At 38.2% G+C, this 272,755-nt stretch overlaps 2 protein-coding genes, 1 long non-coding RNA gene, 1 other non-coding gene and 1 pseudogene across 5 annotated transcripts; 1 reads left to right on the top strand and 4 right to left on the bottom strand.

Annotated features, from left to right (window-relative positions):
- Positions 1 to 9,539: 9,539 nt before the first annotated feature.
- Positions 9,540 to 9,669, bottom strand: LOC132653856 (small nucleolar RNA SNORA17). Its single transcript, XR_009591696.1, has one exon. It is a non-coding gene; the product is annotated as a small nucleolar RNA SNORA17 (small nucleolar RNA).
- Positions 9,670 to 32,739: 23,070 nt separating this feature from the next.
- Micu3 (mitochondrial calcium uptake family member 3) lies at positions 32,740 to 122,674 on the bottom strand. 2 transcript variants are annotated; one of them, XM_060381625.1, is made up of 15 exons: positions 121,987 to 122,672; positions 92,348 to 92,501; positions 88,287 to 88,318; positions 82,495 to 82,573; positions 71,275 to 71,322; positions 68,117 to 68,199; positions 65,331 to 65,402; positions 62,829 to 62,867; positions 53,143 to 53,238; positions 46,604 to 46,704; positions 45,592 to 45,763; positions 43,054 to 43,162; positions 41,350 to 41,507; positions 39,806 to 39,874; positions 32,740 to 35,759 (listed from the first exon to the last, which is right to left on the bottom strand). In XM_060381625.1, the coding sequence occupies exons 1-14, from the start codon at positions 122,344 to 122,346 to the stop codon at positions 39,806 to 39,808; spliced, it is 1,572 nt and encodes a 523-aa protein (XP_060237608.1). In that variant the 5' UTR covers positions 122,347 to 122,672; the 3' UTR covers positions 32,740 to 35,759. The 2 variants fall into 2 exon arrangements, with proteins under 2 accessions (XP_060237608.1, XP_060237609.1); XM_060381626.1 differs by lacking the exon at positions 62,829 to 62,867 and having other exon boundaries at positions 121,987 to 122,674.
- Positions 122,675 to 125,222: 2,548 nt separating this feature from the next.
- LOC132653492 (uncharacterized) lies at positions 125,223 to 141,979 on the bottom strand. The gene is made up of 3 exons (XR_009591221.1): positions 141,844 to 141,979; positions 131,144 to 131,310; positions 125,223 to 125,437 (listed from the first exon to the last, which is right to left on the bottom strand). It is a non-coding gene; the product is annotated as an uncharacterized LOC132653492 (long non-coding RNA).
- A 59-nt stretch (positions 141,980 to 142,038) lies between these two features.
- Fgf20 (fibroblast growth factor 20) lies at positions 142,039 to 149,965 on the top strand. Its single transcript, XM_021661729.2, has 3 exons — positions 142,039 to 142,324; positions 147,702 to 147,805; positions 149,246 to 149,965. The coding sequence occupies exons 1-3, from the start codon at positions 142,039 to 142,041 to the stop codon at positions 149,492 to 149,494; spliced, it is 639 nt and encodes a 212-aa protein (XP_021517404.1). The 3' UTR covers positions 149,495 to 149,965.
- Positions 149,966 to 221,573: 71,608 nt separating this feature from the next.
- Positions 221,574 to 222,065, bottom strand: LOC110544004 (small ribosomal subunit protein eS19-like; annotated as a pseudogene).
- Positions 222,066 to 272,755: the final 50,690 nt, after the last annotated feature.

Raw genomic sequence — 272,755 nt, 5'->3', positions numbered from 1 at the left:
CCCCCATGACTCAAACTATATAAGCTGGGCCCACTATTTCATTATATAAGCTGTCCTCCGAAACAATCTCCCAGGTCATTCATACCTATCTTATTCTCTTATTCATCACCGCCTAAGACCCTGACCCTCAGCTCCTCTGCATCCTGAACTTCAGTGCCCACTGCTTGGGGGTGGGGATCCACAGTGGCTCTGTGTAGTTGCAGGCTAGATTAGTTATAGTGAGGGTTTGTTTGTTTTGTCTTTTTGTTTTTTGGCAGATGTGGAAGGATATGGGACTACTAAGTCATACCAGTGATCTGGGTAAAACCTTCACTCAGGCTCAAGACACTTTCTCCTGGAAAAAGAAAGAAAAGGAAGAAAAACAAAAGGAAGGAAAGAAAAGAAGAAATAACCAAAGTTATCTCTATTAACTTTGAAAACATGTTTTATTTCAGTGAATATTTCCAAATGTAGTCAAAGACCTAGACTGAATTTGAAGGCAAAGAGCCTAACACAACTTACATAATTGGAGAAAACCTAAGCAGAGGTTTCTGCTCCCTCCTCTCCCTGGCTTTTCAAAAGGACAGGTTAAGATAAAGAATAAATATTTAATGATGACGTTTTAACGAAAAAGCATATTGGCTTGGGATTGGTGGTGAAAACAAACTGGTTATCAGGGATACTCCCATCAGCTGGATTTGATGCTGTGTAAGTGACAAGTTTCAGCTTGGGGTTTCTTGAGCCTATAATTGTTTTCAACTCTTACATTCCGTATTCTAAGTATCTATGGAATATTTCACTGGCTAATAAAGCCTCTCGGTCTTCTTTTCTTCTTTTCTTGTTTTCCTATATTCCTTTCAATGTTTGATAACTGGTCATACTACATTGGCAGTGGACAACCAAAAACGTGTATGTGCTATATGAGCCCTCATGGGTTTGCATTCTTTTTTCAAACAGGTGGTATAAATGTTGAAGGTTCAGGACACAAGTGTTTAGAGATTTTGGATTTTGTGCATTGAGCAAAATACTAATGCATTCTCAGTTTCTTTGGTTTCCCCCTTGAATTCAATAAAATAATAAAGATTCGCTGAGAGTCGGTACCTCAAAAATAAGTTGTGGAGTGATGAAGGAAGACATCCAACTTTGACCATTAGCCTCCACAGCATTCACATGTGTATGCACATCTATACAATACACACCCAAAGGAAGGAAGGAGAAAGAAGGAGGATAGAAAGAGAAAATATGAATAGCTAAAGATTACAATGCAATGTTTTTAGTAAGACGATTACTTATTATATAGGACCTGGCTGAGCATGGCAGCTCATTCATTCATCACACCTGGTATCTGGTTGGAACTTTCTTAGATTTTATGACAAAAAGTATCCTCTTACCCATAGGGGTTAGGGTGGGGATGGTCAGAAGTTGAGAAAGAAAATATAAACTTCAAGATAACCATTGTTAGGCTAAAGAATGCTACAGAAGTTCCATCTTTTTTAAATCTAATTTTTTATTTGTTACAATTTATCCACTGTATCCCAGCTGTAGCCCCACCCTCATCCCCTCCCAATCCCACCTTTCTTCCTTCCCTCAACTCCACCCATACCCATTCCCCAGTTCACTGATAGCAGAGGTCCTCCTCCCCTTCCATTTGACCCTAGCCTATCAGGTCTCATCAGGACTGTCTTTCAGGGTCTTCCTCTGTGGCCTGGTCAGGCTGCTCCCCCCTCAGCAGGGGGGGATGTGGTCAAAGAGCCAGCCATTGAGTTCATGTCAGAGACAGCCCCTGATCCCCTTATTAGGGAGCTCATTTAGAGACTGAGCTGCCATGGACTACCTCTGGGCAAGGGGTCCAGTTTATCTCCATGAATGGTCCTTGTATGGAGTATCAGTCTCAGAATAGACCCCTGGGCCCAGATTTTTTTGGTTCTGTTGTTCTCCTTGTGGAGCTTCATACCCTTCCCAGTCTTTCTATCACTTCCTTCTTTCATAATATTCCTTGCACTCTGCCCAAAGTTTGGTTATGAGTCTCAGCATCTGCTTTAATACCCTGCTGGATAGAGTCTTTCAGAGGCCCTCTGGGGTAGGCTCCTGTCTTGTTCCTTATTTTCACTTTCTTCTGACATCTATCCCATTTGCCTTTCTGAATGAAGATTGAGCATCTTACCTATGGGTCCTCCTTCTTGCTTACCTCCTTTAGGTGTACAGATTTTAGTCTGTTTATATTAAATGTCTAATATCTACTTATAAGTGAGTATATGTGTCTTTCTGCTCACTCAGGATGATCTTTTCTAGATCCCACCATTTGCCTGCAAATTTCATGATTTCCTTGTTTTTTATTGCTGAGAGTAGCATTCCATTGTGTAAGTGTATCACAATTCCTGTATCCATTCCTCTATTGAGGGACATCTGGCTTGTTTCCAGATTTTGGCTATTACAAATAAAGCTGCTACAAACATGCTTGAACAAATGTCCTTGCTGTATACTTGAGCATCTTTTGGATATATGGCTAGGAATGGTATAGGTGGATCTTGAGGTAGCAGTATTCCTAACTGTCTGAGAAAGTACCAAATTGATTTCCAAAGTGGTTGTACAAGTTTATATTCCCACCAGCAGAGGAGGAGGGTTCCCCTTTCTCTACATCCTCTCCAGCATGTGTTGTCACTTGAGTTCTTGATCTTAGCCATTCTGATGGGTGTAAGGAGAAATCTCAGGGTGATTTTTATTTACATTTCCCTGATGGGTAAAGATGTTGAGCATTTCTTCAGTGTTTCTCTGACATTCAATATTCCTCTATTGAGAATTTTCCGTTAGCAGTTCGCTCTGTACTCCATTTTTAATTGGATTGCTTGATTTGTTGCTGATTAACTTCTTGAGTTCTTTATATATTCTGGATATTAGTCCTCTGTCAGATATAGGGTTGGTGAAGATCCTTTCCCAATCTGTAGGCATTCATTTTGTTCTGATGACAGTGTCCTTTGCTTTATGGAATCTTTTCAGTGTCATTAGGTCCCATTTATTGATTGTTGACCTTATAGCCTGTGCTGCTGGTGTTCTGTTCAGGAAGTTGTCTCCTGTGCCAATGAGCTCAAGGCTCTTCCCCACTTTTTCTAACACGTTTAGTGTGTCTGGTTTTATGTTGAGGTCTTTGATCCACTTGGACTTTAGTTTTGTGCAGGGTGATGAATATGGATCTGTTTGCATTTTTCTACATGTAGACATCCAGTTAGATCAGCACCATTTGTTGAAGATGTTATCTTTTTTCCATTGTATGGTTTTGGCATCTTTGTCAAAGATCAGGTGTCCATAAGTGTGTGGGTTTATTTCTGGGTCTTCTATTCAATTCCATTGATCCACATGCCTGTTTCTATGCCAGTCCCATGGTTTTATTACTGTTGCTCTATAGTACAGCTTGAGATCAGAAGATCTTTTATTGTAGAGGATTGTTTTAGCGATTCTGGGCAGGAGTTCCATCTTAAATAGACAGTGGTGGGTGAGATTATTTTTACCATAATGCTCCTCCATATAGAAAAAATTATGTCAATTATATAATGGAACATTCTTATTTTAGAAGAACATTAAATCTGTTCCTAGAGATATTGAAGAGAAGGTGAAGTATTGTCTTATCTGCCCTGTGACATCATATTTCAAGCTAGATATTTAGGTTAAACCAAAGTACCAGCATTAGAGATTGATTTTATTTTCCATCAAGGATTACTATGAGGAAATCTGAGTTTGACTAAGAAGTGAAGGGCACATGTAGGGAAGGGTACAGCAAAGAAAATATCTCAGTTTATGTTTTTTTATTTGAATAGAGGTAAGTTTATAGGGCAGTCACTTGAGTGTATATCATTAAAAATGTCGCATTTACACACTTATAAACTAAAATAAAACAATATCAAATACACATATTCAAGATTCAGAATTGTTTAGAATTGCTCTGAGCTAAACCAGACGTTTTGTGTCTAAAAGTAAAATTCTCCACAACTCATGTGAAACCTGGACATATTTCTATGAACATTTTGATGCCAACATATATTTCTTTGAACCTGCTGATGTCCATTTTGAGTATGAAGGTGTAAATTATATGCAACAGCTCTGAAGTCTTCTCATCTAAGTAGAGCATCCGCAGCTTTTTTTGAATAAATCCTCTCTTTTGACTAATTCCAGTTGCTCTTCCGGATGTACTCTGTACCCTGATTCATATTTCAGGAGGCTTATCTCCAATTCATCTCAATGAACTTCTTTCCAGTCTGGATTCTATTTGGCTCACTAATTAGGAAGAAGATTAGAGGGTCAGAAAATAGCCTTGGAGTACCTGTTCCATTTCTCTCCTTTAGCTTGACACAAAAGATCAGAGCTTATGCTGATGGCCACTGACTCCCATTGCATGGAGATTAATCACTGTATTGCTTTTCTTTTTTTTTAATTGGTAGATAATTTTTTATTATTAATTACACTTTATTCACTTTGTATCCCCCATAAGTCCATCCCTCCTCCCCTCCGGATTCTACCCTCCCTCCCCCTTCTTCACGAATGCCCTTCCCCAAGTCCACTGAAAGGGGATGTCCTCTTCTCCTTCCTTCTGATCTTAGTCTATCAGATCACATCAGGAGTGGCTGCATTGTCATCTTCTGTGGCCTGGTAAAGCTGCTCCCCCCCTTAGGGGGAGGTGACCAAAGAGCAGGCCAATCACTTTATGTCAAAGGCAATCCCTCTTCCCATTACTATGTAACCCACTTGGACAGTGAACTGTCATGTGCTACATCTGTGCAGGGGTTCTAGGTTATCTCCATGAGTAGTCCTTGGTTGGAATATGAGTCTCTGGGATGTTCCCTGTGTTCAAATTTTCTGGTTCTGTTGCTCTCCTTGTTCCCATCCTCTCAAGGTCTTAGTATTTCCCACTTCTTACATAAGATTCCATGCACTCTGTCCAACAGTTGGCCATAAGTCAAAGAAGCCAAAACCATTCAATGGAAAAAAGACAGCACCCTCAACAAATGGTGCTAGTCCAACTGGATGTCTACATGCAGAAAAATGAAAATAGATCCATATTTATCACCCTGCACAAAACTAAAGTCCAAGTGGATCAAAGACCTCGACATAAAACCAGATACTCTAAATCTGTTAAAAGAAAAACTGGGGAACAGCCTAGAACTCATTGGCACAGGAGACAACTTCCTGAACAGAACACTAACAGCACAGGCTCTAAGAGCAACAATCAATAAATGGGACCTCCTGAAACTGAAAAGCTTCTGTAAAGCAAAGGACACCATCATCAAAACAAAATGACTGCCTACAGATTGGGAAAGAATCTTCACCAACCCTTTATCTGACAGAGGACTAATATCCAGTATATACAAAGAACTAAAGAAGTTGAAAAGCAGCAAACCAAGTAATCCAATTAAAAAATGGGGAACAGAGCTAAACAAAGAATTCTCGATAGAGGAATACCGAATGGCAGAGAAACACTTAAAGAAATGCTCAACCTCATTAGCCATCAGGGAAATGTAAATTAAAATGACCCTGAGATTTCACCTCACACCCATCAGAATGGCCAAGATGAAAACCTCAAGTGACAACACATGCTGGAGAGGTTGTGGAGAAAGGGAAACCCTCCTCCACTGCTGGTGGGAACGTAAACTGGTACAACCACTTTGGAAATCTATCTGGCGCTTTCTCAGACAATTAGGAGTAGTGCTTCCTCAAGACCCAGCTATACCACTGCTAGGTATATACCCAAACTTAGCTCAAGTACACAAAAGGGATATTTGCTCAACCATGTTTATAGCAGCTTTATTTGTAATAGCCAGAACCTGAAAACAACCCAGATGTCCATCAACAGAGGAATGGATACAGAAATTGTGGTATTTTTACACAATGGAATACTACTCAGCAATCAAAAAGGAGGAAATCATGAAATTTGCAGGCAAATGGTAGGATCTAGAAAAGATCATTCTGAGTGAAATATCACAGAAGGAGAAAGACAAACAAGGTATATACTCGCTTATATAGACCTATACTATATGATAAACATAATAAAATCTATACACATAAAAAAGATAATCAAGAGAGAGGACATGGGGTAAGATGATCAATCCTCATTTAGAAAGACAGATGGGATGCGCATTGAACGTATGGCAGGAGTCTACTGAAGGCATCTAAAAGACTCTAACTAGCAGTGTCTTCAAAGCAGATACAAAGACATAACCACACCTTTGGCAGAGTATAGGGAATCATATGAAAGAAGAAGCGTTAGTATGATGGGGAAAGGATAGGAGCTCCACAAGGACCAAATATATCTGGGCACAGGGTCTTTTCTGAGACTGATATTCAACCAAGGAACATGTATGGATATAACCTAGAACCTCTGCTAGGATGTAGCCTGTGTTAGCTCAATAACCAATTGGTTTCCCATAGTAAGGGGAACAAGGACTATTTCTAACAGGAACTCAATGGCTGGCTCTTTGACCTCCCCACCCCTCAAGGGAGGAACAGTCCTGCTAGGCCACAGCGGAAGACTTTGCAGCCAGTCCTGAAGATACCTGATAAAACAGAGGTCCCCCCCTATGAGTGGACTTGGAAAGGGGCAGGGTGGAGATAAGGGAGGGAGGGTGGGAGTGGGAAGGAATGAGGGAGTGGGATACAGCTAGGATACAGAGTTAATAAAACGTAACTGATGAGAAAAAAATAAAATTATTTAAAAAAAAAAGGCTCCATGCACTCTGCCTAACAGTTGGCCATTAGTCTCAGTGTCTGCTTTGATAGTCTGCAGGGCTGCGTCTTTCAGAGGCCCTCTGTGGCAGGTTCCTAGGTTGTTTCCTGTTTTCTTCTTCTTCTGATGTCCAACCTCTTTGCCTTTCAACATGGGGATTGAGCGTTTTTTTTAGTCAGGGTCCTCTCTCTTGATTAGTTTCTTTAGATGTACAGTTTTTGGTAGGTTTATCCTATGTTATATGTCTATATGAGTGAGTATATACCATGTGTATCTTTCTGCTTCTGGAACAGCTCACTCAGGATGATCCTTTCCAGGTCCCACCATTTACCTGCAAATTTCATGTTTTCCTTATTTTTCATTGCTGAGTAATACTCCATTGTGTAGATGTACCACAATTTCTGCATCCATTCTTCAGTTGAGGGGCATCTGGGTTGTTTCCAGCTTCTGGCTATTACAAATAAAGCTGCTACAAACATGGTTGAGCAAATGTACTTATTGTGTACTTGAGCCTCTTTTGGATATATGCCTAGGAGTGGTGTGGCTGGATCTTGAGGAAGCGCTATTTCTAGTTGTCGGAGAAAGCACCAGATTGCTTTCCAGAGTGGTTGTACAAGTTTACATTAATTGGGAAAAATTTAATTATCCTCAAATGTCCTATATATTGATAATTTAATGAAACTGTGAAATTTTAAATATTTTTTTTCTCAAAAAAGTCAGTGTTTCTCCCCCCCCCCGGGACATGTGGAGACAGATGTAAATATTCATGTGGCCGGTCCAGATTTAGTTAATGCTAACCTCTAAATAGCTGTTCACATTTCATCTCTACAATACGGTAGATTATGAACTGCTACTATCTCTGAATTTCAGTACAGATTTCATGAGACAGACTCATAACCAAACCTACAGCAGAAGGGGAGTTAGTATGACAGGGAAAGGATAGGAGCCCCACAAGGACCAAATATATCTGGGCACAGGGTTTTTTTCTGAAACTGTTTCTCCAACCAAGCACCATGTATGGATATAATCTAGAACCTTTGTTCGGACGAAACAAAGCTCGTGGTAGCTCAATAACCAATTGATTTCCCACAGTAAGGGGAACAGGGACTATTTCTGACAAGAACTCAATGGCAGGCTCTTTGACCTCCCCACCCCTCAAGGGAGGAACAGTCCTGCTAGGCCACAGAGGAAGACTTTGCAGCCAGTCCTGAAGATACCTGATAAAACAGAGCCAGATGAAAGGGGAGGAGGTCCTCCCCAATCTGCAGACTTGGAAAGGGGAAGAGGGAAGCTGAGGGAGGGAGGGTGGGATTAGGAGGGAATAAGGGAGCGGGATACAGCTGGGATACAGAGTTAATAAAATGTAACTAATAATAATAAACAATAATAAAAAAACAAATAGGTAAAAAAAATGTCAAATACTTGAAGTGAAAACTCAAAAAAGCTCTGCATTGGGTTCTGTGTTGTTCAGCTTTACTTCAGTGCATTTAACTTGAAGATACAGCAAGTATTTTCTTTCTTAATTCCTTCAACAAATATTTCTACAGTAAGACTTGTTTCTTGTTTACTATAAGTGGGTTGTTTCTGAGAAAGACTATCAGCTTTGTGTTTGGTTTCCCAGTAGGTAAAAATCTACCCAAAACATTCTAATATAGTTTGTAAGGAAAAGAGTTGTCAGGAAATCAATTGCACTTCTTAGCTGTATAAGCTGTAGTTTTGGGCCAGTCCCTTCATCGATGGGGTAGATGTTGGGGTGGGGAAATTCAAAGCCCTGGATCTGGGCCTGAGAGGTATCTGACCAGCTGTCCCACTCTCACACCCTTGGGGCCGGCTCCCCTGCAACCCCCACAAGCAGGGCCAGTTCTACCTTTCTGCCCAGGTGAGGTGCAGGGCCAGCTTTCCTGAGTGCTGCAGCCAGTTAGGGACATGGCCAGTTGTCCCTCCTGCCACAGATGGTGAGGGACTAGGGGCAGGGGTGGGTGGGTAGGAGGGCATCTCTCCGTCATCCACACCATCACAGGGAGATGAGTGGTAGGGACGCCTCTCCCATGCTTGTATACTGGGCTGCCTTATCCACCACTGCACACTTGAGCCCTGCCCTCCTGCAGCTGGCTAGGGACAGGGTCAGCTTTCTACTCTCAATTCTTCCAGGGCCAGCGTGGAGGGGTGAGGCCAGTTCTGCACAGCCAGAAGACATCAACATGTCCTCTGGTGGCAAGCCCAAAGTAGGGACATCCACCTGGCCTTTGGTGATAACCAACCCCTGCTGCTACAGGGCTATAGGTCCAGATGTGTTTCCCACCCACACCCACCATCAGGCCAGGCCAGGACCCCATCATGTTACCAGGTGGCATCACTGGCTGCTCACATCAGGCTGTTCCTCACTACTCTTGAGTCTCCAGTTCTGCCTCTCTTCATCGTGTCCACATCTTTCTGTTGCTCTTTCTCTTTCATGTCTCCACCACTTACTTGCTCGCTCCTCTTAGCGACACCCAGGTCCTCTGAGGGTCTGGGGTCATCTCAGGAGTTCTGTGCCCCGCTTGTGCATTATGGCGCTGGGGAGGGGTCATCTTGGGCATGGTCTGATTCCCTAGGCCTGTGTGGCACCAGGCTGGTGGTCATCTCAGGCTAGTCCCCTGTCCAGGTCCCATGGTGATTGTCTTGGGCTCATTCTTTGCCTGATCCTCCCAAATGGCCCATTTCAAGGGTCATCTGTCTCTGGTTCTTCTAGTCTCCGGCTTGCTCCCTGTCTTCTGGCAGTGGACTGGTGATTGTCTCAGGCTAGCTGCATGTCCAGGCCCCCTGGCACCAGAGTGGTGATCATCTTAGATGCTTTTTTTCCCCAGGGAATGTTAGGCTACTAATTATTCAGATGTTCATAGGTCAGAACATTAGTGTAAACATAGTCATCTCCTCTCTGCCACCTCCTCATGCCCATGTGACACAGCAGCCATACCTGCAACACCTCTAGGGGCAGGTATATCTTTATTTTCTTTTTCTTTTCTTTTAATCACAGTTCACTTGTATCCCAGTTGTAGTCCCCTCCCTCTTTCCCTCCCAAACCCACCCTCCCTCCCTCATCTTCTCCTTGTCCCCTTCCAAGCCCACTGATAGGGGAGGTCCTCCTCCCCTTCCATCTGACTCTCGCTTATCAAGTATCTTCAGGACTGGCTGTATTATTCTGATATGTGTTTATATATTTTTTAAATTAAATTTTTATTTTTCATATTAATTACAGTTTATTCACTTTGTATCCCAGTTGTATTCCTCTCCCTCATTCCCTCCCAATCCCACCCTCCTTCCTTCATCTCCTCCCATGCTCCTTTCCAAGTCCACTGATAGGGGAGGTCCTCCTTCCCTTCCATCTGACCCTAGCTTATTAGGAATCTTCAGGACTGGCTGCAATGTCCTTATCTGTGGCCTAGCAGGACTGCTCCTCCCTGGGTTGGGGGAGCTCAATGAGCTAGTCATTGAGTTCATGTCAGAAATAATCCTTATCCTCCTTACTAGGGAACCCACTTGGGTACTGAGCTAATTTCATTGCATTAGCATTCTGCCTTCTTGTATATCTGTTGGTCGTGTGTGTGTCTGGTTCCTGTGTAGATCAGGAGAAGACATAAATTCTTGGGAATGGGAGTTACAGACAGCTGTGATACACCGTCTGGGTGTTGAACCATAATCCTTTGTGAGAGGAGCTAGTGATCTTAACTGCTAAGCCATCTCTCCAGCCCCCTGTATTAGTTTTCTTAATGCCATGACAAAACAGCTAAGAAAAGCAACTTAAGGGAGGAAGGAATTATTTTATTATTATATATAATATATATTATTATATTAGCTCTTGATTGTAGAGTCCAGTCTATCATGGTGGGGAAGGCATAGCCGATGGTTACAGCCTATCCACTGTCAGGAAGCAAAAAAAGATGGTGGTGGCTCTCAGTTCACCTTCTCCTTTTTATTCTGCCATGGACCCTCAGCCCATAAAATGGTGTTGCTCACATTTAGTTTCTGATTTTTTTCCCCCTCAAAGCAATCTAGCAGTTATGCCTCACATTACACCCCTCACAGTTATACCTACATGTTGGTCTCCTAGGTAATTCTTGATCCTGTCAACTTGACAATCAATATTAAATACCATCATCACCAAACTAATCCATGAGTCTGTACTGTTTGTTTTCTTTAGTTCTTCTCAATTACCAGTCCTAACTGTGTCATCTCTCTTCTGCCTTTTGCAATATATCAATATAACAATGCAACCTATTTACAAATCTAATCATTGATTTCTTTTGTTACATAAAAATATTTAAATTTCTACTGAATTTTTATTTAGAAAGTTTGTACAAGTCTCACAACAGGACTATATGTTGTGGAATAATACACAACAGATATAACAGAAAATTTGGAAAGAGAAAGGGAAATTTCTTGTTTCGATTTCTAATTTCAAGATCAGCAGGACCAGGGTTGTTTAACTTTGCTTCCACTTCGTTTCTTTTGATTATTTGGTTAGAGCAGAAATGATATCACATGTACATAAATTCTTTTGACAGTTTTCAGGAAATAGAGGCTGATGGAGCATGGTGGCATATACCTGTAATTCTAGCACACAGAAGGCCAAGGCAGAGAGACTCAGAATGGAAAGCCACCCCAATGGCTATGTAGTAAGACCCGATCTCAAAAACAAAGCAATGAATCAAAACCCCAAACAAAACAGCAACAAAAACATCCAAACATCAAGATGTTGGTGATGTGGTGTCTAGTGCTTGCGACTTTCTGTTTCTAGAAGCATCGTTTGGTCTTATTCTCCTGTGTTGAAAGGGGCAAATAAGCCTTCTTTAGATTCCTTCAAAAAGGTCTTGACCCCATTTGGGCTCCACCACTACAACATAAACAGCTCCGGACCTCCCAGAAGCTCTACTTTCCAAATCATCACTTTAGACATGAGGATTTCAGCACAGGCATCCGACACATTCGACACACGGATGTCAGTGTCTTACTTCTGTTTATCAGAATGAACTGGAATTAGTGTAACTCAGGACTGGGAAAAGCCATGTGATTTTTCTCTATCTCTCAGTCATGGATCCTACAGAGTCCAGAAGCCATGACATGATTGTATAGCTTGCTGAGTAAGCAGTTCTGCAATTATTCTTTCAGATGACACTGGTTTCATTTGGCAGTGAGTGCAATCTCATGAACTAAGCTAAACTACTCCTGAATGAGCCATTCTAGGACGTACCTGTTTTTAACAGCATTCTGGGGTAAGTTTTTAATGCTTTACTGTTTAATGCTTTGCTGTTGTTACTACAGCAGAGAACCTGGTGCTTGGTAGCATTAGTTTCAAATATGAGGCACTGAACAAGCATCCCAGCTCAAAGTAATTAGCAAATGATTGGTGCTTAGAAAAAACAGCCAGATGGGAAAACAAAAGCAAGAAAAGAAAAAAAAAGAGAGAAAAATAAACATTAGCAAAGAGAAACACAGAAATGGTGGTCCTATTTTAGTTTACCCTGGATAAATCTCAGTTTTTATATTATCCCCAGGTACTCCTGAGGAGCCTCTTTTTACTTTTAGAAGTGACTTCGATAATAAATTATATATCCCTAGAGAGGCTAATACTTGGGCAATTTTTCAACCTGGCCTCATGTGCATGCGCGCACGTGGTGTGTGTGTGTGTGTGTGTGTGTGTGTGTGTGTGTGTGTGTGCAGGCTCTGCACACATGGCAGCCAAGGTCATCATTGGAGTCTTCCTCAATTGCTCTTGAGTGTATTATTTTGAGATAAAGCCTCTCGCTGAACCCGGGGCTCACTGACTTGGCTAGACTCTCTGCATATCCAGCCTTAGGGATCATCCTCTCTGTCTTCTCAGAAGTAGGATGACAGACCAGCTTTTAAAATACAGGCTCTGGGGGTTGAGCTCAGCTCCTCACGCATGCACAGGGAACACTTTACCTACTTAGTCAACCCAGTTTTCTGCCTTAATACCTTTCTCAGGGCCAGAGCATGGGCTCAGTTGGCTCAACTTCCCACAAAAGCAAAACCTCTTAGGAGCACTTCACTTCAATTCACTTTGCCATGTTCTTGCACCACAGTAAGCAATCTGTCACAAACATTAAGAGCCTGCCTTGGGAATCAGGCAAACTTGGGGATGAGTATTGGTTTATACTCACTGGTAGATGACTTTTGGGGCAATTTAACTACCTTAAACTTCAAATCAAGGAATGTAATATCTAATCTATGGCTCAATAGGATTGTTGAGGACTGATAATAATAAGCATATAAAATATTTGCCATAAGAGCATATATGTATGCACTGAGACTTTATTTGTATAATACATATACAAATACAATTTATTATACAATTTATTTGTATAATACATAATACTATATATATATAATTATGTACATACACACACACACACACACAGATGTTAGCTACTCACAAAAGAAAAACTGCCTCCTTAACATGGGAACACCTGAGTTAGGCCATGTATTTTACTATGAAAATCTCAAGAATGGTAACTGCATTTATAATTTTAATATTAGAACCCAGATGACCTTTGTGAAATGTGCCAAAGAGTTTAAAGGTCAAACGAAAATGGTATTTTCCTCTTTCCTCCCTCCCTCACTCCCTCTTTTTCTTCCTTCCTTCTTATATTAGATTCATTTAGTCTTTCAAAACAAATTTTCTGTTATCTTCCAGGTATTTTGTAATGCACAGACTTCAATAATGATTTGCATGAAGAACAAAGCTTTATTTTCACTTCTGAAAGAAATGCTCTTAGATTTTAAACTTAAAAAGTATATGTGGAAGTATTTATTAATTTGGAGGCCTGAATCCAAATTTTAAATTATAAGTAATGTATATGTCTATTTTTCATAGATTAAAATTTATTTTTAATTAGCTTTGAGCAATGAATTAATGTTATGCTATGAAAGGAATTAATTTTAGCTTTCGACTTAATTTATTTTGTTAAACTAAGAGTGGGAAAATGCAAAATGTGTAAATGTATAACTTGAAATCACTCAAATTCTAGTAAGAAGAGCTGACAAGGACAGCTCACTTCTTGTTTCTTTCTTTCTGTTTTTCTTTGTAATAGGCATTTTTCATTTCTGTTTTTAGGAACAAGGAAAGCTAGTAGACAGAAATAGAAATCTTCCTGCACACATGAACTACATACTTTTACAAGCACAGCATAAAATATTCAATAAACCCAAGTGCCTAACAGCCAGTAAACTCTAATAAATAAAAATGGCAATGTCCATTAAAATTTATCATTTTCCCTTACAGAACAGTGTAACAGCAATATTTACCCAATGAAATTGTTATTATTTTTTTCTTTTCATTGATTTTATTCAATGTGAATAATGAGTGCTCCTTTATATCTGTAATAACTCATGATTCGTTTACCTTTTTGCAATCCTCAAGGTCAAGTTAGCACCGATTATAAATAAACTCGTTTTATAAGAACAGTTTTATTGCAGAAAAATAACTAACATTTATTAAGTGTTTACCATGCATTACAATTGATGTTTCATGACACAGACTTTCCTGTCCAATTCTCACATCATCTTTGGACGTGACTGTTACTGTCACCTTCACAAGTGACAATGCTGAAGCTGCAAAATGTGAACTACCCTGATGAACAGTTCTTTGTGTTACTGGAGTTTTGAGTCTCAGGCTATGGGCTACAAAGGTGATTCCTAATCTTTACTTTAGGCTTTTACTTTTCTGGAGGTGAAAATCAAACCCTAGGCCTTCTACTTGCTAGGTGAGCACTGACTTGAATCCTAGCCTCCTGAGGTGGTTAATGAGACATTAAAAGCCCAGACTTACTCATCATACTTTTTTAGATGGGTGGGTAAAATGTAGACCAGTTTGTGTGTTCTAATTATCCTCCTTTGAAACAGTTATATCTGCTGGATTTTAGCTCTGCCCTACTTTCTCAGTTCTCTCCCAGGATCATTTGACTTTATAATTATGCAAGCTTACGCCTGTCGAAATGACATAACCACTCATTCATCTAGTTAAAAGGTAAAAACCAAATCCATTTTTTTTTTCAAATATGCTGGGAACCTAATTGAAAAATTTCATGAATCATCTTAATGAGAAATTGGTACCCGGAAACTTCAATTTTCTTGAAGTGCTAATTAGGGACATCATCATCTTGGATGGAACTCCTCTCTGGTGGTACTTTGCCTAACAACACAGTGCTGGTTATGGGAAGCACTGCCATGACTGTCAGACATTTCATCTGCCTTCTTGAAGATGACGATGTGGTGAGGTGAGCAGAAGCAGTCTGCTTCTGCTTCCTGGCATTGGATACAGATGAGCTGTCCTTGCTGTTAGTCCCTGCATCTTTCTCTTCCGTTTCCTTTTTCCCCCTACCTGTCACTCATCACTTCCTCTGGTACCCTATCCCAGTTGATCTGGTACAGTCCTTTGCCTACAGCCCACAATTCTACTGTCAGCTGAAAGATATTCTTTTGGAACCTCATCTTTGCAAACTCTGTACCTCATGCAAAAAATGTCACAGCAAGTTGCTGTTGTTTATTTGCTGTGAATTTACATTCTGCAAAAGTAGAATTTTCTTCAAGATCTTGCAAAAAAAAAGTCAATACCCAACTTCAAGTAGCATAAAATATTAATCTCTTCTTTCTCTGTTTCTTAAAACTCAGACACATTCACATAATGACCCAAACTTTTTAATTTATTTTTTTTTTGTATTCAGAATTCCCTACAATGCATACAACATCATTTCCTCTACTTACTCTCAAATTCATGATTTAATTATTATTGTTACATGGTATTGTTGTGTGTTTGTGTGTGTGTAAGATATACACAAATAGTCTTAGTCCATTTAGTGTTGTGTGTACGTACATGTGTTAGTATGTACATGTACTGCGAATGGATAACCTATCCCAGGGCTAAATCCTGTGAAAGAATAATTCTCCCTCTCTCAGTAGCAGTTAATAACTGCCTATTGCAGTTATTCTCACCTCTGTCAAGTAGGTCCTGGAACATTAACTCAGGGACTAGGCTTGGTAGTAGGAGTAACCTGCTGAGCCATCTTTCTCCTTTCCCTGAGATATTTCTAGTGATAATCTGCTACATTCATAAAACAGTGCCTAACCCAATTATCATTAGAAAGGCTTCCCTCAACAGCTGATGTCAGCAGATACACTCACAGAGGTCAAGGAACCACTAGAATGTGGTTGTTTAGCTTGGGGTTTTTGTGGGACTCCTAACAGTGTGAGTAGGGTGCCTCTGAGTCTTTTGCCTGATCTTGGGACCCTTTTCCTCCTTCTGGGATGCCTAGTACAGCCTTAATATGAAGGTTTATGCCTAGCCTTTTTGTGTATTTTTTTTTTTTCAGGACAGGGTTTTTCTGTGTAGCCTTGGCTGACCTAGACTTACTCTGTAGACCAGGCTGGCCTCGTCAGAGATCTGCATGCCTCTACCTCCCTGAGTGCAGGGATTAAAGGCATTCGACATCACACCTGGCTTATGCCCAGTCTTATTGCATCTTTTTATGTGCAGAGTACAGTTGATATCACTGAGAGGGCTGCTTTTTTTCTGGAGGGAAATAGAGGAGCAAAGGCTACACAGAGAAACCCCATCTTGAAAAATAAAAAACCAAAACCCAACCAACCAACCAACCAACAAAAAAGGCATAGCTTTTGCTAGACCTTCAGATCCCAAACTTTCCTATGTTCTTTATTTTTCTGATTCCCAGGCTCTTCCTTTCAGGAACCTGCCACTGAAGAACGAGCTGCCAGTCCAGTTAAGGCATCAGCTGCTGTACTACTGTATCACGCTCCAGGAAATATCAGGGTAGCCATGTTCTTTTTCCACAGCCTGCTGACTCAACCCACAGAAAAGAGACAACCTGCAAGAAAATTGCAAGCTTCACCTAAAAGCTCCAAATACTTCGATCAGGGGTGTAGAGGATTCATCACCACTGGCTTTGGATGAAGACCAGCTAATACACCATGGCCTGGGCAACATGGTGACCTCTGACCAGCTCCACTTCGAGACTTTGTGTGGCATTTCTTCCCAACCTACATCTTTATCAGGGCCCTGTCAGGAGCATGTTGGGTGGCAGGAATAGCCTGGGAAACGTGGGGTTAGGTCAGGCAAGGCATAGCATGGCAAAAGAATCATTCTGTACAGATAGAGAGGAACTGGGAAGGAAGGTATCCTGTGAGCTGAGGCTGTAAGGTGATCCCTGAGCTTCTCTCTCCACTGACTTCACAAACAAAACACACAATCAAATTACGAGAAATTTTGGAGCTCAGGACTTGCTGTTCTTCCAAAGGACCATGTACAATTCCAGCTCTGTGGGATCTGAGGCCCCCTGTCTTCCATGGGCACCTGCAACCACACACATATACTCAAATGCAGATACATGTATGTAATTAAAAACAATAGAAACAAAAAACAATTGTTAAGAATTTCAGGAGGGTGGCCACAGACAATAAAATCAATGTGTGTGGGTCTTTTGATTGAGGCTTTGTACAACACACTGCAGGAGGACAAACTGCCCAGGAACAGTTTGAAGGAGTTGGTATGTAATCCACAGAGGTAAAGTGTAAATAAACAACCCTTTAAACAAAACAGTAAGAAGGCAACTTTGAAACTGCTGTTTCCTGTAGTTCATATACACTTAAATGCCTATTTTCTTTTTAAATCACCTCTCATAAATATTTTACAAAGTTCTTGGAAATACAGTTTTAGGGTTCAGCAGTTAAGAGCACTGGTTTGCTCTTGCAGAGAACCTGAGTTCAGTTCTTAGCACCTACCTGGCAGCTTACAACAATCTCTGACTTTAGTTCTAGAAGCCACCTTCTGGCTTCTGAGGGCACCTGGCACAAATGTGGTGCCAAGACATACGTGCAGGCAAGGCATCCACATAAATAAGCAAATCTTTAAAAGTAAGCCTTTCAAGAATACAATTTTACAAACTCAAATCAGATTCAAGTCTATTGATTACTAACAATAGCAGTAATAATAGTTGTATGTACCCTATTTTCACACATTATCTGAGGTATTTTATATCAACTACCTCATCTAATTCCTCATCTAATTTATCACAAACAATAAAAACTTTGGTTCCACTTTTCTCAGGATGAGCAGACATGGGGAACTAAAATTTCTAATGCCAAGAAGTAAAATAAAACAAAACAAAAGATTCTACATGATTACCATTTCTTAGAATGATGTAATGTGGTTACATTATTATCATAAGGTGTCCATAAAGAACCCACACTTCCTTTGGAGGTCAGTTTGGAAAAATGATATAACTATATCCCTGGGTACTGAAATACATTTGAGATTATTCAGGATTCATTCTTTTTTCCTCCAAATTCCAGAGAACAAAGGATATTTTCTTTAGCACAATAAAGTATTTTTCTTGAGAGATCTAATAATTCCAAGGTCCCTTAGAGAACCCCCATCCTCAAAGGCCCTAATCTGTTTGGCTAACCTGACCCCATGACAGGCTTCATTTTCAATTTTGCTTGACTAGGCCTGAGTTTTTATTTCTTAGAACATAGAAAAAAAAATCCTGGAAAAAGCTCAGCCAATCAGCTTAAAGGTTAACACATGAACTTGAGCCAAGTACAATGATTCAGCATCTCATAGCAAAAGTCCCTAGGAATTCTGGAAAGTTCCCAAGTAATTATCCAATCCTAAATACCCCTATACCTCCTGAGTCACTACCAACCAATCAAATTAAAGGATAACTCACTCTGGAAAACCCCCTTGTTGCCTTTAAGTTGAGCCTGCGTGCTCTGTTTCTAGGTCGCCATTTTGAAAAAGTCGGCAAAGTGCATGCTGGAATTCTGCAGAATAACCACTCCCTGCTTTTGCATACTATTCGAGTCTTAGACACTTACATTTGGGGGCTCGACTGGGATTGTTGGGAACCCCTACTCAAGTTGGTGGACTGGTTGAGGGGATTCTTTTTCTCCCTGACCAATCAGTAAGTTTTCGGGTGTGCCTTATGTCTTGTTTGGTGTCTTTGTATCTCTATGTCTGGAGAATCACTTGAGCATAGTCAAGAGGCCGAAAAATACTTGGCAGACCTGTGGGCAGTCCAATGGCCAGGGATGTCCGAGGGCACTCTAAGCTCCCAGAGAGAGCCTTTTAGACTCTTGTAAAGTTTGGGGAGAATCAGAAGATTCTCATCTGGTTTCTGAGCCAGCATCAGGTCTCTTTGTCTCAAGTGCACATTGGCTGAGACCAGCTGAAGCTGCATTTGATTTTTGCCTTGGAACCTGCATTTGTGTCTGCTTGTATTCACATACAATCTAACTTGCTGTCTTTTGTTGTGGTTTTTGAAATAAAATATCTAATCATGGTTCACACTACATCTACTCCCTTGAGTTTAGTGCTGGACCACTTCAAGGATTTCCACTGAACTGTGGAGGATTCAGGTTTGGTTGTTTGCCTGGATAAACTAACCATCCTTTGCAGAAGCAAATGGCCCATCTTCAAAGTAGAATGGCCAGAGGTGGGAATGTTTCATCTACCCATTATTTATAGGGTTAAGACTCATTTACAACAATTCAGGACACCTGGACCAGCTTCCATACACCACCACCCAGAAATATCTAGTAGAGCACCCTCCATCTTGGTAGCTCCCAAGCCCTCTATCCCTCCCTTACCTCCTCACCCCTTCAGGGAGGCACTTCTGTGTCCCCCACCTTTGCTCCATCCTTTGTCCCCAGAAGAAGATTTTCACCCAGTCTCTCCACCTGCTCCTGGGGAAGCCATAGCTGCTGGAGGAGGGTGGGCTCCCACTCTGGCCCCTTTAAATAGCCCACCTTATACCAGGCCTCAAGCAGCTCATCAAATGGTGTCAGAAGCTGACTCCACTGTTACTCTACCCTTGCGAGCCATGGGTCCCCCTATGGTAACAAGAGACAATATTCACTTGCCTTTTGCTGGTAATGATTTAAATAATTGGAAATTATAGAACCCCATGTTCTCTGGCTTAGCCCAAGAAAGGTGGACTTAGGAATGGGATGGGTAACCCATTCAATTATGGTTATACCAGTGTGCCCCTATTATCTCCTGGGACGTGCTACAAGATGTCCAAACTCTCTAACTAGATCTGACTATCTCATGGCTAGATGCAGCTCAAGTCCTCTTAACCAACAGGAGTCAGTACCAGCTATATGGGAGCAGCAATGGTAGATCTTAATGGAAAAGTCTGGGCAGAAGCGTTGCCTCCAGGAACCTTGGCCTGAAAAACTGAACTCATTTCTCTAACTGAGGCCTTACAGCTGGCTAAAGGGGACCTTGTTAATATTTATACAGAGAGCACATATGCCTTTGCTACCGCACATGTGCATGGGGCCATTTGTAAAGAAAGGGGCCTCCTCATAGCAGAAGGAAAAACTGTCAAAAACAAAAAAGATATCTTAGCCCTTTTAGAAGATCTATGGCTCCCTCTCAAAGTTTCTATTATCCACTGTTTAGGTCATCAGAAGGGAAATTCACCAGGAGCTCAAGGAAATCGGGAGGCTGCTGATGGAACAGCCAGGGAAACAGCATTGGACCTCTCCCAAGCCTTGGTAAATATATGGCAACCAAACTTCCTCTGTTGCCTCAGTATGACAAGGAAAACAGGAAATATATGGCCAAATGCCAAGGAGGCTACCAAAGGGTAGGATGGCTCCACACTGTTGATGATCAGATCATCCTCCATAAAGACTTTGCTCAACAGCTTTTCCATAGGATTCACCAAAGTACTCACCTGGGCCAAAGAAAAATCAAAGAATTACTAAGGGGTTGCCAAATACAAGATTTTCCACCTAGGCAATATGATTGATAAAATCACCTCTCAATGTCCTATATACCAGGCTGTCAATGCCACTGTCTCAAATCAAGTACTCACCAGAACTAAGGTAAGAGGCCAACACCTCAGGTCCAATTGGGAAATAGATTATACTGAAATAAAGCCCGGAATATATGATTATAAGTATGCTGTTCTTTATAGATACCTTCTTAGGATGGGTCGAGGCTTTCCCACCAAGAGCGAGACTGCCAATGCAGTGGCCAAGAGGATGCTGGAAGACATCATATCATACCGAGGTATGGATTGCCCTCTCTCATAGGGTCAGACAACGGACCAGCCTATGCCTCTCAGGTAACTGAAGGACTTATAAATACATTGGGTATAAGCTGGAAGCTTGATTGTGTGTATCGTCCCCAAAGTTCAGGCCAGGTAGAAAGAATGAATTGGACTTAAAGGGGGCACTGATCACTTCCTTTGACTTCCTCTATGGAAGGCCCCCTCCCCTTCTTCCCAATCTTCAGCCTGAGATTCTTGCTGAATTTAATAGCAAAAAATATTGGAATCCCTACAAAATTCAAAAGTCTCTCTCTCTCTCTCTCTCTCTCTCTCTCTCTCTCTCTCTCTCTCTCTGGTATCTATCTATCTATCTATCTATCTATCTATCTATCTATCTATCTATCTATTCATTCACTTTAAAACCCAACTACAGTTCCCTCTCTTCTCTCCTCCCAGTTCCACCTTCCCACCCTTTTCCCCCTTTCTCCCCTTCCCTTCTTAGGGAAGGGGAGTTCCCCCCATTATCAACCCCTTCCAGCACATAAGTGAGCATCAGGACTGAGCACATCCTCTTCCACTGAGGTCAAGCAGACAACAGAGTCTATGTTAGAGATAAACCCTGCTCCACTTGTTAGGCCACCCACATAAAGACCAAGCTGCCCATATGTGTAGAAGACCTAGGTCCAGACCATACATGCTCTTGAAGAGTTCCAGTTAGCCTGAATAAAACTCCATTTTGAAATAAAGATCTTGACTGGTACTGAATTCAGGTACCAGGAACTATCACAGAATGTACACCTGGCAGAAAACAAAGTTAACTCTCCTAGCAACAGCCTCCAGGAAATATAACAGAATAAATGCTTCATAGAAAATAGAGACAAACTCCCTGACAATAATCAATGGGAATCGGTTGAGAATCAGGTGGGAAAATTCTCCCCAATGTTTCAGATGTGGTTTAGAAAAATAGCCATTGTGATTATATGCCTTAGCCATTGTGATTATGTGCCTCAGAAAAGGTCACCCTGCCCTGCTAAACTTCACGCAATTCTGTAACGCCAAGACTCGTGCCCCCCTGCTTGCTGCCATGGAAACCCCCTGATCACAGACTTTTCCTTTAAAAATCCTGCTCACTCAGAGCTCAGGGTCCCATTTCTCTACTGTTGCACCAGTGAGACTTGGGTCCCAAGTTCAATCACTCTTGTAATAAAGCTCTCTTGAAATTGCATCAAGTCATCTCCTGGTGGTCTCTGAGGGTCCTGTGAACCTGGCATTACACTCTTTGGTTGGTGCTTTAGTCTCTTAAGCCCCTATGGGCCTAGGTTAGTTGACTCTGTTGGTTTTCTTGTGGAGTTCTTGTACCCTGCAGTTCCTTCTATCATTCTCCTAACACTCCCACAAGACTTCTAGAGCTCCACCTAATGTTTGGCTGTGACTCTCAGCATCTGTTTCAATCTTCCCAGCAACATATCTTACTTCCTGAATAGTGCCTGGTCCCTCTAGGTGGCCCAACAATGATTCTGTTCAATTGGAGAAGAAGAGAGATTCCCATTTGGCTATTGTGAATTTCTTAAGTACCTAAACCAACATGCAGAAATGTAGGTTGCTCTTCTAGTTGGAACAATTTGCTATTACCAATAGGAAAATGGGTCATTGCTGTACATTTCAGTTTGGAGGTCTAAACCGTCCAGGGGATTCTCTGGGGTTATTAGTACTGTGCACTGAGTAGGAAGGGTTAATGGAGGTTCTACAGCAGCCCAATCGAGGGAGACTATCAGAGGACTTAGACCATCTAGGAATGTAGATTTGAGTTGATCAGTCAGGTAAAGAATCCTCAGCAGGCCTACTATAGAGGGTCCTCAGAAAGGATTTAATCCAACAGGGGATTGAAGCAGATGATGAGACTCAGGACCAAACTTTGGGCAGAGTTCAGTGAGTCTTATGGAGGAAGAGAAGGGTGAGATTAGAGGGACATAGAAAGAATAGGAGCCCCATAATGAGACCAACAACACTAAGAGTTCTGAGCCCAGGGAGTCCTGCAGAGACTGATGCACCAACAGATGGACCATGCATGGAGAGAACCTAGACCCCCTGCTCAGTTGTGGCCAACTGTCAGCTCAGTCTCCATGTGGATCTATGAGTGAGGGGAGCAGGGGCTGCCTCTATCATGAACTCAGTTAACTGCTTAGGCTTGCATCCTATTTCCTCTCTTCCATTGCTTCTGGTGTCTATCCTGTTTGCCATTCTGAATGAGATTTAAGCATCCTCCCTTGGGTCCTCCTTGTGTTTAGCTTCTTTAGGTCTGTAGATGGTTAACCTATAGTATATGGCTAATATCCGCTTATGAGTGAGTGTATACCAAGCCTGTCTTTCTGTTTCTGGGTTACCTCACTCAGGATGATTTCTTCTAGTTCCATCCATTTGCCTACAAATTTCATATTTCCTTGATTTTAGGTTCTGAGTAGTACTCCATTGTGTAGCTGTACCACAATTTCTGTATCCATTCCTCCGTTGAGGGACATCTAAGTTGTTTCCAGATTCTGGCTATTATGAATAAGGCTGCTATAAACACACACACAAAAAAACAAAAAACAAAAACAAACAAACACAAAAAAGAATCCTCAGCAGAGGCTCTGGCTGCTGGTGGGGGCAAAAGAACAGTGATTCACCACACATAACAATTAAAGAAGAATATGGTGGTTTTGTGTATTTTCTAGTTTTTCATACATAGGTGAATCTACTAATGTTTTCCTTTCCCTTAATTACATGCAAGTTGCTAGAGGTTAACTTTGAATTGAGTTTTTATGCAAAAGACCAATTACTGGAAATAGGGATTTTTGCGAGGCAATTAGTATAGACCTTATTATGTATCTTATTGGGGTGTGTGTTTCATTTAGAGAAGGCATTGAATATTCTGTTGGGGGAAATAAAGGGCTGTCTACTGTTGTGTGGACTGTGACACATTCACCATGCAGGGTAAATACAGAAGATGGGCAGTCCAAGGGGGGAAGTGTGATTGGTGTTCATTGATTTATTTCTTCCTACTCTGTAATCACAAGGCAGGCTTTGCAAATATTTCTGTTGATACGTAGCCTGGTGTTAAACATTGCAGGTAGATTCTAGAGGAATATTCTCTTTCGGTTCTGCTTTTCCTGGGTCTTGCTGAGTGCCCTTTCTGTACTACTGCATATTCTTTGTGTGGTCAAGTTTTCTGCAGGTTGCAACATTCCCTAATGCTTCCTTCACTGGGGTAGTGTATCTTAGATTACAAGACCATACCATCAAGGCCATACTAAAGAAGGACCATACTAACCACGGCCATCATTCCCCCCACTTTCTCTTTAGATTTACTGTGACAAAGCCGTTCTGCAGATATTCTAGGTTCCTGCAGAAGACCAGTGTTCTCCAGGTCACAGCTATCAGCAACTGCTGTGGTTCTTCATGAGTTCTGAGACCACAGCCAGGGCCTCTGATGACTGAGGCTCCTTTTAATTCAGGTAGCTTCCCTGGCATCCTGGAGACTCTCAGCAAATCCCAATTATACTCCAGCTTAGGAAAGACCTATGTGACTTCTTCCTGGTTCAGGGAACCAAAGCCATGACTCAAGCAACCTGGATCTCAACTGTAATCGTGGGAGTGCTACCGCAGAAGCCCTGGCTCAATGCTAACAATGATGTTTGCTGTGATGTTATTTTCATTACTATGTGGACAAGATTTGGAATTCTCTCACTGTCACTGAAGGTGTTTCCAGAGAGGTTTAACTGAGTGTGCATGTCACCATTCCATGGACTGGAGTGCCCAACTATATAAAATTAGAGAAAAAGGAAAAAAATTAAATGGGAAGGTCAAATTAAAAAATAAAGTTGGAGAGAGGCAGCTTTCATATCTTACTGCTTCCTGGATGATGAAATGTGGCCAGCTGAGTCATGTTCCTGCCACAGCTGCCACGGCCACCCTCAACATCATGCCCTCAGAGCCTTGAGGGACTGTGCTTTCAAACTGCAAACCAGAACAATTGCTTTGGTCAGGTATTCTGTCACAGTAATGAGAGAAGTAACTAATAAAATTATTCTTGGTAGGGCATTCCTTTTCTAGAATTCTCCTCCACTTTTTACTAGTCAACTTACTATTGTTCTAGTACTCTTTTATGACAGAGAAGTTTAAATCATTTCTCTGTTTAAACTGTTGTATGACTTCTGTCTCTTAACGACTCCAACAAATGTATCTGGTGACATTCCTTGCCTTGTTGTCTGCTGTCTGAGGCCAGTGTAACCATTTTAATTCCTTATTATTAGTGGTTCTTTTCTGTCATCATTCATGTACACTATCTATGTCTTTATAAGTAAGGCATATCATCACTAGACAGTAAACAGTATTTATTAAAAATTCAGTATTTAGAGGGCTGGAGGGATGACTCAGTAGTAAATAGTATTGTTCCCTTCACATGCCAATCATAGCCACCATTTTCCTCTTCTCCTACTCCACCCTTACCCCTCAGGAAAAGAGGGCCTCACTAACTCATCCCAGCACTTCAAGTCTCCTCAGGACTGAGCACATCCTCTTCCACAGTGGCCTGGAAAGGCAGCCCCACCAGGGAAGTGATAGAAAAGCATGAAACAGAGTTCATGTTAGAAAAAGCCCCCATTCCTCTTACTAGGGAATCCACAAGAAGACCAAGTTGCCCATAGGGTATGTATGTGTAGGGGGCCTAGATCCAGTCCATGCATGGTTGTTGATTGGTGCTTCAGTCTCTGCAGGACCCCCTGGACCCAGGTTAGTTGGCTCTGTTGGTCTTTTTGTGGAGCTCCTGTTCCCTCCCAGCCCTTCTATCCTTCCTCTCACTCTTCCTCAAGGTTCCCTGTGCTCCATCCAATCTTTGGCTGAGTCTGAGCATCAGTTTTGATCCTTTGCTGGGTGGAGCCTCACAGAAGACAGCTATGCTAGGCTCCCATATGCAAGCATAGCAGAGTGTTGTTAGTGTCAGGGGTTGGTTTTTTCCCATGGGGTTGGTCTCAGGTTGGGCCAGGAATTGGTTAGACATTCCCTCCATCTCTGCTCTATTTTTATCCCTGCAAATCTTGTAGGCAGGATAAAATTTGGGGTGAAGATTTTGTGGGTGGATTGATGTTCTACCCCCCTCCCACAGGAGTCATGTCTAGTTAGAGGGTGTCCTCTTCAATCTCCATAACCCCTGTTACTAGGGGTCTCAGCTAGAGTCACCCTCATATACTCTCTGGAGCATACCCTGTTGTAGGTCTCTAGCTTGTCTCAGAAATGCTGTCTCCTACAGTTTCTCTTCTCTCTGCAAGTCTACTGTCCTCCCCCTTCCGCTCTTACCGTATCTGCTCTGCACCCTTGTTTCCTTCCATACACCCTTCTCCTATCCTCTTCTGACTCAACTACTTCCCATGCCTATTTCCCCATCTGAGTGAATTTAAGGCATCCTCCCTTGGGTCCTCCTTGTTACTTAGCTTCTTTGGGTCTTCTTTGAATTGTAGTATGGTTATCTTGTACTATATGGCTAATACCTGCTTATAAGTGAGTAAATACCATATGCATCAGTTTGGGTCTGGGTTACCTCAGTAAAGATGGTCTTTTCCAGTTCCTTCCACTTGCCCTGCAAATTTCATGATTTCCTTGTTTTTAATAGCTGAGTAGTATTCCATTGTGTAAATGCACATTTTCTTTATCCATTCTTCAGTTGAGGGAAATCTGGGTCTCTAGCTATTCTGAACAAAGCTACTATGAACATAGTTGAGCCAATGTCCTTCTTGAATGGCGGAGTATCTTTTGGGTATATGCCCAGCAGTGGTATGGCTGTGTCTTCAGGTAGTCTTAGTCCCAGTTTTCTGAGAAAGCACCAGAGTGATTTCCAAAATGGTTGTTCAAGTTTGTATTCCCACCAGCAATAGAGGAATCTCCCCCTTTCTCCATATATTCTCGAGTATGTGTTTTTGATCTTAGCCATTCTGACTGGTGTAAGATGGAATCTCAGAGTGTTCTGAATTGCATCTCCCTGATGACTAATGAGCATTTCTGTAAGTGCTTCTCAGCCATTAGGGATTCCTCCATTGAGAATTTTGTTTAGCTCTGTACTCCATTTTTTAATTGGATTACTTGGTTTACTGGTGTTTAACTTCTTGAGTTCTTTATATATTTTGGATATTAGCCTTTTGTCAGATGTAGGGTTGGTGAAGACCTTTTCCAATCTGTAGGCTGCAGTTTTGTTCTGAAGATAGTGTCCTTTGTCTTACAGAAGCTTTTCAGTTCCATGTGGTCCCATTTATTAATTTTTGGTCTTAGAGCCTGAGCTGTTGGTGTTCTGTACAGGAAGTCTCCTGTGCCAAAAGTGGGCTCTTCTCCACTTTTTCTTCTAACAGGTTTAGTGTCTAGCTTTATGTTGAGGTCTTTGATCCACTTGAACTTAAGTTTTGTGCAGGGTAATAAATATGAATCTATTTACATTTTCTACATGTAGATGTCTAATTAGGAGTGAACGTCTATTTAATGTAAAGTATTAACCTGTCATTGGTATAACTAAATACCTGAAAGTAGGAGACTTTTTTTTTACTTTTAGTTATTCATTTGATTTGAGACAAGACCTTGCATATACCAGGTTGGCCTTGAACATGCAATGTAGTTGGCCAAAGCTATTAAGTGTGATTTAGGTTACAGCTATTGTTTACTTTCTAGAAAATGTTACCTACTAACTGTACTTGTTTACTTCCTAGTTTTATTTTTAATATTCTTTGCAATTCCATGGTTTATTTCATATGTATCTCCTTTGAATTTTGATCCCTGTTCTAACATCTATATTCTCAGAATCTAAATTCAATGCTGCTATTAATTATGATCCATAGTTGCTTCCCTGTTCTGGATTGGTCAGTCCTTTTGAAAAAGGTTACACTTGTGGCTGGAGAGATGCTTCAGCAGTTAAGAGTTCTTATTGCCTTTCTAAAGGACCCAGGTTTGGTTCGCTGCACCTACATGGCAGCCGAGAACCTTTTGTAATGCCAGCTCCAGAGGATTTAATGCCTGGAACTGCATGTACTGGGTACACAGGTGAAATACCCATACACGTAAAATCAACATAAAATCCTGTTTTAAATCTCGTAAAGCATTTTTTTTCCTGCTTCAGGCAGGCAGGTGTGTGTGTGTAGCAGTCACATACATGTGCTTATGCATACATATCTCCGAACCCCTGAAGATTTCTAACTCAAGGAAGAAGTCTCATTGCTACTTCAAGAACATCACATTCATACTATAAAACTGTGGGTTTAGAGCAAACTGCTCCCCCATACCCCCAGCTCGCAGGCTCACTACTGTTCAAGTTTCAATTACCAACCTGCCACTGAGCTCTTTTCTTATGGCTGAGGCCCCCATTCTGTATGTTCTTGTGCTGGCTTCCTTATAGCAAATTCAGACAGGATCTTAGCTACTGGATTCCCACCTATGACAACCTGGAGCTCAACTCTCAGATTTTTAAAATTTTACTTTTTGCCTTTTTTTTTTTTTCCTTTAAGGGGAAAAATACCCTTGGATATTACAACTAGTAGAACATATGATGCATTTATTTGGGTCTAACTATTGCAGGCAGGAATTAGCTTAGCTTCTGAAATTGCATGCACCTGGAAGCAAAAATGTGTTAATCTTCTGTTCAGCCAAGTGAGTATCAGAAACAGAACAAACTGAATTGTTGGCATAACCTATTTAGCATTTGTTTGTTTCCTAATTTATTTCTTAGCCCAATTATAAGCAAAGGAATACTTTGTATGGCCCAAGCTGTTGTAGATTTTAGAAACACACATGCGACAAATAAGGGCTGACATTCGGCTTTGCTTTAATAGGCTGAACAACTAGTATATCCTACTCTTTTATTTGTTCGTTTTGCAATAAGTCTTGACATCACCTTCTCCTCTTTCTTCAATTTACTTGCTTAAATTTAAGAAAGTAAATGGGCACAATGAAGTCTTGATGTGCAATCTGATTTCAAAAGGATCTTTGAGACAGCTAATCTTCTGTACACTCACTGTAATTAAATATTACAGCACAAACTGTATATAAGATACCCACCTTCTTGAGAACTTCTCAGCAGTAGAGCGATGACATGAAAAAGTATAGATTTCACAGTACTTACTTTTAGGTTTCAACTTGACCTTTTACCTTGCACAGTACACCTAGAGTAACATGCAGCACAGAGTGGTCTTCATTGTCTCCACTCTGTCCTAAACTCTCATTTTACCTAGTCTGAAACCTGCTTTCATGATAATCTGTTTACCTTAAAACTACCTCTACCTGCCCACTTCAAGCTGCTACCTTGGAAATACTGCTACAGAAATGCCATGCTGAAGTACAGTTGCCATTAATCTTATTGTCTTACAAATAAACGTGATTAAAATATCAATATTTTTAAAAGGTATAAATGACTGTTTCTATCCTCATGAAAACCATTACTTCAAAGGGACATTTCATGGCACTCTTTACAATGTCTGAACAAATAAACGAGTGGAGCTACCTCTTATTTGGTGTGTGATTAAAAAATAAGGAATATTTTATGAGGGTTTATTTTCACTTCCTACAGTAAATGTTCACTTAGTAATGTTTGAATAATTTCATTTTGCTTGAAATTGAAAAATAAACTTATTCATTACAAAAATATTTATCAAGTTGAGATCCTAAACTCTGAAGACTATTTTTAAGTTTCTTATGTATATTTCCAGATATATTTTGAACAGAGTTTAAATATTATATATGTTGTTCTGAAGACACATTTCTGCCAATCCTAGAAGTGATACTGAAATAACAGAATAAAAACTGATGTTTTTAAAAAAGTTTTCTTCTTCATGGAAAAGAAAAATTGGAAATGGTAATACAGGAAAAAAAATTTTAAGGTTTCAGACATGGACACTAACATAGATCAAAAGAATGCAAATGCCTGTAATAGGAGAGAACTTTGAAAGAAGTGGATTCCCACAGTTGAGTTCCTCAAAGCTTGAAATTAAGGATTGTGGTACTGTCAAAGCTAGCACTGTAAATAGCATGGAGGGCTGAAACACTGTTTAGGAGCCATTTAAGATTCCAGGGTCTTTTCTGCCTTTTCCTGCTTTCTCCTCCCTAACATACACCAGTGGAAAACCCTTCAAAGCTTCCAAAAAAATTTTATGCATAGATTGAAGTACTCAGAGAAAGAAAAAGGAATCTAAAATCTCTATCTCACTTGCTCTCGCTCTCTCTCATATTCAGCTCTGAACAAAATTCAGCTCTGAACAAAACAGAATTGAAGGAATTGAAGCTTTGAACTACCTGGCAGAATTCTTGCCAGCCAGAGAAAAGACCTGTCAATGCATATGGTAAAGGGGCTTCATAGCTAAACAGGCTGGCCAGAATTGCAGAAAGGGCACTCCATCCATTAAAAGCTCATCCTATCCACACACAGATTACAGTGTGCTGTAAAATATAAGCATATACCAAAGAACTATCAGATATTGAACAAAACCCTGTAATATGAGAAGCCTAATACAAAACACACACAGAATAGGCAATAAAAGAAGTAGGAGAAAACATCAAAGAAATTGAAATTAGACAATTAGAAATAAGTAATGGAATATATGAAACAAAAATCAACATAAAAATTCAGAACACTTTAAGAGTAGAATAAAAAAAATTCTAAAGAGAATGAATAAACATAACAAGGTACCATAGGAGACAAAGAGATGAATAAAGAATAGGGAAGATAAGGTTACAGGTTGAGTACAGAAGTCTGGGTATCTGAATAACATATTTCAGGAAAAAAAACAGGCAGAGAAAGCAAAAGGAGAGGACATACTCAAAATACTTACTTCAAAAAATTATTTTCAAAACTGTATATTGTGAGACTGCAGAAAAAATACTACTGTGCCCAACACCAACAAAGGGTAAAAAACCTATATGAAGGTACAGTAAGGAGAAAGCTTATAATACAGAAAATAGCAAAAGACCGCAGCCTTCAAGAGGACAGAAAAACAGGTGAGGCATCTAAATGACATCAGACTTTTTGAGAATAACACTGAAAGCTGGAACACAATAATGGGTGATGCTTTTACAATCTGGAGGAAGAGATGAGATGTGCCATTCTAGATTGCTATCTCTGGACAGACTATTCCCCAACCTTGAAGGTAGAATAAAGGTGTTTTCAAGGCACATAGCTAAAAAAAAAAAAAAAAAAGGTCACTTACTATGCAACTTCCCTCAGGGACGACAGGGCATTTTCATTCCAGAAAAAGAGAAGAATAGAGGGTATCTTGGGGATGGAGGCCCTAGGATGAGAGCTGTTACAAGTGAGCGGGGTCACTTTAGATGGCTCAGTGATATGCAGAACATCAGCTGGGATTTTCAGAATAATAAAGGGCTTATATTTAGCCAGATGTGTTCAAATTCACTAGCAATACACAGTTTTAGAGATGAATCCAGAAGGAATTAGTGACAGGTAAGTGGGGTACATGATCATTTTAGCAAACTGAAGTGGAGAAAGTTATTGAAGTTTCATAATTAAATGGAGAAAGTTATTTTGACTAAAAATGAGGCTTGATTACTCTTTGGCTTTTAAAATATACACATATAATGCTGTGGTTCTCAACCTTCCTAGTGCTGCGACCTTTTAATACAGTGCCTCATGTTGTGGTGACCCCCAACCATAAAATTATTTTCATTGCTACTTTCTAACTGTACTTTTCCTACTGTTACAAATCATTATATAAATATATATTTTTTCCAATGGTCTTAGGAGACCCCTGTGAAAGGGCTGTTCATCACCCAAAGGGTTAGCAAGCAACTCATGGGTTCAGAACTGCTGATGAAATGAATACAACTACAATACAGTACTATATAATGAAAACATATTTTGTCCCCAATGATAGCAGAGTACACACTTTAAACTCTACTGTGTCCTCATATAAATGCTTGCAGATCATGTCATAGCAACACCATAAAGAAACTTACTTTTTCCATTATACACCATTTTGCTAGACTTGTGGACATATAAAATTATACACTGTAAGTGTATACATTGGGATAGTGTCATCCAGAGGTAAAGGCTGAGGTACTAATGCTGTGTCATTCAGACAGCTTCACCAACAGTGGGAAGGGCAGCAAACCATACCACATATTCTTTAAAACCATCTTTGTCATCTGGAACTCACATGAAAACTCATAACATTTTCATTTTATGTGCATGCATTTAAATTTTTTTTTTTTTGTTACCCAGTCTCAATATTTAACCCCCTCCCTCATTCAGATCCCTATTCCACGTGTTTGGTTTTTCTTCCCCCTACTTACTTTTTGTTAGCATGTGTCCCTCTTGTCTTTTACTAAGTGGACAAAATTATCCTTGAAAGATGAATTTCAGTTATACCCTTTTACTGTTCTATAAGCATTGCATACTTATATGCATATAGTTATAAATATGTCCTTTTTTTAAAAAAAGATTTATTTATTTAGCACACAATGTTCTGCCTGCATGTACACCTGAATGCCAAAAGAGGGCACAAGATTTCATTATAGATGGTTGTGAGCCACCATGTGGTTGCTGGGAATTGAACTCAGGACCTCTGGAAGAGCAAGCAGTGTTCTTAACCTCTGAACCATCTCTCCAGCCCAATATGACCTTGCATTTAAGATGCTAAAATATTTATTATAAAGACAATTACAAAGATGATTTACACAGAATATAACATGTGACAATGGTAGGCCATTATTTCATGAGCTACTAAGTAAAAAAAATGCTGCCCATAAAAGAAAAAAGAAAATATGCTTTTTTAATCACTTATGATTTTTATTTTACTTACCGAATATTACACAATTCACATTTTCGCATCCTTTAGGAATACAAACACTGCACTTTAAAAAAGTGTTTATTTACTGATGGCAGAAGGGGATACGGTGTGGTGATACACAGACAAATGCCAAGGACGTAGGAGACTGAGGTTGGAGCACTGCTTGAGCTAAGGAATGAGTCCATCCTTGGCTACAAAGTAGAGACCATCTAATGAAACTAAAACCAAACCTAAATAGAGCAGAAAGATAACTAATACACTTTTAAAATATAACTTCTGGGTGTTCTTTTAGCAAGATGACATCTATAAAGTAACAACACTCGGAACATGGGCTACTGTAGTTCTGGCTTCATTTTAAGCCATTTAAGTGATTAGTTCAGTGAGACAAAATAGACACTCTATTAAGTCACATGCAAATTTTCTAGATAACAGCCATAGTTCTTTAAAACAAGGAGTTCTCTGAAAGGCTCTGGGGAGGCTCCATGATTCTGCAATTTACTTGTCTACAGAGGTATTCATAAGTTAAAATTTGATGCTGTGTATTGCTATGGAAGTGGATTTAAAATTAATGGTAACCCATAAAGATTTCCCAAGTTAGAAAGTGATATATTCAGAAAGAAAATTAGTTCACTGATATGCATACTAACAAACTGCAGTGTTTCTTGGTTCAAAGGAGGTACATTTATTTTAAGATAATATAACAATGTAAGACATGTAGCTTTACAATTAAGATTTATAGTAACAAATTAAGCTAAAACAATTATTATAAACTATTCTGAGAAGTACCAACTACCATTTATCATGTAGGCCTTCTTCAAGAAGTACAATACTAAAATTTTATGTAGAGTTTAATGTTTAAGAAAATTGTAATTTGCAGAAGGAAAATCTGAAGCTAACATATGCGTATTTAATACATTATTTGCAAAACATTCAAAAGTATTTGAATTGATTTAAGCTACACCCCAGTGAGGTATTTCTACCTCCATCTTATAGACAAAAAGTTTGAGTGATACTATTCTCATACCATATTAATTGATCAGAATATTTTATTCATCTTCATTTTTATATTATCTTGCCACCTAATAAACAAGCCCATTTAAAATAAAACAATAAAGAATAGTGACTGCATATATTATGGTGTTATGTCCTAGGTTGATGACAAGCTTATAAAAGATCTTTAAATAGGTTATTTAATTTTTAATCCATATGTATGTATGATAGTATAACTTACAGCCAAAGATTAATTTGTATTTTTCAATTATTTTATATACCACATATTACTGCAACCAATCTAGGTCTGAGACATGATAAATGAGTAAGTAGGCATCTCTATTTAGTCATCAAATGACTAAAGTTTCAAAGCAAGTGAAATTATATATGTAGTAGTAAGACTCTATTACATTTGCAGATTTATATTTCTCTATTGGTGCAATAAATAATATCACAGAAAGATATGGAGAAGTCTAAAAAAGACATAATCAATACAAATAACACCAAAATAACATTCCTTTTATAAATAAGCTGATGCATATCAAATTCGCATTCAATAACTTACAAAAACAAAGACAGTGTTTCCTATTTTCATATGCAAAAGCAAAATAATGGATGGAGTGTATGCAATATTAAATATGTCTTACAAAAGAAGATAAGTGAATATATTAATCTTTTAACATGCAATATATAAATATATTAATTAAAACTCACTGTATTATTATATTGTACCCTTGTAGAAATCAATTTTACCAGATAGCCAAAATTCTATTAAGTATTCTAAAATTCTCTTTCAATGTAAAAATCTAGGATTCTTTCTTTCTTTCTCTTTCTTTCCTTCTTTTCTCATTTTCTTTCTTTTTTTTTTCTTTCAGTGTTGAGAATTAAACCTACAGCCTCACACTTGATAGGCAAGCACTCTGCTGTTAAGCTAACTATTTCCCCAGCAGTTTTATTTTTGGCAGGGTTCTACATTGCTGAGGTGTCTTGAGCTTACTTTATAGCCCAGGCAGGCCTTGAGCTGTGACCCTTCTGGCTAGTCTCTCAAGTCATTTTGTTTTCTTCCAATAGAAAGTTTTATTTTCCACTTTTAAGACATATTGTTTCGATATAAGGGATTATATGTAAATGATTCATCACTACTGGCTGTTTGGGTAGATTCTCCATGTGGTCCTTTTGCAAGAAACAAAACATTATCTTCTACCTATTGAATATACATCAAATGTCTAAGCCATTTATATTAGTTTTGATGCAATAGACATATTATTATCAATATCTAATATGTTACTAATATTATTTCCATACAATCCACTTGCAAGTAGGAGTAGCACCACGGTTCCACATGTTGGTGATCACTACTGCCACTGCCCTTGCTTTTAACATTAGCACAAGATTGCTGTGTTTGCTGCTAAAACAAAAACAAAAACAAAACAAAACAAAAAAAAAACAACTAATTTTTTTTTTAAACAAAATACCTGAAATACTCTTGGCTTTGGTACCAAAAAAAAAAAAAAAAAGTCTAACACACACACAAAGAACAGCAAAAACAAACAAAAATGTACACAAATCCAACAATGTATATTACATAAGTACTTTTAAAAGTTGAAAGTACAATGTAAACCATCATATTACTTAGTAAATTTTCACTTGTTTTTTGAAATTACTACAGTATAATTAATTAAATACAAGTTAAATAACAGGGACTTACTAACAATTCTAAGGCCCTAAGACAAATGGAAGGAGTATTCATTGTCTGAAAATAAGTTCACAGTCAAAACCAGAAAATGTGTTTCCATCTTTAGGTCATCTATATTCTATCATTCATAAATTATTTTGAAATAAAGAACATTTCTAATAAATAAATAAACAATCTAAATAATTCTCAGATAGTCATTGGGACTACCCATGTACTTGTGAAGGGAATGAAAAAGTTCCGACCGACAATCAAGACGAAAGCTCTGCTGATTGTATTTAGCGTCCACAGTAAGTTTTCTCTTGGTAGGCTAAGGTTTGTAATTACAAGATGCAGTTTTCCTCCGACTTATACTGACAAACTCAGTTCAAGGAAAAAGAAATGTAAATTTCACCTTTCTCTTCATTTTCTGCATGTGCTGACCTCACACTTGGATCCACTCTCAGAAACTTGCTTCTTGCCTTGTCACACGGATCACGATCCTTCAATCACTGTTTTAGGAGAATCTAGTTAAAACAAACAAACAATGCCAATGCAATTACTTATGTAACAAGGTAATACCATTAATCAAAATTTTAAAGCAGTCTATATGAAATATGAAGCAAGTATTTAAAAAGCCATGGAGGAAATCATGAAATTTGCAGGCAAATGGTGGGACCTAGAAACGATCATCCTGAGTGAGGTATCCCAAAAGCAGAAAGACACACATGGTATATACTCACTTATATAGACCTATAAGATAAGATAAACATATTGAAATCTATACATCTAAAGAAGATAAACAAGAAAGAGGGCCCCGGGTATGATGATCAATCCTCACTTAGAAAGACAAATGGGATGGACATTGGATGTAAGAGCAAACAAGTAACAGGACAGAAGCCTACAGTACAGGGCCTCTCAAAGACTCTACCTAGCAGTGTATCAACTGCTAGTGTATTAAGACTCATAACCAAATCTTCGGCAGAGTGTAAGGAATCACATGAAAGAAGAGGGAGTTAATATGACTTGGGAGAGGATAGGAGCTCCACAAGGACCAAATATTTCTGGGCACAGGGGTCTTTTATGAGACTGTTTCTCCAAACAAGGACCATGTATGATTGTAACCTAGAACCTCTGCTCAGATGTAGCCCTTGGTAGCTCAGTATCTAAGTGGGTACCCTAATAAGGGGAACAGGGACTGTATCTTACACAAACTCAATGGAAGGCTCTTTGACCTCCTCCCCTGTCAGTGGACTTGGAAAGGGGCAGGGAGGAGATGAGGGAAGGAGTGTGGGTTTGGGAGGGAAAAAGGGAGTGGGATATAGCAGGGATACAAAGTTAACAAACTGTAACTAATATTAAAAAGATTAAAAAAAATTGGAAAAGAAAAAAGTGCGTAGCTTTATGAAGACTATATTTATTTGTTTATTTAATTTGTGCCTGGAGGCACCATGAGAATGTAGCATGGTGTGTATGTGGGAGCCCATTACCAATTTCTATCATGAGGTTCAGGTCCAACAGGCTTTGTAGCAAGCATATTTATTCACTGAGACACTGAGACACTTCACTGGCCCAAGTTCATATTTTGTTAAGAAGCCTCAATGTAAACTTGTACAACCACTCTGGAAATCAATCTGGCGCTTTCTTAGACAACTAGGAATAGCGCTTCCCCAAGATCCAGCCATACCACTCCTAGGCATATATCCAAAAGAAGCTCAAGTACACAATAAGGACGTTTGTTCAACCATCTTTGTAGCAGCTTTATTTGTAATAGCCAGAAGCTGGAAACAACACAGATGCCCCTCAACTGAAGAATGGATACAGAAATTATGGTACACCTACACAATGGAATATTACTCAGCAATTAAAAACAAGGAAATCATGAAATTTGCAGGTAAATGGTGGGAACTGGAAAGGATCATCCTGAGTGAGCTATTCCAGAAGCAGAAAGACACACATGGTATATATTCACTCATTTAGATATATAATGTAGGATAAACATACTAAAATCTGTACACCTAAAGACACTAATCTAGAGGGAGAACTCTGGCTAAAATGCTCAATCCCCATCCTGAAAGGTAAAGAGGATGGACATCAGAAGAAGAAGAAAACAGGAAACAAGTTAGGAGCCTCCCACAGAGGGCCTCTGAAAGGCTCTTCCCTGCAGACTATCAAAGATGTTGAGACTTATGGCCAAACTTTGGGCAGAGTACATGGTATCTTATTAAAGAAGTGGGAAACAGTAAGATCTGGAGAGGACAGGAGGTCCACAAGGAGAACAACAGAACCAAAAGATTTGCGCACAGGGGTCTTTCCTGAGACTCATACTCCAACCAAGTACCATGCAGGGAGATAACCTAGAACCCCTGCACAGATGTAGCCCATGGCAGTTCAGTGTCCAAGCAGGTTCCCATAGCAATGGGAACAGGGACTGCTTCTGACACGAACTGATTGGCCTGCTTTGATCACCTCCCCCTGAGAGGGGAGCAGCCTTACCAGGCCACAGAGGAAGACAGTGCAGCCACTCCTGATGAGACCCAAGAGACTAGGATCAAAAGGAAGAAAAAGAAACCCTCCCATACCAGTGGATTTGGGGAGGGGCATGTGTGGAGAAGGGGAAGGAAGGGAAGGATTGGGAGGGGAGGAGGGAGGGAACTGGAGGGAGAATACAAAGTAAATAAAGTGTAATTAAAAATAAAATTAAATAAAAATTAAAAAAAGTGATACTTCAAGGAGCATGCATGGAGATAACCTAGTACCCCTGCACAGATGTAGCCCATGGCAGCTCAATCTCTAAGCCTGTTCCCCAGTAAGCAATAAATAAAGCTGCTCTTTTCTCAGTGTTTTGGACCACCACTTCCCAAAGTAGATTCCATGTAATACTAGGCTTCAAAGCTACTTACAAAGTACTGAGCACTGCAGTTTCTTTTTAGGAAGACAAAAACAGATAGTAGCTTGCTGAAAGCATGAGGAAAATATACATTTCATGAAGACAGTAGCAATGTGGCCATTTCTTCTACATTTCCCAAAGCTGACAGAGTGTGATGCTTGGTTGGTGTTACCAACTTGATGGAACCCGCAATCACCAGGAGAGGCCTTTGTACAGTCTTCTGGGGAATTAACACCGACTGCTTAGTCCGAGGTGGGAGGGTTCACTATTCTCTGCTCCCTGACTACGGATGAGATGTGACCAGCGCTTTGCGCTTCTGCTGCCTTCCTGCCTGAATGGACTGAGTTCCTTTAGACTGTGAGCCAGAATAAACTCTATCCCTCTTAAATAGCTTTTGCTAAAGTATTTTATTATAGCCACAGGAAATATATTACAAAGCAGTTGGTTTTTCTTTTTAAAAATCACTTTGGGAAACACATAAAGTGCTTCAAGCTTAAGAGAAATACGTAAGAACATATACTTATCTCAAAATAAGCAACAAAACTTCTGTTATGAAAACCTAATACAACTGATCAAAATTACATAATTATTATCCATTTAAAAACAATCTTCTTTCTGGACCTTAACAATTTTGAGATATTTCAAACAAAAAACAGGATAGACTTCCTGACTCATCCTTAATTACTGCAACAGAGAGTGATAACATTATAAGTAAAAATAGTTTTACCATAAGAACAAAGGCGGCTCAATCCTGGTTTGTCATTCACTAGCAAGTTACCTGAGAAGGCAAGTTCTAATTTTTGCTTTCTCTCTGTTGTTAAAGGAATCATAAACCTGCTAAGGGACATACTTGTCAAGGCTAACAATCCCTACATACTCAAGGTAGAAGCAGGAGAACCACGAGTTCAAAATCTTAAAAATCAAGAGCTATGTGTGTAAACCTGTGGTAAAGCAGCTCCCTCACATGCACGTGGCTCTAGCTTTCATTGTCAGCAATGTAAAAAAGGGAGAGAAACAGATCTACATGTGAGAATTAAAATAAGAATGCTTCATGTAGTGTCATGTACCTAAACTCACTCTTTAACAGTACAGCTGCTATTTTTGTGGCACCGATTTTGAAGCATGCTCCCCTTAAAAAAAGTAACCCAAAATCTCGAAAGATCCCATGTACAGCTTAGGTTTGTTAGATTGTGCCCGCACAGGTACAGAACTGCAAACTTAACACACAAAATTCCTTCCATCTCTCTGTGGACAGTATCGCATGTGTACCAGCCTAGTTTGGGACTGGCTGTTGCTGAATTTCTGATTCTCCTGCTTCTACCGCCAATGTTGAGAAAAGGGTCATGTACCACTACACTTGTGCTTCATGTAGTTCTGGGGACAGAACCCAGGGCCTCCTGTGTGCTAGCTGAGCACTCTTCCAACTGAGCTAAGTCCTCAGAGCCTTAGCAAACAATTTTTAAACCATGACATACTCACTTGTCTCCAACAAGTAGTTGGTGATAATATATCTCTTTCAGTTATTTTCTTCTCTTGTGGCACATAGGATTGAGTGTGTGTTCTGCCACTGGGCATTAACCCCAGTGGCAGATAATTCTTCCCAGCTATTGTCTAGATGTTATAAAAAATAATGGCTACTCTTTATAATTACTGGGATATTAGGATAAACCCGAGTTAACATACTTATCTGCTGTGAAGTTCCTTTTTCAGGCAAGATTTGAAGGTCGGATACTTCTGGACTGTTTTATATCCCTGTGGAATAAAGGATTACAAATGTACAAATGTGACAGGTAATCCAGCATTATTTAATTTAAATGCTGAATCTATAAGCCACACTTATGAAGACAGAACAGGATACTGGTTCCTAGAGACTGGGAGGATTGGCAGACACAAGAAAAAGTGAACCAATTCCAGTCACACAGGAGGAATGCCTTTTCAAGATTAACTTCACAGAATGGTGGCCTCAGCTAATAACCACATGTATCTCAAAACTGCTTAAAAATAAATTTAAATGGCTCCTGACACTACAAAGAAGTATAAGAGTACACCAATTAGATTATTACTACCAATGTATTCATGTAACAAGATACTGCATTCTATAAATATACAGTGAGTTTAAAAAAAATGTGTGCAAATACAAGTAAAATACTATGATATGGGAGCACAGGCACACATGGAATAGTGAACAGAAGTGAGAGTCATGGTACTCAAGAGGAAAAATTGAGCCTAATGCTTACTGTTTAGTTCATGCTAAATTTTAACTTCTTTTAATATAGCATTTTTGAGAAAAAAATAAATGGATTTCTATGTACATCCTTACAAGTGTCTACAGTGTCATCTGAAATGTTAACAAGCTACCACTAGGTGGCACTTAAGTACAACGCCATCTTTGCCAAGACAGCTAGGGCTGAAAGTCACTAAACAAGTCTTTGAATTACAATGCCAAAGATGATAATCTTTATTTTTTTCTACATATGGATTTTCCTACTCAAAATGTTTATCCCTAACACAGAAGGACGACTTCCTATAACAGCTGTTAAATTTCAAAGGGATTTTTTTTACTCTTCTGTTTCAAGAACATCCATTAAGTATGTTGGATGTATAAATACTTATTAAGCCACATAATACTAAATTTAACTTTTTTACTATAACATTTTTGAGGAAAAATAAATAGCTGAAATAAAAAAAAGATTTTTAAAAAAGGGCAGATAAACTCTTGTTCATTTTTTGGTATGCCAACAGGAAAAACCGTTCAGGAAACAAGAATTATTTTCAGTTCATTTTATACATAGTAATGAATATGCACTGACTTAAGAGCCTCAATTACCGAAAGGAAACATCTGATGTGCAACAAGGAATAGTGATGGTTCCTTGTTTACTACCAAGTCTGAAAGCCAATGGGAAGACTACATTGAAAACAACAAAAAACAAAATGGCAATACCCTTCCCCCAAAAAGCAATAAATATATTCTTCTAACTGAATATAAAATATAGTAAAAGTCAATTTTATTATATTTGTGTATTTATACACACTCTTATAAAGGTGTGTATTTATACACCTTTATAAGAGGTATTTATAAAATTACCTCTTAGCACCTCGCATCGTTTCTGAAAGCTGGTAAGGCCTACAACCAGACTTCATGTTTATAACCTTAAAGTTTCACTAAATTCTTTCTGAACTTAAGATTTAAAAGGATTATCGATAGGCTTGAAATCTGTAAGCTTACCCGGAATCCTCTATGGAGTCTGTCTTTCATAATCCCAATAAATTCCTTATAACTTAATTGGTCATCTTTGTCAACGTCAAAAATCTTGAAGACCGTGTTCACCAAATGTGGTGAAAGTTTCAGTCCAGTGGCTACATATACTGCACGTTTAAATTCATCTAGATAAATGTCACAAAAAAGAAAAGCAGTATATGTTTTTAGTATATGATGCTAACGACTACAAAGGTTGTAAAAGTTTTTTCTAAGCATTGGATATGATAGTATATAGCACACAACTTTAATTAAGCAGACACTGTGGTTTTAATGAAAAGATAAAATGGTGGCTGATTGGGTAATAATATATTTTCAACCAAGGAATGCTGAGTGAGCAGCTACTGTCAGGAAGAGACATTTAAGAGGTTATTAAGATAAATGAATTCCCAAGAAACAGTTCCGATGGGAGACAAGATTTGCAGAGAGAACCATTATTCAGGATTGCACAAAATGTTCTCTGATAATTTAGAAATAGTGATTAACAGTTTGAGGGAGGAGGGGTAAGGGCAGGTGATGATTTCAAATGGCTATGATTATGTACTGGAGTTTCACCAGTGGGAATGAGAGAAATGACAGATGATAACAAAGAACAGTCTTGCTAAGGTAGAGTCCAGAGGTCAGAACCTGGGGGAGTGCTGCACAGACAGTGGGCACAGGAACCTGTACACTCTCCAACAGACAATGGAAACTTAAATTTCCAAAGAAAGGTTAATTTTGTTGTAGGGAACTCTTCTGTGTGCTTCAGAAATAGCTAATAGAAGGAATGCTGCTTAGGTGCCTACTGCAATACCCTTTAATTGAGCTACTGATAACAGCACTGAAGGAACATATGGATATTATTCCAAACATTTGAAAAGTGACACAATAACATTTTTCTTGTTTTCTAATTTCATAAAATCAGAAAACAACTTTCTGGTCTGAACCAAATCAACTGATACTAATTTCTTTTAAGAAGGATATATTATTCTAGTAATATATATTACATATTAAATATGTGATATATATTATATATTAAAATACGTATTTCATTTGTGAAGACATGCCTTCCAATGTCTGTACATACATTTTAGAGAAAGAAATATAAAGAAGATTTCAGATTTCTCTCATACAACAAAGGTAACATGTGATGTTGACTGTTTTTTGAAGCTGGGAGTTGAATCTGAGCCCTTACTGGTTCAATGTTCCTATTCTTTCTATGCTTCTGAGAGAAGTCATTATCATCATTTAGGGAGTATAGTTTGGCTTTCCTCTAGAATTTGAAAAAAAAAAAAACCCAAGACAATAATTTGATACCTAACATACTAGATTCTTGCCTTCAAGACATTAACAGAACTGGCCAATGGCCAGAAGCAGTTTCTACAAGTAGACATGTATTTCCTGATGTTACTAAGGAACCATTAGGTTTTCTCTTAGACCTTTTAGAATAGACATTATTAGTTCTTCTTCACAATATGAAATTAGAGGCCAAAAATAATCCAGTAAGAAATCATCCTATTTCCCTAGACTCCGCACACTTTTAAGTTTCAGAACTGATTTCTCACAGAAATCATAAAACCAGCCTTTCAGGTAAGCTGATGCACAATCAAACATATTTCACTAGCCTCTTTCCAAGATCTCTGGGAACAAGGTAGGGACGTTTTAACATTGACATTTTGAAGGATGATTTCTTACCTTGTCCTATAGAACGGCTTGCAAAGTTATACATATTGAGAGCTATTGCAAAGTCTTCTAAGTTGTTTAGAAACTGGAAAAATGACCTGAATTCATCAAATGTGATGCCCTATTTTGGGAAAATAAAAGTGCAACAATTAGTATTGATAGATGTATTAGAGTAAGTATAACACGCTTAATAGAGGAAAACGTTAGGATCTGCAATATATTTCATAAGCAAGAGCTCCAGGTGTATTTGGAAAAATTTCTCCAAATAAACTTAGGACTCCCACAGACTTATCTCTATTAGATAGCATTGCTCCTCCGAAAGCAGTAAACTGCTTTAAAACACTGCCCTGCAAACATCAAGTTTCCAAAAGTGCTTCAATGAAAACGGCTCAAAAAATTCAGTTACTATAATCCTCTAAATACCATTTCTTAAACCTATAAAAAAAAACCCATAACATATTTGCTGTGCATAATTATTCTTATGCATGATTCAGCATCAGGTCATCAATATGTTTATGATGACAATACAAAAATCAAAATGTTGACACAGTGTCAACTGTCATCTAATTGAACTTGTTCAGTCATGAAAACGCAACCAAGACACCAGGGGGAAATACAGTGACTGCAGAAAATGGCACTGAGCAGACCACCACAGGAGGGCACTGAGTATGAGGACTTGTGCCAAAGCAGCCTGTTCAGAGACGCCATTTTCATAGGCTGCAATTCTACCCCTGGTCTTTCTTCAGTTAACAGGAACATTATGGGAAATAAAAATAACATATCTCAAGTTTGATATAATTAACAATATTTAAATAATTGAGAAATTCACAGGAAAAAAAAAAGAGCAGAGGCAACAGTTCCAGCTTCCTAGATCCTGGTTTTGATTGTAAAGGTAAGTGAAGGAGGAACACAGATAAGAAGTGCTGGACAGCTAGGGAATTAACTAGGAAGGTAGTTTTCCAGATCCACAACTTTAAAATTTAAGCATGGTAATAGCTTTCCATCCCTCTTGGTATCACTATTAGAATTAAATCTAAGGAGACCTCTCTTTGTTCCATCAAGTGCTATCATACCTGACAAATCTCTAACTCTCCCTTCTCATCACATACTACTTTCACAGTTCTCAAATAAACTAAGCTTGTTCCATCCCAGGCCCTTGCCATTTGCTACTCTCTTTTCTAAAACACTTGTCATCCAGATTTTTGCATAGCTCATCATATACAGGCTTTGCTCAAAGCTACTTATTCTGAAGAACATTCCCTAACAGCCAGCCTTCTATTTCAGTCTTCATATTCCTGGTCCTTTTCACAGCATTTATCTTTATCTGAAAGTGTATCTCCTTTTGTTTACTTATTTTGTCTAATGTATATTTCTATTGAAGAAGGATTTGCCTATTTTGTCACTTTATCATTTGTTCCTATATAAGGCCTTATAGATATTTAGTATCTGTGAGTAAAAATGAAATTAGTTTTGAAACTGTAAATGTCATTCAAGTAACAGCTTTTCTTTCTTTTCTTTTACTGGGGAGAAGAGAATGAGTGGCGGAGGAGAGGGGAAGATTTAAGTAGCGTATAGTAGAAGAATCACTGCCTTAGAGAGTCTCCCATTTGAGAGGACAAGTGTCTAAAATTCTCAGTTTCTCATTTTCCAAAAGAAATGTCAATGTCTGCAAGGCTGTCTGAGAGTTGATAGCTTGAGTAGCATAAGTTACAATTTTATTTCTAGGGAATTCTCTACTAGCTAGGAAAATCCAGCTTAGTGGGTAAAACAGATGAGCCATTTGATTAAAAAATAATGTAAAGTAACAGTTAAACGCAGCAAGCCCCCCCCACCCCACTTCTTAGGGGAGTCAAAGAATTGTTAACACTGTCACAGTGTATCCACTTTAAACAAACTCAAGTTATCTGCAAGCTTTCTTGAACAGTTAACCTGATCCTTCCATAAACACAAATAGAAGGCAACAGATCCCAATCATCCTAGGCTTAAAGGGATACTTGTGACAGCAGTTTCTATTTGGTTGCAATGAAGCATTCAAATACCAATAGATAATGCAACTGCTCAAAAGGGCTGACACTACATTTGCTACCAAGCAAACAGACAAGGAGCTGTCCTGGGTTCTAAACCATTCATGCCACCGAACTTGCTGAAAAGCTTCACTTCAAATGCAGATAAGATCACTCACTTATCAATGGCACTCTTCAAATGACCTTTTATTAGAGTATGAGAGGTGATACAGAAATGAACAGCTGCCTTACATGTTTTTGGTACTAGTCAAAACACCAGAATAACTCATAAGAATTCTCTTGAAAAATACTACTAGTCATAAGGACTTTTCAGTATTTCTTAAAAAAACTGATCTCTACTTGAATTCAGAATTAACAGAGTACTTGGGATATGGAGGGAACCGATAGAATACATCAAAACATAAATTTTAATTCACAGATAAGCTAGGTTAATAATGTTATTTAATAAGGCAATATAAATGGCATTTACTAGATAATACATTTCAAGATAATGGATATAACAAAATAAGCATAAGGGACTAAGCACCTTTTCTTCAGGTATACTGTAGCGCACATTTTCCAAAAATACTGATGTATTTTCCACATTAGTATACCGTAGAAGAATATGGGCAAAATCTTCTTCACTGATAGTGTTCATACCATTAGAGTAGGAAAGAAATTCTATTTCTAGAACTTCTGTTTGTAGGTTATCCATAAATCTGTGATAAAATAATAAAAAGGAAGGTAAATGATCAAACATTTACTGTCCTAGAAAAGGTTACATGGAAATAATTTAACTATATAATGGCTCAAAGCTTCATACTCAGAGATAAGGAATTACTGCTTAATGACTGTGGTACCCAAACAAATAGCCTCCCTCTTGGGACTCGAGCCAGCCCATCTGCAAAATGGTTAACAGCATATTGTAGGGCAGAGATGATACTGGCCATTTTTACTGTGGCTTATTGAGACTGAAGAATTCTCTACTAAATACATAAGATACAATAATCATTACATACTCATTTTTTTTATCTTTTAGTAATTGTGTGTCATTAATATAATCAGAGACAGCAACAGAAGTGGACATGACACAGAATATTTTTCATCAAGGACCATGCATGGAGAGGACCCAGAACACCTGCTCAGATGTAGACCATAGGCAGCTCAGTCTCTTTGTGGGTTCCCTAGTGTAAAGGGAGCAGGGGCAGTCTCTGACATGAATTTGGTAACTTGTTCTTGATCATTTCCCTATGGTGGGGCGACCTAACCAGCCCACAGAGGAAGAGGATAGAGACAGTCCTGATGAGACCTGATAGGCTAGGGTCAGATAGTAGGGGAGAAGGACTTTCTCTATCAGTGGACTAGGGAAGTGAGAAAAGGGTGGGAGGGGGTGAGAAGGAGGAAGGATGGGAACGAGACAAGATGGGGGGGGTGTTACAACCAAGATATAAAGTGAATAGATTGTTAAAAAAAAGGTAGCACAGTATCACTGTACTAGATGATTTCCCAAGATGACCTAATTTAGCATGCTAATAACTTTTAACAGAAATTTAGCTCACCTATAAAAATCTTCAAAGTTGAGTTCAGCTTTTCCTTTCTTTCCAAAAAAGTGTACCAGAAGTGTAGTATCTGCTACTAAGCTTGTGATGTCATCAGCACGCTTAAAAACATAATTTGAAATTAGCAGTAAAAACAATAAAAACAAAACAAGACAGGAAATTCAATATCCATCCAATAATTATCAAAATATAAATCAAGAAGGCTGGAGAGATGGTTCAGCACTTGCTCTTCCAGAGGACACAGGTTTGTTTCCCTGTACCCACGGTAACTCACAACTATCCATAACTCTATTCCAGAATGTCTAATGGCCCCTTCTCATCTCCACCTCTCCACTGGCCACACACACACACACACACACACACACACACACACACACGCACACACGTACACACACATGCAGGCAAAACACTTTTATATATAAAATAAAAACATCTAAAAAAACCAAGAATGTAAAAGTATAAACATCAGAGTGGAGACAAAAGGCTATAATCATGAATGTAACTTTAACTAAATATTCAGATTTTAAGAATGAGCAATACTGATCTTTATTTTCATAAATGTTAGTCATAGCTGTATTTTAAAAGTATTCTACATGAAATTATTATGCTCACAGGTTATACTTTATATTATCTAAAAATGTTTATTTAGACATCATTCAGTTATGCCACTTTTATTTAAGTAAATAGGTTTTTTTTTTCTAGAAAACCTGAAAAATTCATTCTCCAAAGATACTGACTATATGGAGATGACAGAGAAGGAGCTCAGTATTTTATAAAACAGCTTTCTTTAGCCACATTTATTATTATTATTATTATTATTTTCAATGCAGTTTATTCAGGAACCTTGAACAATCCTCGGATCCTGGGGAAAGCCAGCCCACAGCTTAAATAGCCTCTGGGTAGCCAACCCAGGCGTGCCACGTGGGCAATGCAGATAGGTCCACATACATGGAAGCAAGCCAGATCCTCGGCCTTAGCCAAATGTGGAGTTGTTCGTGACAGAGAGCACTCACCATCGGGAAGGTGGAAGGCGGAAATCAGCTCCATCTTTAAGGCATAGCATTCCGCAGCTCTCTACAGTTCCCCCTTTTTGTTTTAGACGCATCAGGCAAGAGTAGAGGTCTGATCTCTGATATTAGAAATAAATTGGGACTTTGTACCGATGTTCATTTAGGTGTCATCCACTCAAAGAGCATCAGACCCGTCTGATACCTTTTTCTCAGAGGCGGGACCTGGGGCATCAACCCGCATGCAATCAGACATGCTCTTCTCTGGGTTATTATTTAACACTTGATTTTAAAATATGTGATACTGTGTTTAGAAAGAGGAACTACAGTAGTAATTTATCACTGATACTTCTTTTTTTTTTCAAAGAAAAACACGTAACTTTCTGAATGGTCAAGAATTTAATTCCACAGGATTTCCCTTCTTTACTCCAAGTAATAAATACACTATGTTTCAACAAACATGTTCCTAATGTGTTTGACTGTAGTCCTCACAAAATCGAACTGTTTTATACAACTTCCCACTTCAGTGCTTCATTCGTCTGGGCCCTCTTTTTCCCTTCCTTCTTTACTTTGTCATCAATTCATACGTACTTATAAACTCAAGTACACAACTCAGAAAATTCAAATAATTACAACTCATAGGAAATATATGAAGAAAAGCAGTGCCACTGTTTTCAATACTAATACAAATGGTTGAGTGCGTCTACTGAGGTGTATAGCTGAGACAATACTTATTAGAAATTATGAAACAGGATGTTTCTCTAGAAAAGATGAGTCTAATGGTAGCTGCATTTCACTTATTGTATACAAGATACATTTTGATATTAATTTGATTTCTCCAAACCCTCTTCCCTGTCGTTCACAAAGGCAGTTGTTTTAGCTTTCAACATTAGTTGGATCTACATTTCCTTTCTCTTTGGACCAACTTTTCAAAGATAATGGAAAATTATCTTTTTTATTATTATTTTCTTCTAATGATTAGTATGTGGTAGAAATTAAGATTGTCTTTCTCCGCTGAGCTGTCCCTCTTTTACAACATTAAACTGCTTTTTTTTTTTTTTTTTTTTTTTTTTTATCTTTTTTTTTTCAATGCAGTTTATTCAGGAACATTGAACAATCCTCGGACCCCGGGGAAAGCCAGCCCACAGCTTAAATAGCCTCTGGGTAGCCAACCCAGGCGTGCCACGGGGGCAATGCAGATAGGTCCACATACATGGAAGCAAGCCAGATCCTCGGCCTTAGCCAAATGTGGAGTTGTTCGTGACAGAGAGCACTCACCATTGGGAAGGTGGAAGGCGGAAACCAGCTCCATCTTTAAGGCATAGCATTCCGCAGCTCTCTACAGTTCCCCCTTTTTGTTTTAGACGCATCAGGCAAGAGTAGAGGTCTGATCTCTGATATTAGAAATAAATTGGGACTTTGTACAGATGTTCATTTAGGTGTCATCCACCCAAAGAGCATCAGACCGCCCGATACCTTTTTCTCAGACCCTGAATAATCATTTAGCCAATGTAGCTCATGCCTTAGTTGTACATGAAGGAATTAATGCTCAACTAAAAGGAAGCTTGATGGTGTTCAATCAGAGGATTGACCTCTTGCAGGAGCAAATTGATACCCTATGGCAAATCGCTCAACCTGGCTGTCAATGAAAGTATGCTGGACTTTGTGTCACTAGCATACAACATGAGAATTTTTCCTGCGCTGCAAATCTGTCTAAACAATTGTCGAGCTATATTTTAGGTAATTGGACTGCTTTTTTTTTTTATGTGATCTATGTTATATGGATTATTAATGCCTTTCTTAAAAACTCTAGTTTGTGAGCCAGGTATAACTGCACATGGCCTTAATCCCAGCATTTAGGAGACTGAGATGGGAGAATCAAGAATTCAAGGTCATCCTTAGCTACCTAGTGAGTTTCAGGCCAGCTGGTGCTATATAAAGCACCATCTCACAAAACTAAACCCAAACTCAAACCCAACCAAACAAAAATGCCAAAACTCCTATCTTGTAGAGAATAAGTTAAAATTATTGATATTATTCAGTTATTACCTAAATGTTCTGTTTATAATTGTAATTGAGTATGGATTTTCTTACTGTTCTCCAGTATGCAGTTTCTTAATAGCTCAGAAGAACTCTAATACTCATCTTAATTTACCAAGAACTCCAAAGAACCTTCAGTGGTTAGAATCCCAGAAGGAAGCCCTACCCAATCACACCTTCTCTGAAGATCAGGTGGCAGTCCGGAGAAAATAACGCAGGTAGCCAAGCATCAATACTATCTTTAGAAATGTCTGCTTGCAGAGCATGTTATGAACGCTGATGAATGAGAGAGGCACCAGCCCTTCCCTCGGTATCTCATGTGAGGAGAGTAACCCTGGAAAGACACCACGTCACTACTAACTGGGTGGACGTGGACCACTACTCTAATGGAAAAAGGACAAGATTTAAAACCAAAGAGAGGTCTTGCCCTTCAATGACCTTCTGGACCTTTAGTTTCCTTATCTGTAAAGTCGGAATAATCCTGCCTAAAACAACTTGGAAGAGAATTCTACACATGAAGACAAATGAAGTGTACACATGTTCCTATTGGTAGCCTTAGGTGTAAATATCACTAGGGAAAAATCAATCAACTGGTATTAATCATATATAATTTATAATTTTGTATAGTCTCACTCAATCAACTTATTTTGTCCTGAAGAGTTTAAATGTAAATAGGATGGGGTGGATATCTTGGAGGCACACTCAAGTTGAGTTGAAGAGCAGGCACTAGCCTACTAGCATGAAAAACAGTGTAACAGTGTACCTATCTGGAAGCTGCAGAAATGGAGGTCACAGATTTTCCCTTTTTCCTTAATTGAAAAACATTTTTTTCATACAATATATTCTGATCTTGTTTTACTTCTTTTTGTCAAGTTTAAGAAGTTGAGATATGCAGGCAGATCTCTTGAGTTCAAAGCTAGCCTGTTCCAGGTCAGCCAAGCTGCACAAAGATATCCTGTCCCCCCAAAACAAAACAAAACGAAACAAAGAAGTTGAGATATGACTTAGACAACAAAAACTTTTCAAAGATAATGGAAAAATTATGTAGTAAATATAAAAGAATTGTACGGTACACACTTGTCATTGAAATTAAATCTCTACAAATTTGAAACAAAAGATTTTTAAAATGAAAGGTTCCAGGAACATCACAACCGAGGGCACGTGGGTAATGCAAGTATTGCTTTCAGTGTTGTGACTATCAAAGCCTAAGATGATGACTATTACATAGGCTTCTCTCATGACCTCACTCAGGCTACTCTCCTGTTCAGTGAGCAGAGCGGACCTTCACTTACAGTTTTTCCGCGTCCAATCTTATTAATCAGGTTGTACTTATTCATATAATCAAGATCCACAGAAGGATAAGTAACAGCTTGTCATCAGAGGGAAAAAACAAATAGAAAATGCAAATGGAGGTACCACTCCCTCACTGAAAAGGGAGCATTCACTGGAGCCACTGAAAGCTGCTATACCAGCTAAACCTTGGAATCCTAACAGTTTCCATAAGCTAAATCACAAGAAGATGAAAATAAAATAAAAAACTCTTTCCCTTTGATTCTTGAACTTATCGTTAAAAACAACTGAATTCAGGTGTTTTCATAACAAAGTGAAAAAAGACCCTCATGGACCATTTCCATGTACCTAAGTTCACTATTTTTCTTTTTTTGGCTAAAAGTTGTACTAACTGGGAAGTAGTTAAGCAGGAGTGGGTTATAGTTCAGAAGGAGTATGTAAGCATGGTTCAGTCCTCAGCCTTTCAACAAACTTCTATTGGTTACAAAGAGAAAATGACCTTAATTTCCAGCAAAGGGATATCTTCAAACTTAATATAATGAAGTTTCTGAATAATCCAATGGATAAGTAGAATTTGAGCACAAATAATTGAATTTTATTTGTACTGACAAACTGTTCTCAGTAACTGTACAATATACCTGTCATATTGCACTCTGAATTATTTTTGTCAGAAATTAGTGCCAGCTGTAACGTATGTAAATTTCCTTTACATAATTTCACAGTAATTTTAAAACCATGGTTTCTCTATAATTTAAAGTGCCCATAGTTTTAAGCAGCTGTAAAATGAGAAAATGAGAGGCTAAGATCTCATTTATCTAAAATCTTTTAAGAGTTGTATATTGTATGTAATGAAGAAATATGTAAGTAAATATCTAAGCTTTCCTTTTGAACCAGTTTGACTCTTGAAATATAAATACTATATTAATTGTTATACTAGTATCCATAGTAACATGGGAAATTATAAGTTGTGACTTATAGTTAATTCTCATTTCTATAATGTAGGAGAGCAGTAACAAATATTATCTTCAGGGAAGCCTCCACACTAAGTTTTATATAAAAAACAGAAAAACAAAACAAGTCACAATGATTGCAATTTAATTTAGTTATCGGTGTGTGTGTGTGTGTGTGTGTGTGTGTGTGTGTATACAAACATGCTCATGTGTATACATGAGATGAGAATCAATGTTAGATATCTTTCTAATTTTTTAAGACAGGGTCTCTTAATGAACCGGGGCTTTGCCAATCCTGCTAGATTGCCCAGAAGCAACAGGCATCTGTCCTCCTGTCTATCCTCACTGTTGGTTTAAAGAATAAATAACTTGCCTCCCTGCCAGCTCTTTTCATGGATGCTAGAGGGCTGAACTCAGGCTCGCATGCATGCATGTCAGGCTAACACTGAATCACACAATGATTTATTTTTTGAAGTTAAAGTTTAGACAAGAAATCAGATGTCAAGTTAAAATTAAAGACCTAAATCCCTGTTCATGGCAGCACTAGCTGAACAGGGCATAGATGTGGCCCATCCTGAGTACAGCACTAAGTGCCCACCAGAAGCAAATTCAAACAACAATAAAACAAAATCTGATTTTTATTTAAACATGGACTGGCAATCGTAAGTAACATAAGGGTAAACTCCTTCCCCATTCCTTGACTGAATGTTTGTACCACCCCACCCCACAGTTCTGTACCCCTGCCCTGAGGAAGCTGTTCACTATTAGTTGAGAAAGTTAACTATTTAAATCTAACATAAGAGCAGCCATTTTTTTTCTAAGTGAAACATTTTAGAATTTCCTGTAACAATGTTATGTTGTAGGATATATAATTTCAGTAAGTTTACAAATCTGTATTACTATTTCATATTTCTAGGAAGTGGTTCTTAATTAAAACTTACTATTATTTCCTTTTATATAAATTCAGAAGCTTATTTTAACTTGTTGATTTTATGCTTTCGAAAATAAACAAGTTCAATCAACAAAGACAGTAATAACAGGCTAGCCCTGTCAATACAATGAACATATTAAAATATTCTTTCTATATAGTAATTATATATATGATACATAGAACCTATCAATACACACCCCCTATAAAAAGAAATAGAAAAATAGTACATTTGGGGCTTCATCTTGTGAATCTAAAACCAAATGACAATTAGATTAATGAAATAGGATCTAGCACAAGGACTGTGAGGAGGTTTCAGTATACCTCTGCGAGGTCTGAAAAGAGCGCTTGGCTTGTGTTACGTCTCAGGGTGTCCCAGTAGCTTCTGGAGACAAGTTCCTCAGCATCTGTTTTAAGTACCTGAGAAGTTTTAAGAACAACAACATAAATCTAAAGAACAGTCACAAAGAATGACAACTTACATGCTTTATGTCTCTACTGACCAACTTTAAGAAGGAAGAGAGGCCATTAGCTTACCTTTACAACTTTTCTGCTGCACATGACAGTAGCTACTACATAGCTAGCAGAGCCATGGTGCATCCAGAGATGAACTGGTATATGACCTGTTTCTACTCACAATGTGGCTATGCGAAAAAGAATCAAACTCTGCAATCTCGCCTGTGTTTCTGCTGAGACAAACCTAACTTCTACAGAAGTATGCCATAAAAAAATGTATTTACACTTTGTGTGAAGTGGTATATGGAGATATTTGTAAATCTGTGGCTACCTGTTAAATCTATACCTAATTTCGAAATTAGCTGTTTTATCAAACATCTTGTTAAAGTAACAAAATCAAAACAGACTTATCCATACCTTGTAAATACAAATTTTATTTACGCTTGCAAAAATAAGGTGTAACTGTTTATGTCAGATGATGTGAATCTAATGTAGGATTTAAAGGTACGTTTACTGTGAAAGATAAGGTACATTTAATGCTTACAAGGGGACAGCACTCATTTTCATCTCAGTACAAGTTAGTGTGATGGCTTCTGAGGTTAAGAACTATAAGCCTGACCTGAAACTCCAATCAAAATCAGCTTCTGTCGGGACAAACAGCGAATACTGAAGTTATAAGGCCTATGCATTTTTTGATTACTGAGAAAAGAAAATGTACCATGGCAGGATAACAGGAATTTTCTCTTTTTCTTCTATCTTCCTTTTAAAAGGCAGGTATCAGTGAGGAGTGGTGCATGTGGCAATACACAGCTAGTTTAGAGTTCAGAGTAGGTAACTTTTTTATTCTAGAAGTTAAAGGCCTGGTTGGGCAACATAGGGAAACTTTGTCTCAAGCAAACAGTCAAGAAATCTGGAAGGAATTTTAAAATTATAGTATGTGCTATTTCAAAGAAAAACTTATAACTGCAACTAGCTTTATAATCAATTAGAAAACAGTCCACTGCTAATAAATTGCCAATAATAAAGTACTATTTAGCTGTAAATGTATGACAGCCATAAATGTTTGTATAAGTATCAATCTGGCCCCAGGACAAGGATCTGTCATTACTGCTTTTCCTAACAGAGTGGAAAACAAGCATTTATAAACTACAGAGGGAAAATTTACCAAGTACAAAAGTAGCACAATATATTTTCTTTTATACAAACTAGAAAAAAACCTTAATAGATATTAGATTAACATCTTACTCTCATTTCTACTGACATACTTTGAACACTTTTGCATTTTTCTCTGTAACTTAGAGCGTTAAAAAATTATCTTTAAAAAGGCTTATTAAACCTACTACTACACTAGAAAATACGGCTTACTGGCCACTATCATAAGAGATAACAGAAACAACTTAGTGAATCTATGCTAATAGGTTTTACATGTATAGAAAAGAAGCAAACACATGAAATAAAAGTGCAGGATATCAGAATTATTGCGTCCTTCAGCTTTCCAACAGCTAAAAATACGAAAAATTTATGTCTGTCTCTATAATTTAAGACTTTAAAATTAAGAGATTTAAAATGTAACTGCTATGTAAACCCCATCCCCCCAAAAATTTCTGTCACTCCTCACTTAGCTGCAGAGTCTAAATCATGCTAGAATATTAGTGGAACACTGTTGACTATTTTGTCTTATCTTATACCATCTTTTGAAATATAAAAAGCTTCTGAAGGAAGGTCCAACAGTCTCACATCAATTATTATTGCAAGAAAAAGATAGCTGCTAGATCAGTGACCAGCCAGGCATACTCACTCATGTCTATATACATCTGGTCTCTAGCCAGTACTTCATTTTTAATCAGCAACTTTAATCATGTAATTAAGAATGAACTTTTAACATGCAAAACTAGTAGGAAGATTTAATAGCAGAGAAAATACAAACAGGGCTTTGTAATAAGCTTCAAGTAGATAAGAAGCTCAAACAAGAACTTAAAAGAAAGATAGAGCAAATTTAATATCAGAACATATATGTTCATGAGATGCACGGTTGTAACCGGACACTAAGACGGTAATGAAAGAGACAGCTCTCATGCTTTGGTGTATAAATGGAAAGCAGCACAAAAGAGTTCTTAAAGGCATTTCACTGTACGATCTCAGCTTGCAGCTCTTTACCAGTGGAGCAATTGTGGACTTTCATTAAAAGAGAGAAGAACACACAGATTGTTCAGAAGTATTTCAAAAAAAGGATGGAACAGACAAAATGATGCCCTGCACCATCTAAGTCTAATTTTTTTTTTGGGGGGGGTGTCAAAGGGCTATTTATTATTGGAATTCCTTAAACCTTGAAGATCTGTGACTTTCTAAGGTTTTTTTGTTTTGCTTTTACTGTCAAAACAAGGTCCTCTTCACATAATTTTCTAGTATCTTATCACTAACATCTGTGATAGAAAGAAATGAGTGCAGAGAAGGAGGAACAGCAGTGGGGCGGGAGGAAAGAACAGTCAAAGGAAGTTTAGAAGAAAGATTAACTTAGAGACAGTGATCTATCACTGAGGTAAGCAGAATGATGACTTCCCAAAGTTACCCATGACTAAATCGGCCAGTACTGTACATGCTTAAACATACAAACAGAATAAAACTATACTGTGTGCTACTGGAAGAATTGTGTTTTTTTAAAAGCTAAAAACAAACAAGCCAAAAAAAAAAAAAAAAACAAAAAAAAAAAAACAACCCACCATGAACCAGTAATGTTGGAATTGTAATTTAATGTTGTGCTAGACTAGTTTCCCCCAGATCTGTCAAACTGTCAGAGAGATACTAACTCTCAGACATAGTAGACAAATGAGTTTCCATGAAAGCTCCAGAAAGTAGTAATCAGGAAAGATAGGAAATACCATTCAGGAAAAGACAGTGAATTCTCAGTAATAAAGGGAGAAAATTATTTCCTGTTTCGGGAGTTCAACAAATCTAACCACACATAAAAGCAGGGTAGAGAGGCACACTGCAGCAAGACTACACAAAAACAAAGGCAAAGTAGACTTCACATGACATTTTGTTGGGTGAAGAGATGGCTCAGCACCTGAGCACACTGACTACTCTTCCAGAGGAGGCAGGTTCATTTTCCAGCACACATGCAGCAGCTCACAACTATCTGCAACTCCAAGATCTGACACCTCCATACAGATAGACATGCAGACAAAACACCAATGCAAATAAAGTATATAAATTATTAAAAAAAGGAAATTGTGTTATACTATTAGATCACTGTCTTGCTCAACCATCATCAGAGAAGCTTCTTCCTGCAGCAGATCAAATAAAGAGACCCATAGCCAGACATTCAGAGAATGAGAGGCTTTGGAACACTCAGCCCTAAAGACGTCTTCATGAAAACTAACACACCCTTCTGAATGTTTGTCTTCTCCAACTCTGATGTGTTAGTTTTTGTTTTATCTTGTTATATTTTATTATTATCCCTTAGAAGCCTGCATTCTTTCTAATGAGAGAGAGAAAGGCAGTGGATGAGGAAGGGAGGCGATGTGAAGAGGAACTGGGAGGTACAGAGGGAAGAGAAGCCATAATCAGGATATATCATGTGAGGAAAAAAAAAATATGTTTTCAATAAGGAAGTGGGAAACTGGGCTAGGAGAAGACCCAGATAACCTACAAAAGATAAATAAGTACATTCTGAACTGACCTTAATTATTATAGAAACAAAAAAAGTGTATAAATTTTATCATCATTGCTAAGACATATATGTTACCTTAGAGCAAAGACCATTTTCAAAGAGAGGTTTTGTTTGTTTTTCTTTTTGGTTGTGTTGGGATTGAACCCATGGCTTTAAACATGATAAAGCTCAATGGTGCAGTTACCACTGGACTATACTGCTAAACCATCATTTTCTTTTTTAATTTATAAAGGGACTCTATCTTGAGGATGTATTTTCTGAGTATTAGATTATAAGGTTTAGAAAGGGGTAAGAGAAAATTGATTATGTGCACTGGTATGTACATATAAAAGTATATGTGTGTGAATTTTATATGTGCATAGGCCAGAAGTCAATATTACTCATCTTTATGTTTCATTCACTACCTTATTTTTTTGGATTAAGACACTGTACCTGGAGTTCATCAATTCTGCTAGACTGGCTGGCCCATGAGCTCCAGAGATCCATCTGTTCTTGTCCCACCCTTCCCACTGCTGGGCCAAGTATGTTCCATCTACTTGGCCTTTATGTGGACTTTGGGAATCAGAACTCAAAACAGTGGATACTTTAACAACTGAGCCATCTACTTAGCTTCAAAAAAGAAATTAAGTAAGGAATGGTAAGTATGCAGGTAACTGTAAATAAACATTGATGGCCAGGATTGTAATTCCAGCACTTGACAGGCAGAAGCTGGGGAATCAAGAAGACAAAGCCTAAGCTACACAGTAAAATTATTACAAATATTGATAGTGTGTATTTAAAATACCTAATTTGAGATATTAAAAAAACAGTAATGTAGCCACTATACAAGAATTCCAAGCACCTATGCTAAGAGATACATCAAAGATAGTTAAGCCTAAGGGTTTGTTACTGATGAAAAGCATAAAGATACTGCCTATGATGTTATTAGCTTAGAAATAGTCATCAAAAACTCAGAAGACAAACAGAAATATCTTAACTATCTTCTAAACTTAAAGAAGAAATAAATTTCAATTAATCTAAAGAAGCCAAGGTAACACAAGGAAAAAAGAATGACTTTCAGAGAAAAATACCTACATTCTACATCACAAAGTAATCATACTAGTGTAAATTGACTGAATTTTTAAATTAAAGGGCGCAGCCTATCAGCCAGGACAAAGGAGATCAGTACAATTCACAAAATGTTCCACTAGAAATTTCCCAGTTAATGAGAAAAACAAAGCTGAAAAGGTGTAGCAGGCTACTGTAAATAAGGGACCAGTAATTAGCACCAGCTTACTCAATGAAACTCAATGGAATGGCCAGACAAAATCCAACACAGACGCATATTAAAGCTTCTCACAAATAGTATTTGCCTTCGTATTGTTACAAAAGCAATGACTAAAAGTCCTCATAACTTTGTAAAAATGAGACAGTGTCATCAAAGACCACATTGTTTAGTGTCACATGCTCACAGCTGGAGAAAAGAAAATTCCACTTAAGAATGCACTTGCTTCTTGCTTAGCTTCTTTAGGTGTACAGATTTTAGTATGCTTATCCTATATTATATGTCTAATATCCACTTGTTATTGAGTATATACCCCATGTGTCTTTCTGTTTCTGGGATACCTCACTCAGGATGATCTTTTCTAGATCCCACCATTTGCCTGCAAAGTTCATGATTTCCTTGTTTTTAGTTGCTGAGTAATATTCCACTGTGTACATGTAAAATAATTTCTGTATCCATTCCTCTGTTGAGGGACACCTGGGTTGTTTCCAGGTTCTGGCTATTACGAATAAAGCTGCTACAAACATGGTTGAGCAAATGTCCTTGTTGTGTACTTGCGTATATTTTGTATATATGCCTAGGAGTGCTATAGTACTTGAGGAAGTACTGTTCCTAATTGTCTGGGAAAGCACCAGATTGATTTCCAAAGTGGTTGTACAAGTTTATATTCCCACCAGCAATGGAGGAGGGTTCCCCTTTCTCCACATCCTATCCAGCATGTATTGTCACTTGAATTTTTGATCTTAGCCATTCTGATGGGTGTAAGGTGAAATCTTGGGGTTGTTTTGATTTGCATTTCCCTGATGACTAAGGATGTTGAGCATTTCTTTAAGTGTTCCTCTGCTAGCTGATATTATATAAAGTGTTCCTCTGCCAGCTGATATTATATACTTACTTATAAGTGGATATTAGACATGTAAAATAGGATAAACATACTAAAATCTGTACACCTAAAAAAGCTAAGTAAGAAGGACGACCCTGGGTAAGATGATCAATCCTCACTCAGAAAGACAAATGGAACAGTCATCAGAAGAAGGAGAAAACAAGGAACAGGACAGGAGCCTACCACACAGAGCCTCTGAAAGACTCTACCCAGCAGGGTATCAAAGCAGATGCTGAGACTCATTAGCCAAACTTTAGGCAGAGTGCAGGAAATCTTATGAAAGAAGGGGGAGATTGAAAGATCTGCCGGGGACAGGAGCTCTACAAGGAGAGCAACAGAACCAAAAAACCTGGGCCCAGGGGTTTTTCTGAGACTGATTCTCCAACCAAGGACTATGCATGGAGATAACCTAGAACCCCTGCACAGAAGTGGCCCATGGCAGCTCAGTCTCCAAGTGGGTTCCCTAGTAAGGGAAACAGGGACTGTCTCTGACATGAACTCAGTGGCTGGCTCTTTGATCACTTCCCCCTGAAGGGGGAGCAGCCTTACTAGGCCACAGAGGAAGACAATGCAGCCAGTCCTGATGAGACTTGATAAGCTAGGTTCAAATGGAAGGAGAAGATGACCTCCCCTATCCATGGACATGGAGAGGGCATTGAGGAAATGAGGGTGGGATTAGAAGGGAATGAAGGAGGGGGTTACAGCTGGGATGCAAAGTGAATAAACTGTAATTAATATAAAAAATTAAAAAAAGAGTGCACTTGCTGAAACTTTTAGTACAGATTTTCAAAATCTGGTGTGGCAAAACAAGAAGAATCCATGGAGCACTTCTCTTGCACACTTAGGTATGGAACCGCTCAGCAAAAGACCATCTGTGTGAGCGTCTCTGTAACAAGTTGAAGTATCCACTTTCTTCATGAACTACCATTTTCACTTGACAGAACAACTGACCAAGCCACTGCTTATAACAATAAAAGAGATTGAGCAAGGACTACCTATAAGGATTCCGTGAGTAAAACTAAGGCGTGTTTTTCAGAATGCCTAGGTAGCAAAGCAAAGATCTACCTATAAGCCGCATTTGTGGCAATCATCTATGGGACAGAGAAGAAATATGACTAGGGAAAGGATCAAAGAGACTGTGGGAAATAGCAACATTTTATTACCTAAGCTATTTTATAATTATTAATTTTATTTTCATTAAGTTTCTGAGCTAAAATTCATTTTTAACATCAGGAAAAGCTTTATTATCTTTACAGAGAACAATAATAAAAAACCAAAAATTTTAATTAAAAAGGTAGTCTATACTGATCTACACTTATAAAGGTTTTAAAAGGCAAAATACATCCAGAAATCTAAAACAGTACCTACCAGAAGTCTGACTAAGACATAATAAACCTACATTATTAAACATAGATAAAACAAAAATGTAGAACATTGTGAGTAGACATAAATCCATAATTGTAACATTTAGTTTAATATATCAGTTGATAGTCAACCAGACAAAACTGTCAGTAATGGCAGAAAAGACTGAAAACACATAATATGCATGGTAATATATATATATTACAAATATATATATATATTACATATATATATTACCATATATACATACATATATACATATATATATATTACATATATATATATTACAACTGCATCATATACTGGAGAAGACACACTCTTTTAAAATAAACATTATTTACAAATATCAACATTTAGCCCATAAAACACATTTCAACATAAGATGAAATACCAGAGAAATGGTATCAAAATTTGATACATTTTCTGCTAGTATAGAATAGAGTAGTTAAAATAATAATCTAAAAAATCATTTTAAGAGATGCTAAAGCCAAACATTCTTGACTTTTGAGTTATTTGAGTTGTTTGTTCTTTTGAATTTTTAAAATTTTTTTTTATCACTGTGGAAAAATAACTGAGACTCGATTACATGCGAAACTTAAAAAGAATCTGGGTTATTTGGAGCAGAAAAGCTACTTAAGGTACAAGGGGAATAGCCTCAATTTTTTCACTGAAGCAGGAAGAATGAAAACAGGCCTAACAGACTATGGGAGGTGTTATCTTGGAATAGGCCACCTGAGAGATCAGAGAGGGTGTGTCTTCATATGCAGACCCCCCACCTCCTTTCCTGAAGGTAAATCACTCCAAACTGATAAAAAAACTTCTGTTATCGGAAAAAGGTTACAAAAATTAAAAAAAAAAATTCTTAAGAGTTAAATTATTTAATCTATTTGAGAACATAGATTAAAAGAACATGAAGTTAAATCATATTAACACGTGTTTTACATAAAGACAGAAGCTGTCCTCAGTAAAATGAAACGAAAAATGTGCTAACCAATAAAATAAGAAGTGTCAAGTATTTTCTTCATCAAGGATAGTATGAAGAAAATATACAGTTTAAATCTGGCTATTTAAAATCTCTTAACACCTGCAACTGTGAAGCCCATGCAGTTTAAACTATATAGTATCTAGTTATAAAATTAAAGGAAACACTGAAACTGCCACGTTAAAAAGTTATTCACACAATGACAGTGGAAAATAAACCATAAAATCATAAATACAATTAACCGTATGTTTAAAAATGTGTATGGTATTCTAATGTTGCAATTTTTATTTTATAAAGTTCTTACAAAATTTTAAATGATTTTCACAGGAGCACTTTAAAATTACTTAAAAATTTCTCTTATGGGGAAGTGGCAGTACATTTTATAAAACATGTTTTCTATTTCTTAGACAAATTTAAAGTTAGGTATGTGGGCCCCATAAACTTGGCTTACTCTCCAATTATTTTATGACATTCCTTGTGAGTATGCAGGATGCCCTGTGCTTATCTGATGCTGAAATCACCTCCAGTATGTGTTCAAATCCAACACAAGTGTTCTTCTAGTTTTGAGTAACTAACTAGACAGAACAGAAGGCAATACACCCACTGTTAGAACTGTACACGGCACCTTAAACACCGGCCCCTGAGCTCAAAGACTTCTCAGGTATCATTTCTAAAGTCTCGGGAATCCTTTACAGGGATGAAGGATCACTGGGGAAATTAAATGACTGCATGTTTATGAGACAGGGTCATGTCTATTCTGAGTGGGTTCTTATGTGCTGGGGTAACCAATAAGCTTGTTCTCAAGAGAAGAGAAAAGTCACACTTGGGAAAAGCACTTGCAGAAATTTTCACAACTAAAGAATGGAACTCATAGTCCCCTTTGTGTAGTGATGTAACAAGTAGAATCATATACAGTTTTTAATAGACCGGAGAAGGTAGGCAGGAAACACAACTTCAGTAAAAATGAAAACTGCAAACTAAAGAGTCTTCATTAATATGATTTTATTGGCATTGACCAAAGTCTATAGTTAATTCTTAAAATACCTCTGTTCTTCAGGAAGACAGCCTATCTGTTCTATTATTTTTGTATAATGCTTCCCATACTGCTGAAAAATATAAAATTCCAATTACTCTACCAGAATTTCTGGTGGTTGTTTACTCACATTTATTTTAATTTACAGATAAACAACTGATAAAGATATATAATTGCTTTCTAAATTTTTGTCTCATAAATCTAGAATAGAAATTTTGGCTTGACTGCATTTTACTGTATTCAAAAAATTCCAAAACATTTAAAATAACAGATAGATAAGCTTTATATAAAGAAGTAACATTATCTAATATAACAGGTGAGGGATATATACATAAAGAACATTTAAAGTATTGTACATACACTATTAGTAGGAGAATGGTATCCATAAAGTTGAAGACGCTGACATAGAGCACAAAGGGCCAAATGAAGTGTCACATTTCAGAATGAACCCAAGTATAGCAAAAGAAAAAAAGAAAAAGACGACAAAATAATCAATTAGGAAGGGCAAATCATTATGCTACATTCTCTATAAAGCACACGCACGTGAGATAAATGTTAAAGATGAGTAGCAAAGTTTTTAAAGTCTAATATAAGTAAACATTAACTGAATTTGTGCCTATTTCAACCATTTTCATTGTATATGAAAAGCACTACTCTTAAGCATGGACATTTTAAGCATGGGAATGCTGGATTCAGCAGCATGGTGGTGACAATGGTATGGCTCACTCTCACTGTGGTAGTAGCTTCTGCTCACCTCTAAAGCAGTGTTAGTACTTACCTGGCAGAACAGAGATGAGGAATACATGATAATACCATCTATTACGGTCTTAGCAAAGACCTTACAACATAGTGCTCATTTCAGAGTTTTAATGACATGGAAGTATTTTAAAATTTTGATTTGGATATGCTAATTTTCAGTTAAAGAAACCATGAGGTTATCAAGTCTATAAGCTAACATTTTAAAATGTTTATTACATTTTTATAATTATAGATTATATAGGTAAGTTTCTAAACATTTAGCTTATTTGATTCTCTTACAATTACAGGTGGTGAACTCATTATTCTATCATTTCAATTGTAAAACTAAAAAAACAAAACAAAACAAAACAACCCAAAAACTGGATGGAAAGGTTAAAAATCTTACTGAAGATCGCAGAGGTAATGCATCATAGAGGTAATATTCAAACCCTCCAAACCTGGCTCATGAGCCTGCTTTACTTTCTTTTGGAGCTTTGTTTTATTTGTTATTGTAAGATACATTTTAGTTTCTTTAAGTTCAACCTAATGTTTAGAATATGTATACATGTACTAAGATTTCTCTCACCTTACATGCCATTTACATTTTACTTAATCGTCCATAGAAAAAAAACAGTATAAAATCAATTCAGATTTATATTATTTAAACTATGACTAGCATACTGAAGCCAAGGACTCTCACTGTCAAATAGGGTGACAGCACGGCAGAACACTGTGCTGTTGAAGGGGGCTGTCAGTGAGAGTGCACTGAAAGGAACATCTGATATCCACATTACGTAATGAGCTTTTCGCAGTGCTATTTGGATTAAGATCAACACTTCTGAGGTACCTGAGAGATCAATTAGTGTAGTGAAATCCTTTACATATATAAAGTTGTAAACAACATATGTGCTATTTTTACTTGTTCTCTGAAACTGCTTTTCTTTCCCAATATATTTGCTAGGGAATGCATCACAAACATATAAGACATATTCCCTAGGATAAGCTGACATAATATAGATTTCATAATTTACCTGGGCTTTGCCTAGTTAATGCAAGTGAAATTATTTATATAACTATTATGAAATACTTGCTTTAAATGTGTCTTAAAATTCCTTTACTTGTCATTTGTGTTGATACTATAGCTTTCCTCACTGTGTAGTGGAGTAGTTTTCCCTTTTTTTCTTTCCCTTTGTTACCTGATCTATGCATTTTAATAAATGCTAATAACTAGAATCATACTTTTAATTAGGTATTTGTATATGTCAATAAAATATACCATGTTTTTGGTATTTAAGTAGAAAATGAATAAATTAAGATGGATACAAGTATGGAATTCAGAGTAGGCCATCACAGGTTTGAACTGTAACTTTGCATTGAACAGTATTATAACTTTGGATATGATATTTAAACTTTCTAATGATCAGTTTTCTTACCCTGGGTTATAGACAACAGAAGGGTTGTTGGATAGATTAATTGATAAAATGCATGAAAAGCACCTAGCCTTGTGCATAGTAGTGAGGGCTTAGGACCAATCTGTTATTTTTATTATATGAACTGCCCTGTTGTCTTGGGATATATAAAGTGAAGACTGAAAGGATGAAATACTGTTAATTCTAACTTCAGAACAAGGCACTAATATATAACCCAGAAGAAGAATCTATACTACTACTAAGAGATGCAAGAGCTTACATTACTTCCTTATATTTATCAATCATTATGTTACATTATCAATAATTCATTCACATAATTAAATCTTTGCATATTCACCTTTAAATTTTTACATGCATAATGATGTTATTTATCTATTATATGATATATACCCTTCAAATCTCACAGATAACAACAGTATGGATGAAAATGATTTAATGAATATGACTGTGGATACAGAAATATAATATCAATATTTAATATAAATATTGATATATAAGATACTGATATATCAATATTTGATATATAAGATACTGATATATCAATATTTGATATATAAGATAATTTTCTACATTAAATCTTCAGAAAGTTTTCAGTAAATAAAAAAATCCAAATTCTAAGTGTTACACTGTTTCAATATGTACAAAATAATTCTCACCTGGAAAACTTTATAGTGAAACTACTAATATTTCTTACCAGCAATGCACGTTTTTCTTCATCTCCTTTAGTTTCTCTTTTTTCATTTTTTTTCCTGAATATCTCCTGAAGCTATAAGGAAATAAATCAGGAATCAAATTCAATCAGAATTTTAAGGTATATACATATTACTCTATGTTAAATATATCCTAAAAATAAACAAAATAGTTTCACCAACATTTAACCTCTTCTACGTATATTTTATGATTGTAGTATTTTTCTTTTTAAAGTTTATTTAATTTTACTTTATGTGCACTGGTGTGAGGGTGTCAGACCACCTGGAACTGGAGTTACAGACAATTGTGAGCTACCATCTGGGGGCTGGGAGTTGAAATTGGGTTCTTTGGAAGAGCAGAGCAGTGGTTCAGCTCTTAACCACTGAACCATTTCTCCAGCCTGTTGACTGCAGTATTTTTCGCAAGAAAAATATATTCTTTGGTACTGGCAATTCACAGTTATGTAAAATGTATTTACTATTACAGTTTTACTTGACCTCTATAATACAATGACACTGAGTCTGAGGCACACCCAGAGAGAGATGAAAACTACTGTGCTGTAGAAAGTCTCACATTGATGTTATTACAGCAGACAGGTCACTCAACTCTACTGGCTCAAACTGGTTTATGTTTAAAAAAGGCCAACAGCCCCTGTGAATTTCCTGCAGTTACTCTACACGGCTGAGAATAGACTGCTGGTTCATTCCTCAGATAGGAAAATAAATCTCAAAACTAATTACCTAGCACTTTGCCTATTATTTCTGAATAAATGTTAGCTAGCGCTATAAACAGTATTATTTAGTCTTTAAAATTCTATGATTTTAAAATGGAAGCCTAACTTTTTCTTTCACTGTGGAAGACAGGAGGTCCTTGTGCTCACAGATAATCACTAAGGAAGCTAGGAATGTTAAACATACAGGATTGTCTCTCTTCGAAGGAAGACATGTATAACCTGTTTTAAGCCCAGAAAGCTGGGAACAGATATGGTTAAAAACAGGTGATCTCTGTGCTATCTGTATCTTGAGGCCACAGCTGGCTCCCCAGATTCTTACAAACAGCAGCAAAGGTGGTTAATAGCCTGGTGACCTTTGTGCTACCTATATAACCAAGACCACAGCAGATCCTTTCCCAGAGCCTTAAGATATCACATGTAGTCAATCTATAGAACCCACCTTTATGAAAGATGTGGTCATGCCTTACGCTTTATTTTGCACATGGGATTGAACTAATTGTCACCCGGAAACTTTTTCCAAATTGTGCTGTGTTTAAATACACCTAAAATAACCCATCCAAAATAAACTGCACACTGTCAGATTCTAGAAACCAACACCAGCTACCGAGTCACGTTAACTGGACGTCCTCCTTACCTCATACTCTGTTGATTATGGTGTTTGCAGACTCTTGTACCACAGATTTTGCCAGTTTTCTGGGTAGTTCCTTGTCTATGGAATTTGGACAACAATCTTTACTCTTTTTAATTTTCCTCAGTTTCCTATTTTAAATTTAGTGTATGAGTGTGTGCACATGTGCACGTGTACAGAAGGCAGAGGCCAACACTGGGTGTCATCCTCAATCATTTCTCCCTCCCCCCTTTTAAGACAAGAATTCTCACTGAACCTGGAGCTGACATATTAGCTAGAATACCTGACTCAAAATCCCTGGGATCCTCCTGCCTCTGCTTCCTCGACACTGAGATTATGGTGTGGGCTGGCTATTTATGTGGTGCTGGGAATCTGAACTCAGGAGTTCCTCAGGTTTGGACATTTGCTTACTGAGCCACTACCTAACACCTCCAATTCACTGTATACACTGAGTTGAAAGTCAAGTTACTCCAGCTTTCATAAGTCTCTGCAAACAGACAGACAAACATCGCGCCTGAGGCAGCAGTACAACTGAACCAAACAGATTGCAGCTTTAGGGGCAAGGGCAGCTCTTGCCGAGTCTTCATTGAAACAAGGCAGAGTGCTGCAGATGCCTCTGACTCCACCTCATAAGTGCACAGCATTCCAAAGACACAGGCATAAAGAGCTTTTGAGAAGTGACATCTCCAAAAGTCAGGGTTGACACAGAGTGCTTAGTCAACATTATTCAGACAAATAGGTCCATTCTGAAATAGAATAAAATAGCTCCTCATGTGTCACCTTTTCTCTTACTTTTAAACAGGTGAGAAGAAAAGGTGGAACTGAACACTGATATTAATGGCAGATTTTGCTACTCTAAGAAATAATTTTTTATTTCAGAACAAAAACAGAGAAAGCCCTTAGCTACAGAAACTCATATAGGCTACACAAGTACAAGGAAAAATTGGAAGAAGGGATGGGAAAACGAGACAGCAACTAAAGGCACTGTCAGAGTACACAACAGAAGAGGAAGAACAACTCTCTTGGTCAAAGACAAGGAAGGGAGCTGGAAAGTGGGTCTGCACACCTGAAATATAAGGTAACTGTGAATACAAGAGAAAAGGGAAAAGGAACATTAGACCAAACTGATAAAAAGAAAACCTCTTGTGGCCAACAGCTATGACAGAAAGTGAATATTAGCTAGAAAGACATAATCTCAGGACTGCCTTGTATCCACTGAGTAAACCATCTGATAAAGTAAAAAATTCCAACTATACTAATATTTAAACATGCAATATAAGTTATATTTCCACAATATAAGCATTATGTGAAGTATATAGTTGCTTATTAAATTCAGGTGAAACATCACTCTACATTAACAGTACTAATAACACAAAACATAACAAGTAAGCAACATTTGTCAGAAAAATGCAGTATATAATGTACATACCACCAAAAATTCTTTTTTATCCACCATCTCATTTCCATCAGTGTCAAACATGTTGAAAGCTATTCTAAAACCTGCATGAGGCTCTGCGAGAAAAAAAAACAAACAAAAACAAAACAAAAAAGCAGAACAAGTTTTTGTAAAATGGAGAAAAAGTACTTAAAAGTACAAAATCCATGCATTTAACAGATACATACACTGCACAAAAATAGCTAATAAGTGAAAAGCAATATGTTACTCTAAGTTACATATAGTCAAAGTTATACTGAAGAATACATATTTCTGCTTCATATATTTCAGACTCAATAACAGAACTGGTAATAAGCTTTCCAAGTACCTGACTGTGACTTATTACATTGCATTAAAAAAATACTTGACAAACTATCCCTCTAAAAATAAATATCCAAAATCTGCTTATTTGTTACAAATGAAATATGAGGTCACTGCATTTGAATTTTTTAAAAAAAATTCACTGCATTTGAAATTCAAATGGCAGAAAAGAATAAAAATACACCACAAACCAATTCCAAAATAAGCTGAAATCACTTGGGAATAAATGTGATCATGAGAGGGTACAGATTTGGGACTAAACTTCAGGAAGCTTCAAAACCAGAAGCTTTTATAAAATGTTTCAATGTGTAATCCCAGGCACTCCAAAATCCAAGAAATAATTATCTTTTGAGAAAGACTCATATTCTATGAAAATTTTTGAGCCTTTTCCAAAAATCCATTCTTTGCTTTTTTTATTTCTATAATATAAACAAGAAAACATAAATGGAGAAAACCTTGAAGCATCCTTCCAAAAGGAAAAGACTTGACCTTTTCCTTTGAAATGACTAGCAAAAAACTGAATGTCACTCCTCCCCAGTAAACTTGACAGTTTGTTAGAAATCCTGAGCTTTGCAAAGAGCAGATACTTTCTTTACATACTTTCTTTACATACTTTACATACATACTTTCTTCATTTTATTTTATTTTTCTTTCTTTTTATTTATTACAACTTATTCACTTTATATCCTAGCTATAGCTCCCTGCCTCATCCTCTCCCAATCCCACTCTACCTCCCTTTTTTCCTCCCATGCCCCTCCTCTAGTCTATCGAGGTCCTCCTCCCCTTCAATCTGACCCTAGCCTATCAGTTCTCATCAGAACTGGCTGCACTGTCTTCCTCTGTAGCCTGGTAAGGCTGCTTCCCACTCAGGGGGAGGTGATCAAAGAGCCAGCCACTGAGTTCATGTCAGAGACAGCCCCTGTCCCCATTACTATGAAGGCCACTTGGACACTGAACTGCCATAGGCTACCTCTGTGCAGGGGTTCTAGGTTATCTCCATCCGTGGTCCTTGGTTAGAGTATCAGTCTCAGAAAAGACTCCGGGGTCTAGTATTTTTGGTTCTGTTGTTCTCGTTGTGGAACTTACAAGTAGATATTAGACATACAATATAAGATAAACATACTAAAATCTGTATACCTAAAGAAGCTAAGCAAGAAGGAAGAACCTGAGTAAGGTGATCAATCCTCATTTAGAAAGGCAAACAGGACAGACATCGGAAGAGAGAGAAAACAGAATAAGACAGGAGCCACCACAGAGGGCCTCTGAAAGACTCTACCCAGAAGGTAGCATCTATCAAAGCAAATGCTGATAGCCAAACTTTGGTCAGAGTTCAGGGAATCTTATGAAAGAAAGGGAGATAAAACATCTGGAGCCTAACTTTCTTAATCCATCATAACCATCCTTGGGAATAACAAATGGAAGCCACTTCTTTATGAGAGCTTATATTTGTATGTATTTGAGAAACTTGTATTTACTTTTATTATCATTCATAAATACTGACACCATAATTGACAAGCAAGGTTTTACATCTGTAAAAGATTTTGAAAAGTATAAAAAAATGTGTAAAATAAACATCATCACAGACTTAGACTGGCTTCACCAACTAGTTTTCAAGTTGGATCAATCTAGGTGGCCCTACTTATCAAACGCAGAGCACTTGCTCTTTAACACTAAAATGTTATTCTCATGAGAATCAATAATTTAAGAGAAAATAAAAGATAAATTTTGACATATATACATATTTACATGTTCACATCTCCCTGTTCTGCTGTTATATCACTCATAAGTTAGCTAAGAATAGCATGTGTGTAAATTTTCTAAGCACTGAAATAGGATTTAAAAGTGAGTTTTACTAGTGTTCTTGTTTGTATATATCTCCACAGATTCCCTCATCTGAAACTTCCTAAAGTAGTATTTTTCCCTTTTTTTCTTCATTCACCAAATAGTTTCTGAAAGGGTACTATGAATAAGACATTGTCTGTGATATAGTTGGCCCAAAGGGGTAACATTTAGCCATTATAGACTTTTCACAGCAGTATGGAAAGACTGACCATGTAAACTAATAATTTCAAATAATCTAAGTTCTATGAAGAAAATAAAGCATAAAATAAAGAAGGGATTAAAAGAGAAGGGCAAGAGGGCCATTTGAGGAGTGGAGCCAAGTGAGGACCCTTGTGTTGTGAAAGGAAGCCTGAATGATACTCTTCCCAGGAAGCTCTTGGGAGAAGTGCTGAGGGTTGAAAGAGCAGACAGCACTGAACTTTGAGTCCAGCATTTCCTCCATAGGGAGAGAGTTCAGGAAATGGAAAGGCTAGGTGGCTGGAGCACTGTGAGTACAGCTCACAATTTCATCTACTGTATGAAAAGAAAAATCAAAAGCTTTGGTAAATCTTCCAGATATTTCATAATCACTATTGTGTATGCAAGAGAGAGCAAAACACTGCAGTGGACGGATGATGGGTATTTGGACAGACATACCATAGTTAGGAGACTCAAGACTCACTACTCATTCACACTAGACTTGCAGAAAACCTGACTTAAATGCATATAACAGAAACTTTACAAATTACTATAAATATTGACTTTTAGGGTCTCATGTACTTGAATCCTCCAAAGTAATATATTTATAGTTTATAAACATTTATTATGGTCACAAGGAAAATAGATACATTTATGACTGACAGTGTGACATTTCCTGTGATATTTAGGTATTAATTTGTAAAAGAGCCAACATACACATAAGGTAATTTTCAATACTATGCTAAGAAAGATTTATTTTTAATCTCATGAGGAAAAATATATCTAGAAATAAATTTAATTTGTATACTTACTTGTTAAAATACATAGAAGAAAAAGATATTCTGTATAAGAAATCACACCTAGAAAAAAACAGTATCAATTATGCTTTAAAAATATTAACATATTTCATTCATTAAAGTAAAATACTGTGTACAATAAAAATTGAATAATTTACAGTTTGAAGGCACATGCTAAATAGTTTAAATAAGACTATAATATTATAAAATCATTACAAAAGAAGCAAAATTCATTTTATTTAAATTGTTCCACATGCATTTATAAAAATTCCTACACAATTTCCAATCATGATAAACATACTGGCACAAAAGGAAAATGTTAATGTTTATTTGTAGTTTAACTTTGAAACTTTGTTACTATATGAAACTACGATAAAAAGGTCAGAAATGTTATGAAGAACTTAGTCATGTTTTAGGAACACTTGATCTTACATTTATTTGTTTAGAAATTTGATGTGTAATATTCAAATATAAAACCTTACACTTACCATTTTTATTGTCAAATGATCATTCACTACTTTTGTAACAGTTTTTATCCTTAACTGACTCTAAGATTTTTTTTTTTTTTAATTCAGTGGGCCTCATTTTATGTTTTCTGCATCATGAATTCTCTGTAACCTATAATGACAGATTTCACCAAAAAATTGTATAAAGTAAAAAAATAAATAAATACACATTATTTACTGCACTTTCCACTTTAAGGCTACTTTTCACTATACACAAAGCTAGAATCAATAGCTTAAATGACTGAAAATTAAAAAAAAAAGACTGAAAAATTAAATTCTGGAATAAGTCTACAATATTTACCTAGTCAATCTCAATGTTTGGCAAAAGGTATGAAAAAAATGTAAATAGATTGCCGACTTTAAATCACTATTTTATCTGATGTTCTTTAAGGTTCCACTATCTTTTCTTTTCTTTCTCTCTCTCTCTCTCTCTCTCTCTCTCTCTCTCTCTCTCTCTCTCTCTCTCTCCTTACTTTGTATCCTAGCTGTAGCTCCCTCCCTCATCCCCTCCCAACCCTACCCTCCCTCCCTCTTCTCCTCCCATGCCCCTCCCCAAGTCCACTGATAGGGGAGGTCCTCCTGCCCTTCCCTCTGACTCTAGCCTATCAGATCTCATCAGGACTGGCTACATTGTTCTCCTCTGTGGCCTGGTAAGGCTGCTCCCCTCTCAGAGGTAGGTGATTAAAGAGCCAGCCACTGAGTTCATGTCAGAGACATTCCCTGTTCCCCTTACTAGGGAACCCATTTGGATACTGAGCTGCCATGGGCTACTTCTGTGGAGGGGTTCTAGGTTATCTTCATGCATGGTCATTAGTTGGAGTATCAAGAACTGTGGGCCCAGTTTTTTTTTTGTTGTTTTTTTTTTTTTTATTCTGTTGTTCTCCTTGTAGAACTCTTGTCCCCTCCTGGTCTTTCATCTTCCCTTTCTTTTATTAGATTCCCTGAACTCTGACCAAAGTTTGACTATCAGTCTCAGCATCTGCTTCAATATCCTGCCAGGTAAACTCTTTCTGTGGTTGCTCTCTGTGGTGGCTCCTCTCCTGTTCCCTGTTTTCTCCCTCTTCCTATGTCTATCCTGTTTGCCTTTCTGAATGAGGATTGATCATCTAACCCAGGGTCCTCATTCTTGCTTAGCTTCTTTATGTGGAAAGATTTTAGTATGTTTATTCTATATTTTATGTCTAATATCCACATATGCTTCTGGGATATCTCACTTAGGATGATCTTTTCTAGTTCTCACCATTTGCCTGTAAATTTCTTGATTTCCTTGTTTTTAATAGCTGAGTAGTATTCCATTGTATAAATGGACTATAATTGTAGTATCCATTCCTCAGCTGAGGGACATCTGGGTTGTTTCCATATTCTAGCTACTACGAATAAAGCTGCTACAAACATGGTTGATCAAATGTCCTTATACCCTTGAGAATATTTTGGATGTATGCCTAGGAGCGGTATAGCTGGATCTTGAGGTAGCGCTATTCCAGAAATCAACCCACAGACCTACAGATACTTGCTTTTGACAAAGAAGCTAAAACCATACAACGGAAAAAAGACAGCATCTTCAACAAATGGAAATCAAAATGACCCTGAGATTTCACCTTACACCCATCAGAATGGCCAAGATAAAAAACTCAAGTGACAACACATGCTGGAGAGGTTGTGGAGAAAAGGGAACCCTCCTCCACTGCTGGTGGGAATGTAAACTCTTACAACCACTCTGGAAATCAATCTGGCACTTTCTCAGGCAACTAGAAATAGCGCTTCCTCAAGATCCAGCCATACCACTCCTAGGCATATATCCAAAAGAGGCTCAAGTACACAATAAGGACATTTGCTCACCCATGTTTGTAGCAGCTTTACTTGTAATAGCCAGAAGCTGGAAACGGCCCAGATGCCCCTCAACTGAAGAATGGATGCAGAAATTGTGGTACATCTCCAATGGAATATTACTCAGCAATGGAAAATAAGAAATCATGAAATTTGCAGGCAAATGGTGGGAACTGGAAAAGATCATCCTGAGTGAGCTGTCCCAGAAGCAGAAAGACACACACGGTATATACTCACTCATATAGACATATAATATAGGATAAACCTACTAAAATCTGTACATCTAAAGAAACTAATCAAGAGGGAGGACTCTGTCTAAAATGTTCAATTCCCATCCCAAAAGGCAAAGAGGATGGACATCAGAAGAGGGAGAAAACAGGAAACAAGTTAGGAGCCTGCCCCAGGGGGCTTCTGGGGGGCTCTGCCCTGCAGACTATCGAAGCAGATGCTAAGACTTATGGCCAACGGTTGGGCATAGTGCATGGAATCTTAAGTAAGAAGTGGGAAATAGTAAGACCTGGAGAGGACAGGAACTTCACAAGGAGAGCAACAGAACTAGAGAATTTGAACACAGGCGTCTTTCCAGAGACTCATACTCCAACCAAGTACCATGCATGGAGATAACCCTAGAACCCCTGCACAGATGTAGCCCATGGCAGTTTAGTGTCCGAGTGGGTTACATAGTAATGGGAAGAGGGACTGCCTCTGACATGAACAGATTGGCCTGCTCTTTGATCACCTTCCCCTGAGGGAGAAACAGCCTTACCAGGCAACAGAAGATGACAATGCAGCCACTCCTGATGAGATCTGATAGACTAAGATCAGAAGGAAGGAGAGGGGGACATCCCCTATCAGTGGACTTGGGGAGTGGCATGCTTGAACAAGGGGAGGGAAGCTGGGATTAGGAGGGGAGGAGAGATGGGTTTATGGGGGTATATAAAGTGAATAAAGTATAATTAATAAAAGTTAAAAAAATAAAATAAAAAATGCAAACAGACCTTTATTTATCACCCTGCACAAAACTAAAGTCCAAGTGGATCAAGGACCTCAATATAAAACCATACACACTAAATGGGTTAGAAGAAAAAGTGGGGAAGAAGCTTGAATTCATTGGCACAGCAGACAACTTCCTGAACAGAACACCAAAAGCACAGGCTCTAAGATCAACAGTCAATAAATGGGACCTCATGAAACTGAAAAGCTTTTGTAAAGCAAAGGACACTGTCATCAAAACAAAACAACAGCCTATAAACTGGGAAAAGATCTTCACTAATCCTATTTCTGAGAGAGGGCTAATACCTGGAATATATAAAGAACTCAAAAAGTTAAACAGCAACAAGTCAAGTAACCCATTTAAAAATGGGGTACAGAGCTAAACAGAGAATTCTCAATAGAGGAATAGCAAATGGCAGAGAAACACTTAAAGAAATGTTCAATGTTCTTAGTCATCAGGGAAATGCAAATCAAAACGACCCTGAGATTTCACCTTACACCCATCAGAATGGCTAAGATCAAAAACTCAAGTGACAACACATGCTGGAGAGTATGTGGAGAAAGGGGAACCCTGCTCTATTTCTGGTGGGAATGTAAACCTGTACAACCACTTTGGAAATCAATCTGGCGCTTTCTCAGAAAATTAGGAATAGTGCTTCCACTAAACCTTTGTTATAGAACAAAGAGACTAGGAGTCCCTGTCAGGTATTCTGTCACAGACATGAAGAAACTACCCACAAGGCTCTGAAAGCATTCTCTTTTGTTTATACTAGAATACTGTGACCCATAGACAAATAGTTCTGGATGACTGCCATGAATGTTATGGGAAAAAGAGTCTGAAATGTTCAGTGGCTGTAAAGATACAATATTTAAGAGTCCTCTTAGTATTCTAATTCACTTAGCAGATAACAAAGCATTATAGTTGACATGAAGAACTTTTAAAATGTCATATAATTACTGATAATTAATTCACAATTTCCCTCATGTACAGATTATTTAACAGGAGGAATACCTTACTGCAGAGGGTCATAGCAAGCATTTGTCTGTAGGACTACCTGGCTATTGAATTAGATTAAAAAGCAGAAAGGAAGGGAGAACAAAGTGATATAATTTAATGAACATGGTCAAGGAAAGAAAAAAAATACTGCTTAAGATAAACTATAGATTCATAATGTTTCCTAACTATAAACATAGAAAACCAGAAGACAATTAGAAGATCAACCCTTTTATTTACTTAAGGCTACCCAGGACAAAAACACTGAAGTCAAATGCTACTATACAGCAATGGTACAGCCATTAGAAGTAAAGGAAAAGTAGATGCCAACTAAGTTAGAGTGGTCAGGAGACCCAGACAGGAGGACTGTGAGCACAAGGACAGCTGTGAGCTACTTAGAGCCCTTGTCTTGACTAGTGGAAAGGAAGGGAGAAAAGCTGTCAACTAGGTTTTGAAGGTAGACAAACCCTTAGCCAAGCTAACTAAAAGGAAGAGAGACACCATCCAAATCAATAAAATCAGAAATGAAAAGGGGGACATAACAACAGACACTGAGGAAATCCAAACAATCATTAGGACTTACTTCAAAAGTCTATATGCCACAAAATTTGAAAATCTAAATGAAATGGACAATTTTCTTGACCGATTCGACTTACCAAACCTGAATCAGGACCAGGTAAAGCAATTAAATAGCACTATATCCCCCAAGGAAATAGAAGCGGTCATAGAAAGACTCCCATCCAAAAAAATCCCAGGACCAGATGATTTCAGCACAGAATTCTACCAGACCTTCAAATAAGAGCTAACGCCAATTCTCTCCAAACTACTCCACAAAATAGAAACAGAAGGAACATTACCAAACTCATTCTATGAAGCCACAGTCACCTTGATACCTAAACCTCACAAATACCCAACAAAGAAAGAGAATTTTAAGCCAATCTCCCTTATGAACATTGATGCAAAAATACTCAACAAAATACTTGCAAACCGAATACAAGAACACATCAAAGATATCATCCACTATGAACAAGTAGGCTTCATCCCAGGCATGCAGGGGTGGTTCAATATACGGAAATCCATCAATGTGATCCACCATATTAACAAACTGAAAGGAAAATAAACCACATGATAATCTCTCTAGATGCTGAAAAAACATTTGACAAAATCCAGCATCCATTCATGTTTAAAGTACTGGAGAGATCAGGGATACAAGGCACATATCTAAACATAGTAAAAGTGATATACAGCAAACCTACAGCCAACATCAAACTGAACGGAGAGAAACTTAAAGCAATCCCACTGAAATCAGGGACAAGACAAGGCTGCCAACTCTCTCCATATCTCTTCAACATAGTACTTGAAGTTCTTGCTAGAGCAATAAGACAGTTGAAGGAGATCAAGGGGATACAAATTGGAAAGGAAGAAGTCAAATTATCACTATTTGCAGATGATATGATAGTATACATGAGTGACCCAAAAACTCTACCAGGGAACTCCTACAGCTGATAAATACCATCAGCAAAGTGGCTGGATACAAAATTAACTCCAAAATATCAGTAGCCCTCCTGTATACAAAAGACAAAAGGGCTGAGAAAGAAATTAGGGAAACAATACCCTTCACAATAGCCACAAATGACATAAAAGTACCTTGGTGTAACCCTAACCAAGGAAGTCAAAGACTTGTATGAAAAAAATTTCAAGTCTCTGAAGAAAGAAATAGAAGAAGATATGAGAAGATGGAAAGATCTCCCATGCTCATGGCTGGGCAGGATTAACATAGTAAAAATGGCCATCTTACCAAAAGCAATCTACAGATTCAATGCAATGCCCATCAAATTACCAACACAATTCTTTACAGACCTGGAAAGAAAAATGCTCAACTTTATATGGAATAACAAGAAACCCAGAATTGCTAAAACAATTCTCTACAATAAAAGATCTTCTGGAGGTATCTCCATCCCTGATCTCAAGCTGTACTATAGAGCAACAGTTATAAAAACTGCATGGTACTGGCATAGAAACAGAATGGTGGATTAATGGAACCGAACAGAGGACCCAGAAATAAACCCACACATCTATGGACACCTGATCTTTGACAAAGATGCCAAAACCATACAATGGAAAAAAGATAGCATCTTCAACAAATGGTGCTGGTCTAACTGGAGGTCTACATGTAGAAAAATGAAAATAGATCCATACTTATCACCATGCACAAAGCTGAAGTCCAAGTGGATCAAAGACCTCAACATAAAACCGGACACACTAAATCTGTTAGAAGAAAAAGTGGGGAACAGCCTTGAACTCATTGGCACAGGAGACAACTTCCTGAACAGAACACAAACAGTACAGACTTCAAGAGCAACAATCAATAAATGGGACCTCATGAAACTGATAAGCTTCTGTAAAGCAAAGGACACCATCATCAAAACAAAACGACTGCCTAACGACTAAACGACTGGGAAAGAATCTTCACCAACCCTTTATCTGACAGAGGGCTAATATGCAGTATATATAAAGAACTAAAGAAGCTGAAAAACAGCAAACCAAGTAATCCAATTAAAAAATGGGGAACAGAGCTAAACAGAGAATTCTCTGTAGAGGAATATCGAATGGCAGAGAAACACTTAAACAAATATGCTCAACCTCATTAGCCATTCAGAAAATGCAAATCAAAACCACCCTGAGAATTCACCTTACACCCATCAGAATGGCCAAGATGAAAAACTCAAGTGACAACACATGCTGGAGAGGTTGTGGAGAAAGGGGAACCCTCCTCCACTGCTGGTGGGAATGTAAACTTGTACAACCACTCTGGAAATCAATCTGGCACTTTCTCAGACAACTAGGAATAGCACTTCCTCAAGATCCTGCTATACCATTCCTAGGCATATATCCAAAAGGGGCTCAAGTACACAATAAAGACATTTGTTCAACCATGTTTGTAGCAGCTTTATTTGTAATAGCCAGAAGTTGGAAACAGCCCAGATGCCCCTCAATTGAAGAATGGATGCAGAAATTGTGGTACATCTACACAATGGAGTATTACTCTGCAATGAAAAATAAGGAAATCATGAAATTTTCAGGTAAATGGTGGGACTTGGAAAGGATCATCCTGTGTGAGCTGTCCCAGAAGCAGAAAGACACAGGGTATATACTCACTCATATAGACATATAACATAGGATAAACCTACTAAAACCCTGAACATCTAAAGAAACTAATCAAGAGAGAGGACCCTGACTAAAACACTCAATCCCCCTCCCGAAAGGCAAAGAGGATAGACATCAGAAGAAGAAAACAGGAAACAACCTAGGAACCTACCACAGAGGCCTCTGAAAGGCTCTGCCTTACAGACTATCAAAGCAGACACTGAGACTTAAGGCCAACTGATGGGCAAAGTGCATGGAATCTTAAGTAAGAAGTGGGAAATAGTAAGATCTGGAGAGGACAGGAACCCCACAAGAAGAGCAACAGAACCAGAAAATTTGAACACAGGGGTCTCCCCAAGGACTCATATTCCAACCAAGGAACATGCATAGAAAGAACCTAGAACCCCTGCACACATGTAGTCCATGACAGCATAGTATCCAAGTAGGTTCCATAGTAATGGGAAGAGGGACTGCCTCTGACATAATCAGATAGGCCTGTTCTTTGATCACCTTCCCCTGAGGGGAGAGCAGCCCTACCCAGCCACAGAAGATGACAATGTAGCCATTCCTGATGGGATCTGATAGACTAAGATCAGAAGGAAGGAGAGGAGGACCTCCCCTATCAGTGGACTTGGGAGGGGCAAGCGAGAAGAATGGGGAGGGAGGGTGGGGTTGGGAGGGGAGGAGGAAGGGGCTTATAGGGGATACAAAGTGAATAAACTGTAATTAATAAAAATAAATTAAAAAAATATAAAAAAGAATTTCTTTAAAAGCACGATATTGTTAAATTACTATTGTTTGATCTATTAAATGTTTTTCTAAGTGTTACATATTGCTTTTTTTATAAGATGGTGCTTAATATTTTTTGCTAAGTAATAGCAAAAAGATAAAATCCATTTAAAAATGAATATTTGGTAGCTTAAAGAGTTAGCTTTAAACATTTCCCACCATCTAACCTTTTTAGTCCGGTATTCCTCTAAAACCTAGCAAGCTGTTTCTAATGTCTTACAAGACCATGGTTTAATGATCTTGACAATATCAAGACTATGATACAAAGTATGCTGTAGGTAATCAATAGCAGGTACAGTTATTTAAATTTTGAGTAATCCTAATAAAATTCCATTCCTCAGGTAGAACAGCAGCATTTGATGTGCTCAATAATCACAACCGGCCAATGGTTTCTATACAAAACAAAGGAAATAAGTACTTCCATCACTGCAGACAGTTTTACTGAATAGTGCTAAATGAATATTCTCCCCTAAAAAATAAACAAAACAGAAAAAAAAAAAACATAAAAGAGAATATACATCCAACAAGAGAAGAGCTAGGTCTTCCCCAGGCTAACTTTTTTTAGGCAAAGAGGACTTCCTTCTTCAATGCATTTGCTTTCTGTTTTTATATTTTTTTTCAGATAATATTTTATCCAATCTGTATTTTTCTCGTGAGATATATTAAAGAAAAATTAAAAATGCATCAAACTTACCTATTTCTTTTGAGTTTTGAACATTCCCAATGGTATTATTTCAAAAAAATGAATAAAATTTTTCTAAGAATATCTTTGTTTTGTGAGATGAGTCTTTGCTATGGAGTCTACTTTAGCTTCTAACTCAAAATCCTCCTTCTTCAAGCTCTGAAAAAGCTGAGTTTAGTAAAATGTGCCATCATTGCCAGACCTCCAAGGAGTACTTTAATAAACCTGAATTTAATATTTAAATCCTAGTTTAAAAAAATGTTCATCATAAAATACACGTGTCTTTTATTCAGATTCCATGTGAAAAATTGGGAGAATATGGTAAAAGAAAACTGAAATTAAATCAAGACTTTTTTTTTTTTTTGCTTTTTTTTTCCTTTTGATTAGGGCATCATGTAACTCAGGCTAGCCTTGAACCTACTCTGTAGCCAAGACCAGCCATATATGCCTGATCTTCCTGCATTTAGCTCCCCAGCACTGGGATTATAGGCATGCACCATAATACTTAGATATGTCACAGAAGTTGATTACAAACCAATATCCATATTAACCAACCACTGTAGTAATACAGATACTACTAATAGGAAAAGTTGGAGCAGGAAGCTTTTACAGTGAATGTTGTATTTCAAATTAGGCTGCTAAAAACATACTCCATAGTTTTGTATAGTCATTAACTGAAGAAATAACTATAATCTCCTAGAAGCTAAATGAAATGAAGAAAACTAACATTTGAAAAGCTAATGTTTTTGAAAAGTACTTTCTACAAGCAAATATAAAATGCTTTTCAGGATTGTTGAAAATAATGAAACCAAAGGGGCTATGAAAAAAATACATATATTGTGTATCTAGTGATAACATAGTCCTTAATCACATTATACCAAAATAATATTACTTACTCAGAAACATTTGCATTTGGTGGTATTATATATTTTATTAAAGACCTATTTATTTATTTATTCACATAAACACTTATTCATTTATTTATTTATTTATTTATTTATTTGTTTGTTTATTTATTTATTATGTATATGATGTTCTGACTGCATGTACACCTGCATGCCAGAAGAGGGCACCAGATCTCATTATAGATGGCTATGAGCCACCATGTGGTTGCTGGAAATTGAACTCAGGACCTCTAGGAAGAACAGTGCTCTTAACCTCTCAGCCATCTCCACAGCCCACTATTATGCATATTATTAAATATATTTATTTATTTATTTTTATTTATTTTTCTTATTAGTTACATTTTGTTAACTCTGTGTCCCAGCTGTATCCCGATCCCTCATTCCCTCCCCAACCCCACACTCCCTCCCTGGTCTCCTCCCTGCCCCTTTCCAAGTCAACTGAGAGGGGAAGACCTCCTACCCTTTCACCTGATAGTGGTTTATCAGGTATCTTCAGGATTGGCTGCCATGTCCTCCTGTATGGCCTAGCTTGGCTGCTCCTCCCTTGGCACGGGGGGGAGGTCAAAGAACCCGCCATTAGTTCATGTCAGAAATAGTCCCTGTTCCCTTACTAGGGTACCCACTTGGATACTGAGCTACCCTGGGCTACATCCAGGCAGAGGTCCTAGGTTATATCCATACATGGTCTTGGTTACAGAAACAGTCTCATAAAAGACCCCTGTGACCAGATTTGATCCTTGTGGAGCTACTGTCCTCTCCTGGTCATATTAACTCCCCCTTCTTTCTTATGATTCCCTGCACTCTGTAGAAGGTTTGATTATGAGTCTCAGTATCTGCTTTGACACACTGCTAGGTAGTGTCCCTCAGCTGAGGAATAGATACAAAAATTGTGGTACTTTTATACAATGGAATACTACTCAGCAATTAAAAACAAGGAAATCATGAAATTTGCAGGCAAGTGGTGAGACTTAGAAAAGATTATCCTGAGTGAGGTATCCCCAAAACAGAAAGACACACATGGTATATACTCACTTATATAGACCTATAAGATAGGATAAACATACTGAAATCTAAAATCTATACACCTAAAGAAGATAAACATGAAAGAGGACCTGGGGTAAGATGATCAATTCTCACTTAGAAAGACAAATGGGATGGACATTGGATGTAAGAGAAAACAAGTAAAAGGACAAGAGCCTACCACAGAGGGCCTCTGAAAGATTCTACCTAGCGGTGTATCAAAGCAGATACTAAGACTCATAACCAATATATATTTATTAAGTATATTTATTTTATAATATAATAAATTTTATGTTAAATGCATATTTATACACACATTCAGTTTTAAATTCATATCATTATTAAAATGCATAGGTATTAAGGTTAGCTTACCTCTTTCTTTAAGATTTCGAAAGAGCTTTGATGATCCCTTCCAAACAGGTGGAGTTTCTGAGAGCATCTGACTTAATTCCTATAAAAGAAGGATTGGAACATTGATTAGTCAATCAATTTTTTACAATTAGTCAAATCACTTTCCTACAATATGAATCTTAAAAAAATGCAAGCATCCTCCCCAGAAAAATTTCCATTTAAATGATTAGAAATGTAACATTAATCACCTTATTCTATACCTGTGCTTTATTCTAGTACAATATTTACCCATGATGCAAATATCAAATAAATACCAAGGATGCTGTTAAGCTTAACTAGAGCTATTCAAAACTTCAGATAAATTTCCTAACGAGGTGTATATTAGCCAAGATTACGAAATTAAGATAAAATGGCGAGCCTAGGTTCTGGAGTGAGGAATAAAGGGATTGTGTGTAGATTTCCTCATTAAAGTCCATGTTCTTTGTTGCTTGCCTGGACCTGGGGGAGTTTGAGCAAAAGAATATGGTAGGAATGAACGGAGCCTTTCAGTGATGACTGGGTAAACTGGAAACACTGATTTACACTAGTCTTTCTACTCATGAATTACCTCTGCTGGTGAGAAGTTACTGAAGACTTCAAACAACTGTACCACTGTTTTCATAAAAATACTTGAATAGAATATGCATATTCTGCAAAAATAATAAAAAATAACAAAGCAATAACTGCAATATGGTTGACTGTAAGAAAAAAAAAACAGTGAAAGGTTTGGTAAAACAATGAAATAGTTTAAAGTTTAAAAACTATTTTCTCAGTAACATATTTTTAGAAATACATTTTTTAAATGTAGAAATCACATCTAACTTTAGATATAATCCTAACTTGTCACACTGTGGTTTCCAACAATCTTGGTGTCATCTGGAAGATTACAGAAACGCAAAGTAGCATTTCCTCTCAAACTTCGGAACTAGACACAGGTTTCTTCCAGACTTCCAGGTGATTTCTGTCCACATTCAAAGACTCTTCCATAAGTGAAATCTAGAAGCTGCTCTGTGACATTTATAAACAATATTTTTAATTTACAAACCCAAAGCATCACGAAAATAAACGAAGCCCTGGGATGTGAAAGGCAGGAACATTTTAAAGGGTGTTACAGCCTCCAGGAAGTCCATGTGTGAATTCTAGCACCCAGTTTCTTCCTGTGGCTTTATGTGCACAACAGGTAATAGATGCCACACATGATGAGCAGTGTCTTGAGAGGGGACAGTGGCAAACAGGTAAGACTGCAGGTGTGAATGATAATGAGAAACCGGGATATCTGCCATTTAGACAAAACTAAATGTAAATATTGTTAAAGTAAGAAATTTTTTTAAAATCTTCAATACATTTTACATACTTAAATTTATACCATTATTGTATAAATATTAATTTCCCATTATAACTATGTCCTTGAGTCTCTGTTCAGATTTTAAAAATCAATTACCTTTATTGAGAACACTCTATGTGATTAACAATAGAGTCATCATAGCTCATTTGATTCTACTAACCTATTTTCACATGTTTCAACTTAGACCTGAATTGGTAAGTAATTTACCGATTAGCACATAAATTATAGAAACTGATACTCACTGACTCCGAGAAGTTTTTTTATAATAAAAAACAGTTTCTCCAGACCTTCATCATCTAGTTACTATAGTAATCATTTTTGTAATTTTGATTTTTAACATTACTAAAATCTTTGTATATCCATTCATGCTGGAACTATGTTACCTCACTCTCAATACTTATCTTTTCGAAAAAGTACTGTGCTACATAAAATGACTTTGCCTTTGGCCTTCTGGGAGACAAAAGCATGGTCGGTCAATCATTTGATTACTTACACCGCAGAAATAAAACCCAAGTCTAGTCTGGACACTTTTCTCACTGGAGTCTGGTGAAGATGTTGGGTGGGCGACAAACCCTGATTTCACAGGGACACAGGACAGATGCTCTTTGTCCTAGACCTAATACTTTTACTCTTCATCTGGGTTGGCTTAATTTATCTTCTTTATCTGTAATCACAACTACAGCGTTTTCTGAGTTCTATGAATCATTTCAGTAAATTATTAAACTAAATGGGAGTTGTAGAAAATCCTGGGCCTGTAGACAGTAAAGTCTGAAGTGTGGTGGCCTGGTGTCCTCTGAGCTGGCTCTTTGATCATCTCCCCCTGATGGGGGAGCAGCCTTATCAGGCCACAGAGGAAGACAATGCAGCCACTCCTGATGAAACTTGATAAGTTAGGGTCAGCTGGGAGGGGAGGAGGACCTCTCCTATCACTGGACTTGGAGAGAGGCCTAGGAGGAATTGAGGGAGGGAGGGTATGACTGGGAGGGAATGAGGAAGTGGGCTACAGCTAGGATACAAACTTAATAAACTGTAATTAATATAAAAATTAAAATTAAATTAAAAAAAGACAGCAGTCTTTAGGAGTAATACATCTTCAAACTAGTAGAGTCAGATACTAACTCTGGGGTGTCCAGTGATGAAATCAGATTGCAGTATTGCATGTAAGAAACAAACCCACACTTGCTGAATTAATTTTCCGTTCCTAATAGGTGTTTTTTTTAAAGTAAAGTACTTATATCATTTTCTTAAGTATAGGTTTTTAATCATGTAGTTAGTTCTCTCTCTCTCTCTCTCTCTCTCTCTCTCTCTCTCTCTCTCTCTCTCTCTCTCTCTTTCTCCGGAAAATTGTAGGCTAAGAAAAGAAAAATTATATTCAAAGCCAAGCCAAATATTTTACTGAATATTCTTTTAATCTAACTCTCTCACAGATACTTTATATACCATTTTATATTAAACCTTTATTCTCTAAATACTGTTTTATACTTACTCTTTGCCTTTTATGGATAGATCTTTATGTCAATTACTCTGAATATCATCAATAATGCCTATACAGTGGCTGTTTATAACAGCCCTTTACAGTTTTAAAATACTAATGACACAAAAGGGTTTATCTGTATTGTATTCATCACTGTTTATTTAAATGTAAAAAATGAAAAAAAATCTAAAACATAAGCGTACACAAGCACACACTGCATCAATTTTCAAGAGCTATGACACCACTCATTAGACAGCCTTTAGAAAAATCTACTGATACCTGTGAAAGAATGAGACTGAATAAAATGAATAACTTCTCAGCATCCAGAAAATTTCTCTAATTTCCTAGGGCCTAACAAACATCCGTATCCTGCTATTTCTGTTTGCTCAGCCATATCTGTTAGGTCTAAAGCTGGAAATGCATACTTTAACATTTGTTCATTTTATTCTGTATTACCCTTTTCCATGGTATGCTATTTATAGTTATTTGATCCATTTCCCCAATGATTAAACTGTTTCTAAATTTTTTGCTCTTACATCCATTGTGTCAGGAAATATGAACAAGATAGCATGTGTAAACATTTAAACCTTTCTATAGCACATAAATAGGATCTCAGATATACATTATAAATTTCTTCAGCCATTACCAAATCCCTCCCCAATGTGAAGACATTATGTATTTTTTTAATTGGTTCTTTCATGCCTTTACTCATTACTGGCACTGTCACATTTCTGGAAGCTAGCTATCTAGTAGGTATGAAATAGGACATCATTGCTTTAATTTGCATGTCTTTGGTTATTAGTGAGTTAAACACCTTTACCTGTTCTTACTAGCTACTCTAGCTATGGTTGTCCATTTATTTCCTATATGAGATGATTATCTTTTTTAATATCAGCTTACACCACTTCTAGATGACTGTAAGATCCTCTTTAAAAGTTGTTTTTGGTTAATAAACTATAAAAGCATTTTCCCATGCATCAAATACCTTTTAGTGTTGTTTGGTGAAAGTTTAAGTATTTAATTTAGCAAAATTTGCCAGTAATTTCCTTTGAGCTTTGCTTCATGTGTCTTGTCCAAAATGATCCTCTCTTGTTTTTTTCAATTTTTGCTTTTTACCATTTATAATTTTTAATTGTAAATAAAAACTATATATAAAAACAAAACAAAAAACTGACACTGAGAACTCTGATATTACTCCTGGTGACTGTGTGCTCCTCCAGGTAACACGTGTATATTCATTATAACACCTGTTATATAATAACTAAATTTTTGGTTTGGTTTATTTTTGAGTTGGGAGCATCAAGGAATTCCTTTGAGTTGGATAAAAGCTTTTGACGTTGACTTCTCTCCACAGTGATCACACATATTTTTCCAAACAATTCTTTTCTTTGGTGGAGCACACGCCTCTTTCTCGAGGGAGTGAGCCTTCCCTTTCAGTAGAAGAGTCGCCTTCATTGCAGCATATTTCTTTCCCGCCTATCCCACACATGGAAAGCTTGGTACTCAGGCCTGACCTTTCAGCTAAGCTGTATCTTTGGGAAGAGCTAACTCTTTTTTTTTTACTTTTTCTAAGATGGTAGACTTGGGTGGGTAGAAGTTATCATTTTAAAATTTAGTATCAGCGTGTTATTAATATCAATTCATTTATTTTGATGTTTAGTACTAATTTACAAACTTTTATTGTATTAATTTTTTACTTATTACTATTATAGTCCTTACAATTCCTCTTCTCCATTCCCCGCCATCTTCCCTTCCTCTTTCTTGACATTCTGACTTTATGGCCATAATGCAGTATAAAAATCTTCTTTGGAGACAGGTCGCTCAAAGATATCACTAATGTTATCATATGAGATCCTCCTAAGTTATTAGAGGAAAGACCAAATGGAAACAGTGAAAAGATGGCCCCAGAAAAGGAGAAAGCCCTGAAATAAACAAACCCACTACTGCCCTGCTCTTAAATTTCTAGCTTGCAGAGTGTGCAACAGAAATTCTGTTTTAGCCACTAGGCTGTAGCACTTTACCAGGACAATCTAGAATTTTCAGCTAATGACATATATCTCTTCATTAGCCCTCTAGCTGTGACACCATGCTCCTCTACATTACATTTAACTGTAAAGAGAAAATTTCTGAAGTTTCACAAGTAAGCATACATTTGCCATTACAGGTTTTTGAGAATTCCCCTTTACTAGTTAAGGAAGTTAAAAATAGCTAAGTTAAAACCAGAAAAACCACACACAAAAAAAAAATAGCTTCTAAGTACGTTAGAAGGGACTTTGAAGTCCTCCCTGATGACAGTCCCTTCCATCTCTCTGAGACGTGATTACTGCCTCAATTTTATGTTAATTTATCCCTTAGTTTTGCCAATTATGATATATCCTTAAATACTGTGGTCTTATTTCCCCAGTTTTGGATTCTGTCTGAGTGGAGTTATGATTTTGAAAATTTATTAGGTTTACTATTATTGTATTTGTTTTTTAAAGCCATTATGAGTGGTCAGTGTATGGACTTCTGAGCCTCTTCTGTATGTAACTGATGGTTTCTCTAGGCATGAATTTCTATGTTAAATTACTTAGTCATTAAGTATACTAAGTTTGACTGTACTAGGTACATGTGAATGCCCTGTTATAGATTTTAGCTTAGGGATGGAAGTGTTGGGTTGAGAGTTTATATAACTTCAGTTTAGCAGATAATACTATTGTTTCAAGACAAAGGACACTAATTTACACTCACACATGACAATTACCATTAACCTTTATCTGTACTAGTCCAAGGAATTGCCCACCTTATTACCTGACACTACGAAGACTAAAAAATATCACCTTATGTGATTTTAATTGGTAAAAACCACACACACATATAAAAACATGTATTATATATTATATATAATCAGATGCTTACACATGTGCAGACTGTGTGTGTACATGCATATGTTGTATACCAGGAGCATTAACTTACCTGTTTAGAAAGTGACTTCCACGTTTTAGCAACTAAAATAAATATAAAATAATTAGATATTGTATGTAATGTATATCCATATTTAGTAACCATATATAACCGTAACTCAAAATCAAACTTTTATGTTCAAAAGGCAAAGGTTTTTCATCCTCAATATTTGAATCTAAGATATAATCTTTTCATGTTATCTATTTGTTTGAAATAAAATAACTTTATAATAGATAAAATCATGGGAATTTTTCCCTATAACCAGATTATGGTTGGGTCCCTCTGGATTTATAAGGTAAGTTAAGCTACAACTTATATGGGCCTTACGGGACAAATAATGATACTTATACAACATTCATACTGGAATCAGATACATTAGTATTTCTGAAAATAATTCATAGGTTGAGGTCTGTCCAGGATAAAAATGATAGATGTAGAAAGAAGAGCTAAAAGGAGAGCTGGGAAAGTGAAAGGAAGGCTCTTATCCAATTTGGATTCTCCCTTCTACAGTTGCTCTAGGAGTACCTTGGGGGCAAAAGTGTGGTAGCTGAATAAAACATCACTTTCTTTATTGTGTCAATGATCTCAGTTTAAACAGTAAAATGCTGGGCTGGGACAGATGTGCAGCCAATGTTGTTGTTTCTCTTCTTCAGACTCTATCACTGGAAATGGTGAACAATTATCTACAAGTTGGCAGCAATTAAGTCCTAAGCATACCTGCGTTAGGAAAACTGTGTGAACTGTCAATAAGTGTTTCTGTAGAGCAACTCTGTATGGAATTTAAAATGATAAGGAAGAAATTGTTATGCAACTCTATTTTTAAGGTGATATACTAACTCACCTTGAGATTAAAGGTGAAGAAATACTTCTATAACATTTGAAAGCTAATTTTTCTTACAGATCAAAATCTCTTCTGCTTCATAACAAAATCTTTCTTTTTCCGAGGTAGTATATATGAACAGGTAATCAAGCACTGAAATCATAGGAATTTTGCATGTAAACTTAACTATGATACTGTGCACATAATTTTGTAATGGCTCTTTTTTAATGAACAGAACAATGAAATAGCAGTTCTGAAGGAGTATAAGAAAAATCCATTAAAAGCACAAATACATGGACATGTTCTTAGGCAAAGCTCAGAAACTATTTTTCCAACAAGGAAGTTAGATCTACTCTTGAGTTTGTGGTTTTATGAAATATCCACTGAAGATTATTCACAAAAGACATATTCATTCTGCAGGAAATGTACCATGTTCATTATTAGCTGTTAAAGAAATAAAGACTAAAGAGCCATTAAGATAAGCCTTCAAAGGCAGTTGACTTTCTAAATTCCTTATTCCAATTGAAATCACTGAGTATATAAATATGACAGGTGGAGAAAGCTGTTAAATCTATTGGAAATATTTTAATTCTCAGGCTATGGGCTGATGTTCATATCTGTGATGAATTTTTGTACCTGAAATAGTTTTAATAGTATATTCCTAAAAATATAAATTAAAATGATTCTTGTTGCTATAGGAAAATAACTACATATTTTTATTCCCAGAAGGAAAAATTACCTTTCAGATTCTATTCTAAAGAGAAAAATAAGTTATTTTTTAGTTTCCAGAAATTATAACCAACAATCCGGTATATTTTACAATTAACATTTATATAAGCTATAATAATTGAGTAAATATTTAAGTGCAGTTTTCTACTGAATGTCAAACATTATATCAAAGATGTTAAAAATCTTGATTATGAATTCAAGTAATTATGAAAGTGATTACATATCCAAAACTATGGTTCTGTGCTATTAGTCACACAATTTATTCTCGAAAAATTCTTCATGAGGTTACTGTTATTTTCACGTTAATAAAATTAGTACAGAGTACTTAAAAAATAAAGAATAAATAATTCACACTACACCAAGTCAATTAGGTCAAAGGGCTATAAATCTTATCTTATCCATATAATTACTATTTAAAAGAGCCCTACTTGGTTTTCAGTCATTCCTACCCTATACATTTACAACTTGGCTATTGTAAATACACTATTACTCTCTAGGTTATGTGTTTTTCTCAGGACTTTGCTGCTAGTCAAAACCACCTTCTACTTTTTTTTAATTGATTTATTTTTACTTTATGTACATTGGTGTTTTTTGATTGCATATGTCTGTATCAGGGTGTTAGATCTCCTGGAAGAGAAGTTACAGACAGTTGAGAGCTGCCATGTGGGTGTTGAGAATTGAGCTCAGGTCCTCTGGAAGAAGAGCCAGTGCTCTTAACTGCTGAGCCATCTCTCAAGGCCCCACCTTTTACTTTTAACATTTGTTTTGGGTTAAAGTCTTGCATGATCAAGTTTCTACCTCAAATTCCAATCCAGCTGCATTTCCCTTCCTTGCCAGAGCCAAGCATCTTGAATGGGTACTTGACAACCACCGTTTTCATTTCTTCATCTATTTCTCCACTCTGCAATCTAGTTTTTGTCTTAGTCAATTCCCTGAAATGTCAGTTTTAAAAATCATTAGCAACATTCATTGTACTAAGTCTGGATTACATTCTATCCTCATCCACCTTGACTTTTCAACAGTGTTCACTCACTGGACCACCCAACCATTTCCTTTTGGCCTCTATGACTCTGTACCATTCTGGTTTACTTCTTGTGTCTGTGGATAGGGTTTTTGAGGCTTACCCTTTTCCAACATTCGTACATTCATGTTCTTAATGAGTTTAAGAGTTCAAGAATTAGCTCCTGGTAATCTAAAATAGTACAGTGTTTCTCTGGACAATTTCAACATACATAGTATTAACTACTAAGCATGTGCATACAAATACCAAATATGTATGTTGAAACCTCTTCCTGATCTTCACTGTTGAGAATTCAAAGCATCAAAACTCAATTTACTGAGGTTTGGGATGAAACTCAGCAGAAAAGCACTGACCCAGCATATACAAAGCTCTGGATCCAATGCCCAGCACTGAGGGGGAAAAATCATGAAATGCTAATATGCGTACATTGTCAATTTTTTGAAAAATTTAATGTTTGGTTTTGCTTTGAAGGAAAATGGCTATAATTATTCTAGTCTAACACATATATTTTATGAGAAATTTACATAAATATTAGCCAAACAATTTAACTGGTACCTTAATCTTTAGTGAGTTATCTTTCAGTGAGCTGAAAATAGACAAATCTAACTTTTATGTATTCAATGCACCTCAAATACATCAGTCAAAAATTTAGTTATTTTTTCCCTCCTCAATCTCATTCTTACTAGCCATCCATTCAGTTAATCTAACCCAAACCCTTTCATACTAGACAATCTTTCACTGCTGTCTGTGAAGAATTTGAAAGCCTGAACTATCACTAACAAGTTATGACAGTGTCAAAAGAGAATACCCAAGGTCAGAAGAGACAACAAAAGTAATCCTTCCTTTCCCAACCGCCAGAAACTATGAAATGGATTTTCTGTATACACTTCATTGAAAAGAACATATTTAAACAGGCTGGATACAAAAGCATATCTAAGAATCTTGATGCCATCTATTAAATCAGGTATAAAGCATTTCCAAGAAAATGTGTGAAAGCGACTCCTTAACACATGGAAAAGTGTGGAAGAAGGAGCCCATCTTTCTACTTCAGAAGCTATGCAACTGTAGAAGACATAAGAGCAAGGCTAACATCAACTCCAGTCTGCTGAATTGCTTTATTCATTGTGGATACAAGAAATAAAAGGTAGACTTAGTCTCTCTTATATAAATAAATAAAGGTGGTATTCAATCATATCAGTGAGTGACTTAAAAATTCTACAATTTTAGATGTAATAAAGGTTTTTAAAAGAAATATCAGTCTGCAAACAATGCTTAAGATAATGAATTTTGAATTGTCACATTACTTTTGTTATATATTCTAAAATATGAATACTGTTTCATATTTTTACAAAATAGATTTTTCCCTTCAGACTTATTGTCATCTATTTAACCTGGTCAAAACTGCTTAGTATTCATAACTCTGACCACCATCTTTGGAAGTGTTTAGAAATTATTATGATATCCAAGATAAGACTGTGAAAGTTATTTAAAATCTTTACTTACATTTGGGTTCATCTGTTGTAACAGCCAAAATAAAATCATATGGAGTCATGAATAACTGTCCTTCACATTCTATAGATGCAAATAAACGAAATCGTCTCTCTCGAGATGTAGCATAGAGGTCCAAGTCTTCAGTGATAGCTCTGCCAGTAGCGACCTATGGTTAAGAAAACAGGAAAGTATTAGCTGGGAGAAACATCACACCTTCAAGAAGATCGATGCTTTTAAACCATTAAAAATGAAGACCTCCCCGATTAGTGGACTTGGGGAGTGGCATGCTTGGAGAAGGGGGAAGGAAGGTGGGATTAGGAGGGGAGGGGGAAGGGGCTTATGGGGGGGATACAAAGTGAATAAAGTGTAATTAATAAAAATTAAAATAAAAAATATTAAAAAATAAAAATAAAAAAGTGAATTTCTCAAGTAAATGTAAAAGAGTGAAAATTTTCTATCTTTTGAATGACTTTAATCCCTTTATAAAGACAATTTTCACAATAATAGATTGAATTAATGTTTGAAGATTCCTACCACCATGTTACTAAGGGATTAAGATTTATATTGCCACCCATTAGAAAGGCTCTTAGGGTTCAGCTGGAGAGGGTTCATCAAGATACCAGTCCTTTGTTGAGTGCCTAGTATGGGCTTCGTGGACTTAGTATGTGTTTTTCTCTAGGGAGAAACCAATGTCTTGAGGGTTGTTACTTGTGGCTTATGACTATCATTATTGAAGCCATGGCACAGTGATGCTTGGGATGCAACTGAGATTATAGTCTACAACAATACAGCACAGTTAGCACTGATGGTGTTCTGAATTTTGCACAGAGCCAAAATGAATAGAATTAGTAGATATGTGTGTACAGGTATTCAGAGATTCTTCTGCTTCCCACAAGGCCTTTCTTTGTAAACAGGTGATTATGGTGTGGTTCACCCATTCCTAACACACACCTTTAATTCAAGGGCTTTCTGCATGCAGGATTTAACAAAGTTGATCCTAGGTCAAGAGCAAGAGCAAGAAACCAACAGACAGAGATTCAAAAGTAGGAGGGAATTTGAGTTGAGGGGTATTTACAACAGTGTGTAGTAATAGAAGGAGCTTTAGCTCACTAGCTCTTGTCCAGATTTAGCCTCTGGAATTTGGCTTTTCAAAATTTTATTTTATTTATAACAATTTGTTCCTTTGTATCCCCACTGCATCCCCTTCCTCATCTCCTTCCAGCCCCACCCACCCTCCTTCTTCTCCCTCTATGCCCTTTCCCTAGTCCCCTGATAGTGGAGAACCTCCTGTCCTTCTATCTGACCCTAGCTTATCAGGTCTCATCAAAGCTGGCTGCATCATCTTCCTCTGAGGCCTGGTAAGGCTGCACTCCCCAGGGGGAGGTGATCAAAGAGCCAGCCACTGAATTCGTGTCAGAGACAGCCCCTGATCCCCTTACTAAGGAACCCACTTGGAAATTGAGCAGCCTATGGGCTTCCTCTGAACAGGGGGTCTAGGTCTTCTCCATGCATGGTCCTTAGTTGGAGTATAGGTCTCCTCATGCCCCCTGGGTCCAGGTATTTTAGCTCTGTTGATCTCCTTGTGGAGTTACTGTCCCTCCAGGTTTTTTTTTCTCTCTTTTCTTCTATAAGGATGCTGGCATTCTGCCCAAAGTTTGGCTATGAGTCTCAGTATTTCCTTCGATACGCTGGTGGGCAGAGTATTTCAGAGGTCCTCAGTGGAAGGCTCCTGTCCTGTTCCTTGTCTTCTACTTCTGATGTCTAACCTGTTTGCCCTTTTGAGTGAGGATTAAGCATCACCCCTAGGGTTCTCCTTGTTGTTTAGGTTCTTGTGTTTGTTTGTTTTGTTTTTTAATATATATGCGTATTCTATCCACATATATACCTGCATGCCAGAAGAAGGCATCATGTCACAGTATAGATGGCTGTGAACCACCATATGGTTTACCGGGAATTGAACCCGGGACCTCCAGAAGACCAGTCACTGCTCTTAACCATTGAGCCATTTCTCTAGCCTGTTGTTTAGGGTCTTCAGGACTATAGATTTTAGTGTGTTTATCCTATATTAAATGGCTAGTATCAACTTACAAGTGAGCATATACCATACGTGTCTTTCTGCTTCTGTGTTACCTCACTCAGGATGATCTTTTCTAGTTCCCACCATTTGCCTGCAAATTTCATGATTTCCTTGTTTTTAATTGCTAAGTAGTATTCCATTGTATAAATGTACCACACTTTCTGTATCCATTCCTCCATTGAGAGACATCTAGGTTGTTTTCAAATTCCGGCTATTACGAATAGAACTGCTATGAACATGGTTGAACAAATGTCCTTATCAATGATGGGGCATTTTTTGGGTATATGCCTAGGAGTGGTATAGCTGGATCTTGACGTAGCACTATTCCTAATTTTCTGAGGAAAGGCCAGATTGATTTCCAAAGTGGTTGTACGAGGTTACATTCCCACCAGCAATGGAGGAGGGTTACCCTTTTTCCACATCCTCTCCAGCATGCATCATCCCTTGAGTTTTTATCTTAGCCATTCTTATGGGTGTGAGGTGAAATCTCAGGGTCATTTTGATTTGCATTCACCAAATGACTAAGGATGTTAATCATTTCTTTAAGTGTTTCTCTGCCATTTGATATTCCTCTGTTGAAAATTCTACATGTAGAAAAATACAAATAGACCCATATTTATCATCCTGCACAAAGTTAAAGTCCAAGTGGATCAAAGACTTCAACATAAAACCAGAAACACTAAACCTGTTAGAAGAAAAAGTGGGGAAGAGCCTTGACCTCATTAGCACAGGAGACAACTTCCAACAGCACAGGCTCTAAGATCAACAATTTATAAATGGGACCTCATGAAACTGAAAAGGATGCTGTCATCAGAACAAAATGACAGCTTACAGACTGGGAAAGCATCTTCACCAACTTTATATTTGACAGAAGACTAATATCCAGAATATATAAAGACCTCAAGAAGTTAAACACCAACAGACCAAGTAATCCAATTAAAAAATGGGGTAGAGAGCTAAAAAGAGAATTCTCAACAGAGGAATATCGAATGGGATTTTGGGCTCTTTGAGCTTTGAGCTAGCAAGCCTTAGGTCTTTTTTTTTTCTTTTTTTTTTTTTGCCTTTTCCTATGGGGCTGTCAGTTGAGCTAGTGAGGCTTTTTTTTTTTTTTAAATTTGGACCTCCACTGAGAGGAGTTTTTATTGGTAAAACAAGATGGTTGAAATTCTCATTTCTTTAATAACAACATTCCCCCTTGTCAACTCTAATTTTATTGATTTGGATCTTCTATTTCCTTTGGTTAGTTTGCCTAAGGTTTGTCAATCTTATTTATATTTTCAAAGATCAAACTCTGTGCTTTATTGAGTCTCTGTATTATTTTTACTTCTATTTCATTAATTTATGCCCTGAATTTGGTTATCTCTGTCTACTGTTTTTGGTTTTGGTTTGTTTTCAATACATCATTAAGTTATTAATTTGAAAACTCTCAATTTATTTATTTATTTATTTTTTGCAATAGGCACTTAGTGCCACAAACTTTCTCTGGGACATAAAAAGCATTTTATGTCCGAAAGATTTTATATTATGTTGTCATTTTCATTCAATTATAAAAGCTTATTTCCATCTTGATTTCTTCAGTGACCCAATTATCATTGAATAGTATGTTATTTATATTCCAGGACTTTTAATAATTCCTATGGTTTCTGTTGCTACTGATAGGTAGTTTTATTCCAGGTGGTTAGATAAAATATAGTCATTTCAATATCTCTGTATTCATTGAAAGTTGCTTTGTGTCCTATATACGGTCAATTTTTGAGAATGAGCTACAGCTGTTTTTTGGTTTTTAGTTAATCATGTATCCAGCCACTTTGCTGAAGGTGTTTATCAGCTGTTTATCAGAGTTCCTTGGTAGAACTTTTGGAGTCACTTATGTATACTATCATAGCATCTGCAAATAGCAATACTTTGACTTCTTCCTTTCCAATTTGTATCCCCTTTATCTCTTTAGTTGTCTTATTGCTCTGGCTAGGACTCCAAGTACTGTATTGATTATATACGGAGAGAGTGGACAGCCTTGTCTTGTTCCTGATTTTAGAGGAATTGCTTTGAGTTTCTCTGTTTTTCATTGATGGCTCTTGGTTTGCCGCAGAATCAACAAACCTGTACTAATAGGGGCTCATTGAATCTATACTGACAATCAGGGAACCTGCATAGGTCTAACCTACGCCCTCTGGATATATGTTGTATAGCTTGGTGGTTTTGTGTAACTCCTAACAGAGGGAGTGGGGGCTGTTTCTGAGGTTATTGCCTGCTTCTGGGACCTTTTTCCTACTGGGTTGCCTTGTTCAGCCTTAATGAGAAGACAGTAGGGGAGGAGGACTTCCCTATCAGTAGTCTTCAGAAGAGGGATAGGGGAGGAAGAGAAATGGAGGGTGAGCATCAGGAGGAGATGAGGAAGGAGGGGGCTACAACTGGGACACAAACGGAATAAATTGTAAAAAATAAAAATAAAATATTAAAAAATAATCTGTAAGCTTCACTTTAAGTTCTTCATGTTTCTTATTGATTAAAAAAATGGAGAATTTGGCCCTGAGGACATGGTTCAGAAAATAAGAGTATTTATTTTAAACAAATGAAGACCCAATTTCAGATCCCAGTACCTATATAAAAGCAGGGTGTGGGTGTTATGGACTCCTATAACTCCAGAGATGGGAGCAGGGCAATTACCGAGGCTTAATGACCACCAAACTAACTTTAGGTTCATTGAGAGACCTTTTGTCAAGGGAATAAAGCAGAGCGTTATCAGGACACACAGTTGATGTCTTCTCCTGGCTATGGGAACATAAAGGTGTGAGGGTGCGTGCGCGCGTGCGCACGTACACACACACACACACACACACACAATTTAGCAATTAAAACTAGTAATGACCATTTTTGGGTTACTATGTGGATCATTTAAAGCAGTTCTCAACCTTCCTGGTGCTCTGACCCTTTAATACAATTCCTCATGTTGTGGTGACCATAAAATTATTTCATTGCTACTTCATAACTGTAATTTTCCTATCCTTATCAACCATAATGCAAATATCTGATGTGTAGGATATCTAATATGTGATCCGCAAGGGGTGTTGCAACCCATGGCTTGAGAAACACTACTTTAAAGTCAAGCTGACACAACTAAGATTAGCTTACAAAGTAACAGAAAATTTTAAAAGCTGTATTTTTAATTACTGTGCTTTCCACAAAACAAACAAACAAACAAACAAAAAATAATACACCAATGCAATTATCATCCTGGAATTTCCAAGTGCAAACCTTTGCAAACAATATTTAAACATTACTTATTACTGGAGTTTAAATACGGCCTCGAGGCAACAGAGTAAGTACATCATTATCCTTTCTATGAATAACAGAAAGCAAAGGTTCACTGCCAAAACACAGTCTCATGTTACTGCGGGTCAGCCATGTGAAAATTTACTGTGTGGTAAGGTCTGGTTTTCCCAAGGACTCAAGATTAAATACCAGATAAGGGATTTACTGCTAGACAATTAGAGAAATTAATGCCTACAAGCTGCTAATACCATAAAAAGGTAATTTGAAGCAATTACTTAAATAAAGAACACTGCATTACTTTCTTTTAGCAATCAATAAACAAGACATGAAAATGAAAAAAAGCAGAAAAATATCATTTGTTTTAACCAGATTATTTAAAATAGATATCATTACTAGTTTCCTTTAAATACATTTGTTTTAATTAAATCAAATAATACTAACTTTTCAAGATAAAAAAGTATTCAATTATACATAGGAAGTTGAACATCTGGTAACAGGTCCTAACTGATGCTGCAAGTGTAACCAACACTTTTAAAACTTTTATAAAACATTAAAGACCAAATAATTTTTTACATTTACAGTCAAATTTTGTTGGGCAAGAATCGTATGGGACATACCTACTATTCTATTTAAGTAGCTAGAAAAGTTGTTCATGATAGTATTATGTTTAACTTTCTCATATGGCTTGAGGCTTATTTAAGAGTCTAAGAAGATAAAAGACAGAACACTTTCTTAGCTCACTGGGTGGTCCAAAGGTTAAACATCAAATTCCCAGTGTGGGAAAGTCCCAAAGTACTCGAGGTAAATGTTTTGATGCCTAACAAATATATCTATATGGAAAAACACAGCACAGCTGAAGACAAGCCAGCAGCATATTCCTGGCTGAGATCAGATAAGAATAAAAGTATTAATAAAGAACTGGCTAGTTATGAGGCTTTTGTTTTGTTTTTATGTGTATGGTTGTTTTGTCTGTGTGTGTGTCTATAGACCACTTTCATGCCTGATGCCCACGAATGCTAGAAGAGGGCATCAGGTCACCTGGGACAGGAGTTACAGATGGCTGTGAGCTGCTATGTGGGTGCTGGGACTCAACTCTCTCCCTGTGAATGAGCAGCCATAGTTCTTAGCTGACAAGCCATCTCTCCAGACCTAAGGTTTGTCTCTGTGTTGCTGTAGTAAGCTTATTCTTCAGAGATCTGTCAAGTCAATTTCTTAATAGCTGATAAGATATATATTTAAAAAGGTAGCGCAACACCACCACCTACTGCTTGGAGCTTATCTCTTCTTTCCTACCGAATATCTTCTTATATCTTATTCCCTAAGACCTCCCCTGCCCTACAGTTTCATGTTTTGCTTCCTGTATTGAATACTGCCCTCTGAGTGTGCCAATTGCACTACTACTCTCATCTTCGAAAGATTCTGTCTTATTTCCCCATTTAGCTAGCCTTCTTCTCCTTTCTACTTCCTTCCTTCCCTTTACAGCAGAGTTATTGGAGAAATCAGTCTACATGTCCTGTCTCAGATTTCTTTTCCTTCTCCTTTGAGCGTAAGCATGCTCGACCTTTTTCCTCTACTAAAACTGTTTGTCAAGGTTGTCAGTGACCTCCTTGTTGCTTAATCCAAAGATCAATTCTCAGCTTTCATCTTATACTATTTGACACAGTTGTTAACTCCCCTGAAAAAAATTATTGTCAACTTACAAAACTTTATTCTTCTGATATCTCTCTGTCCTTCTAGCAGTTGTTTTTTTGTTTGTTTGCTTGTTTTTTTTTTTTTTTTGGTACTTTCTTTTAACTAAACATTCATTTATTTTTATATGTATGTTTGCTCACCATATTTGTGCCTAATGCCCAGTGTTGGACCACTGTCCAAGAATGGAGTCATGTGAGGAGAATTCTTAGTGTTTGTGGATAAAAACTCTAAGAAAACAAGAGAAGAGTCTCGTGACTTAGTTTCTTCAAAAACATGGATTTTTTTAAAAAAATTACGCAGTTAATATTTTCAAATTATATGTATTGTGTATGTGAGTGCCTGACACACCTGTGGAAGTCAAAGGGCTTGGGGAAGTTGTTTTGAAATATGCTTTTGTGCCCCTTCAGATGTAGGGGATAGGAGTGAGTATTCTGTTATTCATTACAACTGGCTATTTTTGTTAGTTTATAGGCCTCCACGGAAGCATATGCTTGCCTGGCATGTAGAGCTTGCTCTTGTGGTTGTACACTTTACTCATGTGACTCAACTTAAACAACAGAGTATAAACTGTCTGATGCTCAGTATAAAGTTGGTATTTACATGAGACTTTAGTCAGCCTAATTTATTGGCTCCATTCTCCCAGATCCCACTGCCTATAGGGCAGGGACACCCAGGGAGGCCAGAAGAGGGCATCAGATTTCCTGGAACTGGAGTTATAGATAGCTGTGAGCGAACGTGAGGGTGCTGGGAATTAAACCCTGGTCCTCTGCAGTAACAGAAAATGCTAACCACTGAGCCATCTCTCTGGCTTTTCCTTCGGGGTACTTTTCATTTACATGGTGCCCTAGAGTCAGCCCTTAATCTTTACTTTTCTTTTTATCTATAGTTATTCCCCACAATGATCTCTGCTGGCATACAGGCAAGGCTGTTAGTTACTTGGGTTTCCCAGAGCCTATGAGAATGTCTTGCTTCTAGTAGGCTCTCAAACATCCACTAAATGAGTGAATGCATGAACATAGGTGAAAAGCTTACTGTAACTGTTTAAAAAATGACTTTTTTATTTTATATATTAATAATGTTTATTTAAAAGTTGTCAATGTTTGTCAAACAGTCACAGGTTGTTTTCTTATATAAACATCAGTCAAAACTTGGAGATGTCACAAGTTAAATTTCTCAAATAAACCTTGACCTCCCAACTTATTTAGTCAGGGTTTCTGTGGATACTCCAGCTTCAACACCCAAATCAGAACCATAGATGATAAAAACAAGTGTTGTTTGTCTTTCTGATGAGATCTAATAGACTAAGATCAGAAGGAAGGAGAGGAGGACCTCCCCTATCAGTGGACTTGGGGAGGAAGGAGCATACGTAAAGAAAGGGGGAGGGAGAGGATGGGGTCGGGAGGGAAGGAAGGAGGGGTTTATGGGGGGATACAAAGTGAATAAAGTGTAATTAATAAAAAAAATTTAAAATGACTCTTTTAACAATTAAAATATATTTGTAAAAGTTAGCATTGAAGCTAGGGTATATTCTCGTGGTTGAACACTTGGTGAGCAAAGATAAGGCCCTGGGTCTGATCCCCAGCATTGTGAAAAAAGAAAATAAACAAATGAATGCCAATAATTCTGTTATCTAGTTGTAGTCTGATGTTAAATGTCTCTCAAAGAGGTTCACATGTTTGAATCCTTGATCCTCAGCTGCTGATCGTTTGGGAAATTTATGAAACTGTTGGGACATAAACTGTGTCATTGTAAAGCCAGGCTTGTGTCACTATTGTGAGGCTGCAGAACCTCTGGAGAATGGGCCAGCTAGATGTGGATCACTTAGAGTAGAAGGGATAAATCTTAAGGTTACTGCCCTTTCAGGCTTCCTGTCTTTCTGCTTCCTGAGTGCTAAAGCATGACACCAACTGCAGCCAATTCTACCACCATGGAGCTCTTAGCTGACATTCAGTCCTCACCATGGTAATGGACTGCCTAATCTTCATCTCCTTTTAGTTGCTCCTTGCCAGGTGTTCGGCACAAAAATAAAAAAATTAACAAATATCTATGTATTATATTTTAGTTGACTTCAGAAAAATGTAGATGCAGAAAGTAATAGTGTAAAACACATTCAATTATGTGTCTGGAATGGGAAATTTCTTTTTAATGATTTATCCTTAATTTTCAGACTCATATATTACAAGCTATTTAACACATGGAACTTGATATCTAGACCAGGTCAGCCTCCAATTTAGAGATCCTCCTGTCTCTGCCTCCCAAATGCGAGGATTAAAGGAGTGGGCTAAGATACCAGATTGTTATAAACTATTTAATTTTGTGTTCAGCAAGTCAACTGAACGCTAAAAGGAGAATGCCCAAATTTCAAACTTCTAGAACAGCAGTTTCAACCTCCCTAATGCTATGACCCGTTAATACAGTTCCTCATGTTGTGGTGATCCCCAACCATAAAATTAATTTCAGTGCTACTTCATAACTATAGTTTTGCTACTGCTATGAATTGTAATGTAAATACCTATGTTTTCTGATGGCCTCAGATGTCCTGTGTCAAAGGGTCATTAGACTCTCAAAGGGGCTGAGACCCACAAGTTGAGAACCACTGCTCTAGGAGGACAAAACCAAGAAAATAGATCCAATCTATGCCAGGAAATAAAAATGAGAAAACATATATTCATAGGATAGCAAAAACAACTGTAAACATGTTCCCAAACACAATAAATACAACAGTGTTAAAAAGCCTTTTTCAGTGTTGAAAAAGAGAAAACCCTCATTGAAAAAGAGGGTTAGTGGGGTTGTTCAGTAGTGCAATGAATGCTCACTATGTACAAGATTCCCAGCAAACACAAATAGAGAAAGAAAAACTCTTATATTGTGCTTTTCAAAAATCCATATAATTGTCCCTTGGAACTGTCACAGTTAAACATTACTGACAATATCTGAAAATGCATGGAATTAAAGGTTACAAGTATGAAATGGGACAATGTAAAACTCATAACTAAATAGCTACAGAAAGCTGAGCAACTGCTAGAGAAATGTCTTGTGGATTAAATGAATTAAAATCAGAGTTGGGACTTCATTAACTATTAAAATGGAAAGAATGGTAATTATGAACATTGTTTCTAACAAAAACACTACGTAAACGGACCAGTTAGCACTCACTCTTCACAAAATTATCAACGAGATAAAAATATAGAAGTTATATCAGTTTAGGGAAATAGTGATACAGTAGATATTCGCACATGACATTCATGGATATTTAGTTCACAATAAAATTACCTGCATGGAGATGATAAAATAAAACTTAGAACACAATAATAGGTAAAAGATATAAAAAGATAACATCTAGAAAAGAAACTAAGAAGTTCTCTACTGTAATCCAGGCATGCTTTTAATTAATTAAAGCCCATGCCTTTAATCCTAACAGTCAGGAGGCAGAGGCAGGTGGGTTTCTGTGAGTTCAAGGCCAGCTTGGTCTATGTATGAGTTTCGGGGCAGTCCAGGCTAAACAGAGAAACCATATCTTAAAACGAAACAAAAAAGAAACAAAACAAAACTCTACCTCACAAATTATCAGAAAAACTGAAAGCAAATTGTGCAAACCATCACTGGACAATAGTCAATCAAAGTAGAATATGGAAACCTATTAGTCATTGCATATGAAGTATATCTCAGTAAAACCACTTTAAAAAAGAATATAGAGGAAGGCCTTTTCTCCAAGAAACACAAGAAGAGACAGGCGTGACTAGAAGGAACCTGTAGCTGGAGAAGTACCTGCTGGTCTAGAACAATGAGTCACTGAACATGGACCCCCAAGTACAGGAGAAAAGGAAAATAAATCAGAAGAGGATACCAAAGGACAAGCAGTGTATGAAGCTGAAAGAAGGCCCTGGAGAAAATCAGCCTGCACACCTCAGCAAGGCCACATTACGACTTCAGAATAGGAACAAGCAGCAGCTCCTGATAATGAAGAGGACTATGAGCATGTCAAAGAGACTGATGAACAAATTGAAGAATATAATAACAAAGATGAAGAGGATGATACTGAAGATGGAGAAGGAAATCTTCTGCCAGTAAAACTTAAAAAGATAGAAACCTAGCTCCTCGGATTTCTTCAGAAAACAGAAGACAATGACCTTGTTGAGGCTTTGGTTTATGATATGTAAACATGATATGTATGATATGAAAACATTTTTTTTTTTTTGTTTAATCCAAGGTGTGGATGTGGGACTGATTCAGATTATCCATAGCAGCAAACTATTTGCCTCTTTCAGGCTCTGAGAGGGGCCCTTTTCCAGCTGCAGATAGTTTAATTCTGAGGACTCTGGAGAGGGAATAAAGGCCAGGGCACAGAGAGTGTTGAGGGGGCTTAGAGAAAGAGCAAGGCTACTTCTGCTTGTTCCCTGCTACTCCTGATTGCTGCTGTTGCAGTGAGAAGACAAGAAGTTGGAGATATCCTAAAATGAAGATTGGACTTTCCCTAATGAACCCGAAGATCCTAACCAGCAAGAAGCAGGGAAGGGAATCCCACTCCTTCTCCCCATTAATCTTCTTACACGCCTACCCAGCATTGAGGATTGGAAGGGATTGGGGTGAAGAAAGAGATACAAGAAACCCAAAATAAAACAGTTTAAAAAGTATGCTATTTTATTTCAGTTTTCTTCTATCTCTTTCTCCCTTTCTCCACCCCAATCCCTTAGGGGCAAAGTTTTCCTTAGCTACTTCTTGGTGGTTAGGGTTGTCAGGCAAGTCCAATCCTCCTTTCAGGATATCCCCACCTTTTTGTCACACTGCATCAAGGACACTGGGGAGGGGACACCGGCAGCCTTCTCCTTTCCCAGAGCCCCCTTCTCTATTTGGGTCCTGGCCTTTATTCCCTCTCCAGAGTCCTCAGATTTAAACTATGTGCAGCTGACAAAGGGCCCCTTTCAGAACCTCCACCAAACAGAGTTTGCTGCTGTGGACAATCTCAATCAGTCCCATATCCTACAACTGGAATCAAAACAAAAACATGTTATATCTACAATATTTCTCCCTTTCTGTTTTTTTTTTTATGGCTTTTCTTTTAATATGAGAATTGCTGTTGTTTTCTTAAAAGGAGATGATCAAGGAACCAAACACTTTTGGATCAATAGTTTCTACTACAACCTGTCTCTCTTGGACATGCATTCATTAGTCAAATGACCACTTTTATCACAGTATCTACAAACTCAGGTTCTTACCAAGAATCAGTGTTGCCAGAAATGGCTCCTACGCTTCTCTGGAAGAATGTACTGCATTTCTCAGATTTAATATACCAGCAATTTTAAGCTCTGAAGCTTTTAGTGGCTTGGTTACAATTTCTTTTCAAATGACCGAATTTACTGCAATTAAATAGCACTGAGCATTTTGATATCTAAGGCTTTTGATGGCTGCTGGGAAAGTTAATGATAATCTCTTGACCTGAGGCTGCTCCTCTAGCAGCTTAGTGTGCTCAAGATTAATCTTTTTTTTTTTTTTTCCTTGAAACGACCCCTTTCTCTTTAATGCCCTGTACTGTTTTCTGCTCCTCCCAGACCCTTGCCTTACACAGGGGCTGTGGAAATTTGACATCAAAAAGTCCGTGGAGCAGAGCTGGGAAGCAACTGTGGGAAACTCTGGCTTTCAGTTACTAGGTCTGAACAATTTCTGTTTCCCTTTTCCAGTGCTTCCATCTCTACCTGCAAACTCTCTAGTTGCCCAGCCAACTCTACAATCTTTTCAAAAGTGAGAGAATTGAGTGACACTTCTGATTTTCTTATTTCACCCACTTTTTGTTTCTCATATCCCTCCATATAACCTTCCTTAAAACGGAATGCAGGAAGACGATGAGGCAAAGCTGGAAAATCCCTTCTGGGAGTAAAGCAGGAGAGAAATGAGTGATAGCAACTATAGAAAACCTTTTCCTCATATCCTCAAACAGTATATTCATTTTTCTGTACCCTGCTGTCTCCTCTACAACATTAGAAACCAGATTTTCCATTATTCCAAGCCTTATGTCTGGGCACCACTTGTAGGTACTACTTTTTAAAACTATTTTATTTACATTTCTTAGGCCTCTTCCTCCCTTCTCCACCCCAATCCCTTATAACACCCCAGAAAGAAAGACAGGTAGACAGAAAAACGAATAATACATAGATGAAAGATTAGATAGATAGATAGATAGATAGACAGATAGATAGATAGATAGATGGATAGAAAGACGGATGGACGGATGAATGGATGGATGGATGGATGGATAAATGATGGTGGTTGATTGGGCAGTTGTGAGGCCAAGACATGGCCCAGCCACCACATGAGAGTAATGAAGGAAAGACAGACAGCAGACTTGAAGAAGCTACAAGGCCAACAAACCAAAATGATCACCTTCCACACATAGGCTACCAGTCCAGGCCAGCAAGAAGAGTCTGATCCCAGATCAGAGGCCTCTTCCCTAAAGCACAGCCTCTCAGAGGCCTCTGCCCATGGCCTACCCCAGAGGGTTCCCTGTATGCTCCTCTGGAGTAGGTGACAGAAACAAGAAGACCCAGACTTAAAGACCTGCCCCACTCATGGCCAAGGCAGTCAAGGATTATAAGATGATGATGTCTCACAGGTAAAACGAGGATGCTATCTACACTGCTGTTTCTTGTGATTCTGTTGGATGAAGAACATCCCTTCTCCCCTCTTGAAAAATGAAGTAGAAATGCTCAGGCATTCCAGTCCAGGCTCCTAAGATCTGCTCTGCCTGCTCTCTATACCCACATGCCATTCCCACCCAACTGTGAATGCCCAGACTGCAAGGGGAAAAAACTGTTTTCCTAGAGGAACTGTTCCAGCTTGTATTTTCCCACCAGCCTCCCACTACCAACCTGCTCTTGATGGATGAAGATCTTGGCTTCAGAAATAAAGATGAGCACCAAGACCTTATACTTTTGCTTCCATCTCCTTCATCTCTGATTGTGATTCAGTTGGGGACAAACACATTGAACTTCTTGATTCACATCTGTGTGAATTCACAATGAAGGATAGAATAGATCCACAATTCCAGCCCTGTTTCATCCTGTTGGAAGTGCTGGTTCCTTTGCTCAATTAGTCATTTGCCCGACACACCTCTCAATTAGTCTTTTCCTATGCTTGGACTTGTCTTCTTTCCATAAGTTTTTCATACCTTACTGCTTTCCCCATGTCAAAGTAAAAAACTGCAAGGATCACGCAACAGGTTTTAAAAAAGGAATATGGTTTTGCCTTCTTTGTCAAAAATTAAGTTTCCACGATCTATGGGTTTATTTCCGGGTCTTTGACTCGATTCCACTGATCCACCAGTCAGTTTCTATGCCCATACCATGCCATTTTTATTTCTGTTGTTCAATAGTACAGCTTCAGATCTGGAATGGAGATACCTCCAGAAGATCTTTTATTGTACAGGATTGTTTTAGCTATTCTGGGTTTTTTGTTTTTCCATATGAAACTGAGAATTGTTCTTTCAAGGTCTGTAAAAAATGGTGTTGGTATTTTTATGGGACTTGCATTGAATCTTTTGATTGCTTTAGGTAAGATAGTCATTTTCACTTTCTTAATCCTATCAATCCATGAGCATGGGATGTAGTTCCATCTTTTGATATCTTCTTCAATTTTTTAGAGATACTTGAAGGTTTTTTTTTTTTCATACAGGGCTTTCACTTGCTTGTTTAGAGTTACACCAAGGCACTTTCTGTTATTTGTGGCTATTGTGAAGGGTGCTGTTTCCCTAATTTCTTTCTCAGCCCTTTCTTTTGTAATTTTTATTTTTTTATATTAATCACAGGTTATTTACTTTGTATCCCAGCCATAGCCCACGCCTTCATTCCCTCCCAATCCCACCCTCCCTCCCTCATCTCCTCCCTGCCCCTTTCCAAGTCCACTGCTAGGGGATAATAGTGACCAGTGAACGTTAGTTCTTTTTATTGTGGGCGGGACTGAGAGGAGATGAGGGAGGGGGCTGCAGCAGGGATATAAAGCGAATAAATTGTAATAAATAAATAAATAAATAACAAAGAATATAGATAATGATATACATACAGCAGATTTAGGGGTGATATAAAATTCATTAAATATAGCTGGCAAAAAGTTATGGAAAGTTGGTCTTAAAATTCCATATATATATAAAGAGAGATAGATATATGTTATATGTACAGAAAAACAGAAATTTCTAAATGGTGCATTATTTGTTTAAAGTGTATAACTTTTGTTGAATTTGTTCTTAATTTCAAGCATCAAATGTATTCTGATTACTATAACCCCCTTTCTCTTGAATCTCCTTGCCACTCCTATTAATCTCCCTTCTTTGCAAAACTTCCTTCCTAATGGCCACTCCCCCTTCTTCTGAGACCTACCAAGTTTAACCAGGATCATCTGTGTGATCATGAGTTTGGATCCTAGCGAACATCTCAGTGAATACACAACTGAAGATATTAACTGCCCCTACCTTAAAATCCATTAATAACTAATACTTACTGAACCCTGGAAGGGCTGTACCCTGTGACCCCTTTACAATACACAAGTGACCGCTAATGGACTCCATATTCTGTGGGTCCACTGTAGACATCCACAACTGCTAGGCAGTTATGGCCACATTGTCTCTGCCATTCCCAAAAGTCAATATTCATAGCCTTTCTCCCTATCTTCTTGCTCTTGTATTCCTCCTGTCTCTCTTCTGCAATGATTCCCTAGCCTTAGAGATGGTAGTATAAAGTGATAAAGTGTCCTTTTTTTTTTTTTACTGTGAATTCGATTGTCACTTAAGAATAGTGTATTATTGTTTATAAGATGTTTTATAATAATTATAAATATGTTTTTATAATTATAATTACATTAGTATATTTTCTCTAACATTCAAGTAGAAAAAATGTATTAGTCTAATTTTGAAAAAAGAGTTAACAGTCTATAGAGGCTGTCACCAGGGTCACATAGATAGCAAATGAATCTAGGACTAGAAGTCAGGTGTTCTGACACCCAATCCAATATTTTTTTCCTATTACACAACTTGGTATATTGGAATAAAAGTGCACTGCTTTTGCAATCCTTCAGGCTTATGTTCAAATGTCAGCTTCACCACTTTCTATTTAGGTAACCTTGAGAAAAATACTTAATCTCTCTGAACTTTAGCTTCAAAATAGAGATATACTAACCTACAAACTATAAAGACCAAGTAAAAAAATCGTAAGAATTCTTCTTTCTCTAACAGTCAAGATAATCTACTCTACTAACTGGCTAACTCTTGAAACAGTCTATATGCTCAGCCCATGCCATAGGTTGAAACATGTCTCTCTGTTTTGCTGTAGGTTGATTATCCCAACTGCCTACATCCTTTGTGCTCCTCATCTGCCTTAAATTCTATCCCTTTTTTCTCAGTCTCACTCAGTCCCAAACGTCTAGATTAAATAACATGGTGACACTTTTTACTACATGAGAGTCACAGCTGGCTTCTCAAGGCTAACCCTTCAGCTCAACATTGCCCATGGCCACACAGGCCTGGCTTTACAGTGCCTCTGCTATGATTTGAAGATGAATATAATTCTTAGACATATGTGTTGAAAACTTGGTCTCCAGCTGGTGGCACTATTTTAAGAGCCTAAATGAAGGAAGTCAGTCATGGGAGTGGGAGGTGAGGGGTGTTCCTGCAGTATGTGCCTTATTCGCAGACCTCTCTTTTGATCTCACTGTTTCCTTTCTGCCCTGACATGAATAGCCAGCCACCTCTTGCATATGCTTCATGCTCTTACAGTAGTGGTGTCCTGCTTATAGTGGTTCCTAAATAAAGGAGCCAAGGGCTATACCCTAAAATCTGTGAAACCCAGTGCCAAAATGAATCTCAGTTTTGCATGTACTTTGGTGACATACACAAAACTAATACAAGCTCTAAGACAAGTTTTCTCTAGGTTGAATTAAAAGAATGCATTACCAATGTTTACACTATTTTTTTTCCCCAAGTAAATCACCCTGAACTTAACTATATTCCTCAGTTTGGGCTGTCAAAACAAGCTCACACTTACTAGGCAGATTAAACAACAGAAATTCATTTCCAATGGTTCTGGAGGTGGGGAATCTGAAAAGAAGATACAGCCGTACTTGTTTGATTGTAAAGGTCCTCTTACTGGTTTACAGATACCCACTTTCTTGTTATGTCCTCCAAAGGCCAAAAGGCAGTAATGCCTCTGTGACATCATTTTATTCCAATCATTAGTAATTCCATCATTACTAATTCCATCATTAGTAGCCCAATCTCTGGCACAGTCACACTGAAGGTAGAGCTTCAAGATGCACTTGTGGAGGACACCAACGATCAGTACATACTGTCAAGCACAGAGCGAATCATCCGTCCCCTTTCTCTACACTGTCATGCAAGTTTTAAAACTGTTCCAGCAGGTCATTCTTACCAAGTGAGCATTTCACTCTGTGGAACACTGTGAATGTTTTAGATCACCTGTAAACAAACAAGATAGGTCTTAAGATCAGATCCAGAACCCATGGCTACCTGGACCCTGTCAGCAGAGCTATCTGCTTCTTTGACCTATACCAAGGTTACTGAGCCAACAACCTCCCTTGAAACTCGTGGAGCCCCAGGTGTTGGGAGGAGTCTCCTATATGATAGCACTGGCCAAATAGTACCCCACTGGTAGGATTTCAAGCAGTCCAGTCTCTTTGTCTGCTAGCCTTGGCCTAGCATCTGCAAGTTCTGCAACTACTGAGAAGACTCAAATTCTGACCCAAAGAGGTTTTCCTTCCAAGTCTGTCTAATTCTGAAATAGTCTTTTGAATTTTAATCTCTTTTCATAGCTAATCTCTCACAGTGATCATTTTGTATAATATTACAATAGTGGACATATACCATTAGACATTTATTAAAAACCACAGATGTGTAACAGCAAGAGTGGAATTTTAATATGTGTGTATATATTTATATCTACCAAGACAGGGTAGTAATAATTTGTAAATATAAGTCCATCAGTTGAAACAAATACATCATGCTGCCAGATACTGGTAATAGGGAAGCCTGCATATGTATGGGACTCTATACTTTGTGCTCCAATTTGCTGTGAATTTAAAACTGTTTTTTTTTTTTTTTTGCTTAGTTTTGTTAAAGAAGGAAAATTCTATTTGTCAATATTGCTCTTAAAAATATAGCACATTTAGAGAGTATGTAGTTCTGAAAAAAGATGTCAAAATATTAATTTAAATTCTGAATGGAAAATATACAATGTTTTAGCTCTAAAGTTTAGAAAATTTATATAAAAGCATACAAAAATGAATGAATTAAAAAGTATAAAAATTAAAAATAATGTTCAATTGTTTTCATTACAGAACTCATTGAAAAAATGTTTATTGTTTTGATTTTATACAACACTAGGGATTACACACATGGCCTCATGCATGCTACACATATAATGTTATATATGTGATATGCAGTTTTATTTATTACAACTCATACATTTGTGATTTTCCTAGTTATTAAAATGAAGAGCTTAAAAGTTAAGAGATACGGACTAAGTCATTTGAGAAACACTTTTATTATAATGATCTAATTTCTTTTCTTATGTTTTTATTGAAAGTTTTTCTCCCCATACAATATATTCTGATAGTGGTTTCCATTTCCTAACTCTTTCCAGGTCCTTCTTATCTCCCTACCCATCCTATTCTAGGACTCCTTTCCCTTCTATTTCTAGAATACAAGCAATCAGGCGAGCAAGCAAGTAAACAAAACTCAACAAATCAGAATTTTTAAAAAAGAAAAAGCACAAGAAACACACACACACACACATATCTTCCTTTTCCAGTAAATGGAAACTAATACAAAGAAACATTTTAAAAGTAATAATTGAAATACAATTCTAATTTAATTCTTACTACATACCAAACTACAGACCCAGCCCTGTTTTGAGATAGGATCTTACTAACTGTCTAAGCCAGTCTCAAATTTGCAATCTTCCTACCTCAACCTCCCAAGTAGCTGGAATTATAGGCACAGTCACTACATAAATCTTGAATGAGGTTTTTTTAAAGCATTGATGCTTTATTTAACAGTCTATTTCCATCTTACTGATGCTTTGGATGCTTTGTCTTGTTTTCCTAAATGTTACTTAAATTCAACACCTATGAAAGTCAAAAGATATTATCTGGGACAAAGTTTATAAACTAGTAATTTATAAAACTTGAATTAATACACTGATTGACAGTTTGTAACAAGAGTTTTCTGTGTAGCTCAGACTGGCTTTGACTAGCAATCCTGTGGCTTCAGCCTCCTGGGTACTGAGATTATAGGTATGCACAACCACACCTAACTAAAATACATTTTAGAGTGAGTGTTAGAGGGGATTATGGAATGGAAACAAGATTAATAAAACAACCATTAACCAAGTAAGATGTTATTTAGCATTAAGGACTTCACAGATGAAATGGACCTCATAGATACTAATTCCATGACACTTCAGAAGTGATGAAATGATCTTCCCTGAAAGGTTAAATGGTTTAATCACTGTCAAAGAAAGAGAGAGTGGCAGAGAACATCTTTTATGAGAAGCACTTTTAAAGGCACAGTTACCATACAATTCTAAGTCTGTTTTACAATTTCACTCTTGTAGACAATTTTCCTTACATCACCTAAGAAAACATTGGAAATGGCACCAGTATAAGATAGTTACAAACAAGAGCAGAGAAAACCCTCCCATTTAAAGAAATAGATGAAATTCTCTAAGTTCTCAGGCCCCAGGACCAACACAGCTTTTCCCAGAGCAGGCTTCCAACTTGCCAAGTTACACAATGCCCTTGGAAATGGCTCTAGGCCACTGTCAAGATGTTTAATTCAACAAAAACTGAAGTCAGTACATTTCTCCTACTGTGAAGAAACAGTGAAGCTCAAACTAGGGAGCAGACATCACAGTTTCACCCAAACAGTAGGATGTACTTTTGCAACGTGAGGTTATCATAGAATGAACATATATGTATGAGTGTGTGTTACATAATGTTATATGTGGTTACAGTTATGGTTATTAAAATTCTTAGATTTGGGATTTTATCCATTTTTTAATCTTTAATAATTTTTCCAAGTAAAATATAAAGTTCTTAAAGAGCTTAAATACTAAGATAATATTTCAAGTGGGTAGTACAGAAACTATTATATTCACTCGAATTAAAAAAAAACACTGAAAATGTATGAACAAGGGGTAGAGAAACATAGAACCATCAAAGATTTGGTTAATTAGGGGAATGGGTGTTCCTGATGTTTAATACAATGTATTATATTTTCTCACAAAAGAATTTCCAACATAGTAATATGTCAACTTAGAAAAAGGAAGCTTCACGTTAAGTGTTTAAAACAGAATCCATTTCTATTCTAACTTCATAGCTTTAGATGGGCAATATGTCAAGCTTTCAGGGTGACTCAGACAGGAACAGACTGTGGTAAATGAAGTTATAAAGGGGCCATTACCATCTTGTGCACTGGAGAAAAGTTGTTTCCTCTCGAGGTGCTTCATCATTATGGAAGATTCTGCTAATTTCCAAACAAACCCATTTTCTCTGCTTCCTAAGCATCTGGCTAGAGTATATTTCTCAACCTCTTGCACTTAGATAGAGCCATATTACTAAATTTAGAAGACATTAGTATGAATGTTAAGTAATATATGTCACTATCAGGCCTGATCCATAAAATAAAATATACTCATCTATGTTCCTCTTGTTTTTTTTAACCTAGTAACTATTTATGATGTCAACATTCTGATTAATCTTGAAAGCTGCTTGTTAAAGAAAACCAAACTCACCTTTCCTATGAATAACCATATGGAAGACAGAAACATGGAGAAGTCTTTGACCATGTAGCGACCCAACAAGAAGGGTTAGAGAAATAAGTTTTTACTGAGTTAGTCCACTGAAATTTGAAGGTGTAATTGCTATTGCAAAATCACCCATCCCAATACAACAATATTAAAAGTTATGTGTATATTGACTTGACTGTGGGTCTTAGGGATGATGTGAATGTCTTAATGGGAAACAAAATGAATGCATATCATCAGATAATTTAAACAGGTGTTTCTTTTTGGAGAGCAGTACATTTCAAGGAAAAGAGTATCATCCTGAAATGTGACTTGGTTGTTAAGGAAGCTTATTAAAGGATTTCGTGTTGGTCCAAGGTAAAATGTTTATATTTTCATTTACCTTTAGAAACACAAACTATCCCCAATAATTCAACATATTTAATTAACTCAATCTATTCTCTTGTTCTTTACTAACCAATATTTGGTGAATGATGATGAAAGTATCCTTTTCCTCTCTACCTCTAATTTCACCTGGCATTTATAGCTGGCCATCCTAAGGCACTAAAGCTAATAAAGGTGGATATGCACTGATTTGATATTGCCAGTGGCAACCTGTAAGCATTCCTACTCAACTATTGAAGAGGACTTTGATACATAACTCATGATCTTCCTCACTACCCCACATCACATCAGAAAGAACTCTTATGTTCAAACAGATTGCTCTCTAGTAACAGCCTCAAAGCTCACTGATATCCTGATATCAAGATATAGATGCAGGATTCTGTAAGTACCCTGTATAACCCTATAGCTAGAGTAGATCTAACTCCTGAGGTACTTATGGAGTTGACAACAAATGCAATATATCAACCTTGATCTTTTCTCACTAGCTTCATAGGGAAAATTCTCTCCTGTGGATTTAGAAGGAAGCAAGTCAAGAACTAGGCAAACCTTGTGAGGAAGTAATAAATTGAGAAAATGTGTATCTTACAGATAATTTCTACCATCAAAAATAGAGACCATGTGTCTGTCTTAGGAAGAGTTAAGAAGGATTGAGAAGAGTCCAGCCTCAATGTCAGGTAGCACATGTTCCCATTTCTCAGATGTTTGGACATCATGGACTCTGTCTACCCCACCCCCACCTGTCTCTCTCCCTTGCCTTCTTTCTTCTTTCCTCTTCTCTGTCTGGTCTTTTCTTCCCAGTCAGGATTTGTGCAAGCTAGGTGTCTTAGTTAAGAGTTTCTGTTGCTGTAAGATTGGTGTCTTCACTGGCTATGACAACTTACAAAGGAAAGCATTTGGATGGTGCTGGCTTTCAGTTCCGAGCCATTGTTATCATGGCAGCATGCAGGCAGATAAGGTGCTGGAGAAATAGTAGAGAGTTCTTCTACATCCAGATCAGCAAGCAGCTGAAGAGAGAGTGACACTGGGCCTGGCTTGAGCATCTGAAACCTCAAAGTCTAGTGCCCCTAGTGACATACTTCCTCCAACAAGGCACTCCTCCTGACAGTGCCACTTCCAAATGGTTCCAAATGGGGACCATTTTCATTTAGACCACCACACTAGGCAAAATACTACCAGAGGCTAGAAACTTTAGAAATTCTGAATTAAGAGAAATGTGAATGCTTGCTTAACAATAAAATGAAAATCTATTTTTTGAATGTATACAACCACAGCCAGTGCAGGAAAACTTCTGTCGCTCCACATCACTGTTGACAGTCGGTACTGTTCATATTTAATTATTCTAATCCGTAAGAAAGAATTCCTCAGTGTAGCTATAATTTATATTTCTCTATTATTGTTGGTGGTGAACAACTTTTCATGTGTTCATCAGTCATTCATACATGTCTGTTTTAATTTACCTGTTCACTTTGTCCTCTCTCCTTCTGAGGTCTATTTGTATTAATATGTAGCCCATCACTCTATACTCTGCAAGCTTACTTCTTCTCAATGCTGTGTTACATCTTCTGCTATTCTAAGCCTTCTTTGCAAACTTCTTCTGGGTTTTATTTTTGTTTTAAAAATCAGTAAGATACATTCCTCTAAATATTTTTGCTTCATTTATTTATTTATTTATTTATTTATTTCAGTTTATTCGTTTTTGTATCCTGACTGTAGCCCCCTCCATTTCTCCCCAGTTTCACCTACCCTCCCTCATATCCTCCCTGCCCCTTCCCTAGTCCACTGATAGGGGAGGACCAACCCCCCTCCTATGTGACCCTAGCCTATCAAGACTCATCAGGGCTTGCTGCATCATCTTTCTCTGTGGCCTGGCAAGGCTGCAAACCCCAGGAAGAGCTGATCAAAGAGACGGCTACTAAGTTCATGTCAGAGACAGTTCCTACCCCCTCAACCTAAATGTCCCTTTACTGAAGAATAGATGCAGAAATTGTGGTATATTTACACAATGGAATACTACTCAGCAATTAAAAACAAGGAAATCATGAAATTTGCAGGCAAATCGTGAGAACTAGAAAAGATCATCCTGAGTGAGGTAACCTAGAAGCAGAAAGACACACATGGTATATACTCACTTATAAGTTGACATTAGCCATATAATATAGGATAAACATACTAAAATCTATAGTCCTAAAGAAGCTGAACAAGGAGGACCCTAGGGAAGAGGCTGAAACCTCACTCAAGGCAAACAGGATAGACATCAGAAGTAGGAGAAGACAAGGAACAGGACAGGAGCCTGTCCATAGGGGGCCTCTGAAATACTCTACCCATCAGGGTATTGAAGCAGATGCTGAGACGCATAGCCAAACTTTAGGCAGAGTGCAGGGAATCTTATGGAAGAAGATAGAACGACCTGGAACTGTGCAAGGAGACCAACAGAGTCAAAAAAACTGGGCCCAGAGGGGCCTGCAGAGACTGATACTTCAACCAAGGACCATGGATGGAGAGGACCTAGACCCCTTGCTCAATTTTCAAGTGGGTTCCTCAAAATATTTTTAAATCTTACTTGTTAGAGTTACCTGGTGTTTCCACTAACAATTTGAAAAGCACCTTTCTTTTGTCCTGTAAAAACAAAAATCTCATCAAGTTTCATGAATGACATACTACCATGTTAGAACATGGTATGGGGGGAAGCTTAAATGTTTCCCTAGAGCACAGCCACTTATATTTGGCTCCTGAATAACCTATCTTCTTCCCTTTGAGGTAAGAGCTGTTTTTACCTAAAAGGATTCCAGAAAAAGAAAAGGAAAATAATATATGTGTAAAATCCTGCTATAGCTCACTAATGTTAGACAATGACATAAAAGGAACTAATTAAGATGAAAGGACTCACTTGCTGACATAATTACTAAATTGATGGCTATCATGAGCCAGGTGGTCAGCAGTTTCAATTCCTAATTTTAAATGTGCAACTATCTCAAAGTAAGAAAAAACATAAAAGCATTTATGAAATATCATTATGAAAACCAGGATATACACAAAGAAAATTACTTGATCATATGCTTACAGTGATGAAAGAAATAAATGTACACATTTTGTACCTGCTATTGCAAAAGAATTGTAATTACTCTGTTCATACCAGCTCATGCTATATAACTTCAGTTTCTAGTCATTAGTCCTCACAGACATATGGTATACCATGTGATTTCTCTGTTCAGGGGCCTGGGCTTAATCCCAGGCATCACCAAAATAATATAGTATTCTATGGGCAGCAGCCACTTGTTAACTTTCAAGGGGTGATATGCAATGGGATTTAATTTGCATAAACATTCATAAGCAAATTAGTCCTCAAATTAAGGCCCACAAAACTTAGCAGTGACTCTGAAAACTAAAATGGACCTTCATGTAAGATTAGAGGAAAACATCCAGCCATAGTTATGAGTCTTACAAAAACAATATGGGCTCTCATAAATTATGTCTCAATGAAAAGAAAGGCTTCAAAAAAAAAAAAAAAAAGAGCTCTGAAGTACTAAAATCTACACTCCTAAAGAAGCTAAACAACAAGGAAGACCCTAGGGAAGATGCTCAATCCTCATTCAGAAGAACAGACGTGACAGACATTGGAAGCAGAAGACAGGGAACAGGACAGGAGCCTACCACAAAGGGCCTCTGAAAGACTCTACCCAGCAGGGTATCTATAGCCAAATTTTGGGCAGAGTGCAGGGAATCTTAGACCTGGAGGGGAGAGGAGCTCCAAAAGGGGACCAACAGAGCCATAAAAACTGAGCCCTGGGGGCCCTAAAGAGAATGATATCCCAACCAAGGACAATGCATGGAGAGGACCCAAAACCCTGGCTCAGATGCAGCCCACAGGCTTAGTCTCCAACTGGGGTCCCTAGTAAGGGGAGCAGAGACTTTCTCTGGCATAAACTCAGTGGCTGGCTCTCTGATCACCTCCCCCTGCAGGAGGTCGGGTGGGGGGGGGAGGGGCGGGAGTGCAGCCTTGCCAGGCCATAGAGGAAAACAATGCAACCAGTCCTGATGAGACCTGATAGGCTAGGGTCAAACAGACCTGGGGAGGGGCGAAGGGGGAGAAGAGGGAGGGTGGGATTGGGAGGAGACAAGGAAGGGGGCTACAGCCAGGATACAAATAGAATAAATTGTTATAAATGATGATAATTAAAAAAGAAAAAAGAAAAAAAAACAGCTCTTAAGATGAGACCCTATAACAGAAGACACTTTAGAAAATAATGTGAAAACAGGTTCAAAACCTTAGATATTTTTTCATAAGACTATCCAGGATTATAACTTATTCTATTATTTCATGTTCATCACTAATTACTGCATTGTGTTTTTAAACTATTCCTTTGAAAATCACTACATCTGAAGATGAGGGTCATCAAGAATAACAGCAGGTCAAATACTAGTTGTCTCAGATACCTCATCTACCAATAAGACCTGATTAATATATCAGCCTGAAATTTCCACACTGTGTGCTTTTCAATGTTGGTGCTGAGTGTCTGTTAGGGGAAAAAAGTGATTTGAATTTTCCCAAAGAAGTGATTTAGCATCTGTAACCTCAAATGTAATTAGACACTAGACCCCATTTTTTTTTAATGTCTGCCTTAGCTTAATAACTTAAAGGTTAAAAGAAAAAAATAGCTGGTAGAGATGGTAAATTTGTTCAACTTAATCTTTCTACAAAGCATGTATGTAAGTCATTTTTCTGATGCTGTGATAAGTGTGGTAGTATGAATGAAAATGGCCCCATAGGCTCATACAGAGTGGCACTATTAGGAGGTGTGGCCTTGCTGGAGGAAGAGTGTCACTAGATGGTGAGCTTCTAGGTCTCAGAAGCTCATGCCAGGTCTAATGACAAAAAGTTCTCTTCCTGCCGCCTGCGGATGCAGATGTAGAACTCTCGGTTCCTCTCCAGCACCATGTTTACCTGTGTGCTACTATGCCAGCCCTAATTAAATGTTTTCCTTTGTAAGAATTGCCATGGTCAGGGCTGGAGAAATGGCTCAGAGGTTAAGGGCCCTGGCTGCTCTTTCAGAGATCCTGAGTTCGATTCCCAGCAACCACATGGTGGCTCCCAACCAGCTATAATGAGATCTGGTGCCCTTGTCTGACATGTAGGCAGAACACTGTATACATAATAAGTAAGTAAATCTTTAAAAAAAAAAAAAAAAAAAGAATTGCCATGTTCATGGTATCTTTTCACAGCAAAAAAACCTAACTAAGACAGGTTACTCTGACAAAAAGTAACTTAGATGAAAAAAGAGTTTATTTGGGCTTAAGGCTCCAGAGAGTTATTGTCCACCACTTTTGGAAAGGCATGTAGCAGGAGTACTAGGTTAGTCTGGCAGAAAGCAGGGTTATCACATTTCACAGGACGTAGAAGGAGAACAAGATGTAGAGCCAAATTATAAAATACAAAAAATGTCCAGGAGACACATTTCCTCAAGCAAGGCTCTACCTTCTACAGATTCTATTACCTTCCCAAACAATGCTTCCAGCTGAAAACCAATTAGTCAAATAAATGAGGCTACTGAGGATATTTCATATTCAAACTGTAATAAATATATACATATATCAAAATATTATACATATTTGTATATATATTTTAAAATAACATATAATATATAAATGTAATAAAGTATAGGGTTAATATAATTGTTTTAATGACTCCAACTGTTCACTTTAGCCTTTAGGTAGACTATCATTCATTTCTTTAAAATTATTAAGGATAAATTATATACTTAGTCTCTAAGAGGGTAGTAACATATTTCTTAAAACAATCCAGCCCTGTGATAGATAATATTGGTTGTCACTTTGACAGGATCTAAAATCACCTAGGAGTAAAACTTCTGAACATGCCTAATAGGGAGTTACTTGACTAGATTAACTGGGATGAAAAAACAAACAAGCAAACAAACAAAAGTCCACCACACCACTCCATACACTGGACTGAATAAAAAGCAAACAGTAAGCTAAGCAGGAGCCTTCATCTCTCTCTTCTCTCTGCTTCCTTACTGTGGATGCCATGTGACCAGCTACCTCACACCTATGTTGCCGTGACTTCTTCATCATGAGTGACTATCCCCTGACACTAGGCCAAGATAAAACTTTCTTTCCTTTAGTTGCTTTTGTCAGGTAGCCCATCACACCAGCTAAGATGTGACTAATATAAATCGCAATCGGATGAATTTGGAAGAATAAGTATTTCTTCCTTCAGGCTGTATACAAAGACTAGATTTCTAAGAGTAAGCTATCTTTTTAATCATGCTGAATGCTGGTTATAATGCTCTTTGGGTGCATTTTTACTTAAGTTAGCGACAGAATTAAATTAGGGTGTTAAGCTGAAAATAAGACCCATAGCAATTCCAGAAAAGAAAAAGAGAACATAAATAGCATAAGAAACATTACAAGAAACTTTTGAATTTCTATAACGAAAAGCCTTTCATTATGAAAGTACCTAGCACAAGCAAAGAAAAAAAGGCTCAAGCCAAAGTTCATTATGGTGAAAACCCCAATATTCAGAATAAGAAAAGATTATAAAATGTTTTACAGAAGAAAAAAAAAAAACAACATATGCAAAAGGTATGACAACTGACAACTATAATGTTGAATCAGACTCCAGGAAGGTTAAGACACAGAGCTTTAGTATCATTGTACTTCTAAAACAATACACAGAATTGTATGCACATGAAGCAACCATAATATAACTAAATACAGATAGATAATAAAGGACCCAGGGAGACTGTTCAATGCAGGGCACTTGTGTAGCATGTGTGATGCCCTGGGCTTCATCACTAATAGCATAAAAAGAAAAAAAATAAATAAATGGACAAAGCAAAATAAATTCACTGACTGCTTATTACACACCAGGTGTTCCATTCTGTTCCAAATATATTAACTTATTTCACTCCCATAGCACCTTTGAGTCTGTTAACCTATTTTACACATAAAGGCACAGCCACTGACATATACATACTAAATCTAAAATGGCACAGCTATTAAGTGTCCAAGTCACATGTCTAACTTCCCGAGCATAGTCATTAACTCTGTGATCCAGTCTCTCAAATCTAAAGGTAAAGTTAATTTTTAAAAGGAAGGAAAGAAAACACTATTTGGTTCCCTACCTTGTTAACCTGTTCCCAGTTGATTAAAATTCTTACATAGTCGATCAAGATATGTCATGTTCCTCTCCTAAGCCACAAAATAGCAAGTATGTTGGGGATTAAAGGCTGAGTGTTTCCTAGTACTTTCTTTTTCTTCTTTCTTTTTCTTTTTATATAAAAGTACTTTATATAGTGTGCTTGTGATTTAGCACTAAACAAAGGTGCACAGCACAGAGTCCCTAACCAAAAGCACTGACAACCTTCATCCAAAATAAACAAAAGTTGTGTACTTGCTTATGATTACTGTGCTATACTTACATATAGCATAAACAATATAAAATTTCATTAAAGGTTAAAGGGGGCACAGCTGCCATCTTTCTAAATTATTTTCACCTAATTTTGTCATATTCTTCTAGTCTTGAAGTGGAAATATTCCCTTGACTAATTCTCTACATCATTTACATGACAGTTAAATACAGAGCTGTGACAAGCACACCACACTCCTTACTCTTCTTGCCTTACAATCTTTACCTGATATCACAAAGAACATCATAGCTCAACATTTTCATATGATGCTTCTGCAGTTGGCTTCTTTCATAGTTTACCACCTTTTCTGTCCTATCTATCTTGTGGTTTGTATTTACCTACTACTTCAGGGATTCTCATTTTAATGGAGTGAGTGTGTAAGTGTGTTAAAGAGAGAGAGAAAGAAGGAGAGAGAGAGACAGAGACAGAGAGTGAGACTACTTTTGAATAATGTTTCCCTTCTTTTCCAGTATAGCAACATCTCTCTTGGGACTTCCATACACTAATAAGCCACTGATTTTGAGATCTAAAGACTCCTTCAAAACTCATCCTGAACTCGAATCTGATATCACTTTCTCTTGCCTTACTTAGTCTCCATCTCTTTCTCTTATTCATGAGGCCCTCCATCACTTCTTCGATTTATGCCTGTCACAAGTCCTTTAGTTGTGACACTTCTGTGTGGTGAGGGGGTCTGATCTGTATTAGGTCGCTCAATGGTAGAGCTGCTGCAACCATACTGGTCCTGATGCATCGGTGATAGATAGCATCAACCACATCTTTTCCCAGCATCCACGTGAACAGGGATGCCAGGCGTTGACCTGCATCGCTTACTGGAGGTTCCCCCCTCCCCGCCCTCACTGTTACAGAGTTGACAGTGCCACCTCAACTCAAATGTCAAGTGTCACCGGGACCCCAAGCCTCCCAGGGCAGGTTGGGACACCTGGCAGCCCAACCCTCCGGCGTCACCTGCGCGGTGCGCGCAAGCGCTCGAGCACTTACCTTCTCCTTGGCAGCAGCCACGGGGATGGGCAGCAGCCCCCGGCCGCAAGGCGGGTCCTCAAGCTCTGGGGCCGCTAGTTCCGAGGGGTTACCTCTGGGGTCCCCGTACAGCTGGTAGCACACGAGGCCGACTAAGCCCCCGCCCGCGGCCGCCGCGATGCTCAGCTCACTCCAGCGCCGCCGCCGCCACGCCGCCTCAGCCACGTCCCCCTCGTCCTCCTCCCGGCAGGAAAAGGGCCGACCCGACAGCCCCGGAGCCGTCCCCGCAGGCCGCCCCCACGGCGAGAGGAAGGGCTGCTGAGGGGCGAGCGTCGGCGGCAGCCGGGGTGGCGGCCACAGGAGCCTCCGCAGCGCAGCCATAGCGGGAGCTGCGGCCGAGCTGAGGGGAGGGGGCCGGCGGGGCGGAGCTGAAACCTCGCGAGAAGTCGGTGCGGCGCTGGACCGCGGAGCGCCCGGGCGGCGGCGGCGGCCGGGCCCCCTTCCCGGAACCGCCTCTAGGAAGGATGCAGGGTAGCGGTGGAGAGAGTTCGAGAGCCGCACCAGGTCAGGCTGCCCCTCGCCTTGCTCGCCCAGCCCCACCACGCAGCCGGAGATAACGGCTCCCGCAATCTGCGGCACCTGCAAGGGAACCCAACCCCGGGAACTGCTCGTCGGCGGAACTCCAGGAACCGGGGCTGCGGGGCGACCCGGCGACCCGCCGACAGAGGCCCCGCTCCTAACCGTGCCCCATCATCCTCCGACAAGCTGGGACTGTTGTGGTTGCAACTTCAAGTGTAGAACATCAACAAAACGGAATAAGAAAGGTGCAGACATTTGCTTCAAGTCATGAAGACTGCAGTTCCGAATAATAATGCTTTCTGGACTTTGAACAAGGACAGACTAATGATGTACAGTTAGCGTTAACAGTGTTAGGAAACACCTGACATTACTCAGTTCTATAAAACTGCCAAACAAAGACACAGTCGAGTGTGTGTGTGTGTAAGTGTGACGGAAGTGTACTTTTTATTTTGTGCACATTATTTTTTTTGTGTGTGCACATTGCGAGTGTCAGCTTTATGACTGAGTTATACTTGCTTTGCTATTCATGTGGAATGGTGCCAGGAACCCCTGGATGTTTCATCTAGAAGAATAGACAACAATGTCCAATAGATTAATTGGTGGGGTTTCTAGCCTACATCCTGTTATTTCTGTCCCTCACTCCTTACCTGCAAGTAACCTATCACATATGCTGTGTTACATTTTGCTTTAATATAGCTTAATAGAAATGTACTTCCTTAAATCTACTAAAAATGGTAAAAAGAAATGCCTATGACATATAAGGACAATATCTATTTTGGGATATCTGTTTTTGTTTTTGTTTTTTCCACTGAAGCCAGTTAATGTCACCAGGAAGACTTGTGGTAGCTCCTTACTTTTTCAGGATTTTTTTGTTGTTGTTAATTTTTGTCATCTCTGAATTTTGGCATCTTTAGTTTTCCCAAAACATTTACTTCCCAAAAGTGTCAAAAAGTATACAAAAATTCATGTAGCATAGTTTCTCTAAACTTGTCTTCTTTGAACTAAGCATAGTTTCCTGTTTTTTTTTTCATAATTTTCCAACATGGACTATTATTAGAAACCCTGGACAGACTAGATTTTTCTTCATAGCATTTTGAAAACTAAGAAGCTATAAAGAGAAATGGAAAGTAATATATACTGTCATTACGAATGAAGAAAATACAATGAATTAGCTAAATGACATTGTATGTATTGACAAATGCATATAGTTAATTATTTTCTCCAGTTTTAATAAATTTATAGGCCATATTTCTATTTTTCTGGGGAGAAGCTAAATTCTGCTGTAAGAACTGTGGGGTGTAATTCTACAGAGTACACAAGTGTGAGGTAAAAATGTCTCCTGCACAAGAGTTATCTAACTTTCCACACTTTCTTCCTTTTAAACCCATACTCTATTAAAAGTGATCATTGTTTTCTTCCCATAAAACTATTCTCCATAACAATAGCTACAGAAAAGTAGCCAAATTGCTATGCTATCTGAATATTGTTCCAAGTTGAATTCCAGGAGTAAAAGTGATAAGAAAACATGGTATTAGGAATTTGGGCTTCTTGAAATTGCAGATATTATTTTTTGATAAATATAGATTCTGCTTAATTCTGCTCCTCTTCTGGGTCAATTCTAAAGAGAATCAATGATTACCCTCCACTCCTGCAAAGCTCTCCACAGTGAGAGCTCAAAACTTCGAAGAAATAAGTCACTTACATTCATTTACTGTGCTCTACCTGAAAAATAATGTTCTGAAAAAAATACTGAAAATGCAAGAATTAAACCAGAAATAGTTCTCAAGGAAAGTGTGTATCTTAGATAAGCAGTAATTACAGGCTAGAGATCTGGACTCCAGTCCTGACTCCATCAACAATTACAGTGCCTCAGAGGGCACACACGTTCATATCAAATAGTGGGCTAAATAGTTTATCTTGTGAGTCCATTATCTTCTTTAATTTCATATATATATATATATATATATATATATATATGCATTGTAAAGGATTTTGTGTTTATTTTTGCTATTCTAGGGTACACTAACATCTCTCACATAGTATCTCTTCAAATCTGCAATTGCTCTACTTGCTTTGTTTTTTAAACTTAAAAATTGCATTTCCTGACCAAATTGTATTAGCCTTTTGCTACTTGCCATCATGCAAATAAGGGAATAACCTTCATTTGTTGAAAATGTGGAATTTAAGTTTGTCCATAAGAAACAGCTTTTTAAAACTCCTATTGAAGCCTATGATTGTCTTATTCTGTGCACCTGAGCTTCCAAAACGGGACTAGCTGTAAGTGAAGCCCTGTATTTTCTCATGCTCATCCCACCCCCGGATCTTTTCAGTCTTCTCTTTGAGCAAAGTTGTCCCAAACATCACACCTAGTCTTGGAGGCTGTGCAACAGTTTACTCTATGAGATCACAGACCTCTCTTGTACTTTTGTCCTGAGAGCTAGCCATCAGGACCTGGAAGTCAATTCTCAATGCTTGAGATTATAGAAATGAAGTTACCCAAGGCAGTGCTTTCTATTTTGATTAGCTTCTGCCTTCATGGAGAATGATCTGTACCCCTCCTCTTTCCCTTAATCTTAGTTAAGCTTTATCTCAGCAACATGGAGTGAGATCATTTTTGTAGCCCAGTCCCTGCCACATGATAGGACCTCAATCTTGTTAGTTAAAAGGAAGGGATTTTATTATGAATGTGCAGCGTGGGGGAGAATGAGGGGATACAGAAATAAAGTGGCCCTTGTTATGTACTTGAGACTCCCAACAAACAGTCCACATTAAACTTTTTAAAAAATTACTTCCTGAAAAAGCAAGCTGCACATCTGGAGATACAACTGATTCAATCAAATGGGAGGCTTCGATGGTAGATCTTGATTATCAGCATGGCAGGATTTGGAATGATCTAGGATCGGAGAGGGGAGAGAGAGAGAGAGAGAGAGAGAGAGAGAGGTGTAGGATTAACTAAGATAGGGAACATATATGCCCTCAAATAGGCAGCATCTTACCACAAGTGACCCAGATACAAGGAGGTCTCAGGGAAAGCAGTATATTCCTGTCAGCCTTCAGTCACTTCTTCCTGAGTGGCTCTGTCTATCAGCTGCCATAGTCTTCCCACTGATGTCAGACTCCAGCTACCTCAGCTTTCCATGCACCCTGAATACTAGCAGCTTTCCAGGGAACTTTTAGGACTTCGATGCCGGTTTGGAAATGCTGAGTCATACAGCTTTTTGGGCTGAGTGGTTACCAGGATCCCCAGCATCTCTAGCATGCAGACATCCTCTGTTGGACCACCTATCCCCTCTGGTGTGAGCCAATGTAATAAATTCCCATTTTATAATATACATTCATCTATTGGTTCTGTTTCTCCAGAAAACTTTTGGCTAATGTAGAGACCAGAAGAGAAAAGGAAAAGGGGCAGAGGAGGAAGGTGATCATGGAGAAGGATTAATTCAAGAAACAAGTTTTGAGATTTTAGTACAGAGCTAGCACTTTAAGGATTATCTGGCACCATCACATTGGACTAGAGTCAAATCTCAGTTCTTATGTTCCCCTAAGAAAGTTCAGCATTATCCATGGCCACAAATCGCTGGCCTCACTACCACCTGTCCCTTTTTATTCTCATTTATCTCTTTGTTAGCAGTAACCAAATCATTAATAATGCATATTTATCTAACATCAAGCCCAGTAAAACTCTAACCATGACCATTATACCCATGTAGTATTTTTTAAATTTAATTTTCAGATCTTCAAGGTGTTTGCTATTGGTGCTTTATTTCTCAGTTCCTGTTGTGTAGTCCTTTAATTCCCTGTCTTTGCCTGCCACTTACTGATAGGGACTTTTACATTATTTAAGAAATATAAAATAACAACTCAGACTTGCTACCAGCAAATCCCCTGTCCAAAGCAAGTAAACCCACCTTATTGGCACTCTCCTTTTGTTCATGTGTTGTTTGAAAGAAAATAGCTGCTAATGGGAGGTGAGGCCTTGTTAGAGGAACAAGGAATCACTTGCCTTCACTGGAATTAGCTCTGAGGTTTCAAATGCTCAAGCCAAACCCAGTGTCCCTCTCCCCGTTGCCTGCGAATTCAGATGTAGAATTCCAAGCTATTTTTTCAGCACCATGTCTGCCTGTGTGCTGCCATACTTCCTGCCATGATGGACTAAACCTCTGAACTATAAGCCAACCCCAATGAATGTTTTCCTTCATAAGAGTTTCCATTGTCATGGTGTCTCTTCACAGCAATAGAACTTTGACTAAGACAGAAATGATAATGATTAAGCTCCATGACCATCAAAGGGTGTTTTCTGGCAGAAAATAGCTTCCTAGTACAATTCTAGTCATCTATTACACAACCACAATACCACAAGGCAGCAAAACAAGTAATGACTTGAAAACTGTTAGCAGTATTTACTAAGACTCAACATACCCATGTCCTGTGGCCCATTAATTCCATTCCTAGTTGAAATAATGTTGAGTACTTCAGTCTCCAAAAGATATGGGTACCAATTCAGAGCAGCATCAGAGAATATAAGCTACTCATATGTTTCTCAGTGGAAGGATGGATGTAAAGAGAATAGTTTACTTAAGCAACTGGATGCCACAAATAAAGAATTTTAAGGTGCAGTTACATGTAGTCATGTTGATTAATTTCACAGGATAGAACTGAGTCTATGAAGTCAAACACCAAATTAAATTTATGGGTCTGGAGAGATGGTTCAGCAGTTAAGAACTGGCAGGTCTGTCTTCCAGAGGACTCAGTTTTGAGTCCTAACACCCACATGGTGGCTCAAAGTTGTCTGTAACTCTAGTCATAGGGGATCTAAAACTTGCTTCTGGCCTCCATAAGCACAGGGAACAGGTGTACTGCCCAGACACACATGCAGGAAAAACAGTCGTATGCATAAAATAATTTAAAAATTAAACTTACTTATATACTATTTTGTATGCATTTCTGTACACAAGTACATATTAACATATGCATACGTCTCTCCTTCCGTTATATCTGTCCTGGGGACCAAACTAAGGTAGTCAGACTTGGCTACAAATGGCTTCACCCTCTCAGCCAGGCCGATTCATTTATTTGTAATGTTAGTAGTCAGAGTAGCAGGTGCCCTAGGTAGATGATTCTGACAAGACTAGTTAGGGAAAGAGACTGTCAAGAGTTCCGTGAATGTTCTGGCTGAAATGACAGAAGTGTCTTCATTCTGAATATTTATAAACCTATACTCTTAAATTTTGCATGTCCCTTTTGTATAAGCCACTACATAAAAAATTAATTTATATTAAATTTAAAAATTGCTTCTTGATGCTCTTACACTTTATCAACTAGAGAATCTTATAGAGTTACAAGCTATAAATTGAGGAGCATATGGAGCTTAGTGTGAACTAAAGTGGTAAATTAATTGAAGAGTTCAAAACTAAAAGGCAGTTTGGATGATCTTGTCATAGACTCTAGAGCTTTAATCAAAAAATGTCCTACAAAATGTCATTTACAGTGCCTGGAAGCTGGAAAATATGGTCACTAGCTACTTTTTTCTGATTTAGAAGAAAAGCCAAAAGGATTTGTAAGCAAGTCCTTAGTGTTTATTTTTTTGTGGCCTCAGCACTCTCTTCTGAAAGGTCCATATGGACTGGCTCAGTAGGTACCTGGTCTGAAGACCTAGCACACCTAGGACATGCTCTTATCCCTGGCTCTAACCCCAGACTGTCATATGTCAGATGGGAAATTGCTTTAAGGGAATGTATCCAAACAGAAGGACAGCCTTTCGAACAGATGGACATCTCAGCATAAAGAGGGAACCACTAGAGAAGTAGCAAGGATAATTCAATGTGCATACGTGGAGAAAGTTACCTGGATAGCAAACCAGTTTCATCTTTTGCCAACCTCTATGATTTAATGTTGTTTATCCACAATTTGGACTAAGTAAAAATCCCATGGCAAGCTCAGAATGCACATGAGAAAAATGGATGAGTAGGTCTACCAGGGTGAGCTGTAAAAATGAGATTGCTCACCATGGATATTTTGAAACTTCTCCCAAAAAAATATGGTGCCAACAACAGCAAGAGACAAACAAATGAGAAAATGTTTAAATATTTCTGAAATGTTTATATTGTAACATCATCGAATACTGAAAATAATTTAGAGGTATCTTAGTCTAATGTTTTTGACCTTTTATAAATTTTTTCCTCCCAGGAGTATTTAGTGGAAATTGTCAAGAAATCTTACCTGAAAACCTGAAATACAAAGAAGATAACTGTAGAAATTTCCTCATAAAGTTGGGAGAAGTATAACTCCTATCCACATAATGTTCTTTACAACTTCCAATCTAGAGCCTTGGGTACTTGGAAAAGCCTTAAAGACTAGTAACAGACATACTCATTAATTGTAAGAGGTTTTGAGGTTGACTTTTTTTTATTATTCTTGGTTATCTAAGGCTTAAACCTAAATATTTTGTCTTGCACTTAGAAATTTCCTATATTCAAATCTTTAGAAACTGAGAGACACATTAAGACACATTGATTTGCAAAGAATCATTCATAACCCTGTTCATTCAATTAAAAGATATATTTTGGGGTAAAGTCTTACTGAAGTCAGTGGAAAGATCCCAGAAAGTTCAAGAGCATTCAGTCTAGGTAAATCTTAGTTCAAATTATAAAGGGAAAGCATCAGCTTAAGCCAATGTGATGGAAAGTTGGAGAGTCATATAGCAATGAAGTTGTTGAAAAACGGAGGGAGCAGCTTCCTTTAGAAGGTGAAAGAGGTAGGTTGGTGAAGGTCTGATGACTAGTTTGGGAACAGAAGAGATAGGGAGCTCTAGTTTGTTGCATTTTCAGATTTCGATCATATAAAATATTCCTATCATGATATCTTAAGCTGGCAGTATGTCATACTTGAATACAGAGTTGGGAAGAAATGCAGAGAGGTGCATTTTCATACAGAATTTCCACTGTTTGCTTAGTGCACTAGGTGAGAGCAGAATAAACAGGAAGTGGTGAGGTTTGGTACTCAGTACCTTCTGTATTCATGTTTAGCTAATGAATGTAAATTATATTAGCTTTTAATATAATCAACCCAATGATAAGTCTATATAATTCAGTCTTTTATACCATCCATGGTATATAACCGGTTAAAAACCTTCTGGACAGACAAATGAGAATATGTTTAACTATTTCTGTAATGTTTACATTGTATTGTCATAGAATACTGAAAATAATTCAACAACTGACAGAAGAATGAGACAGGGCAGATAAGATAGGCCAAGATTGAGGATTTGTCTTTAGCCACAAATTAGCAAATGAATTCGTTCATTTTTAGCGAAGAGGAGGATCCCAGGTCTTTTCACTTTCATGATATTGTTCATTAATTTCAGTCAAGCTACGTATTACCATTTTACTATTTTTTTTTTCTTTCAGAATTTGGGAATGCTGTAGAAACCACATGGGCGCAACACACTAGAGACTACCATGACCAGATCTGCAGGAATCCAGTTCAAAGAAATATTTTCATTTTATAATTCCAGGAAATGAGGGCTTGGCATAGGCAAAAGACCAATTTTTAGACTTGATCAGAATATGTTTCAAAATCATATATCAGTGATGTAATGCAGTTATCCAATGCTTACATTTATTCCACTTAAAGATCTGCATATTATCAACACAAAGGTATTCATTCATAAAGAAAGGTAATAATCATGTATGCAATGTGTTTTTTTTTCTGTTAAAATAAGTTAGTGTGTCTCAGAAACTAGAGATTGATCTCAACACAAAGTTCAAAAGTGCAGGTGCTCCTAAATTCTTTGGCAACTGAAGCATATGAGAACCCACATACTTCAGAAACGGTTTCCAATTTGTCAAGGTCATATCAGATCCTGTTAGGCCCCTGCAAACCCCAAAGGACCACATCAAGGAAAATGAAATAGATTTTCACTTGGTGAGAATACCTTATAGGAATATAAGAGAATACCTTATAGGAACATAAGAGAATACCTTATAGATAACCTACTTGAACATCATTGCTGTACACAGGTTGCTTTGAACTAATTGTTTTAGAATATGGAGCTCTATTCCTCCATTCTTTGAGTGTGATATAAGGAAACTATTTGACTAGAATCTTGATGTTTATGGTATTTTTTTCAAGGAATATACTTTGATTTAAGTTTATGTCATAGAGAATTACGTTCTGTGATATCCACAGTTAATCATTGCACTCACGGCTGCAGCTAAATTCAGATGTTACGCTGACCTACTGATATGTTTCAGAAAAGTTTGTCTTCATGGTGGATCTGTTAAGGTGGAAGAGTACAACTAAAAATCAATTCACAAAATTCAAGATATTTTTCAAAAATAAGGTCATCTTTCAAATTGGAAATTAACCCAATAAAGAAGGAAGGGTTGAAAATTTTCTTAATGGGACAGTTTATCCATTTAAGTCTTAAACAAGTAAAAACTTGAACAATAAATCTCAAAATGTGGTACATATGCTCCTTTGGTCTTATTTTAAGTTTGTGTATTGAAATGAAATTTTCTTGGAATCTTTTTTTCTGCCAACTATGCAGGCTGAGATGACATTAAACTTGAAGGTGCTACTGTGTAGACATGACCCATACCTTTGGGAGAGGAGCTCCTGGGACTCTTTTCCTTTTGTTGTGTTGCCTTGTCCAGCCTCACCTTATTTTCCTGTATCATGTTTTGTCCTGTCTGGCTGTTGTCTCTTTGAGGCCTGCTCATATCTGAAGAGGAAATAGAGGGGGAGTGTATCTGGAGAAGAGGGAAGCTGGGAGGAGTAGAGAAAGGGGAAACTTTGGTCAGGATGTAGTATATGAGAGAAGAATCTATTTTCAAAAAATAATGATAACTTTTCTGGACAAAGCAGAGTCTGAGGCCAGCCTGACTTATAGGAAGTTTCAAGCCAGTCAAGATTCTATCTCAACAAGCAAACAAACAAAACCTTTATGTGTTTTTGAAAGAATGAAAATTACTGAAATTCCCTGTAAATCTAATAAGCAAAGGAATTCTTTCTTCAGGGCAATGAGAGTATGATTGAATTATTCCAGCTTCAGAGACCCAAGGCAACAATCTTCCTGCTGAAAATAAGACTGAGCTGCAAAGTAAATTTCAATGGTAACAGCTCCTTAGGAACACTTATGGCTTATAATTGATAGCTTTAAAGGAACTGCTGCCAGAATTTTATATGTCTTATTTTATAAAACCCACAAAGTGTATTGCTGGTGTTATTCACTTATTTTATTGCAGAATCTAAGAAACACAGATTTAGAGTGTTACAGTTCTTAAAGACATTTTCAGTCTTTGACAGCAGTGGAGTTCCAAATCCAGTTACTACCTGCTTGCCATTTCATTTCCCTTACTCAGCTGTTGTCCTTGAACTCATTTCTAAGTTTCTCTGCCAGCTAGAACTTTATAGCCTGTTCGCAGGAATAGCTCAAGTCAAATATTCTCAGCGTCAACACTTTCTCCCTGTCCTGACAGCTGCATAGTATCTGCTGACCTGCGTTTTCTTTCCCAACAAGACTATTGACATTTTCACAATTTTCTGTCACTTTTTAATCTTGCCAATCACCTACTCATTCTAATTTTGCTATTTTTTTTTCTTATTTTCACATTTGGAAAGAAGAACTACATGCAGAATTTGCCAAGGGTAGGACTGGAAGCTGGGAAATGAAACTTGGCAGCATTCAATTTCAGTAGGCCAAGGTCCCCTCTGGGCTTTATCAAGGTCTTGGCATGGGACCACACCGTCCTCTAGCGGCTGACCCAGGAGAGGCCAGCCACGGAGTTCCCACAGTAGCAGCAAATGGAGTTATGTCTAGGTGTAGCTATTTTTCAAGACCAAGGTTATGTTAATCTACAAATGTACCTGTTTTTGAGAGTCAAGTTACATTTTTACATCTCTCGTGTCTATAACTTGGAATCATTATTGTGAGCAATAGTAAAGTGCATTCAAGAACTTAAAGCAAACACTTGAGGTTTCTGAAAGTTTTAAACCTGCGTGTCAATTAAGCAAGAAGATATTTATTAAGCATGTAAAGCATGCCAGAGATCACAGTGCTTTTTTCCAGGCCAGTTGTTGCAGCCCATCAGAGTTCACAGATATATAAGGCGGTTGTGGACTTCTAGCTCTTTTCAGTTTTTATTGTTTAAAAATGTCATGCATGCGTACAATGTGTTTGAAGCCCACCCCATACAAGCATCCTCTCCGCTTCCTCCTCTATCTGTCCCCCACCCCTTTCTCAACTTTATGTGCTGTTTTTCTAAGAGCCACTGAGGCCATTTAGTGCTGCCTGTATGAACGTGGGTGTGGGGCTACGTACTGGAACGTGGATCGCCTCTCACAGACCACATCCCTGAAGAAACTGACTCACTCTTTCTCCTAGCAGTTGTCAACTGACAGTAACTCCCTAGCTAGGTCCGGGACTTAAGGAGCCCCTCCCCCGTTCACTGAGAAGTTTTGACTGGCTTGATTTTGAGCAGGTCATGAACATATAGTCACAGCCCAAAAGAGTTCACGTGTGCAGAGGGGACGTCATATTCAGAAAACACTATTTTGCTGCAGATGTCTATTTCCTCTGGCTCTGAAAATGTTCGTACTTCCTCTTCTGACGTGATTCCTGAGCCATGGGGGCAGGATATGTGATATGCCATTTTAAGTTAAGTATTACATAGTTTCTTATTCTCTCAGGTTAACTGGTTGTGTGGCTTTGTATTAATTGTCATCTACCATAAAATCAATCAATCAATCAATCAATCAATCAAACAAAAACTTCCGATGAAGCTTGAGAAGTGCATTACTCTATGGCTACAAAGATAAGAACTTATTGGGCTGTTTATCACTCTGTCCATTTTGCAGAAAATAGTATTAGGTTCCTCCCTAGATCCTATGATTTAACCAGTCATGGGTTGTGCTTCCAGTTAATGCTAATAGGGTTGAGTTCTGTCTTGTGGAGAGGGCTTTAAATCCAATAATTTTAAAAAGTGGCTGGTTGCTCCTATGATATTCATGCCACTAACGCATCAGGGAGTGTATGTGGCCAGGCCTGTTGTTACAGCAGCTTGGAGTACACAGCTATGTAACACTGTTGACTACTTTGCCACCCCAACTGGTGTGCATGACACCTGACAGTATGGAAGCTAGCCAGTAGGGATGAAGTTTTCTGGGCTGTCTCATCTTGATTCCTTCATGTTTTATGACTCAAGTGTGTGGTATCTTCAATGATAGAATCTTACCATCAAGTCCTGGAGGATAATCAAGAGCAATGGCTCCATACTGTATCCATTCCTCCATTGAGGGACATTTGGATTATTTCCAGGTTCTTGCTATTACAAATAAAGCTGCTATTAACATTGTTGAGCAAATGAGAAAACAGGAAACAGGACAGGAGCCTACCACAGAGGGCCTTTGAAAGACTCTACCCAGCAGTGTATCAGAAGAGATGCTGAGACTCATAACCAAACTTTGGGCAGAGTGCAGGGAATCTTATGAAAGAAGGGGGAGATAGTAAGACCTGGAGAGGACAGGAACACTACAAGGAGAGCAACAGAACCATAGAAACAGGGCACAGGGGTATTTTCTGAGACTTATTCTCTAACAAAGGACCATTCATGGAAATAAGCTAGAACCCCTGCACAGATGTTGTCCATAGCAGCTCAGTAGCCAAGTGGGTTCCCTAGTAAGGGGAACAGGGGTTGTCTCTGACATGAACTCAGTGGTGCGCTCTTTGACCACCTCCTCCTGAGGGGGCAGAAGCCTTGCCAGGCCACAGAGGAAGACAATGCAGCAGTCCTGATGAGACCTGATATGCTACGGTCAGATGGAAGGGGATGAGGACCTCCCCTATCAGTGGACTTGGAGAGAGGCATGGGAGGAGATAAGGGAGGGAGGGTGGGATTGAGAGGGAATGAGTGAGGGGGCTGTAGCTGGGATGCAAAGTGAATAAACTGTAATTAATATAAAAATGTAATTAAAAAAGAAACTTAATTACAGCTATTTTCAACCTTTTTTATTATATCACTTTGCATGTGCCCCGAGACACTACTAAATTGTTTGTTATTTTTACATTTCAAGTGAATAAACTTTTGCAAATAGGATTACTTCTCTGGAATGAACACTACAGGGATGTTTTTATAATGATCATATATTCGTAATAGCAAGAACCTGGAAACAACCCAAATGTCCCTCAGTGGAGGAATGGATACAGAAATTGTGGTACATTTACACAGTGGAATAGTACTCAGCAATTAAAAACAAGGAAATCATTAAATTTGCAGGGAAATGGTGGGATCTAGAAAAGATCATCCTGAGTGGGGTATCCCAGAAGCAGAAAGACACACATGGTATATACTCACATAATTGGATATTAGACATATAATATGGGATAAACATACTAAAATCTGTACACCTAAAGAAACTAAGCAAGCAGGAGGACCCTGAGTAAGATGTTCAATCCTCACTCAGAAAGGCAAACAGGATGGACATATAATTAAGTTTCTTAATCCACCACTCAATCACAGATTCTGGGAACATCAAGTAATATATAAACAATGTTGCTATTTAAAACTCATTTTTCATATATGTAAATTGTCTAAAAAATAAATATTATTACTTTCTTAGGTGTTTGTAGCTTGATTTAGTAAGAATGGGATTAACTATTAACGAACAAAACAGATACAGGCTCCTTCCTGCATGAACTTTCATTTTAGTATGGCTGCATTTAGCGTGACAACCTTTAGAATGTAGCCAGTTTCCAGCAATCATACTCTCATGATCTGTGTTCTTAACATTGGTAATGTCATTGATTTTTCTTCATTGATCTGCCTCAGGACAAGTAGGAGGTACCATTAGAATAACCTAAAATATGTGTATTTTTTTCATTAGCTTCATGGGTTTAATAATAAGTCAAATGAAGTTCTTCAGGTGAGATGATCTGGCAAATTTCTCTCAAGAAATGAGTATGAAGTATTTTACAGTAAATTTTTATGAGTCTTCAAATGATGATGACAGGTTACGTGAGACATTAGTGAAGAATATGCACTCATCCAGATGCTGAGGGTCTCAGTGTCTCTCTCTGTGTCTCTCTCCTCAGACCCATCTCAAAAGAGTATTGATTAGTAGCCTTAGCTACTTCAGAGGCAGAAGTAAGAGGACCACTTGAGCCTAAGAGGTCAACACCAGCCTGAGCAACATAGCAGACCCTGTCTCAAAAAAGAAAAACACAGTTATTGATTAAGCTCTCTGTAATAGAAAACATAGCATTTCTTTCTTTCTGTGTTCCCAGTATCATTGTTAGTTTTCATGATGCTATAAATTTCATGGTCTATCTTTACCTTCTTGTAACCTAAATCAGAACATGAAATATGATGTGGTCTAATATTCAGGGAAAGCTGGTAACAAGTGTTGATATTAAAATCATTCTTTATGTTTTCACACACATTGATCCATGTGATTACTGAGTACTCACACAAGGTGAAGAGATGAAATTTTACTGTTCCAGTTTTATGAAAAGAAAAAGGCTGAGCTCTGTGGAGAAAATAGAATTTTCCCCAAGGTCTTATAAAAAAAAAAACAAAAAACAGTGGCATCATCTTGTTTAAATTGAAGAGGCAAGGAAAGAAAAAAATACAAAAGAATAACAAATGCAAAAGGGAAAAATTATACTGTGTGTTACCGTTATTTTGTTCCTCTTTAGGGATAGAAAAATGGAGAATGGACCACCATATTAAAATTTATGAGTTCTGTAAATAAAATCTGTGTGATTTTATTTTTCTAGTTCAACCTGTAGACTAAGGTTAGATGTCACATTTAATTTTTATGTCTTTTTTAGTTTTCTTTAATCCGGATGTTGAACTTTTGACGTTTTGACCAAAGTACAGGCCAGTTGTTTTCTGCACTGACACTCAGTTGTAGTTTATTTGCTATCATGATGAAGTCAGGTATGACATTCTGACTGGAATAACACGTAAGTGATATTGTATTCTTCCTAGAGTTTGTGATGTTACTATTCATTGTCAACTTGACAAGAGGACAACATCATGACGGCTATTACGTAATCAGCGGATTGATCCCATGAGGAGGTTATAACATGACAGTATTATTGGGAAGTGGTAAAAGGTAGAAGGTAGAGAAATGTCTTTGGGGGTAGATTTTTATCCCAGGCTCTTTTCTTTTTTTTTAAATTTTCTTCTTTCTTTAAATTTATTTCTTTTTACATGCATTAGTGTTTTGCCTTGTGTGAGAGTGTTGAACCCCCCTGAAACTAGTTACAATTGTGAGGTGCCATGTGGATGCTGGGAATCGATCCCTGGTCCTCTGGAAGATTAGCCAGCACTCCAGCCTGCCTACCACACGCCTGCAGGGCTACAGTGTTCTACCCAAACACGGGAGGCCAAGCAACTATGGACTGAACCCTCAGAAAGCAGGAGCCAAAGAAAACTTTACTCACTTAAACTTTTCTCTCAGGTCACTAATAAAGGCATAAGAAGAAAATGGGGTTTATCTGTCACATGGCTGTGTTTATTATTCTGGTAGAACAGTAGTCACTAGATTAATGTGCTATCATTACTGTTCTCTGTGTAATACTCTTTTTCCACCCCTCCTTGTTTTCATTTGGTTTTGTTGCTGTTTTAATCAAAACTTACCAACTATTTTACCATGCACTAATGACTGTGTCTGGACCAGAAGTGTTCATCTGATGAGTATTAAAAAATGGTCCTTTTCTAATTCAATTTTTTTGCTATTTATTAGCAAAAAAAAAATTTTATAAGACAAAGACTTCCTTTTATCATATGGTTGTTTCCTTAAACAATATTTTTTGAATATTTGAATATTCTTATTTTCTTCTATAAACATCTTATTGTATCATTTATTTTGATGCTCAAATTGTCACAGATTATACTTAATGTCTCTTTCTTACTTCCTTATTATTTTCTCTGTTTCTTTGCCAGTTGGCACAAAAAAGATGCCCCAATCCTAGAACCAATATGATAATTTCTCTAAGATGATTTCGGGAGGTGAATAAATTAAAAAGATCAAGGTCTAGATATTAGGTATGCTCATTGCTTGGGCCTACGTTTTCATCTAGGCCCTTTCAGAGGAAAGAGTGTGATAGAGTACATGCACACACACTCACACACACAAAAGGAGTGGGGTGGAGAGAGGATTGGGGGGATGTGCCAATACTGGCGGATTCAACTGTAATTCAACACTGCTGAGTAAATCCTAGTCTTCCCTCTTTGCTCACGTAAACTCCTCTCTCAGAGATAAACTCAGTTTATCCACCCATTTCTTCAGTCCTGCCATTCTCTAACTCATAATGCTGGGAATAAGAATCTTTCTCACTAAAGTTCAATATTTATTTATTTATATAACCAAAGAAGTGCTTTGCAGAACTGAACATAATGTCTGAACACATTTTCTTAACATAATGTCTTTTTTTTTTTTTTATGTGATTGTCATTAGCTTGCTAGGTTCTCTTGTTCCTGGTTTTATTCTACCCCCAATCATCATTGCTTATTTTAGTTAAAAAATAAACACTTAAAAAAATCTAAGTTCTCTAAAAAGTTCTCAGAGAAGTGTCATCACTTTCATTCCAACTACTCTTTCAATCTAGTAACGAGTTTTATTAGTTTTTAATTAATTAATTTAATTTTTTTGTTGTTGTTTTTGAGACAGGGTTTCTCTCTGTAGCCTTGGCTGTCTTCGACTCACTTTGTAAGCCAGGCTGGCTTTGAACTCACAGAGATCCACTCTGCCTCCCAGAGTGCTGAGATTACAGGTGTATGCCACCACACCTGGCTCATTTATCTATTTTTAAAATAAGCACATACATGTAAAATTCCTTTTATTTTCCGTCTTTTATTTCTTATGTAAAAGATAGCACTTTTGTTGTATACTTTTAAGTGTGATATTGTATTCTAATGGTTATGGGTATTATGGGTTCATATATATTTCCTCATTTTAACCAGCTATATAATGTTTCATTGTTTATTGTAATTTTTTCAGTTTTTATATACATATATTTATGGCGCCATCAATGCTTTATAATTACAAGTAACCATGTTGCACATAGAGACTTTTGTTTTATTGAGGGTGTAAATCATGACCCTTAAGTAAGCTATTTTTTCTTAAGTGAAGCACATACAGAGTCATCAAGTGTGTAAAAACAAATGTTTATGAGATCTACTGACTGAAAAGGTTTATAGGATTTTATGGTGTGGAACACTGAAACTACATTTCGTGTAAGTAAAAATCATCCCATATATTTGTATAACAGCAAGGCAAGAGTGGTCTCTAGGAAGCACGGGTAAAGTTGATTAGATTGCAGTGTATACTTAAAAGCTGAATAATGTACCCTTGTAAAACACTCTTCAAAATTATTTAACTTCCCATGATATCATCGCAGCATGTGCAAAAAAAAAAAAAAATCTTTAGCGTTATCTTTTCCTGTCACATGACTAGAGCAAACAAAAGAAACCCTTATCTTTTTGTTTCTATTCTGGTCTTTTATAAAATAGCATTAAGCACCGTTCAAAACTTGCACATTAAAGCTTTGGTATGGGTAAAAAGAAAAAAGGATTTATTTTGCATTTTAGACAAATTGCACTTACTGATTGCAAAGTTAAAAAAAACCTGCTCACCAAGTGAAGGTGTGTAGGACATTATACACAGAGGAAACCTTGTAGCTTTAAAGCCTCTTTCCAATGTGTATTTTCACATTTATGTCTCATAGCAACCTTGAGTACAGTGAGCTATGTACTGGTGCTATCTATATTTTTACAAATTAAGGATGTTAGATTCTGAACTAAAACCCAACAGAATATGAGACTTTCTCCCCTCCATAACCCGGTTAAGCTTATCTCATTGGGTTATTGTCGTGATAGAAAATACATACAAATGCTGAGGCACAAAAATACCTTGTCTGTTATTACAGTATCTGGACTTTGGTGACCATTTGTGAAAAGTGGTGTGTGTGTGTGTGTGTGTGTGTGTGTGTGTGTGTGTAATACAAGAGATTTAAGAATATAATAGCTATAAATTACACACCAGGACTGAAAGTGTTCCATGTGAGGAAATATATATTAAACTAATACTTCTAGGTGCAGGTGACAATAATATGTTTGTTGTGGAATAATTAACAGTGTTATGTTATATGTTGCACAGAACTTAGATCTTGAAACAAACCTCATTAAAAGGCACTTGATCTAAGTTTAAAACCTGTAAGCATCTCCTCTTTAAAAGTGATCAATGTATGTTCTGGCTACTTTAGTTATTCCGCTATGAGATTCACGGAACTTTGATCTAACGTTCTTTGATTTAACACTGCAATTAAGAAGATTTGGTTCAAAGTAAAAGCTCATTGGTTGATGCTTGACACCGATGTGATAGTGTTTACACAGATGTGCTTTGAAATCTTGGCTGTGGTGGATTTGGGGGTCCCGCCACAAAACAGGCTGCTGCTATTTGAAAGGTAAAATAATATGACATTTACCTGGAGCTACCTTTAAAAGAGACTTATCAATATGTTTCTGAAGTAATTGATCTGCTTGTTGTTTTTAGCCTGAACTTTTGTTTTATTTTGTGTCTATCAGCAGTAAATCGCCTGCTTTAAGGACTCTTTTATAACCTGGTCCCACAAGGGTCAGTAGTTAGGCCTGTAGTGACAGAAAAGTGTAACTTTACCTCCTTTAAAGCACCTGCCAATTAATTATCCAGAGGAGAGGGAGGAGGGAAAGAATGGGAAGAGGGAGGAGGAGGAGGGGAAGAGGAGGAGGAGAAGAGGAAAACGAAAAGAAGGAGGAGGAGGTGAAGGAGGAGAGAAAATAAAACAAACTAGTCAAATGCATCTGAGCTCCCAAGTTTAGGCTTTTGCTGAATAGAACACACAACAAACCTGAAATTCTAATCTTAGCTATTCTTTAAAACTCTCTGCACAGGGAAAGAATAAGTCTGACCAATGATTCTCAATTTTTCTGCCACTGACAGATTTCACTAGCTAGCTCTTGAGGCTAGCTGGTGGAACAACGTTTTAACATTTAAAGTAGATATATGTCTAACTCCTTCAGGTCAGTTTTTATTTTGCAAATATGTTTATGCACTCTTAAATTTTACCAGTAGTTTTAAAAATCTCAGACACTTGCCAGGAGCCATTATTATATTTGTTTAGTTATTTTGAGATTTTTATAATTGAAGTGTGAAGTTAAAACGAACGCTAGCTTCTGGGAAATTACAGCTAAGAAAAAAATGTGGTGTTTTTAGATTGGACAAGGGCCAGAGGTTTCTCTCATTTATGACACCTTTCTATACTTATTTTGTATTCACAGCAAATTATAAGAAGGTGAACCAATCTGTTTGAAGGACTGTTAATCCCTCAATTCGTGGTTTTAGTGTGCTATTTTATTATTCTAATGAGAAGCCCAGGACCTCCACATACAATTTATGAGTTCTACATAGACATAAGGCAATCCTGGTTCTATCATTTGCTGAGTTAAGATAAACATTAAAGAGAAGTTGAGAAAGGTGGGGGGAGGCATTTCCAACCTAAGCTTGATTATGTAAAGAAAATCCCCATCTAAATGATAAAAGAAAAGAGTAATGCTTGTACATTTTATTAGTGTTTTAAAATTAGTGAGTTAAACTGTCAAAGCTTTGATTTTCCTTTCATGTGTGTCTGGGCAGGTCTAAGCCTCAGGTAACGCCCTTTCCCCTTCTCCCTCCTTGCCTTTCTTTGCACCTGTCCACTGCAAGCTCCCAGCAGCTCCCAAGGAGTCCAATTCTCTTGTACTCTCCTTTTCCTCCTCCCACCCATCTCCGGTTCTGTAACCCCCGCCCCCTCTATATTCTGCAAGCTGGGCTCCTTCTCCCAGCTATCTATCTCTGCAAATGAGTCCACATCAAAGGTGGTTGCACAGCAGCGCCTAAGCAACATCCTGGTTGTCCCAGAGACAACCTAGAACACCAGGGGTGTCGGCTGAGCCTCCTCGAATTTGCTGGCTGACTGACTTTGGCCAAGTGCAGGAATGAGTTTTCCAAGTGCTCCGTTTAGTCACTTCCGAAGAGCAAAAACGTGTTGAGAGGAGGCTGGTTTAAGATTTCAAACAAAACCAACCTCCCCGGCGCGCATGAAAGGACTTGATTAGCATATGTCAAGAGGACCCGCATATATACCGGGAGTGTATGTACCCAGGACTCTGATCTGATCAGTTTGCTGAGCTGGAGCCCCAGCCCCCAGCCCCAGCCCCAAATCAGCAGCCTCAGCTCTAGATGTTTCTGCAAAGCCACCAGACAGCTCTCACCTACCCAAGGAGAGAAGATCGCTTTCAAGACGGTGCGGCGCGCTGTCCCTGCAGGAATCTCACAGGAGTACCCCAGCCTTAACTTTTTGTACCTGTTTGGCTATACTTTTTCTGCATTCGCCCTGTCACCCCTCGCTACACTTTTTTATTGGGGGTTCTCTTGTTTTCCGGAATTTCAGTCTTCCCGTCCGGCCCCTCCATGGCTCCCTTAACCGAAGTCGGGCCCTTCTTGGGCGGCCTGGAGGGCTTGGGCCAGCAGGTGGGATCTCACTTCCTGCTGCCTCCGGCAGGGGAGCGGCCGCCGCTGCTAGGGGAGCGTCGGGGCGCGTTGGAGCGGGGCGCCCGCGGCGGGCCGGGTTCCGTGGAACTGGCGCACCTGCATGGCATCCTGCGCCGCAGGCAGCTCTACTGCCGCACTGGCTTCCACCTGCAGATCCTGCCCGACGGCAGCGTGCAGGGCACCCGGCAGGATCACAGCCTCTTCGGTAGGTACCAGCATCCCGCCAACGCGCTCTCAACTCCCTTCATCTTCTTCTCGCCTCCCTCCCACCTCTACGCTCTGGCGGAGCGAGCCTGAGCTGCGCGCTGCCTAAGCCCCGGACCCTCTGGTGCGTGGTTCGGGGCTCCGGGCTTTTGAGAAATTGCTCCGTTCTGGAGGAGCTTAGCATCTAGTGCAGAGGAGGTGTGGGAGGAGAAAATGCGGATGGATCCCTCACCTTGGGATAGGATGCTGCTGTTTCCTCTACTGCAGGGGACACCAAGTCTTGTCCCCTACCGGCCCTTGCCCAGCACTCCTTGCTTCCCAGGCAATATCATCCTTTTGAGAGGTCCCTATATCGTTTTCTCTTCCTTCTACACTTGCAGTTCTGTGTTTACTTTTTGAAAATTAAGAACATGAAGCATGTTCTGAAAACATGCCTCCCCCCCCCCCCCTTCACAGTTCTACTTAGGGTACTGCCTGGCTGGAGGCTTTCTATGCTCCTGGTCTGCTAAAGGTGCTTTCTGATTCTAATATCCCAGAAGAAGGAGGGAGATGGAGAGAGGGAGGAGGGAGAAGGACTCAGCGTGCCCATCTGGCCAAGATTCCTTTTAGAAATTGCGAAACTGGAAAGCAGAGATCTTGGTATTGACCTCAGGTAAGAGGAAATGGGAAAAGCAAGCGAAAGAAGATATGGCTGGGAACAGCAGAGAATCGTTTCCACATACAAGAGCAAAGCCTGGGAGCAGAAGGGGTTAATAGGATGAAGCAGACTCTAGATTAGATCAGTAAAGTTTCTTCTCTTAATTACTCACTCCCCAGCCAGCCAGGTAACTAGCAAGCGCCCCATGCACCCCCTCAGTGTGAGTCTGGCTTTCCAGCCTGAACAACAGACAAGACAGGTTAAATCAGATGGTTTGCTAAAGGTGCTTTCTGATTCTAATACCCAGGATACTTCCCCTGTGGCTACATTTTTCATCAATTAACCTGCTATCACGCTCAAGGGGCTTTCCTTACCTAACCTGTGATGTCTTTGGAGGCCATCATTACATTAAAAAAAAATACATATTATCATTTATTTGTCACCAGCATGATGAATCACAACACAAATCTTTTCTTTTCACTATGGAATTTCTTGAGAATCTCAATTAGGAGTCCCCCTTTCTTGCCTCATTCTCGTCTTATTTTTATTATGCTCCCATTTCTTTTTGGACTTGTAGTGCTCATTAAAACCCTGCTGAAGTGTAAATCTCCGCTTCGGGAGCATTTGTAACCTTAGATGGGAGGATAAGCCATGTGGTGGTCATTTGGCAGCACTTAAGGGCTTAGGAAACTGACTTTTAAAAAAGCCCACGTGTTTGCAGCTTCCACTGATCTCCTCCAAGTTCCCACTGACTATGAGTCAAGAGTGTCATGACCTAGTGGCCAACCTGGGGTCACTTTTGGAAAGCGTTTTTTTTTTTTTTTTTTTTTTTTTTTTTTTTTTTTTTTTAAATGGAAGAGGCTGACATTAAGATTCTAAAGAATTTGCTGACGCCAGGTGGGCCTTGTTCTCTTCCTTTAAGAACGACTGTACTCCACTCATTACATTAAAACTCTTCCCAAATGTGGTAACACTTTTAGGCAAAGCAGCCAGAGATGTAGGCTGTAGGCAACATCCGACTTTTCTGCCTCCTACCAACAGAGTAAGGAAATGCTTCCTTTAAGCCCCTTGTAATGTAGTTGTTATCTCTTCCTCTACTGTGTCCTGTCTCCTTAGCAGACACATTCTATTGGAAGAGATTAGCGAGTAGTTGAAGACCTGATAACATTCGTTGAGCTGTACTGAAATCTGATCCTTTAGGAATGGGTGTGGCGTGTTCTTTACACTGTGATGTTTATATGATGAGTGATTGTTTAGGAAAACAGGACTTTGATTCTGTGTTGGCTTAAGTCATGCTTTGCTGGAAGACCCCATAGAGAGATGAAATGTTCAGTGTTTTATAAAATGAAGACAACCCATATTGGTGTGTGAGCCTAAAGGAAATGCCTCTTCACATCTCTGAGTGGCCTAGGCATCACAAGCAACTACGAGAGGATGAGGAACAAGATCAGTTTTAAAGTGTGCACCACTGTATGCTTCTCCATTCTGTTTTGCTAGTGTAGTAAGGGATACCCCCTTAAAAAACAAACAAACAAAAACATTCATCTCTGTAATTTTGATAAAAGAAACTTCAAGGATGACTATATAAGATATACCACTAAAATAATGTCGTATTAATTTGAACTTGACCAATAAAAACTCAGATTTTTAAAAATTTAAAACCATATCAATTGAATATAAACAGAGTTGTCAGTGAAGCTAAGCTAATATCCTATCTGAGCTACCTGGATCTCTCCAGCAGAGTTTTTCTGTAAAGTAGTAGAGAGGGAAGACTTTACCTAACAGGTAAACAAAGAATCATTCCTTTAGAAAAAAAAAAAAGTAGCCTGAGATCAAACATATTCATTTAAAGCTTTTTTTCTTTATTCTTCTTTATTCTCCATAGATTTGTCTGATGTGGTTGCATTGTGGGTTGACTCACCTGTTTATTATGATTTAAGGAAAGGCCGGCTTTGAAAATGATACCAGAAAGACAAAGGACCTCCAAGTCTTTTTATGGGACACTGGGCATTAGAAAATCTACCTAAAATCTGTGGTTACCGCTTAAGGAAAGTTCTTCGTGTCCATTCTTTGGAAAAGAATTAGCTTAGTTGCCACCTCATATTATAAATAAGAAAGACTTGTCAAATCTCATTTAAGAATCAAACGATTACAAATTACTATGTGGTATACTATTTCTTTGGTGAGAAAAAGGATCAGAATTTAAAAGTGTGGCTAAAATCTTTAGGACAAGCATAAAAACACACGTAATCTTTTCCCCATCGGTTCCACGAGACATTGCAAAATCATTTATGCCTGGTTCTGTATATGGTTTTATATGTTGTTTAATAATGTTAAAACTATTGGATATAATTATTCTAAAGACATGTGTAATCATTTTTACTTATGTAATTACATATTTTGTACAGCATTATCTTAAGATAAGATTTAATGTGTAGGTGGAATGTGTCATGGGGTAGGAACGCTGGGTGCACGTAAGGCACACATACGTTTTAATCTGGGGGAATATTCAATATAATTTAAAGTAATTACACATTTATAATTATATCCTGGGTGAGATTCCATTTATATATATTTATGCCAATTATGTTTCAGGTTTATGTTTTTGTTCCTAAAGTGGATCTTTCACTGAGAAGCTTGGCAGTGGCTGTGACTCTTCTCCCCGCCCCTAGTTAGTCCACAGTTGTCACAGTACTCTGACAACTCTGTCCTTTGGAGTCTAGACCTTCCTGCTATATCTTATCTTCCCTGCTTTAGCCTCTCAGGGACCCTGGCTTTTGTAAGCCATTTACAGGCTATTTAGTACTGTATTGTGCTTCAAGATTACTGATCGCTCCAGAGTCCTACTAGTCTGAAATCCTAATAATTTGAAAGATCTCATTTGTCTTAATATGAATGTATGCTTTTTCCTCGAAGACTGAATTCATCTCTGGGTAGAATAGAGTCTTTCATATCAGCAAACTGTCGGATTCTGTATTTTTTTTCTTGGCTTTGGGAGTATCATGTGTTCAAACAGGAACTTGTACAATAAATCAAGACAAGACTCAAGAGCAATCGTCAGGCTAACTGGTGCACATTTGTGCTGTTTGTGGAGCGTAGGGTAGGGTGAAGGGATGAAGGCACAAAGTCATTAAGGAAGGCAGATCCAAGTACAGAATGTGTGGTGACACTTGCTCAGCAGTCTAAGGAAAGAACCAGAAAAAGGCATCATTAGTCCAAAGGTTAGTGTGTACATTCAAATGCGATAGCATACAGAGAGAGACTGTAGTGTGTTAGTGTATTAGGTTGAGAGCTTTCAAAATGAGTTTATCTTTTAATAAATCAAAAATAGCTCCAGAGAATTATGGATAGAAAAATCTATTTGCATTCTGAGCTACTGGTATTTGGTAATCAAAAAAGACTTACTGTTTCTCTGAACTGCACAACTTATTTTTTATAGATAATGGAATAGAACATAGCACATTTTGCAGTCTACAAAGTTTAGAAACTATTGTATTCTTCTCAATAAACCATGTTGTGGAGTAGAACCATGAGATTAGGGCTCAGGAAATGTAACTTCAAGCCCTTTTTTTTTTTTTTTTTTTTTTGAGACAGGGTTCCTTTGTGCAGCCTTGGTTGTCCTAGATCTTACTTCATAGATCAGGTTGTTCTCAAACCCACTGAGATCTGCCTGTGTCTGCCTTCCTGTCAAGTACCATTTTTATTAGTTACAAAGATCATGTTCCTTGGGCATTACAGTCAATATTTCTGAGAATCAGTTTTTTTCTATCTAACATGGGAATAAAAATACCTTCCTTCCTTATTCAGATATTTTAAAAAGATGAGGTAAAAATCAATTATTAGCTCTTTATTTTTTTAGAATTTTATTTTATTTGTATGGGTGATTTGCCTGCCTGTATATCTGTGTACCACATGTATGCTGCAGTGCTCCCAGAAGCCAGAAAAGGATGTCAGAATATCTGGAAATGGAGCTGTAGCTGGTTCTTTGCCATTTGGGTGATGGGAACCAAACCCGGGTCCTCTGCAAGAAAAATATCTTAGGGTTTCTATTGCAAAACTTGGGGGAGGAAGGGATTCATCTCATCTTGCAATTCCCAGATCATCATCACTGAAGGATGTCAGGTCAGGGGTCTGGAGGAAGCATACTGCTTGCTGGCTGGCTCTTTATGGCTTATTAAGTTTGCTTTCTTATAGCACCCAGGACCACCTGACCAGTGATCCTTGTGCCCACAGAGGGCTGTGCCCTTTTACGTCAGTCATTAACCAAGGAAATGACCATGGCTTTGCCCATAGGCAAACCTGACAGCATGTTCTCAGGTTCCTTATTCTGATATGACTCTACTTTGTGTTAGGTTGATAGAAAGTCTCCATCAACACAAACTGCAAGTGCTCTTAGCTGCTGAGCCATCCTTCCCACCTTAAAAAAAGCCCTCAATATTATTTAAAATACTGTTAGACCCACATGAAGTATAAACAATTGGTCTGATTCTAGTAAATGAAATAAAAACTCATGGAAAATAGTTATAATTGCTTGGTAGAGTCATAGAAGACCACGATTTTGTTACCTATTCACCTGTGATGATAATAGCTTCCATTTATTTGTTGAATACTTACAAGTGCTGATCTTTATCACTACTGTCCATTATATGTTCATTTTTTTTCAAAAAATTTTGTAGTTTATGTTCACTGTAGGTATATGTTTGTTAATCAATCCAAATCTTTATTTTGTTTATAAATTCAGGTATCCTGGAATTCATCAGTGTGGCAGTGGGACTTGTCAGTATCAGAGGTGTGGACAGTGGCCTTTACCTTGGAATGAATGACAAAGGAGAACTCTATGGATCAGTATGTATTGTCATTTTTGATTATTATTATAATTCTTAAAATAATGATTATCCATTTTACTTATAATCTCTATCAATAATGTCCGATAAACATTATTTTATGTGATTGACATAACATATATTTCTATATATATGTACAAGTTAGAAACCAATATCCTAAATTTAAGCATATTGAGGTCATATAATATAGTCATTCAGTATCAATTTTAAAAATTTTGACAAATATTGCTATAATATCAACTGGTCTTCATATCCATTGTCTTGAGTCTTTCCAATTCCTTTATATTTTAATCATCTCTACAAGAAACAGAATACTGGTGTCAGCTCTTGAGAAAGTATGCACTGTATAGTGATCTGAGGATAGAATTACAAAACAATTAATAAAATTTTGAGAAAGCACATGCATACAATGTTCATGGTAAGTGCTGCAATAAATAAACAATTGTGATCTCATCCTTAGGATATGTATATGTACATATGAGCAAAGACACACACATACAGAGGATAGAGAAAACTTTTGAAAGAATTAGAAATTATTGGACTTTTAAAAATGAAATCTTTATTTTATGTGCATTAGTGTGAAGGTGTCAGATCCCTTGGATTTGGGGTTACAGACAGTTGTGAGCTGCCATGTGGGTGCTGAGAATTAAACGCAGGCCCTTTAAAAGAGCAGACAGTGCTGTAGCCCTGAAATTATTGGACTAATTTTCTTTATATTAATAGTAACATACTCAGAAGTTAATCATGGGGACTTTATCATTGAACAATTCATATATTAGATGATATCTAATTTGAAGTGATAAGCTTGAGTTGGGAACTTAAATTCTATCAAGATCTTTACTGTCCAACTTGATAGCAGAGACTTAATATTTGTGCCCTTGGTATCTGTCTTATGATGGGATAAGATGAAGAGCCTGCTTAATGATTGTGGGGATGTAGTGATAATACAGAATACGGAAAGTTCAAAATATTTAAATATTTGAAAATAAAATTGAGATTTGGCCTATTTGCTTTAAAGTTCCTTGAATTAATTGACTAAAGTAATATAGAGGGGAAAACTCCACATGCTGTATGAACAAAATTAAAAAAATTATAATATAACTTGACAAGGATATAGCTATAAGCAAAGAAATAAAATACAGAACTGAGACTTTTGTAAGGAACTTGTTTTGAAGGCATTTTAAAAATTCTATATTTCTTTTTTTGAAGTTTATGCTATGATTTATTTATTTATTTATTATTAATTACAATTTATTCACTTTGTATCCTGGCTCTGGCCCCCTCCTTTGTCTCCTCACAATCCCACTCTCCCTCCCTTCTCTCCCTTTATGCCTCTTCCTTAGTCCACTGATAGGGGAGGTCCTCCTCCCCTTCTATCTGACCCTAGCCTAAAAAGAAAAAAAAAATTTTCTATATTTCTTTCTTTTCTCTTTTTTAAAAGGAGAAATTGACTTCTGAGTGCATCTTCAGGGAGCAATTTGAAGAGAACTGGTATAACACCTATTCATCCAACATATATAAACATGGAGACACTGGCCGAAGGTTCTTTGTAGCACTTAACAAAGATGGGACTCCAAGAGATGGTGCCAGGTCCAAAAGACATCAGAAATTTACCCATTTCTTACCGAGACCAGTGGACCCAGAAAGAGTTCCAGAATTATACAAAGACCTACTGATGTACACTCGATGAACCTAGAGCCATTATTTCTAAATCATAGTCCCTGTTGTTCAATAACTCTGAAGAAGACATTCAGAATATTACAGACTCTGCTTTTCACTGAGAATAAGAAATTAACTTGAAGCAAAGCAAGATCATTCTTCATAAATGGGTTGTGTTTCCTCAGACACACTGGCTCAGTCTTCCGAGTAGACTGAAGCTGACATCAGTTAATCTGTGGATAATGTGAACCTTGCTGCTGATGCCTCACCTCTCTGGATAATGTTTACTTGGACAGTTATCTTAAAAATAGATACTTCATGTTGAAGAAGTGGATTGAGATGATATAATTACTGCCTCAGAAATTCTGAGGATCTTGTAGAAAGGCTGTAACATTATACATAAAAAATTTTACAAAACTCAAAATTCTAGATGACTTTGAGCTACAAAACATGCCACACCATGATGGAACTTTTCCTTTAGAAGAATGGACCTATTTATACATTTTTCAATTTACAAATATTTATTATATATATTTATTTATTAAAGAGTTTATTTTTACTGGTATATGAAGAATATACAAAATAAAACAAATGAAAACAACAGCAAAATGTCTTTTCTTGTACCATACATTATTTTGGTCTTGGGATGTAAAGAAGATTTCATTGCTATAACATGTTAGTATTAGAATAAATGTTCATTTGTTTTTAAAAATTAAGTACAGTGTAGATTATATTTTTATGCAGTCACTTGCCTTCTAAATGTAACATTGTTGCCCTTTGGCCTTGAAAAATGCCTTATTGATTTGTGTTGAATCTAACACAGGTTTGAAAGGGAATTAAACATTTTCATTTTATGGTTTTGATAACATTGATTTTTCAGGTGAGAGCTGTTCTTCTTTTAGAAGATAATTTTAAAATGAGAAAAGCCTAAGTGCCCTAAGGAAATCTTTATAATTTATAATTTATAATGTTGAGGTTATCAAATAATATAGCCAATTTATGTTTACTTATTTTATTGGCTTCATATTTGGAAAAACAATTTCTTTTACTCCATGTGATCATAGAAAAAAAAATTAGCCCTTGTAGAAACTCCATTAACAATGTGAAGGTCGTAACTACCTTCATTTGGTGTTCTTCCCATGGGTGCCTCAAATATTCATCAGTGGTTTCTACATACTAAGGAGTGTGATATCCAAGAAGGAGTCATACCTGCATCACAGAGCTCAATGTGTGGTCAGAGAAAGTTTTCAAAAAATAAATAGATTAACGAATAATCTAAGTGTTGATTGCAATGTACTTCAACAGGCAAACAAGTTTTAGATACTAAAAAGAAAAACAAAAGGATAGAATAGATACAGAGGATGGATGGTCCAGAGAAAACTTTTCTAAGAAGATGAAATTTCTGGTGGACTCAAAAGAAGGGGCTAGCCAGGCCAAACAGTGTAGATAAAGGAAACAATGAATGCTCTTTCCTTTAAGAAATCTAAACTGCATGTTTCATTGGTGATTTCAAAGATATTGATGACCAGGCAATTATAATTTGGGTTCTTCCAGGACTGTTTTAAATCTCAAAGATGCTCATATTTGTATGAAATATGTAACCATTTGCTTTCTAACCTGTTCACACAGATTTTTGTAAGGGACGCGGCAGTTTTTCTTTCATCTTTTGGTTCTTTTGAGACAGGGCCTGTGTGGCTCTAGCTGATCTAGAACTTGCTATATAGACTAGACTGGCCATGAACTTACAGATCATAGATCAGCTTGGTAATAGATGTAGGTGATGAACTTCTGATGCGAATGTAACTTCTACCAGAGCAGCTGTGGGGATGGATGGTCTCTGCCCTCGCTGGGATTCTGAGCATTCCTTTCTTTGCCAGTTCTCCCCTCATCTCACCTTGATGTGTAGTAGAGTGTTACTGTCTTCCCTCTAAAGCTCACTGTCTGCTTGAATAGGAGGTTTAGGTTTATTCTCATCAAGTCAATTCCCTGTGTTGACTGCTTCTCTAATAGGGATGCTGGGTAGAGCTGGTTTGTCTTACTATTTCTGTTGGGAAGTTGGTGGGATTCCATCTATGCTCTGCAGATGGGTAAGATGAATGAGAGTGCTAATTCTTATGAAGGAGGAGTTAGAATCGAGAGGAAACAGCAGAAATTAGAATACTAATTGAATGTAAATAGTATTTTGGTTGCTTGAACCTAGATATGAAAATCTCTTCTTCATAACGTGGTACCACAGCATTTTCTTCATGAAACATTTTAGGGGCATAGCATAAGCTTTTAAAGTTTATCCAGTTTCAGTAAGATCAATCCCAAGCTCAAATCTAGACCTAGTTACTTGTCCAAGGTTGACTAATCATACATACTATTTTAGTCACAGAATCTAATGTGAGGATCAATCAACTGTATCAATCAAAACCCTTCTTGGGGCTTCCCGGGACTCCAAAGAAAGATGGGTTGTCTTCTGACATGGCAGGGATGAAGAACCACATAAATTTCTAGCTTCTGGTTCTCAGAGCTGGTATAATGGAAAACCCAAAGCAGAGTTGAGATAAAACCAGGTAAAGGAGGGGTGACAGAGGTAGCCATGGGTAGCTAGGCTTGGGTCTTGAAACCCAAACAAAAACTCCTAACAATTTTATCTGGCCAGATTTTAGAACTTTCCATATTCTTCCCCCACTCCCACCTGCTTTGGGTTCTTTAGAGAATGGATATTACTACGTAGTGCTAACTGGCCTGGGAACTCACTCATTAGACCAGGTATGTCTCCAGGTATTTCTCATGCTCCTGCCTCACCACTACTAGTTCTGTATACATGTGCTGCCATGCTTGACCCATTTCCCTTTCAAATCAAACTGATGAGAGCTTTTACCTTGTGCCTATCACAAGTATTGGGTATGTTTGGGGTATAAATCTTGTCCGTTTAGTCTTACAGGTAACAGATTTGAGATCAGCTGTGTTGTAGGAATTAACTATGTACACCCTAGTGAACCATACATGAGCTGATAATAAAATTTTGGACTTTTACGTGTTGCTAAAGAGTTGATAACATTGGCAACACTTGGAAGAAAAGTACTTTATGTTTCCTGTCCTCTAAATCTCTGCACAATGCTCATGCTTTTGTGTAATACCTCCCTGTGGAGCAGATGTGACTGCTTTCTAGAAACTGAATATAAAAAAGGGAAGGGTGCTATGCCTAATATGCTACATGAAACTGTTTTGGTTGAGTAAGTTTGCTAGCAGTAGAGAATCTCCTTGCTGAATGGATGGGGTAAGCACCACAATGGGAAAAGCCAGAGTACCAATAAGCCACAGGTGGCCTGTAGGAGCCAAAGATAACATCCAGCTGATAACTAGCACAAAGCCACACCCACCCCTACAACTGCAGGAAATCAACTTCTGCCAACAACTAAGAGCACAGTGGACTGTATCCAATCAAGTCTCAAGACAAGAATGTCACCTGCAGGTTGTACTTCTACAAAATCCTGAGCCAAAGGCCTACCTACACCCTTACTGATCACCCGATCTCCAGAAAACACAGAATAGTAATACATTCTGTTTTTAAAACACTGACTTCCTAGTAATGCAACATACAGAATAGGCAACCAATCCATTCACTAATGGGACACTTATTATTACTAAGTGTTCTCAAATATTTTTCTAGTGTCCATTTTTAAAATTAGAAACCAAGTATAGGGGCAAATATCCTCTCGTGTGGTCTCAGGGATGAAAGATCAACGAATGCATTTCTAGACATTTCTATACCTGAATGAAATAACCCTATTCCCTCCTTTGGAATGGGAATGATGGATACTGATGCCACATTTCTTGCCTCTCTGACCTGTGCCTTTCTGACTATATTAGTTTGTTGTAATAAAATACCATGACTAAAAGCAACCTGGGGAAAAAAGGATTTATTTCTCCTTATAGTTTGTAATCTATCCAGAGAAGTCAGCAAGAACTGGAGGCAGAAACTGACATAAATGTCTTGGAAGAGTGCTTCTTACTGGCTTTCTCCCTTCTGGCTTGCTCAGGGCCACCTACCCAGGGGTGGCACCCCTCACAATGGGCTGTGTGCTCCACCATCAATCGCTAAGACAATACCCTACAGATTTGCAGATAGACCAGTCTTTTAGAGGTGTTTTCACAATTAAGATTCCTCTTTCCAGTAGGTGTCTAGGTTTGTGTCAAGTTGAGAAAGACCAGCCACCATAGTCACAGAGATATGAACTTCCTCCATTCTCACAGATAAGCATCTTAAAGGTGTGAGTGAGGGTGTGTAGAGAAATCTCATTTTTGTTACATTGAACCTTCTTCAAGTTCTAACTTTCTCCAATGATGGACTATGATCTATAAGTGTAAGCCAAATAAACCCTTTCTTCTCCAAGCTTCTTTTTGGCCATAGTGTTTCATTGCAGCAATAGAAATACTAACAAAGACAACATCTAAAGGTATAAATATACATGTAGATTAGGGTAGTCTCAGACTTGGTATGTAGTCCAGACCAGTCTGAAACTCATGATTTGTCTACCTCAGCCTCCATCATGCCTAGTTAAGATATCCATTTTAATAGCACCAACAGTTAATAGTATTCTAAGATTTCTACAATTAAACTTGTTATGTACAATGAATGAAAACAGAGTGAAAGTGGAAAATCTGAAATGAAGGGATGAGGGGTAGATGCAAACGTAATTCAATTGACTTAGCTAACTTCTTATTGAACAGAAGGTTTTGCAGGTCAAACCTTGAAACTGTAATTCTCTTAACAGTTTCTTCATTCTAAATGGTTGAGAGAAATGTAAACACTGCCATAATACAGTATTGAATGAAGGACAAGATTATGTATTTAGTAGTAATTCATTGCCTAGTATGAATGTACAAAATATGTAATGTCATTTGATTTGAAATTCTGGTTTCCTTTTTAAAATACAGTATACTAGAGGAAGATTCATTGTTCTTGTTGATTATTTTCTGTCCAGGGTTACGTGAAGGCACTGGAATTTTGTGCACTTTCATTGGAGTGACCAAATGTTACTGGCTAGCTTTAAAGAAAACATTTATTTTATTATTGTATTTTTGAGAATTTTATACACAAGTACCACATTTACATCATTTTGATCCGACTCTCACCTCAAATTCTCCCATATCCCTCCCACCTCTTCTCAGCTTCACAGTCTTTTTAAATTATTATTGTTATATATACACACACACTATACACACATACACCACGCAAACACACATATAAATACAACCTGTTGGGTTCATTTAGTATTGTTCATACATCTTTAGGGCTAACCACTGGGATTAGGTAACAAATCATGAGGACCTTTCCTAACGCATGCTCTCTTAGCAGCTGTTAATTACTACCAGGTCTTCATCTAGGGATGGGACTTTGTAAGGCTTCACTTCAGTGGGCTCTGCCAAAGCATGTTCATCAACTGTGTCCATAATCTTCCAGTGCATTTCGCCACTATGCATTTAGTTTTATAGAATATAAGTTGATATAAAATGGGAACTTTGACCTGAATTCTCTTAGTAACTTTGTTGGAAGGCTGTGGCAGTTTCAGAGTAATTTTCTCTCTAGAGAGAATTGATTGGTTTCCCCACAGAGACCAGGAATGTTAATATAATCCTGCCAGTTTAAGGAAAATTCCACATGCTACAGATTTTTAATAATAGCATAAATATTTTTTGTGTGCCCCCTCAAATCATGTAGCTCTAAGAAATAAAAAATAGGCCATGTTCATTCATGTCTTTCACACTGCTACCCCAATGGCTTCATCAGAATATGATGTAATGTTTATGTGGAACATATGCATTGCCTTGTAGCAAGGCAATTGAATGTTCTACCCAGTAAGCAGAGACACTCAATTTGCATCATCACATTGCAGACAATGTCCTGCTGGGTTTCTGTATTCTCATATCACAATCCTGGTAATCCAGAGACTATCCTAGAATGTGTTCCAATCATCCTTAATGTGATTTTCCAGTGGTTGAAATAACATGGCTTGATCTCTCTCTTGGAAGAGCATCCCTCCCCCGAAAAAGCCTATAGGATTGTGCTAGGTAGGATACTTTAAGATCATAGTTCTTGTTTGTACAGAGCCTCTGACAGGCAAAGGTAAAAATACATCAAACAATGACAGCTGGCAAAAAATTCCCACATATGCTAAAAATAGCTTTGATTCTCATCAAATTGAGGAACCTTACATTCAGGTTCCCAAAGTGCATTGAGGTTGTACTCTAGCCTTGCTTGGTAGGACCAATTTATAGAACAGAAATGCTAGAGAACTGTGAGAATTTAAAAAAGAGCAAAGAAGATCTCAAAGCTTAAGACAGAGCCTCTAAGACCCTTTCTTCTTTTGAAATTCCCCTACTCTTTTTTTTGTTTTGTTTTGTCAAAATATTTATATATTCTTATTCCTCCATCTGCAAACTTCCCTTATGGTTTGTGGCTGTTGTCGAATACAAGTTTTCTGAGGATAACAGTTGTTACAGTCTTCATGGGAGCAGCTAGGACTACTTGCAAGCTACCCTCATGACTAGGCTTGTTAATGTTGCCTCCTAGAGGAAGGGTTGTGAGGAGGCTTATTAGACCCTGACTGGGATTCTGAGCACTCACTACTATACTTCTCTTCCAGATAAATGCAATTCTCAGGGCCTTAGTAGGTAACAGAATATATAAAGTGAGGAAAGCTGACTGAAAAGGAATCTCCATTTGTGCTGCCGTGGGGAAGCCATCATTCATGCTAGACAGAGACTTTGTGATGGTCTAGCCATATGGGGGGAAGAGGTTGGTTGGTCATCAAAGCTCCTGTAAGCAACTCCTCATCTGTGCTCTGTAAATAGACCCAATACATTTATTGACACACTAAGCTAGGCTTGGGTGGCATCAGACTTTGGTCTGTAGTTGGCGCCCTGTCTGGGGTGAAGAGACATTTGCTCACATCTCCCTGGAAAAGTTCACACAGTTTCTGATTAGTTCAAACATATTTTTTTCTAAAAAGAATTTGAGTGCTTATTTTGTGTATTTTTGCTATCCAGAAATCACTGCATTTCTTTATTTCACCAGGAGTCCATCCCCCAAATAGTTACTGTTGTAGGAAGCATAGGGCTGTAGGGCCAGTTCATGCTTACCTAACATGGCACTGACATAGATATCCAGTATTGGTTAAGGTGTCTAGTGCTGGACAACTGGGGCAGGGGTGCAGGCGGCAGGGTTATGAGTCAGCACAAATTGGCTAACACCAGATGCCTGGGGAACCCAAAAGTAAACAATGAGGTAATCTGTTATATAACTACTTTTGGCAAAATGCCACTTTAATGTAGGTTCTGTATAAATATGTTCTGAGACTCCTGGCAGGTGCTCCGGCCCAGAGTACTTACAGGATGTTGCATGTGCTTGAGGATCTAAGCATCCGCCTCTTTTAATTTCCTAGCCCCTTTTGATTCTCTCTTTCTTGCCCCCGATTAGACTCATAAGAAAGTCTAACTTTAGAACGATGTGATGTGTTTAACAACCAACCAAAGTCTTTTCTTCAAAGCACTCCCTTATTCTAAATTTAGTGGACAAATCAGGGCTCTCCTGCATTCTCTCTGGCCCTTTAATAGAGGCTCAGGATGTACACTCTATCACATCAGGTTTCTCCATGATGATGACTATGACAAAGCATTCTGGAAGTTCTCCCTTATCTATTCACTAGACTGTTAACTTCCTACCATTTTCCAGAACTCATGAGATAGGGGACGTAGCATTGTGAAGCGAGAAATTACTATGGAGTTAAATTTTTTTTCCCAAACAAATACATTTATGCCAACAATCACTGTTTTCTCTAAAACAGTAATTTTGATGGTTACCACACTTTGCCTTATTTGTAATTAATGGCCTTGGAGGGTACTAGACCCAAAGAGTAGAAGGCAATACAGTGTTTCTTAGAAATCAACTTTCTGCTTTCAGCATCAGTAAAGGTGTTTTTTTCTAGGGCTGGCTTCAGGACTCCTTTACCAGTCTGTGAAGGCTTAGCATTTCTTTGAAGATGATAGTTCCTTTTTAATGATTATAATATTTAAATCTAATGGTAGAGATGTATTTAACTATTCTTCCTTGGCAGTAACCAGTTATCACACACCAAGTCCTGTGGGTAGCAAAATAACTCACCACTCACACCGAGAATTGTTATTTTAACTGCAGCTAGCTGGAGACTTTCAAGTTTGAGTCCTGTTATCTGTGTATGGACATGCCAATAGAGATCTACCATTGGCATAACACAGAGGAGTCATGATTTGGTTCTGTGGGTTGTATAACATGTTAGCCATCATGTTTATTAGGCTATACTAGCTAATGCTGAACTTGCTACATAATGCAGAAGTGGCAATATTCATATGTAACTATTTCTATTTATTTGCTTCCTGTTTAATGAATGATGTAGCATTCAAGGACAAATTCTTTTTAGTTACTGGGTTAGCAATTTATTTGCTTCCCATAACACTATTCCTAGAAGCCTTTTTTTTCTTTTCTTTTCTTTTCTTTTTTTTTTTTTTTGAGCTAGGGCTTTAGGTTTTTTTTTCTTTTTATTATTATTAGTTACATTTTATTACCTCTGTGTCCCAGCTACAACCCGCTCCCTCATTCCCTCCCAATCCCATCCTCCCTCTCTCATCTCCTCCCTGCCCCTTTCCAAGTCCACTGATTGGGGAGGACCTCCTCCCCTTTCATCTGACCCTGTTTTTGGATGTAGGTCTGACTATGTAGTTCCAGGAGACTGGAACAGCTTGCTCTGTAGGCCAGGCTGGCCTCAAATTCAGAGAAATCTGCCTGCCTCTGCTTTCTGAGTGCTTTTATTAAAGATGTGCTATACTCTCCTAAAGGCCCTTGGAAAAGTTTTCTCTGTTAAACTGTTGTGCTATTGGTAAAAATTTACTGTCATCAAATTAATGAGGTAAGGCAGGGCCTTGAATACAACTATTTCTAACTGCTAATCAAAATGCCATCTTTGAAATGAATACATTGTCCACCTACATTAGGTCAAGGACTTCTATTTAAATTCTATTTAAAGTCCATGTCTTTAGATTATGACATGGTACTTGAGACTTTGTCTCCAGAGTAAAATAATAAATGTTTAATTCTGGCTAACTGGAGGAAAAGTAAACTGGTGACCAAAATCAAGAGATCTGCATTTGCTATATCAGTGACCATGGATTAATAAAAGACTGATGTAATGTCCTTCTCTATTTTAGACTAGTTAAACCAGTTTGATAGAAGGATAAGTTGTGTTTGGGGTTATTCTCAGTTTCTTCAACACCCCTATTATGTACCATGGCTTGGCATTATTTTGTATTAGCAATTGTGCCAACACAGAATTGTTCTGGAGCTCCTCTTTCAGCAAGGTGATTGCTGCACTCCTGTTCCTACGTTATAGAACTGCAATAACTCTCTTGCAATGACTCACTCATGGAAAAGAGAGTCCACTCCAGGAAAACTTGTTTAGATCTCTGAATCTATCAATTATAACATCTTAACAGCTTCAGCTGCTCTTCTTCAGAGCATTCAACTGAGAAATTTTCTCTTTATATTCAAGTTCCCCCAAATTGTTGTTCTTTATCCTGTGTCTAAATGCTCTTGAGATTTTTGAACATTATCCTTTGTTATAAATCGGTCATAGAACTTAGAGTCTCTCCAGGTGGATCTGATATTCAATGGACTTGCAAGCTAAGAACCGTGGAACTATTTGTCTTTTACTTTGAAAGACTGGGTCAGATCCCAAGACTGTAGGTCCAGCTTTCTTAAACTTACAGAGATCAGAAAATAAATCAAAGAAAATGCTTTAGAAGTTGTCCTTTGTTTTTTATGTGCAGGGAGATGTCTATCCTTAAGATTTACGAAGTCCTTGTTTCTGAGTTACTTCTCTTGGCTCAGCTCCCAGTCATTTTAAAGTGGCTTGTTACTATCTGTGCAGAGACTTTGCCAAGGTTGTTGCCATGGCTGCAGTGCCTGCAAATTTAGCTGATTCTTGTGTCCTATTGATCTCTAAATCTCAGCAGTTCACCAGCATTCTTCTTATGAATTTGAGGTCACACTAGCCCAAAATGCTTTTGTTTTAGCAACAGGAAAATTATTATGAAGATATTATATAATTCTGGAGATTTTCATTAGCCAGTTTTTATCATAAATTTCCCATGAAATTTATGCTCTCGTTGAGTGATTTTCAGAGAGTAGAAATTCAGCCCTTTGAAAGCAAACTTATATTTTGGGGCAAAAAAGGAGGTCAATGCAGACAGGCAGAGAGGGAAGGGGAAAAATAACACTAAGGATGTTTAATAAAGTATCAAGGAATAGTGTTATTTTCTACTTACACCAAGTTATGCCAAATATCCATACATTTCCACATATGTATCTATGAAGTTATGCCACTTACGCTTACAATGCTACCTGTAAAAGCCATAGAGTATTTAACAAAATTCCAATATTAAGCATAAGAAACCTCTGCTTGAGTTGTTGTTCAGGGTAGTCTAAGCAACAACTTGGTTGCTTCTCAGAAGTGTCTGTTGCTGAAGACACCACAATCTTCAGACACAGGACTCAACAGATTCAAGCTGAACCTAACCTGAAAAAGGTCTAGATTTCATAGTATCAGAATGTACTATGTAAGCTGCCAAGGGAGAGACAAAAACCAATAGTTCTATCCATTGTGATACCAATGAACTAGAACAATGACCAAGCATGGCAAGAAATCCCTACCGGTACAATAGCGGCACTCCTATATTGGCAGTAACCAACATCTATCTAATTGGATTTAAAGCTTCCCCATTCGGAGAGGGATCATGATCGTTTCTAGAAACACAGCCAAGTACAAAGGGCTAGAGAAGTCATAGAGCTTTGATGAGAATCTACTACCGTTAGTAGGCCAGGATAATTCCTAACTGCATTCTGAAATTTATCCTTTACGCATAGATCAGTGTAGCTATCACCTGCCACCTTAGAAGCTTCTCTTTACAGCACACGGAGACTGTTAAGCAAAACCACAACTTGTCATTATAACTGTAGGTTTTTCTTCTGTGCCCCAGCTCCCAAAATAACGACTCTGTGACTTTATTATTCATGAATAAATGCTGAGGCCGTAAGCTTTAGCTCATTCCCTGAGAAGCTCATAGTTTTAGCCATTTTAGTTAGTTTTAGCAGTTTATTCTCTTCTATGTGTACCGCGTGGCTTGTTACCTCTCCTCAGTTTCATGAGTCCATCTTCCTCAGAGTCCAGGGCAAATCCCTTGCCTCTGACTCTATTCTAGAGTTCAACTCTCTCTCTCTCTCTGCTGAAACTGCCGCCTCCAATTTTCTGCTCCCAGCTAATAGGCCATCAACTTTTTATTGAGAGGTGGTGCTTCAATACTGCACATAAGAGCTTAACCTCTACTGGTCATAATGCAGGGATATGTGGAGTCCATCCACAAGAGATATATCTATGTCGTAATTCCTACACCCAGGGTCAGGGAATATCACAGAAGAAGGTTGTAAGGTCCAGAGGATCAAGAAGTCTGCTGTGAGATTGTGTTTCTCCTAGAAATGATAGGGAACTTGCAGCCATGATACCTTAACAATACGCTGCCTACATAGGTCCCGAACAATGATAATATCAATAGACACATTACAGGGTCCCATACTAGACAAAGAACTACAGGTACGGAATGACTGCTGAGAGAGGGATAATTTCTCTCTCCTGGGAATAAGCTGCCTAATTGATTAGCCGATATAAAGTTTTCAGGATTGAAACCATATACACCCAAATCACACTAAATGAACCCAGAAGACTGTATTTATATGCATGCATATATATATATATATATATATATATATATATAATAAAAAACCCATCAATTTGAGAAAGAGTGATGAAGGATGTGGAATTGAAAAGAGGGGTTGGGAGGGGAAGGGAAGAGAGAATTGTATAATTACAGTTTAAATAGACATTTTAATGAAAACAAAAATATATAGAAATGAATGAATAAATAATTAAAAAAGACAGTAAACTTTCTTTGACTATATAGTCTACTATCTGGAATTTCTCAGCATAGAATAAAAAGATGATTAATATTAATTATGACCCCTAAAATACTTTCTGAATGCCAACATAGAGAATAACATATTAAATATAATTTGTTAATTTTTTAAAAAAGGTTGTGAAAGATAATCCTCTGGATCTTTGTGTTCACTTTCCTTTTTGATCTGAACAGTAGCTATCTGAAGTTCCTTCTCCTTAACCTTTCTGAACCTTTGGTTATCGGTTTTTTGTTGTTGTTGTTGTTTTGTTTTGTTTTGGCTAGTGTTGTTCCACTGTTTCTTGATTTTTTTCCTTTCTGTTGTTTTTATTTGCATTTTTAAAGAAGAGTCCCATCAAGTAGCCGAGGCTGGACTGAAAGTTGTTGTATGGCTCTGGATGATGTTAAGCACATGGCCTTCTTCATTCCTCAGACTCTTGGGTGCAAGCATTACAAGTCTATGCCACTATGCCTGGTTTCTTCAGAAAGGTTTTGTAATTTAAACTTCATATTCATACTTAAAACAAATAGATTTTTAGATAATTTTGACTGTAAAGTGTGTAGAATTTTAAGATATATGTTATGTATCTATCAATATGTTAATTAAAGATGCTTGAAATTTATATGCATGTCACTTTAATTAGCATATTTTTAAAAGTACACACCAAAGAATAACTTTTATCAGAGGACCTATAGATGCATTGGATAGAGATTTGAAAATGTCCTGATCTCTTAGTATACTCTAGGGCCCCTTTCTTGGTTTCCTTTTCCAAGTTGTAGTTAGAGGAAATAATCCAAATTAGTTTTTTTAGACACTGTAGTAGAATTTAAGGTGCAGAACGCTTGTTAGGCAGTGCCTGAGAGTCAGTAATTGTGGAAGGAAAGGCAGGAGAATGAAACAGGGCAGGAGGGTTAAAATGTGAGATGTCAGTCACCTTTGTCCACCCTGACAGCGAGATGGAAAGGAAATGGCCCTCATATTCTGGGCTGAGTTGGCAGAAAAACTTTTATGTTTTCTCAGATCAGTAGCTACACTTGGGCTGTCCTAGGAACTACTACTAATGCAGGTCCTGAGGGGACTGAAGGACCTTGTGCAGTTGGAGGGAAAAAAAACCAAACAAACTTCCTTGCACTGCACTGAGACAGAAAAATGCAGTATTGATAGTGCCTGTCCACCTCATAATATTCTACCACTCCTTGCTTTGATCCACATTTTCTTAAGCATTTGGAAAGCACTTCCAGGAACAAGCACAGTGAAATAAATGCCTGTCCTGGTTGCCGAAGGTGACCCCATAGTCACAAGGGATAGTCACACTCTCAATCTCAAATTGTCCAGTCTCCATTCCTCTTACCCTCACTTAGTCTGTGGCTACTCCTGGTGACTTTGGGTAGTTAGATCCAACACTGAGTTCTCTGTGCCTGCAAGCTTCATAAATGTCTCAGGTTGGGGTTATTTAAAATGTTTTATCTGATTTACAGTTCTCAGAATGCAGTAAGAGACACCCACACTCAGATCTCCACACTTTTCTCCATGCTCTGGTTATTTAATAGCAGTCTGTTTCTACCTGAGGGCTGGGGCCAAGTGTCTGTTCCAAGATGATGATTCTTTGTATTTCTTGTTGGTTGCTGTATACAAGGAAAATGAAGTACAAAGGAAAGCCATAGCTTAATGGAACTTTTGATATTCTTATTTGAAGAAGTATTTCTCTTTGAGGATCAGGATCATAAAAGCAGCTGAACCAAGAGTCTGGGAGTAGGATGTGTAAATTCCCATAATGCTGTTGAGAATGATGGTAATTTCTTTCTATATCTCTTACTTGGGATCATATCACAGAGTATCATTGCACATTTATGATTTATGCTACATTCTAGAAAACACAGTTTAATCACTGAAAAGCATCTCTTCTGAATTTGAGCTTCAGTAGTGACTTCATGAGTTTACTGCAACTCTCATCAAGATCACAGGTAGTGGATGCTACGGAACTTTTCATAACTAGTGCATCTTTTTATTCCTACTCTGCCCTGTGGGTTCTTGTGAATATGGAACAAATTCTTGCATTATGATGCTGATGAGACTCTGTAGTCAGGAACAGTAACTCCATACCAAAGTCTATTCTTGTTGGAATAAATTATATGCTTTTCTGTGCTGCCTTAGCTACTTTCCCCATTGTTATGATAAGACACCCCAAAGAAGCAACTCAAGGGAAGAAGGATTTATTTTTGGTCTTGTCTTGAGAGGACTTGAACAATCTCTATAGAGAAGCCATGATGAGCTCATGGTGGAAGGTGACTGTGGAAGCCAGAGCATGAAGCGATTTGATTTCTTGTTCGTGGATCAGGAAACAGAGAGACTGAGGACAGAGGTAAGCTGGGCTATCCCTCTCAAGTGACCCCCTTCCTCAAGATAGTACCAGTGGCAGGTTCCACAACATCCCCAAAGGAATTACTAGCTAGGGACACATAAGCCTGTGGGGTCCTTTCTTTATGCAAACCAAACCTAGCCCAAGTGGCTAGGGAGTGTCCTTGAGGAATGGAGCCCTATGGATGAGGTGTTGGATTTTGTTGTGGAATGTTGGATGTTCAGAGACAATTGGGTAACTATACATCTTGAAAAATGGAAGCCAATAATGCTGATATCTAACTTCCTCCGCTATTACCATGATCATAACTTCATGTAACTGTTATTTGAGCGAATTACCAAAGCCACAGCCTGGTTGACATCACCCTGCTAAGTCATTTTTGCATACTCGATTGTTTAATACCTGTTCTCTGACAAGAACTCTTGGGTAGGTCTCAACTTTTCTTTTCTTGTTTTTTTTTTTTTTTTTCTTTAGGGTTTCACATATACTAGGCAAGTACTTCTACCACTAAATTACACTCCCAGCCTAGTGCTTACTTTTAATAGAAAGATTTTTCATACTTATAAGCACTGTCATTTATCTGTAGATGTTCCTTTCTGTCAATCGTGTCTGATTTTCTAATCATTTTTCTCTAAAATTAGAGAGACAACTTTTCACTACCTTTACATCCTTATATAGCTGAATCTCAGATAAGATTTTTATTGTATAAAATGGTAACCAGGTACCTCTTCAAAAACTTCCAACTTTGAGATTTTCCTTGAGTTAGTCTATAGTTTCTCTCATCCATACAATGAGCTGATGTACTTGTAAACCAAAATTGGACAGTTGTGTTTTCCATAAGCTTGCCCTTTGAAATGTCTTGCCATAGGAGTGAGGCAAGGAAGAAGCCTTGGTGGTGATGTGAGGTCTCAGCTTTCTGAGCTGGTTGATACAACAGAATTCAACTCAAATGGGAAATTGTCACTGTATAGTCACATTGTATCCCATGATCTGGCTACTAAATTGTACTATAGCTGAATAATATGACCAAAGTTTTAATATTAAAAAAAATCTACTCTCCATTATAAATGTTGACCTGCTCCAGTATAATGGGTTTTATGGTATGAAAAATCTTTCATTACATTTTTTTTTTTTTGCCAGCACTGATGTTTACCTGTAATATATAATATTCTGATTGCTCAAGTGGCAGGGTACAATGGAAACCCAACCATGAACAATCTCAGAATCTTTTAGTACTATAGAAGTAGCCTTTGTTTGATATTTTTCAGTGTTGGGGATTGTTTCCAGGGCCTAACACATATTCATTAGCTCAGTATTCTACCCCCAATCCCTTTGTTTTATTATAGCATGTTTTTTTAAGCATAGTTCCCATATAGAGAGAATAAGGGCCTGAACAGAAACTTTAAGGCATAAAACTGTAGCTGAATTATTTAAGAAGCTGCTAGAAATGCATTCTGAAAGTTATATTTACTCTGTGGCTCATTGAAGACATTTGCTATTTCTCTCAACAGGCTCAAAAATAGAATCCAGTTTCAGCACTAAAAGCTTTATTTGATGACTAGAGATGGCCAGTTGGGGCTCTGCTCTCCCGTTATTTGGTGATTCCACTTAGATCACCTACATATATGTCTTTATTTTAGGAAGTTTTGGCTGAAGTAAGTTTCCATTCTACTTTTCAAATTTCTCTTAATTTTAGCTGTCTCATCTTTCCTCTTTCCCTCCTGTTCCCTCCCCCTCCCAAGTGATCCTCCAGTTTGAGTACCTACCCATCCTTCCATAACAATCCTATTTCTCTTTCCAGGGAGATCTATCTGCCCCCCCTCTTCGCCTCCCCCCTCCCCCCCAGTCCCTTCCTCTATACCTAACCTCCATGGTTATATGGATTGTGGCTTGGTGATCTTTGATTTAACAGCTAATATACACATATAGGTGAATGCATATCATATTTGTTTTTCTGGGTTTGGGTTGTATCACTCAGGATGATGTTTTTTTTTTCTAGCTTCATCCATTTACTTGCGAATTTCCTTATTTCATTTTTTTTTAGTGGCTGAAAAATATTTCGTTATGTAACTATACCACATTTTCTTTAATGGTTCATCTGTTGAGGAACATGTAGGTTGTTTTCATATTCTATTATAAATAAAGAGACAAAGAACAAGGCTGAGCAAGTGTTTGTGATAGGATGAAGCATCCTTTGGGTATATGAACAAGAGTGGTATAGCTGGATCTTGAGGTAGATCAACTTCCATCTTCCTGAGAAACTGCCACACTGATTTCCATACTGGCTGTGCAACTTTGCAGTCCCACCAGTAATGGATGTATTCTTTGGGGATTCTGCTAGGCATGGCTACTGGGAGTTCTGGGTAAAATATGTTTCCAAGTATTGGGAGCTGATTTTTAGGAATGGGAATGGGCTAGGAATGGGATAGTGAGGAAGTCCATAGAAGAAAGAAAAGAAGGATGTCCCACCAGAATCTGCTTAATCCTCTGGGAATTGGGGCTGGAATAAGAGGATGAGTGGGGAGAAAGGTTGGAAGAGAACTGTGTGATCCACTGGTGATGGGAGCAGAGAGGAGGAGGAAGAGGAGGCGGCCAGAAAAGGTGGTTTGCTACAAAATTGGGGGTGAGACTGAGTGACTGAATTTTGAGAAGAGGGAGAGGTGATGACCTTAAGTTAGCTTGCTTTCTATGGGGTGGCCTGTAAGTTTGCAGGGAATGAGTGCCGTTGGTGGGGGCTAGGATAATGTGATGAGGTGGAGGTGGGGAGACAGGAAGACTAGAAGAGAGGATTTGTGTGGTCCACTGTAGACATGGGGGTCAGCAAGGAGGGGCATCAGCAGCCAGTGATATGCTACAGAATTGGGGGTGACACTGTGTGATTAAATTTGAAGAAGAAAAGGTTGAAGTGAAGATCTGGGGTTAGTTATTCTGTTTCCATAGCCAGAATGTGTATGATTTTAATAAAGCTGAAGTGAAGCAGGGAAGAGAGAGAAAAGCAGAACTGGCAGAATGTCTTTCAGATTGGCTGCTTGTTTTTGCTTAGATAGAGCAATGAGTTGGTTTTTTTATTTCTACCCAGAGAAGCAAAAATGAGCTGACATATACTATAATCATTTCCATACACAATATGTTAATAAATACAAAGTAAAATATTGATATAGCAAAAACATGTGTGACATTACTTTCTATTTTGAGAAGAAAAGATACATACTATTTATTCTAAAGGAAAATCAGAATTTTTAGTTTTCAGACATGCTTTCACTATCAGATTAATCACTTCACTTTACAAACAAGAAAAATCTTTCATCTCATTGATTCTTTTCAATAAAGCCATGAAACATTTTTGCTTGTTGTTTCTGAGTTAGTAAATTTATCCGCTTGCTTTTGAAATTCTCTTTTATAATGTTGGCTAGCAATGGTGAAATTAGCATGTTTTGATCTTTGTGCAAGTTGTTCAGAAAGAACTTAAAAGAAGTATTTAGGAAAATCCAAGTGCTAAAACATTTAAGATATGCTTTGTGGTCTCAATTTTCTGTGATTGTCAGCCAGAAAGTTTTCTGATTAAGATGGTCTGCCAATTCCCTGCCAGATACATTATTTATCATACAAATGGGGATTTCCTATTTGAGATGTTAAAGACTAAATGTTGCTGATGTCATTTCCCTTAAAAAATTGATATAGAGGAGTTGATGGTATTCTAATAAATTAAAGTTAAGGAAAAGACAGATGTCCATAAGCAAATAGGTAGTTTGTTGAAATACATTAGATTTAGGTGGCTTAGGAAATTTTTATTCATTATTAACAGTGAACCCTGAATCTGAATATAATGTAGTTTTCCTTTTCTGAGATCTTTTTCTTTGATATGAATTAAATACATTTTATTAAAGATATGGGGAGAAGAAGGAGGGAGGGTGAGATTGGGAGGAGATGAGGGAGGGGGACACGGCAGGGATACAAATAGAATAAATTGTAATAAATGATAATAATGAAAAGAAATATTTACTGTAAAAAAAAGACTGCATTCAGTTAGATTAAAATGGCAGTTATAGTATTATAGTTATAGTATTGTAGTGTACACATTTTTTTTAATTTTTCATCAATTACACTTTATTCATTCTGCATCCCCCATAAGCCCCTCCCTCCTCCCCTCCCAATCCCACCCTCCCTCCTCCCTCTGCTTGCATGCCACTCCCCAAGTCCACTGATAGGGGAGGTTCTCCTCTCCTTTCTGATCTTAGTCTATCAGTTCACATCAAAAGTGGCTGCATTGTCCTCTACTATGGCCTGGTAAGGCTGCTCCCCCCCAGAGGGAGGTGATCAAAGAGCAGGCCAATCAGATTATGTCAGAGGCAGTCCCTCTTCACATTTGTAGTGTACACATTTTAGAAGACCGTGAATAGTAGTTCCGAAATGAGGTGGGTTTTGGGCTTCTCAAATAATTCAGCTACAGTTTTATGCCTTACAGTTTCTGTTCAGACCCAGCCTCACCCATCCTCCTTCCCTCTTCTCCCCCTCTGCCCCTCCCCTAGTTCACTGACAGGGAAGGTCCTCCTCCCATACCATCCAACCCCAGCCCATCAGGGCTCATCAGGACTGGCTTCATCCTCTTCCTCTGTGGCCTGGCAAGGCTGCCTGGTCCCCTCTGAGGGAGGTGATCAAAGAACTGGCCAGTGAGTTTATGTCAGAAACAACTCCTGCTCCCCTCACTAGGGAACCCACATGGAGACTGAGCTGCCTATGGTCTACATCTGAGCAGGGACTCTAGTTTCTCTCCATGCATGGTCCTTAGTTGGTGCATCAGTCTTTGGTCTCTGTAGGCCCCCCTGGGCCCAGATCATCCTGAGTGAGGTAACTCAGAAGCAGAAAGACACATGTGGTATATTCTCACTTATAAGCGGATATTAGCTTTATAATATAGGATAAACATACCAAAATCTATAGTCCTAAAGAAGCTAAACAACAAGGAGGACCCTAAGGAAGAGGCTTAATCCTCATTCAGAAAGGCAAACAAGATAGACATCAGAAGTGGGAGAAGACAGGAAACAGGACAGGAACCTACCACAGAGGGCCTCTGAAATACTGTACCCATCAGCGTATCAAAGGAGATACTGAGACTCACAGCCAAACTCTGGGCAGAGTGTAGGGAATCTTGTGGAAGTATGGGAGATGGGAGGACCTATAAAGAACCTAGAAAGGTTTACACAAGGAGACCAGGAGAAAAATTTTATTTTTTATTTTTCAAAGCATTAGAAGGTTATGAGTAGATTATAAACAGAAGAGAGACATCATTTCTTCAACATCTGAGATTCATAGCCAAACTTTGGGCAGAGTGCAGGGAATCTTAGGAAAGAAGGGGGAGATAGAAAGACCTGGAGGAAACACAATCTCCACAAGGAGAGCAATGGAACCAAAAAATCTGGGCACAGGGTTTTTTTCTGAGACTGATACTCCAAAAAAGGACCATGCATGGAGATAACTTAGAACCCCTGCACAGAAGTAGCCCATGCCAGCTCATTGTCCAAGACAGTTCCCCAATAATAAGAACAGGGACTGTCTCTGACATGAACTCATGGGCTGGCTCTTTGACCACCTCTACCTGAGAGGGGAGCAGCCTTGCCAGTCCACAGAGGAAGACAAAGAAGCCAATCCTGATGAGACCTAATAGACTAGGGTCAGATGGAAGGAGAGGAGGACCTCCCCTATCATTGGACTGGGGGAGGGGCATAGAAGAAGAAGAAGAAGAAGGAGGAGGAGGAAGAAGAGGAGGAGGAGGAGGAGGAGGAGGAGGAGGAGGGATGGTGGGTTTGGGAGGGGATGGAGCTGGGGGCTACAGTTGGGATACAAAGTGAATAACCTGTAATTAATAAAAATAAAATAAAAATTAAAAAAAATAATAAATAAAATCAATTTACACAAAAAGGACCACATTTGCTACAGTATAGACACTAGATTACGTGGGGGAGAGAAAGTAAGTAGTTACTGACAATAGAAGGTTTTATTAGTCTAGACAGAATTGTGATAGCTTAGATGAGAAATTTGGCAGTGAAAATGAAGAATAGTGAACGATGTCAGAGTATTTTGAAGATAAAATTGGGGAACTGTAGAATATCAAATTTGGGAATAAAAAGGACATGTCAAGGTGTGCCCAGAGTTTTGGCTTCAGTAAATATATTTATGTATGCTGGAGGTGTCTAACAGTATTATTTATGTAAATAACTCAAGACTAGAGGAGACTATGTATTTGTGAAAATGAAGAGTTCAATGTTAATTTTATGATGCCATGTAGATGGACAACTGATAGCCAAGCAAGGAAGTGAATACATAGGTCTGCAAATGTTTGCTGAGGATGTAAATTTGCATTTATTAGCATATAGATGGTAGGCAGAAAAAAAAATGTACTGAGAAAGGGAAGAAGGAAATGAGGGAAGAAGAAAATCAGTGAAGTACCAAATCACATGTTCCATAAAAGGTATATTTATAGAAGGAATAGGCAATCAACAGTGTTGTGTGTCACTGGGAAGTCAAACGAGATGAGAACCAAACATGCTGATTAAATTTGGCAGCTTGACAATGGAGATTTCAAAAGAAACACGCATCAGATTAGAACAGCTTGAACAAAGAGCCATGATGTAGAGGGAAGAAAAAGAGAGAAGTGGCTGGCTATTCATTAGCACACTCTTCGCAATGCTATCAAGTGTCTATTCTTCCGAGGATGTCTGAGTGGTCAGCTTCCTGCACTCCTGTGGAATCTAGGGGTCGGGGGTGGGGAGTGGGAAGGTGAATTGATATTGTCCAAATCAATCATACTTAGTTTCTGTCATTTTTGACTTGTGATTTGTTAAGCTATGAAAGTGCTAAAAACAAATATCAAAGCAGCTTAGCAAACCAGCTTCAGTTTGGGGACACTATTTAAACACTGATTATATATGATTACTCTATTCTGAAAAACACTTTTGCTGCCAATTAAAATGATCACTATTTATTGCTTTCTTGCTATATAACAGATGTTACAGAATGCACTTTCTTTATAGCTTAGCTAAACCTACAAAAACTGTGTAAAACACAATTACCTTTTTTTTTCCTGACTAATGAGCCAAGGCACAGAGAAATTAGTAAGAATGTCCGTGGTCATGTACAGGTATGTAGAAGGAGTAACCACTGACTTGAATAAGTCACGAGAGTTGCACATTCTCTGCAGGATAGAGTCTGCTGTATGTTGCGTCTATTTAAGGTGTATTGCACTCCTGTGCTCGTCCACACTTGTCTGTTTTCTTCCTTGCTCAGACTTGCCCTTTTGATTCTGCTGGCTTTAGGCCAACTACATTGCGCATGAAGATTAACTGTGTTGATTTTACCAGGCTGACCCTATTGGAAGATAAGCTTTCTCTGAAGATGCCGGGGGTGGGGGAGAGGGAAGGGTTTGGCCTATTGAAGGACTGACCACAACAAAAGCATTATTTATCAAATTTATAACTATATCTTTCATATTGAAGGAAAGAAAATCATTGCACCATTCAGAAAATTGCCCCAAATAAATGCTCTATAGAATGATACAGCATTACCTGAGCCTGATTTTGATACAATAGTTGAGTTTTCTTTTGGAAATATACAGATATTTAAAAATATCTATAGTGTTTTGAATATAAAGAGTAATTAGGGCACAGTGTATTTTTCTAAGAATTAGAAAACCACATTTTTATTTAAGAATCTGATGCTTCATGACATAAGCAGAGTTCATAACTTGTTTTATCATCTGTGAAATGGGCATATAGATTTCTTGTTTGCAAATCTGAAATTCAAAACAACATAAAACCATGTTTCCTAGGCACTGTAATATATATATATTTGTTTTATATATATATATATATATAAAAGCCAGTGATTTAGGTACTTGCTCCTCAATAGTTTTGTAGAATAGATAGCATAAATGGATACATTCATTAATATCATGCAAATAGAAGATGAGCTGATAGGAATGCAAGGTGGTAGGTACTGTTGAAAATGAGTCCAGCATTCATAACCTGGGTGGAGGGCAATGCCAATTGGAGCTATTACTTATAAGAATGGCAAACCAAAAAATGTAAATATAGGAGAGATATAATTCTATATAAATACAATAAAGATGGCAGTTTTTGGATGCTTCTATAAGGTGAGTATAGAAATTACAGTTTTAAAATCCAGAAAATAATTAATGAGCCCCAAACAGGGCTGCCAAGAGGGAAAGAGACTGTAATTCTGTAAGCTATTGTTTATTGAAAAACCACACCTCAAAATGTATAGAGGAAATTATGATTACTTTCCATCAATCCATGGGTTGGCTGAATCATCCAATTCCTTGGGTTCACCCCCAATGTTACAGTGACATGGTTCCATCAAGGTGGTTTCACAGCCCAGAGAACAAATTCAAGGTACATATGTTTAGCAAGAATTTACTTGAGCCACATTTGCTGGTCCCATTGGTTAAATAAGTCACATGTTTAAGAACAGCAGAAGGAAGAGGTGAAGTGGACTACACTTCGGTGTGAGAAGAAAATGGATTTTGAAGAAAAACGTACTGCGGTAAAAGCAGAGAAGATTAAGGATGACAAGTGAGAGATAATGATGCATGAATAGAAGTAATGAAGACAAAAGAGAGATTGGTTGATAACTGGACGGGTGAGTGGATTTGAACATTCGGAGACCATGCCAAATTGCTGCCCATGACATATGCAAGAGAAATTCAGACTAGGAATGTAGAAATAGAGTTTCGAATGGATTGCAATGGAGATATAAATTTTTATATTATTGGATGATATGTCTGCAATGCCAAGAAGAAGGATTCGATTTGTTTGCACCTTTTATCTTATATTTTATCTTTAGAAAGCATGAATGGTAACGTGAGTGAAATGATGTAGCTCCCTCATCTGAAACACATGTAAAACTCAGGCATACCAGTCTCAGGAAGGAGAGACATTTCATGTCTTGTATATTGGAGTCATGATAAATTAAATTTTCAACTATTATTTTGAACTGCTTTCTTTTTCAGTTTCATCATTTTTGCTGAAACAAGCAGAGATATTATTACAACATTTCTGCCTACAATGGGAAAATTAAAATCATTCATGGTTAGACAGCTAGTAAGCTGTAAAATGAGAATTTGCACTTATGTTGTCTCACTCTTAAGTCTCTACTTTTTCTTTTATGAATGAACAGGCTATCCTCGTGTTGATATCCCTACCTATAGTGGAACATTTGATATACTCATGAATCTTTATGGACATGTCTTTATTATTTCAAATTTGGGCTTTACATAAAAGTATGCTCTTGGTGTTGTACACTATATAAGTTTTGACATATGTATAACACATATCCATTACAAATTAAAATATTGTATGGAGCATTTTATTGTATAGAGTATTTTCACCCTAACAAAAGTATTTATTTCTCACTTAGTCCTGCAACCATTGGCAACTACTCACTTATAGATTGTCTCTATACTTTTGTCTTAAACTTTTAATTAAATTTTAATTTTTTTATATTAATTACAGTTTATTAACTTTCTGTCCCAGCTGTAGCCCCCTCCCACATTCTTTCCAAATCTTACCCTTCTTCCCTCATCTCATGCCATGCCCCTCTCCAAGTCCACTGATAGGGGAGGTCCTCCTCCCCTTCCATCTGACCCTAGCTTATCAGGTCTCATCAGGGCTGGCTGCAATGTCCTCCTCTGTGGCCTGGCAAGGCTGCTCCCCCCTCAGGGGGTGGGGTGGTCAAAGAGTCAGCCACTGAGTTAATGTTAGAGACAGTCTCTGTTCCCCTTTCTAGGAAACCCACTTGGAACTGAGTTGCTATGGGTTACGTCTGAGCAGGGGTTCTAGGTTATACCTATACATGGTCCTTGGTTGGAGTATCAGTCTCAGAAAAGACCCCTGTGCCCAGATATTTTGGGTCTGTTGCTCTCCTTGTGGAGCTCCTGTCCTCTCCAGGTCCCAATAACTCCCCCTTCTTTCATATGATTCCCTGCACTCTGCCCAAAGTTTGATTAAGAGTCTCAGCTTCTGCTTTGAAACACTGCTAGGTAGTCTTTCAAAGGCCTTCTGTGGTAGGCTCCTGTCCTGTTTCCTGTTTTCTCCTTCTTCCAATGTCCAGCCTGTTTGTCTTTCTGAGTGAGGATTGATCATCTTACCCAGGGGCCTCCTTCTCACTTAGCTTCTTTAGGTTTACAGATTTTAGTATGTTTATCCTATATTATATATCTAGTATCCACTTATAAGTGAGTATATACCATGTGTGTCTTTCTGCTTTTGGGATACCTCACTTGGGATATCTTTTCTAGATCCCACCATTTGCCTGCAAATTTTATGATTTCCTTGTTTTTAATTGCTGAGTAGTATTCCATTGAGTAATTGTACCACAATATCTGTATCCATTCTTCTGCTGAGGGACATCTGAGTTGTTTCTAGGTTCTGGCTATTATGAATAAAGCTGCTATGAACATGAACATGGTTGAGCAAATGTCCTTATTGTGTATTTGAGCAGCTTTTGGATATATGCCTAGGAGTGGTATAGCTGGATCTTGAGGAAGCGCTCTTCCTAATTGTCTGAGAAAGCGCCAAGTTGATTTCCAAAGTGGTTTTACAAGTTTATGTTCCCACCAGCAGTGGAGGAGGGTTCCCCTTTCTCCACATCCTCTCCAGCATTTTTGTCTTAATCTTACTGGAATCATATACTAGATAATCTTCCATACCGGCTTCTTTTATTTAGTATTGTGCATTCAAGTTTGTTCTCTGTCTTTTTAATTTTTAAAAACTATTTACTTACTTAGTTTAGTATGTATGTGCATTGCATACATGTGAGTATGTGGGTACTTGCATTCAACTGTGTGTGTATGTAGTCCAGAGGATGACATCAGGTCCTCTTCTATCTCTGTTTCAATAAACCTGAAGCTTACCATTTGCGCTAAGCTTGCAGATCAGCAAGCTCCTGGATCCACTCTCTTGCCCACTTGGGATTATCAGCACCAGAAGCCATAGATGATTTTAGCAGCTCAATTTTTTTTATGCTAAAGAATATATTCAATTGTCTTACTTATCCATTTATCCTCGGATGGAGATCCTGGTTGCTTCCAACTTTTGAGTATGAAAAAGATATACTCCACCTATGTGTTCAGGTTTTAGGATATACATGTTTCAACTTGTTTTGCAAAACAAGGATCTCATTTCCTAGATTGTGTGGTGAGACTATGTTTACACAGTTTTGTAAGAAAGTGTTCAGTATATTCCAGTGTTGCTGGACCACTTTCCATTTCCACAAGCATCGAATGAGACTTCTGTCTCCAAATCCCTTCTAAAGGTTGGTTATAGTATCTTGGATTTTAATTACCCTAACAAATGTATAGTGTTTTTGTTTGTTTGTTTTGTTGTTTTTTAACCTGCAATTTCTCCATGACATGTGATCATGACTGTATTTCATAGGCTTCATGGTTAATCTGTGTATCTCGTTTTGGAGACTCTTCAGAATTTTAGATTCAAATGTGAAATGTCCCCATATTGGTCCCCTGTTGGGAGTAGAACTTTTAGGGTACAGGCCTGTCTGAAGGTGGCTAGGTGCCTACTTTTGAAGCTTATTCCTGGTGACTATATACATTCCATTTTCTTGCTTTCTACCACCATGAGAAAGAACCTCTGCTTCCATAAAGTTTTACCTAAGCATACATTTGAGGAAACATGTGAAATTATGAGTCAAATAATTCTTACTTCTTTGAGTTGTTTTCTCAGGCATTTTGGTTAAAGTTGTACAACTCAGAGTGTTATGACTTGACCATAAGTTGACATTCATAGCTTCATGTGTTGGATGCTGGGTTCCCAGCTGGTGGTGTCGTTATGGTAGGTGATGGAAACTTTAGAGGTGGAGCCTGCTAGGACATATTAAGTTCTTGGGGGCATGCATCTGAAAGTTTGGTTCCCAGCCTCATCTTTCTCCTCTGTTTTTTTTTTTTTTTGTCTACCATAAAGTAAACAAATTTCTCTTATTTTTTTTTGATATCCGTTGTATTTATTTGACTTTTTTTAATTTAACTTTTATTAATTACACTTTATTCATTTTGTATCCCCCCATAAGCCCCTCCCTTCTCCCCTCCCGGTTCCACCCTTACCCCCCCTTTTCTGCATGCATGCCCCTCCCCATGTCCACTGATTGGGGAGGTCCTTCTCTCCTTTCTGATCTTAATCTATCAGTTCTCATCAGACGTGGTTGCATTGTCAGGGTTCTAGGTTATCTCCATGAATAGTCCTTGGTTGGAGTATGAGTCTCTGGGAAGTTCCCTGTGTTCAAATTTTCTTGTTATGTTGCTCTCCTTGTGGAGTTCCTGTCCTCTCCAGCTCTTACTATTTCCCACTTCTTACATAAAATTCCATTCACTCTGCCCAACAGTTGGCCATCAGGCTCAGCATCTGCTTTCACAGTCTGCATGGCAGAGGCTTTCAGAGGCCCTCTGTGGCAGGTTCCGAGGTTGTTTCCTGTTTTCTTCTTCTGGCTTTCAGAGGCCCTCTGTAGCAGGTTCCTAGGTTGTTTCCTGTTTTCTTTTTCTTCTGATGTCCATCCTCTTTGCCTTTCAGGATGGAGATTGAACATTTTTGTAAGGGTCCTCTCTTTTGCTTAGTTTCTTTAGATGTACAGATTTTAGTGGGTTTATTCTATGTTGTATGTTTATATGAGTGAGTATATACCGTGTGTGTCTTTTTGCTTCTGGGACAACTCACTCAGGATGATCCTTTCCAGGTCCCACCATTTACCTGCAAATTTCATGATTTCCTTATTTTTCATTGCTGAGTAATACTCCATTGTGTAGATGTACCACAGTTTCTGCATCCATTCTTCTGTTGAGGGGCATCTGGGCTGTTTCCAGCTTCTGGCTATTACAAATAAAGCTGCTACAAACATGGTTGAGCAAATGTCCTTTTTGTGTACTTGAGCCTCTTTTGGGTATATGCCTAGGAGTGGTATGGCTGGGTCTTGAGGAAGCGCTATTCCTAGTTGTCTGAGAAAGCGCCAGATTGATTTCCACAGAGGTTGTACAAGTTTACACTCCCACCAGCAGTGGAGAAGGGTTCCCTTTTCTCCACAACCTCTCCAGCATGTGTTGTCACTTGAGTTTTGATCTTGGCCATTCTGATGGGTGTAAGGTAAAATATCAGGGTTGTTTTGATTTGCATTTCCTTAATGGCTAATGAGGTTGAGCATTTCTTTAAGTGCTTCTCTGCCATTTGATATTCCTGTTGAGAATTCTCTGTTTAGCTCTGTTCCCCATTTTTTAAGTGGATTACTTGGTTTGCTGCTTTTCAACTTCTTTATTTCTTTATACATACTGGATATGAGTCCTCTGTCAGATAAAGGGTTGGTGATGATTCTTTCCCAATCTGTAGGCAGTCGCTTTGTTTTGATGACTGTGTCCTTTGCTTTACAGAAGCTTTTCAATTTCATGAGGTCCCATTTATTGATTGTTGCTCTTAGAGCCTGTGCTGTTGGTGTTCTGTTCAGGAAGTTTTCTCCTGTACCAATGAGTTCTAGGGTATTCCCCACTTTTTTCTAGCCGATTTAATGTGTCTAGTTTTATGTTGAGGTCTTTGATCCACTTGAACTTCAGTTTTGTGCAGGGTGATAAGTAAGGATCTATTTTCATTTTTCTACATGTAGACATCCAGTTGGACCAGCACCATTTGTTGAAGATGCTATCTTTTTTCCATTGTATGGTTTTGGCATCTTTCTCAAAGATCAGGTGTCCATAAGTGTGTGGGTTTATTTCTGGGTCTTCTGTCCGGTTCCGTTGATCCACCAGTCTGTTTCTATACCAGTGACATGCAGTTTTTATTACTGTTGCTCTATAGTACAGCTTGAGATCAGGGATGGAGATACCTCCAGAAGAATCTTTTATTGTAGAGGATTGTTTTAGCAATTCTGGGTTTCTTGTTATTCCATATGAAGGTGAAAATTTTTCTTTTGAGGTCTGTAAAGAATTGTGTTGGTAATTTGATGGGAATTGCATTAAATCTAGATTACTTTTGGTAAGATGGCCATTTTTACTATGTTAATCCTGCCAAGCCATGAGCATGGGAGATCTTTCCATCTTCTGATATCTTCTTCTAATTCTTTCTTCAGAGATTTGAAATTTTTTTCATACAAGTCTTTGACTTGCTTCGTTAGGGTTACACCAAGGTACTTTATGTCATTTGTGGCTATTGTGAAGGGTGTTGTTTCTCTAATTTCTTTCTCAGCCCTTTTGTCTTTTGTATACAGGAGTGCTACTGATTTTTTTGAGTTAATTTTTTATCTGGCCACTTTGCTGAAGGTGTTTATCAGCTGTAGGAGTTCCCTGGTGGAGTTTTTGGGGTCACTCATGTATACTATCATATCATCTGCAAATAGTGATAATTTGACTTCTTCCTTTTCCATCTGTATCCCCTTGATCTCCTTCAACTGTCTTATTGCTCTAGCAAGGACTTCCAGCACTATGTTGAAGAGATATGGGGAGAGTGGGCAGCCTTGTCTTGTCCCTGATTTCAGTGGGATTGCTTTAAGTTTCTCTCCGTTCAGTTTGATGTTGGCTATAGGCTTGCTGTATATTGCCTTTACTATGTTTAAATAGGTGCCTTGTATCCCTGATCTCTCCAATACTTTAAACATGAATGGATGTTGGATTTTGTCAAATGCTTTTTCAGCATCTAGGGAGATTATCATGTGGTTTTTTTCTTTCAGTTTGTTAATATGGTGGATCACATTGATGGATTTCCGTATCTTGAACCACCTCTGCATACCTGGGATGAAGCCTACTTGGTCACAAATTTCTCTTCTAATGTGCTTCTGTTGCTATGATATTTGGTTTCACCATGGCCCCCAAACCAATGAAACTGTGGTCTCTGAACTAAAATTTTTAGACCATGAGACAAAATAAATCCTTCCCCACTTTAAATTGCTTGTGCTGGGAATTTTGCCACACTGGGGAAAAAAATCGATTGTCAGACAAATTCATCGTCCATGTTAAATTTTGTTGACTTTCATTCTTGATTTTTTTTAAAGAATTCTTTCTATATTTCACATAAAATCCTTTATTATTAGGTATATCATTTGCAATTATTTACCCTAGTTTGTGGCTTGTCTTCTTACTTCTAGGCCAAATACCGTACATGGACTGGATCTAGGCCCCCTACACATATATACCCAATGGGCAACTTGGTCTTCTTGTGGTAAGAGGAATGGGGCCTGTTTCTGATGTGGACTCTGTTGCATGCTTTTCAATCACTTCTCCCTGGTGGGGATGCCTGGAAGGTCACTATGGAAGAAGATGTGCTCTGAGGTGACTTAAAGTATTGGCATGGGTTAGTGGGAGTCCCCCTTTCCTGAGGGGTAGAGGAATGGGGATGAGGAAGTGGGACAAGAAGGAGAGGAAAATGGGGACTACAATTGGGATGTAAAGTGAACAACTAACTAAATAAAGTTAAACATTAAAAAAGAGATATGCACATTATATCACAATAGTTATTTTGGCTTGTTTTATATTTAATAAAAAATATTTTTAATGGATTCATTTGCTTTGTTGAAGAAAACAGTATTTTGATCATTGGCATAATTTATAAATAACCAATTGAAAATAAGTATTTTCCTGGTCATGTTAGATTCATAGACTTTTTCTATTTTAAATATCTTTACTGATTAAAGAAGTAAATCTTTTTCATGCAGTATATTCTGATTATCGTTCCCCTGTCCCATCTCCTCCCAATTCCTCCCTACCTCCCCTTCCATCCAAATGCATACTTTTTCTTTCTCTCTCTGTTTAGAAAACAGTCCCCTAAAAAAATAAAACAAGATAAAACAACAAACAAACAAGCTGAGATTATAACAAAACAAACAAACAAATAAACAGAAGAGAAAGAGCTAAAGTAAAAGTAACAAGAAATACATATAGACACAGAGACACACACGTTCATATACAATCTGCTAAAATTTTTCAGTTAGATTTGTAAATATACGATGAAGAATTTTTGTGTTTTGTTTTTTAGAGAAATTGCTTTATAAAGCACTTTTTGTTGAATTTTTAATCTGGTTTTAATCATAGAAATAGAGACCTCATAGAATGAGTTTAGCAGTGTTCATTTCTTTTTTTTCTTTAAAAAGAAATATTCATTGATTTATTTAGTGTGCCTGGGTATTTTGCCTGCATGTAAGTCTTTGTACCACATGCATACCTTGTACTGACAGAGGCCAGAACAGAGTGTCAGATCTCCTACAACTGGAGACAAATGTTAGCCTTTAGGTGGGCGCTGTGAACCAAACCCGAATCCTCTGGAAGAGTTTTAGTTATTTTTTCAAGAGTTTAGGAAGTTGTGATCATATAATAATTAAGACTAATAATGTTGACATACATATATTTCTATATATAAAATTTTGATGTGATTTCTCACGCCCATGTGTTAGTTTTGACATCTCCTGTTTTTTAAAATTTATTTTTAAAATTATATTCACTTTCCATTCTGACTGTAGCCCCTTCTTTCATCTCCTCCCAGTTCCATCCTCCCTCCCTCTTCCCTTCTCTTCCCCTTCTCCAGTCCTCAGATATGAGGAGGCCTCCTCCCCTACTAACTGAACCCAGCCCATCAAGTCTCATCAGGACTGCTGCATCCTCTTCCTCTGTGGCCTGGTAAGGGAGAAGTGATCAAGAGCGGGCAACAGAGTCCATGTCAGAGACGTTCCCTCCTCGCCCTACTAGGGGACCCACATGGGGACTGAGCTGCCTATTGGCTACTTCTTACCAGGGTATCTAGTCTTCTCCATGCATGGTCGTTGGTTGGTGAATCAGTCTTCACAGCCCCCCTCTCTCCCATCAGGGTCCAGATTTGTTGGCTCTGTTGGTCTTCTTATGGCGCTCCTGTCCCCTCTGGGTCGGTAATTCTATCCCCCAACTCTTCCATAAGTCTCCCTGTGCTCTGCCCAAAATTTGGCTGTGAGTTCTTAGCATCTGTTTCCATCCCTTGCTGGGTGGAGTCTTTCAGAGGCTATCTATGGTAGGCTGCAGTTCTGTTCCCCTTCTTCAACCACTTCTGCTGTCTATTCTGTTTGTCCTTCTGAATGAGAGTTAAGCATCCTCTTTAGGGTCTTCCTTGTTACTTAGCTTCTTTAGGCCTGTGGATTGTAGTGTGTTTAGCCTGTATTATATGGCTAATATTCACTTATAAATCAACATATATCATGCGTGTCTTTCTGGGTCTGTGTTACCTTACTCAGGATGATCTTTTCCAGATCCATCCATTTGCCTGCAGATTTCATGATCTCCTTGTTTTTAATAGCTGAATGGTATTCCATTGTATAGATGTAGCACAATTTCTTTATCTATCTTAAGTTGAGGGACATCTGGGTTGTTTCCAGTTTCTGGCTATTACAAATAAAGCCTCCATGAACATAGTTGAGCAAATGTTATTATTGAGAAACCTTCTTTTGAGGGTTCAATCTTTAGAACTACTCAGAGAGGAGAAAATAAACTTGTAGGACAGCAACAGTATTAGACCTTACAATACAAACAAATACATTTAAAATCAACTAATGCCCACCAATATCGTCTAGTAACCATAAAACTGAAAATGGCAAGGCTACTAGAGTGTGTATATAAAGACTAGTGAATTGAATATAAAAGCTATTCAGACTAAGTATGGAAGCATCAGTTAATAAAATTAATAGAAAGAGGCAGAGAACTAGAGATAGTAGAAAAGAAACAAATTTAAATAAAAGCAAAAATATTATAGAAGAATGTTATGGAAGTATAGAGAATATGGCAAGAGATTAGAAAAAATAAATAAAAATGATAAAACCACTCTTGTAATAAGTGTAAAGAATTATAAAGTTGAAAAACAAAATTTATGAAATAAGAACTGAGGTTTTTGACCAATACAGTTAAAATACTTTAAATTATATATAATTTATGTATATTATATACAATATATAAAGTATATACATGCTTTATATACATACACTTTATATATATACTTTAAATTATATATATAATTTGGGGATTTTATGATTGAGAAGCCTTCTTTTGAGGCTTCAATCTTTAGAAGTACTCAGAGAGGAGAAAACAAGCTTCTAAGACACCTATCTTCCCTGTTCTACTTGGGAACCTTGGCTGAGCCTCCTGCACCTTGCATTTGTTTCTGGTGTGTCAGTGCCTTTTTATATGCATTCTTGTGGTTTCTCTGTCTTGAGAATAGGGTTTATTTTCCACATATTCTGACTCTCTTCACTGAAGTAGCTTCTATGCCACAAATTTTTACCTGGAAGTTCCCAAGTTCAGGTCCTTTACGCTTTTTTGCCCCTGGCAGTTTTGTTGAAATGTTGACATATTGAGTGAGTGTAGCTTCAGTAAATGGGCTTATTGATATGCCTGTAAGATGCAGGAGAGGAAGGTGTTTTATGAGCCAGTGATCTCAGTGGTCTCAGGCATTTGGGCAGCTTCCCACAGTGAACACCTCCCCCATTTCTCATCCTTTATGTATACTACTCACTGTGGTTATTATGGGTTGGCTAGAGATAGCTGAAGTTGGATACTTTCCTTCAAGTTTGTTAGGGTTCCAGTGGAATGATCTTTAGTAAGATACTTTTCCTAAGGGCAGAGCTTGTAAAAATCAAAGGGCTTAAACACTCAAAATGGTTATATCTGACCCTCCTTCTTTCTCTCCTGAGCTGGTTTGAATGAGGATGTCCCCTCTATGCTCATCCTTTTGAATATTTGGTCTACAGATGGTGGAACTATTGGTGAAGGATTAAAAGGTGTGGCCTTGGTAGAGGAGGTAGGTCACCCGGGATGGTGGGCGGGCTGTGAGGTTTCAGAAGGCTCATACCTTTGCCACTTCAGGTTTGTGCTCTCTACGTCCTGTTGATGGTTTGAGATGTGAATTTCCATCTGTTCCTGCCACCACGCCTTCACTCCTCCATTATGGACTCTAACTATCTGGAAATACAGGCTAAGTTAAATTCTTTCTTTTATAAGTTGCCCTGATTATGGTGCAATAAAAAAGTAACTAATTTATCTCCCCATTCCTTTTTAAGTCAGAATCACAGGGAAGTGTTTCTCTGATATCCACCGTGAGGACCTGGTAGAAGTCCGTGACCTGTGCAAACTCTTACGATTCCGATTCTGTTTTCCTAAATTTTTAATTTTTGTTGTTAAGAAGCAAATGGTAACTGTTTTGTAGTTGTACGAAATATCCTTTGCAGTCTAATGCGCTCCTACGTGGGTTTTGGCTTGCTTGAACAACTTTTATAACATGTATGTGATAACACACAAAAGCAGACAAAAGAGATTGTTTCAAACTAAGCAAAAAGTTTTGAATAACAAAAAGAACACTCACAGAATAAGAAGGCAAGTGGAAGAGTGGGAGAACATATTTAAAAACTATTCATCCATCAGAAGATTTCTATTCAAAATATATGAGGAACAATAATAAAATAATAAACAATAATATAAATATCAACTAAAAAGACCTTAGATATCAATAGATACTTCTTAGAAGACATACAAATGACCAACAAATATATGACAAAAGCTCAGTATTACTAACTGTCAGAGAAATGCAAATCACAATCAGGTATTACATCCCAGGCAGAATAGTTATTATTGCAATGATAAACACAATCATAAATGTCTGTAGGAATTTAGGCAAATAGGAACTTTGAGCACTGTTGGTGGAGATGTAAGCTAATGAAAGCATAGTAGAAACCAGTACTGAAAGTCTTCAAAAATCTGAAAGTAAGAACTCTTTTCTCACATACTTATCTTACTAATAGGTTTATGACCAAGGGAAATGAAGTCAACATAACGAATTCACTTGTATTCTTACATGTATTGTGGAACTGTTCACAATCACTCAAATATGAAACCAAACAAGGTATCTTTTAGTGGATGATTAGGTAAAGAAAAGGTAGTATATATACATAATGGAAAACAATTCAGCCATAAAATGAAACTTGAAATAGTGTATATGGATCTGGAAGACATTATATTGAAAGAAATAAGCTAAGCACAAAACAAACAAACATAAAAGGTCCAGAATGTAAAACTTTCATATTTGTTCACATAAGGGCTCCAGAAAGCCTCCTGTTATAGTTCAGGATTCCTACTACAGCAATGGTCCCCACAGCCACTGAGGTTCTCTTTTGTATTCTCTATGTCCATCTAACTCTTTCTTCTATTTGGCGTGTAGCAGGGTGCTCTGTGAGCCCATGTTTCTGAATGATCTAAGAATTCTTATTAGTATTTTAGTAGTTTAGATTTTTCCTTGTTAGCTGTGGTGGAAAGTTTTAAACACTTCTTTCCATTTTCAAAAAATGTTTGAAAACCTAGTATTTTGTTTTGTTTTGTTTTTCTGTACAATTATATATGCTCAGTGGCCAGCGAGAGCAAATCAGCAAAACATGTTACATGTTACATGGTTACTTGTGACAATGTTACACAAGACCATGAAAGAGAAAAACAGTTCAACACAGAAGGCAGTTGATTTAAAAACTGGCAAGCTCTGGGAGTGTCACCATAGGACCAAATGTTAAGATTCACCGATTGGCAGCTCAGTCTCCATGTGGATCTCTGAGTGAGGGGAGCAGGGGCTGCCTCTAGCATGAACTCAGTTGACTGCTCTCTGATCACTTGCCCCTGGTGATGCAGCCTTGCCAGGCCACAGAGGCAAAAGATCCAAGCAGTCCTGATGAGACTTAACAAGCTATGGGCAGATGACAAAGATGGAGAACTCTCCCTTTCAGTGGACTAGAAGAGGATGGGAGGAGGGAGGGGAGAGAAGGAGGGAAGGTAGGACTGGGAGGAGCTTAGGAGTGGGCTTCAACTGGGATATATAATGAATAAATTGTGAAAAAAGTTTCAGTTGAGTGGTTTTATTATAGTATCACCACAGCTCAGCATTCTCCTTAATCAAAGCTGTGTCCTTTATTACCTGGATGGCATCAATGGCAAAGATTACAATGACTCCAAGTCAGCTCTTGGGGAATGCTTATTTAGTAACAAGTGCATGCTCTGTACCAGCTACATGGTGTTTTCCACATTTAAAATGTGTGTTCTTCTACCTAGTCCTGTAAAGAGACAAGGAATTCTTATCGTACTGATGAGATTAACCTAGGACTTTCCAACAAGTTGCAAGCAAATTGTCCAAGCTCACCTAGCCAGGCATAACAAGTGTACGTGTTCTCTTTCATTCTGTCATAGAACAGAGCTGGGAGTCCCTGCTGGTATGGTGGGATTAGAGACTGAAAATAAAAAGTGCTCAAGAGCCACGAATATATTTATTTGCATGGAATTAATGGTTACTGGTAAAGCTGGAGGAAATAATAGAAATTTATATGGTTTCCATGTCTACCAATACATTGCAATGCATTTAAAAGTTTTTATACTTTCTTAAAAACCTTGCAAATAAATAAAAAACACCACACAACAAAATTAACCAGACTTCACGTCTGTACAACTCAGTGAACTTTCATATGCAAAGATGGGCATTTAGAATGGAAGTTGTGGAGATCTACATTGAATTTTACACTTGAATGTGTTTTATGCACTCATCTTCCGCCAAAATAAAACAAAAAAGTCCACAACAGAATTAGACACAGAAAAACAATTATTTTTATATTGTGTTTTATAACTTGTATCTATTACCTGCACTCAGTTCTTCCTCATCCTTTTATATTTAGCCTTTCTTGTTCTGTTTTGTTCATGTTATACTATACCTGCATGTACATTTGTTTATGCATACATACATACATACATACATACATACATACATATTATATGTTTGGCTATATTCTACATAAAAGGAGGACATATGCTTTTTCCTTCTAAGAATGTGTGACCTTGCTCAATATTATGGATTTTAAGTCTATTTATTTTCTTGCAAATTTAACTTCACTTCTTTAGTGTGGAGAAGAATTCCATTTTATACATATACCAACTTTTCATTATCTATTCATATGCTGCTGGACAACTAGGTTGGCTCAAATTCTTTGCTATAGTGCGTCGCAACCGCCTCGACCAGCAAGGAAGACACAACCACCAGCTCTTCCTCAAGCAGTTTATTCAGCCCTTTGCAAGCTTCTTCTCCCCCATACCCCGGGCACTTCCCAATTATATAGGCAACCACATCAACCAATCACAGCCAACCACACTCACTCATCAGGCCTGTAGCAGGCAGCCAATGGGCCAGTGCCACGCTTGCCTTGACCAAACATGGACTTGTTTATCAGCAGTCAGTACATCCGGCAGGCGCCATCTTTTAGGTGTGGCAACTTAATAGCCATGGCTTGCTACACTTCCCCCTTCTTTATTAAAACAAGCAAGCAAAGAACAGAACACAACGGGTAGAGGTAGAGGTTTGATCTCTGGTGTGCAAGACGTGTGGGGCGATGTACTGAGGTCAGCCACAGGCCCATTACCAATAACTGACCCAGACCTGCCCCGTACCTTTTTTCCCAGGGGGAGGGGCTTAGGGTACAAACCTCCATGCAATCAAACGTGCCTCTCAGGGAGCTGCCTAACCGCTCACAGGCTAACTCTCCGTGCAGTGCTTAGCCTCGCGCCCCGAGTGTGATGATAAGCTTACTTTATGGCAGCGAGCCATACTTGAGGGGACTGTCCAGCTTCTACTGCTGCAAAGGCTTGTGTAATCATGGCTTTGGCATGATGTTGACATTGCTGCATATGGCACATAAACCACACACACAACACTCAAGCACAACACATCATTGTTGCCAAGACCCTTAATCCCGCCCATTCCTTCAGGTGGCTAAACATTGCAGAAATCCAGGACGTCAGACTCCCGCAATAGAAGGATCTACAAGAGTGGAATTCACCGTCACAATGGCCAGACTCAAATCTCTAAGGAGGTGTTCAAAATCCTGAGACCAATTGCTGAGTAACTGTTGAGATAAGATCTTAGACAGGTTAGCAGCTCTGGTGAAATTATGAAACTGAACTGAGGTTACATATAACCCTGGGTACTTCCATTCACAACCTAATTGAGCAAACTGCCAGAGAGTATCTATCTGTGCTTGCATCTACTCACCTGCTGTGCCCACCACATGTGACTTGTGATGGGCTCCCCACCAGGCACCTTGAGGGTGTAGGCAATCTGGAAACCCTTTCTGATGCCCACACCTGTGAGCACTTGAACTGCAGCTGCTAAGCCAGCATTAGTCAGAGGCCCTCAGAGTTCTCTGCAGACCTTCATCTATGCCTCCAATCCTTTTTACCTTTGTAAGGTGTTAAGGCAGCCCTACATTCCTTGGTACATTGCTCATAGACAAGTTGTTTAATCAAAGGCATGGCTGCATCTGGGTCCCCAACAATTCTGCCTGCAGCTTCAACCATACGAGCAACAAAGTCCGAAAATGGCTCCATGGGGCCCTGTAAGATCTTAGTAAGGTTGCCACTCACTTCCCCTCTATTAGGCAGGGATTTCCACGCCTTTATCCCAATCTTATTGATTTGTTCATAAACTTGTATGGGTATCCTGTCTGCTGATTGGCAAAACGACCCTGCCCGAGCAGCATATCTCTATCCCATGCCAGATTCCCGGCCGCTTGATTAGCTGCAGCTTGTTCAGTGGCATACTCAATTAGAAAGGCTATCCAATCTAAGTACTAGCCTGGACTTAGGCAAGCTCGAGCTAGCCCACCCCAATCACTAGGAGTCAGACAGTGTCTGTTTAGGGCTTCCAGCTGTGCCACAGTAAAAGAGGCCATGATCCCATAAGCTCTTACAGATTCAGCTAAGGACTTGATCACCTTAAAGTCTAGAGGCTCTTCATATCTATTTCCTTGTGGGTCTTGAAACACTGGGAAAGCCAACCTTAATTCTGTCCTCACTGCCCTCCAGGTTCCTGGACAAAAGGAGGGCCCCGAGCTGCCATTCTTTCCTTCCGTGTAAGGAGGGGGTGCGGACGGCACTACTTGACAAGAAGGAGGCTCGCAACACTCCTACCTCTCGGGATTTCGCTTCTCCTTTTTCTTCCTCTTTCGTAACTTTGTTCTCTCCATCTGCTCTATGAGAGCCTGTAGTTCTTCCTCTGAGTCTGTAGACTCCGAGTCGTCCAATTCTGTGAGACTGGGATATAGTTTATTCTTATTCTTACTTCCCTTCTCACTGGCCGCCTGTTCCGATCTCTCCTCCTGTAACATCTCTAAAGTGGCCTGTCCATTTTCTACTGCCTCACTACACTGCTGGTCTTCTAGATAGCCCCTCACCAGTTTCCAGATAGGTCTTACGCCACCTTTAAGGGTTCCCTGTTCAAAAGCAAAGTCTAAATCTTTTCCTAGTTTCTCCCACGAAGAGACTGTAAGATTCCCGGAGACTGCGAACCACGCAATGGTATCACACTCCTTTAGAAATCTTTCTAAGGTGTTTTTCTTAATCTTTAAATTCTTAGAATGAAGCAGCTTGTTAAGAGCCAAAAAAATTGAGTGCGAAGAGGATTCGCCCATGGTTTCACTTTTGAGCCAGATTCGGCTCGGCTAGTGCCTGCTTCCTGGCAACCTAAAATAGCCTCTAAGTACCGAGGACCTTCCCCAATTTCCTGGGAGAAAGGGTAACCCTCCTCCATTGCAGGTGGGAGTGCAAACTTGTATAGTCACTTTGGAAATCAATCTAGTGCTTTTGCAGAAAAATGGGAATAGCTCTACCTCAAGACCCCACTTTACCACTCCTGGATATATATTCAAAAGATGTTCCATCATACCACAAGGACATTTGCTCAACTACCTTTATAGCAACTTTATTTGTAATAGCTAGAAACTGGAAACAACCCAGATGTTTGTCAACTGAAGAATGGGTAAAGAAACTGTGGTATATTCATTCACCCAATGGAATACTAATCAGCTATTGCAAACAAGGAAATCATAAAAAATGCAAGCAAATGGATGGAACTGGAAAAGATCATCCTGAGTGAGGTAATCCAGATCCAGAAAGACACCATGCTACGTACTCACTTACAAGCAGATATTAGCCATATAGTACAGGATAACCATACAACAATCCACAGACCCAAAGAAGCTAAGTAACAAGGAGGACCCAAGGGAGGATGCTCAACTCTCACTCAGAAGGGAAAATGGAACAGATAGCAGAAGTGGTTGAAGAGAGGGAATAGGGTCGGTGCGGGAAGCTGAGGGAAATGGGATTGGGGATCAGATATGGGGAGGATGGGGGCAGAAGGACAGAGGGCTTGCACAGAGAGGAGAAATCATGGGTGGGGCATTTCCTAGACAAGTTGGAGACCTGCAACAAGGTGAGCTCCTGGGAGGATACAGGGGCAACTGAAGCTGAGAGCCCTGGTGATGGGGGTCATGGAGACTGGACAGGCAATCCTCTAACACAACAGGACTCCTGGTGGAGGGAGGGGAACACCAGCCCACCCACAAATACCTTCATGTTGCATGCGTTTTGATCACTTCTGCCTGCTGGGGATGCCTTGTCAGGACACTGCGAAAGAGGAAGTACACAGTTCTGATGCCACTGAATGTGCTGGAGTGGGGTTGTGGAGGGTCTCCCCTTTTCTGAGGGGCAGGGGAGGGGGGCAAGGGAAGAGAGAGGGACAGAGAGGAGGGAATGAGAGGAGAAGAAAGGGGGCTACAACTGAGATGTAAACAACTAAATAAAAATACTTATATAATTACATTATTTTCCCTTCTCTTTCCTCTACCTAAACCTCTTTTTGCTTTCTTTAAAATTCATGCCCCTCCCCCCATTAATTGTTGTTACATGCCCACATTTTCTTTTTGTAAAAGGGTAGAATTACTATTTTGTTCTCATTTATAGTGTGATGTCAGTTGGGTATAGAATCTCAGTACTTCATTCTTTTTTGAAAATTAAAATATTACAGGGTGTTAACTGGTGGCTGGTTATACTTTTTCAGGGTGTGATTAAGAAAATCCACTAGTAGTGCCTTTATCCTTCTTTGGCCCTTTTAATTAAACTGGGACATTGACCATGCACTTTACTTCAAAGTCTACACAGCAACATCTGGAATTTCATTCACATATATGTCAAGGAATACCACATTGGAACATTCTTCACAGATGGAATGAAAGTAAGCTTGAGCAATCTGTAAGGTCCACACCATGTGACTGAGAGGCCCACCACTACAGCCTTACCTCCTGCAATCCAGGGCTTCCTGGGAGCGCTCTTGTTTGCTATCAGCTCCGCCATTTTGGCTGTTGCAGAGAGGTATCTGACAAATGACTGCAGGAACCAATGGGAATAAATCCAAGATGCCAGATCCGGCTTTCTTGTGGACTATAATGAATATAATTGGTAGACTATTAAGTCACAAAAGGAAAAAAAAAGGACTGTTTACTTGTTTCATATTGCCATTTACTTGTGTTTTTTTGCAATCTAAATTGAACTACTGCTACATACAGTGTTTGGTTCACAAAGGTGTTATATTTTTGTATGCCTTCTATCTTTTGATTAAAAAAAATGTCTTCTTTGGGATATTAGATCCTGTGCAGCAACCTAAAATTACCAAGGAACACATAAGTGACTGAATAATTGGCCCAGTCTCCTTTCAGCATTAATAGATTAAGTAATGTCTCCCCTTGAAACAGTGCAACTCAAAGTGACATAATATGTTTTTTAAAATGTTAGAATTTTCCAAAGCTCTGACTTCTGTTTGATATCTTTAAACAAATAAAGCCAGAAAACATGAGACAAGGGACATCATTTTGAGTAAACCTGAAAGTCAAAAGCATTTTTATAAGTATACTACCTTACCCCCTCTCAAACTGTTTTACAATTTTAGATATCTTTTTGGAAAAATACATTCACCTGAGTACTGCTTTCAAGGAATGCTTTTGGATAGTGATGAAATTCAGGCAATTACAGGTTGAGTTTATGACCTCCTGAGTTAGAAAAGCTCCACAGTTAGGGGTGAGCTGAACCATTCCTTCCACTGCTGTGTTCTGACAGAGTTCATGGCTAACAAATAGCTGGACATCCCACCTCCCTTTGTTCAAACATATATCTCTCACAGAGAAAACTTCTTGCAGCCAGGCCAAGAGAGCACAGAGAGAGAAAGCACAACTGAAAGATGAGAAATTGAAAATAGGCTTGAAGAAGGCAATAAAAAGGGGAGGAGTGTTAACCTTCCAAAGCAAGCCTATTGTTCTAACCCCAGAAGATCATAAATCTGGGTTCAGCCTTTCATAGACCCAAAGGGTCAAGGAAATCTAAGTCTTCTTTGGGATATCAGATCCTGTGCAGCAACCTAAAATTACCAAGCAACACATAAGTAACTGAATAATTGGACCAGCCACCCTTCAACATTAATAGATTAGTTAATGTCTCCCCTTGAAACAGTGCAACTCAAAGTGACAGTTCCCTCCCTGGAGGTAACATGAAGATGATGAGGAATCCACTGGGTTCGCGCAACTTCGTTCTCATCAAAGACAAATTCTCATTCACATGAATGCTCCAAGTAATTCATGAAAGGATCAACCTCACCCTAAACTATGGATGAAAACTAACACAATTAAAATCCACGGAGTTGTTTTCTTTCAAATTGTCTTTGAAGTTTTAAAATATATCAACCACAAGAATAACAAAGCAAGTGTGAACTACCTTGTGATTAGGCAGGGGAAAATGAGGGAGAAAACCCTATCAGAATTCTAAAAGCCTAATACTCTAAAAATAGGAATAATAGGAATAAAGGGGCAAAGGGATCCCTTTTCCTGGTTTAAATTTCCGTGAAAAGACCTTAGATCATCGGTAAAGAAAGAACAGATGTAAAATAATAGTTCCAAGTGTATTTAATGTGTACACTTAGATGGGAAATACTATTAGAAATTAATGAAGCAGGGCTGGAGATGACTTAGTTTGTAGAAGGGCTTTGATTCTTTGCAGAGAACTCAAATTTGACTCCTAGAACCCACATCCGGGGGCTTACACAGCACCCAGAACAGGGGGTTCACAACCACCTGTAAGTCTAGTTCCAAGGAGTTTAACCCCCTGTTCTGGCCTCCCCCAAAACAAAAATTAAAAAAAATCTTCAAAAATATTAACTAAGCCTTTAATGAGACACTTTTGACCTATAGAGCATGCTATTGATTGTTATATATGTTTTCAAATATTAAAATGTTATTATCCACCTAAGAAGTTTCTATTTAAGGTTGTCACTAATAATAACAAATAAGGTTGCCAAAAGTAAGTAAAACATTAAGTAAACTGTACTTCCTTCTCCAGCAATTCTCTTTGAAAACAAATAGAATTTTTCAGTATTATATCAAGGTACTTAGCTGTCTAATTATTTTTTTAAACAGCCCAGATGCCCCTCAGTGGAGGAATGGATGCACAAATTGTGGTATATCTACACAATGGAATATTACTCAGCAATAAAAAACAAGGAAATCATGAAATTTGCAGGTAAATGGTGGGATCTGGAAAAGATCATCCTGAATGAGCTATCCTAGAAGCAGAAAGATGCACACGGTATATACTCACTCATATAGACATATAATATAGGATAAAACTACTAAAATTTGTACACTTAAAGAAACTAATCAAGAGGGAGGACTCTTGCTAAAATACTCAATTCCTATCCAGAAAGGCAAAGAGGCTGGACATCAGAAGAAGGAGAAAAGAGGGAACAAGTCAGGAGCCTGACACAGAGGACCTCTGAAAAGCTTTGCCCTGCAGACTATCAATGTAGATGCTGAGACTTATGGGCAACCTTTGGGCAGAGTGCAGGGAATCTTAGGAAAGCTGTCTAATTATTAATGGAAGCTTTTCTTGGGCGTGAACCTTAGCTCATTCTGTCAATCATGTGTATGGATATTATCCTGTACTGAGAATAGAAAATACTACTTTTACCATCTTGACTATAACTTCATAGGCAACCCTGTAAGAGGTGTAAGAGGTCCCGTGCTATAATCTAAAAGCAGCATTTGCTCAAGTAGTTAATGTTTGTTTGCCATGTCAAGCCCCTCTTCATTCCTCATGACTCTGGATCTTATTTTGGCAATCTCAGCTTTTTGGGTTTATCTTTTGGAGTTCATAAAGTTCATAGAATGAATGGAACTTTGACAACATTTTGGTAAGTTTGGGTAGGAAAACACAGGCAGTTCTCTATGTTCCCTTTCCTCCCTTTGGAATGGGAGGAAATACATATACATTCTGTGCCATTTTATGTTGGAAGTATGTCATTTGTTTTTTGATTTGATTTTACAGGTGTTACAGTTAAGACATGGTCTTGAGTCTCCGAGGAGACTTTGAACTTTGGATGTTTAAATGGTGTTGAGATTGTGTTAGACTATGGGGACTTTTGAAGTTGGACTAAGCATTTTTTTTTTCATTATGATGTGCACATGAGCCTGTAGATGTCAGGGAGTGTGGTGGTTTGAGTAAGAATGATTCCCATAGGCTTATATGTTTGAATACTTAATCATCAGGGAGTGGCACTACTTGAGAAGGATTAGGAGGTGTGGTCTTATTGGATTGGGTGTGGCCTTCTTGCAGAAAGAGTGTCATTTGGGGTGGACTTTGGAGTTTTAAAAGTTCAAGCCAGGTTCAGTGTTTCTCACTTCCTGTTGCCTGCAGATCCGGATATAGAATGCTCAGTTACTTCTCTGGCACACACTGACACACACTGCCTGTGTGCTACCATGCTTTCTGACATGATGATAACGGACTAAACCGCTGAAACTGTAAGCAAGCTTTCAATTAAATGTTTTCTTTTGTACAAGCTGCTGTGAAGGGTCATGGTATCCCTTCACAGCAATAGAGCACTGACTACAACACAGGTAAATATTATTCGTCCATGAAACATTGTCTGGTACTTTGTTTACCATCATTTTCTTGATTTCTCAATTTCACCACATGCTTTTCTATTTTTGCACTAAGCGATGTAAGCAACTTAGGTTCCTCCAGGGCAAGGAAATGTTTTTTCATAGTTGCATTTTTCCTATGCCAACTATACTGTTTGCTTGGTGAGCACAGAGAACAATGTGAGTGACTGCTCCAAACTTGTGAAATGCTGGAAAGTATCTCTGTGAAGAATAATGATTTTCTCTGAAGATCTATAAAATATCTGAATGAGTTGAAGTTTCTTTGTAGTTCTTTTTAAAAATGCTGAAATAACATAATTATCTCTTGTAATTCCACCATTTTATTACTCATAGTCAATCATATCAAAGCTGTAATAGGCACAACCATGTGTCTGGGTAGACATACATGAGTGTAAGAATATATTAAGAATATATAAAACAGTTTATACAACCACACAAATGCCATTAAAAAGCAATAAACCAGATTATAATTGAAAAAAAATTAGGTTCTAGATTTGGAAAAAGAAGTTTTACCCATGAATAATGCTTCATTTTCTCCAAATGAGTTTATAGTCTTATGTCTAAAAAGACACTACAATAGCACATATTGAATCAGATTTAAAAAAAATCATGTGTTAGTCTGATAGCTACTAGGAAATCTAAAGAGTGAGAATTTTGTTCTAAACTAGGATGTTGGGGGTTGTTCTGATGCTTTATTTTGATGCTAATTACGGGTCTTCAAGATCTGGTTACTTCCCCAGAGACACCTATCCTTGTTTTGTAAACCTACCTAAGATGGGTTGATTAAAGACCTCTACCTGGGCAGGGTAGAATGGGGTAGGAGTGGGTAAGGTTCCTGGGCTTTTGAGGACAGGCACATCACAGGAGAGAGACAGACAGGAAGAGAGGAGGAAGGCTGATGGCCACGATGGGTTAGCTTGGAGAAGGAACCATGTGGACCAGAAGGAAGGACTCTGAGGGTGGCGTAGATGGAGAAAACACCAAGGTAAGAGTATAAGCAACAATCCTCATTCAGAAAGGCAAATGGGATGGACATTAGAAGAGGAAGAAAACAGGGAACAGGACAGAAGCCTACCACAGAGGGCCTCTGAAAGACTCTACACTGCAGGATATCAAAGCAGAGGCTGAGACTCATAGCCAAACTTTGGGCAGAGTGCTGGGAATCATATGAAAGAAGAGAGAGATAGAAAGATTTGGAGGGGACAGGAGCTCCACAAGGAGAGAAAAAAAAATCTGGGCACAGGGGTCCTTTCTGAGACTGATATTCTAACCAAGGATCATTCATGGATATAACCTAGAACCCCTGCACAGGTGTAGCGCATGGCAGCTCAGTGTCCAAGTAGGTTTCCTAGTAATGGGAACAGGGACCATTTCTGACATGAACTCAGTGGCTGGCTCTTTGATCACCTCCCCCAAAGGGATGCAGTCTTAACAGGCCATAGAAGAAGACAGTGCAGCTAGTCCTGATGAGAAAATATAGACTAGGATCAGAGGGGAGGGGAGGAGGACTGCCCCTATCAGTGGACTTGGGGAGGGGCATGGGAGGAGATGTGGGAGGGAGCGTGGGATTGGGAGGGGACTAGGGAGGTGGCTGCAGTTCAGATACAAAGTGAATAAACTATAATTAATAAAACAAATAAATTAAAAAAGAAAAAGTATAAGCAAGTATTTGTAAGATTATGAATGGAAGGTAACCCAGATAAGGATAGTTAAGGCAGATGGCATTGGGTGGGGGCTGAGAGGTGAATGGTAAGGTTATCGAGACAGCCTGGATAGAATATTTGCCTGGCTCAAGGTAAATAGGCAACTGTAAAATTTAACAGGTGTCTGTGTTTTATTATTTGTGATAGTGGGCTAAATAATACTGCTGCAATAATTATAGGGCAAATAATAATAAATAATATATAGCCCAACACCAAGTTTTTACTTACAACAACACTAGGAAAATGTTATAAGAAAACAGAGAGAAGATGAATCATCTCTCAAATGTTTCATAAGATTATGGACATGAAAATCAGATTGCATTCAGATGAAAACTGCAGAAATAATGGACTTACCTACTGCATTTTATTTTTAGAATAAGGTTTGCAATAGAGCTATCAGATAATAATTTTGTTAACATTGCGTGTCACTAAAACAGCATTTAAAGAATCTCTGTGTTCACACCTGTTTGTCTATATCCCCCATTTTTATTCATTGTTAGCCAGATAGAGCCAAGTAATTGTGGTAATGATACTTGCTTTTTTGCCCAATGCTGGAATGCTAGTAAAGTTAGGTATGCCCTGGTTACTCGCATGCCTCACTGAGTGCCTATGCCCATTGATGCCCCTCACGCTATGACTCTCTTCAGACAGAAAAGGGATCTTGGAACTACAGCCACCATTGTTACTACCATCTCATTGACGGCTGTTGGAGCTACCACCAGGGCATTAGCCATGAGTCATACTGGGCAGACTGCTCAGACCCTGAATAACCATTTAGCCAATGTAGCTCATGCCTTAGTTGTACATAAAGGAATTAATGCTCAACTAAAAGGAAACTTGATGGTGTTCAATCAGAGGATTGACCTCTTGCAGGAGCAAATTGATACCCTATGGCAAATCGCTCAACCTGGCTGTCAATGAAAGTATGCTGGACTTTGTGTCACTAGCATACAACATGAGAATTTTTCCTGTGCTGCAAATCTGTCTAAACAATTGTCGAGCTATATTTTAGGTAATTGGACTGGAGAATTCGATACTACGATGGAGCAGCTGAGAGTGGCCATTGTCACAGTAAATTCTACCAGAGTGGACGCAGGACTAGCCACAGGATTATCAACATGGATTGCTGCAGCCATGAATCATCTGAAGGAATGGGCGGGCATGGGAGTGTTAGCAGGCCTTCTGGTGTTGGTCTCCTTGGTTTGCCTGTGGTATATATGCAAGATTAGAGTCTCACAACAGTGTGATGCAGCCATGATCATTCAGGCCTTTACAGCCATTGAAGCAGGACATTCTCCCCAAGCATGGTTGGATACCATAAAAAGCTAAAATGATACGCTCAGGATGCGAGGCTAAGCACTGCACTCAGGGTCAGCCGTTTTGGACCCAGAGAAGAGCATGTCTGATTGCATGCGGGTTGATGCCCCAGGTCCTGCCTCTGAGAAAAAGGTATTGGACGGATCTGATGCTCTTTGGGTGGATGACACCTAAATGAACATCTGTACAAAGTCCCAATTTATTTCTAATATCAGAGATCAGACCTCTACTCTTGCCTGATGCGTCTAAAACAAAAAGGGGGAACTGTAGAGAGCTGCGGAATGCTATGCCTTAAAGATGGAGCTGGTTTCCGCCTTCCACCTTCCCGATGGTGAGTGCTCTCTGTCACGAACAACTCCACATTTGGCTAAGGCCGAGGATCTGGCTTGCTTCCATGTATGTGGACCTATCTGCATTGCCCCCGTGGCACGCCTGGGTTGGCTACCCAGAGGCTATTTAAGCTGTGGGGGCTGGCTTTCCCCGGGGTCCGAGGATTGTTCAATGTTCCTGAATAAACTGCATTGAAAAAAAAAACAAAACTCTGTGTTCAGACAACTTTAAGTGTGAATATTAACCCAATCAAATAAATGATCAAAGGAGATTTGCATCATTCCTAAGCTACAGAATTTCCAAAAATAAATGTGGAAAACAAACAGTGAAAGGGAAGCAGGTCAATAAAGAGCAATAGGTCTCTTGTATCCCATTGAAAGGTAAAACCTCATATTCATCAAAAATACAAAAAAGATGTTGTTGAAAAGCATTGGTAGTCATGCTGAGACAGAAGTGCTTGGTAGATAACCAGGCTTGCTATTCTATAAGGATCACACGTGATGGCAGAAACTCATAACTTGACTGAGAGAGTCTAGAAAAGGGTAGATGATAGAAGTAAAGTGGCATAGCTGAAATTTACTCTAGTGTCAGAACTAATTATCCAGCATAATATACTGGGGTGAGATTGACAAAAGATAGGCAATGAATAAAACACGAAAGTTAGCGTCTAGCTATTATAGGTAAACAAAGAAGTTCCAAACAATAAAGAAAGTGCTTTCAGAATGATGAGGACTAAAGACTTGACCTCAAGTAATTTTCACACCCTGCCACAGTCACTCTTTCCCTTAGCAATTTATGAACAAATCTTCTGTAATATCAAGCTATCATTTATCTTCCAGACTGCTCTGCACTGTCCATATCAGACTAATACCTTCAATCCATGCATATTTTCCTGTGCATGCTTCATGTCCTTATTCAGCTTCCAACTTGACATATTTGTGGCCAATTCTCATGCTGAGTTCCTTGCTCACTTGGCTTTGTTGAGGCCATATTCACTTTCCAAAATGAGACTGTTAAGGAATCCAGTCCTGGTGCTTTGGTTTGAATACAATTTGAGATTATTCATTAAAGGTTCATGTCCTGGAATTGTGGTCCCAGGCTGGGCTGTTAAGGTTGTAGAATCTTTGGGAGATAGTACTTAAAGCAAAGTGATTAGGCCTGTCTCAGAAAGCATTAATGCTGATCTCCCAGACTGAGCTGGTTCTTGGTAAAGCAAGCTTTTATACAGTTTCCTCACACAGCTGTTTCTCTTTTGGGTTCTCTGCTATGCTGTGAATCAGCAAAGGATCTCTCATTACAGAGAGGCAGATAGCTTGCATAATCTTTGATTTTCACCCGAAACAGAACTAAACAAACACCCCCTCCTTTTTTTTTTTTTTTTTTTTTTTACTAAGTACCTAGACCTAGAGTCTGGTGCTTTGTTATAACCAGTGAAAAGAGGCAAAGAAATTTTTCTACTTACTACCTGCACTTACAAAGTTGAAGGAGCTAAAGAAAATCACTAGGTCACACTGACTACCTTAATTTTATATCCATGAAGCAGCCTATTGATACCAAGAAATCCCCCTATATGTCCCTAGGGCATTTCCTTCCTCAGTCTCTTTTCCATGCCCATTAGCATCTTCATCTTCATTCTCTTTTCTGTCCTTTGTGTATTTTGGATATATAAGAGTCCATTCTTTCTAACTTGCTCAAGAATTTTGTTTCTGGAACACTCTAGTCTCTCCTGTGTCATCATTTTTTTCTTTGATGGTTTATTCCAAAAGTATACAATCATGTTGCCATCATTATAATAATAAAAAGAAATAATTTTTCATTTCCTTAACACTTTTAATATTTAAAAGTTCTCTGGCACCGGACCTTTTTTTTTTTCTTTTTCTTTTTCTTTTTCTATTCTCTTCCCATTGGTGATTCCTAGGGTTTGAGATAGTTTGTATAAAGCTTGTGTGCTGGATAGTTTTAGGCTAGCTAGAGTTACCTAAATGGAGGAAACCTTAACTGAGAAAATGCTGCCATAAGACCTGGCTGTAGGTTGGAGCCTCCCAGAGGACAGTCAAGTTAGGCTCCTGTCTGCGAGCCTAGCAGAGTATCATTCTTAGTGTCAGGGGCTAGCTCGCTACCGTGGGGTGGGTCTCAGGTTGGGCCAATTATTGTTTGGACTTTCCCTCTATCTCTGTTCCCTCATTATTCCTGTACGTCTTGTCGGCAGGGTAGTTTTTGGATCGCAGGTTTTGTCAGTGGGTTGTTGGTCCCCTCCTTCCACTAGTCCTGCCTAGCTAGGAGATGGTCCCTTCAGTCTTCATGTCGCCCCCTGTTAGGAGGCTCCAGTCAACAGCAGATCGAGACAGATGCTGGGACTTGCAACCAACCATGGGACATAACTGTGGGGTCCTGTGGAAGTGTTGGGGGAAAATAGAAGGACGTCGAGGGGACAGGAACCTCACAAGAAGACCAACAGAGACAACCAACCCAGTCATATGGGGACTTTCAGAGGTTGAGACATCAACCAAGGAGAATGCGTGATCTTGACCCAGTCCCCCTGCACACAAGTAGCTGACAGATGGCCTGGTCTTCCTTTGGGGTGCCTGGCCAGTGTTTCTAACATGGACTCTATTGCCTGCTTTTGGACCACTTTCCCCTGGTGGGGCTGCCTTGCCTGGCCCCAGGAGATAAAGATATGCTCAGTCCTGATGTGACTTGATGTGCAGGGGAAGGTTAATATGGGAGGAGGGGGCTCCCTTTTTCTGGGGGAAAGAGAGAGAGGAAGGGAAAAAGAGGGAAAGTAGAGGGAACTGGGAGGAGGGAAGGGAGGGGCATCCTGGGGATGTAAAGTAATATACAATTAAAAAAGCATCTGGCTGTAAGGCATTTTCTTAATTAGTGATTGATAGGGGAGGGCCCAGCCTATTGCTGTGTTGTCATCCCTCGGCTGGTGGTCTTGGTTCTGTAAGAAGCCAGGCTGAGCAAGCCATGATGAGCAAGTCAGTAAGCAGCACCTCTGCATCAACTCCTACCTCCCAGTTTCTGCTATATTTGAGTTTCTGTCCTGACTTCCTTCCATGATGGACAGTGTTATGCAAGTGTAAGCAGAACAAACCCTTTCCTCCCCAACTTGCTGTTGGTTGTGGTGTTTCACTGAAGCAATAAAAACCCTAGCTGAGACAGATGCTAACTCCCAGGTATATGCATCCCTAACCTAGATCTTCTTCCTGAACTTCATGCTGCTATATCTACCACTTCTCTTAAAATACTTTTCTGTGATTTACCTATCAACTTTGGTGAGTATGCATGCAACTGTGGTACAGCACATTTGTGGGGATCAGGGGGCAACTTAAGTGACTTGGTTATCTGCTTTCACGATGTGAATTTCAGGGATCAGATCAGGTCTTTTGGCTTGGTGGCAAATGCCTCTATTTATTAGGTATCTTGATGCCCCTTGCCTCTTTTTTTTTTTTTTTTTTGATGTCTAAATGTTAATCTCACAATTCTCAGAATGCTTTCCTAAACTTATCTAGCTTATAACCATTTCATTTAGTAATCATTTACCATCATGGGGGCTGGAGAGATGGCTCAGGGGTTAAGGACACTGGTTGTTCTTCCAAAGGTCCTGAGTTCAATTCCCAGCAACCACATGGTGACTCATAACCATCTATAGTAAGATCTGGTGTGCAGGTAGAATGTTGTATAAATAATAAATAAATCTTTTTTTTTTAAAGAAAGGATCTTTAAAAAAAATAATTTACCATCACATTTAGGTTCATATTTGGCTTTTTGTTTGCTCAGTTTTGCCTCTTCTTTCATTTTTGAACTTCCTAAATAATTTATAATTTATTTAGAATCCTGATGTATATCTTCTCAGATTGTACCTCAGTTATGAACAATCCTTACCAACGTCACTGCTACCATGCTTCTCTGGACTCTTACAGTTTCCTTTCTTTCTTTCTTTCTTTCTTTCTTTCTTTCTTTCTTTCTTTCTTTCTTTCTTTCTTTCTTTCTTCCTTCCTTCCTTCCTTTCTTTCTTCCTTCCTTCCTTCCTTCCTTTCTTTCTGGCTGGGATAGTTCAATGTCATCCTAACTGGTCTTATTTGCACGATTATTAACATTTTCTAGCTATTCAATTCTCAATACAGTAGACTTTTGAAAATTGAAGTAATTGTCTTCAAAACCTTGCAATTCATTTTTATTTTAGTCTATAATGAAAAAGAGCAAAATTGAAGCAGAAAGATATTAAAAGCATGAAAGTTTGATGAGTAAAGGAATGTGAACGAGTTTACCTGTACTTATTGACAAGACAGGTTTGAAAGCAGCTGTAACTGTTAAAGAGAAGCCTCGTGCTTTTCACTGGGACAACAGGACAATCACACTCAGGAAATTTTCCCTTTTGTAGACGGGTATGGTATAAAAATTCCTGAGGTCAGGCAGAGCCAAAGGCCCTGCAGAAGGTCTTTGAGGGGCTGCTGTGTGAAACTGTAAAGGTGAAGCCTAAGCTGCCATGGAGACATCATGATGTTAGGGATACAAGAACCATGGAGTGATGCCATGGCAAGAAGGCTGTAGGCAAGGAGTGAAGCCAGCCCGGGAATAAGGGTGTGCATGCCAGTAGGACTGAAAGATGAACCTGTTCTTCTTCTTTGGAGCCCAGATAACTACATCTTGTGCTTCAGTTTCAGGACATTAAAACTGCATGGTTTGGTGTTTATCCTGCTATGTTTTGTTCCTGTTTTGGTCTAATAACTCTTTGCTATAGTTATCATTTGGCATGGGAATGTTTTGTCTATGCTATCATATAGTAAAATATGTAGCTTGTTTTTGATTTTATGGTAATTCACAATTAAGAGTTTGACTTGAATCTCAGGTGGAATGCAGTTGGAACTATTAAAGACTATGATGACTTTGGCATCAGACTAGACGAATTTTGCATTATGAAATGGCCATGAGTGTAGGTGGAAAAGAAGCTATGGCTTAAAAGTGATTGTTCAAGTTGAAAAGTGAGAGACTTGATTAATGTTGATTATCAGTGCAACAAGATTTAGGATCATTACAGATTAAAATATTTAGATATACCTATAAGAAATTTTCTAGATTAGGTTAATTGGGGTGGGAAGTTCCAACTTCATGGGCTGTGGTACAGGACTGAATAAAAAGTAGAATTGAGCTCTTCATTCATTTCTCTCCACTATGTTACTGTGGAAGTAATGTGACTGATGGCCTTAGGCTTTTTCCACCATGATGACCTGTGCTTTTAAATTCTTAGCCAAAACCAACCCTTCCTTCTTTAAGTTACTTTTCTCAAGCGTTTTTGCATAGCAAGTGACTAATATAAACCTGCATTGATTTTCCTATGCAGTGTTAACTTCTGACTTCTTAACCCTACACATTATTTCTCATTTCCTCTTTACAGTATTTTTTAGATGAGGCATTTATTGCGTATTAGTTACTTTTCTTCTCAATGTGACACTACCTTTGAGAAAACCAATGTAAAAGAAGGATTTATTTTGCCTTATAAGTCCACTATTGTGGGGAAGACATGACCTCAGAAGCACGAAACAACTGGATACTGTGGTATTTTGAATGAGAATTATCTCCATAGATTTATGTATTTGTATATATGTTCCCTGTTGGTGAAACTCTTTGGGAAGGATTAGGAGGTGTGACCTCATTGGAGGAGGTGTGTCACTTGAAGTAGGTTTGAGGTTTCGGGAAAAACTCTCCCCATTTTGAGTTAAACCTCACTGTCTCTTGATTATTCTCAAGATGTGAGCTCTCAGCTGCTGCTCCAGCGCCATGTTTGTCTGCCTGCTGCCATGCTGCCATGCTGCCATGCTGCCAGCCATGATGGCCACAGATGCTAACTCTCTGAAATTGTAAGCTTGTATTAAATTCTTTTATAAGATGCCTTGGTTCTGGTGTGTTATCACAGCAACAGAAAAGTAACTAAGAAAGATATATTTTCTCTGCATCCAGAAAGCAAAAAGAGGGTTTAAGAGATGGCTCACTGGGGTAAAGGGCTCTGTATACCTAGAACTCACTAAAAAGCCAGGTGTGGTGGGTGGTGCATGCCCATAACAACAGCACCAGGTGGGCAGAGAGTTGATCTCAGGGGCTTGTGGGACACCCATTATAGCTGAAACATGGAACTTCAAATTTGGTAAGAGATCCGTTTCAAAAAATAAAATACAATGGAGAGGAACAGAGGAAGATTCTCAAAGCTGAAATCTGTTTTACACATGCACACACAGGCAAGCGCACCAGCACACACATTTGCAGTTGTGTAAAACACACATGGGGGTTGGGTGAGAAAAAGATGAATGCTGGTGCTGCATTTTCTTCCCTCTTCCCCCCTTTTATTCACTTCAGGACCCCAACGTGGGTCTTCTTTCCTTGATTAAGCCTCTCTGGAAATACCCACAGAGAAAATGCAGAGGTCTGATTCCTAAGAGATTCTACATCCAGTTAAGTATATAAAGATAAACGTAAACATCACGCACCACTTTAAAAATACTCGATAATTTACTAACATTTCCATTGTCTTTTCCAATTTTAAAGTAAGGTCAAGGCAAACAAAGATATTTTTTTTCTTTCTCACTCATAGATGAATCATCTAGAACAGCCCCTGTTATTTTGTAGGTACTCGATTACATTTTTTAAGCAGATAGACATAAATGTAAGTTTGCACAATGTTGAATCACAATCAAAAATATGTTTGATTTTGGATGGTGTGGTGGTTTGAATAGGAATGGCCCTCATAGACTCATGTGTTTGAATGCCTGTCCCATGGGGAGTGGCACTATTAGGAGGTATGCTCTTATAAAAGTAGGTGTGGCCTTCTTGGAGGAAGTGTGTCACTGTGGAGGCAGACTTTGAGGTTTTATATGTCCACACTACACCCAATGAAGCTCGAGTCAGTCTTTTTCTGCTGCCTGTAGATCAATATGCAGAACTCTCAGCTCCTCCACCAGCACCATGTCTAAATAAAGCTCTGAACTGTAAGCCACTCCCAATTAAATGTTGCCCTTTGTAAGAGTTGCCACGGTCATGGTAACTCCTCACAGCAATAGAAACCCTAACTAAGGCAGACAGACACATTAAGGATACAATAATTTTTTTATAAACACTAATGGTTAGGTTGTTTATCTTAGTTTGCTTCTCTATTGCTGTGATAAGACTCCATGACCAAAAACAACTTGGAAGAGGAAAGGGTTTATTTTACTGCATATAGTCAGTCAGCTATCAAGAGAAGCAGGGCAGGAACTCAAGGCAAGAACATGGAGGCAAAAACCTAAGCAGAGACCATGGAGGCTTGCCACTTAATGTCTTGCTTTCAATGACTTGTTTTGCCTGCTTTCATCTATAAACCCAGGGTCACCTGCTCAGGGGTGGCAACACCCACAGAAAGCTGGGCTCTCCCACACCAGCCATTAATCAAGGAGAGTGCTCCACAGACTTGCACACAGGCCAGTCTGATGGAGGCACTTCCTCATTTGTGGTTCTCTCTTTCCAGATGACCCTAGCTTGTTTCAACTTGACGGAAAACTAACCAGCAGAGTGTTTAAAAGCAGCCTTTAAGAAACACCGTATTTCTTAACAAAGTGCTAGACTCTGGTTTTTGGATACTATGCTGCCATCTAATGCAGTAAACACAAATTGCATAGACGTCCTCCACGGCTGTTTCCGCGGCTGCGGTTTCTTCAGGATTACTTCTAACTTTGATGGAGTCACCGAGACTGGAGGCAAATGTTAACTAGTAAATTTTGATCCAGCTCTTTAATTGTGTGCAAGTAGAAGCATGCAAGCGGCTCGCTTGAAGTGAGATCACCCTGGGTACAAAGCCAAAGCAGAATAAAAGATTTTTATCAGTTACAAATGTGTTCTTTCCACTTCAAATAACATTTGCATGGGGAAATGCAACAAATAACTTGAAGGGTTACACTTATATTTACAAAATAAACTTCTGGTTTGACCTTGTACTGACCTGAAACGTGGGGGATTTCTTTCACATGAAATGAAGCCTAAGGGGGAAATGTACAATTGCCTCAGGGTAGGGGAAGTGAAAAACTTTATTTTTGTCTGTACACCTGTGCCTCAAAATGGCTTTCCGGAGGCTGGACTTTTAGGAGCAGCAGGCCACAATGGGTTTTTACTGAGAAGGGACTTTTCTTGAAGTGCTACACGGGACTACATAGGCATGGTTAAGCTTTGCTATGGCAAGTGAAGGTATTGGGGCACAGATTTGATCACCTGGGCTGATTATGCAGCAGTCTTATGGAAGAAATGAATGAAGATGCAGTAACAACTTAAAATGTCTATTAACCACTGAGCCATTTGGCTAAGGCTGTGGATCTGGCTTGCTTCCATGTATGTGGACCTATCTGCATTGCCCACGTGGCACGCTGGGGTTGGCTACCCAGAGGCTATTTAAGCTGTGGGATGGCTTTCCCCAGGGTCAGATGATTGTTCAAGGTTCCTGAATAAGCTGCATTGAAAAAAAATGTCTATTAACCTGTCATTTTATACTTATACTTATACTTATTATAAGTATAATATTTTATATTTATACTTATACTCTATATTATATCTTGCTATGCAGATGTAATAATTAACATCTTAAGAAGTTTCCTTTATCTACAGACCACAGCATAAAGTTTTATTATGCTTTATAATACTAATGTTAACTTCTTTTGTTTATTTATTCTCAGAATTACTATGAAATCTCTGGCCCTTGGAGATGGATTGACAAATTGGATGCCATCAGATGATAATTAGAAAAACCAGCTAGAATCCTATTCATACAAGACTGAGATGAGTATGTACTCCCGTCACCCCCAAACCCACTCTTTTAAAATATGTTCTTATTGATTATCTACATGTGAAATATATCTGTATAATTTCAGATTGTATAAGATTTTGATTGGTCTTTGCTGTGGCATATTCTGCCTGAAATCTGTCTCTTTTGTTCCTTCTATAATTACCTGGTCCTGTCTGTTCTGTGTGGAAATGTGTCTTTCTTTTGCTGTGGTGGGAACTGGAGCCTGGACCACCTACATGAAAGGCCAACATTCTCTCTTGAGCTACTGTTCTCAGATGAAGCTCTGTCCTGGGCATCACTGTCCTTCTGATTCATGGCTGGATCCTGAGCTGAAAAACTGTAATAATCGACAGTGTCATAAGAGCAACAGACACATTACTCTAAGTAAATGAAAAGTCTTCATTCTGCTTATAGAAATTGAGCTGTATCTTAAAATGTTATGTATTAGTGATGAGTTTGCTTCTGGAATATGGCATTGAAGTTTAAAATCACATATTAAAAACTGGTCATTTCTTTTTATCTTGTCATAATTAATAGAAATTTGATAGCATTCTGGAAGCTCATTACTATGAAAAATTGTGTGTCATATTCCTGCTCTCTTAGTATAATTAATATGTATGACTAACTGTAAACCATTGTTATAAATGATTACTATCTTTGCTTTAATAATTTTTTAATATTCAAATTGTATGAAATCCACATTTCCCTTTGCATGCGAGTATGTATTTTAGATTATTTGATATCTTTAAACAATAGAAGCTAATTTACAAATGTCAGGTATTCCTAACCTGTCCTCATCCTTCATTCATTCCTCTGTAAATTCATTTAACTGTAGAGCTCAATACTTCCAAATGGATGAGAACCATTAAATGGTCAGAATATTGAAAATTTCTCCCATCTCAGCAAATAATTAATGAAGTCAGAATATATCTAAACCATTAGGAGGGATTAGCATGGAAGAAAGAGAAGAGCTGCCATGCTGAAGAGCTTGATTTTCTTTGTGGACTTTGTGGTTGGTCATGTTCCCATCAGTGCAATATGACTTAAAAAGATGGATCTCATAGATGCTGGCCAAAGTGAAATGAATGACTCAGACATTAACAAGTAAGATTGACAATATTTATTTCAACACCAGTTGCTAGACTTATCTTTGGCTGCTACATTATGCATTATGTCATACAAGAAGAAGAAGAAGAAGAAGAAGAAGAAGAAGAAGAAGAAGAAGAAGAAGAAGGAGAAGGAGAAGGAGAAGGAGAAGGAGAAGGAGAAGGAGAAGGAGAAGGAGAAGGAGAAGAAGAAGAAGAAGAAGAAGAAGAAGGAGAAGAAGAAGAAGAAGAAGAAGAAGAAGAAGAAGAAGAAGAAGAAGAAGAAGAAGAAGAAGAAGAAGTAAAAGCAAGCATTATGTCAAACAGAGGCTCTCTTCTTGAACACAGTTCTGTAAAATATTATGTCCTGTAGCAAAATACGCATTTGCTTTTAAGACCTAACTTAAAAGGTAAACCCCTTCTCAAGCTCAATTCCAACTCACAGCATTTCTTTTCACAGTGTATAGTGGAACAGGACATTTTTTTGCATATTCTTATTTGTGTGTTTTACATGTTATATCCCCATTAGAATATGAAATCCATCATCTAAAGGATTTTGGGGTTTGAGGAAGATCTGCTTAGCATCCTTACTGATTACTAGGTTGCCTACCACATTACTGTTCAGTAGTTACTAAATGTAGTAATTGTTCAGTAAATTACTGACTAAATTGAACAGGCAACTTATATTTGTGTCAGAAAAATGATTTAACAAAGATGAGAGTGAAGAATATGGTTTGTATAATCTCTACTATTCCATACAACAAGGTTAGAAATTACACACAAAAGAAAAGAGGCATATACAGTACAAATGGACTAACGGGGAGCTTCTTGATGCATAGTGAGATGCAGGGCTACGCTCAACCACTGCTAGTTGGACAGGACAACAGAGGCAGCAGGTATCAGGGAAAGTGACCTATGGGTTAAAACTAAAAGGACAACTCTCCATTTAGTGAATGAAATGTCCTTGAACAAGAACTTAGCTTCCACATGTTTCCTTTCCTTCATCCGGTAGTAAGCAAATGGAAGGGTATGTGTGTGTATATACGTATGTATATATGTGTATGTGTGCACACATGTGGGTACTGGCATGCATGCATGAATGTATGTATGTATGCGTGTTGATAAATCTTTGCCATGCTACTTATCCCTCAATAAACCTTGAACACATAATTTTGACACTTTATTATTAAAAAAAACATTTTATTAATTCGTGTGTATTTCACCTCCTGCAACCCAATCACGTTCATCTCCCTATCTCTTTGTATCCACCCTCTGCCCTTGAACCTCTCCCCTCCCCCGCCTCCACAAAAAGGAACGAAACACAACAAAAATATCTAGTCATGGAAGCTGTAGTTGGCAAGAGCTGGGGTGGGAGGGGTTTATTGAGGGATAAGTAGCATGGCCATTCCACTTACCTTTTTCTCCCATCTCTCCACCACATACTTGCACATCCTAGCAGCTTCCACTGTAGGTGGGCCTCTGGGTCCCTTCCTGACACTTTGTTCTTAAACACTTTCATGTTTTTGTTTTTAGCAAGAATGAAGGAGAAGTAGTCTAGAGATGGCAAAACAATTTTAAGTTAGGAAATAATAGAGATAAGAAAAATTAAAATGCATGAACTTTATCAAATCCCACTGTCAGGACTGAGCCAGTCCTTAGTCTATTTTAGTGAATGAAAGCTGTCAGTGCTTGGCTGGAATGGAGACTGAACTGCTCCAGCCTTTTTTTTTTTTTTTTTTTTGCTCTGATTTTTTATGACTGCTCAAAGATGTAACATCTCAAGAAGAGCTCATGGTCCGGCTACCTTAAATACTCTCTCATTCTGTTTCTCTGGAGACACTCATAGCCTTGCTGCTCTCTTCCATTAGTTTGCTTTTGGGGAGATAATAACAATCACTTTGCCCTAGCTGGGCTGTCTTGCCTGACTGTACTGGATGAGGATGACTCAGTTCTGCTGAAACTTACTTAATGTGCTGGGGTAGGTTAGTGTGTGTGTCTGGGTGTCTTCCTTTTCTGACGACAAGGGGAAGGGAGATAGGATTAAGAGGGTTGGAGGGAGAGACTGGGAGGAGGGGAAGGAGGGGACTGCAATCGGGATATAAAATAAATACATAAATTAAAAAAAGAAAAAAGCAAACAAAACCTTCATTCCATTCACCTTTTCACAAAGAGGGGCGGGGAGAGAGAGTGTGGGGACTCAGTTGAATGTGTTAGTGGCTGTATCAGTCTTATCTGGTAGTCTCAAGGAATTCTGGATTAATAAGAAGGTAAATACTATTGGTTTCAAATAAAATAGACTTGATCCTTCTTAAAGAAACCAACATAACTTAAAGCGTATGTCAGAATGCGACTAACCTCACTCTTGTCTGCCAACATACTAGTCTTGTTACTGAAATCTCAATTATGTCTTCTTCAGATATTTTATTTAAGCTTTATAACTGCATGCATGCCAATGAAATTAAAGCATTTCTTTAAGTGCTTTATTATGGATAATATTATGGATAATAATTAATTTACTCGTTCAATAAGTAAGTAAACATATCATGTTCCAGGCTTTGAATAAATGAGTAAATGAATATGACTCAGTACTCAAATAATATAACCTCACGAAGCAAACGTCTACATACAAATTACAGTACAGTATTATGAGACATGGCATATTAACATATAGAGGATGTTTTGAGTGCAAAGTGGTCAGGCTATCACACTTCAGTGGATGTGAGAGAAAGGTACTATCATGGGAGGCTAGTTAAGAGGACTCACTATTAACATGCAACTGAGAGGAAAGTGTATAATATTTGGTTGGAAAAACACAAGAACTTAAAACATGCAGAAAACTTAAAACACGGTGTCTGAGAAAGAGTAAGAGATGAGTGAAGAGTGGGAGTAGAGCGTAGCCTGGTTAAAGGCTCCGTGGTGTGTAAATGTAATGTAGTAGAATATGCTACACTCTATCACACTTTCATCTGGTTGGAGAGTTACATGGTTTGGATGAGGCGGATTAATGGTAGAAACCACTGTGAAAAGCCACTGATGAGACACACTGCGCCTAGATATGTGCTTGTGTGTGCAGGTGTGTATGTGTGTGTTTCACAGAGATACTTTGTAAAAAGGTGGGTCTAGAAAGGAAGGCATATAATATGAACGACAGATTAAAAAGGGAATACATACATAAGTGGGAAATTACACCTGAGTAGTCTGCTAATTGTGAATCGAGTAAAAGGCTGACATGCTTGGATAGAGTCCCAATATGTGTACATTTCCTCAGTCAGGGCTTTGTTTGCAATCTCGTAGAATCTACCACTGGTAATATTTGGGCACATATGCCACTGAGCAGAACATGTGTTGGTTTGCATATAAATTTGGAGGGGATCTCAGAGCCATCTGTTGTGTACTTGGCTAGATGGTATCAGAAAACTAGCAGCTCTTTGAGCAGGCTGCAGAAAGATGTTGAAATAACAGTCATACTCCCAAGAGTAGGGAGGACTTAGATTCTTCCAGTTAATGGCCATTGCTTGTTTATTTTTAAACCTTATTGAGTATGTGATCAAAGGCACAAAGAAGTAGGCAAATATTACTTCTGGCTTCTTTTCCTCTTTCCCCCTCCAATTTCAATGTGCTCACTCTCTGCCAGGCTCTGAGCTTCACATTGAGGCTATCAGGAAGAGTAAGACTTAGATCTTAACCTTATGTACCTCCATTCTCTAAGAGGAAACATACAGGACCAGAACTAATTGCTGTACTATTTCATAAGTACTGAGCAATGATCTGGGGAAAGAGGAAACGACAGCTAATAATTACTATGCAAGCAGGAACAAAGGTGTTGAAGGATGGACAAGACTTTTTCCTTTGTTTAGAGATAAGTCGACAAAGGACTTCAGACTTTAGACAGACCACACTTCCTTGTTATTTAAAAAGGAGCCCATTGAATCTGTACCCAGTGACCCAATAATCTGTAGGCAAATTTTAGTACTGAAATAGGAGAGGGATTAAATTTTAAAATTAGATAAAAATTTGGAACTATATCTGGACCTAATACTAAAATGAGAAGGAAAAGGAGAAATAGCATCTTGATTGCCACTACTTGGAAAGTGCTTAATACGATCAAGAGTCAGAAGTCTGCAAAGCAGATTTGGCACCTATTCATTTGTAAAGAGAAATGGGGCTAGGTGAGATGCCTCCCTGGGCAAAGACACTTGCTGCCAAGCCTGATGATCTGAATTTGATCCCTGAGAGTGTCGCAGTGAAAGGAGTTGTCCTCTGACCTCCACATACATTCTAGAGCACACATATTCTCCCTATCCATAAACCAATAATTTATTTTTTAAAAAAGGGAGAAGAAAAATATCCGAAGTTACTCTTCAGTAACAACATTTGGATTTTTTGATTACAAATGGATGTTAAATTTTCATTGCTCACTCTTGTCTCGTTACACTTGTGTTGAGTAAACACTGCATAAACATACAAAATCAAGGTTTGCAAAAAAAAACACAACAGATGCATATACAAATACATACATGCATAAATATACACACATATATTCTATATTTATTCTTTAGGGCAGTATGTGTACATCAACATTGTAGAATTACTTTTGCCCATAAGCGCAATATAGGAAACAAGTGATGTTTAACTTTTCACGATAAATACTTTATTAAACAATAAATTAAAATGAACTTATATAAATAGTCATTATCAGACTTGAGCATGGCTTGACCTGTGCTATTTGCTTTATTTTGGGATGAAAGGCCTGAAAGGTAGTCTATACTTCTGGCAAGGCTCATCCCATCTTGAGCCTTTCCACTGAAAACCTTTCAGCATATAGGTCACTTACTGATTGCCAACACTTAGAAGTGTTAAAATCTCTCATGTCAACAGGTTGGGGATCTGATTATTGATCCAATGGGGCATTTTGTTGACTTCATAAGGTTTTTACAAAGGAGATCAAAGGATGCTTTATGTTTCAATACACGGCTTTATAAGACAGATGGAATCCACCTTGAAAGACCCATGACACTTAAGACCGGATTATCAAAAGTTTTAGACACTCACACCTATTAGCTTGCTCAGCCCTTATCCTCACACTGTCAGCACATTTTAGCTTCATTTATAGGGAGTGGACAGTCCAGTTTGAATTTTAACTGCTGCCAAAGTTCAATCTGGGTTAGAGAAGTGGTCGCTGAATTACGGGTCATGACGAATGATTCTCCGGCTTGGGATGTGGACCTCTTCTCCCTAATGGTGTCATCAACACTTTATTTGGAGGAAAAAAAAAAAGTGCTCTCAACTTTTGGGAAAACTCCAGAACTAGAACGGTCTGCAGCTAGGTGGGAGCTTTGTGAACCTGCCGTATCTGTGATGAGAAAAGAGCATGAAAGAAAGTTGTTCATTCTTTCATCTTCCAGAAACTCCAAAGGGATTTGTTGCTACCCACATCTAACACTGGAAAAGCACACAAGCTCTGAGGTTTCTCCCTGAAGCCTTGAAACAAACCACAGTGTTGGAAATACAGTGCTGCTCTTGAGTATCTCTATTTTATCAATAAAATGAAATCCTGTCTACACACCCAAACTATTAACTGTTAAAGCCCATCTGGATAGTCTGTCTGTGGCAATTTAAACTGTATTATTTCTATCAATTAAGGGCTTGAGATATGTCTTGTTTGATCATACCAGAATTTAAACCAGGGTACCAAAATATTTTAAAATGCAAATTAAATGTCAATTGCTTTAACATACACAGTCACATTATTTGCCATATACATGTGTGTAATATGTACGATTTTTATATGTTGCTTCAGAATGAAAGTTTGGATTTTTATAGTGTGATACTTTAATTTGTTCAGTGATAAGATTTAAAAAGTTTTTCATACTTTCCAATGAGTAGTTGAGTTCACCTAAACATTACCTCAAATGGATGCGTTTTTATTCATTTCTTACTGATTCGTCTATCCTCAGCTAAAGGCTGTAAAAAAAAGCAGATTAAATAGTTGTATTTTAAATCATATAAACATGCCAGACACTGAATTCAGTATACAAACATTTAATCTTTATAAATTATACATTTTCCTTTTCATTCTGCAGTACCTTTGGGAATCTATGCACACACATTATATCTATTCTCAATAATTTTTCTAGTATTAAAAACTGGTTATCATACGCACTATGAAATGTCATGCATTTAGTTTACTTCAAATAATAATTTATTTATTTATTTATTTATTTATTTTTTGGTGCTAAAGAAAGCTTGTATGTTTATGTTAGGAGCCACTGTGAGTCTTTTCACTGTTTTAATGCAAACTTTTCATCCCGTACTTGCAGCTACATTCTATAGCCAAACATTTAAGCTAAACGTTTGAACAGGAGCAGCTTTGCTTGTCTGCTCCCCTTGGCTCACCCCACCCCCACCCTTTGTAGAGCACGCTCCCATTTCTTGTGCGGATCCATCAAGAGAAGACAAGGAGGTTAAAGGCATCCACCCATCCGACAGGTGTGTAGGTGGGAAAAGTTCCTGTCTCCCTTTGTTGGCAGCTGTGAAGGTGCAGGTGTGAAGAGCAGCAGCATTTGATAGTCAGCCTTTGGATGTGTCAGGCGGGGACATTTACACCAAAGCTAAGGGGAAAACCTCTCATAACTTTGTTGTCTAGCCTGAGAAGCATAAAACAGTTTGTTATTTTTAAAGTTAGGTTTAAAGCTGTAAAGCTTCACCTGTCAAGCTTATAGATAGACGTCTTGTTTTAACTTGACCAAAACCAGATACAGTATATTCCTTATTTAGAAAAGAAAAAACAAAACATTAAGCAGTTCTGAATAGAAAACTCACTGTAGGTTCTAAGAGCTCTCGGGCAGAGATGATTTCTTGCGGGAGTTGGAAAATATACCACCTTAGCTCATTTCTATTTGTTCCGAGGCTTCAAGTTGAAACTATCATTGTTCTTGCTTTTTATCTCATTACCCTTCACTTTAAATGAAGACAAATGTAGCATTAGGTCAGAGATGCTAAAAAGCCTCTCGCTTCAAAACACAGGCGTTATCTCTTGGTTGCCCTGGCTCCAATCCCGCTGTCACGTGTTCCCCATGATTCATTCTGATAATGTTAACCAGATGCCGATTTAAAAGTCCAACACTGCTGTAGTTCATTGCCACTTTCTTGTTTGTTCTACAAGAATTAAACAAAGCAAAACAAGCCCCTCCCCAAACCCAGTGAGCCCCAATTCTCTCTACCTGCCTGTGCTATTGCCATTCTGCAATCCAGGTGAAGTTGTATATATTAAGATTTCACTTATCTTCTTGTCTTGACCCTGAAAGAAGAAAAAATGTGGTTTTTTTTTCTTTTCTTCTTATGGAGAAGTTTTAGGTTTCCAAGGCTCCTTGTCAATGTGTGACAACAAACATTTCCCAAAATATTTTTTATATCGCACATTTCTTTTTTTAATGAGCTAATATAGCTGTTTCTGTCATTCTAGAGAAAAGGCTCAACAATTGTAAAAATGTGACAAATTGAAAAGGATTTATCTCTCCAATTAAATGTATTTATGTCTTACACCATAAAGACCACAATGAAAGACTTTATATGCAAAAACTTAAAAAATTTAATATATTTAATATTAAATTTTTATATGGAACAATGATGAAAAATTAATTCTTGAGTATGTTAATGAAATATTCATTTGAAGATTGAATGATAAGACATATTATAAGACAAAAGCTGATCTCTTTTGTTTACTCTGTGCCAAAACCCCTTCGTATTTATATGAACTAGTAAAAGAATCGAAAGTAGTTGAATTTTAGTAGCTCATTCATCCAAATAGTAAGGTAATAAGACGTTTGAATTAATTATACTTTCAGGTTAGAGTATATTTGTTAACAAAATAGGTTAATGTTTAGAATTTTAATTAATGTTAATTAATTAATACTTAATTTAAATCATTTTATAATATTGGATTGACACTGTTCACACAGAGACAGAGAAAGAGAGAGTTTTAGGAGTTAAAATAAACCGATGAGCTGAATCGGCTACACTGTGCGCTTCCTGTGTGCTTGGGATGGATCGTTTGTCTTAATGGTCAGAACCGCTGGAGTATTTATGCTGCCATTATTGCTCCGGTCTCCCAGCTGCACAGTGAACAGTTCAAGGCCGCCGCTAATTTCTCAAGCAAGCAGAGAATTCCGGGATTGGAGACGGAGCTCTTGCACCGTGGAGCTCTGACTGTGATGATGTCATGCATTCTTTCTTGGCGGAGAAGTTTTCACCGCACGGACTTGAACGTACAAGATTTTCAGGGTTTGAGGGTAAACTGAGACTGAATCTTGGCTCCGTATTTACTTAACTGGAGTCACCATGAAATGCCTCATCTTACCACCTGCCGCTGTCCTCTCAGATTACGGAGGATCAAAGCAGTTAATTAAGGAACCTCGGCTCATTATTGAAGTTTATTGTACCTTGGATTTTACTACTGCATGTTACTGTATTGGTAAGTGAGAGGAGGTGAGGAGGACAGTCCTACCAGGTCTAACAACTGCCTGCACACGTGCCGGCTCTATCATTGGTCAGCTTTGAGACAATCATCTACACAAATTTGTATCTCTGGTCATGGTACTATGTGCCAGGATTTATTATTAATTAATTTTTTAAAATAAATTACAGTTCTTTTTTCATTTTGTATCCCAGTTGTAGACCCCCCTCCCTCATGTCCTCCCCATCCTACCCTCCCTCCCTCATCTCCTCTCATGCCCCTCCCCAAGCCAATTGATAGGGGAGGACCTCCTTCCCTTTCCTCTGACTTTAGCCTATCAGGTCTCATCAGGACTGGCTGCATTTTCTTCCTCTGTGGCCTGGTAAGGCTGCTCCCCCATGGGGGCAGGGAGAGGTGATCAAAGAGACATACTGAGTTCATGTCAGAGACAGTCCCAGTTCTCATTACAATGGAACCAACTTGGATTCTGAGCTGCCATGGGCTACTTCTGTGCAGGGGTTCTAGGTTATTTCCATGCACCATCCTTGGCTAGAGTATCAGTCTCAGGAAATACCCCTGTGCCCAGATTTTTTGGTTCTGTTGTTCTCCTTGTGGAGCTCCTGTCCCCTCCAGATCTTTCTCCTTTCCCCTTCTTTCATAAGACTCCCTGCACTCTGCCCAAAGTCTGGCTATGAGTCTCAGCATCTGCATTACTACCCTGCTGGATAGAGTCTTTCAAAGGCCCTCTGTAATAGGCCCCTGTCCTGTTCCTTGTTTTCTCTCTCTTCTGATGTCCATCCTGTTTGCTTTTCTGAGTGGGGATTGACCATCTTACCAAGGGTCCTCCTCCTTGCTTAGCTTCCTTAGGTGTACAGATTTTAGTATGTTTATCCTGTATTATATGTCTAATATCCACCTTTAAGTGAGTATATACCATGTGTGTCTTTCTGCTTCTGGGATACCTCACACAAAATGATCTTTTCTAGTTCCCACCATTTACCTGCAAATTTCATGATTTCCTTGTTTTTTTATTGCTGAGTAGTATCCATTGTGTAAAAGAACCACAATTTCTGCATCCATTCTTCTGTTGAGGGACATCTGGGTTGTTTCCAGATTTTGGCTATTACAAATAAAGCTGCTACGGACATGATTGAGTAAATGTCTTTGGTGTATACTTGAGCATGTTTTGGATATATGCTGAGGAGTGGAATAGCTGGATCTTGAGATAGTACTCTTCCTAATTGTTTGAGAAAGAGCCAGATTGATTTAGAAAGTGGTTGTGCAAGTTTACATTCCCACCAGCACTGGAGGAGGGTTCCCCTTTCTCCACATCCCCTCCAACATGTGTTGTCACTTTGGGATTATTTTTAAGGATTTCATTTTCCAATTTAGTATATGAAGTTATGAAGAACATAATCAGAGTTACAGGTGTACTGAAAAGTGTAAATAAATTAAATATAAACTGACAAGCCCTTCATTTGGCTTTCTTCGTTTCTAATTTTAATTAAACATTTTCACTTAATTATTTCCTGATTGATTTTTTTTTCACATTCACATCTTTCATAGTAAGCCTCAACTCCATTGATTAACATAAATTTTACAAAACCGTTAGTATGTATCAAGATTTCATATGGCTTTTACATTCAGGACATTCTGTTTAGATTCCTTTCTAGCCTTAAAAATGTCTTTTATTGATTCAGTTCATCCTACTCATTTAGGATGGCTTCAATCTTTGTTATCCAGTTCATATACAAATAGGATAACAAATTTAATTATTTTAATCATACATTTCTAAGTCTCTTATTCACTTTCATACATCACTGTTAAGTAGATATTACATATGATCTTGGGGGTGTTCGTGAACTTATATGCACATTGGCACATTTACATCTATAATGTTTCCATATGATCAAAACTCTAATTTTAGTCTGGGGACTGTGGTTTGTAGCTATACCTCAGGCACTTAGGAGGAAGAGGTACAGGGATCAGGAATTTAAACCTGTTCTTGGCAGATACATAACAACCTTGAGGCCAGCCTGTGCTACACAAAACTCAAAACTGAACAGAAATCCTAAAAGCAAAACAACAAACTCCTCAACCCAACCCCCAAGCTATAAGTTTTAAATATTCAAGTAAATCTTATAGAAAAATATGCACTCATAGTTTTTTTTTTTTTGATGTTAGACATTATGAGTTTTAGGATTTCTGAATTTTAGGATTTTCTTCCAGATGATTTTTCTTTACTTCTTTTGGAAATATAGTTCTTGTATAGTTTTTCAGTTTTCCAGGACATGTGAAACAAACTCCAAGTGTTTTACTCCACGTATGTTACCCTATGGTGACAGTAAACTGGTACAATACGCCACTGAGTTCCTGGTCTGGCAACTGGGCACTGAGTTGTCATTCAAATGAAAAAATTTGTATTTTCTTCTTTAGCTGTTTTCCCTTCTCAACATTCTAATGACATCATTTTTTTTTTTCTTTCAAGTAAAGGTCGTTGTTCAAGACTCCAGGTGAGACACTTTGAGACTCTTGGTTGACTTAAAACTTCAGAATCAAGGTAGTCTACCTTTTTTTTTTAATCAATGAGGGAAATTACACATTGAATATCATTTGCCAATTTGTGCGCCTTTATTTTATGAACTACTCATCTGCAATACAGTTAAAGCCAATGTGAACTTACAGCAAATCCCATGTACATATTGTGTATCATATGATCATTTAAAGAAGAGGTATAGCCTGGTTCCACATATGTGGAATCCTAGGATACTGGGGCAGAAGAATGAAGCTTCCATCCAGCATGGGGTATGTGGTAAGCTGTCAAAAATCAAAGAAGGAAAAAGAAAGAAGAAGCACACAATTACTAAGCAATATAGATTAGTCAGAATTTGTAATTTTAGTAGGAATATTAGTTGTGTACATCTGGATATTTACTCAAATGAACTTTTAATAAATGGTATTTGAGATGATTTTCTGTGTAGAATCATGTTTACTGTTGAGATGAAATAGCAAAATCTTTGAGGAAATTATTATATCAACTATAGTTTTAGTTAGTCATTAATAGAATCTTAATACCATATAACTATGGATTCTCTGCACTAACTTTATATAGAAAAATAACAATAATAATTAATATTTTTAAATAAAGTTGGAGTATATTCTACTGTTTCTGCTATTCTTCAATATGATTCAAGTATGAAGATAAATAATAAAATACTGAACACACAATGAAATATCCAAAATTTTGAGTTAAAATAATGAAAAATTTTGGAAATTTAAATTGAATATTTCACCTGGAATATAAATAGCAATTTATAAAACAATATTGTGTACTATCTGCATATTTCAAAGATCAAGACAAAATCTTATCTAAAATGATTGTTTATATCTTTAACTTTGGAAAATTTTATGCAAACCCGAAATAATCTTTCAAGACCTTCTATTTTACTTTAATTTCTAGTGGTGTTATTCAAGGTAGATTTGATGAAAATTGCTACTTATTAGTCACAGATAATTTTTTATTTACTTTTAGCAATGCATATTCCTAAATGAAGAGATGTGTTGATTCGGGTAGAATAATCTGATTATTATGGAGTTCAAAATGGAAAAAATAAACTTCTTTAAATTACTTGTGTTGTTTATATACAAAGTTTGAAAAGTTTTCTGTCTGTGTCTTATTCAAAACTCTGATGAGACCTGATAAGCCAGGGTCAGAGAGAAGGGGAGGAGGCCCTCCCCTATCAGTGGACTAAGGGAGCAGCATAGGAAGGCAGGGTGGGATTGGGAGGAGACGAGAGAGAGAGAGAGAGAGAGAGAGAGAGAGAGAGAGAGAGAGAGGGCCACACCTGGGCTACAAAGAGAAAAAACTCTGTATTTAATAAACTGGTATTATAATAAATTAAGTTTCATTACTAATATTGAGTTAAGTATCTGCTCACAGCTATTTCAATTAAATTATGTAGACCTATAGAAGTATGTAAATTCATCCAGAGGCTTCATCCGGCAAGGTGTATATCGTGTTGCTAATTAAACCTACACTGTAGCATTCTTAGAATGCAGCTCCTTAGCATGTTGTCTGAGGGTTACGGCTATTACATTGTTCCTTTTGTCTTTTTATGTATCACTTATGAGAAATCCCACTAAAGATTCTTCCCAAGTTCTCTGATGAAAGCAGGATCTTTAGACCCATGATAAATTTAGATTTTGCATCTTAATGTGATTGTTCTGTGTTTTGATCTTTGTTGTCTGTTAGAGATGACAGAGCCAAATTAGAGGGTGACTATAAGATCTGGGGTTTTAAGGGTTATTAATTGGCTTTAAGGATTGTCGAGCTTGCTTTTATTTTGTCTTTATCATTTTTACCTAGTGTTTCTTTTTTATATGAACTATTCTCATATTATTTTCTTCTTTAATTTGTGTACTCATTTCACATACTCTGAAACCCCCTCGCTTCTTTCCTCTCAGTCCCACCTTCCTACCCTCTTCCTCATGTTCCCCTCCCCTTCTTCTCACAGAGGGGAGCCTTCCCATCACACAAAGTATTCCAAAGAATACTTAGAGAATAAATACATACATATGTATATACTCGTAGACATATCTTCCCATTTTAGAAATTATTTATTCCAAGAATCAATATAAAGAGAAATATAATCAATTTTTAATGAAACCATTTCTTCAGCATGATAATTGTACAAAGGGAAGGTATACCGCTTATGTATCCAGACAGGTTTTCAGATTTCAAGTCAGGGCACTGTTTTTGACATGGTCATCTAAAGCAGTGGTTCTTAACCTGTGGTCACAATCCCTTTGTGGTCACACGTTAAACATCCTGCATATCAGAATATTTCTATCATATTCATAACAGTAGCAAAATTACAGTTATGAAGTAGCAAAAAGGTAATTTTATGGCTTAGGCTCACCTCAACATGATGAACTGTATTAAAGGGTCACAGCATTAGGAAGAATCCCCTGTTATGGATATCTGTTCTGAACTCATATTATTTATAGTTTGTTTTCCTTGCCTGAATGGTTCCTGAGGAAGGCATTCAGTTTGCACACAATGTAAACCTATTTTTTTATTTTCAACCTTTTTTAAATTTATTTTTTTATATTAATTACATTTTATTTCCTTTGTGTCCCAGTTGTAGCCCCCTTCCTTATTCCCTCCCAATACTACCCTCCCTCTCTCATCTCCTCCCAAGGTCCTCTCCAAGTCCACTGATAGGGGAGGTCCTCCTCCCCTTTCATTTGACCCTAGCTTATCAGGTCTCATCAGGACTGGCTTCATTGTCCTCCACTGTGGCCTGACAAGGCGGCTCCCCCCTCAGGGCAAGGTTGTCAAAGAGCTAGCCACTGAGTTCATGTCAGAGACAGTCCCTATTCCCATTATTAGGGAACTCACTTGGATACTGAGCTGCCATGGGCTACATCTGAGCAGGGGTTCTAGGTAATATCTATGAATGGTCCTTGGTTGGAGTATTAGTCTCAGAAGACCCCTGTGCCCAGATATTTTGTACTGTTGCTACAGGAAACAGGACAGGAGCCTACCACAGAGGGCCCCTGAAAGACTCTACCCAGCAGTGTATCAAAGAAGATGCTGAGACTCATAACCAAACTTTGGGCAGAGTGCAGGGAATCATATGAAAGAAGGGGGAGATAATAAACCTATTTTTTACATAGATATTTTGGTAAAGCATTCAGTTATGGAAATAGTTACATTATTTTCATTTTATATGATAGAGGGTTGCTAGTATTTTCACTAATGATATAAGCAAACCAAAAATGCTTCTTAGAATTGTTATGGCTCTGGTATTCTGTCCATGTATCTTTGTATTAATCTTTTAGTAGTGTCTCAGAAAATAGAACATTGTCTTCATTCCAGTTAAAAAGTTAAGACTTTAAATTGGCATCAATGATTCCTTTCTGTCCTCCAAGCTGTGTATATAGGTGCTCTTGCTTTATATGGGACTGCTTTCCAGAAAGACTCATGGCAAGAGAGCTGGGTCAATGGATGTAATGCTTACCTCCAATTAACACACACTGCACTATTTTAGAAAATCAGATAAGGAAAAGCCTTGATGAGTCTGTAGACATCAGCTTCCATTTCAAGGCATTGATCTTACAATTAGACTCATTTGTCTCAACTGACCTTATAAAATAAAATTATTTAATTTTTAATTACCTTTTTAATGAAGGAGGCAATTTATTAAGCCAGCATCCTTTGTTCCAGTGCTTCTTGTTGGCAGCTACCGCCTGCCAGCGATCCTGTCCAGATCTCTCTGTCCCTGAGCTGTCATCTTGCGACCCCCATCTTGGTCCTTCCCCACCATTTTCAGCCCCTCAAGGGCTTGCAGGACCTGGTGGGCCACACTCGTGGAGCCTCTGCTGAAGCGGCTGGGACTGACACCGTTTCTCTTCTGTTCTCCACCGATCTGATCTTGGTCGTGGAGCCGACCCCTGTGCCATCGCACGGAGGCATAGGTGCGGCGCTGTGGGAGCTGCTCGTGTCTAGAGCCAGTTCTCGCCATAGGGAGCAAGCTCTTGGTGTTTGGCCAGCTTGACTGTGTCCACCCATTCGGGGACTTTCAGCCTCCTGGACTTTTTAAGGAAGGCTGCCAAGGCTCTGGCGAACTCCTGCTGCTCTACGTCTTTTCCGGTAACTCCAGGCATCACTCGGCCTCTGTGCTGCCAGTCACGGGAAAATGGATTTTTAATTGCCTTTACTTATTTAACTTAAATTAATTTCTTACGACGGTGAATTCAATTCCAAAGACTCATAGCCTGATTAATACTTTTGAATATGAAACATTTGAATACTCTATTACCTAATAGAAAAGTCGGGGTCTCGGCTTTACCGTGGTTACTGCTGTATTTCTGTACATGGGCCTGGATTCTGTCGACATTTATTTATGCTGTGTGGGATAAAAAATATTTTGTAACCTTTTTTAATTTTTTTTCTTATTTTATCTTTTCAGTGTGTCTGTTTCTGTGTGCACCGTGGTGAGAGTGTGGTGGTCAGAGGACACCTTGATAACGTTGGTTCTTTCTGTTCTTTCCTTCTACCTTGTGCGTCTTGAGGATTGAAACCCAGGTCACCAGAATTGGTGGCACGTGCCTTCACTCAGTGATCCGGTTTGCCAGAGCCTTATGATTTGGTGGTCGTTACTTGAGAATCTATAGATTTGAGAATCTATAAATTCATTCTTGAAAAAAAGTTCAAGAATAACTTTGATGGCTAGAAAATAAAACCTCAACATGATCTGCCTAAGTCAGTTTTTTCACTCAAGGATATACGCAGACTGTACGCGAGATAACAATGAGAAAAACGTCAGGTGTAGAACTGTGGCCATTTACTTGGATAAATTTTCAGTTAAATTATAAATTGATTTAAAAATGTGTTTTAAAGCTCATTGGTTCACCTTCAAAACTGATACCAGTGAATCTGTCAGAAGAAAATCCTGTCAAAGCAAGTAGGGGCACACAGGGACTTACAATGATATCCCTAATGAAATACAGATCTATGCATTGTGAGAAAATTAAGACTTGGGCGAAAAATCAAAGAGGAGCTGGACAGCCTTCAGAAGGCGTTTTTATAGTCTGGGATCAGGGAGGGTTCATCTGTTGAAGTGCTGAGGGTAGTAATGGTTTGCTAATCTGCGAGGGGCTTTTGTTCTGTTTTCTTTGCAATCCCGGAGACTGTTAAAGCTTGAAAGTAAGAGGTCGCAGGTTAGAAATCAGATGTCCTCTAGAGGCAGCACGCCCTGCTTATTTCAGAGCCCTTCCACGTTCAGGAGGGTGAGGAGTGCTTTTAGGGCTCTTTAAGGTTAAAGATGTTAAAAGCTCTGCTCTCCTACACTTCAGTCACACTCTGCAGGAAAATGCAAAGAATGAGAGGAGGCTACAAAGCACTTCAGAGGTCTTGAATGGAGGGGTCACAATTTGCATATAGTTAGATGCAGACATGGCATTTGATTCCTCCATTTCAAATGACCCTAGAGCACCACAAACTGGGAGTCTGTATATATGCTCAGCTTCCAATCCAGGGTAAATATCAGGGTAAATGTATTTAAAAGAGTGAGCAAAACTGTGTTTCCTTTTGAGTATATAGAGAACTGTCCATTTTAAAAGAGGCTGAATTCTTTGGTCACTGAATGAAAAAAATCACTGGAACCAATATAATGCATAAAAATTCCTTCACTCTCCTCCAAAGGACAACATACCTGTTTTCATAGCTGTATATGCTCAAAGACATAACATATATAATAGTAAACTTACAAAGTATAATTTACAGCATAGTTTTAAAATTGTATTTTTATTAACTTTATTAAGTACCAAGTATGTAGTTGTACAAGTTAAGTGTGCTACAAATATATATATATAATGAAGGAAAAATCATGAAACAATATGCCTTGTTCCATCTTACTCTTTAGAATGTCTTATAGCAGGAAGGCAAGTAGACACCATTTTTTATAGATAAGAATTATTTCTATTTTATATACCCAAGTGTGTGCCACTTATTAACAAAGTGATCATTTATTCTCCTCTGAAGCTAAAGGAAAAGCTTGCAGTTAACTGCTGGTTAAGGTAACCCTTTTCTTTTGATTGGGGGAGGGGAGTAGGTTTGGGTTTTTCAAGACAGGAGTTTTCTGTGTATCCTTGGCTGTCCTGGACTGGCTTGTAGACCAGGCTGGCCTTGAACTCCACAGAGCTTCGTCTGTCTCTGTCCTGAGTGCTTTCCCACTTTAACAGTTAACAGTCTTTAAAATCGACTCACTATCTAAGAAGAAATGATATGTGTATTAAATAAAATTATGTGTATAAAATTTTTGGTCTAGTGCTCAGCCTGTGTTAGAGGCTCAGTACATGTTTGGGAACTAAGACAGTTTTATAGCAGATGCACGATGCACAAAACACATTCTAATATAACTATACAATGATGATAGTTTTTGAATAGTTTTATACACAACATTCACCACAATGGAAAGAATAACAAAATGATATATTACCCATTAATTATACTGTGTCCTTTTGAATTTTATTCTCCCTGAAATTCATCACTTTCCCAGGGAAAGCATTTTTCTGTCAGTCATGTTATCTTAGTCCAACTCAATAGGCCTGAAGAAGCTGTTTCACAGATGAGCTAGGGAAGACTTTTCCAGTGTGTGTGTGTGTGTGTGTGTGTGTGTGTGTGTGTGTGTGTTTCCTTTCCATGGCATCTGCTAGCCTGCTCTCCTTGTTTCTTTCCTTTTTCAAAACTAAAATTCCCCTTCGGCTGTCGCTCTCTTCACGATCCTTTTAGGGGAATTCTCGGGATGTTTCAACCTGTGGTACCTTTAGGGTGCTGATAACACTGGATTGCTCACTGGGGAGCAGCATCCCCAGGAGGAGAAGCATCTCCTGTGCTCACCAGGAAATTTAGCTTGGAGACCATGCAGAGAACCTTGGTGCTGACTATAGTGCCTGGGTAGCATTGAGGGAGAGGTGGTACCCACTGGCTCATTTAGAATTGTCTGGGGGCCCTCTGCTCGAGTGAACATTAACATTGGAGCAAGATGTAGCGTTGATGTGGAACTGATTTTGAACAAAAGACAACTGGTTCACTAATGAGAATGAAAAAGTCTTCAGAATTTTAGAAGTAATGCTTTTAAAAGGGAGTTCTGATTCTGAAAAATGTTGAGCAAACAAACAAACAAACACTTAAAGCAAATTCCCACCTAATCCTCAAGTTAGGGACTATTTTTTGGCCTCCAAATTTCACCAGTTTCTTGTGTAGATGACCACAATCCTCACCATTTCAAGGGACACATCACATTCTTTTTTTTTTTTTTTTTTTTAATGCAGTTTATTCAGGAACATTGAACAATCCTCGGACCCCGGGGAAAGCCAGCCCACAGCTTAAATAGCCTCTGGGTAGCCAACCCAGGCGTGACACATCACATTCTTATCGCATGACTGCAGAGCTTAATCTCTGCCTTAGAAAATATCTAGATGGGGGTTCTTTTACAGTTCATCACTGCCTTAGAAAAACTGTGTGCTGAAAGGAACTTTAACCACAAATATCTAGGGGGGGTTTCTTTTACAGTTTAATACCCATATAGAGACCAAAGAGAATAGATGATATGAAGTCATTGTTAGTATTTAGAAGGTAAGTTCTTGGAGGGTCCAAGATATTCTGAAACATACTGTAATTCTGAATGAAGTATAATGAAAATGATTTAAAATTTAAAATTTTTTTATTTGAAGCAGAGTGTGAGGATACATGGCTGTAATCCCAGCACTTGGGGGCTGTTGGAGGAGGGGAGAAGAGTTGAAGACAGCCTGGATTGTATAACAAGACCCTGTCTCAAAAAACCCTAACCAACCAAACAAAAATTCTTATTAGTGGAATAAACTGGGGCCACTTTAAGGGCCTTCTATGTAAACCATGTCCTGTTTTTTTTTTTTTTTTTTTTTTTCTGCCCAAATTGTTTTTTTTTTTTTTTTTAATAAAGACAGCACACAGTTATGCAATAGAGAGGAACATATTTTTTTTCTTTATTACTTACACTTTATTCACTTTGTATCCCCTGTGGTTCCCTCCCTCCTCCAGTCCCAATCGCTCCCTTCCTCCACCCTCTGCATGCATTCCCCTCCCCAAGTCCGCTGATAGGGGAGGACCTCCTTTCCTTCCTTCTGATCCTAGTCAATTAGGTCTCATCAGGAGTGGCTGCATTGTCTTCTGTGGCCTGGTAATGCTGCTTCCCCCTCAGGGGGAGGTAATTAAAGAACAGGCCAATCAGTTCATGTCAGAGACAGTCAATTACAATAGAACCTACTTGGATACTGAACTGCCATGGGCTACATCTGTGCAGGGGTCTTAGGTTATCTCCATGCATAGTCCTTGGTTGGAATAGCAGGAAAGACCCCTGTGCTCAGATTCTTTGGCTCTGTTGCTCTCCTTGTGGAGTTCCTGTCCTCTCCAGATCTTACAGTTTCCCACTTCTTTCCTAAGATTCCCTGCACTCTGCCCAAAGGTTGCTCATAAGTTTCAGCATCTACATTGATAGTCTGCAGGGTGAGAGGAGCGTATTTGATGCTGAGAACTGAGTAGTAATACTTTTTAGCATGCGGGTCTCTACACAGGAATCTGTAAAAATACCACATCCTCCTCTTTAACGTTTATAATTCTCTTAATTATATATAAAGTAGAATATAGGCCTAGATCTTGGATTATAGTTCTCTAAGTTTCTCCATGACTTTAATATCTTAATTTATGGATTAAGAAAGAAAGTAATCTTGTGGCTGGGCATGATGTATGCCTATAATCTGAGAACCCAGGAGGTGGGGCCAGTAGAATTATTACATGTTTCAGGCTACCTTGGGTTCAAAAATGAGCACTATCTCAAGAAACCAGATTGTAAATTAAAAAAATAAGCTCTCATGATATTAAATAATTTAGCTCAGTTATTGCTATCTAACTGAAGAAACATTTGTCTCGATTAATTTATCTTCTTATATCACTGTCAGGACACATTCATATTGTGCTGAGTCATTATTGGTAAGCATTTTTATTGTTTTGACTATAGAAAAATTTTACAGTATTCAGTTTAGATCCTAACTACTGTAGGGTGACCTAGGGGACCCAATTTCTATCTCACGTCTCTTGGATAGATTCTATGCTTGAGATCTTAAGATGGTACCTTTGAGTATGGAGTTTAGCCAGGAATGACTTTCAGCTATACTTAAGGAGTCCTGAAATAATATAGCATATACATATTCAAAGTACTCATTTTAAAAAACCATGAGACTTTTTTGTAACTGTGAAACCTTCATCACCATAGTGATAATGAGCATATGTCACAGCCAGTAGTCACCGCTACCTCTTGGTTATCTTTCCTTCCAGCTTCGTTGCCCCACTCAATTTCCTGCCTCTCTTCTGAAGTCTATGCTGTCTGATAGCGTATAGATTAATTAGATTTTCTTGAATTTCACATGAATTGTTTAAAAGAAAACCATACCTATAAATAACACATTTTAAAGTAGTTTTCTGAACAATGAGTATAGGAAGTGAATATTAAGGAAGTTATTGGCTTACTGACGATTATGGTTTCTGGATGAAGTGCCAGCTTCCCAAGCACTACCTGTGGCTCAGGAGCTGCTAGCAGTAGATGGCTGCAAGGGGAGGGAGTTGCTTTTGTTTATTATTTTTTGTTCTCTCTGTGTGTGTGTGGATATGGACTCTGGTTGGTTACTATGTTCCATTAGATATCCATGAACACCTGTGCATTCAGGCAGCACTAATTGGACTCAATGTATTATAAAAAAAATTCACAGAAGAGGATATAAAATTGTGATGGGGAACATGAAATGGAGTAGAGAGGGAGAAGGAAGTGTACACGATCAAAATACGCTGTGTCAGGGCTGGAGAGATGGCTGAAGAGAAGAGCACTGTCTGCTCTTCCAAAGGAGCCAGGTTCAATTCCCAGCACCCACATGGCAGCTCACAACAGACTGTAATACCCATTCCAAGAGATATGACACCGTTACATTAAAGCACATAAAATAAAGTTAAATAAAAAAAATTAAAAGCAAAACATGCTATGTCACATGCATGGTTTCCAAAGAATAAAAATAGTATATTTAAAAATAAAATAATTATGAGCCAATATATCATAAACTATGTCATTAATGCTGAATAAAATTAAAAAAAGTTGATCAAACCTGACTGAATCTATAGTATGAATGCTTCAAACAAAAAATGAATATCTGTGAGTTCAGAGTCACTCCATTAAACTTAGGCTCACAAATTATATCATGAAATGTGAGGAATCACCAGCTCCTAATGCTTAATGCCGAAGAGAAGTAAATTCATTTTTACTTCTTCTCCATTTGTTTCTTCTTTCTACTTTATCCCTAACTTCAGACATTTCAAATTCTGGCTGAAACTGAAGACTCAGACTGAGAACTTAAGGGCCATTTCAGGTGTGCTACAGTCATGATGTCAACTTCAGTTAACTTTGGAGTGTCACAGATGAATACTTTCTATCTGACATATATGTGTGTGTATATATAAAACATGTGCACATGTACAATACACACATATAAAAATTCGGAAGACCTATTCTTTGAAAAAAGAAAGGAATGATGGAGGATGGTTCACTTCCAAATGATCTATATCTTATTTTTTATCTTAACTTATTGGCAAGCCAATGTTAGAAACAACATTATTGACATAAAAGAGGAGACTAGGCTAGATAGCGTTTCTTTGTATTAATGCAAAGTGATGCAAACATTGTTTTGCTGGTTTTCTATCTTTTTGATTATTTCAAAATTTTAAAATTATAATCATAATTCACCTCAGGGTCTGAAAAATCACATAGAAGGTATACATCTAAAGCTATCCAGCACGACCACTGCTGTTTTATACACCCTGGGTGGTTAAAGTTCTAAACAACTCAGGTGTCTCAAGGAATAGCAATGGACCATTAAACAGCTATATCATGCCATAAAGCCATATTCCTGGCAGCAGATGACCCATATCATCATACCCTTCCTTGCACATCTCCTAAAACAACACTCAGACAGCTTTATGTATCCATGTGTAGAATGGTAATATGATCCCAGGCAGCTTGTAGGGATCAGGTTCAACCAAGTCAAACAATGGGTCCTATGTCAGTCACAGAGCTCATTTCAAACTCAAGAACTTTTTTCTACACCAAGACAGCTTTTTAGTGCATGTCTTTTTTGTGTAAATCTTCAACTGAAATCATAGTTTTGAGGATAAGACATGAAGAAATGTATTTCTGAGTTCTGTGGTTGGCTCTTCTCTTTTTTATTTTTTAGTTACCAAAGTTCTGTTTTTTTTTTCATTCTTTGATTTTTCTTTTCTAATTATTATCACTTACTGTTAACTTACTCAATTTGTATCCCAGCTGTGGCCCCCTCCCTTGTCTCCTCCCAATTCCACCCTCTCACCTTCTTCTTCCCCTATGTCCCTCTCCTACGCCACTGATAAGGAAAGTCCTCCTCCCCTTCTGTTTAACCCTAGCCTATCAGGTCTCATCAGGACTGGTTGCATTGTCTTCCTCTTTGGCCTGACAAGGTTGCACCACCCAGGGGGAGGTGATCAGAGAGACTGCCACTGAGTTCATGCCAGAGAAAACCCCTGCTCTCCTTAATAGGGACCCCACTTAGAGACTGAATCTATGGTCTACATCTGAGCCAGGGTTTTAGGTCCTCTCCATATATTGTCTTTTGTTGGGGTATCATTCTCTTGATTTTTAACTAAGAAGCTAAAACAATACAATGGAAAAAAGATACCATTTCAAGAAATGGTGCCGGTCTAACTGGATGTCTACATGTAGAAAAATGCAAATAGATGCATATTTATCACCCTGCATAAAAGTAAATCCTAAGTGGATCAAAGACCTTAATATAAAACCAGACATACTAAATGTGTTGGAAGAAAAAGTGGGGAAGAGCCTTGAACTCATTGGCACAGAGATAACTTCCCGAACAGAACACCAACAGCACAGGCTCTAAGATCAACAGTTAATAAATGGGACCTCATGAAACTGCAAAGCTTCTGTAAAGCAAAGGACACTGTTGTTGGAACAGAACGACAGCCTACAGATTGGAAAGAATCTTCAAACCTATATCTGACAGAGGGCTAATATCCATAATATATAAAGAACTGAAGGAGTTAAACACCAACAAACCAAGTAACTCAATTAAAAACTGAGGTACAGAGCTAAACAGAGAATTCTCAATAGAGGACTATAGAATGTCAGAAAAACACTTAGAGAAATAGTCAATGTCCTTAGTCATCAGGGAGATGCAAATCAAAACAACCCTGAGATTTCACCTTACACCCATCAGAATGGCTAAGATCAAAAACTCAAGTGACAACACATGCTAGAGAGGATGTGGAAAAAGGGGAGCCCTCCTCCACTGCTGATGGTAATGTAAGCTTGTACAACCACTCTGGAAATCAATCTGGTGCTTTTTCAGACATTTAGGAATAGTGCTACCTCAAGATCTAGCTCCTAAGCATATATCCAAAAGATACCCAACTATACAACAAGGACATTTGCTCAGTCATGTTTGTAGCAGGTTTGTTTATAATAGCCAGAATCTGGAAACAACCTAGGTGTCCCTCAAAGAAGGAATGGATACACAAATTGTGGTACATTTAAACAATGGAATACTACTCAGCAACTAAAAACAAGGAAATCATGAAATTTGCAGGCAAATGTTGGGAACTAGGAAAGATCATCCTGAGTGAGGTAACCCAGAAACAGAAAGACAACACATGGCATATACTCACTCATAAGTGATAATTAGACATGTAATATAGGATAAACATACTAAAATCTATACTCCCAAAGAAGCTAAACAAGAAGTAAGACCCTAGGGAAGATTCTCAATCCTCATTCAGAAGGGCAAACAGGATAGACATTGGAAGCAGAAGAAGACAGGGAACAGGACAGGAGCCTACCACAGTTGGCCTTAGAAAGACTCTCTGATTGAAGTATTGAAGCAGTATCAGTGAAACACCAAATTCAGTAGTTCCTGAATTTGTTTTCTGGCTTCACAGCTGACTCACATTCTCTTCCTATCACCTCCACCGAGCAACTCAACAACAGGCTGCAACTCCAATCCTAGGGGATCTGACATCCTCTTGGACTACGTGAGTACCTGTACACAAATGGTACACACACACACACACACACACACACACACTCAGGCATGTGCACATACATATAAAATAAATATAAAAACATGTTTAAAATGCAACAAATTAAAAATTCTGAATGTGGGTAAAATTAAAATATAGCATTTTGATTTCATACTTGTGTTGGAGAATATTGGCATTTGAACCTATGTTTGTTCTGGCTGACATTGTGTTAAGCATAAAGACAATTATCCGTCATTCGTCAGTGGGCAAATGTTTAGTGAATGTGTTTGGTTGCTTTTCTCAGAAATGTGGCAGAGATTGACTGTTCTCCTCTATTGTTACTTCTAGGATTTTTATGGCGTGTTGAGCGGTTACTCTGTGTAAGTATTACCTATCCATGGGGATTTCCCATGTAATAACTTTTACAAGGATAATTTCAAAGGAGAGTGGAGAGCTGTGTTTGCAGTCATCCACCCACACCCTCTTCCTGTGGAGTGTGCTTTCCAAGTGTTACTGTGAGCCCTCTTTGAAGATAGAGGTAGAGTCTAAAAATAGAAAACTTTTGTTCTGATAGACTGACAAAGGTGTTTTACCTTCTAAGTTTAGAAAAAGTGTATAGGGGTAGATGTAGAGAAAAATCTCAAGGCATATATATATTTTTAATAATTCTAATGGTTTTAAAATTACATTGGTGCAATCACACAAAACAAGGTTGCCTGATTCACTCATGACCTAATTTTGATGTTTGTGTGACTTTTCCTATTCTAGCCCTTCTGGTGTTTACACAGACATGCAATGGACAGTGCGTACACAACCTGTGTCAACTGATCTCCATGTCTCTTTATTCTTATAGACACTGCAAAGCTTTGGCACATGGAAAGCCTGGTGTCTCTAGCAGAGTCTGCTTCTAGGAGCAGAAGCACACAAAATTAAACTTTCCCGAAATTCCTGCTCTGTCTTCAGAAGGCAGTTTTATTCTAAGTTGTCTTCTAAAGGCACATGACAACAAGAATACAGGCTCATCTTGCATGCATTGAACTTTCAGTTCACACTGTTACGGAGTGGCAAAGAGCCTGGGGTTGGCGTTTTTATTTTCTGCTTTAGTTCATGGTTTGAATGTGGACATTGTCATCAACCTTAGTGATGTGAGGAGTGAAGTTGCTTAGAAGGCAATACGTAGTGAATTTGCAGAATGATACATTGTTCATTCATGTGGCAGTCATAGCTTCTAATTGTGCTATGTAAATTTGTTCCTGAGACAAAAAATTAATAAAAACAAATTCCAACCTATTTTAGGGACAAGATGGGGTCAATAATAAATAAAAGAGGATAGTAGAAAAGACGTTACACTTTACAGTCTCATAAAACAGAAGTAGTTAGGGAAAACAGGAATCCTTAAGATTGAACAATTTTATCCAGGACAAACAAGGCTACACCGGGAAACCCTGTCCAGAAAAACAAACAAACAAAATATATTGAATATTTTTTTAATTTTTCTTTTTTAAAATTTTATTTATTATAATTTATTCACTTTGTATCCCAGCTGTAGCTCTCTCCCTCATTCCCTCCCAATCCCACTCTTCTTCCCTCCTCTTCACCCATGATCTTCTCCCAGTCCACTGATAGGGGTGGTCCTCCTCCCTTTCCATTTGACCCTTACCCTATCAGGTCTTATCAGGACTGGCTTCCTATGTGCCCTGGTAAGGCTGCTACCCCCTCAGAGGGAGGTGAAAAAAGAGCCAGCCATTGAGTTCATGTCAGAGACAGTCTCTGTTCCCCTTACTCTCTGTTCCCCTTACTAGGGAACCCCCTTGGACATTGAACTGTCATGGGCTACATCTGTGCAGGGATTCTAGGTTATCTCCATGCATGGTCCTTTGTTGAGGTATCAGTTTCAGAAAACACCCCTGTGCCCAAATTTTTTTGTTCTGTTGCTCTCTTGTGGAGCTCCTAATATACCACAATATTGGAACATTTGAGAAAGAGAGGAAATATTGCTCCAGGCAGTAATGTGAGTAAATTTACCACAATGTGATGCAAAACTTTCCTTGGTTTCTTCAGTTTGAACATCTCTTGCTTGATAATGGTGTCAACCATATTCAGGTCTGTTGTTTCCTTTTTTGCATTTTTGTGCCTTTCTATCTAAATTTAATCTGTTTGATTATTTTTATTATCAAGTGTAGTTTCAGTGTCTAAATAATATTAGCAAATTACAGAAATATCGTGGAGACTTTTGGTACTTTAAGTAACCTTCCCAAACCTACATTAAATTTATTTAAATGTTAAATAGTTTCTGTTAATAAAACGTATTATTACATAATTAAAAAATTCTTATAGTATTATAATTTGGCAGTTCCCTGGGTATTGCTGAACAAATTTTAATTTGACTGATCATAAGCCTGTGGACTTTTGGGACTGTAATTTTTTATGGCATCTCTTGGTCAGAATAGTAATGTCTTTGCTAAAGCGTCCATTAATTTTTCTCAACAGCTTGCAATTAGCACCCATGGTTTTAAAGTAATCAAGAAATACCAGTTATATTTCCCTATTTAACGTGGTGACAAAGCACTTCTAAAATGTCCAGATCATGTTATAGTAGTTGCTTGGAAAATATACAAATTTACTACATCTCTAATGCCAATAGCTCATGGACTAAGGATTTAGTTGTACTTGGATAGCTTGAAGCAATGGAAGTGTGGCTTTGTATCTATATGTAAATAGTTATGATATTATTCAGGTATATTACACCATATCATATACCTATACTGTTGCAAGTCTACTCTCTGCCCTTCAAAACTCCACAAATGGTGTTGTCTTCTATAGTGAGAGCTGTAACTTCAGTTCTGAAGAGGTGAGTTAACAATTGTAAAACCTGGCAATCCTCTAACCTATAGATTTAATGCCCCTTAGATAGTCAAACTATCATCTGCTGACAGAAATACTGGCAACTACTCTCCTGGTAACTAACTACTCAGTCACACAGATAACAGAAGCAGCTAACACAATCTTCCTACATGTAAGTTGCAGAGTGCTAATTTTTTGAGGAGTAAAAATTATAATGAAGCCTCCTTGAACTTTGTGCTTTCATTCTACTTTTTTTTTTTTTAAATCATGTTGCCTGAGAAATCTCGAGTAGGGCAGTTACCATTACGGGTTAAGGAGGACACAGATTGGGTTATGACTTCACTCCTTCTGTTTTGCCTTGCTGGCTCCTCACTGTGGTGCCATGGCTACTGACAACAGTGTCTGACAGATCTCAGTCCATGGGGCTGGCTGCATTGCCCAAGAGATCAGCAATAGCCTTTGGCTTATTTTCATTACATATGACACTGAGGTTGAAACATTCTTCTGGCCCAATGCCCGGAGCTTCTTTTTAGTCCCAGATGGTTTGTTCACTCTACAGAAAGAACTTCTGATATTTCTGTTTAAAACTAAACTATGCAGAGTTATTCATGCTTCTGTGTGTGAATGACAGCGCTTAAAAATGTTCATGAAATGAAACGAAATGCCCCAACCTTCAGTAATGAGAACACCAAGAAGAAACACAACTTGGTTTATAGCAAAAATGACTCAGAGAAATAGATCAACATGGGTTTCTGAAATTGCTTTAATATGCCATAGAATGATATGAATATATAGGCATACAAAAATATAAATGAATCTTTAATTCTATACGTGGGTTTTTCAGCTACAAATATACTAGCAGAGTAAGAGGGGTATGCTCAGAATGGCAGTGTTCTGGGAGTAGGGGCTACAGCTTTGGCATTTTTAAAAATTATTAATAGCTTTTCACCCATTATACTCTGATTATGGTTACCCTTTTCATATATTCCCCAAACACCCAAATTTAAATTCTTTCCTGTTCTCTCCCATCAGAAAACAAAACAGGGTAGGCTGGATCATTTGCTCAGTGGTTAAGAGCATTGGTTGTAGCAAAGGACCTGGGTTTGATTCCCAGCACCCCCATGGAGGCTCACCAGCACGTTTACCTTGTGTTGAGAATCCACCCCTGGGCATAGGCCTGGCCTTAAGAGGGATTTGCAAACCCACTTAACTCCATTGATTAAAAACAAGGTTTTAATTTTTGCCTGGTTATTAATTTGAGATAGCTTCTGGGTTAGGGATGTGGGCTTGTGTCTGCTTCCACTCTCATCCCAGGGATCCCATCAGGCCCAGACCTGTGCAGACCCTGAGTGTGCTGCCACAGTTTCCGTGGACTCCATGAGTCCTGAGCGGAGGGATTTGATGAAGATATCCCATTTAAGAGTGAGTGCTCCAAAGTTTCTAACTCTCTGTACATTGCCCAGTTGTTTACTGTGAGAGGAAGCTTCTCCGATGATGGCTCAATGAGACAGTGATCCATGGATATTTTTTTTTTATTTTTTTTAGTAAAACAATAGTATTGATTATCCCCTAGGCCCATGACCTATCTAGTCTCATGTTCTTGGCCACCTGAGCAGTGCTGGGCACGAGTCCCATCTCACGGAACAGGCCTTAAATTCAATTAGATAGCGATTGTTTACTCCCACGATGTTTGTACCACTATTCCACCAGTGTATCAGGTAGGTAGATCGCTATTGTAGATCAAGGGGTTTGTAACTGGGTCGGTGTTTAGGTTTCTCCTCTGGTAGTGTGCAGAGTACTTTCCAGTACCACGAACATTAATCAGTAGGGGTTAAGGATGTAGTTGGCTACCAGCTCGACTTCACCTTCAATAAGATATGTAATTGTTATATTCAGTGAAAGCTTTATGATCAGTAGGTGTAGAGCAGCCAATAGCCCTGGTAATAGGCTATGAATTTTGGAGTTTTCCTTAGGGTTCCTTTGGCCAACAACTTAATTAGATGTAAGCCATTTGTACTGGGTTTCACTTGGTGGCAAGGGATGTCTAGTTGAGGTATTGTCTCTCCCATTATTTGATGACTCAATTTATATTTCTTTCATATATGTACCTGTATGTATGAACATATGTATGTATATGTATATATGTATATTTTAAAATTTAAAGAAACTTCTTCTGTAGTAGGTTTCCAGATGACTCCTCAAATGTCCCCTAGTGTTAGTGTGTCCCTTTCTGTATTCACTCCCTTACTCGCCTCTTCTCTCCTCTTCTTGGTTTAATCCTCCAATTTCAATCTCTTTTTTTAAATTTTTTTTTATTCATTATTTATTACAGTTTATTCACTTTGTATCCTGGCTGTAGCCCCTTCCTCATCTCCTTCTAGTCCCACCCGCCCTCCTCTTCTTCCCCTATGCCCCTCCCCTAGTCCATTGAGAGGGGAAGTCCTTCCCCCCTACTATCTAACCCTAGCCTATCAGGTCTCATCAGGACTGTCTGCATCTTCTTCCTCTGTGGCCTGGAAAGGCCGCATTGCCAGTGGCAAGTGATCAAAGAGCCAGTCACTGAGGCCATGTCAGTGACAGCCCCTGCTCCCCTTATGAGGTAACCCACATGGAGACTGAACTTCCACAGTCTACATCTGAGCAGGGGGTTTAGGACCTCTCCATGCATGGTCCTTGGTTGGCACATTGGTCTCTGAAGACGCCCCCTGGGCCCAGATTTTTTGCTCTGTTGGTCTCCTTGTGGGGCTCCTGTTCCTTTCAGGTCTTTCTTTCTTTTTATTTTTTATTTTTTAGAAAATGGGGGGGGGGGCGGAGCCAAGATGGCGACTAGCACGCACAGTTTCTGAGATGTGGAAGAGCTGAATGCCTGAGTTGGTGAGTGGAATGACCTCTGAAGCCAGGAAAACAATGGTGAGGCTTTCTAAATGACAGGGAACATCCCATGAGGTGAGAACCTTGGTCTCGGGTCACCTGGGGACTTGTTTGGGGAAGGAGAGAAATGATCCTTTGATCTCCCAGCACTCCCCTTTCTCAGACCTCCCTCCTTGGTACAGTGGACTCACCAAGATTCTCAGCTCAGACCTAACTGCCAGCAGCTCAGGTGAAGCTCCTAGCCCCTTAGCCACAACTGCCAACTGTACAGGTCTTGGAGTCCCAGACCCATGCCACCATCCTCCCAGGGTCTGCTAGCTGCCATACTGGCCCCGCAGTGTCACTCAGCCACTGACTGTATGGCCCGCCCAAACCCTCAGTGACAGATAATATGCTATATACCCACCAAAGCCAGGCAGAAATGCCATACAAGCTAGGAACACCAGGTGCTGGGCCTCACAGGCTTGGAGAACACAGTGGAGAGCCCCCAGGACTTCCCAGAAAGCATCTGGACTGGCATCCCATTCTCCAGCTGCAGGGGGGCTTCCTAACCTGGCGGTGGCAGCAGTAGCACTGAGCTGGCAGAGCACATCAGTCTTCCTGCATAAGACCAACCAGGGCCAAACCAGAGAGCAGAGAGCAGAGAGCCTGGATACCCCAATCCCTGCCGAAGTGACTTGCTTGAGAGTGACTGCATCCTTGAGTATCTACAGAGCCCCAGATCCAGGGTCCTTCTAAAACAGAAGCCAGGCATCGGACCCCTCCCACCCAAATAACCCCTGTGGGAAAGAGGGTTACTTGGGACATTGAGGCTCCTGCTCTGTGGGTCCAATTGAGGAGTTAAGGCAGTTAATACCAGAAATTGTGCCACGACCATCATTAGCACCTGCTACATATACAGTCCAGAGCCCCTCCCACACACTCAAGGATTCAATATTATCTATCACTCTGTACCTCGAGACACACTTCCAAGCACACTTACACACACACACACACACACACACGTATATATCTTAAATATACATACACGCACATACAACCCACTGAGTCTGTGCTGTTTGTATGCATATGATTTCAGGGGTGACCACTTTGTATTGGACAATCAATTAAGAGGCTCACCCCTGGGAGGGTCTAATTGTCCCTCTTTCAGCAGTAGTCATGAGTTGTCTGTAGTTCTTCGTCTAAAGGTGGGACTCATGAGATTTTTCACCTTCTGCATGAAGAAGTCGATTGATACCATCATTTCTCAGGTCTTGTTTAAACAGTCATTTCTAGGAGACATAATTTCATAGCAAACTTCCTCGTCCTCTGGCTCTTACAATTTTTTCATCTCTCCTTCTCTGATGTTTCATGATGTTTAGGTGCATTTGTGTCTGTTAGAGCTGAGATCCACAGTGTCTGTTGATCTCTTCATTGTGTTCTGTTGTTTTCTATACTGCTCTCCATTTGCTGTAAAGGGAAGCTTCTCTGCTGAAGGCTGAGGAGTATACTAAAAGGATGGTCCTTGGGTAAAAGGATAGGTTACTTCTGTGAGCTCACTATCCCAGGTAGTTGACCAGGTTCATAGATGTAAGCACGAGAGAAACCGTCATTTGACTTCTTGGTCAGGGTAGTCCCTGTGATTCCCCAACCAATATGGGCTATTCCTGTTGCCCTTGATTGCCTCTCTGGGGATGAAGACATATATATGTTTTTCTGAAGACATATATATATGTTAAACAAAACATATACATATTATATATAATGTATATAGTGAACATTGTATGTAAATTTAGGTCAATATAAAATAAGATTCATTGAGGCTTTATCTAAGAAACTTGGTGCTATTTTTCTCCTCTTGCAATTTGATTGTTGTATCTTTTCCACCTTTCTACTTTCATTCTGTGTTTGCCTTTTCCAAAAGTACCTGCCTCTGTAGACAGTAAAGAGTTGTATCTACTTTTAATCCATAGCATACCTGTCTTGTAATTGGAGAGTCGATACAATTTACATTTAGGATTATCCTTTAAGATTACATTTAGGATCATCATTGGTAGAAGTTTCTGATTCCTGAAAATGTTTTGTTTGTTTTTCTGGTTGGTTCAAATACTGTTTTAGAGTTACCATCTCCTCTTTTCTAACTTGGGCATTGCTGTCTTACTCTTACTCGATTGGTGTATTGTTAGCTCTTATTGGTTCGTTTGTTGCCTTTATGATATTTGTTCTTTCCTGAAATCTAGTAATTAAGACTATGTTTCTTCTGTCTCTGTGGGCAAGATCTCTTAAATACCCTCTGCAGTTCTGGCTCTGCAGTCATGTTTTCTTTGAGTTCATGCTTATCTTGGAAGATCACTATTTGCCCACTGATTTTAAAAGACAGCTTTGTTGGATATAGGAGTCTTGGTTGGCAAAGATTTATATTCAGCTCTTGAAATACGTTTTATTCTTTCCTAACTTCAGGAGATTTGCTATGAAGTTTTTCTGATCACTTTGTCTGCAATAAGTTGATATTTATTCTCATAAGTTTCAATATTGTTCTTTTGTTGCACATTTTTAGCCCTTTAGCTGTAATGTGTTGTGGAGAGGGTTTTATTTGCTCTTGTCTACTTGGGCTTTTATGTTCTTCTTGTCATTGACAGTTCATCTTCTTGCTTGTATCCTTCTTGAATTTTTCTTTTCATTTTCACAAGTTGACTGAATTTTTTTTATACATTTCCTAATCAAGACTTGTGATTGTTATGTTTTCTCACTTTTTCAGTTTTTTTCTGTTTATATGCTACAATTTTTATATCTATTGTGATGGGAACCTCCTCTACTTTTATTTGGAGGATCTTGCTTGTTAGTTATCATGTGGGTGCCAGGAATTGAACCCAGGTCCTCTGGAAGATTAGTCAGGTCTTTTAACTACTGAGCCAACTCTCCAGCCCCACTTGTAGTTTTGAAATTAACTGAATTATGATTCTCTTCAGTACTTTGCTTACTTGAAACTAACCATATTTCTGACTTTCCAGTAGCATGGCAGGAAAATAATACATTTCTAAACTCTAAAGTTAAAAAAATATTTTTTGGTTTCACCTTAATTTTGTATGTGCGAATGCTGCTGGTAAATATATTTCCTAGGAAGATTGAATACGATCTTTCTTTCCCTTCCCACACCTAAAGCTAGGCTATCAGAGTATTTATAATAAGTAAATGCCACTGCTTTTAAATTCTGCAAACAGTTCAACCAGCGATTAGAATGCATTAGTTTAAAGGTCACTAGATAGAAATGGCTTTCAGAATGATAAATCCTTGAAATGTAAAACCTTGTGCTATTTTCTTCTGAGAATTAGTAACAGTTTGAAAACAAATGGAATTATGGAAAACCAGAGATATTTTGGCAAAGGTCAAAAGATAAGAATCTCAAACTCACTCTTGTCATCCACTAAGAAGCAGTGTCTTAGAATTTTCCTGCAGTTCTGAGAAAAATCTGGTTTGGAGATGATCTTTTAACCCCTTCCCTGCCTGTCTCCTCCTCCTCAGGATTTCTCAAGAGAGAACTTCCCAGAGGAGTGGCTAAAAAGCTCTTGTGTTTCTCCAGGACCTTACACATAATAACAAGTTCTGTACCACTGAACTCCCCACATCCCTCCACTCCCACCAGAAGGCACTTTTCTTTAAACTCTAGACTTCAGAAGAACTATCTGTCTTCAGAGCTGTAAGGTTTCCAGCTGATGTTATATAGCTCAACTGGGATCTAGATAGAATGTCGTTGGCTTGTCACATTACTCCATGCTGGAACATTCAGTGTGAAGCGACTTCCACTGGGATTTCTCGGTGATGGCTCATGGTGCTCTTGTTAGTTGGTTAGTTGTTCAGGAAAGCTGTGCCTGCTTGTGTGACTTTGCCCAGTGTGCTCTTGTTAAACAATCTTGACTCAGCTGAGACTGAGTGGAGAGACTGGGTTGCTGCTCTTTTCTTTTTTTCTCCTTTCTCTCTCTTTCCTTTCTTTTCTCTCTTTTTCTTTTCCTTCCTTCCTTCCTTCCTTCCTTCCTTCCTTCCTTCCTTCCTTCCTTCCTTCCTTCCTTCCTTCCTTCCTTCCTTTCTTTGTTTCTTTTTCCCCTCCTTCCACTCCTCCAAGTCCCCCCACCTCCCACCTCCACTTTACTCCCAGAACCACCCCTCCTTTGTTTCTCTTCAGAAAGGAGCAGGCCTCCCAGGGATATCAACTAAACACAGCATATCAAGATACAAGATTAGGCACAACCCCCCCCCCCCGCCCCAGGTATCAAGGCTAAGCAACACAACACAGTAAGTAAGAGGGGAAGGGTCCCAAGATGAGGCAAAAGAGTTGGAGACACACCCTCCACTGTTAGGAGTCCAACAAAAACACAAAGATACACAATCATGATGTATATACACAGAGCCCAGCACAGACCCATGCAGGCTCTTTTATTGATGCTTCACAGTAGGGCTCTGTGAGTCCTTGTTTGTCCTCCGTTGTTGATGTCTGTGGGCCATGTTCTCCAGTCTGTTGTTTCTCACATTTATTCCCTCATTGCTGGTATAAAGCAGTCTTTTCTGTCTGCTACTACATTAGAGGAAGGAGACAGAGTTGGCACCAATTTTCAAGGCATATTTCCCTTAAAAAAGTATGAAAAATATTCATTGTAGATTTTAGTATAATATGTCTTATAGGCATCTTTTTTTATACCAACATTAAACTGGCATTTTTTTCTTGTTCTTATGGTTACTGAGAAACCGGTGGTTGTTGTGCAGATATGGTTTAAGGGCTCCTGCTTTGGTGGCATTGTTTACTAATATTGGCTTTTGCTTCTGTTAGCCTCCCCCTTTCATCCTTGCAAACTTTGCCATATTGGGACAGAGTCAAAGGATAAGTATTCCTCTCATTTCCATTTTATGACAGATCTGAGACATATTATACATACTTCCTTAGAGTCCCCAGCAAGGGTGAGCAGATAAAAATTGTGGAATTCCCAAATGAATTTAAATGTTCAGATAAACAACAAAGCCTTTTCAGAAGCATAAATATGTCCTAATTGTTGCAAGAAACATACTTTTATAAAAATTTTCCTGGCTACTTTTTAATGTCAACTTGATACGAATTACAGTCATCTGAGAGAAGGGAACCTCAATTGAGAAAATGCCTCTAGAATAATTGTTCCCAACCTGTGGGTCATTTTACAAACTTTTACAAACTTCTGTCTCCAAAAATGTTTACATTATATTCACCACAGCAGCAAATTGCTGTTACAAAGTAGCAACATAAGGAACTATAGTAAAGGGTCTCAGCATTAGGAAGGTTGACTGGGCTAGAGACTGGGCTGTGGGCAGGACTGTAGCGCATTTCCTTAGTTAGTAGTTGATTGAGGAGGGTTCTACCTATTGTGGGTAGTATCAGGCCTGGGCTGGTGATCCTGAGTTCTATGACAAAGCAGGCTGAGCAAGCCATAGGAGCAAACCAATAATAGGCAGCACCCTCTGTGGCCTCTGCGTTAGAACTGCAGGTTCTAGTCCTGGTTGACTTCAATAATGACCTGTGCTAAGGAAGTGAAAGTGAAATAAACCCTTTCCTTTCCAAATTGCTTTTGGCTACAATGTTTCACAACTGCAATAGCAACCCCAAGATAACAAAATTCATGTGTTTTCTTATTTTCAAATTTTCAGGGGTGTTGCCTATTTTTATTTGCTAGACCAGGTAGCCCTAATCCCAAGCGGATTGTGACCTAATTGTCCATGGGAGGAGCCACTGTAACATCAAAACCTGGGATGGATTTACCTTACCCCTTGTCTCATTCCTGATAGCTCCTCCAGTAAGCTTTTCACATGCAAACACCCGTCTCAGTCTCTGCTTTTTGGAAAATGATGAAGTAAAACATGAGGTGAAACCCAGAGCACTCTAAACTGTGGCCCCTGGGCTTTACGCCTGAGCCCTGATGCTTTATAAGCAGTCACATGTCTTCTGTAGTTCTGCCCTATGAATTGTAGATAAGATTCAGCGGAACTGCCACATTTATGTTCTGTGGACGTCTCTGTGTTCCTTAATATCTGTCATTTCTGAGATACTCATGTTCTCACAGCTATGACTAATGTAGACTTTTGATTCTGGGAATCAGTGCAACTCAGGGGTTATTTATATACTGTGCTGACTGATAACCCAGATGTGAAAATCAGCTCTGTACTCAATCCCCAACTAAGAGCTCATGAATATGAATATATATATATATATACACTATATATATGATTTAGATTATAAATGTGTGAATATATAAATACATTTGTAGTTGATATTTATATATAAAACATATCTGCATAATTAATAATTAGTCACTTGTGTTGGAGTTCTACTGCAATAAAGGGTTTAAAAACCATAAAAAGTTCTTTGTCTGCAGGGCTTCAGGTGGCAGCTCACTAGCCTTGAACCCTGATTTCCCTGATTCAATCTTAAAGTGTGACCTCTGGGATTACAGTCTCTGCCCTACTGTGTGTGGCACTTTTTACCCTTTAAATACAAGTGGGTTTTTGGTTCTAGGTACTCTTTAAAGACTTAAAACCAGTTCAAGAGTGCATTTGTACTTGAGCTTGATGATAATGTTGAGGGGCTTTACTTCCGCTCCTGCCCAGGTGAAGATGTGTGTGTCTGTGCTGTCCCAAGTTCTTATGCCCAAGAACTCCATAGATACAGGAGGGCAAAGGACAGATCTATAAATCAAGGCCAAAAATGACTCCTGAACAGGAATCAGAATGGGAGGATGAAGAGAGACAATACTGTAAAAAGAACAAAAATAGAATAACATGATGTAAGTACTGTAAGATAGTAGTTGACAAACAGCCACAGAGGAAATCTGATTGGCAAATCTTCCTTCCTTCCTTCCTTCCTTCCTTCCTTCCTTCCTTCCTTCCTTCTTTTTCTTCTTTCTTTCTACATCTCTCTCTCTTTTTATTTCTATTTTTTGAGACTAAGTCTCACTATGTAGCCCTCTCTGAATTTCCTGGAACTCTCTATGTAGACTAGGCTGACCTCAACCCCAGAGATCCTCCAAATCACTGGAATTAAATGCATGTGCCAACACACCTGGCTCAAGATTTCATATCTTTAAAGAGTAAATTGATTGATGCTGTCATTTTATCTATACTTTTTCCTATGTTTGATATTGAAAAATTTTATTTTATTCATTCCTTTTTTCGGGGCATGGAGAAATCCTGAATTCCTTTTGTGTCTGGTTTAAACTGGCAGCCAATTCATAATAGTGCCACTATTTAAGAAATATAAAACAGGGCATTGGACAGTATAACAATGATGCAGAAAGGTAAATTAATTACTTGTACAATTATTCTGATAACATATTTATGACTAATAACAAGCAGAGAATAAAATAACTAATGATTAATGTTACAACACAATGCTCTATGTCTTACTATATGCAAGGCTTTGCTTGCCTTTTCTCTCTCAGTACTTCATGAAATACAGTAAAGTGCCTAGAGTTTACCAATAAAATACGATTTTGGCTTAAAGTTTCTATAAGTAGTATATATATATATATATATACATACTACTAGTAAGTATATATTATACTACTATAAGTAAGTATATATTACTAGAAATACTAAATATTGAAATATTAAAAAGTAGTATTTCAATCTATATATATATATGAATTCTGAGTTTGCTAAATTCTTTGGGAAAGGTAGACATTATTGAGCAGTGTAGGTAGGTAAATAAGACTGACAACGGTTAAATTCCTTAGTGGTAGAAAAAAATTGAAATTAATAAGAAGTCTATACAAAATTTATTTCAATTTCTTTCTGTATTGAAGTTCTTGTTGATAAGATAGGAACAAAGCAGCCATATAGCTTGTCATAAACTGTGTTTTGTCACTGGTAGATACAAGGGTGGGTTCAAGGCAGAACAAGCTTTTTAAACAAAATTTAGTGTCCTGACTCCAGTTTGAAACTTAATTTCCCATCTCAGTTGAACCATGCAGGATTTCTGTGGTTAGTCTGGTGACTAACCTGTTGAACTACAATTGCTACTTTGATAATGATTCAATATCATTTTGCTTACATAACAAAAACATTCCCACCCCAAAGCACCCTAGCGGAACAAAGGCAAGTGAGGAGAAAAGTTATGCCTTAGGGAAGAAAAACCTTGGCTGCTTTCTCTTTTCTGTCTTTGAACTCTCACTTCTTAAATATCTTCAATGCAAGTAGTCAAGAGATAATACTCTCAGGTAAGAGGCAGTAAGCAACGTGCTATTCTTGGCTTTGCTGTTTTGGAATTTTAAGCCCAGGAAGACAATGAATCTTAGAATGGACACCTCTTCATCCATTATGGGAGTTAGTTACCAGCATTGTGTTCAAAATAAAATAACTGAAGTCCTACGACTCTAGAAGTAATTTTTTATTTTCTTTTCCCTTTCTCTTTCCTTCTCTATCTCATCTACTTCCTGTTCTCCCCTTCCCTCGTCTTCTTTCCCATCTTCTTCTTCAAGCAAATTCACCTCCCGTCAACTTACTTCACTAATTCCTTACCTGGACTTAAAAATTAGAATGACAGAAGTAAAATATGTTTTTATTAACATGAAACTTTGTTTGTATTAATTCATTTTTCTCTTACCTTGAAGAAAAGCCTCACAACTATGGAATTTGTTTTTAAACCTTTAGTGAAACTGGTTTCCAATTTTATGCCTGCTATAGGCAGAAGAACTCAAACAGTTACTATTGAATGACAGTATTTGTTCTTTGTTCACAGAATTTTGCCAGGGGTTGAGCCACATACCTACAACCGAGAATCAATAATGTCCGAAGAGTTGAAAAACTCCTCTTGGCTTTTGTCAATAGAGTTTAGAGCCACAGGAGTCTTTTCTCCTGAGTTTGAGGTGTGGTACTGGAGCACTGTTCTTGGATTGTAAAACTGCTTGTCTTTCCTTAATCAGATAAACTCTTTGGTAGATTCATAGGCCTTTTATTTTCAAAGACAGCTCTGTTTTCTTCTCAAAAGGGATTTTGTGAAGCATAAGAACCCGGGTAAGTCTAAGAAAAAAAATGTATTCAATTCTCATGATCCCACCCATTTGCGTACAGGAAAGAAAGACAATTACTATAAAGTGGTCTTACAGGTTTTCTGAGGGTTTTTTTTTTTTTTTTTTTTTTTTTTTTTAATCTTAAGTGAAAAACAATTTCCTGCTTTGGTCAAGTAGAATAAGACTATTATATTTTAAAGAGGTATTTGTTTCAGCCTTTCTTTTGATTATAACTGTAAACCATTAACAAAGTAACTGAATCTATCTTCACTACCTAAGGGAAGCTTAATTATAACTGTATAGACATAGTTCTGACTTCATAACTGTAATGTTGTATTTTATGTATTTAATTGGCATTTACAATATCTGGTCCTTTCCAGTGTTTGTACGTAAAAGAAGAAGGAGAAGATTTTTTTTAACTAGAAATTCACACATTTGCGTTTTTTATTTAAGCCAATATCTACCAGGTCTCTGACAATAAAATTATTTCTTTTACTTTCTGTTCTCCGTCCTCCCTCCTCTGTTAGTAGATTTTGCACTACTGGGACAGAAATAACCACAAAAACATCGAAAGGAGGTACGATTTGGGCTCTAGATGTTAGCTGTCTTAATTCATGATTACTTGATTTCATTTATTCTGGGCCTAGAATGAGACAGAATATCACAGTGGTAGGACTTTCTTCACCCCATGGAAGAGAGGAGCAGGGACAGGAACCCTCCCAAAGACTCCGCCCTACCAGCATCTTCTCTCCAGTTGTACCCTACCTCCCAAAGCACCTGTGATCTCCCAAAGTGGTGTGCCCATCTGGAGGTCAAACCCTCATGATAGAACTGCTGTGGGATAGCTCCTTTCAAATGATGATTATTTCTTCTCTCCTTCAATCAAAAAAGCTCTCCTGAACAGCTAGCTACATGAATAATTTCTTTGTTACTAGTTACATAACTCTTTCTTTGTCATTGCTTGATGGGTAGTCTTAGATATTTTGTTAGGTATTAATCCATAATGATTTAGCCAGTTTATTATTTACTTTCACACACGTTTTTCTTTTTTAAGAACTATGCATTCCACAAGGACCAAATATATCTGGGCACAGGGGTCTTTTCTGAGATTGACACTCCACCAAGGAACATATATGGATATAACCTAGAACCTCTGCTCGGATGTAGCCTGTGGTAGCTCAGTAACCAATTGGTTTCCCATAGTGAGGGGAACAGGGACTATTTCTAACAGGAACTCAATGGCAGGCTCTTTGACCTCTCTATCCCCCAAGGGAAGAGCAGTCCTGCTAGGCCACAGAGGAGGACTTTGCAGCCAGTCCTGAAGATATCTGATAAAACAGGATCAGATGAAAGGGGAAGAGGTCCTCTACAATCAGTGGACTTGGAAAGGGGCAGGGAGGAGATGAGGGAGGGAGGGAGGGATACAGAGTTAATAAAATGTAACAAAAAAGAACTATGTTTATTATAATATATACAAGGAAGAAACTGATGCATCCACAGGTGTGATAAGAAGCTTATGAAATTACTTTCACTGGTGTCCACCTCCCCGACATTTAATATTTTGGACAGCTACACACTGTTTAACAGTAGGCCATAAACTGGATTTCAGGTACTCTCATCACCTAAAGACAGTATCGTCATCTCAGTTTGTATAAAAATACCTTATCATTCTATAAGAAAAAAAGTGCTTGATTGACTCACAGTTACAAGCTTAGTAATTATAACAAAATTGAACACCAGTTCAAGTCTTCTAACTTTATACCTAATGTTTTCCCACAGTGATTTTTCCCAAACTCCAAGTCAAATATTTTTCTAGGTACTTGGGGCTATGAACAAAAGATGGCAGGCAATTGATAGATGTGATGTACTGCATGCTTGAACTCATATGGTCTTTACCACTCTCTAGGGTAAGAAATAATTTCCTAATTATTAATTAGGAATTAATACATGCTTCTAACAGTTATCTCATCAGAATTTAAGATATGTATAGAATATTACTCAGTTCTTAGAATCCATTATGAACTATTTTCCTATTGTTTGATGATAGTAAATAATGTGAGAGAATTTACTATTGAGTCATTTTTTTCTTTCTATTTTTGTTTTTTTCCCCCAGTCTCTGTATCTTTCTTTCTTTTTTTTTAAAAAGCTCCTACAAGTGAAGATGATCTGGGGGACTAAATTTTCCTGGGGACCGAACTCCTCTTGGTGTCAGACAATGCCTGCTCCAGGAAGCCTATCTTGGATTCTCATTGTCACTATTCCAACCCCACGCATACCTTCAACTTAACCTGCATCTCATTGTGTTTCATCCACGCGGTTAAGCGTCCTTCTGATCACTACTTTCTGGACTTTTGGATTAATTGGAAGACCATTGCAATTTATTTTTAATTCACTGCCTCATAAAGTGCCTGATTCACACACACTGAGTGCTCAGTCAATATTGCATAAGTGAGTCGAAGGATGGATTGATGAATGATGGATGAGATGACAGGATTACAGAGCCTTGCATCTGGCGCATCAACAATTCTGTAAAGCATGTAAAGTTTTCACATTGTCCTATGTTAGTCAGAAATAATTTTGAAGAAAAGCATAGAATAAAAATGCATTTAATCTCTTTCCTTCCATTGTGAGTTATTTATTTGAGTTACTTAGAGTGAGTCATGGAGATGGAGATAAATGTGACACTTCTGATTAGACGGGTATTTCAGCTATTTACAGTATTTGTAGAACTGAGTGTAGAGGATGGTGTGTCTTTAAATTTTGAATTTTAAGCACACAGCGAAGGCTTCAGCAACAATTACAGGGAAAGTCGATTAAGTTAGGAATTCTACAAGGCACTAAAATTAAGGTACAAACATTTTAATTTTGATCTTTTTTGTGGCCAAATCTGAATTAGTCAAATAAGCACAGCATGTGCAACTTATTTCACAGACAAACGATAAAAATATTTAAGTACTGGATATCAATTATAATTGTCTCATTTTCTGGTTACTTTTGAAAAATAGAAATTGGACACAATTCAAATTATTTGTCTATTATCTGTATCATATGAACTCATATGGTCTTTACCACTCTCTAGGGTAAGAAATAAGTTCCTAATTATTAATTAGGAATTAATACATGATATTAATATCATGCCTCTAGAAAAAAATTTTTTAAAAGATACTAGACACTAATTGTTCTATCTTTCTCTCTTTTTCTCTCTCTCCCTCTCTCTCCAACTTTTGCTAAGTAGGTTTTCTCTTTTTTTCTTTTTTATTTTTTTACACTTTATTCACTTTGTATCCCCCCATAAGCCCCTCCCTCCTCCCCTCCCAATCCCACCCTCCCTCCCCCTTCTTCATGCATGGCCCTCCCCAAGTCCATTGATAGGGGAGGTTCTCCTCTCCTTCCTTCTGATCTTAGTCTATCAGATCACATCAGGAGTGGCTGCATTGTCATCTTCTGTGGCCTGGTAAGACTGCTCCCCCCTCAGGGGGAGGTGATCAAAGAACAGACCTATCAGATTATGTCAGAGGCAGTCTCTCTTCCCATTACTATGTAACCCACTTAGACACTAAACTGCCATGGATTACATCTGCGCAGGGGTTCTGGGTTATCTCCATTCCCGGTACTTGGCTGGAGTATGGGTCTCTGCGAAGACCCTTGTGTTCAAATCTTCTGGTTCTGTTGCTCTCCTTGTGGGGTTCCTGTCCTCTCCATAACTTACTATTTCCCATTTCTTACATAAGATTTAAGTAGGTTCTCTTAAATTTGTATTTTTTTGATGAGATGGGAGACGTTTGTTCTCACGCACACAGTAAGTTTGCTGACAAATGTGGCCAATTTGAAATTCCAAAGTACCTAAAAAGATACAAATTCAATTAAATCTGTAAATACAACTGAACAGTAGCATTTATGATATTTAATGTTGACTGTCCACTTGGCAAGGTTTAGGATTGCCATAGAAACCATTGGATATATTTAGCAGGGATTTTCTGGATTAGGTTAAATGAGATGGGATGTGGGTGGGGCCGTTTCATGGGCCGGGATCCTAGACTTAATCAAAGAAGAAACTGAGCTGAATCTCAGTGTTCATCTCTCTCCGCTTGACTGAGGATGCAACACGACCAGCCGCCTTTAGCTCCTGTCGCCATGGCTTTTCTTCCAGGACAGACTACCCTTGAAGTTTGAGCCAAGAGAAATCCTTCTTTCCTTAAGCAGCCTTTTATCAGCTGTTTGATCACAGCAACTTTAAAAGTAATTAATACTCATCTCCATATAGTTGCCCACACAGTAGCTAAATGTATGTCTAAATGAGCACCACAGAAATGGCCCAAATCGCGTGTGGCTACTGGTGCTGTTTAAAATTATGTGAGTATTATGCCATTTTGGAAGATGGAGACCCAGAGACTGCCAGTTTTGATAAAAGGCAAAGCTGGCAGAATACTAGAAACCCAAGATCCTTGGGGGCTTATGAAGTCATTCCCTTAATTTAAGAACTTCTAAAATGCACAGAAAATGTTGGTATCCTTAATTAATGGCTAAAACTTTAAAAATACTTTAAAAATGTGTTTGACTGTGGATACAGATGGACCTACATCAGGGTAAAAATATGTATGTAATAAATATTAATGGATCTTCCCTTTCAAGGAATACACAAAGTATTCTTCTCTGATTTGTTAAATTTTTTTTAATTCTGATTGTTGTATGATCTTTTATTTCTAACAGACTCTGATACAGAAGTCTAACAGAAGTCAAAAACATGAAGCATCAACTGCCTTGTATTTTCTACTGAGCAGCTGACCTGTTCAATGTACATGCATGCTCTAGCGCCATCTAGCAGACAGCCAAGGAAATTGGTTGCAGCTTTGTTTCTAAATTCCAACTTTTCTATTCATTAAGCTTGTATAAGTTACCCTTTCCGTTCTCTTTAAATCTAGCCCCTGTTGGTATTTCTTGGCTACAATAAACTAGTATAATGTGATAAATGTAGTCCTACACACACGAAGTATGATAATTCCCAGAACATTAAAAAAAATTTGTTTGTTTGAACACTGTACATGGCTCTCATTGGCTTTGTATTCTTGGAGAGTATTCCTTGGATGACTGAAATTTCACAGTTCACACTCGAATTTTATTTTGATGGTCAGGACTAGGTTAGAGTGAGAGAGCATGCCTTCCAGGATGACAAAAGTTGGCTAGGGAGTGCTGCTGACAAAGGCAGGGTCTGAGAGTCTGAAGATGATTTTAAAGAGGAGACGCAGATAAAAAAAAATAATCTAGGAGACTTGAAAAGGAGCACATAGAAATAGGAGACAGGAGACACCAACTAAGAAATTGGACCAAGGGACAGACAGGGTCAATTTGGAATAAAGAAAGAGAACAGAAGAAGTCAAACAAAGGATGGAATAAAGGAAGAACCAAAGCAGAAAACTGAGAATAGAGATTTGTTTTCGCCTTCACAGCTGACATTCTTATGTGATACTACCTATTTGAAAACCAGGGTCCATAAACTGGAACCAAATCAACACTGGATAGTTAACCAACCCCATTAACAGTCACTTTCTTGATCTTAGAGTGATAGGCAGAAATCTATACCAGCTGTCAATCTGTTTTGAAATAAGTTAGATTTCTTTTTTGTTGCTACTGTCATTGTTTCTCTTCCAGATCAGCTAATGACCTTGAACGGGAGAATCATCTAAAGAGAGGTGTGATTCAGTGTGATAAATACTTTCTATTATCTACTAATTTGCAAAATCAGAGATCCTCTGAGATGTTCATGGGTGGCCAAAAGGTGCTGGGAGATACCCATCGCTTTCCCCGAGAGAGTAGATAGATAGTCTTTCTGTACAAAATTCTCATTTCAAATGGCTGCTCTCACAGATCTCTAAGTGCGCCACACAATGAAGCGATTCACTGTAACACAAGTGCAGGCACTTCTCGAAATTCCTTAACGTAAAAGAATATAACGTAGGTGGGAGGAATTGGACATGCGTTTTAAAATTATCATTTTAGAGATAAAAACCCAACTTTAAAGTTTTAGATTTTTCATGAAAATCATTTTTTTGCAAAAAGTGTTTGCTATTTCTTATATAGTGATATGTGTGACATAGTTCTGCAGGATTTTCTTTTTGGTTTTTAGTGACAACCTTTTTGTTCCTTTTACACCTTAACCATTTTTTGTCTTATTCTATTTGTAAAATGTATAGGAAACTGTTGGTTAATGAAACTTTTACCAATACCTATCAATATTCATATGCAACTCTGTGATCCTCTATTTACCATTTAGATCACCAATTATGTTTTGTGCATTGGAACAGCCCATTCAGAACAGTCGGGTCCGATATTTACAGGAGTCGGGCCTACCTTCCACAGAGACTCTCTGCATGCAGTGTCACTGTTCTGAGAGTATGCAAAGGCTTCCTGTTAGGGCCTGTGTCATGTAGACTCATGGGGTATGAAATCATGGCGTTCTTCCATACTGTCCATGGCTTCTGCTCCAGACCGTCCTTCCGCAAGGATGCGTGGACTCTTATGTGGACTGAAAGCTAAGACCCCGACCGTCACTGCTTGCCAAGTCTTTCATCTGGTGCTAGTCTGCATCTCTTTGTGGGATGGTGAGGCTTTTGTGAAGAATGATAAATACAGATGCCTATTATCCATCTAAAATGATGATTTGGTGCTCACTTATAAACGTGGAATGAAGAAACGGAAACGAAAATTTCAAATGTAACATGTAGATTATATTTTATGTGACTAGATATGCTATTTAGTACAAAACATGTGATAGATAATAACTCAGTATTTTCATATTGTAGAAATACTTGTCCCAGAGACATTCTGGAGAATGTCTGAATCCATTTTAAAAACCATTAACTATCTACTCTGTGAATTCATAATTCACTCTTTGACCCCTTTGAGCAACGAGCCTTAATTTTAGATGAAAATGTGTAAGTTGTGGTCCCACTACTAATATTTTTTGGGGGGACTGGTTTTTGAAACTGGGTTTCTCTGAAGCCTTGTCTGTTCTGGACTTGCTTTGTAGACCAGGCTGGCCTCCAACTAACAGAGATCTGCCTGTGTCTGCCTCTCTGAGTGCTGGGATTGCAGAAGTCAGCCACTAGGCCCAGCCACTACCAATATTTCACTGCTTAATATTGGGATTACTGTTTAATAAATATTACTTAAAGGTTGCTTAACAACTTACAATGTATTTGTACTATAGAAAGAATATAATTATTGTCAATTAATTATGCACTACAAGTAGGTAAGACATGTTTACATAATGATGATGACAGTAACAACAAGAATTTTGATATTACTAACACAGATGAACAGTAATGAAAGGACATGTTCCAGTTGCTCCTCAAAGCTGTTCACATGCACCATCTCTTTTTATTCATAGTAATATATAAAGTTAACTTCACCCTTGCCTCCATTTAGTAGATGAGGAAATGGAGGGATGTATAATTTAAATGCGTTTCTCAAGGTCACCCGCTGAGAAGGATTAAAGCGAAAACTGAACTCTTGCCATTTGATTCCAACCTTAGGAACTTTGCTACCATGTTCTACATAGGATGACTAGTTAGGTAAACCACAAAAACCCACCTTCCAGACACAAGGATGAAGTGTGTTTTAAAGGTTGATAGTGTTGATTAATTCACAGAACTCCATTTTTAAGGTTTCTGATGGTCTTACTGTCCCAAGACCATCTCTACTTTTGCTCTGCCCCAAAGCCTCCCGATTTTACTGTTTTATTTGACATTTCTCTCCAGAGCACACATTATTTACACTATGGCATGTGTGCCCTTTCCATCACATCAATGCACATACAGCTTATTGATACTCATATACACTTTTATTTGAACATGTGATGGAATGTGGGAGGGAAAGTAAGATGAGGGGCTAAGCTGCTGTCATATTCTTAGAGGAAGTAAAACATATTTCATTATTTTTTCATGTATTATTTTTACAATTATAGTGAGGAGAGAAGAGGTTAAATCTTTATTTCTTAGGTTTTTGTGTGTTTATGACTGATGTGATATACCTCATAACTAAAAATTTAGAAAAACGTTTTTTTAATTTTTTTTTGCCTTTCATTGAAAAGAGTTTTTTATTTCTTACAAAATATATCCTCATTTTTTTTATTGTCCCCCTCTCCCTGGACTCTATTCCTGCCATTCCTCCTCCCCTCTCCTCCCATTTGGATCCACTTCCTTTCTGTCTCTCATTAGAAAAAAAAATCAGGTTTCTAATGGATAATAATATAGTAAAATAAGACAAAAATCAACACATAGGAGTTGGGCAAGACAAACAAACAGAAAGAAAAGAACCCAAGAAAAGGCACAAGAATCAGAGATCCACCCATTCACACACCTAGAAATCTCATAAAAATCCCAAACTACGAGACATAAAATATAGTCAGAGGACTTGGTGCTGACCCAAGCAGGTCCTGTGTATGCTGCCTCAATCTCTGTGCATTCAGATAAGCTTTAATCATGTTGATTTAGAGGGCCTTGTTGATTTAGAGGGGATGGGTGTCCTCCATCCCCTCTGGCTCTTACATTCTTTCTACCTTCTTTTCCCTGGGGTTCCATGATCCCAGAGAAGAGGGATTTGATAGAGGGTGAGTGTTCTAAGGTCTCTCATCACCCCATAATGTCTGACTGTGGATCTTTGTATTTGCTACCATCTTCTGCAGGAGGAAGCTTCTTTGATGATGGCTGAGAAGACACTGATCTGTGAGTATAAAAGAATCTCATTAGAAGTAATTTTATTGCTACATTTTTTTTTCAGAACAGTAGTGTTTATTTTTACCTTAGATCTTTAGCTGTATAGTCTCAGGTTCTTTGTCACCCAGTAAGTGTTGGGTGTGTGTTCCATCTCACAGAGTAGTCTTAAGTCAGATCAGCTATGGTTTTGTGGCTGGCTTGGTGTTTACATTTCTTATTTGGTAGTGTGCAAAGTTTCTTCCTTTAGCAGATATGCTAGCACATAGGAATGAAGGCTCTATATAGGGTGAAGGCTCTATCTAGGTACCAGCTTGACTTCTCCATGTTCATGTCGTGTAGGTCTTGTCTTCCACAATGAGGACTTCCTGTCAGTTTGTGGAGAGCAACCTATAGTCTTGCCAACAGCTTTGGTTGTTTGGGGGTTCTCCTGGGCCCCCTTTGGCCAACAACTCAAACCCAGTCCTGGTACTGAAAGCTTCACTTGGTGATAAGAGATGTCTGGTTCCAACTCTGTATAAGCAAGGAATGTTTATTTGACATTTGATCATAATAGAAAATGTCTAATACAGAGCTGGTGAGATTGGCCATTGGGTAAAGACATTTTCTGCTAAGGGTCTGAATTAAATTCCTAAGAGCACATTGTAGGAGTTAACTTATTGTCACAAGTTGTCCTCTGACCTCCATGTGTTCATCATGTCACACATGCAGCCATACACATAAATAAACATAAAAAAAGTTTTTTTAGAAATTCAGTATAGACTGCTATGGCTAATTGTACCAAGATTTATCTGAACGATTCTCATTAATTTAGAGAAAAGTATAATTAAGCTTTCCTCTTTTAGATCCCAAGTTCTCCATTTCATTGACATGTTTTATCCTCTTTTTGGTTATACTGTACTAGAATTTTTATTGTAACAATGAAATGCATGCTTCCCTTTACACACTGATGGTTAGAATTTTCTGGACCATTGTCATATGATTTTTAAAGAGTATATTAATATCTTCCCCATTTTATCTTCAAATTAATAATTATAGGCTTTGATTTCAATAATTTATGTTTTTAAATTTAACTTTATTTTAAAAATTTATTCAGTTTACATCCCTGGTCTCCTCTCAACCCCACTATTCATCTCTTCCCCTTATTCCCCTCCCCTAGACCTTAGAAAGGGGTGTCCTCCTTCTCTACCAACTGACCTCAGCCTACCAAGTCCCATCAGGACTACCTGCATCCTCTTCCTGTGTGACCTGGCAAGGGAGAAGTGATCAAAGAGTGGACAACAGTATCCATGTCAGAGACAGCCCCTGCTCCTCTTATTAGGTTACCCACATGGAGACTGAGCTGCCTATTGGCTACATCTGAGCAGGAGATCTAGGTTATCTCCATACATGGTTGGTACATCAGTCTCCACAGCCTCTACTCCCCTTACCCCCTCATTCAGATTTGTTGACTGTTGGTCTCCTTGTGGAGCTCCTGTCCCCTCCAGATCATTCTATTCCTCCACTCTTTCATAAGACTCCCTGCTCCCTGGCCAAAGTTTGGCTGTGAGTCTCAGCATCTGCTTTGATCCCCTGCAGGGTGGAATTTTTCAGAGGCCATCTATGGTAGCTTCCAGTCCTGTTCCTTCTCTTTGAGTGCTTCCAGTGTCTATTCTATTTGCCCTTCTGAATGAGAAGTAAACATACTTACTCCCTAGGATCCTCCTTTTTTATTGAGCTTCTTGAGGTCTGTGGATTGTAGTATGGTTATCCTGTATTTTACAGCTAATCTCCTCTTAAAAGTGAGTATATATTGTGTGTGTGTCTTTTGGGGTTTGGGTTTCCTCACTCAGGATGATCTTTTCCAGGTCCATCCATTTGCCTGCAAGTTTCATGATGTCCTTATTTTTAATAGCTGAATAGTATTCCACTGAATAGATGTTCCACAATTTATTTATTTATTCTTTGGTGGAGGGTCATCTGGGTGGTTTTCAGTTTCTGGTTATTAGGAATTTATATTGTTTTTAAAGCTAGAAACCAGATAAAAATCCAGTAATTAAGCCTGGCCTTCTACGTGACGAATCTCTCTGAGATCAAAGGATACCTTGTTAGCCATTTAGAAAAAAACATACTTGTAAAAACCCAGTCAGTTCTGAACTATTCAATATCTCTAACTTCTTCTAAGACTTTGAGTTAGAAGTCAGTGATGAGTTCAAAACACCAAATGAAACACATTCCTGAGATCTCTACTGAGAGTGATAAAGTGTGTTTTCATTGTGTCTGCTATGGAGTATTTGCCCCAAATGTTAGAGTGTACCTGTTAGGAAAGTTTTTGTGACATTCATACCATTATAACTATTTTTATGAAAAAGTTTACATTTTATCATATGAAAACAGTTGAATATTGAAATCTGATCTTTTCTGCTCATACTTTCTAAGTCTCTCAAGACTTTTCCAATCCTTTGTAGTTTGAAAGATTTAACAATTTTCAAACAGTTTCTTTCTAGTTATACCATTAGCTACACAGGTAAAGACTGCATCTGTTTCATCTAAAACTATTTATTTTCCCTAGGACAATGTCTAATTCTGTTTCTATTTATTGACTAATGAATATTGGACTGAGTAGAATTATCCTAAATGTTTTTCAGCCTCGTGAGCTATGCATGTGATGGAGCTCTCAATATATATTTATATGTATCACTTAATTTTAATTCATAAACTATAATAGAAGCGTTGGACATTTGTTATTACAAGTGTGTTCTGTGGCTTTTGAGAAAATGGTGCCAACACTAGGTTGTAGTTCCAAAATTTTTAATTGATTGTAGAATTTGGAATTTGGTGAAAAGGAAATGGATACTTTATTTGGGTATTATTACGAACAAAGGAATTGATATAATGTCAATATTTAGGACTCGACTAAGTAGAAGTTACAGAATATTTCATAGAAGTTCAAGATTTGTTTTTGTCATTTCAATGCCAATAAATTAGATGTATTTAACAAATACGGTACCACTCTTTTTCAGTTTGCCTTCTGTGCTCCACCAGACATTTATATGTAAAGCATATAAATATTTTGCACTCAGTTATATTGTGTTTACAGTGTACATATGTAACGAATAGACTTCATAATGCAGCCAACAATGCAATGATGCATCCAAAACATTTAAGACACTTTGTAGTAAGTATTTTTTTTTTTTTCCTAAAAAAAGTGTGCTTGGGCCATATACCACCAGCATGGCTTTTGAAGCTGCCCCCTCCAAGAAAACCCAGTTGTGCTTCTACATAAACTGGATCAAAGTACTAGGGAAGAAATTACCTCCCTTACTTAAGAATGCTTTGCATGTTGTGGTTTGAAGGTATGTCTAAAAGTATATATTTTTTTACATATAATAAATAATTTCACTAATAAGTTAAATATGCTATTCTGATATTGATTTTCTTTATTTTTTTAATAAAGATCATTGTGATCATATTTCCCCTTTCTTCCAACTTCTCCTAGATAACACTGATTTTAAACACAAACTTTTAGACTATTGTTAATTTAACTGATATATTTTAAAATTTTATACTTAAATGGTATTTGTATGTTAAATATGTGTATTTTTCACTTAGAAACATGTTGAATAAAGATAAAACCTTTCAGCTAATTGTAAGGACATATAGAAAAGCCAAAAATCCTTCTTTCTACATTGATAAGTAGAATCAGTCTATATTTAAATCACTCTCTCTGATTGTTTGGACACTTCGAGTAAACTTATCTCTGATAAAGTCAATCCATCAGGTCCTTTCAAAAGCCTAGCCATTTACCCAACTTAACTATTTTGAAGGGGAGAGGCAGGTGTATGTATGTGTGTGGGGGAACACTGCCTCTGTTCCCATTGCTTTTGGCCTAGAATTAGGACTCAGGGACATAAGGGACAAACTTTGGAGTTGGCTTTTATTATCAGACAAAATGATATTTTACAATAGAATGGACAAAGAAAGTCCCATTAAAGGGAGCACATCTCAGGTAAAGCTAGCCGGACTTTTATTCTTCACCTTCTTAAAGCCAGCTGGAGACAGGCTCATTGTGTTGGCCTATACTGTTGGTTCAAGGCATCTGAGCAATACACAATGTATCACTTATCAGGAGAACAAAAGGCTCCTTCATGGGTCAAACTGTGGGGAAGATGACAGCTGCAGACTCAAAGCCTCTCTGGCCTGATTCTCTGCTTGGGAAGGAACAGGAAGTAGACTATTCATGAGGACTTTTATGTCTACCTCTATTTAATTTGACTCAAGTAAGATTAGCCTCTTTCAAAACGTATTTATCTTCAACAGTAATCTTAGATGTTTGTCTGTTATAAGAACCTTAGTTCTAAAATTGTATTTTGTGAGACAATACAGCAGAAATATTTTTTTTTATTTAGCTGCACAGTGCCTCTGTATGTTTAAGTGCCTAACCTTTGAATAACATATTTTTATTTCAAAATTCCAATTTAGATTTTTGCTTGGCTTTAAAATCCAGAGGAAATCAGAAACAGTTTGTATTATAGATAGTGCCAAAAATTATCATTCAGCCAACATAGTTAAGTTGTAGTTTAATACCAAACATGGATTCTATCATTAAATATTTTTTATTAAATGTAATTATAATTTTTTTAGGAGTCTAAGTTTATGCATACATTTTATTAGATTTTAAGTCTATATTTAAAGCTTTCATAGTTTAAATGCCTTAATTCTTGAATAACCACAAAACAATAAGCATCTCCTTATTAATTTAAAGGTCTTTTAGTTGCTGGATAGGACATCAATGTGAGAATAATTTAATACAGACCAGGTCACACATAGTAAGACTGGCACATTTTACAGTCATTCAGTTTTGCATCTTCTTGACAAAGATATTTGCATTCTTACAAATTAGAATAATAAGATTGGATCGTGCGAGCGCTGAGTTAAAATGGAGTATGAGTATGTATGTGCAATCACAGAACCTTATTAACTTGAGATGTTCTTGGAATGGAAGGAAAAATCTATGGATAAAAATTTAGAAGAAACAGAATCTAAGAGTTTAGGGTTATAGCTCAGCCAAAGAGTAGATAATTAGCATATATGAGACCTTGGATTCAGTCCCCAGTTACACACACACACACTAAACAAACAAACAAACAAACAAAAACAAACAAACAAATACTGAAAAGCATTTTCATTGATAGCCTTAATATTGCTAACTTAGTGAAATAAATTTCATATATGGGCTCTCGTTTCAGTAAGCACACATGCTCCTTCAGTTCAAAATGTTTGTCTCAAAAACAAAACAAAACAAAAAAACAACCCAAAGCTAATATAAGTTGAAACTGTGTTAAATGCAATAACCAAACATGATTACTTGGAAAAGCAGGATACAGTATTGACTGTGTACCATTATGATCATATGATCATGTGACTGACTGACTGTAGGATGTGGCTTGATGCTATAACTCAGAATCTCCAAAGGGTACATAAGGTTGGTGATCAGCATTCCAACGTTGTTGTGCCTGTATTTATTGAACACGATTACTTTCATCAGGGATATTTTAACCAGCACATTACCTTTTCCACAAGATGCTTCAAAATGCTTAAAATTCCATCTTCCTGTAGTTGTCTCTTGGTCTCCAGTGGTTAGCAGTGGTTCTCAACCTTCCTAATGCTGTAACCCATTGTTACAGTTCTTCATGTTGTGTGAATCCCAACCATAAAATTATTTTTGATGCTACCTCATAATTGTAACTTTGCCACTGTTGTGAATTATAGTGCAAATAAATGAAATTCAGGATGATATGTGACCCCTGCGAAAGGTTGGTTCAACCCCAAAAGGGATCACAATACATAGGTTGAGAAACACTGTCCTAGAGTGTTTATTATACTGGCTTAGGTGCTGAGAATAAATGTAAACAAGACAAAACTATTGTTTCCAGGAGCTTGATCATATTGCTAATAGATACTTGAATTATTCAAGTCACCAAACAATAACTTTATCACATTATACAACAGACCTACTTTTTGTACAGATGCAACCTTATTAGTGAGTGTTTTATGAAGGAAAAATTGACACGTAGACTAAGCAGTACTACCTAAAATGGGATTTTCTAATAATTTGTAGGTGATTATGTGACCTTTTATGAAAACATCTAGCTATCATCTATCATCTGCCTATTATTTTTCAATTGTCTACTAACAATAATGTATCTATATAACTGATACTTATGGATTTTATATGTAAATATTCTAGTATAAATGTATAGCTGCGTCTGTATGTTTATATGTGCATAGATTTTTTTTATCTATTTATTTTGAGTTAGTAAATATATATTCATGCATCCTGATCCATCTGTTAAGGACTCAAAAGACTAACTCTTCACTACCTAAAATCAATGTATACTTGACATCTTTAAGAATGTTCTGTTTCATAAAATTCTTATTAAGCCAAAATAATGTACACCGAATCAGTCAAAAGTAAGGAAAAGAAGGTTGCATTCTTCAGGTCTCTTTTTTTGTTCTAGTTGAGGAACTGTTTATGAATTACTGCCTTTGGCAGAGTCATTCTGATTGCTAGTGTAGTCTTTTCCATGGTCTGCCCCTACTGGTTTTCTCTGACTTACACTTAAACTTTTCAATTAAATTGTCTTCCTTTATTTACACACTGGTTGTAAAATTTAACCTTATTATTATTGCTATTTTTTAATGGTACCACCTTTTTGCTGTTCTGATCCATTCTAAAACTTGCCAACTATAAGTGCTCTGATCACAACAGGATTTTTTTTTTCAGATTACTGGCTAAAAAGCATTGATAAAACTTCAGAAAATTATATGCTGTTCTCTTCTTGAATCTTGTTTTAACGCTCATTACTACTCTTGGGCCTATTAAGAGAATATTTCATGTTTGTGATGCAAGATAAATTGCTGCTGATGAAAGCATTTTTAAATATTTTATTCATTTACTTTTAAAAAATTAATTTAATTTTATTTTATTTACCATGTTTTATTTACTTCTCTATCTGTGTGAGGGTGTCAGATCCTCTGAACCTAGACTTATAGACAGTTGTAAATTTCCATAGGAATACTGAGAATTGAACCAATGTCCTCTGGAAGAGCAGCCAGTGCTCTTAACCACTGAGACATCTATCCATTCATCAAAGTATGTATTGTTATCTTGAAGTTTGAATTATTCATCTCTATAAACTTTTGTTTAAATGTTCTTCAAAGTATGTCTGATTAGTAGATAAATATTAATTCCTTTTCAGTTATTAGATGTTCGCTGGTTTTCAATATTCTTCTAGGGAAAACAATATTTAAATTATTTAACCTATTGAAAAGTGAAAAATATTCTTATGTTAAGGAGATATAAAGAAATCAGAGGATTAGGAACCATATAGGAAATCACTCTTAGTAGATGGTAACTTAGTGTCTTATTTAATTTTCTGTAATGAAATACCATAACAAAAACTTATAGGAGGAAGAGTTTATTTTGGCTTACAGTTCTAGAGGGACAAGATCCCATCATGCTGGAGAGGCATGGCAGTCAGTGCAAGGTGTGGTTGCAGGAGGACAAAGCTGAGAGACCATATCTCAAGCACAAACATGAAGCAGAGAGAGTGAACTCTAAGCGGGGTTAGGCTAAGAACCCTTAAAGCCTGCCTCTAGGGACGCACTTTCTCCAGCAAGGCTGTATCTTCCCACGACTTCCCCCACTACCAGCCAGGGTGTAAGTGTTCAAATGTCTGAGCCGGTGGCATTTGAACTTCAAACAAGAACATCTAGCTTTAAAAAATATTTTTTTGGATGTGTTTCTGTCATGAGGTTTGTGACACGTTATTACATACACTGGGAATGGAATGTTCCAGACTCTTTCTCCTCACTTGTCTCTTGAGCGTTTATGTGCATTTCCATGAAAGAACTGCGTTGCTGCTGCCTAGTTCTCTCCTAGACAGCACCTATGGCTAACATCTGAGATCTACCCCAAGTCTTTTGCCTGTGTAAAATGGTTGTATATAGAGGACCATGAACCTTAAGCGTTTTAGATGGGACATGACAAATAATATTTAAGTATAAATAATATCGATTTGGGATCTAAAATTTGTATTTAACCAGACAAGTCTACTTCTTCTTACCTTTGCTTTTTAGAAAACTCCAAGCAAATAAATTAACCAAATTCATACATGAAAGGAATAACATGCCCTTTCTTCTTTCTTTCCCTCCCGCCACTCCTTCCTCCTTTCCTCTCCTTCCTCTTTCTTCCTCCTTTCTTGTTATTTCTTCTCCTTTCCTCCTTCCTGTCTCTTTTGTGTTTTCTTTATGCCTTCCTTTTCAAAGGAAAAGTTATTGGCAGATAAAGTTCCATTGTGAAGAGAGACTAAAATTATTAATAAAACAGGCTCTTCAATTTTTAAACTCAAGGGCCTCATTCCAGTTCTAACTATCTCGAAATGAAAATCTTAGCAGTGGCTGTGTTCTTGTGTTGGTTTTAAGAAGAGATACTATTACATGAAGAAATTGAATTCTTGTGAGTAATATAGGAAACTAATGAGAAAGTATCCCCACCTGAAGCTCCCCGTTCACCACAGGAAAACATTCTCATTGTGCCTTTATTGTAGGCACTCCAGAGGCATTACATTCTAGTGGAAAGAAGGTATCAGCAATGTGATGGCTTTTTATTTTCCAATTTCACACTATGGAACATGATCATCAAATGATTTTTCCTCTTTCTCTAGCTTATACTAATAGGAATGCAGGGATTACAGAAAATAATTGCATAAATGGGCTACTTCCTGCCAATATAAAATGTCACTGAACACAATGGCCAAGCCTTTTTCCCAGCAACTGCTGACTTTTTGGTCTGACCTATGAAGATAAGTCACATAAGCTACTTAAAGTTGGAAAAACAATCTTTTGAGATTAAAATGATGAAAGCTTCAAAGCTGGCTTGATTCTGATTTTGATTTCCTGTTAAGTTCTTGGGTATAGTGTAAATTTTAGAATTTGTTCTTTTTAGTGGTTATCCAGGTACTTTTGTCCATTTGCTCCACGGCTATATTTTAGTAGTTAGCCACTTGTTGTTTGGCAATATGGACTATGAGACAAGGTGCCCTAGTATTGTTTCTTCAACTCTGAAGAGGGAAGCCTTATAGAAAATAAAAATACAGTTTGAAGAGAGAGAAGGATTGCTTAAATTGTTTACCACCTCTTGAAGTTTAACAGTTTGTAAGTTCAGTTGCAGTAAGGAAGTATTAGTCATTAAAATGTAACAGGAATCATGTCAGACGAGCTGACATATGCCAGGTGCCCACCGTGGCAATGGTCTCCATTGTATCACTTAGGAAGGAAACCCATTTTCACTGTATTCTCTTAGGTATCTTCAATTAACAAGCTCCAGTATGTGATTCCTGGCCTCTCCCTCCAAAGAGCTTCATCTGCAGCCTTCCCCGCCTCCTGTGGTTGGTAGTCTCACCTCTCCCAGTATTAGTGTTCATACCTCACTTGTTTTTCATACACCATACAAAAGCTCAGGGAAAACCTTTGGATCTACTTCTAAACCTAGCAGAGTCATATGGCCACTTTTATTTGTCCTACTGCTGCCGTTTTATTCTAAGCCACCATTTTTTTTTCAGTCACATGACTGTGATGGCCATGTTCTTTGTTTTTCTGTTTTTCTTTCTTTACCCATCCTAATTTATTTTAATAGAGCTGATTATTGTAAAAAAATGGAATGATAATCATGGCACACCATAGCAGGCACTTCTGTTTCTATACTTCCCTCAGAATAAAGTCTTTATTAACTCACACAGCAACTTGTACATAAGCTGTGCTAGCTCCTCTCTGATGCTAGGCCATCTTCTCATTCCTCATGCTTCCTTTTTAGGTGGACTTCTTTAAATTGTGATCCCATGTAACTATGACACTCTTAGTTATTCTCAGCTCAACACAGTTGATACATCACATACATCATGTTCTATTAATGGTTAATTTGTTTATTTTCTCTCTTCTTTCCTTCTGTCAACTGAAATAGGAGACCTACAATAGCTTTGTCTTTTTATGGCTAAATGTCCAAAACCAGAAAGATTTCTGACTATTCCACATTATTAGCTTTTTGTTTTGTCTTCCAAAATATACCAAAGACACTGCATGGTGAGGATTTGGACTCAGGTTTTTGGATGTCATTCCTCCTTTTCCATTTAGTCCACCTCTGTTAAAGAGTCAAAGTGATACCTTATGTTAATTTGTATGTAAGAGAGTTGTGAGTTAACTTGTGATTTATGATGAATCATTTAGGATGTGTGCAATGGTAATGAGAAATGAGGCACTAAAAATATGAAGGAAGCTAGAACTGTCTCTGATAGTGATATAAATTAAAGAACTGCTGTGAATCCTCTTCCTTCATGGCCTGGCAAGGCTGTATCATCAGGGGCAAGTGATCAAAGAGCAGTTCATGACAGAGGCAGCCCCTGCTCCCCTCACTCTGAGATCCACATGGAGACTGAGCTGCCAATTGGCCACATCTGAGCAGGGGGTATAGGTCCTCTTTATGCATGGTACTCTGTTGATGCATCAGCCTTTACAGGACCCCATGGACTCAGATCCCTTAGCTTTGTTGGTCTGCTTTTGGGACTCCTGTCCACTCCATATTCTGGATGAGACTTAACAAGCCATCTGCAGATGGCAATGGTGGAGAACTCCCCCTTTCAGTGTACTAGAATAAGAGGATGGGGGAAGAGGTATGAATGGTGGATCAGGGGGGAGTTAAGGGAGGGGGTTTCAATTGGGATATATAATGAATAAATTGTGAAGAAAAATAAAAAATAAAATTAAAAAAGAATTTCTGTGAAAACTTAAAAAATAAAACCCCACTATCCTTATAAGTGGGTATATACCATATGTGTCTTTCTGCTTCGGGGTTACCTCACTCAGGATAATCTTTTCTAATTCCCATCATTAGACACATAACATAGGATAAACATAATAAAATCTATAGTCCTAAAGAAACAAAACAATAAGGAGGACCCTAGGGAAGATGCTTAATCCTCATTCAGAAGAGCAAACAGGACAGACATCGGAAGTAGGAGAAGACAAGGAACAGGACAGGAGCCATCCACAGGAGACCTCTGAAAGACTCTACCCATCAGGGTATTGAAGGAGATACCGAGACTCATAGCCAAACTTTAGGCAGAGTGCTGGAAGAAGAGGAAGACAGAAAGACCTGGAGGGGACAGGAACACCACAAGGAGAACAACAGAGCCAAAATACCTGGGCCCATGGGGGCCAGCAGAGACCCATACTCCAACTAGGGACTATGCACAAAGAGGACCTAGCATCTCACTGGCAGCTCAGTTTCCAAGTGGGCTCCTTAGGAAGGGGTACAGGGACTGTCTCTGACATGAACTCAGTGGCTGACTCTTTGTTCACCTCCCCCTGGGGCATGCAGCCTTGCCAGGTCACAGAAGAAGATGATGCAGCCAGCCTTGATGAGACCTGAGAGGCTAGGGTCAGATAGAAAGGGAGGAGGTTCTCTCCTCTCAGGAGACTAGGGAAAGAATATAAGGAGAAAAAACAGGGGTGTGTTGGACTGGGAGGAGACAAGGGAGGGGGCTGCAGCAGGGATACAAAATGAATAAATTGCAATAAATAAATAAATAAATAAATAGACATTTTTCCGTTTTTTCCTCCCCTTATTTATTTATTTAATCACTTTTCATCTAGATGGCAGTCCTGTCCTTTGTCTCCTCCCTGTCCCATCCCCACATTCCCCTCCTCCCATTCTCCCCTGTCCTTCCTCCTAGAGCAGGGGAGGCCACCAATTGGCACACCACCACCCCTGGTAACTCAGGGTTACTAAGCACATCCTCTGCTACCTGGGAGAGACAGGGCAACCCAGCTAGGAAACAATAGATAAAATTTAAAACAAAAGGAAAAAAAATCCCACTCTTGAAAGCTTATAAATTGGGTTTGATAGACTAGCAAATAAAAGAAAATTCAAGCATAAATATATCACTCTAGCTCCTTCCTTCCTCACCTAGGTACCGAAGCCAACACATAAGATATTTCCAGGCTCAGACCACTCGGCATGCCGACTTTCTGGTGCCTATCCACGAGGGCTCCCCAGGTAACTGCCATTCAGCTCAAACTTGCACTGTCTGCCCACTGATAAAGAAGCATTCTCTAGACCACAGGTTCTCAACCTGTGGGTCACAACTGCATTGGGGGGGTTGCGCATCAGATATTCAGCATATCAGATATTTACATTATAATTTTAACAGTAGCAAAATTACAGATGTAAAGCAGTTTTATGGCTGGGGGTCACCACAACATGAGGAACTGTACTAAAGGGTCACAGCGTTAGGAAGGTAGAGAGCCACTGGTCTAGACCATGATCATTTGTCGCAAACTTCCCCTGGGGCCCAGCTACAACCTCATCATATAAAGGCTCCCCAGATCCTGACTATTCGGTGTAAATGTTCTGCATCTTCAAATTTCCTGCGTTAGCCAAGCTCTTGGTTCCAACTTGTAACTGGTCACCAGACATTGATAGATGGCCCACACTTCTCCACTTCCACTAGCTCCTAGAACTGTCAAATAAGCCAAGTAAGCAGTTCCTAGACCATCAGTTCCAGTCTCACAATCCAACTGTACCTGCTAATTCTAGACGGAAAGCAGCATTGAACTGAAGCAACATGAAAATCCAAGATAAGATCTCCTTCAAAAACTCCAATGAGATCAACCTTTAGGAGCCCCCAGACAGAGCATTTAAAAGAGTGATTATAGCTATTTTTCAAACAACACAAGACTATGCTCCCCAAATAGAAAAAGAAATAAATGAGTGAAATAAGGATTTAAATAAGGAATAAAAATACTGAAGAAAAACCATACTGAAATGATGCTGGAAACGATAAGCCAAATAAAATCCTCAGGGAAAGCCTTACCAATAAAATGTACCATGTAGAAAATGGAGTTTCAGAGATAGAAGACAAAGTTGATGTATTGGATCATTCAGCAAAGGTCAGTGATAAATTTATAAAATTCAAGAATATGGGGAACTTTGGAACACTATAAAAAGGCCTAACTTTCAAATCATGAACATAGGAAAAGAATACTGCTGCAAAAACATAGAGAAAGTTTTCAATAAAATCAAAGAAGAAAGTTTTCTACGTCTACAGAAAAAGATTCCCTTCCAGATACAAGATACCTACAGAACTCCAAACAAACAAGATCAGAAAAGAAACTCCTCCATCATATTATAGTGAAACCAACACACACACACACACACACACACACACACACACACACACACACACACACACAGAGAGAGAGAGAGAGAAAGAGAGAGAGAGAGAGAAAGATTAAAGAAAACGATATTGAAAGCTTCAAGAGATAAAGGTCAAGATACTTGGGAAGTTCATTAAAATGATACTTTATTATTGGGTAAACCTATAAAACCAAAAGGACCTAAAAAGATGTTCAACTTCTTAAACATCAAAAGTCAAGCCACACTATTATACCCAGAAAAAACTATTAAAATAGAGGCATAAATCATCCCAGGATAAAAATAGATTAAAAGAATTATGACCCCTAATCAAGGTCTACAGGGGATACTGAAGAAAATACTTCAGTCTCAAGGGATAAATACACTCCAGAGGTCATTGTGAATAAAAATGTAACACCAGGACACCTTATTAAAAGAGCTTTAAGAATACAAACCAGAATCGAGAGAGAGAGAGAGAGAGAGAGAGAGAGAGAGAGAGAGAGAGAAACTAATGAACACACACCTTTCAAAAATTACTAAATATTTATAGTCTCAACTGCATAAAAAAGAGACACAGACTAGTGGATTGGATCAGAAAACAAGATCCATCTTAGAATCAATGACATATACTACTCTATAGTAAAAGAATGGAAAAAAGATATTCCAGCCTCAGAAAAGACCTGTGCCCAGATATATTTGGTCCTTGTGGAGCTCCTATCCTTTCCCCGTCATACAAACTCCCCCTTCTTTCATACTTTCATATGATTCCCTGCACTCTGCCGAAGGTTTGGTTATGAGTCTTAGTATCTGCTTTGATACACTGCTAGGTAGAGTCTTTCAGGGGCCCTCTGCGGTAGGCTCCTGTCCTATTACTGAGACTGACTCTCTACCAAGGACCATGTATGGCTATAACCTGGAACCTCTGCTCAGATGTAGCTCATGGTAGCTCAGTAACCAATTGGTTTCCCATAGTAAGGGGAACAGGGACTATTTCTGACAGGAACTCAATGGCAGGCTCTTTGACCTCCCCACCCCCCAAGGGAGGAGCAGTCCTGCTAGGCCAACAGAGGAGGACTTTGCAGCCAGTCCTGATATCCTGAAGATACCTGAAAAACCAGGGTCAGATGGAAGGGGAGGAGGTCCTCCCCAATCAGTGGACTTGGAAAGGGGCAGGGAAGAGATGAGGGAGGGAGGGTTTGGGAAGGAATGAGGGAGGGGGATACAGAGTTAATAAAATGTAACTAATAATAATAAAAAATATTTTAGTGGAAAAAAGATATTCCAGCAAATGGATCTATAAAACAGAAAGTACATAAACCTATGGCGACTAAATAACACCTTATTGAATGATAATCGAGTCATGAAAGAAATCAAAAAGGATATAAAAATTCCTAGAGTTGGACAAAAATAATAACACAACAAAGGATAGCTGTGGATTGCATTGAGGGTGGTCTTAACAGAAAAGTTTATAGCAACAAGTGTCTACGTTAAAAATATTTGAAATGTATTAAATTAATACAAACCAAACTTTCAAACACTAATTAAAAGGAAAATCAAAATCAGAGCTGAAATTAATGAAATAGCAACAAAAATACAAAAAATTAATGAAACTTTTCTCTATTTGAAAAGATAAACAAGACTGATAAAGCTTTATCAAAAATACCAGCCAACCAACCAACCAACCAACCAACCAAACAAACAAACAAACAAACAAACAGTCTTTCTCTGAGTAACTTTGGTTGTCCTGGACTTGCTTTGTAGACAAGGCTGCCCTTGTCTCACAGAAATACATTTACCTCTGCCTCCCTGAGCACTGAGATTACAGGCGACGCCGTCATTCCCAGTGCAATACATTTCTATATAGATATGCTTTCTGTAGCAATATTATACCATCTACCTACCTACCTACCTATCTATCTATCTATCTATCTATCTATCTATCTATCTATCTATCTATCTATCTATCATCTGCCATCTTTGTTTTATCCTCAGTATAACCATTGGGCAGCATCTGGACAGATAGGTAGTAGCAAACAATTGTTAGTGTGTGCATGCTAATAACATGTACATGTAGATTCCTTTGTTCAATATAAAATATGAAATGTCTTTAATTGTGGAATATAAAAGTGCATTCATCTATCTTTTCTTTCACCTATAAATAATGCTCAAAAGCTGAAATCGTGAGCATGGGCTTATTTTGTTTCTTTAGCTGGCCTCCAGCTCTTGTGCTGGAAGTACAGGTGTGTGCCACACTCCTAAATGGAAGCTGAATAAGTTTTGCTAGATGACATCTCATTTTAATTAGAAGTTGTGGTGGTTTGAATAAATAGCCCCCATGGGCCCATAGGGAATGGCACTATTGGGAAGTGTGGCCAGTTGCAGGAATTGTGTCATAGGGGGTGGGCTTTGAGGTCTCAGATGCTCACACCTGACCAGTGTGTTACTGTCCAGTGTGAACTGCTGCCTGATGATGTGAATGTAGAACTCTCAGCTATCTCTCCAGCACCATGTCTGCCTGAGTGCCACTGTGCTTGCACTATGACAATAATGGACGAAACCTCTCAAACTGTAATCAAGCCCCAATTAAATATTTTCCTCTATAAGAGTTGTGGTCAGAAGAGGGAGAAAACAGGGAACAGGACAGGAGCCTACCACAGAGGGCCTCTGAAAGACTCTACCCAGCAAGGTATCAAAGCAGATGCTGAGACTCATAGCCAAATTTTGGGCAGAGTGCAGGGAATCTTAGGAAAAAAGGGGGAGATAGAAAGACCTGGAGGGGACAGGAGCTCCACAAGGAGAGCAACAGAACCAAAAGTCTGGGCACAGGGGTGTATTCTGAGCCTGATACTACAACCAAGGACCATGCATAGAGATAACCTAGAACACCTGCATAGATGTAGACAATGGCACCTCAGTGTCCAAGTGGGTTCCCTATTAATGGGAAAAGGGACTGTCTCTGACATGAACTCAGTGGCTGCCTCTTTGATCATCTCCCCTGATGGGGAGCAACCTAACCAGGCCACATAGGAAGACAATGCAGCCAGTCCTGATGAGACCTTATAAGATAGGCTCAGAGGGAAGGGGAGGAGTCCCTATGAGTGGACTTGGGGAGGGGCATGGGAGGAGATGAGCAAGGGAAGGCGGGAATGGAAGGGGATGAGGGAAGGCACTACATCTGGGATACAAAGTAAATACACTTTAATTAATTAAAAATATATAAATTAAAAAAGAGTTGTGGTCATGGTGTCTAGGCACAGCAATAGAAACACTAAGACAGAAGAAGTTAAATATCTCTATATAGCAAGAAACCAAGCTACGCTATGTACTTACTGATTCATATCAACAGAACTTGATGATTGAAATGTGAGCATAGGCAAAGAGAAGTTCTCTTGAGTAATTGTATGCTAAAGGCTGTGATTAATTGAGACGCCATCAAGAAAACCATCTGAAGTTAGGTCTTCAAAACAATGAAGTTTTTGTATAAGTTTTGTATAAGTTTTAATAATAAGCCCAGGCAGTAGGGGCCATCAAAAGAGTTTGCGACACAAATACTTTAGAACCATAAAACAATTCTGGAAGCCACTGTTAAAAATTTTATGTTCAATTTGTGTACCAAATCAATGGAGCAGTTAATGCCAGAAAATGATTTTCTGTTTTTTTTTTTTTTTTTTTTTTTAGGATTGATTATATTCTTCTGTAATTATCACTTAATCAGATTAAACTTTTCTTTCTGGCTTCATTCTGTTGAGATCTGATAGTTTAACAAATTTCTGTTCTTCCTCACTGGAATACTTTATTCATCTTGCTCATTTTCTCTATTAAACCTTATCTAGTTCTAAGGGATTTCTCAGAGAATCGCACTGCTCTCTCTGTTCACCCTGAAGGTCTGTGTGCGTTCATCATAATAATCTTTAGTTCTTTAGAGCTACACAAATGTCTTTGTATGGTCTTATAATTCCGCTTCCTGCTTTATTGAGGTTTTCGGAGACAGGTTTACCATGTTTCTCAGGCGGTCTTAAACTCACATCCCTGAGCCTCCAGGCCCAGCCTCTCCTGCAGCTGGGGCTACAGACATGTACTACCATACTTGGTTTCTTTATGTGAGAACAATTTAAAGATATTATTCATTCAGTGCTATGTATCACACTTGCCTTTCTTTTTCTAACATGCCATTTAATTTAGAGTTACTTAGTACTCTTAAGTTTGTATTTGGGAAAATGGAGGCAATCAAAGAGGAAATAACCATTCAGCATTCATCAACCATTCAGTAAATGATAGTGCTTGTAAATTTATCAGATAAGAAATGAGACATGGACCTACCCCTCCCAACCACATTCTTCCATGCATGTTGTTAGCAGAGTGGTGTCTTTTCCACCTCTACTGTTAGATTTGAGAAGATGTCAGTGTAGGGTCTACATTTTCAGACATAGCTCCAAGGTTTCTAGCATTATACTCAGTTTTGATTATCCAGATGGTCATCTTTACCTACAAAAGAAATTGTATGGGTGTGTTTTATGTGTTCATTCAGTACTAGTAGAGGGCAAAGTTGGCCCTAACCATACTGCTGAATATATAGTGCTAGGATCAGCTGGTCTCCTCAGCCAGCTACTAGTTACTTTATACCTAGTCTGTTCTGTTACCTGCCCTTTAACACAAACCACTTACCAGAAGTAAACCGATCTTTTTAAAATTAAATTATTATTTTTAATATTAGTTACAGTTTATTTACTTTGTATCCCAGCTGTAGTCCTCTCCTTCATTCCCTCCCAACCCCATCTTCCCTCCCTCATCTCCTTCCTGCCCCTCTCTAAGACCACTGATAGGGGAGGTCCTCCTCCCCTTCCATCTGACCCTAGTTTATCAGGTCTCTTCAGGACTGGCTGCAATCTCCTCCTTTGTGGCCTGGCAAGGCTGCTCCTTCCTCAGGAGTTCCTGTTCCCCTTACTAGGGTACCCATTTGGACTCTGAGCTACTATGGGCTACATCTGTGCAGGGGTTCTAGGTTATATCCATGTATGGTCCTTGGTTGGAGAAACAGTCTCAGA

The sequence above is a fragment of the Meriones unguiculatus genome, chromosome 4, assembly GCF_030254825.1.
Source record: "Meriones unguiculatus strain TT.TT164.6M chromosome 4, Bangor_MerUng_6.1, whole genome shotgun sequence".
Lineage (NCBI taxonomy): Eukaryota > Metazoa > Chordata > Mammalia > Rodentia > Muridae > Meriones > Meriones unguiculatus.
The sequence above is the reverse complement of the archived record's forward strand: the minus strand, read 5'-3'. Positions and strand labels throughout refer to the sequence as shown.

Excerpts from the sequence above, each read along its gene's own strand:
- Fgf20 (XM_021661729.2), top strand. The coding sequence starts at position 142,039 with ATGGCTCCCTTAACCGAAGTCGGGCCCTTCTTGGGCGGCCTGGAGGGC. Across the intron at positions 142,325-147,701 it reads GCAGGATCACAGCCTCTTCG|GTATCCTGGAATTCATCAGT; the intron begins GTAGGTACCAGC and ends TTATAAATTCAG. Across the intron at positions 147,806-149,245 it reads AAGGAGAACTCTATGGATCA|GAGAAATTGACTTCTGAGTG; the intron begins GTATGTATTGTC and ends CTTTTTTAAAAG.
- Micu3 (XM_060381625.1), bottom strand. The coding sequence starts at position 122,346 with ATGGCTGCGCTGCGGAGGCTCCTGTGGCCGCCACCCCGGCTGCCGCCG. Across the intron at positions 71,323-82,494 it reads TCGAAATCTTAAAGAAAGAG|GTGTGATTTCTTATACAGAA; the intron begins GTAAGCTAACCT and ends GTTTTTTTCTAG. Across the intron at positions 65,403-68,116 it reads ATAAAAAAGAATTTTTGGTG|CTTCAGGAGATATTCAGGAA; the intron begins GTATGTACATTA and ends ATTTCCTTATAG.